Source organism: Furipterus horrens, unplaced genomic scaffold (assembly GCF_987537825.1).
Source record: "Furipterus horrens unplaced genomic scaffold, mFurHor1.1.pri manual_scaffold_4, whole genome shotgun sequence".
Lineage (NCBI taxonomy): Eukaryota > Metazoa > Chordata > Mammalia > Chiroptera > Furipteridae > Furipterus > Furipterus horrens.
In genome coordinates, this window is record NW_028327174.1 from 98713133 (window position 1) to 99001490 (window position 288358).

General features: G+C 46.0%; 1 protein-coding gene, 1 long non-coding RNA gene and 1 pseudogene across 2 annotated transcripts; 1 reads left to right on the plus strand and 2 right to left on the minus strand.

Moving 5' to 3' along the window:
- Window positions 1-18419: 18419 nt before the first annotated feature.
- On the plus strand, window positions 18420-24135 carry LOC150012529 (thyroid receptor-interacting protein 11 pseudogene; annotated as a pseudogene).
- Window positions 24136-29318: 5183 nt separating this feature from the next.
- On the minus strand, window positions 29319-159853 carry CRACR2A (calcium release activated channel regulator 2A). The gene is made up of 19 exons (XM_090273856.1): window positions 159588-159853; window positions 138158-138411; window positions 101560-101810; window positions 92200-92311; window positions 90884-91067; window positions 86701-86847; window positions 72748-72838; window positions 69262-69357; window positions 67174-67361; window positions 62047-62118; window positions 58539-58584; window positions 56473-56579; window positions 53209-53527; window positions 49838-49970; window positions 44355-44436; window positions 44127-44241; window positions 33957-34058; window positions 31710-31786; window positions 29319-30318 (listed from the first exon to the last, which is right to left on the minus strand). Exons 3-19 carry the CDS (start codon window positions 101773-101775, stop codon window positions 30234-30236), a joined length of 2172 nt encoding a protein of 723 aa, XP_090129982.1. The 5' UTR covers window positions 101776-101810; window positions 138158-138411; window positions 159588-159853; the 3' UTR covers window positions 29319-30233.
- A 66916-nt stretch (window positions 159854-226769) lies between these two features.
- On the minus strand, window positions 226770-228141 carry LOC150012531 (uncharacterized). Its single transcript, XR_016510746.1, has 3 exons — window positions 228050-228141; window positions 227508-227602; window positions 226770-227206 (listed from the first exon to the last, which is right to left on the minus strand). It is a non-coding gene; the product is annotated as an uncharacterized LOC150012531 (long non-coding RNA).
- Between the last annotated feature and the right edge of the window lie 60217 nt (window positions 228142-288358).

A 288358-nucleotide genomic window follows, 5' to 3' on the forward strand; every position in this document is an offset into this window, starting at 1 on the left:
CCCCACACAGGGTGTGAATGACCTCGTCCCTGTCTCTTGCCCCTGGGCCAATGTCTGGCCTGGCCCATCACCCTCCGCATCAGCAGGAGCCCACCCATCTTGAACAGAGCCTTTCCAGTGAGCTCCGGTGAAAGACATTTGGTCCTGGACGTGACACCCAGTTTCCCACCACAGCTCCATCCCCAGTGTGGTTGGTACATCTCCTGTCCTCCCAGGTTCTTCATGCCTGCCCCCTCTAGGAGTCTGGACGTCAGTCTCATCATGGAGGGGGCAGAACCAGATGAGAGACTTCTGTGGCTGGGATTGGCTACATAGGGAAAAGATGGGAGCCTCACCAGTGGACAGGGACCCAGGCCTAGCTGCCGTGAATATTCAATTGCCAGGTAGCGTGCAGGCCTGCCTCTTTGGAGTGGGGGAGGAATGGGACCAGACACTTGGGTCATGGGGGTCTAGCCCAGCTGTGCCTTGAGTGCAGGGTGGACCTCAGATAAGTCATGCCACATTCTTTGGTGTCACCCTTATCACCATTGAAACAAGGGAGCTGGACTGAGTAGGTGATTGTTCTCCACACTGTGTCCTGGGGGGCCCTAGGTCTTGGTAGGTCCCAGGGACACGGTGGGCAGAGCTCTGGGTCTCCCCTCCACAGATTAAAAAAAAAACCCACAATTTTTTATTTCTCTGTTTTTATTTTCTTTGGAAAAAGAATTCTGCTATGGAAAATAAAATAAAATAAAATAAAATAAAGAGATGAAAAGGAATCAAGACTAAAATCAAACGCCTTTGAAATGACTTATGTAGGTGACTTGAAACTCCGCCCAGCCCTAATACTCTGAGGCCAATACTGTCCTTGACCCTCTCTCTTCCCTTCCTTCCTGCCCACCAGACCTGTGCAGTTTCACCTAAAACTCTCTGCAGCCCAAAAGAGCCGTTGGGTCTCAGCTGGGCACCTACCACCTGCCTCAGAACCGCATTTTCACTCGCCTGGACCTTTACGGTATCTCCTGCCCCGACTGGCGCTGAAGTGTTCTCTCTGGAACCGTCATCACTCTGAAAGGGAGCCAGGTCTGAATTTGGAAAGGGGCCGCTGTAGACGTTGTGCTTGGCAGGCAAGTGGATTCACTTGCCCTCGGCCTGGTGCTTCTGTGCAGTGTACACGCTGTGCAGTGATACTCAGAGGCCCAGAGAGAAGCAGCTGGGCCCTTGTGGCCCTTGTCTCCATTAGAAACCTCTCGGGGAAACTTCTAGCCTTAGTCCAAGTGTGGTTACAGAATCTCCATGGATAGAAATACAATGTCGTTTACCAGAACTGGTGAAGTGTTTTGATTTGTTGGGTTTTGGTTATTCTTTAGCTCCAGAGACAGGCAGTCTCATCTGTGCCATCCTCTCCCCTGAAGGCGACAGTCTAGGGTCTGGGAACACAAAGGAACCATTTAGCAGAAGTTGTCCAGCTGAAAGAGCCCTGGGTGGGCGGTTGCAGAGGAGACTTTGGCATGCTGGGAGCGGGTCGGGCGGGGCGGACGGATATGTTTCCTAGAGATGATAGTGACCTTAGAAATGGTAAGTGACTTCAGTAGCAGTGGCCCCTCCCTTTCACCATTCTGGCATCACCTTACGTGTTGGCTTCCCCAAAGCCCTGGGACTTAGGCATGAGGTGCCCCCCACGAGCGGTGTAGCTGGGGCACTGAGACCCAGGGGGCAGAGTGGAGCTTTGGCGGAGCTGGGCGGCAGGAGTACGAATCCTGCTCAGCGTGTCCTCTGCTGACTATGCTTCTTCCTCTGAACCTCCAGTGGGGAGGCCTCGCTTTGTACCTAGAGATGAATAAAGTGAAGATCATGTAATGCTCTTTTGTTTACGTGTATTAAATAAAAAACACTGAGGAACTTGAGGGGACAAGAGTGACTGTGCTAGAAGAGGGAAGGTGTTGCAGAGGACATGGCATGGGGTCCCCAGAGGGCGTTCTAGGGAGACCCATTGGCGGGTTTTCACTGTGCTGGGACTCAGGGAGCCCTAGATTCTGCCTGGCCTTGAAGAGCAAAGACCTCCAACTTTGTGGAGAATTCCATCCATGGTCAGAGGGGCAAACTCCTACATTACCAAGAGCCAACCAGGATGACGACCTCTCAGGGGCTCAGGTGTTTGGGACCTGCAGGCATCCCTGACACCCCTGGGGACCAGGAGGCTGGCTGAGAAAACGCCCAACAGTCCTTAGGGCCTCTCCCAGCTTCAGAGGAGAAGAGGGTCACCCGTAGCCTGCCCTGGCCCTGGGTCTCTGGCCCCTGCCACCCCATGCCCTCTCTCTGCTCCTGGGTTGCAGGAGTGAAACCTGGGAGGCATAAAGGAGCAATCTGCACAGCCCCTCCCTCCTGCCCCTGGGGATGCTCCAGTGGGAATTGTCATTTCTCTCTGATTCAGTGGGAAATAAGCAATATCTGCTTTGAGCATGTTCTGCATAGAAGTTAGTGTGTAAGATGAGTTTCAGCAAGACAGTAGAGATGCTATAAAAATGACTTTACTTATAAAACCTGTTTGCTCCCCAAATCTGCCTTTTTTTGTATTTTTCCCATTCCCATTTAGTCCCCCTATACCCCGCCCTGCCCCGCAGTCACCACACTGGTGTCCATGTCCACGAGCCCTTTCTCCTTTTTGCTCACTCCCCCCACCCCCTATTCTCCCCCCACATAGCTGTCATCCTGCTCTTTATGAGTCTGTCACTATTTTGCCTGTTACTTCACTTTGTTCATTAGATTCCACATATGAGCGAACTCATATGGTATCTGTCTTTCTGTGACTGGCTTATTTCACTGAATATAATGTTCTTTAGCTCCATCCATACTGCTGCAAAGGGTACATTTTTTTATTTTTTATGCCTGAGTAGTATTCATTGTGTAAATGTCCTATAGTTTTCTATCCACTCACCTACTGATGGACACTTGGGCGGCTTCCATATCTTGGTGACTGTAATAACACCGCGATGAACATAGGGGCACTTATGTTTTTTCAAAATAGTGTTTTGGGTTCCTTCAGATACATTCCCAGAAGTGGGATCTCTGAGTTAAAAGGCAGATCCATTTTTAAGTTTTTGAGGAAATATTTTAGCAGATATATCTCCCCAGGCAAGGGAAACAGAAGAAGAATAAACAAATGGGACTACATCAAACTAAAAAGTTTTTGCACAGCAAAGGAAACTATCTACAAAATAAAAAGAACACCCACAGAGTGGGAGAACATATTCACCAATACATCTGATAAGGAGTTAATACTTATAACTTATTAAAAAACTTACAAAATTCAACACCAAACAAATAAACAACCCAATTAAAAAATGGGCAAATGACCTGAATAGACACTTCTCCGAAGAAAACATTACAGATGGCCATAGACATATGAAAAGGTGCTCATCATCGCTAATCAGAGAGATGCAAATGAAAACTACAGCAAGATGTCATCTCACTCCTGTCAGAATGGCTGTCAGCCACTGTGGAAAGCAGTATGGAGATATCTTTCTTCCTTTCTCTTTCTTTCTTTCTTGCTTGCTTGCTTGCTTGCTTGCTTTCAGATTGAAGAAAAGCCATTAGTGTCTCTCTTCCTGTCACTCTTCTACCTTTCTGGGGAACATCTCCCTTCTGTTTGTCCTTTCCCCAGACTTGAAGCTGTGTTGCCTCTTTCGTGGTCTTATTTGGGCTTGTTGGTCCCTGAGTTCTGTGCTGCTCTGAGGCTCACTGCAGGCACGGTCTCTTCCCCACTAGACCACAGGTTCCAAGGGCAGGAAGCTGCTTCCTTCTGCCTGTGGTGCAGGTGGGAGATCCCGGGGTGACAGCTGACCAGCCTGATTCCTGTGGAACATGTCCAGGAGTGACTCTAGGACTGCCAGCCTCCTGGCCTTCTGTCTGTGCCCTGGGGAGATGATGACATTTTCTTTTCTTCCCTAAAAGCCACTCTGTAAAGGCCATCTTTCCTTTGCCAGGCCCTGCCTGGTTTCCTTTCCCGGCTGCCTTCCCTCCTCTTGGCAGCACATCTAGCATCCCATCTCCAGACCTGGCCTGGCTCCAAACCTCAGTAACAGGATGAAATTAAGCCGGACATCTCAGCTCATTTCTGTTCTTTGGGGTCCCTGACCAGGAGTCCTGTATCATTGGGTATCTACGTTGCTTTGATCTCCTATCTTTAAGTCCCAGGTCCTCTGTGATATGCGAGCTTTGTCTTATTGCAAACCCCCCCCCCCCCCCCCATCTACTACACAGAAGGTCCTCAGCCTGGTTTCTGGAGCCCTCTTCCTAAAGACAGATTTTTCTGAATTCCTGCTATCTGCCTGGAATCTTGAATGTCAACTCCTGCAAAGCTGGTTTCTGAGTGCCACCCCACCTGTGAGGCACCCTAGCTTGCCATAGGCCCTCAGGCCGTCCCATGTCATGTCTGAGCCCTGGGCCTGTGGTCTTGTGACTGCCAGGATAAGCCTTCCTTCCTGAGGATGGGTCATCTCTCACACCTGACTAACCACAGTCAATGTGCCCAGCTCCACATCCAGAGCCTCCCAGCCTGCCCTGTGTCTTGGCCTATTGAAAGAAATTGACCCATATTTAGCTAAGGCTCAGACACAACATGTTCAATGATCAGAAGTCCAGCCAACGAACATTTATTAAATACTTAATGGGCTCCAGGCTCTGAGCTGGGCATAGCAACATAGCAGTGTCAGCAGGCACTGTCCCTGCCCTCATAGCATCTATTGCCTGCTTCTCAGCTTCTGGGCAGGCCGGACCTGCTCCTGCCTAAATACTGAGAAATGTGGTCCCTCGGCCATCATCCCTACCCAAGCCTGCTCTACTCTTTCCCACCCGGTGAGCCATCCATAGCCTTAGCCCACCTTAGCAACATAAATTGTGTCAGGGTAGGAGGTGAGGCAGGCTTCTTCCTCAGCATCCCTGTCAGTAAACCTATGGAACAGAAGGAGAGTTTGTCCCCACTGTCTGCAAATTCCACAGGAGGGCCCAACCGGCCATTTTCAGAGAAGGAGACCTCAGACCCCTCTTTACCCTAGCAACAGGTCATTTCTAACAGCAGAAATGAAAAGTGCCTTTCCCTACCACCAGGTTGTAGCTAACACCTCAGCCTCAAGGGTAGCCAGAGCAAAGTAGGCAGAGAAAATTCCCAGGATACTGGCTCACTAGACCCAGGCCTCTTGTTATTCCCACCTTGGAAAGCAAATGACAGTCACTGGACAACTCATGACATGAGGTTTGGAGCCAAAGGACCAAGTCAAATCCCATCACTGCTGCTTACTGTGTGACTTTGGGCAAGTCACTACACCTCCATGAACTCAAAAGGAGAGAACTCATATAAAATGAAGAAAATGTAAGACATGTTTGGAAAATGTAAGTACAATGGAAAACCCGGTTATAATGCTATTTTAATAATACTTCTGCCCTGTCTCTCAACTCCATTATTGAGAAGCACACCGGATGCCAGGCCTGAGGCCTTGCGCCTGGAAGGTGCTGGAGCCTGGCGGGAGTTGCCATCACAGCCTCTGGCAGCAGCCGGCCAGCCCCCAAGGCTGCTGACTTCGGCTCAGAGTTCTGGGGCAGCACTGTAGGTGGCACACATGTAGTCTTTTGCAAAAAGCCCCGGTCTGTTCACCACTCTGGTTCATTAGCTCTTTAAAGCCTTCACAGGGGCTTGTGGAGCCTTAAAGCTCATCCGTAGCCCTTGGGCAGGTGACAACTGGCTGGCATCTATGTCCGTGGCCTTTCATTAGAACCAAAAGAACCTCAATTACAAAGATACCGCAGCCCTACCTGGGGCACTCTGGGCAGGGCCTTGCCTTCTGACTCTGTTGACCTGTATTTCTAATCACAAGGACTTCCTGCTGACCTTGATACTGAATCTAGTATCTATGCCCAGTGCCTGTTCACATCCCCTGAAGAAGAGAGTAGTAATCCAAAGTTCACTTTATTTTGGAATCCAACACATGTTGCCTTTTCCAGGAGAATTTTTCCTCTTGTCATATTTGGTTTTGATCAATAATATGTTGAATTTGTGTGCTCTGGCACCTAATCTCTTTGACGGCCAGAGTTAGCAGCTCGAAAGCACATTCTGAGGACCAGCAAGAGGGATGAATTGGAGACCAGGGTGAGAACCTTGTCTTGAGTGCAAGGACAAGCCACACAGATGCTTGAGAGTTTACTCTGGTTACATTTAATAAGAAATAACCAGCCAAATCCCCATTGTCATAAGTTGCCATCTATGTGACAGAGGCACGAGTCACTATGCCACTGTGCGTCAAAAGGCATGAGAAGGACAGAACAACAGGGATCCTTTTCTGTGCCCAGGGCAAGACTGAGCATCCCAAGAGAACATCTGTGCAGGAAGGAAGGAGCAAAACCTAGAGATGTGGAATATTGTGCTGCCCATACAGCACCATTGTCTAGGAATAGCATGTGACCAGGAAACATGGAAGATCTAGGATGGGCTACACTCACCACCTGTTATCTGAAGTCTGGGCATGGCTTTCAGATCAAGTGTGGGGTGCTATTTTGTCTTCAGCATAATGGCTCCAGTTGTGGTCCCAGCTGGAACCCAAAGAGCTAAGTGAGTTGTCTCTCCCAACTTCCTCTATTCCGTTCATATTTCCCAGGCCTCTCCTGTGTAGCAGACATTATGCTAGGCCCTGGGAATACAACAGGGAGCAAAACAGATGGCAGTCTGCTGGAGGAGCAGACTCTAAACAGAGGGATAAATATTATGAAAAAGAACATACAGAAGCTGCAGGGGTAATAGGCTTAGGAGATCAAGAAAACCTCTGTGAAGAGATGACCTGAAACAGGACTTGAACAGGAGAAGAGGAGGGGAGGGACCGGTGAGGGGGGGATGGCATGTCCTGAGGCCCTGCCCGATGGAGTCTGGAGAGTGTGACAGATAGGAACATTCACGAAGAGCATAGAACAAGGAAAGGTGAGGGCCCGGGGAGGGCAGTGAGGAGGGAGGCCTGAGATGAGCCAGGGCCCACGGTCAAGAGCCTTGTGGATTGTGTCAAGGAGACTTTTTCCCTGGGCAGTGAGAAGACAGTACCGGCTTTTAATGAGGAAAGCGACAGGACAAGATTTGTATGCCACACATACTCGCCATCTGATGAGCTCAATTTAGCAGTCATTTCCCTGGGAAAATGACAATAGACTTAACCCATTGCCTACTTCAGAAAATCAGCCACAGGAAAGATAAATGTAAAACTGGCAGAACCTCTAGGAGCCACTGGGGAGGACAGAGATGGAGGCTTCCCTGGGTGGCTGTTATGGAAAATGGCTTGAGTACAGACCACTTTATTGTAGGATGGCCTTGTCACCAACTGGGAATCTGCAAAGGGACATCCTGCACAGCCCTGAGGTCATCTGCATTATCTTTTCTGGTGTTACGTCATCCTGTTCTTCCCACAAGGACAGCTTCCTTCTCAGCTCAGAGGATGTTATTGTCTGGGAGGCAGAAGGTGGTCGGTAGGGTCAGGATCTGCATTTCGGGATGGTTCTGCTGTCTTCCAGCTCCAGCCAGCTGTTCCCAGGGGAGCATAATGCTTGGCCGCACCTCCAGCTCACAGACATAAACCTGAAGTGTCTTTAAGAGGCTCCCTGGACCCTAATGAGTGTCTGATATTAAGACAATTGCTTTCTGGCCACGCTTGATTAGCTCAGTTGGATAGAGCACCATGCGTGAAGCCAAAGACATAGGCTTCACATGCTCACTGCTCAGTTTCATGATCAGAGGTGATGCTTTGAAACCCCAGCCAGCCTTGGGGATAAACAGACCTGCAGGTGAAGCCTGCCTCTTCCAGCCAATGGCTGCAGTGAGTTCCTGGAGCCCCTGTTCCTGTGTGACTTCTTCCCCTGTTCAGCAGGGATGATAATCACACCTTTCTCACAGGGTTGCTGCAAGTGTCAGGTGAGAAAGCCTAAGATGGCCAGACAATGCACCCTCGCTGTGTGCGATGCATGCAGCTGCTTATAAATGGTAGTTTCCTGTTCTGAAACTGAGGGCCAGTCACAACTTGGCCTGAGGCCACCCACTGTGTGGTGCAGAGCTTCCCATGGTGTCTGAGGACCCACAGTCACTCAAGAGCAGAGGAGCACGGGGCACGGTGGAGTGTGGACTCTGCAGTTGGAAGACTGAGTTCAAACTCCAAATCTCCCACGCCTAGCTGCGTGACCTTGAGCAAGTCGGCTAGCCTCTCTCTGCTTCAGTTTCTTTGACTTGTAAACTGGTGGTAATGCTATTGTCTTCCTCAGAGGAAGGTGCTAAGAGTCAAACGTGAGCTGTGCCTAGGACGAGGTAAGCACTGTGTGTGTTACCTCCTGACTGCCGGCCACGGCTCCAGCTTACACCTGGCTGTGAGCTTCTCCGGGACTTGAATACAGTGGCTCCTCCCAGCCTCACACTTGGCTCCCTGTGCCCCTGAGCGAGTATCTTGCCCACACTTACCAAGCTTAGTGTCAGCATCTGTTTTGTGTCTATCCTCCCCCAGACAGTGATGTCCCTCCCCGGCCGTAATAGCCCCACTCCCCACCAGACTGTGATGTCCCTGCCCCCTACTAGACCGTGTCGTCCTGAGGAAAGTTTCTGTGTCTCACTTAGGTGTGCAGTTCAATGTTCAGTACAGCCCTGGCCCATTATAGGTGCTCAGCAAACACTTGCCAGGTGAGCAGATGATCACTTGCTGCCATGATGCCCCTGTCAGGTGCCAGTCCACCTGCTGCTCCTACTCTGGAAATCTACTGTGTGGCCTTGAGGTGGGCACTGTCCCCTTGTAGACGTCAGTGTTCTCACTTACAAAACGAAGGGCTTAGCTTACAATGGTCTCCAGGCCCTCACCCAGCTTGAAGAATTCGTGATTTTCTAACTCTGCAGCTCCACAGCTTTTATTTTATGAATTTGAACTCAGAACTTTCCAAGCACATCCCGACCTTTTAGTGGAGGACAGCAGAACAGCTGCTGGGCTTTTGGAAGGCCAGGGATCAGGGTGGGAAATAAAGGCTCGAGGAGGAAATGAAGTCCCTGCCAGGATGGCAGGAAGAATTCTGGAGGCTTTGCCAACAAGGAGCCCGAGGAAATGGGAGGGCAGGCCAAGATGCCGGGCTCCTCCAGGCGCTGGACTGCCCTTTATTAGTCTGTGACTCTGCTGAGATGGGACTAGCTCTTGGAAAATCATTTTAATAACTGGCAGGAAATGGATTAAGGATGCTGGCTGCTGGCTGCTCAGGGCTGGGTGACTCTCGTCCAGGGGACAGTCCATTTCGCTCTGCTAATATTGTCTATTGATGATCTCTGATTAGGTTCCCTGTCATGTTTCACCCCTAAGTGCTTCTCATGAGTGGCCCTCGAAGATGTGGGCTGCTGAGGAAGGTGAGGAGGAAACAGGCAGTGGGGCTCGTGGGTGTCCAGGCTCAGGGAGCCTGGGCGAGAGGACCAGCAGGTGGACGCTGTACGCAAGCCAAGCGATTGCATCTGAACACAGTGGCTCTAGCCCCGGACTTCAGGGTCCTGGGCCAGAGGAGTGCTGCCTCACCAGCATTGCCCTAGAGGAAGCCCTCACGCTCACCGGGCCTCAGTTTCCACAGAGAAAACGGTTTATGGAGGGTATCATGGAAGAGACTCAAAAACTCTCAAGTGCTTACACTTATGGGTTTTCTGCTGTTCCCTCCCAGCGCACAAGCACAGTGAGCTTCGCTTCTTCTTGGGCATGGAGGAAACTACGGCCTGGAGAACTCGAAGTAGTGGATGACGCAAAATTTAATTTTATTTGGTTTGAGGTTTGCAATGTATAACCCCCAAGTCTCCACCTTATTCTGAGAAATCCCCCTTCCTAATGATTTAATTGGAAAAAAACTCAATATTTGAGGTTTAATGACTGAAAGTACAGGGTGGATAAGTATTGGGGAGCCTGGAAACACACTGGAATGTGGGAGGCAGAGAGGGGAGGCTGAGATTTAAAGTATTGCCTGGCTCGTGGACACATTCAGGGCACATTGAGAGCTGAGGTTGGTCGGTTATGAGGTTCTTTCTCCCACTACCTGGCCCCCTCTCACTGTTGTGCTCCAGTCTTGCCCCCATTTCTCCACTCCACTTGCTTTAAGCACAATTGTAACTTGCGGCTCTGCCATTAAATCCCTCCAATGGCTCCTTGTCACCTACAGGATGGCACTGAAACTTATCTGATCCGGGAGAGCTGCTCTCAGATTCCGGCCTCTTCTGCTTACAGCCCCAGTTCCCTCTGGAAGCCCAGCTTCCGCCAGCTGCAGACCCCTCCCCCCACACTCTGCTCCAGCCACACCAGCCTGGTGCCCAGCACTGCTGGGTCCCCAAACTGGCTCACTCTCCAGCGGCCCTCCTCTCCCCTCCCTATTCCTGACTGTTGAGCTATTCCCTTTCTGTCTTTGCCTGAGGGCTTCCCCTTGATTTCATCATTGAATCCTTTCTTAAAAGAGGGCTGCCTCCTCCTGTCCTCCCCCTCCAAACCCAGGGGAAACTTGATCCTGCTAAGGTCTCACTTCCCACAGTGTTCTGCAGTTTCATTTTCTACCCATTTGCTAGTACAGCTCCTTCACTATCTTTGAGCTCCTTCATTTTTTTTTTTCATGTTCCAATGACATAGTGTAATGGCACACATTCAAACGTTCGTGGAAAGTACCTCAGGCTGTCAATGGTAGGACAGTTGGGGAGGGAGTCCAGGATAATATTAAAATGGACAGCGTGTTCTTTCATCTGTGTGTGTGTGTGCATGTGTGTTGTGTGTACTCACAGACAATGATTCTGTGCAGCACCTCAGCCCCAACTTCCCCACCTGAATGTCGGGTGTCAGAAGGTGTTGGTTAGCTGTGAACTGGTAACTGAGAGGGTGCGCAGTACCAGGGAGGCCTCAGACGCTGCTGGTCGTCTGCTTTACTGACGAACTGTCGCACGAACACGGACAAGTCACTGAAATTTGCTTAAAGAGCCCAGACAGAGGGACGGGCACGGGCAAAGACACAGAGGCACACGGGCAGATCCGAAATCAAGAAAATGTTCACACACAAGCAGGTCTTTCACTTTCTATTATTCCATCCACTATTTTTGTTGCTAATATTAAACAATTGTTTGAAAGTCTTGAAACTTATCATTAAACCAGAATTTCTGGCAGGAGGGGAGAGCAAGATTTTATTTTTAATTAATCAACTCAAAGTGGAATAACTAAAAGAGATGAACTGGATAAGATAAAGAAAACTCCCCAGGTGGTTCCAGTGCGCAGCAAAAGCTGAGAGCAGGAGCTGCAACCGTCACCCCCGCCCGGCATGCGGCAGCGCGGTGCTGCTGTTCCAGGGGAAGCAGCTCTCCCCATCCCACCACTGCAGCCCGGCAGCTTGCTGACTGCCCACAGATGGGGCATGTGCTGCAGGGCCTATGTATCGCGTCTCATAGAGATGGCGCTCAGGGAGCAGAGGGAGTAGAGGGAGCAGAGGGAGCAGAGGAAGTATGACTTAAATCACAGCAGGAGAAAACTGGCTTAGATCAACCAAAGTGGGCCAAGGCCCCAGGACCAGCTCCCCGTGAACATCCAGGACAGATGGGGAACCCCTGCTGTGACAGGAGCCTGTGAAACTCACAGGTGGATTATTGAGGGTTGTGGGACTCCGGGGGTAGCCAACAGCCTTCCCAGAAAACAGAACATGCAGAACTGGGAAGGCCGGCTGTGGGTGCCCAGGCGCCATCCTGCCCACTCACTGACCTGAGACCCTGGCAAGCCCCACCTCCCACCTGAGCCATAGTCTCCTCATCTATGACAGGAGGGAGCTTGGCCCCAGAGCCTCCCAGCCATTGCACAGGGAGGTGAGCAGAAGAGGAACCTCATGGATAAAAACTGCTCTGGGAGGGGGCAGGAGAGAGCAGGAGGAAGGGAAAGAGGGAGGGACCGGCACAAAGGAAGGAAAATGCAGCCGCATCTGCTTGTTTGTGTTCCTGATATTTAAGATGCTGACTTCTAGCATATTTTGAAATCCATCAGACATGAAAGGCTGATTTAAACAGAGCCACAGTGTGAAGCTGGTGATTTCTCTTGCCGCAGTGGAGGAGCTGGCAGGGCGCTGCTGAGAGTTCAGCACCTCTCCTCACACCAGAGAAACTGCTGAAGCCCAGATCTCTCTGGTAGGCTTGTAGGCCAGGTACTTTTCCTATCCCTGATGTGGGAGCACAGGCTGGAGGATGGCAGCTGGAGAGCATGATGGAAAGAGTTAGGAAGATAAAGAAAAGGAGGAAAAGGAGGGAAAGCAGGGGAAGAGGTAGAGCTGGAGAGAAAGTGGAGGATTAGTGGGAAACTAAACTAGGGAAATGAGGTAGCCCAACATTCTTCTGGTCCAGGGAGGTTCCCTGGCTCAGCCCACCCTGACTCCCTGACATGCCTATACTACATCCTTTCACATCCATTTCAGCTCGAACTAGACTCCTGGGGTTTGGGAGTAGAGGTAGGGCCCTTGTAATAATTCACTGTATCTAGTTTCTCACTTGCATTCCTAAAAGCAGAGTGTTCAACACCTCTAGTGTCAGAGAGCTCGCAACCCTGTGAGACAGCCTATTCCATTGCTGGAACATGCTCACTAGGATAAACCTCAGTCCCCTGGCTCTGCATTTCTGGCCCTGCTGAGTCGCTCAGAACAAGTGTAACACCAAAGTCAACTCTCCCTGAACACAATATGCTGGTCCCTCCCCCACTCTTATCCTTCTATGCTGGTTCCCAGTCTCCTTACCATAAATTATTACAACGTAAATCTTGTAAAACCAAAATATTTCTGGGCACTAAGGAATGTATTTCCTGCGGTAGTCAATGCAACAAAATTCTAGGAACAACAAAAGACATTTGTCATTCATTTTGTTGTTGTTGTTTGACACACTGCTGCTGAGCCCCTGTGTGGGGCCGGGCCAGGTGCTCCTGTAGGCATATAGGATATGAAGATCCTGTCCCAGGAGCTTATCTACAGGGGGAGCCAAACGCCTAAAGAGAAGTGTGTGCTAGGCAGGGGCAGAGATGCCAGGAGCACTGAGAGTCCCTCCCCAGTTGAATGCAGGTGGGGAGGGGTTGGCTTGGGGCCCTTCAGGGAAGGGGAGCCTGGGGATTGTTGCCATAACATTTTTGTGGCATGTCAATGTATACTGTAGGTTTCTAGGTGTTTCTTCAAGAACTCTGAAAATCCAAGGGCCATAAGTAAGCTCATATTTCTTTCCTACTCCCTCTTCTCTAGACATAACCTGAGATAGGCATTGAGCATCTTAGAGCCCAGTTGTTGAGCATTGAAGAGGATCCATCCTTCATTCCTTCATGCAATATAAATGTTTGTGAAGGATTTTTAAAAATGTCTTACTATAAAATATACATAAAATTTACAATTTTAACCCTTTTTAAATGGACAACCCAGTGGCATTAAGTACATTCATAATATTGTGTGCAACCATCAGTAGTCTCCAACTCCAGGACTTTTTCATCATCCCAAAGTGAGTGCTTTATAAACTGTAGGTAAAGGTGGTTCAATTAGGAATGTGCTACATAAAATCTCGATAGAGCACCAAATCTACTCAGCCACCGCCTCGTGTCTATTATATACCAGGCCCCAGTAAGTACAGAAACAAATGAGATGAGAGCTCGGCCAGTGAGAACCTTGTAGTCTGCCCTGTTCAATATCAAAGCAAAGTGGGAACATACAAAGCATTCTTAGACAAAAATCTCTATTGAAGGAATGCAAGTTTTCCTCATTTTATTGGCCCAGGGAAATAGGAGATGCTATTACCTGAGACCCCAGTGTCTCCCAGTTACCAAGAAGTATGGGATTTTCTTTCTTTTTCCTATTTTGTTTTGTTTTTGTCTCTTGTATAAATCTAACAATTAACATTTGTCTACAGACTGTCAGTTGACTAAGCCCTTTCCTCAGAGTTCTCATTTGACCTTCACACTACCCTGTAAGGGCAGTGGGGCAGACAGCACTACTGTACAGATTTGAAAGCTGAGGCATCATGCAGTTCCAGGTTCGACCCAAGGCCACACAACTTTTGGGGAGCACATCCTGGGTAAAGTTGGATGATTCCACACCAGGAAGAAGGAGAAATGGGCAGGTAAGCGTCTCTTTATGTGCAGAAGCGTGGAGCCCAGGTCAAATTGATTTGTTGAGCTGCCTGCAGGCAATGGATTGTTACTAGTGGCAGCTGGGGAGGCTGCAGGATGATGAGATGGGATGCTCTGATGGGCATCACACTGTCTGAAAGGCAATTAAATTGTAGAAGCCAGAATACTTCTTGGCACTTTGTTTTAAAAGCCCGAAGCAAGCAGTCATTTGAACCAGCAATGCAAAACCCATGGGTCTACCAGGACACAGGGAGGGGCCCAGCTGTCTAGCCTTTGGGACCTGAGGCTTCAGGGCAGTGGATGCACTAAGTGGTAGGCCTTGTTTTCGAGCAGTGATGCTCTGCTCTCAGTGCTCCTTTAGGCAAACATTGTTTGCTAGAAACTACCAAACATGAGGTGACAGAGATAAATGCTCCTGCCTCAGGAGCTCAGTCCAGTACATTTTGCTCATTAGAGCCCTGGGAGCAGTGTATATAAATAATCACCATACACTGTATTTACAGAATGGCCCAAGGAGTCCACGGACCAGATATTGGATTGCTCCTGATGCTCTGCCCTTGACCTAGTGCTACACATGCTCAATGAACCCCGGTTCCATAGTCACATTACTCAAACATGCTAAGCCCCTTAAACCCCAGGTTTCAATATCTGTTTCTGAGTTTTAAAAAAACTTCCATTCTCTCCATGTTCTTTGGGCATTTTTTGCTTAGTAGTGTGGTGTTTTTAGGTGTAGCATTTATTTTTATAGGTCAAATGGATCAAGCCATAACTCATTATGATAGCACAGGCCCCACTGGTCCTATGAAGTACTCATTTGTTGGGAAAGGAATGTCCTGGTGCTATGACAAGGGCCTATGAATACCACTTCTGACTCAGAACCAAAGCCCTGAGACAGGGTCAGTTCTTGCACCTGACCCAGCTCTTCCCCTGGATGACAAATGACACACCTTGCCAATGCTCCTCAGCTTCCACTTTGATTTCAGGTTCTATGCCAAGTGCCATACGGCTTCCCAGCCCCCATCATTTCTAGCAAGGTTTGTTTTTTTCCTCTAAGTTGGACACTTCAATGTATCTGACTCCACTGAACTATGAGAAAGGTAGCGTTATGATGTTCCTTATTACTTCTACTGATAATTAACATGTCTATTAGTAGAAATGTTAATAGGTTTTGGAAGTGGCAGAAGTTCAGAAGGCTCCTATATTCTGTCAAAGATCAATCCTTTCTACCCCAACATACACATCTCAGGATAAGAATGGCGGGAATAACCAATAATGTGAAATCCTATGAATTTTGATGGAAACTAATGAGAATTTGTATAGGCAATTTCTATTGCTCAGATGACAGGAGGAGAGATGGCAATACCCCCAGGACCAGTCAGCAACAGGATACTTAAGTCTTGGTTTTTGTATGTCTGTGCATTGTGATTTCATTATTTTGAAGTCATTAAACTCATTTTTTAAAAAAAGGTTCTGCTTTACAGTCTTCCTCCACCTACACTTTTTGAGTGAAGCTTTGTGGAATGTCTGGATTCCTGGCAGGAGGGGGAACTGCCTGAGAATCTCTGGCCTTCTTCACTTCTGAGGAACTGGACACCTACCTGGACTGCTCATCTTCAGGAAAGCACCCAGAAGCGCAAAATGAAGAGGAAAGTTCTTGGATATGAAGGACTTCTGTGTTCCATGTCCTTCTTCCAATCCAGAAGAGAAAAAATACTTTGGGGAGGAGGTTAGTGTCAGGGTTAAGAAATGAGCCCAGAGTCCTGGCTATGTGGTGTGGAGTAGAAGGAAAAAAGCAAGGATGGCAAGCAGAGCTTGATTCATGCATCAGGTCTCTGAAACTTTAAATCAGCTATTATAAAAATGTTGAAAGACCTAAAGGAAAGAATGTATAAAGAATTACAGAAAAGTATGAGAACAATGTCTCTCTAAACAGAGAATAGCAACAAGAGATAGCATTTATAAAAAGGAACCAAAAGAAATTCTGGAGTTGAAAAGTATAATAATGTTAGAAACAAGGACATAGTGACTCCCAAACCAGTAAAAAGTCATTAGTAACAAAGGGCAAATGTACTTAGAGGATCTCTGAGAAGGGAGCTGACAGCACTGGCATATCTACAAACCACAGAAGGGGCAATTAGATAACCGTGTTAGATTGTAACTCCGGAGTAACCAGTAATGGAGAAACGGGGAAGAAGGAGAGGGGAGGGGGAGCTAATTGCGTTAGGGCGGGGGAAGCTAATTGCTCTCACTTTAGGGCAAGGAAGATAATCACTTTAGGGTGGCAATTTTAGAGTGGAAAAGATAATCACTTTAGGGTGGCAATTTCAGGGTGGGGGAAGCTAAGACTATAAAACCAGTTTTCTTTGTCTACTTGGCGCGCGCACATTCTCCTGGCTGTGAGGATGGGCCCGGCTCTGCAGACTCGTGAATAAAGGCCTCGTTTTACTGCTCAAGTCCTGTGTCCCAGTTTTTATTGTGAGCGTTTCTCACAATAATGAAAATTTAAAAATAAATTTAATAGAGGATTCCAATAGCATATTTGAGAAGGTAGAAGAAACAATCTGTGAACTTGAAAATAGGGCAATTGAGATGATCATATCTAAGAAACACAAAGAAAAAAAGAATGAAGAAAAATAGATAGAGCCTCAGAAATCTGTGAGACACCATCAAGAATGCCAAAATATGCATAATAGGAGTTCTAGAAGGAAAAGAGGGAGAAAGGGGCAGAAAGAATATTTAACAAAATAATGACCACACTCCCTAAATTTGATGGAATCCATTAATCTACACATCCAAGAAGCTCAACCAAATCCAAGTAGGATAAATTCAAAGAGATCCATAACTGGACACATCAAGCAGCAAGAAACAATTCATCATATACAACAAAGCCTCAGTAAGATTATCAGGTTGTAGGGGCACCAAATATTCCCTGTAAAAAGTTTCAAAGGTCTGCTAAATATGTAAGTATGTAGGGGCTTCAAATGTTCTTTGTAAGAAGTAGCAAGGACTTGCTAAAAAGCCTTGGAAAGAGGAATGTAAAAAAAGTGTTATAGCAAATGGTGATTTACAGGCTAAAAGGACCTCAGCCTATATCACCTTCCATTTGCTTGTGTCTGGTTTATAACATTGGTGAAAGTTATACTTTACAGGATATCTAGCCCTTTGAAGATAAATTGCTTCACAAAGAATTCGTCCCTGGCTGGAGAGCTATGCTGCCGCCAGAAATAACTTTATAGCCTTGCAAATTTCTGTTCCTGTTACTGCCAAGACATTCCTACAGTCCTTCCCAGCCCCCCCTCTTCCTAAGGCTGTTTCCCGCCAAAGGAGAAACAAAGGGGCATTACCAGTATATAAGCCCCTGCCTAAAAATCCCAGCAGGTCGGAGCTTGTTAGAGACCAGCTCAGTGTCTGCCCGACTGGCTGGCAAATAAAATCCTTTGTTTACTTTATACATCACTTCAGAGTGTTCAATCTCGCCTATGTAGCCATAACAAGGTGATTTCTCATCAGAAAACATGGAGGCCAAAACCAGTGGGACAGTATATTCAAAGTACTGACTGAGGCGGCGGGGGGTGGGGAGTGGTAGCAGGAGCTGTAAACCAAAAGTTCTATATCTGGCAATTACTCTTCAATACTCTTCAGTCATTTCAAGAGAAACAAAACCTTCCCTACCAGAAATACTATTGAAAGAAAAGAACACTAGATAGTAACATGACTCAACATGAGAAATAAGGGACACTGGTAAAAGCAATTACTTAATTAAGTATGGAAAATGGTATAAATTTATTTTTTATTTTAACTTTTTTCTCTCTGATTTAGAAGACAACTGCATAAAATAATAACTATAGATCTATGTTGATGGGGGATCCATTGCCGCCTTGCGAGTGGATGTCAGGGTGGCCAGCGTTGAGTTGGCAGGAGTTACTCACAGAACTGGGGAAAGTCACTAACCCAGAGGAAGATGTGGCCCAGTCTGGATGGTGAGAAGTTGTGGGAATAAGCAGAGGCCCTGCAGGGGTGATCCTGTCACAGGTGGCAGGCCTCTGGCAAGTCTCAGGCCAGGCCTTCGCGTTTCAGTTCAGAGCCAGCAGACATTGGTCGGAGCCTCGCCCTTGGAGCCCCGCCCTTGGAGCTCCGCCCCCGAAGCCAGCGTTGCCTAGAACCCCTCATTGTGTGATGGAATCCTGAGCCTTTAGATTTTGGAGTGAAAGCAGCCCTTCAAGAACATTTGGTGGGGTTGTCCGACAGCGCTGGCCCTCTTCTGGAGCAGACTAGGCCGTTTTCTAACCCGCGGAGATGGCGTCCTGGTTTGGGAGCCTTGGCTCTGGCTTGGACCAGTCTTTGGACCATGTAGGGGGAAGCCTATCTTCCCTCACTGGCTGGATTTCAGACTTTATGAAGGATACGTTCCTGGAGGCCACAAAGGAGGTAGGAGCAGAATTACCTAATTCTATGAGAAAAGAAATTGGTGACTCAGGAACTGCAGTAACTGATCACTCTAAAATCCATGAGATGCAAAGAACTATTCAGGTTCTATAAACAGAAAAAATAGTCTACAAAAAAAAAAAAAATAGAAGGACTTGAGAATACAAGACATAAGTAAAAAGTTATCTTCTTCAGAAAATGAGAGAGAAGTTTTGAGGAAGGAACAAGAACAACTAAGTGTGGAAAACGGACAAATCATTAAAGAATGTGAGAGCTTGAAACTGGAATGTAGTAAATTGCAACCTTATATTACGAAGCAAAGTGGTACTGTGAAGGAAGAGGCCAGAATTCTTCCATAGAGTACATCACTTGAAGAAGTATTCAGACTACAGCAAGCACAAGCTGCTGCTGAATATCAAATAACAAGACTGAGTAGTTTAAACCTGGATCATTTCGCTGAAGACAATCTGAAACTTAAAATGCATGTCCAAGTTTTAGAAAAAGAGAATTCATTATTGAGGGAAGAAAAGGAAGAACTTCAAATATCATTTTAAAAACTAAACAATGAATATGAAGAAATGAAATGTACAGCTGCAAGAGATATGGATTTGGAATCAGAATTACATGACTGAAGACTTAGTTTGGAGGCAAAGGAACAAGAACTCAATCAGAGTATTCGTCGTTGGCGGCGGCGGCGGCAGCCGTCCGTCTCGAGAGACGATGGTGTAGCTTCTTAAGAGTCTATCTGCACCGCCGAGAATGGCTGTGCAGTCCGACTCGGGAGTGACACGGTGTCTGTCTCCTCCCGTGTTGAATCGACATCTTGCGATGACGCTGGAGTGTCCTCTCCAGTGAAGCTGAAGCTACAGAGCCTGGGCAGGGTGATATGGAGGGTCTGCTGTTGCCCATGCAGCAGACCCCCCCTCTCTTCGCAGCTGAAGGGTCCAAGGGAAAGACGGATTCAATACAGCTTGGCTTCAGGTGCGCCGCAGGAGTTGCCGGTGTTGACTACAACGTCGAACCGCCTTAGGGACTCCGGCTCTGGATTTTCTGTCGGGGTTTACTCCCTTAGCCTTTCCCTGAAGAGGTATGCCGCAAGGCAGCGGAGGTTTTTGAAATCAGAGTTTTCCTTCTCTGATGTGCCCTGACTGGAAGATCGAACCAGCGACACTTAGCTCGCAGGCCGACGCTCAATCCACTGAGCCAAACCAGCCAGGGTTAAATCAGAGTATTACTGAAAAGGAAATACTGGTAGCTGAGTTACAAGAACTGCATGAAGAGAACCAACAAGCTACAAAGCACATAACTTTGATAAAAGATCAGCTATCAAAACAACAAAATGAGGGAGCTAGCACCATCAATAAACTGAAAAAAGATCTAAATGATGAAACCAAGAGAGTTCATCAACTTGAAGGTGATAAAATGAGCATTACTAAAGAGTTAGATATGCAGAAAGAAAAGTTAACTCAAAGTGAATTGGTCCTAAATGACTTCCATTTAAAAAAGCAAGAGCTAGAGAATAAAACAGGTGATTTAGTAGACCAACTAAATAAATCACAGGACAATAATTTAAATATCCAGAAGGAAAACTTTGAACTTAAGGAGTGTATTAAACAAAAGGAGGAGGAACTTTCTAGAGTCAGGTATGAGTTAACTCAGCCTCTTAATCAAGACTCTAACAGTAATTTCAAGAATGACTTACTCAGAGAAAGGGAAGCCGACATTAGAAACTTAAAGCAAAATCTTTCAGAAGTACAACAACTCAATGAAAATCTGAAGAAAGCTACTTTTGACCTCAAAATTGAAGATAAAAGGTTGGTTTTAGCATGTGACAGTGTAAGACATCAGTTGAAAGAATCTATTGCTGGTAACAATCAGATTTCTCTAGCAAAAAACACTATTTTGGAGGCTCTGAAAACGGAAAAAGAACAATTAGAAGCAGAATTGTGTTGGGCTGAAAAGAGGCTGTTGGAAGAAGCAAACAAGTATGAGCGAACCATTGAAGAACTGTCAAGTGCACTCAATTCAAGTGCCTCTGCTTTAGAGCTGCAGCATGGGTGTTTAATTGAACTCAGTCAGAGGAAAGATTTTGAAATAGCAGAACTCAAAAAAAATTTTAAGCAGATAGATACTGATCATAAAGAGACTCAGAAAATTTTGTCATCTAGTTTAGAAGAGCAGAAGCAATTGACACAACTTATAAACGAGAAAGAAATTTTGATGAAAAACTTAAAGAGAGAAGTTCAGAGTTTCAGGAGGAATTAGATAAATATACTGAGGCCTTAAGAAAAAAATGAATTTTTGAGGCAAACCACAGAGGAAAAAGACAGAATTCTTGGATCTATGACCAAAGAAAACAATCACCTGAAAGAAGAACTGGAACAGCTCAGGAAAGAGCAGAGTCGAGCTGCCCCTGTGGCTGAGCCTAAAACCCTCAACCGTATTACGGAACTAGAATCTGAGGTATCACAACTGAATATAATAAAGGATAATCTTGAAGAGGAAATAAAACATCATCAAATGATAACTGAAGATCAAAACCAGAGTAAAATGCAACTACTTCAATCTTTACAGGAGCAGAAGGAGGAAATGGACGAGTTTAAATACCGGCATGAGCAAATGAATGTCACACACACCCAACTCTTTTTAGAGAAAGATGAGGAAATTAAAACCTTGCAAAAAAAAAAAAAAGATTGAAGAAGTCAAAACCCAGTTGCATCAAGAAAGGCAGGATATTCAAACAGAGAATTCTGATAGTTTTCAAGAAATAAAAGTTCAGAGCCTTAACATAAAAAACAGAAGTGAAAAGCAGGACTTATCTAAAGCTGAAATGATAAGATTACTAAAAGGAATAAAAGAACAAGCATTAGCAATTAAACTTCTAAATTAAAAGAATACATCTTTAACTAAGCAGCTTGATCAGCTGTCCAAGCTTGAGGTTGGTAAACTCACTCAGATTATCCAGCAGAAAGATTTGGAGATACAAGCTCTTGATGCTAGAATTTCTTCAGCCTCCTACACCCAGGATGTCATTTACCTCCAAGAGCAGCTGCAGGCCTTTTCTCTGGAAAGACAACAACTATTACCTGTGTTGAGTGAGAAGACTAGGGAAAACAGCATCTGAAAACAGAATACCACAAAGCGATGGATACAGCTGCTGCCAAACAAGCAGCCCTTATTAAGCTGCAAGAGGAAAATAAAAAACTGTCCACTAAATTTGAAAGTATGTTTCGAGAAACTGTCCAGACTTTATCACGTATCATTCGAGAAAAAGACATTGAAAGAGATGCATTAAGTCAGAAATGTCAGACCTTATTGACAGTTTTACAAACATCCGGCACTGGTGATGAGGTTGGAGGTGTTAATAGTAATCAGTTTGAGGAGCTGCTACATGAATGCGACAAATTAAAACAACAATTAAAGAAAGTGGAAGAGTGGAAACAGCAGGTGATGACTGCACTACAAAATATGCAACACAAATCCGCCCAACTTCAGGAAGAACTTCATCAGCCCCAGGCACAAGTTTGGGCCAGCAGTGATGATAATTCTCAATTGCAAGTGGACTATACTGGACTGATCCAAAGTTACAAGCAGAATGAAACCAAACTCAAAAATTTAGGGCAGGAATTAGCACAAGTCCAGCATAGTACAGGGCAGCTGTGCAATACCAAAGATTTTCTCTTAAGAAAACTTGATATTTTCTTACCTCAGTTCTCTTCTGGATCATCGCTGACTCCCCTGTCAGCAGAGTCTGAAACAGATAAGTCTGAAATGGATAAGTCTGAAATATTGAGTGAGTCTCCTCAGCAAGTGATAGACGAGCCAAGAAAGCTGCTGCAGGAAAAAACATGCAACCATTAGAACTCTCCAGGAAAATCATCACACATTGATTCAGTTGCTGCCACCCCGGAGCTAGAGGAAAAAGAACTTCAACAAACAGAAGCAGAAATGAACCACCTGAAGGAGAACCTGGATAGTCTACAAAAGTCACTTAAGGAGAAAGACCTTGTAATCAGAACCCAAAGTGACAAGCTACTGTCTTTAAAAGAGGAAAATGAAAAAATAGTAGAAAGAAACAGGGAAAGGGAAACACAATATCAAATATTACAGGAGACTAATGTGAAGATTTCTATGATGCTGCAAGAAAAAGAGTTTGAGTGCCATTCAATGAAAGAGAAGACTCTTGCTTTTGAGCAACTACTGAAAGAGGAGGAGGGGGAGATGGGTGAGTTAAGTCAGCTTTTAAATACAGTTAAGTCAATGCGGGAGAAGACAGTTACATTTCTGCAGGAGAGGAATCAAGTCATGTTGGCCCTGAAACAGGAGCAAATGGAAAACACTGCTCTTCGAACGAGGTTCAGCATTTATGTGACAAAGAATTACATTTAAATCAGGAGCTAGAGAGACTGTGTAACCATCTTTTAGAAACAGAAGATTCTTACACCCATGAAGCTTTGGCTGCAGAAGACAGAGAGGCTAAACTAAGAAAGAAAGTCACAGTATTGGAGGAAAAGCTAGTTTCATCCTCTCATACAATGGAAAATGCAAGCCATCAAGCCCATTTGCAGGTAGTCATTGCAGGAACAATTGAATACAGTCTCCAAGCAAAGGGATGAAACTGCCCTGCAGCTGTCTGTGTCTCGGGAGCAAGTGAAGCAGGATGCTCCATCGCTCTCCAACATGCAGACGGTACTGGAGCATTTCCAGCAAGAGGAAAAAGCTGTGTGTTCATCTGAACTAGAAAAGCACAAACAGCTCGTAGCTGAATGGAAGAAAAAGGCAGAGAATCTGGACGGGAAACTGATGTCATCACAGCGTTTGGATGAAGCAAATGCTGCGCTGGATTCAGCATCAAGACTCACAGAGCAATTGGATTTAAAGGGAGAACAAACTGAACATCTTAAAAAACAAAAATGAGCTCCAACAAGAAATGCTGGATGATGTACAAAAGAAATTGGTGAACTTAGTAAACAGCACAGAAGAAAAAGTAGACAAAATCCTGATGAGAAACCTGTTCATCAGACATTTCCACACACCAAAAAAACAGTGTCATGAAGTGTCACGATTAATGGGAAGCGTCCTGGGTATCAAAAGAGAGGAAATGGAGCAGTTCCTGAGTGAAGATCCGGGCGACATTACCAGATGGGTCACTGGGTGGCTTGAAGGAGGATCAAAAAGTGTCCCTAACACACCTCTCAGATCAAACTGACAAACTCTGTACAATAGTTCTTTTTCAGAACTTTTTGTTAAATTTCTAGAAACAGGATCTCATCCACCTATTCCACCACCAAAACCTTCTCATACTGATATGAAACCTTTAGATTCACCAAGGAGAAAACTAGATACAAATGTACCGGAAAGTTGTAAAGATGGGACAGAATCCAGGCCTGGTAGAACAACAGATGTGAAGATCCATTCTTGGCTACCCCCTCAGCGGCTGTCCCCCGCATCAACCCAGCTGGACTTGGACCCGTGGGCCTGGGCATCTCCTGTTGAAACCCATTTCCGATGTGTTGCCCACATTCACACCTTTCCAGTGTCACCTGACAACAGAGCTGGAGTTGTTTTGAAGGACCTGCTGACATAATAGATGACTCTCAAGCCAGAAATGACAGACAGAGCGCTTTAAAGAAATCATGAACACTATGTGTGTGTACTTTATCACCAAGTGGCCTTTTGGAATACGTCATGTATTTGTCAGCAGTTGTACTTTCTCTAAACTTAATAAAAATATTCTTAATGCTTTTAGAAATTGCAGGTGTCACAGGAGGAAATGTTTGCTATATTACTGCTTTTTTTCCTTCTCTGATTTGACCCAATTTATCCTAAAAACATTTGATTTTTTAAATCTTAACAACAAAACAAGAAAAATAAAAAGACAAAAATACTAGTCAGCTTTTAACATTTTCCTCTGATTTTCAAGCTCATTAGAGCTAGCAGAGACATGTGGTTTGTCTTAAAGATATCAAGAGATTTACCAAAAAAGAAAGAAAAAGAAAAGGAAGAAGAAAACAGTGATGGCTTATTTGCATAGTACAGAAAACCGATCCGAGGCAGATATTAATCATATTTAGATGACTTGGTGTAGACAGGTCAGGAACAGCGTTGTCCCTGGAAGGACTGAGGTGTCCTGAGGTGCAATGTGTGTGTATTAGACTCTATGCAATTTTATTACATGTTGATTCATGTGACCCACCACTACAGTACAGGTGTGTCAGTGACCCCTCTGGCAGCCACTGAGTGCTATCCTGTTTCTAGAATTTTGTCATTTCCAGAGTGCTATATAAATGGAATTATACAGGATGTAACCTCCTGAAATTGACGTTCATCACTCAGTACAATGCCCTTGAGCTCCATCCAAACTGTAGCATGTGCAACATCATCAGTTCTCTTCATCGTCAAGTACATACTATCGATACCCAGTTGGGTTTTAAGAGCTTAGGCATCTTCTTAAAGGTATCATCTTGAAGCTCTTTTCTTACACACATACACACAACTTTCATGTAAGTGTTAAATGATACAGCCACATTGACAAAACTGCCATCAGCAATATCACTAAGCAGACGCCTCCTGCCCCTGTCTGAGATGCTGATATGAGGGGCACGGCGTTCCAGAAGTTGTTCGTTCTCATCCCCGTGGTCACGGAGGGCAGCAAAATTACTTCGGCAACACCAGCACCAGGAGTTGGAAATTTAAGGATAAGGGAGTATTTCTTCCATTTCTTTTAATTCCATCATGAAAAGTCCTGACTTGGAACTTAATCAGGATGTTCATGTTTGTTGTTAGAAGTTGTATAATTTTGTAAATTTCAATATGCCCTTAAAATAGAAACACCTGTATAACAAGGAAAGGTGAAAATGATACTAATCCAGATACGTAAATAGTCCAGGCTTCAGCCAGGGTAAATTTGATTATTTGTAAATTTCGCTGTGACTAACTGTACCTGTTCCACTGCATTTAGAAGACTGGAAGTCTTTATGTATGATGCGTAAAACTTCTTTGCATAGAATTTTATAACTGAGGCATTGCTGCTTCACAACGCCCTGTCTCCTTAGCTAATTTATTTATATGACCCTTCTTTATTTAGTATGCTTTAAAGGCAGTTGTCATACCAGTTCTATATTAGAACTGTCACACTGTCTCCTGTCTGTTTTACCCATTATTTCGCTTATGAAGTCATTTCCCCTGGGTTTTATAAGATCCTCTGAGAGACATTTTCACCCCCAATCCTAAATTATTTCCCACTTGCTATTGAAGTTTCATTTCAGTGTGGAGCATCTGAAATAAAAGTTTCTAAGTTAAAAAATTTAAAAAAAAACTATGTTGATGGGAACAAATGTATAATTGTATAATTTGTGATAACAAAGGGGAAGGGGAATAAAAGTATGCAAAAGCAAAGTTTTGTGTATCATTGAAATTAAGCTGGTATTAATCTGAACTAGGTTGTTCTAAATGAGATAGTAATAGTAATCACCAAGAAAATAAGTTTAAAAAATAAATTAAATGAAAAAATTGCACACTAGAAAATAAATATTTAACACAAAAAGAGGCAATAATAGAGGAATAGAGGAACAAAAAACACATTGACATATAGAAAAGAAAGAGCAAAATAGCAAGCATAAATCTTAATTTACTAATTACATTAAATGTAAATAGATTAAACTTTCCAATTATAGGGCAGAGACTGGAAGTATAGATTTAAAAGCATGATTCAACTATACACTGTCTATAAGAGAATCACTTTTTGTTTTTAATTTTAAATATTTTATTTATTTATTTTTAGATAGAGAAAGGGAGGGAGGGAGGAAGAGAGGGAGCAAAACATTGATGTGTTGCCTCTTGCGTGCTCCAAACTGGTGACCTGGCCCACAATCCAGGCATGTGCCCTAACTGGGAATTGAACCAGCAACTTTTCAGTTTGCAGGCAAGCACTCAATCCACTGAGCCACACACACCAGCATGAGATCACTTTAGATTCAAAGACATGTGTAGGTTGAAAGTAAAAATATGGAAAAATTATACCATGCAGACAGAGAGCTGTTGTAACTATACTAATATCAGACAAAATAAAACTTTAGACAAAAAACTTTTGCTACTAAAGACAAAGAAGGATAAAGATAAAGGGTTAATTCATCAAGGAGACATAAACAATTATAAACACATGTGAACTTAGGAATAGAATCCCAAAATACATGAAGAATACTGAGGTCTTTAAGAGCAGTATGGGAGGAGAAGGTATCTGTCCTAAATATTTGACCCCCATGACCCATTATGGTGCTTAACAGTCTACCACTAGGAATTTATTCCTTTGGTTTAAAGTTTTGTCTCCCTTAGAGTTCTTTGTTAAAATATAAATATAGCCTTGAAGCCACCATTTGCATTAACACCTTAAGTGAAATTTGTTTAAGATCTTTTGGAACTGTGACTTCTAGTGACAGAGACAAAGGGCTGAGCCGTTTTGAAAGAACATATAGCTATGGCCTGGAGTGGGCCGGGGGAGAGCAGGAAGGAGGGAGTCTAAGACTGGGTGGAGGTATTGAGAATAGAAAAAAAGTAAAGTATGGGGAGAGGTGGAAGAAAGCTAGGATATCACAGAGAAACAGACTGTAAAGGAAAGTGAATGCTAGACAAGGAGCAAAGCAACTGGGGTTTTGGTTTGGTGCTGGAGCTCATGGTCTGGCAACTCACGGCCGAGGGCAGAAGAAGATCCCAGAAAGAAGCACAAGGAATCGGAATAGGGAAACAAGTGAGGAGCCAGGGACGGTGATGAGCCCATGTCATTCCCAGGTAAACACCCAGGAGCTGGCACCAGGTCTGAGCTGCTGTCTGAGTCCTGGAGAAGCCCAGGCAGGGAGGGAGAGTGGCCTGTGCGCTGAAAGCACAGGCCCTGACTTGGAAACCAAAGGGAGGGTAGGGCCCTGAGGCAAAGTCAGGTACATGCTCATCAGCCAGGCAAATGGTGCTGAGCAATTGGGCCCTCAAACAAGGTAGTGTTTGTGATGTTGCCCAGTCTGGGATAGATGCTTGGTGTTAGTTGGTTCTAATCTGAAACTGAAACAAGGCAAAGTGTCTGGGCAGTAATTCAATGCTGACAACAATAATAGCCCCTACTTGTTGGCACCTATTATGTGTTGGGCACTGTGCTAAGTACTTTACCTACATTGCTTTATTTATCACTCAAAATGTCCCTGTGAGGTTGACGTTGAAACCTCCAATCTACAGAAGAACATGAAACCTGGGCAGTGACTTGCTCAAGATCATAACAGCAATGTAAATGGGATGCAGAAAGAATGTTCTTCCTAATAGCACCTCTGGCTCAGGCTAGGCTGACAGTCCCCAGGTGACTGTGGCCACCATGGTGGCTTAAAAGGAATGAGAGAGAAGGGAGCTGAGACTTGGTGACACAGAACTTCTCAGAGCCTCTCTGAAGTCCCCATGCACCATACTTTTTTCAAGTGGAGTTGATAAAGGGAGCAGCAGAGACCTAGAGATCCTTCCCTCCCTCCTCTCTCTGGGACCTTTGAAGATTCATGAGGTTTTACCACACATGCTAGAAGGCCAGGCACTAGTGTCATCCCACCCTGCTCTATATCCTGAACTCACTTTTCCGAAACGGAAAAATGCAGCCCTGAGCCAGGGATTTGGTGCTGGGGGATAAATGCATCTGTGGGTTTAGGGAGCCCCAGGGATGGCCTGCTTGCCCCACAAATCCCAGCTGCCATCCCCATTTTCTGTCAGAAGGGGGACAGCTGCTGTGCTTTCTCCTTGGCTCTCCCTACTTCCTACCCACCTCCTCCCCACCCCTCACATACATAGACATGAGAGGGCGACTTCTGGTGACTCATCCTCCACACATCCCACTAATGAGACCATCACCAGTGCCCTCTCTTAGGGAAAGGTCTTCTGAGAGTTCCCCTTGAACTTTGGGGCCCAGGGCAGCCTAATCATGTCATTGTAAACATTCTGAGAGGCAAGAGCCTGAAGTATCAAACAGCCCACCCTTCATTTCACTGACAAGATGGGCGCCAAGGGAGGGAGCTGGCTTGCCTGAGATCATGGGGCACCTCCTTGTGCTCATTGCTGGTTTTCGTTCTGCACCCTTCATGGGCAACCCAGTGCCTACAAAGAAAGGAAGGATGACAGGGGGGGAGGAACCTGTAAAAAGGAGGTAGGCACTCACCTGGTGACCAATGGGGCGCTGGCCCTTCGGTGGTGTGGGAAGGAGGCTGCAGGGAACAGCCTTGGGCCCTCTAGCCTCTCCCTAGCCTGGATGACTATGTGCACTTGACTGCCCACTCTGCTGTGGAGCCCAGGGCCAGAGCCTGAATGGTAATTGGCAGGGGTCTTTTATGGTCTTTTCACCCAACTTCCCACCCAGGGCAAGAGTGCCCTTGCCAGCCCTACTGACAGCCAGCCAGTGACGCTGGAGCCCCGCCTGGGCTGGGGACCCAACAGCACGTGGCTATAGGAACCTCCACAGGCCTGGTTCAGTCCCTTAATCCAAGGGCCCTGCTGTGCTGCTGCAGCCACAAGGGTGCCCCCGGGGCTGGCAGCTACACTCCGTTCACAAACACCAGCAAAATGTCACCATCACAGCCACGCTTTTCTTTTTTTAATACAGTCTTCTAAAAATAAAATAAAGTAAAATAAAATAAAATGAAGTCAGTAACTATGGACCTGATGTTGGGCCTCACTGCTTGTCAATCTACCCCATTAATCATCACTTATGATTTTTCAAAGAGCTATTTTGAGAAAAATTTAGAAAATGGCTTCAGAGAGCTACAGTTTATTTATACTCTCCAGCAATGGTCGCTCTGTTGCACAGCAGATGGGCTTTCCCCCTTAGTTTTCTTTCCATCTCTGGAAGTCAAGCAGGAAGTGAGCCCGCTCCCTAACCCCAGGCACACATTTATCACCCCTAGGCCACTTGGGAGTCTTGGCTATGGGTGCGTGCTGGGGAGAAAAGGCTGTGGGTTCTTTGTAAGGCACCTCCCGGAGAACCCGTGGGGGGCAAACGCCACAGCTGGCCCGGTGGCTGCTAGGAGGCTGGGCCCTGAAGCCTGGGAAGGAGCATGACCCCTGGGGGAGGGGCATGAGGGGAGGGGAACAGAACGTGGGTGTCCTGGTTTGCTCCCCTCAACACCGTGCAGGCATCTTGAAGTTCATGAAGCATTTGCCGAGAGTGTCCCATTGGTGTCCAGAGGACAGGAGCCAAGGCCAGACGAACTGCCGCGGCACGCATTGCTCGAGTGCTGTGTCTCTGGCCTGCAGGAAGCAGCAAATGGGCCCTGCACAGTTACCCTGGCAACTGCAGTGCTGAGGCTCCTAAAGGCAAGGGGTGGGGGTGGGTGGAAGGGAGGTGGAGAAGGCACATGGTGGCTTTTCGGGAAAAGCCCATCTGTTTCTTTCCCCCAAGAAGCCAGGCTGGAGGGGTGGGGGGAAGGAGAGAAAGGAATGGGCATCTGGGGTCGAGAGAAAGTAGGGAGAGAAAAGACTCCAAGATGCTCCAAGAGCAGCTTTCCTGACTGGAGGAGGTGCTCCCCTTCCTGATGGAGGAGGCAAGTCACTGTCATGGACAAAGGTCTGGGCTGGCCTTGGCAGGGCATCTTTGCAGGAGCCCTGTGCTGGATTCAGGGTAGGCCCTGTGACGCCAGGCCTGCGTGCAGCAGTCCTGGGAGGTGCCTATCAGCCACAGCAGGATTTCTTCTTGGCAGGGTGGTCAACCTGAACGGTATCCTTCCTCACTGTGTCTTCTTGCTCCTTGAGGATCCTGGCAGAGGGGAAGGTATAGTGTCAGTAGTGGAGAGTTGTCAGGCCTTTAGTTACAGGCTATCTGGGTCATATTGATGGGCCCCAACCTCACCAGAGCATCAGAGGGAGTATTCCAAGCATCCCACTGGGGAGTACAAGTACAAGGCTATAATTTGTAAAGCCAGAGTTAATATGGATCTTTCACACCTCCTCCAGGAAGACTCCCCTGATCCTCTAGGTGCTGTAAGTGCTCCGATAGCACTTAGACCCTTCTGTTATAACCCCATCATTCCCTCATCACTGCAGGAGCTGCTGAGAGCAGAGACTGTCTTTTGTCCCTGCATCTCTGCAGCCTATCATAATTCCTGGGACACCGAATAGCCTCAGAAAGTAAATTTCTTAGTTATTAACTCAATGGAAGGGCTGTCTCATGTGGCCACAGCTCCAGATTAAATGTAGGAGGTGAAGGATTAAAAATAGTGTTAACTACTTATCCCTGCTTTATACTGTCAAAGTGCTTTCACCTTCAGCATCTGTTTTGATTCTCAAAACAACCTGTGAATGGGCGGAGAAGGTGTGACTGATGTTCCTACATTAGGGGCAAAGCTCAGAGAGGTAGAGTCGCTTGCTCCAAAAATCAGTGTCAGAGAAAAACCTACAACTTTCCCCATGGTCTTCCATAACTCCACAACCTCACCAACGCATAGAAGTTGTTTAGGGTTTTAGTTACTCAAATAAAAATGTTTTTAGGTGTCCCAGAATGAATGCTGAGCATAAATGAGTACTGTTAAGTATAGTACTTATGTTAGCTGGGTGGATGGATGGAATGAAATAAATGCCTAGAGAGATAAATGAGTGAATGTTCAAGTATGGAAAACTGGGCCCTGTGTGTGGTGGTGTTCTCTGAATTTTGGTGTAGGCAGAGGCTAATGGAACCCATCTTTCCATGGGACCAGCCCTTGAAGGTCACACCTTGGTGCTGCAGGTCTCCCATCATAGCCCCTCCTTTCCTTGGCTCCCCCTCCCAGGAGCCCTCACCGGTCCTTGCTCCCAGCTGGCTGACAACCAATCCCTGCTCAGATGTTAGCCAGTGTTGGGGGATCTCAACATGAGCTTTCACAGGGGCATTTGCATTTAAAAAAGAATTCCTGGGGGAAAAGGCAGCCTTTAAGACTCAGTGACAGGCAGGGGGGCTTTCTTTGGGCCCTTATTGTGTTTCTTAAGGCTGTCCCTGACCCCTGGAATGCCACACAAAGGCCCAGGCCACCAGCCCCTTTACCCAAAGGCTCAGGCAGACAGAAGACAGACCCAGAGGTCAGGGGTGGGGGAGTGGGCAGTGGTGATGGCGAATGCAGGGTCCCATCAGACCAGCACAGCTTGGTGATGTCACCTGCTGAGTTGTGTGTCTACCTGGCCAGATGGAGCAGAGACTCCTTGGTGTTGTGACCGGAATAGGCGCTGCATTCATAGAAGATTAGATTGTTCTCCTAGAATCATAAAACAGAGGGAATAAACGTGTGTGTGTGTTGGGGGGGGGGTGCTGTGTGTGTGGGGGAAGAATACCCTGTCTGCATCTACTCACACCCCTGCTTCCTCCCAGAGACCCCTTAAATTCCTGCATCCTCTTGCCACTCTCTGAGAGGTTGATTTCTGTCTCCTCAGGCAACCCAACTAATGCAAGTTCTGTAACTATGTCCCAGGTGAGCTATAACAATTGTAAAACAACACAACCAAAAGCTATCTGACACTTTCTCAAATCGCCTCTGGGTAGGGCACGTCTGTGCTCATCTCCTTTTCCACCAGCCTGGGATGCAGGCAAGGACACAGAGGCCAGGGTGGGTGACATTCTCCCACTTCACAGGTAGGAAAACTGAGGTTAGTGAGGGTGTGTAGCTCATGGCTGGGCTCCCAGCAGCACGATTCTCCCAGGACACTGACGTGCCATGGGCCTTGGGGCAGATGTCACTCCAACTCTCCCTCACGCCAGTTAATTAGCTCTCCAGCAGCTGAGGCTGCAGCACTGGTGCCACAGGACAACTGTCCACCACTTCACTGGGCAGAGGCAATGCGCACGGTGGGGCCCTTGGCCAGGGCTCATCCTAGTCCACGTCTCACTGCCATCAATAGCTGTCCTGCTTCCTTAGGACAATGCTAATAGCATTGAGCCTTGGAGGCTCATGTCCTGTGGGTATGCCGGCAGTTAAGTAAGATCACTTGATCAGGAGGCTCTGCGAATGTTGGCTCCCAGTTCAGCCTCCCTGCTACACACCCCATAGACCCCGCTCTGTCCTCTGCCCTCTTCACCTGCTCCCCCTTCAGCCCGACCCTGACTCCTGGGCAGGTGTGAAGAATAACGAAGGCTCCATGGTGAGGGGAGGGTGAGCACCTAGGACCTGGAATTGAAAGACAGGACTTGTCTTCCATCTTCAAGTCCAGACTCCACCCTTGAGGAGCTGTGGGATAATTTGCATAAATCACTTAATTTCCCTGAGCCTCAGTTTTTGTTTCACTGACCAAAAAAAGAAAAAAGATAATGGGATGATAAAAATACAGGTCTTCCATTTCCTTAGTCAAAATCCTTAGATCCAGACACATTTTGGAACCCAGAAATTTTGAGTTTCAGAAAGGTAATGTATGTATACACTACATTACATAAAGCCCCCAGTGGGGCTGGCACAGCGTCCTCTAAGCAAACAGATTAATTTTTCTTCAGTGAATACATTTAGATATTCATTTGAAGTGCGGCACACAACAATCGTCAATAGCTGCATGTCAGTTCTGGTCAGATTTTTCTTCCAGACAAAATGCAAATCCCTTTTTGTTTTCAGAGTTTTTGGATATTGGACTTGAAGATGAGGGACTGTGGACATGTAGCTGCTTGGTGACCCTGCACAAGAACACCTGCCAGGCCCTTCTTCCTCCCCTTTGCTTGAAACTTACCACCTGTACCGTTTTCCCAGCTGCTGAGGCCATGAACCTCCGTTTAGATGGAGCACATTAAGAATTATGACTCCTGGGGCTGGACAGCACCCCCATCTTTCTGGACACATGGTTTCCTGGAAACCACACTGAGGAGCAGGAGCAGCCCAGGAGAGAGCACTGCATGTTTTGCTGCCTGATTTCCATCAGGCCTTGTTGCTTCTGGGCTTGGGCAAGAGGATGCTGCTTATTTTATTGCTAGGCTATCCAGTGGGTGCCCTGCTTGTATCTTGAGTTCACAGGCTTGAGGCTCAGTCTTGGTAGAAAGGACGCACTCTAACAGAGCTGCCCAAGGAAGAGCCAGCCTTGCAGTTAGTGAGTGTTTCATCCCTGGAGGTGATCAAATGGAAACATAGATGATGGGGTTCAAGCATCAGATAGGGACTAAAATAAGTAACTTCTATCTAAGAATTTATAATTCTGAGTTCTGAGGGAAAGAATTGTGGAAACTTCCCCACACCCTAGTCATCCCTAGCCAACTCCAACTTTTATCTGTGGCTTTCTGTGGAAAGTTCCACACGCATAGGAGCTGGACCACTCCCATGGTGCCAGGACACTTGCCTCCTTGCTTCCTTCCCAGGGGCATTCCAGGGAAGGCTCTCACCAAGCCTCTGGGGCGATGCCCAACTGTCCTCAGGTCCCACCCTGCCCGCAGAGATGGAAATGCCTGCTCTTTACCTTGGCAAGCTGTTCTCCAAGGCCCCGGGGGACTTCCCGTTCTTTCTCGTTGTCAATTTTATTGCCCAGCAGAAGTATAGGAATGCGGTCTCCCACAGCTTCCTGCAGAACAGACAGTCCCCCAATTCAGAAGAGCATTCATAAGGAGAACCCAGAAGGGCAGGCCTGAAATGCTAGATGGAAAGGTACAGCTGACTTAGACCCCCTGCCGTCATGATGGGCCAGGCACTAATAGCCGCTCTGAAAGCTGAGAGACAGAGGGCCTCTCTGAGAGCCTCCATTTACAAGGCTTCTGCAAGGTTCCTGAGGCCTGCCTCTGGGTGCTTGTGGGTACCTCCAGTCCCTGTCAGTGCAGTGACTCCTCCTTCCCTCCCTCCCCACTCTCCTTGGATGCTGGAAAGAACATGCAGGCCCCCAGGTGTGTGGGCATGGGTATCAGGATGAGGGAGGGCACAGTTGAACTCTGTGTCCTTTCCCACAGCCTATAGCACCCGATGCCATTCCTACACGGCCAGCCTTAGTCCGAATGAACCAGAATGAACCAAAGGAATGAATGCCGTGTGGTTTGGAGCTGTGCTAGGGGCTGCTGTGATGAGAAGTGGCATTTCCAGGGGCCTCATATTGGACATGTAAGCTACCTGAGGCTTGGGTCCAAATCTGACTCATGGAACTGGGTCCACAATGCTAGAAAAATGACGGTGTGTGCCTCACTGAGGTCACCACATGGGATGCTACACAGCCCTGTCACAGGGTGCCCTGGCTCTGAAGGAAGCCCAGCATGGGGAAGAACTGTGTGGCCACAGCAACTGTGTTTCTTGGGCCAGAAGTAAGGTTTACTCAAGGGGTCAATCCCATTTACTCCTCCAGCAGCTGTGGCAGATCATCAGGACCAGTCATGCCGTGGTCCCTGCATCATGAAGTCTCCTTGTGCAATGGGTGCACAGTCTGTCCCTCTCCTGAGGGCAAAGCTCCCAGGCCTCAGTTATTGAGTAAATAGGGTAATGTTCACATTTAAGCAGGTTGTTATTTTTACTTTGTGAGATATTTAATTAGGGGCTTTTGATCATAATTTACTAATGAATAAATTAGTCATTATAGCTAAATGTTTTACTAAATAGAGAGGGCTGTGAAATAAGAAGCTATCAAACAGCTATAGTTTTGCCAGTAGGTCAGCTGCCTTACATTACCATTTCAAATAGATGTCCAAGGCCCATCCGATAGGTACACCTATTTTAAGTTTAAATGCAATTACTGTACTGTACATTTGAAATTAAGCCTCAATAATTTCTTAATCTACACATTCATTTTTCTTGCAGTTCAGTCATGGAAAATTTATTAAATGAGCATATTAAGGCTCAGAGAATACAAAAGAACATTCAACATCAAAGCCACTGAGTTATGAGGACCCTTTGGTAGATGGGCCCATGATTCTCTAATGTTTACCTCTAAAATCTGATTTTCAACAAACTCTGCTATTTACTGTCTTATTAACTGGGAGTCCCTAAAAATAGTATTTCCACATATTCATGGTAAGATGGTAAATAACACTGGTAATGATGACTCAAAGGCACCACAGGATCTTACATTGTCTTCTGACCCATCAAAATAGGTTTAATTATGCATACCGCAGTAGATGTGTTAAGCAGAGTGCACCATGCTAAATAATTTGCAAGTGAAACACCCGCTGACAGTGTACAAAGAATGCCGCGGCTCCCTGTTACCAGTCGACTAATGGGAATATCCTCATTCCCTGACTGTGCAGTGCCACAGAAACTTGGGGAATAGTTTTTCACAGAAAAGGAAGAAAGGAGGAGGAAGGAGGGAAATGGGCCAAAAGGCTTACTGATTGGAGTGCAGGAGAGATATTTTTAGATACATGTGTGAGAAATGACTAAGGCTTGTGGGATTTCTTGACATGGAAACTCTGAAAATATGAGCATCAGACTAGAAATCCCAGGGCAGAAGGACAAGTCTAGCCCAGTTCTGGTATGGGTGATGGCTTCCATTTCCTCCTTCCACAGGGGAGGCTGGGCACTGAAGGACAGAGTAGGATGAGGCAGGGGACAGTCATAAGCCCAATACCTGAGCGCTGTGCACCACATACAGCAGTGTACCTCTCGGGAAAAGAAGGGGTAGTCTTCTTTTTAAAAGAAATTTCTGGATATAAAAATAGAAGAGCTAAGAAGGAGCAGAAAAATCCACAGCTCCAGCAGGAGCTGTGGTTTCTGCTCTCTGCATTGTCCCTTTTACACAGACACTGTGGACACCTTGCTTCCCCGCCATGGGCCATGGCCTGCCACTGATGAAAGAGAATTAAGTCTCTCTCCAAACGCACGGTGAAAATAAGTGAGAACACATATAAGTCTGGAGAGTGAGCTACATGAGCAGTCAGTGGATGTTACTCCAGCCCCAAATTAGTGTCTGACCCAGGGCCATGGGGAGGGGTTGGGGTTGTGGTGGGTGTCTCATGGTCCTCTCTCACTTTAACCTCTGCCTAAACTTCAACCCTTTTGCATACATAACTAGGTTTTCAGCCTATATATTGCTTGGCACAAAGATGCTTATTATTATCCACCAGGTGAAGCAATACTTCCTTTCAGAAGTCCAAAGACCACCTCCTCTGGAGAACAAGTCTAAGGTCTGCCAAACCGCTGTTGACATTTCTATAGATGTTGGCAAAATCCCTTCGGCATGCCAGGTCAGACAGAAGGAACTAAAGCCCATTAGCTAGGCGCACACTCTGCAGGAGACCTGTCTCAAAACTGGATCTGCTGTCCATCTGTGGGGCTTGCCCTCACCACTCCTCTTTGCTCCTCACTTCTCTGAGCTGGAAAATAGGCCTCTTAACACTGGTTTCTGTCCTCTGACTTAGGTACAGAAGTCTCTCTACACCTTTGATCACTTTAGTTGCCTTTCTGTGAACTTGAGCTTGTTGGAAGACAGACTAGTTGGAATTCAAAAGATTACGCATCTCTGACTTTAAATAACAAGGGCTGTCAGTTTGGAGCAGAAGACTGACATTCAGCTCTGAATGTGCAGCTGTTGGGTTTGGTTGGTTGTAGTGTGTATGTGTTCGTATGTGTGTGTATATGTGTTAATATCTATTTGCTGAGAGGCAAGAAAAGCACTTAGCCGGGATAGTGCTGCTATTTCTCTGGAGCCAGAAGAAAAATTTCTCAGCACATTAAAGCATGCAGTTATGCTAAGAAAAAAATGACTGCAAAATTATATCTTGGGGGTTTCTATATTTATCCACCCCCTGGACTATGAGTCAAAACAAGATTTATTTGTGTAGTTTGTTTAAACTGCCAGCACTTCAAGCTCAACTTGGAATGTGGAGAAAAATCAAGCTACTATTTTTTGCTCTGTGCTGCACATTGTCACCAACAACAAAGATCACAGATGAGAATTAACCAGCAGTCCGCAAGAGAAGAGGAAAGTGGGCCTGACCCCTTTCAGTCGAAGAACTGTTCTGCTTTGAGACCAAAGCTGGAAGGACTGAAAAAGAAATGAACACCTATTTTTTTGAAGCAGATTTCAACCATGGGCCATGTGACGAGAGAGAAGCATAATGCAGTGGCAAAGCCCTAGCTTTTGGTTCTGGCTGTGCCATCTGACAAGCCATGGGTGCCTTTGGACAAGTCACTTCCTCTCCTTGGGTCTCACAATTTCTCATCTATAAAACAACAGGCTGCATTGGATTAATCTCCAAGTTTTTTCCCAGCTCAAAGACACTGGTCTTGTTGGCTTAACAATATCAGTCATATTCCACTTCCTTGACTTACAGGTCTAACAATATAGTGCTATATAACGACAAAACATTTTTTTTTATACGAAAATACTTTATTTTATTTTATTTTTTTAATAAATGACCCAACAAAACATTTTAAATAGAAGTTCAACATGCCAGGGCTGCAGACACTGGGGACCAAAAATCTGTCTTGTACTGAATTTTATTTTCTCTATCTGATACGGGCTCCAAAGTCTTCAGAGGTCCAGTGTGTCCCATGGCCTAAAAACGAGGCCCTTAGAGCCCAACTACACTTCTTTAGACTGAACTGGTTAAGGCAGTTCCAGCAGCAGAGATGAGAAGGAGGTAGAGGAGGGTTGGGAATGCTGAGTTTGCAGGAATGACTGCTTTGATTTCCTGTAAGGTGCATAGAAAATGTAAAATGGCAGGAGAATCACCACACAGTGTGTGTGGGCCCAGTTTGAGCCTCTTCTGCAGAAGACCTGCAGGCAAGGTAAAGCTACCCAGGGGGGAAGGACAAGGGAGAGTGAGGTATGAGAACAGTCATGGGTGCCGGATATTTCCAACTCATAAAGCAAGGTTGTTCTCTTGTGCCAAAGGATGTGGGTTCCCTCTGGGATGCAAGGATCCTCTAGGGTCCTCTGATGTGCACACATTCCTGGCCCATCCTGCCCACCCCCAAGGGAGTCAAATGCCATACTCTATAGAATTTAGGGGCAGGGAGGGGCCTTGCAGAACCTCTGGTCTACTCCTTCATTCAGTGACTGGCCACAATCTCATGGCCAGAAAGTGGCCAAGCTGGGATGATGGTAAGAACTTCCTTTACAGGGACCTCCATATCTCCCCCAAAGCATCTGTTCCCACCACAGAGCCTCTTCCAGGAGTGAGTCTTTGCCATGTGAAATCTGGGACAATTTTAGCTCTTTCTTCTTGTACTGCTTTAAGGGTTGTGGGAGGAAGGGGCACTTAGAACAGCTGGCCAGCATTCACTTAATAATAAGGCTTCAGAACCTGAAGTCTGTTATTAAAGCTCCCCCTCCACTCTCATTTCTCCAGGTGAGGGAGTCAGCAAAGTGCTTAAAGCTCTATGGAAAAATAAGGTGCTCCACAAATATAAAGTACTGATTATTTTCAGTTCCCCTCAATCAAATTAGGTGTCAAGTTTTAATCTATCACCTGACACCTCTGATTGATGGTTGCCAACGCAGAATAAGTTAGCATTTCAAGAATCTTGAGAATTACTGCATTTATGATGCCACCGTTCCACACCTTCGACACATAGTCTGCCATGTGACATAGTGCTCTGCACTTAATCTTGAAACGCCAGGCCACCAAACTGGGTCCCTCCTCAGGAGTGGCTTGCAAGTGCTGGGCGTTCAGGAGACACTCAGAAAATTCTTGTTGAAGGGCATGGACATCTTTGAATAAAAACTTAGAGTCTCAAAGTGTGGTCCCTAGATCAGCAGCATCTGAGCACTTGTAAGAAATGCAGCATCTCAGGCCCAACCCAGACCTGCTGAGCCATATTCAACATTTTAACAAAATGTCCAGAAGTTGTCTATGTCTATTAGAACTGGAGAAGCACTTGTTTCAGCTGGGAACCATGGTGCCTGAGAATCACTTGGGAAACTGCCATTTATTTATTTATTTCCAGGCCATGAATCATTCTCTCTCAGAGAGAAGGCCCTGGCACCTGTTTTGTCTAAATGCTCCACAGGTGATGCTGAGGTTCATCCACATTTGGAATAGTCATTTAGAGTTTAACTGTACCTTTTGCTAATTTAAATAAAGGAGAACTTAAACTATAAATTATACAAAAAAGCCCCATCCATACACAGATAATTTTTAGTTAACTACATGTAGAATTGCCATCTCAGCTTGGCTTCCTGAGCCCGCAGAGACACTAGGGCTTCTTGGGACTCCTACCGGGCCCACGCTGATGATGCTTTTCAGCCCCACCCCATAAAGGAACATGCTAGACATCCAGCACATCGCACACTTTTTCTGAAGATGACTGAACTCATGCTTCAAGCTGTGACAATGGCTCTCTGATGTTTCTTCACCTCCATCATCAGCAACAAATTCAACCTGACCTTCCAATTCTCCTTCTAAATCCCAGGCTCTCTGTGTAAAACAGGAGACTTAGAAACTATATCCCCTAATGATGGCTGAGAGGTCAGTTCCATAAATGAGTGTCCATTCATTCCTATCAAACCTAGACTATTTTAACTGCTTCTGCCTAGCTCCAGTATATATAAAAATTCAGATAACGAGGGACAATTAAATGTTTGTGGCCAGGACATATATGACAATCTGACAGCTAACATCATACTCAATGATGAAAAGCCAAAAGCTTTCTTTCTAAGACCAGGAACAAGACAAGGACATCTACTTTCATCACTTTTATGCAACATAGTACTGCAAGTTCTAGCCATAGCAATCAGACAAGAAAAAGAAATAAAAGGCAATGAAATTGCAAAGAAAGAACTAAAGCTGTTACCATTTGCAGATGATATGATACCATATATAGAAAACTCTAAGATTACACACAAAATACCCTATTAAAACTAATAAATTCAATAAAATAGGATAAAAATTAATATTTAAAATTGGTTATATTTTTACTCACCAGTAACAACCAGAAAAATAGTTAAGAGAGCAATACTGTTAACAATTTCATCAAAAAGAATAAAATACCTAGGAATAAATTTAACCAAGGAAGTAAAAGATCTATATTCAGAAAACTATAAAACAATGAAGAAAGAAACTGAAGAAGATACAAATAAATGGAAGCATATATCATGCTCATGGATAGAAAGAATTAACACTGTTAAAGTGTCCATACTTCCCAAAGCAATCTACAGATTAATGTAATTCCTACCAAAATACCAATGGCATTTTTCACTGAACAAGAGCAAATAATCCTAAAATTTATGTGGAACCACAAGAGACCCTAAATAGCCAAAGCAATTTTAAGAAAAAAAAAACATAGTTGGTGGTATCACAGTACCTGATTTCAAATTATACTATAGGTCAGCGTAATCAAAACAATATTCTACTGGCACAAAAAACAAACACAGATCAATGGAACAGAATAGAAAGCCCGGCAATAAACCCATGCCTTTGTGGTCTATTAATCTATGATCAAGGAGGCAAGAACATACAATGGGGTAAAGACGATCTCTTCAAAAAATTGTGTTGGGAAAACTGGACAGACACATGCAAAAGAATGAAAATCACTTACAAGAAAAAACTTAAAATGGATTAAAGACTTAAATGTAAGACTCAAAATGATATAACTCCCAGAAGGAAACTTAGGAAATATTTGGACATTGCTCTTAGTAGTATTTTTTTTCGATATGTCTTCTTGGGCAAGGGAAACAAAAGGAAAAAATATAAACAAATGGGACTACATCAAAACAAAAAGGTTTTGCACAGCAAAGAAAAACATCAACAACAAAAAGACAACTTACTGAATGGGAGAAGATATTCACCAAAAATATATGTGATAAGTGGTTAATATCCAAAATATATAAGGAACTTACAAAATTTAAGACCAAAAAATAAAAAATAAGTAACCTGATTAAAAATGGGCAGAGGACCTGAATAGACATTTGTCTCAAAAGGACATACAGAGGGCATATGAAAAGATTCTCAACATCACTTATCATCAAGAAAATACAAATTAAAACCACAGTGAGGTATTACCTCACACCTGTCAGAATGGCCATCATCAATAAATCAACAAACAAGTATTGGCAAGGATGTGGAGAAAAAGGAACTCTCATGCACTATTGGTGGGAATGAAGATTGGTGCAGCCACTATGGAAAATAGTATAAAGGGTTCTCAAAAAAATTAAAAATAGAACTGTTTTATGACCCAGCAATTCCACTTCTGGATATAGATCTGAAGGAACACAAAACAGTAATTGAAAAGAATAGATGTACCCCTGTGTTTATTGCTGCATTATTTACAATTGCCAAGATATAAGCAAGCAACCTAAGTGTCCATCAGTAGATGAGTGGAGAAAATAACTATGGTACATTTAGACAATGGAATATTACTCAGACATAAAAAGGAAAGAAGTCCTGCTATCTGAGGCAACAGGAATAGGCCTAAAGAGCATTGCACTAAGCGAGATAAGTCAGACAGCAAAGACATACACCACATGATTTCATTTACATGTGTAAACTAAACAAAAAACTAACAAACGAAACAGAAACAAACTCACAGATACAGAGGACAAACTGACAGTCACCAGATGAGAAAGGAATTGGGAAGATTGGTAAAAAAAACGGTGAAGAAGTATAAAATGGCAGTAACAAAATAGTCACAGGATGAAAAATACAGCACAGGGAACATGGCCAGTAATATTGTAGTAACTGCACGGTGTCAGATGGGTACTAGACTTAGCGGGGTGACCACTTCATAAGCTATATAAATATCTGATCACTATGTTTTATACCTGAAACTAGTATAATAGTGTATGTAAACTGTCATTAAAAAAGAAAAAAATGTGTGTGGCTGGGAGAAGAAAGGGGTGACCTTTTTTCCCCAAAGTCATGGCCGCAATTTCTTAATTAGAGAATGAGAGGGCTATCTTAGCTCAGTGATTGTCAAAAGGAAACCCTCTTATCTAGCAGAATTGTGGCTGGGCCTCCAATATACCAAACTGAAAGAAGCAGAGTGGCTCTGACTGACATGGGGGCTGAGGGGCCCAGAACGGTGATAGTGGCACCTTTCCTTGCCCCGCCCCTGTCCCTGGGGAGTGCCACTCTGACTTCAGGGTTCCAACAGAGAAAGTCTGAGATACCCTGGGCCAGGTAAGCACTAAAGTCTCTGCTGGTGCTTAATTTCCAGGAGGAAGCTAAATCACGGGTGCTGTCAAAAGAAAAAAAAAAAAGCCTGAAATCCTGAAGTTTAAACAGGAACAACTTCTAGATTTCTATACTGTTGGCTTTCATTATTAGCCTGGTGTAGAGCCATTCACTACATTTCAAAATGTGCATTTTCTCTGTAAGTGTTTTAGGCTCAGTAATTTTGAGAAATAATTTTTATTAAGCAAATTTCTGAGAAGCCCCTTGAATCTGACTTCCACTCTTGTACCTTATTTTGGGGGAAATGAGAAGAATGTGGATGAAGAGTAGAGAAAGGAGCAGCCCAGTCAGTCCAAACGATAGGAGCAACAGCTTATGGTGGGAGGAATCGTACATGTTAGGGACAACAGGACGAAGAAATGAACAGCTCCAGGATTCTGACTGCACAGCGATATGGCGCCCATTCACGTGCCCAGCAGCAGCTGAGCACTAGTTCTGTGGGGCCCCTGCAAACACGGGGTTACAATGACAAACATGCATCTCAGTTCCCAGGAAGCACAGGGTGCAGCACGGATCCAAGCCGGCCACCCTGCCCTTTACCGCAGCGTGACTGTGATAACTGGTGAGGGGGTCTATGCAAGGTCTAATAGCCATGGACGGAGGGTTGAAGGTAAGCTGCGCGAGAACAGGAGCATTGTTTCATTTACCTGCCGCCCTGATTCCCATACCCTAGAAGAGTGGCTGGCACTGTTCTGAACAAATAAATGAACAATGCGTGCATCCTGCTGGTGGAAGAAACCGGAACATCCTACTGGACTGCTTTGTGAATGAATCAGCGAGGCCCTGTTAAAGGAAGTTAAGTGGCTTGCCCACTCTGCCCTTGGCCTTGAGAAATTTGTATTCGAGCGGTAAAGGAAGACTATGCAGATGACGAGAAAGTAAAACAGGACATATTGCAAGTGTAAGTCAAGAGGTACAGCCTTATAGATAATCCAGGATTCAAATAAGAGTGATGTTGCTTGTGGGCCCTGCCTAGGGGGACTTTGGGGTGAGCCTGGGGTCCTCATATTGTAGATCAACCTTCCTTCGTATGAAGGATTATGACTGAGACCTCAAAACACTGTGTGGTGCCACTCTTGGGTGGGGCACAGCTGGGCCCACTGGAGCTAGAAAAATGCAGGGGGTGGGGGAGGTGGTGGTGAGGATGAGGAAACAGCACAGTTGTGACTCAGTTGAAACAGCCATTGCTCAGGGAAACCGTCCTTGACATTCTACTCTGTGTCCCGCCCCCCAATCCTGTCCCACTCATTCATAGCACTTACTGAAATCATAATGACATAATTATTGGTGGAATCTGTGTTTTTTATGTCCCATCCATCGGAAGAGAGACTGTGTCTGTCTTGGTCACTTTAGGGTCCCCAGTAGCCAGCTTGATACTGGCACTTGTGTAAACAATTGCACGCATGCCTGAAGCGGTTTGTTCTTGGAGAAGGTGGGTACTGATCAGGATTTGAAAGGGCAGAGGGCCAGGCAGGAGAACGGCAGAGAAGAAAGAAAAGTCAGGAGGCCAGCGAAGCACCCCTAGGAGGTCACCGGCTCACCTCCACACTGCTCAGCCACTGCCGGACTGACAGGAAGGACTGTTTGGCTGTGAGGTCATACATGACGATGACACCATCGGCCTTTCTGAAGAACTGCTGGGTGATGCAATGGTACCTGCCACCGCAGAAACGCCAGTCAGGGGGGCATGGTCTCCCCTCTGCAGCCCAGCCCATCAGAACCACCAGGGGAATGGAAGAGGCAGGGTTATGTCAGGGTCGGCTCCTCACCTCTCCTGTCCGGCCGTGTCCCACAGCTGCAGGGCTACCTGAGAGTCACCCACATGTACCATCTTCACACGGTAATCGATGCCTGCAGGTGGAATGGGCCTGTTACTTCCAAATCAGAACATGATGCCCCAACATGTCTGGAGTCACGTAAGGCCAAAGGTGACAACCCTCCTGTGTAGCTCCTGGGAGGTGATATGGGAAATGGACAGAGCGTTGGACAGGGAGGTATGAGACCCGATTCTGTCTCTGCTGTTTATCATCAAATCACTTAACCTCTCTGAACTGCAGGCTCTCCACTGTAATATAATCCATACCCTCTATAGGGATACTATAATAAGGTTCACATGAGATCACACATGTAAAAGCAATATGCCAATGCAAAGATAATTGTTATTCATGAATTACTCCCTCATTGTAAAGATGGAGAATAAAAGACTATCCTAAAAAATTTCCTTCCTTCCTTCCTTCTTTCCTTCCTTCCTTCCTTCCTTCCTTTCTTTTCTTTTCTTTCTTTCTTTCTTTCTTTCTTTCTTTCTTTCTTTCTTTCTTTCTTTCTTTCTTTCTTTCTTTCTTTCTTTCTTTCTTCCTTCCTTCCTTCCTTCCTTCCTTCCTTCCTTCCTTCCTTCTTTCCTTTCTCTCTAAAATCATTTTCAAAGCTCCCCTAATAGAGTTCAAATATCCCTGAGGATGGATCATACTTTCAGACTTCCATCAGCCACTTCAAAGGTATATGGAGGAGCAGGAGGATGGGAGGGGGTGGCAGGTGGAGGGAGGGCATGAAGAGAAGAAAGAAGAGGGAGAGGGAATCAAAGGCAGCATTCACCCTTGAGGTGGGATTAGAGCTCTTAATCCCAGCCACTGGGCCATTTGTATTGTCTCTCTGAGGCAGTGACCCTCCTTGAAGTCACAGATCACAGAGAGAGGGGATAAGATCAGAAACATTTGTTCTGTGCCCACAGCAGCTCTCAGAACTTCTTTGATAACAGATATTCCTCTTTCTGACATTTTAAGAATGTTCACAAATGCTTAATGAGATTCCAGAACTCTTTGCCCCTTAAGGTATCAGATCTTGGAAACACAGGGCATCTCCTATCACCTCCAAAAAAGGCCCAGCTTCTGAGGTCCTCACCCTGGAGGGCTTAGAGAGGAACAACAATAGCAGCGTGTACCAAAAAAGACAGAAGAGACAAAACAGACAAGGAGGTAATGGATGGAAAAGGTCATCCCAGCCATTGTCCCCAGGCAGAGGCCAGAGTCTTGGGGCCCATGAGTGGAAGAGAGCGAGGAGGTCACCACTCCTTGAATGACTTTAGAGGCCCTGTGCTTCACGATGAGAGCCAGAGGCAGAGTACATTTGGGTACAGAGAAGAGCGATTTGACTCATTGGTTGAATGCTTGATATTTCTAGCTTTGATATGCTCTCTCTCCATCCTTACAGTGCTCCCCTGTGACATCCATGTGAGTCACCTACACACACACACGCGCGCGTGAGTATGCACGAACACATGCACTTGCATGCATGTGTATACACTTATGCACATGCACATACACACAAGCACACAGATACGTACAGGCAGCCCACCCCACCCACCACACCTATGACAGATGAAGAAACAGGAATCCAGAGATGGCATGCCTTGCCCAAGCTCGTCAGCAGCTGCAGTGTGTTGCAAAGCCAGCTCTGAGACTCATTCTTCTTTTTACACCAGTACCCTGGGCACGGAGACACCTGGCAGCTTCATTTTACCTAGAAAGTGCAGGGCTAGGTGCTTCCATCCAAGTGGACTACAACTGGCTGAGGGCTGAATCTAAGGTGAGCTTTCTTCTTAGCTAAAAGTGGAAGGGCTTCCCCAGTCTGTGCTCTGGGACACTGAAGGGGCTGCCCACTTTCTGGCAACATTCTCAGGACAATGCCAACCACTGTCAACACACCTTCGAGGCCTGATCTGAAACCAGCCAGCCCAAGGTGGGGAGCGCTGAGGACAGAGTCCTCTCCTTGGTGAAAAGGCTCGAGGCAGAGGCGCAGCCATGTCTCCGCTGCCTTCTTGTCCTGTTCTACCTCAATGGCTAAATGTTTTGCCAGAGGACAGGGTGCTTATCTTGCAGAGGGCGAGGTAGACCAAGGAGTGCTGGAAAAAACGGGTTCTGTGCTGTGGTGAGCTTGGTGAGAGTCCCTGCTGGGTACTGGTCCTTCCCTTTGCAGCCTCAGGCAGGCAGGTCCAGGAAGCACATAAGTCCGTGGGGAACAGGGGCAGTAGAGACATAAGGAGTCAAGTTCAATAGAAAAGGCAATACAGTAACATGGTACCAGAGGGCCCAAATGACACTGACTTCTAAGACCACCACCAGTTCTAACATCCCAGGAGCCAGGTGACCATGTTGTATTCCTGTCTCCGTTCTGCCTTTGACCAGCTCTGTGACCTTGATAACGTGACTCCATCTCATTTGGGGAGGTTTCACTATCCTCATCTGTAAACTGAGGTGTGACGGAGGGTATGGAGGGGTGTTCAGCATCTGTTCAGCTGTCGCATTCAATGAACACATGAAGGTGACCTCCAACTTGCAATCTAACTCGTTCCTGAATGACAGCTGGAAATCAGGAGCCCCTGTCACGGTGAAGTGTGCTGTGTGGTGGGATGGTGGGGGTTACAGCTGGGTGATGAACTCCAGAAAGGGTGACAAGACAGGCCCAAGGTGTCATTTAGAGCAGAAGGTTGTGGGAGTGCCTGCAAGTTGTCATGAAGAAAACTAGGGATTTCTCTGTGGATATGGAAAGTGGGACAGAAACTCAGCTGGAATCTAAGAAGGAGCAGAGTGCATTATGTTGGGTAAAGTGGGGTGGGGGCATATTGCATAATGTGGGGCAGTGGAAAGAGCACTGGACTCAGGGTCCTGGGTTCTAGAGAGCTTTAGTCTCTAATAATCAGTCTTCTCATTTGCAAAATGAGCTCTGATGTGCTATAAAAACTCCTTTGACATCTCTAGGACACCCACAAGTCCCAAGCACCTGCGTTTGAAGGAATCGTGTGGCCCTAAGGTGGTGTAGGCAGGGTGCTCAAGGCTCACGGTTGTATCGTAAAACTTACATTATGCACAAGCCAGGAGTCGAGCACAGTCATGTTCCTATGAGGGCGGGGGAAGCCCAGAGGCCCCCTTTGATGATGGAGGAGAGCTTGAAGGGGCTGCCGAGTGTCTATTAGTACTGCGTTCATGGTTCAGGGGCAGCTGCACTGGACACGTGATTGGCTAGAGCTCCCGTCTCGGGTTGGACTGCTTTGGCCCTACAGGGCCTGTACTCTGTGGCTCTCCTGCCTCCCTACAGGGAGCATTTTTCATCTGGCTGTGTGACTGTGCTTACTGACACGTGCACCAGAGCAAGGCATGCTGCCTGCGGGGGACACTGATTTGAGCTGCTGCTCTTGCATAGTTTGCACAGTGTGATAAAGGGCGTTCCTGATGGAACCTTTGATAGTTTTCTTCTTCCTATATTGTAGGTGTTTCCATAACTGGCCTCCTGGGAAGTGCAAATTAATCAGATTTTCTCTTTTTAGAGACTTCCATCTCGGGGACACAAGCTGGAAATGTAAACAGATCCCGACTCCCTGATTTTGACATGAAAGGTAGCTACAGGCACATGCCTGCAAGGGGGCCTTTGAAGGCCTGAGGTCTCGGCATCCGTCCTCCTGCCTCCCATGAGCCTGTGCTTGAGTCATGACTTGTGGGGGTGCACCACACTGATTGATCTCTGGGGAAGGTGAGTCCACATTCACCCCATTGCATCCTGTGAAACCATACTTGGAGCACGTGGCTCACTCCCAGCCATTTTTCTCCAGTCCAGACAAGGCCAGACTCTTTTGAGCACAGTTCACGGGCTCTGCCTTTCTTCTTGTCAGGGTTGTAAGTCTTCACCTTGGGGTACTGTCAGTTTTGTGATGGAATGGAGCAGAAGGGAGGGGACAGGAGGATGTAACAGATGTGAAAACAGCATAAGAAAAGGTCCAGCAGTAAGAACGTCACTGTGAAGCATGTGGGAAGAGACCCATCTATATGAGGAAAGTGGAAGGAAGGGGGCCAGTTCAGGATGAGAGGAAACACATGGGGTCTCCCCAGGAAGAGTGCTGGGGCTGAAAAGTTTGTCCTGTGGGGCCAGCTAGCAGACAGGTAAGGGTCAAAGATGGTCTGGACAGAGACTCAGGCTTGGAAGCGGTCTTGTGTGATCCAGTTCATTTCCCTCATTTTTCTGATGAGAGAAAGCTGAAGCTGAAAGAGGGACTACATCCTCCTGAAGTCATATAGCTGGTTAGTGGCAGGAGTGAGATAAACATCCAGAACTTCTGGTGCTCCACTGCACCTCAGCAGCCTCCCCTGCTTGCACCAATGTCTGTCCACCTCCCATGGCAGGAAAGGGTCCTCAAAACCCACGGGGTGCTCAGTATGTACAGCTCAATATTACTAGCAACACAGTGGAATGGAACAGAAGGAGTGCGCTGGGAATGGGGAGGTCTGTATCTATACCAACCAGCTCATGGCAATGTGGACAAGCCTCTTAAACTTTCTGGGGCTCAGTTTCCTGCTGTGTCCATTGGGCTGATAACAATACTTACCTCCCAGGACTATGACAAGATAGAGTGAAATGATGCATATAAAAACCCATGGTAAATATTCAGATCATATCAACATATTTTCAAATATAGTTGACTCATCAGTGCAGTCATATGATACATAGTAGGCACTCAATGGGTTTATTTTTTGCTTAAGTGATTCAACTTGGTAAAAGCTAAAAAGTCAATATGACTATGGGTTTATCACATATTCCAATAAAATGAGCAACTCTGGAAGAAGAGAAAAGGTCTTCAATCTAAATAAAGTTTTACCCAAGAGTGGGAACACACTCAGCCATGATCATTCACTAGTAGCTGGGCCTAATGAACTTCTACAGTAAACTCCAGCTGTCACCCAGCAGACCTGGGATGTAGGATGGGTGACACGTGCTGGGTAAAGGAGCCTTCTAGGGCACTGACCTCCATGCCACCCGTCTACACACACACTGGGAGGGGCAGGGCATGAAGCAGCTGGCCCATGGGGGAGGTGGGGGTTGTGTGTGTGAGGGGGGGATGCTCAGCAGGAGCATGAAGATTCAGGGCCCTGCTGACGGTGGGGAAGGGATGATAAAAGAGAGACAGGCCCAGCAAGGGTACAAGGGGCCTGAAGTCTACCTCTGCCAACTTCAGTTACTCTCTGGCAGGACGTAGGGGCTTTCAGTGGTCTCATCCCACTGGAGTGAGTTTAGCAGCCAGCACTCTGCAGGAGGTGGACTTCACCATGTCCCTCCCAGCCTCGCTGTGGAGCAAGCAGACTGTGCCTGCTCTCCCTGGGGGCCCACAGCCTCCCCCACTGGGCTCCAAGTCCCTCCCTCAGTCTCCTCCTCACAACCTCCCCTTTCCAGAGGTGGGACGGGACCCAGTCTAAGGGTGAGAACTTACCCACAGTGGCTGTCATGCCCCGGGGGAACCAGTCATCACAGAATCTCCTGAGGAAGGATGTCTTGCCTACGGCGGAGTTGCCCACAAACACAATCTTGAAGAGACGGTCTGGGGTGGAGGGACAGCCTTCCTCCTGTGGACGGTGGACAGTCTGGCCAGCTGCTAGAATGTTCGCTAGCTCCTGCTCCTGCCACCGCCTGCCCGTCACCCATCCCTACAGAGTCCAGAGGAGAGTAGGGACCTGGCCTGCACACCAGCACTGGGAGGCCACCCAGCCTGGGATGCAGGTAGCTTTGGGCTCAGGGCATCCTCAGGGGGGAAGGACATCCATTCAGCCAACACTTGCCCCCCCGCAGTGTTGCAGGCCCTGTGCGCGGCCTGAAGATGCAGGGGGAGCAGGAGAACTGGTTAATGGTGGAGTGAAGGAGGCAGGCACGGAACCAACCGTCACAACACAATGTTCCAGGTGCTCTGGGAGCAGGGAGGAGGAGCCAAGCATCCATGAGCAGACACTCTGAGCTGGGGCTTAAAGCAGAGGCAGAGATTCTCTAGGGGGTCAAAGGGAGGATAAGGTGGGGTGTTAGCAGGAAGGAGGGGAGACAGAATAGAAGAAGAATTATCTCTGCCACAGGGCAGAGACAGCCCGGGCTGGGGTAGGAGCTTTAGTTTCTGCCCTATCATCATTGAAGGCCTGGACTGATGGAGGATACCCATGCCTCCGTGCCCTTTGCTCTTCAGTCCCATCTCATCAGCTTCCATCCAGGATCCTCATCTGCCCTGGGAGCAAAGCAAGACAGCCTCCACCTAGGAGGCTGGGAATCCATGCTGCTAGGCCCTGGGCAGAGCATTCCCAAGCCCCCAATCTCTGCTGCTCCTTCTCCACTGCCTGGCAGCAGGAGGCGCTGGGAGCCGAGCCCATTAGTCTGGGATATTTAACGCCAGCAGGGAATGGACTTGCTTAGACTCTGAGGGCAAGAGGCACAGTAAGGACCCGCCTTCCTGCACAGGATCAGCCCTTTCCACTGAGCCATCATTCCTTCCGGAGATCCATTTGCTTGCTCCTCCGAATCCTGCCTCAGGCCCCGCCCAGCTGGGCCAAATGAGGAAACTTTTGAATCTATTTAGAAGTGGATTTGGGGGAATTAGCTCCTCTCCTGGAGTCAATACTAGAATGGAGTGGCAGCAGATCTTAGCAGTACTGGAGTTTCAGAGAAAAGCCATTAACAGGCTTTTGGGGAGAAATCAATTCCATGCAGTGCTTAAGTAGGAATTCAAGGTCAGTTACAGAAATTTAAACTAAAAAAAACACTCCCCACTTAAAAACGATGCCCCCTGCCCCATTTCTTTACTTGCAATACCAAGGGCATCCGCTCTCTGCTGTCCCTGCTCAGCCTCTGTACTTCCAACTGCAATTTGTGTGAGACTGAAACTCTGAGAAGCAATCTGCATCCTCAGGCCCCCATAGGGGTGGGGCCTGAGAGGCCCAGGGTGGGAGGAGGGGATCCTGGCTGCAGAGGCTGTACCTGATCTGCAACCCGCCGCCGCCCCCCCCCCCACCCCCGACAGAGCAGTGGCTTTTTTACAGGCCAAAGAGAAACACATTGATTGATGCCTCGGCTCCAGGCAGAACAGTACAGCGAACTCCTGGAACTTGTGTTCATGCACTTAGCCTGTGTCCCCTCTGAGAACAATCCACAGTGAGACAACCGGAGTGGGACAAGGGGGCTGGAGAAAGGTCTGCTGTTCTTTCCCACACTTAGAAAAGCTTTACAAATAAGAGTAACAGGTGTATTGTTTTGGAATTAGGAAGGAAAATAAGGATTATTTATAATCTCCCCTACTACCCTGCAGTGGTCACTATTCATGTTCTGATGCATTTCTTCGTGGCTTTTTTCTATATAGAGGAAAGAACATATGTTTTATTGAGACAGACATGAGATATTATAATTTTACGCTTTTCATATATTATTAAGTTATGAATATTCCTCTGGGTCACTAATTTTTTTTAATGTGATTTTTAACAGCAGTGTAACATTTATTGAATTAATATGCTATTGTGTATGTTCTATTAGTTTTTCAGTTGTTTGCTATTATACACTTACATTCTTGCATTAAGTCTTTGTCTGACTTTGCTTGTTTCTGAGGAAAGATTGCTAGAAGTAGAGGTGCCAGTTCCAAGGATGTGATATTTAGAAGTTCTTGGTTCTTCTGACCAAACTACTTCCCGGAAGGGTGGCAGCAGTTCCTGGCTCAGCTGCCCTGCAGGGAGGCCTGCCTCGCAGCACCGTCCCAGGAGCAGAGCCTCTGTGGAGGCTGTCCCACGGCTCCCAGTAGATCGCATTTCCTCATCGCCTGCGTTTCTGTCCCCAGCTAGATGGCAGCCCAGCCTGGGGGAGCCACAAAGTGTGAAAGCAGGGCTAGAAGGCAGGGCCAGGCTGTGTCCTTCTGGGCTTCACTTGCCCTTCTGCTAGAGGAAGAATACGTTTCTGATGCCTCATCAGATGACTGAGAGGATCAAATACTATGGCAGACACTATGCTTAGCCTTTTCCTTTTACCTCTGGCTCCTTGACACTTCTTTCCCACATGGGGGGGAAGTCGTGGGGTGCTGAAAACCCCATCTGTGTGCACTGCCTGGATGTGTAGGTCTGTATGCTGACAGATCAGGAGAGTGGCCTCACCCACCAGTGGGTGACACCCAGTTCTCCACCCTTCCCTGGGCCCAAGGCCTCCACCATTCCACCCTTCAGAGGAATGATATGTAGGCATGAATCTTAATCCAGGCCCAAGAATGATAACCGAGGCCAAGAAGGTCCTGCACAGTAACCAGAGAAGTCTTCTTGTCACACATGTTGATACAGGCATGGAAATGCTCAAGGTGGCAAGGGCTGTCCCAGTGTGACCAGAGGACCCTCTCTCACACTTCCGTGGACATTTCTAAAGTTGTATTAGAGGGTCAAGTGCATGGCAGGGGAGGGATGTTGAAGGAGCCTATTCGTAAGTCCAGGTCACAAACAAGGTGTGGAACATCATCACGATGAACCAGAGGAGATAGTTCAGATGGCCTCCTTCTACCTGCAGAATTTAGAGAAATATCTGGTGGGGGAGTTCAAGTAGGACATGGGATTTAAGTGTTATTCTGAATGTGAACAGAGAGCATAGGATAGGGAGTGGGGCAAACATCAGAAGTTATAAGAAGAATTTACCAGGAGCCCCGAGTCCCCCAACAAGACACTCAGCTAAGCAGGGGAAGGTGGTGTTGGAAGGACACAAATATGTTGTATCACAAGACCAGCCGCATCTGACTTCCCGGGCTGCCTTGGGGGACAGGCCCAGGGTGGTGTTTAACACCAGAGTGGGATGTGCCCTTACCTTGGACAGAGCTTCCTTTCCAACAGGCTGTCCTCGGGGAGATGTGGGCATGGGCTGAGAAGGTTCGGCCTGCTGGCTTTGCCCTTCCCCACCCTGGTCGGAGATCTCCTCTTTTTCTCGGCATCTGCTCAGTGGCTGCTCAAAGCTGCCCTCCAGGAGCTGGGGCAGGGGGTCTTCTTCAATGGAGATGATTCTGCAGAGCGCCCGGGGAAGTGGCCCCCCTGCCCGTGGCTCCTCTTCTGTAAGGGGATACCCACTCAGGCCCAGGGAGCTTCTCCTTCTCTGTATGCCAAACACATCTTCTTCCTCCTCTGACTGGCTATTTTAGGTGGGGAAGAAAGAATAACAGGAAGAAAACGGAAGTGTATCAATATGGAAGCCACACAGCTTTTCCTCCAAGGGATGAAAGAGTACCATGCCTTGGGGGCAGAGCGCTCCAGGAAAGGAACCACCAGACCCAGCATTCTTGAGTTCATTCACCGAACACACTTATATGAGTGTCTGATGATGAGGTTGATGATCACGCAGGTGATGATGGTGAAGGTGATGATGATCTACCAGGTACTAAGCTAATGCCACCATCATGAACAAATGGGCAAAGTCCCTGTCCTATGAAATGCTCAGCTTAGTGGAGGGGCTAAAGCAACAATGACACAACTCAATACATTGTTACAAGTTGTGAGAACTGCTGTGATGGAGAAGAAAAGGGTGTGAAGGAAGGAGCATAACAGATCTGGAAAAAAAGGGTCCTGGGTGACCAACCAGATGACCTCAGCTCTGTTCCCAATGCCAGCCCTAATTAACTGTGTCCCCAGAGAAAACACACTGAGCCTCAGTTTCCTCACCATAAAACGTGGCCCACTGCCCTGGCTACCTCACAAGTAAGGCAATGCATTAAAAAAAGACAGGCTTGCAAAGCCGCCCTTGGCAATATGAGGGAGGCGCAGCGCTGCTCTGGGCAAAGCCTCCTCCCCACCCCCCGCAATCAGGTGCCTCAGAGGCAGCAGCCCACAGGCTTTGAGTCGGAAGGAAGCCAGGCAGGGTATGTGGACTCGCCTCTCCTTCCTTTCTCTTTCTTGTTCTGGGACCTGCAAGTCAGAGTCAGGAGGAAGTGGCCTCAGTGCATGTCTACTTCCAGAAGCATCTGAGCATCAAGAACAAGGAGAAGCAGCAGATGGCAGGGATGCTGGGCCACTGCACAGGCTGTCCTTTCAGCGTTTTGGGGAGCAAAGGCCTCACATGTCCTTCCTGGCACAGGAGTTCCTCTCGGGTTTTGGTGAACAACCGAAGCTGGGGAGTATTTTAAAGGGGACAGAAGATTTGACAGGAAAGACCTTTCGTCCAAAATTGGTACACACATACCCCTCCACACACAGGCACATATGCACACACATGTACACACGTGTGCACACACACAAGGATTGGAGAAGGGAGTGGAATGGGGATGAAATGCTCAGGCGACAGAGTCAAAGGAGAAAGGTGGGCACAGGACACAGCACAGGCAGAAGAGAAGCCCCTTCGTCTTCCCCTCTGAATTACAATGTTTATTACTCCTAAAAGCCGACAGTAGGAAGGAAAAAAATGCATGTGTCATTGTTCTGAAGTTAAGTGACATTCTGAAAGATAAATTAAGATATATTGTTTGCTCACAAAAAACGGTTACTTAGTTTAGGTCCCTTGATATAAAATAAAGAATCTGTAGCAATTCAAGTGCTTTTCCACTTTTTATGAACTCACAGTTTTTAATAGAAGCTGATTGTGTTATTTCCAACAAATTTCTTTTATACTCCAACAAGCCTACTGTTTATCTGCTTTTCAACACATGCGGTAAGTATTCCCATCCACTCTCACTCTGCTTACACACACGAGTGCACATGTGAGCAAGCGTGGGCGCGCAGCATGTTTTACACCCAGAAAAAGGTATGGCCACTGAGATGGTCCTGAAACGAAACATTTCTTGGAAAAATCTTCTTATTTGGGAAATTTTCAAGCACTACTGACATTCTGTAAAACCTTCAGGTTAGTGTGACCGAGTTCATTTTTGGTTTCCCAGCGAATGCTGTGTGCGGGGATACCGAGCAGTCACCTGCGCCAAAGCCTGCCGTGGGATTCAGGTTCACAAGTTGCTGCTCACTCAGTTGTCTGCTTCCTCCAGAGACAGGGCCTGTTTTGCTCAGCACTGCATACTCAGCGCAGAGCACAGTATCTTGCACATAGTAGGCACATGCTAATAGGTATTAATGGCAGGACTCATGTCCAATTTATCTTTGGAATCATCACAAAACTCAAAAGAAGGTCTACTACAGAGCAGGCAATTGGTAAATACTTGTTGAATGAATCAATCAATGAATATATTCAGTTCTGAGGAACCAATAGGCCAACTATTACACAAATTTAGGTCCCAAGTTGAATCTCGCTGTTCAGCTACTAGAAAGGAATTCATGACAATCGGGTCCAAAGACATGACTGACATCCAGAGTTGTCTCCCTTTGCTTGCCTGTTTATTTCATGCTTCCTGTTCTCAGTGTCTCCTAGCTGGGCAAGTATGCACACTTCCTTCCCAGATCTAATACTAAGGGATGTGGCTGCCTCTACCTCTCTGTGTCCATTGATGTGGATGGAGTACGTGGCAACAAGAGGGAGAAGAGGGGGACTGGCTTCTTTCTTTGAATAGCAACAAGCCCCTCCTATGGGGACTCAATCATGTGTTGTCCAACAGGAACAAAACATATCATCTTTGAGTTAATTAAACATGAAACATTGAAAGGAATCTGCCAAGCACAGGCCCTATTCTTGCCTGTAAAATGTTCAACTATAGGAGGTTCCATAGGACACTTTAATTGCTCTTTAGAGCTCAAACAGTCTTGTCTCTGAAAAACCGAGAGCATCCATTCCGCTCAGCAGACAACAGGGCATTGTCACACTACACACTCCATCTCTTCCCCTCCTGTTCTCTCTCCTCTGAGGATCTAGAGCACCTCTTCAGTCCCTCTGTGCAGGCACATGTGGGGAAGGGGGTACACAGAAAAGACCAGGCCCTGTCCTAGGAGCTCACTCTGCACAGTGTTCCTCCCACTTGGATGTCAGGACAGGAAGAGATATGTCCTCTAAGATTCCAGGGGAGTGAGCACAGCTGACCCCAGGCTTTCCCACCAGGGCCACTTCTCGAGGGCCAGTCTGCACTCAGCATGGGCTCAGGGCCTGGTCCCAGTGAGTACAAGACTGACAAACAGATAATGCATGAACAAATAGAGGATGACTTACCTCCTAAGAATCCCTCCGCTGTCCACATATTTGCCTATTACAGAGCCAGATCTCTGTTTCCGGCTTGCCTTGGAAGCAGCTGTGTTTGCCTTGGCTGCCTTATCTTTCTGTAGAAACACAAAAAGTTCCTCAGATCCATGCCTGCTGGTTTGTCCCAGTGTTTGAGCAGAAAGTGCTCAACTTGCCCACTGCATAGGTCAGGCTCCAAACAGACTGTGAAGTAAGCAAGCTATGTTCCTGCCTCCCTGCTAGCACTTACCTGCTCTTCCCTTTTGCCATTACCTCTCACCAGAATTCCTCCACTTCCTGTCTAATGATCTAAGCCAATGAACCAACACACAGTTCAGAGCTTGGGGTCCATGTTATTGTTCTTCACAGGACTAGTGATAATTTGCGAGAGGACAAGAAGAGATACATGTGGAATGCATAGGGAAAACGTTTATGGACAGAAAATACTCTGTGCCTCTTGAAATCAAGCTCTCCTGTGTGGCTCCAGTTCCCCTTATTCCCAAAGCCTCAGATATGAGAAAGAGAGGATCCATTAACCCAGTGTCCTCTCCACAGCTGCTAAGGTAGCAAAGGGTACTTCAAACCTTTTGTGGATGTAGGCTGGGAGTGGATAAATTGCTCACACATCTGTAACGGAGAGCCTAGGTGGGGTGGGAGCTTACATCCACTTGGCCAATGCTCCCTAACAGACGTCTTCCAGGAGATGAGGCAGTATTGGATCATAGGAAGAATCTCTCATTAACCAGCCATCCCCATGATTCCTGGAGATCCTTAAGGGGGTTTGGCAGGACTTCCACGGCCCCTGAAGGTATGGCTATAATGATTCCAAATTAATCTTTAATTATTACTCAGCACGAACATGATTTTATTCCTCTTTCTTCTATTACCCACAAAGGTTCTTAAGTCCATTCTCTTTTCAATGCAAAATGAGTTTGGCAGGTGAGGGGAAGCAAAGTCAAGGGATTAGGATGATATTTGGCTGGAAGTTTTAAAATAAATTCAGTGTTACAAACGTGTAGGCTGGAGCCTTGCCTCTAACAGTACACACAGGTGGGCAGCAGAGATGTTTGCTGACAGCCAGGGGTGGAAAAGAAATGGTGGAACAAGGCCCCTCTGATCTGCAGCCATAAACCAGGGCGCACCTCATGCAGGACAAACCAGCTGCCTCTTGCTGACTACATTTAGGCCACTGTTCAGCTAGAGTTCAGTGCAAAGCCTCCTTCCAAGAGTTTTCTAAATAAATCCTTACAATATGAAAAAAAAAAAAAAAGGTAGGGATTCCCTTTCCTCATGTGGAAGTTGAGGTCATGGGCCAAGGAGGTGAATGACTTGCCCAAGGACACACATGAAATTCATGGTGTGATCCTTCCAATAAAAACTCATACCAATAAGTCCTGCTCCCATTTTTCTTCCCTTTTGAACATCCAACCGCTACTATCTAAAAGGGAAAAAGGTAGGGAAACGTGGGATCCTAGATTTGTTTAATGCAGCCCATCAGGAAGACATTTAAATAAACACGGAATAGCATGGCTTTTGGGAAAGCATGTAAGTGTGGTGCTCAGGTATGGAGCAGCAGGTCCCCCACAGTTTAAAAAGACTAGACATAAAATCCACTATGTCAATTGTAAGATACATATTTGGAATTTGATCTATGACAATGTAAAATGCAAATTTTTCATCAAGAGATCAAAACTTTAATGAAGAAAAGAATTGCAAGCATTTTGACTGAAAAGTGATCATGACATTTCAACTGCGCCATCTCATGGCCTGAACTACCATTTCTGCATCCAAGAACTGTGTGACCCTCCCAAATATTTCTGTCCTTTACGCCAAGAGGGACGTGTGTGGCTTCATGGAAAGTTAACACAGTGTTACCCAGGAGGCCACCCTGCATTTTTATTATTTTCAAAAAAGCATAAGCCATGGTCCTGCCCCTACAGAAGGAGCAACCAGACCCTAAGCCTCAGGACATTCCTTGCCAGTCCTGGCTCAGTTTCTGGCTACCAGAGGGCCACAGGCCTTGTGTTTCCCCAGAGAAAGGGGCACTAGGCTCTTACCTGGAAGCGTATGTCCCTTTCATCTCGAAGGTGCTTGTTCCTTTCCCTGCGATGGGAAAGAGGAATTTATTCAAACATGGAGTTGGGGGTCGCCAAGACCAATAGCAGCTGTTTTGCCTGTTGGGTGGGTACAGAGGAAGGCTTGGTGTGGAAGGCCCAGGGAGCATGCAGAACCTCTTTCTTAAGGGATTGTGGTTCACAGCAGAAGGTAGTCTGTGTGTAAATAAGTTCAGAGGAAGAGAGAATGGTCTAGAGACACCCATCACCCTTCAGATCATGTACTGGTCTAACTGTCACCAGGGAAGCCTTCCCCAGAGAGTGACCAGGAGCTCCACCTGCACCTGTAAATTGCTCTGGGTCCCACGTGCCCCTCTGAACCATTCACTCATGCCCACACCCACTCAACTAGTGTCTTCTGGGCACCCACCACATGCCAGGCACTGTTGTAGTTATCAAGGTTACACCATTGAACAGAAGAACAAATCCTGCCCTCAGAGAACCTGTACTTTAGTGCGGAGTGGTCAGGGGAGGCCTCACATAGAATGCAGTGTCTGAGCAGAGACTGAAAGGGGGAGAGAAAAATTCTGAGGTATTTGGGGAAGAACATCGCAGGCAGAGGGGCCTGCAAGGGCCGAGCCCGGGGCTGGGGTACACCTGGTGTGCATGAGGAACAGAATGAAGGGCAGCAGAAAGCTCAGAGGGAGAGCAGTAAAGACAAGGTCAGAGAAAAGATGGGGGAAGAAGGGGCCCTGCCGTTCATGGCCTGTGGGCCATTGTAAGAACTTTGATTTTTACTCCAAATGAGAGATGAAGCCATGTGGGATGAGTGTGGGGTGGCAGAGGAGTGTCCTGATCTGACTCAGGTTTTCCAAGAAGCCCTATAGGTGCTGTGCTATGAACACATTGCTGGGGACAAGGGTGGGGTCCTGAGAACAGGCCTATATTTTAAGAAATATGTTGGTCATTGCTCCACTTTCAGTGAAATAGTGATAGAAAAAGCCTGACTAGTGGGGAAGAATGTGAGGGAAAAAAATGGAGACAATGAATGTAAGTGCAAACAATTCTTTTGAAAGCTTTGTTGAAAGTGACTAAAGAAATGGAAAGTAGCTGGATGGGGAGGGGAGGATAAGAAATACTATATAAGAAATCCTATAATACATATATAGTCTCTCCAAAGGGAGGGCGCAGCTGTGGTCTGACCGTCATCACTGTAACGTGGCCATTTCCTGGGCATGGACCATGGGAAGGCGCTCCCTAAGGGTGCTGCTCACTGCAGGCCCAGCTCTGAGACAGGCTGGAATAGCGGCCTCAATTTCCTGTTCTGCCGGATGTACTAGAAATATGCCGGGGTTGTTCTGTACCAGCTGTGTGCATCCGATGAGCAGGCAGGCACACAGTCAGGGAGGGACGAGCAAGGCATCTTATAAACACTGAGAATGGCAAAGGGAGCTTCACACACTGGAAGGACCCCCCTCTGTGCAGGCGGTGACGTCAGCAGCCTTGCACCTGGGTGAGTACTTGCGGAGCCCTGGGGAGCCACATCTTCATTGGGGACGTTGCTGTTGTCTCTTGCTTTGTGCAGCCACTTTCATGCAGAAGCTTCAGTATTTACAGAAATGCTGGACTCTTTACATGTGTGGACTTCCGTTCACATCATCCCCCTGCTGTGCTTGCTACTCACATCTATCACCTCATTCTCAAAAGAAGCCTGAGAGGCAGGCGGAAGATTAAGACTCCGACTGGTTAAGTCAATTGTCCAAGTCACACAGGTAATGAGGGCAGTGCTGGGTCTTAAACCAGGTCCAGATGCAAAGTGTGTGTTTCTGACTCAGTGCCCTGAAGTTGCTTCCATTCGCCCCATGTCCCTTAGCAGGGCCGTCCCCTTCTCACCTGGTCACATCAGGCTATGGTCCTGATTCCACCACCACCCACACTCCCACTACTCTCCCCACCTCCCCCCACCCCACTGCCAACTTTCTCTCCTCGGTTCCCGTCTCCCCATTGCTCAGGTCCCTCCCTGGTGACTTCACTGTGGAGGAAAAGTCTGCTGTGGGGCCTTTCCCTCCACATCTCGGCTTTCTCCCGCCGGGACAGTTGAAGCCTGGGGACCACGCAGTAGCTCCGGGCACGGGAGTCTTCACCACAAAGACCCTAAGCAGTTGGAGAGCACTGCCTTGGCGTTCCCTCTGATCGTCTGTGTTGAAGCTGCCCTGTTCTTTTCTTAGTACAATAGAAAGAAGGGGAAAAACAAAAACCTGTCCTTGGACACCTTGTTCTCTGCCCTTCACTAAAGCCTTCCTGAGAATCAACATCTTTTCTCAAATGCATGCGAACTTGGCCGCCTAAGCCCCCTTTCATCTCCCCAGCCTTTGGGGGCCTGTTTGAATCATGCATCAAGGGCAGTAAATCTGAACTGCATTCAGTGTGAAGCACTTTTCGATTTGGTAGTGTCATGGATGACAGACACAGTGACCTTACCTTGTGTTCAAATAAAAAACCAAAACAAAAACTCCATAATGTACCTGTTTCCAAACCACTTGCCCTTTACAAAGCAGAACCCAAAGTCCTTCTGCTTCATCACCGTTCCCCAGCAGGTGTTTGGCAGGTAGAATGCACAGTTGCTTAGAAACCCCAGAGGCAAAACTGAAAACGCCATCTTTCCCCACACAGGTTTGGTGGGTATTTTTTTTGTTTTGTTTTTTGTTTTTTGTCTTTTGGGCACATTCCAGACTGGTGAGCTCGGGATTTACAAGGAGTTGTAGCAGGCTATGGAAACTACTTTCTTGATGCTCTGTTTTAACTAATTTTCAGGCAGACCTTGGAGAGTACAGACCATGACGATAAAGTGAATATCGCCATAAGGCAAGTCTCAGCAATTTTTTGGTTTCCCAGTATATATAAAAGTAATGTTTGCTCTGCACTGTAGTCTATTAAGTGTGCAATAGCATGATGTCTAAAAAAATGTGCAAACCTTAATTTAAAAATATTTTATTGCTAAAAAAATGCAACAAATCATCTGAGCCTAATGGAAAAATGTTGCTAATAGACTTGCTCAATGCAGGGCTGTTACAAACCTTCAATTAGACAAAAAACAAAAAAACAAACTGGCAATATCTGTGAAGCACCATTAAACAAGGTATGTCTGTAGTCATTCAACAAACATTAATGGATTAATGGTGGGGTAGGATAAAGAGAATCAGCCAGGTATGGATCTCAGTTCTGGCTCCAACATTAAGTAGCTGTGCCACTTTTGGTCAGTTACCTCATTTCCCTAAAATCAAATTCCTCATCAGGTAGCTGCTGCATTAACAACTGCCCTGCGTCCTAAGTTTCGTTGACGGTGAAAGGGGTACTGTGGCCGCCTGAACAATATGTTAAGGACAAGAGAGAGGAGGGTGCTCTCTCAGTAGCTATGTTTTTCCAGCATGCAGACAGGGAAGACTCAGACTGGCCCCCCTACCTGAGGCGTCTGGGACATGCTCCCAGAACACACCCAGTGCTGACCCACCTGAGGAAATCCAGCTGCTTCAGGAGCCCCGACTTCTCCCGCTGCAGACTCTCTGTCACGCGGTACACTTCCCTGAGCGGGAGGCAAACAGCAGAGATGAGCGACTGTTCCGGGGGCGTGAGCTACAGGGTAAGAGGCATCATGCTGAGGTTGGATACCCAGGATCCCTCACACAACCAGCGGGCAGTGCCCTGCGCTGGGGACAGCAGGGTCAGAGGAATGCGGCCTTCCATGGAGAGCACCTGCCATGTGCAAGTCTCAGAGCCATGGTCTCAGTCATCACAGACACTCTATTTGGAAGACAAAAGTATCCCCATGTTATAGTCACAGCTCACACAAACAATCCGGGGCCCAAATCAACATCTCCTAGCCACAAACCCGCTCACTCCACAGCCACCCGCACGCCACCTGCAAACACAACTCTATAATAACTGCACTGCTCTCCCAGGCTGCAGGTGGTCCTGAGGCCCACAGTTCAGGGAATTAGAATCGAAACTCTTCTTCAGTCCAGTCCTACAGGGCGAGAACAGAACTGGTATTCTTTTCCCTGGATGCTAGTTTAGTTCGTTTCCAGGAGCTCTTGAAGAATCGTTTTCCTGCTTCACCTGCCCCTGAGTCTCCAATATTCCCAGGTATCTAGAATTTCCATGATTGGTCACTCATTTCTGCCACTTAAGATTTCTTATCTCTAGCTATAAAGCAGGGACTTAATGCATCAGTTATAAGCAGTTGTTTATATCACAGTGTGAACATGTCAATCATACCAGGGGTTTTGAGGAAGGGAGAGGGAAGCTGAGAGTTACACCGGGTAGATGGAGGGCAACTTAGCAAGGTGGGGGTTGTGTCCAGTTTGTGTACATCAGTATCCTCACTGCAGGCCCTGCCTGGCATGCAGGCAGAGGCCACAAGTAGCAGCAGGAAGAAGGAAAGGAGGGCTGGGGGGCAGGGAGAGATGGAAGGAAGGGATAGAGGGAGGAAGAGAGGAAAAAGGAAGGAAGGACGGAATGAAGGAAGGAAGGAAGGGAAATAGGACGGAAGGGACATGTTTCGGAGCTTATCAACACCACTCAGAAAAAAAGGGAAAAAAGGCAGAATTGGGTGATACTATAAAATAAACCTTGCTCAATGTCCTTCCCTGTGTGCTCTGCACCGTGTTTCATGCAAAGGGTCTGAAGTCCCACATTTCCACACTGCAGCGCGGCATTTAGTGTAGGGAGCATCTTACAGCCTGATAAAGTTGCCACTTTCCATAGGCTCTCAGGGCACCACGATGGTGCACACACCAGGCTGGACAAGGACAGTCACCCCTCTGCCACCCCATCAATGCCATTATTGAGCTGGTGAAAACCAAACCAGCTTGCTGGGTCCATAAGATTTGTTCCCGAAGAGGGATCTGTGGTGGGAATTTTCCTGTTTATAGAATAATTATAAAGTCAATTTACGACATTAACAGCCTGAATCAAATTCTAAGTTCACCTCGGATAATCCTAATTAAGCAACAAAACTTCTCTGGCTCCTGCAGAGCTGAAAATTCCTAACACTTTATTACCAATTATATTTACTTTCATCTTGAGGGAAAACAATGTGCTTCCCATCACCTAAGCCGGGTCCCTAAACCTCTGTCTAGGATTCTACTCTGAGTAGCAGAATTAGAGCTGCTATCAGCTGCCTCTGTGCCCGGGGATCCAAGCTCGCCTGGCCCCACTCTGTGTGCCTCCTGGTCCCCGTCTTGCTTCTCTCTGGGGCAGCAGGGAGCAGACAGCGTTGCCTCCTGCTAAGGAAAACCACTGATTGCAGATCTCAGGTCAGGGTGCTCATTGGGTGTTTGACTGAAAAGCCAATTCCTAAATAACGAGGTGTTCCCGGTCTTCTCTGGCCCTGTTTTCACAGAACCAGCTGACCATTGGAGCTACACACACATACACACATGCACGCACACACGCACGCACACACACACACATTACATTACACATTGATGCAAATACATGCCTGTCCATTTGTCTAGTAAACATACACCCAGTTGGATGGATATAGATGGATAGATATACAGCTGACCCTTGAACAATCCCCTGTGCCGTTGAAAATCTACGTAACTTAAGTAGGCCCTCCGCTGATTTCCACAAACCAGGGATAGAAAATAGAGCTGACCCTTGGACAACGTGGGTTTGAACTGCTCGGACCCACTTATACAAGCTGAGTGGACCCACGCAGTTCAAACCCATGTTATTCAAGAATGAACTGTATATATATATACAAATAGACACACATATTAAGGTTGTTTTGTGTTAACAAAAAAGGAAAGCTTTTCTGGAAAAGAAATGGCCGTTGGGTATTTGACTAAATGACCTCAAAAGCCCTTCTAACCTAGACATTCTAATAGTTCGTACTGGTAATATGTGAGCTAAACGGAAGAGAACTCGCCATTTTTCATAGGAGTGGCTGGTGAGAGGTTTATGTTGCCTTTAGGGAGCTGCTGTTGGTTTTGCTTTTAGGAAATGGCTGAGATGCAAAGCAGGCTGCAAAATATATTGCCCAGTGAAACACGCAGGCCAGTGCAGAGTCAAGTGCTACCGTTTCGTAAATGAAAGTTGTGTGTGTGCGCCCTCGCACTTGCATATGCACAGGACACACAAGAACCCGTGACTGGTGGCCTCTGGGTGGCTGGAGGCTGGGAGTGATGGGGCAGGGGTGGGGGCAAACTTCTTTTTAGTTTGCATCCTTTTGTGTACATCTGTCTGAATTTTGTGCCTTGTTCTAAACTATCTACCCCAAATAAAACTTGATTAACAAAATAAACAGAGAAGTGCTGCCTTGCAGCTGACCTTCATCTTTATATTGTCTTCTCTGCTTGACTGCCCATTCAGAATTCTAGCAGATAAGTGACTAAATCTGTTTATCTCTGAACCTCACCCTTTCCCCTCCCAGTTGCTTCACAGCAGCATGGGCCCCAAGACCTTGTCAGGAGAAGCAGAAGACATCAGAGCTAGGCTCTGTCCCGTTTTCTGGCACTAACTAGCTGTGTTGCTTTGGGCTGGTCACTACACCCCTCTGAGCCTGTTTCCTCATTTATAAAATGAGACATAGATTAGAGTATTAAGGTCCTATCAGCACTGTGGGTCTGGGCCTCAGGTGTACAGAGGAGAAGCTAAGGCTCTCACTCCCGTCTCTCCTGACCTCCCTGGACAGGACAGGGCCTGCTCTCCTGGGCTCCAGCACGCTTTCTGACTCTACAGGACTTGGCAAGCTTCTCCAAAACAAGTCGTGAAGGTTCTGGAATCATTTATCTCTTCTCCTCACCCTCCTCCCCTCTTTTAAAATTCCCAGCCTCCGGAGATTGTATCTCTGCCTTAGTAAATTAAGATAAAGCTTCTGGAAGATTTTAATCCTCAGGTTGTGATTTGGTATTCCACACTGGGTGCTCATTTCCATTTGCTGTTCTAATGTGTGTGCCTTCAGATGTTTGTTGCTCTTAGAACTTGATTGAATTTTAAGAGCCTGAATCCTTAATTATGTTTGTAAAGTTAAATGTGCGTGCCTTGCTGACCTGTCCTCAATGAGGAGGAACTAATTTTGCTTATTTACAATGAAATACACTGTCCCTCCACTGGTCATCCAAGAATTGGAATGGAGGGGTTTTGTTTTAAGTCAGCTACTTGGGAAAATATATATATATTTAACTGGAGATGTCTTACCAGGGTAAAACTTTAAATCAAACACATGTTCTCTCTCTCATCCTAGGCAATTAACCCCACACAGTACAAGACACCACATGTGAGCCAGACAGCAAGACAATTTAATTTAGGCCAATAGACCAAGATTTTGCCAACAGTCAGAGAGAATAAGGGTTTTCACTTTTGAACAGGAGGGTGAGCATATGTATAACATCAAGTATTGGTAAATAACACTGCTCTTTCATCTGAAATCAGACTTTTCATCTTCCCCAGCAGAGAACCAGGCATACAAAAACATTTTGCAGAATGAATGGATAAATAAATGAGTGAGTGTATGAACAAATGAGTGAGTGAATGATGGCCAGTCCACGCTATATAAATATTTTCTAGTTGGCTCGTTATTCCCTAGGAGGAATCAGCAAGATGTGTCTAGCACTAAGCATCACAGTTACTGAAAATTTCTGAACCTCAGTTTCTTCATCTATAAATCAAAGGTGATCATAAGAGGCCCTGCCACATCAGGATGCTGCAAAGGTCACATGAGATAATGTCAAATTATTGACATGAGCGAGATATGTTAAGTGCCCAGCACAGTGCCTGGCACAGAGTAATTTTTAATAAATATTTGCCAAATAATCCCCCATCATCGGCAGCCGTCCGTCTCGAGAGACGATGGCGTAGCTTCTTGAGAGTCTATCTGCACCGCCGAGAATGGCTGTGCAGTCCGACTCGGGAGTGACAATCCCTGCCGCACTAGTTGTAGTTGCCAAATAATAAATACATAAATATATGCAGAAATGAATGAATAAATATATTCTGGGCCTCAGAGTGTATTTGGTCTCAAAATCTAACACTCCTACAAGATAAATGCTGATATTCCTTGGCCGCCTCTCTAGTTTAACACACAGACCTGAACCTTGATTCATCTCATGTCTGCCTCTGCCTTGCAAGCTGAACCCCATGACTGGGCACCAAAAGCAGTTCACCAACAAATCCGGTTCCCCACACCGGACCCACAGAGCTGGAATGAAGACTCCAAGGGCACAGTCACATGCCCTATCCAGCTATATGTCAGCCTCAGAAGTTTTCGGGCATCATTGTCGTCCACTTTGTTCTCCCAGGTCTCTAAACTACGACAGTCCTGTTTGGTCTGTCTGTTTACTCAGCATTTTCTCATCGATTGCAATGTAACTGTTGGTTGGATAACATGTCTTTCTGATCACATAATAAATTTTATGAGAACATAGATGGATATTTCTTGTCATCCTAGGTAATTCTCAGCACAGCACTGGTCTGCTTAATGGTCTCAGAATCCTAGATGAGATCTCAGGGAGCAAGGAACCCAATCCCCAATTTATAGGCAAGGGGACAGGGTCTCTGTCAAGAGGGGAGACAGCACGCTCACCGCGAAGAGGGAGCTAGAGACACGTGACAGATATGTGAAGGCCAGACTCACATCTCCTTCTCCTGCTGGAGCTTGCAGGCCTCCTGCTGGAGGCTCTCCAGCTGCTGCTGGGCACCCTGCAGCTCCCGGGAGGTCCGCTCCAGCTCCTGGGCCAGCTCCTGGTTGGTCAGTTTCAGCTTGGCGTTCTCGGCCTTGGTTTCATGCTTGTCGCTATGCAGGGCCGTGCACCGGCCTTCCAGCTGAAAAAGAATGGGGACAGAGAGGCACGTCCAGCAAGCACTGCTGTCAGGCTGGCCAGCCAGCCTTACCTAGCTTTCTCCACTTGGTAGGGAGGGACCATCACTGTCCCCCTCACTGCCCTCGAGCCTCTGTACACTTTGTTCTACTCTTCCATTCGCACGCATGCACTTCGGGAGGCAGGAGGAGCTTCCAGAGCACATCTTGCCTTCCCATTGTCTCCACAGGGCTACTAGGAAGGGAAATTTCATATCCCTCTGCCTCTCTCATCTTAATGATGACGATCATCATCATCTCATCAATGGTCTTAACAATGGTCATCTCTTCAATGGCCTTGAGATCTACCGTAAATCCTTCCTTCCTATAATTCTTTAAATGAATTTCTTCTCCTTGGCCATTAATGGAACAGGGAGCAGCTAAGAGGCATCCTTATAAAAACATCCTTCCAATTTTGAATACTGAGAATAAATCCACCTATTATCTTTCCTTTTCTCAGCTACATAAGTCCAATTCCTTTAATCCATAGAAGCTTTGTATGGTAGCCAGCCACCCTGAAATTTCATAAGAAATAGCTAAAACAGGTTAAACCAAACATATACCCTTTCTCAGGTTCCTAAAGCAACTGAAAACCTGCATGTGTATAACTGCAGCTTTTCTTCGCGGGTAATTATGCTTTGTGGAGCTTCCAACCCTCTCACTAGAGGAAGCATCAAGCCAAGGCAAATTTATTATAATAAATTTAGTTTAATGAATGTGGCCAGCAAGGGGAGGAGGAAGAAACAATGAGGAATTTTGTATGATTCTCAAGAGGCTCCTGTGTAATCAGGTAAGCATGCAGTAATTAAATCGAGTGGCAATCATTCATGTGAGGAATAAATCTAATTGGTAAGAACTCAGTGCATCATATGGAGGAGAAGAGAGTAGGAGAAGCAAGGTACAGCTGTGGAAGTGGGGTGGGAAGGCAATTTCTCGAGTTGAAATAATCTTGCTGCAGAAGAAAGAAACCAAAACCCATAAATTGGGTAGCAGCAGGACGGGAGCAGTCTCCAGCTTTAGCATAAGGTGTCTCCAAGCATATTTTAATGTGTTACTAAAAATAGCTCTCTTTATTCAAACAGAAGCAATGTGTCTGGGTTTGTCCAGGGCTGGATTCCTTCCAGCACAAGACAAAACAAAACAGGAGGACAAGTGGTGTTCTGGCCTCTCTCCCATAAGCCCTTGCTACAGAGAGGAGGCTGTGAGCCTGCGGTTTGCTAAGGTAATCAATCTTCCTGGGGTCATTGGCCAGGCGTCCCCAGTCACAGTGGATGGCCACTGCACTGCACAGGGCACCACCCGGCCTGCCTGCGGGGCTCAGGTGCATCAGAGGAGCGTGCAGTGCCCACGTCCCTCCTGCGGAATGATGGAACAGTCACAAAGGAGGCTGATGAACCTGGTCAGGGGGAGGGTGGGGAAGGAAAATTTGATCTTTAAAGAGCGCCTTCCAGCCGGAGGAATCCATGGCCATCCTGGCGGGAAGACTTTACTGTCTGCAGCCTCCCCCAAAGTACTGGTGACTGTGTCCCTTGTAACTCAGCATTCCCCTCTTCTCTTGTACAGCATGCAGGAAACAAGTGAACGTTTTGGCATTTGGGCGGCTTCTGGGCACAGTTATATGACAATGTCTGCAGATACTACAGGGAGAATTCCCGGCAACATCTCAAGTTAAACACCTGGCAGTGGAGAAGTTAAGGCTTTATCTTGGGATTATCTGTGATTTCAAATGCTATCTTTGTACAATGAAATGGTTCTTCTCAGCTTGAAAGAAGAAAAGTCCTTAAGTGAATGGCAGGGGAGGTGGGCACGACCCACAGCAGGGGGTGCAGGGAGGCTGGGCGCGTGAGGACACAGACAAGAGCCTACCCGTTTCTGCTTCTGGACGAGCTGCTCCAGCTCCCGCTCCTTAGACAACAGCTTCTGTTCCAGCTCCTGACTGCGGGCCTGAAACCTCTCCGTGTCCTGCCAAGTCAGACAAAGGGACACGTGAGCCCTAAACACACTTCGGATGGTGATTTTTTTCCCACCTTGAACCTGCTCAACAGCAGGCCCCTCCCATCCTTTTGGACTTTGGGGCCCTCCCCACAACATTCCATGGCCCTGGTGACCAGCCTGCTGGCTGGCATGGCCCAGTGAGACCGAGAGTGCAAGGCTCAGCGCGGCTTGATTGGGACCATGCGCCGCCCAGAGAGAGGCAGTGCCAGTAGGGCGGGGGCGCTGAACTGGAAGAGGAGAATGGGGGCCTGGGGTCACATCTCAGGCTCAGGCTCAGTCTCCTCATCTGCAAATCAGCGGGTGGATCACGCTTCCAACTTGGATAATCTGTTCCATGTTGGGTTCTGTCATTTGATCCCACAAATGGCCCTCGCTCTGGAAACACAGGGCATCCCTTCTTGCGGGTGTAGGTCCTCCCTGTTTCCCCACCTGAGTGAGGTTTTCCAATCCTCCTCATGTACTGCCCCGATGGTCCACAGCCCCTTTCCTGCCACTCCAGAACTGAGCCTCCCCACTGAGGGATGCAGAGGACCTGATGATGCAGGTGCCACGGGACCTGGTTGTGGGATAAGGAGGAACGTGTGAAGGTTGTCAGATGCCTGACACTCTCAGCAGAGCCTGGTATGGTGTAACGGCCCTGAGCTGGGTGTCTGGAGACGGGTTCCAGCCCTGGCCTTGCCCAGCTGACTCGCTTCATTCTTCTAGAAGATGGTGTTTTTGTTCACAGAATAGAAACAAAAATACGCATGCCACATGCAGTGCCTGAAGGCACGACAGAGGTGCAGACCGTGCAGGAAGAGAAGAAACCATTATAACCTCCTTATAGCTCACTCCAGGAGCCTCAGGTTCCCTGCCACAAGGAACAACATCTTCCCTGGGTGGCTGGCAGGTAGGGCGTGGTAGTGCAGCAGCAGAGTGGGAGACGCAGCCACTCTTGGGGCAGAGGCCTTAGGACACCTCTGTTCAGAGGCTCAGGGTATTTCCTGGGCTCATCGTTTGCAGATACTACCTGGCTTCTCAACCCATTTGCAGGCAGGTAACTGCAGCTCAGGGACAACCTGTGACTGTTCTCATCTCAACCACATCAATGGCAGAGGCAGATGAGATGAAGCAGCTCTGGCTCCCAACTTTTGTTGCAGGGAGCCTGCTTCCTTCAGCTCATCTGCCGCTCCCGGAGCAGGTCCCAGTGGCAACACCAGTGAGGAGAGCAGCTCCAGAATCCCTGTGCCCAGGCTGCCACCCCCACGGAATGCCTTACCGCCCCTGCCAGCACAGAGCTTTGACAGGTCCATTACCCTGGAGCTGGAGTATATGAGTGACTAATATCTCCCTCCTGGTCAAACTGCTCAAGGTAGAGCCAAGGAGTCCAGCTTTTTCCATGCTGTCATAAACTGTAACACCACTGTCCTCACGCTGTGGCCAGGCAGAAGCCTGTGTATCCAAAGGCTTAGTGGCATGGCAAAGCTCATTCTAACAGTTTCCATGTTTATGCAAAAAGCATGAATCTAAGCACTGAGCCTGAAAGGCATTTGGTATTGAGAAGCGAGAACAGGGATCAGAAGGGGGCAGGCAGGTCAGGCCACCTTCTGTGATACTAACTTGTTCTTCAATGTCTCCCTCCGACCTCTTCCCACTCCCAATCCCCATGCGTTGGCCCACCTTTCGCATCTGGAAGCAGGCCCCTTTCTTTAGCCAGGACCTTTGACCTGCTGTCACGGCCCAGGCACAGGGGGCCAATGCCCCAGAGCTCAGCCCCTCTGTGCAGTAGGTCATTTGGGGTAAAGGAAGTGGCTCTCCTACTACAGGGGCAACAAGGCTGCTGTTCTCAGAAGACCATTTTGGGGTCTGCTAGGTGAGGAGTGTGTGAGTTCTGTCTGCCATATATTCATTCACTATGCTGAAGATTGGAGGGCAGCCAGAATGTTTTAAAGCTCTAAAAAAGAATAGGGGAAAGGTCTGGAAATACTGACAAGTCTCCAGAGGGCTCTAGTTGGAGAACATGGCTGGCTTTTTCTGGAAAGCATCCAGACTCCCTCTCCATTTGAATGACATCTGTGATAATAAATGAAGCAGTGGTGTGGATCATCAAAGTGGCGTACAGTTAAAAAATGGTTCTAACCAATGTACATTAAGTGGGAGAAAAAGGATTGTGATGATAGTCCAGGTCCAATGCTGAGTGGCTGGGGATGATGTGGTCTCTTTGTTGTTTCCCACCTAAATTTTTATGTTGTCATCTAATCCCCAAAGCGATAGTATTAAAAGGTGGGGCCTTTGGGAGGCAATTAGTGCCCTTATAAAAGAGACCCCAGAGAGCTTGCTTGCCCCTCCCACCACGTGAGGACACAGAAGGAGGTCGGTAGCCTGTAACCTGAAACAGGGGTCCCACCGGAACCAGAACCTGCTCGCACCTTGATTTTGGACATCTAGCCTCCAGAACAGTGAGAAATAAATGTTTGTTGTTTGTAAGCCAACCGGTTTATGGTATTTTTGTAATAACAGCCCAAACTGACTAAGACAGAAGGTCACTGTCCAAGATCAAAGACTTTTCTGCTGAGAACCCACCAAGTAGATAACCCAAAAACCGGTAATAGAGAGTTTCCTGTAGCTTTGTTTTATGAACATGGATATGCTTAGCTTAGCTTGAAAAAGGTGATGATTTTACCAGTTCTGACCTCCCAAGGCAAATAGCAGGGCTTGTTTGGAGGCTCAGTGTCAGACAAGGATTAGAAAATGTGAGTTTTAAATTTACTCCCATGTTATCTGAGAAAGGTGGAATTTGATTTGTCTTGGGCATTAAATTTTCTAGGTGTCTAAGGTGAAAGGGTGGGATGTACAGGCTCAAAGGATGGTCCCCTCAGGGGAGCTGCTGGGCACAGAGTGGAATGGGCTGGTGCATTTGGGTGGGCCTGCCACATGGGTCTAGAGACCAGCCAATGTCAGACCCAGTTTTCAGGCTGCCTAAACTGGTAAAGCATGTACCTTCATTTTTTCATTCATTTATTTGTTCACTTGTTCATCCATTCATTGATTCAATGAACAGTTGTTGAGCACCTACTATGTTCCAGCCACAGTCAAGGTGCTGAGGATACATTAGTAAGCAAAAGTTAAAGATCCCTGCTCTTGTGGAGCTTACATGTTAGTAAGAGGAGTCAGATCACAACCAACAAAAATAAACAAGTCCATCATATGCCATGCTTGAAGGTGGCAAATACCTTGAAATGAATAAATCAAGCAGAGAAAGAGAGAATCCACAGTGCCATGGGTGAGGCATTGCCATCTTAACTTTGGGGGGGGGGCAGTCAGAGTAGGCAAGACCGCCCTGGCCTGCAGAGCCAAGCACTGGGAGGGGACTCTTACTTTCAGGAGAAACTGTTCCTTTTCACTTTTGATTTGCTGTTCCATCTCCTCATAGAGATGCTGGATTTCTTCATCATAAGTAGCAATTTTCCTGTAGAGATGGTAAAAGGAGAATCTGATGAGGTCTACACCGAAGTTCCCTTATTCCACAGAAGCAAGTCCTGGAGCTTGGGCACCAGAACCTGATCTGGAGCTGTGGGTAGTGGGGTGACACTGTGCAGGTCAGGTCAGCCAGAGCTGCAGGATCAGTTCCTCAGGACCCACTGACCACAGAGGCCAGCAGGACCCTCTCCTCCTCCTGTGTCCCAGCATTCACTCCCGGCCATACACATCCTCCCCATGGGGCCCCTCTGGCTCCATCTTCCTTTCCTCTGCTTTGTTTCAACATCAAGGCACCTGGCCTCTGCTACTCTCACCCTCCCTCCTGCCCGCTGACCCCTGTGCTTGTAGACAGCACAGAGTTGTGTGGGCTTCTTTCCTGTTCGGTTTCTTGTTCTAGCTCCTTCTCACTTTGGATGCATTCTCTCTACCTGGCCATGACTGCACCATCTGAACTGCACTACGAGAGGGCTCTCCTAAAATTGTGTGCTGAAGTTCATGTGATACGCATTTCTCATGAGATCTTAAAAGATTGCCTGGCCACGACAACCACCACCGCTGCACCCCCTGCGAAGGAAGGGGCCACACAGGTCTGTGTGCACAGGCAGACACTGTGAAGTGGGTGAGGCTGGGTAAGGGCTGGAGTTACAATGAGATGACCTCATCCCCACTCTTAGCATCCTCTCCCTACTCAGAAGAGCCCCACAAAACAGGAAGCAAGTTCATAGGTACTGAGCTCCTACACAGAGATGACAGAAGTGGCTGTGGGGACAAGGTTTGTAGGTCACTCTGGGGTTGTTCCTCCTTCTCTCCCAGCAATCCTCCTGCCCCCCCCCCCCATCACAAATTCAAACAGGATGGATCAGGTACTAGCATTTGAACTGAGACTGGAAACTGTCACACCAGCACTAATATTCCCAGGGGACTGCATTTTTTATACCTGTTGTCTGACCTGCAGTGAAAGGTCCCCTCTTGGCCCCCCCTCTCTCTGCCCTCTTTCTATCCTATTAATTGGGAACTTCAGGCTCCAGTGAACAGGCTGAGGTTGTGGCTCTTAAGGTCTGTTTTGAGCATGTCACACACACATCCTGCAAATTTTGGCACTTGTCATTCTAAACTCAGATGATGGCAAGCCCCTTCTGCCCTTGATTCAAGTAAGGAGACTTTTTAATAATGGAGGTAAAAGCCCTGAGAGGTACTGGGGAGATTTCTGAAGAAAACATCAAGGATGGGAATGTATTTATTTCCCTGAGCCTCCCATCATCTTAACCTCTATCTCCCTACGTCCACTTGGGATACTTACCCAGTGCCAGCTGTCCCTGCAGCCCAAGACTGTGCCACAGCCCACTGGCTGCCCTTCCACACTGGTTCCCTGTCAGGGAACATTTATACCACACACACAAACTGAGCAATGACTGAGGAGCCACAGGACTGGCAACTTTCTAATTCTACAGAAGCCACAAAACTGGCCCAGACAAAGAAACCTGTGTAAGGCTCCAGGGTCAAGGTCACTCATATTGGAGCACCAGTCTCTGAGTTCCCTTTCTTAGCTGGACCTCCAAAGCCAGAAACCTGACTTTGAGCGAGTACAGCAATGGCACCGACATGTGCTCAGCAAAATGTGACAGCTTTCCAAGACCTCCATGAGCTGGGTCCCTGTGTTTACCATTGTGTGTGACATGCTGGATATAACAAACATCTTTTTGGCTAAGAGCAAGAAATCTGTTCTTGGTAAATGACAGATGTTTTGGATTGTTACTTCTGTTCTTAGCCAACCCATAACAAATACAAGAAAATCTTAGAGAGAAATAAGGAGCAAAGGCACCTGCTGTTAAACAGGAACATCTCAGGGACAGAAATGAATACAGTTTGAAAGGGCTTTCAGCAAGAAGAATGGTCTTTCTCTTGGTCCCTGAAATTATATTTCTGTGCTTGATGTAACTCAGATGCTGGGTGGCAAATGGTGTTAAGGAAAACTTCAGACAGCAATTCTATAGAAGTACTGGGAAACTAATAAAGTGAGATGAGTGGAACTAAAACATTGATTCGGCTCATGAAAGCAATACTAATTAGAGTCAGTCATAGAAGCAGTTCACATTTATGCCTAAAAACCATGCAAGACATTAATTCTATACTACCATTAAATGTATTACATTAACTTTGCTGTTTTATTTGATTAAATTAATAAACTATGTTCTCTGTGCTCACATGCAAGTTTGCTAGTCACAAAGTAATTCTGCAAACTGCTAAAAAAAACAAATGGAGGGAAGGCAGATGTAGCCTCTGAAAGGTGTGTACTCCCAGCCCTTATGCACAAGGGCTGATCCACTGCGAAGAGGTCCTGGGAATCCAGGTGGGCATTGGTGACCCAGAACCTGACCAGACTCGTACATAGAACCAAGCCTTTGGAAATGCGTCGGAATGAAGCAGGCCTCCTGCGAGACTGCCCGGCCCTGAATGACTTTCGAGGATGAGCCCTGACTCATGACCTCCTGGATGAGACATAGGAGCAGCCAGCTCAGGCCTCATAGCCCTGGGTGCTGATCCCAGAGCCAGCTCATTTCCTCCATGTGACCTTGGACAGGTGCTCTGCCCTTAGATCCCAGGGTAGCACCCACCCTGCATTCCTCTCAGCGTTGTCATGATAAATGACAAGAGAGCAAGTGTGCAACTACAAAGCCCTATATAAATGAAGGGATTATTTATTATGGTAATTATTAATATTATCAGGGGCTGTGGAGGGCAAGGATCAGCATTCCCCTGAGGGAGAAGGGTCTTAGTTTCCAGGGCTGCTGGGTTTGGAAAGGGTCAGAAGCAATCGTAAAGATGAAGAACAGAAAGCTTAGTCAATAAAAACTGCTGTCAGACCAATCTGTTTAAGACGAGGCTGTGCAAGAGCAGGAGCCTGTGTCTGCAGGGAGCTGGGAGAGATAATGAAAAGATCTGTGCACATGGTGTGTGATGTATTAGTTGGGCACACTGTATTCTGTCATCAAAGGAAAAAGGCAACCAATTATGTTTGCTTATCATATACATTTTTGTTGCCACAGTTTCCAAAACCACTCTTATTGCCTGACGCACACAAACACAGACTTTGATGTCTTCTCCACGAGGATCTCCCTATCTACTGCAACCCTCACTGACGCCCTTCTCTGAACTCTTAGGACACCATATGTCTTTATTTGACATTTAATTTGAAAGTCCTGGACAACCATTCCACGTGGGTTTAGGCTGTCTGCACTAGGCTATAAATGCTCAGACATTTAGGCCGCCCACAGGCCCTGTGCTCAAAACGTTCATGGTTGGAACTTTGGATCCCAAACCCGAAAGCCTGTGAACCGTCTTGGGGGAACACCAGATCCAAGGGGAACTGAAGAATTTCAGGGTTGGAAGGACAGTCTGATTCGACTGCCTGTTTTTCCAGTGTTAAAATCCTGGCCATAATAACCCTACCAAGTATTTACCCAAACTAGGTTAGAACGCCTCCAGTGATAGGGAGCTTGCTGAATCTCTAGGCAACTCTTTCATCTTTGGAATACTCTGGCTCAAATAAATGTATTTTTCTATGAGTGCCATATTCCTCCTCTCCGTAAAAACCTCTCATGTATTTGAAACAGCAATAAGACTTCAGGGAGTAGTCCTGGGTTCAGGCCATGCCTCTCTGTTTCCTCTAACCATCTCTCATATGAAGGTTTTTTTTTGTTTGTTTGTTTTTTTAGGTCCCCTCATCATTCCCTTCATTCCTCTCAAAATGGGCTTGAGTTTAGCTCCCTCAAGTCATAGAGCCCCAAACCCAGAGCCCTGTGAATGAGTCTGATCAGTGCAGATCAGAGCAGGACTATTGCCTCTCTTGTTCTAGAGGCAGCACATCTATTCATGCAACCTAATGTCACATGATTTTTCTTGGCAGCCACATCATAGGTGATGAACGCTGAACCCATTTGTCAGCTAAAAACTCTAAACTTTATGGCTCTGTGATTGCTTTTGTTTTTAGATGATGCTACTGCATCCTATCTCTTTCACTTTTTGCTTCTGCCTTTGGCTTTTGGCTTTTGGCAAAATCTCAAATGTCATTCTGTTAGATTTTATGCTTGCTGGGTTCAGTCCATCTTTCTAGTCTGTCACTATCTTAATGGATCCCAACAGGTTGCTCAGTGCACTCAATGACCTTTTAAGTTTTGTTGATATTAAAAATTTCCAATCATAATGTAAGCTAAATAATCTATAATGTTGGTTTTGATTACTTCAACTATCTGAGATTTATTTAAAAGAATGTTTTTTAAAATAATACAAACTACCCTGGCCACTGTGGCTCAGTTGATTGGAGCATCATCCCAAAACCAAAAAGTTGTGGTTTTGATTCCTGGTCAGGGCATATATCCAGGCGGCGGGTTCAATTCCTGGTCTGGTTGCATAATCCCCAGTCCAGGCACATGTTTCTCTGTCTCCCTTCCTTTCATCCTTCCTCTCTCTCTCTAAAAAGGCAATGAAAAAAATGTCCTCAGGTGAGGATAAACACTTTTTTTAATAGAAAAAAGTAAATAAATTATACAAAGTATTGGTTTCCAGTTTTATTGTATTATAATAAGATAATATAGTGGTAAGGTATTTACTTTTTGGAATCCATTAATCTTTCCTTTGTAACCAAAAAATGCAATCAATTTTATATAACTGCTATGAGAAGAATGTGTATTTTATTGTAGGGCACACATTGTACTTTCACCTCTTAAATTCAGCCTGCTAATTGATGGTTTCAAATATTGTATGTATTTAATGTACTTTTTGCCTGACTAATGTGTCAGATTTGAGATGTTTGTTAAAGTCTTCTAAAATTTTTCTTAAATCTTGTTTTTCTAAAAGTTTCTGCCTTATTATTTTGCTGCTATATTGTTTGGTGCATAAAGTTTTATATCTGTTGCATCTTCTTTAAGGATGAAACTTTATACTAAAAAAATGTCCCCTTACCTCCCTTTATTTATACCATTGGTAAAACTGTTGAAGAAGGACAATAATCTATTATAGAGCTCTCTGAGTTATTAATTAGTAAATCTGGGCATAAATATTAAACCTGCCTTCTATTAGCCATTCTCAAATATCCTACCCCCCTCACTCTAGGGCAGTGTTTAATTATTTCATTGTCTGCTGTCTGTGCCTAGCTATTTGAGCTATAAGTGGAGGAGGAGACTGGAAAGAGATAAATGAAAGAAAAGGGAAGGAAAAAGATATAAGTTCTCAGGGGGACAGAGGGACAAATGTGTGCAGGAGTCAGCCAGAGTAAATAACAGTCATGAGCACTAATAGTTATATTCTCCTTTCATTATGATGTCTGGATGGCTCCTCTATCATATTCCAGGGGTGTCAAGGTCATAAGCCCTCTGCTGACAGCTGTGGTTGGCTCAGAGTTCATTAGACACAGCGGTAAAAAGCATCAGTTCAAATTCTGGTTCTGGCATTCATAAGCCTTTTGGCCTTGGACCAATCACAGTACCTCAGTGAGCCTGAGGTCTTCTGCATCTGAAAACTCAGATGGTAATACATACTTTAGAAAAGGGTTGTGAGGATTAAATAATATGCATGTGGAAATGGCTAATAATATAGCAGATAGACTGCATTTAATCAATTCCAATTAAATGAGTTCTCTGATTCTGCAGAGACCTGTGGACCCCATTTTGAGAAACGCTACTCTACAATTCCTTCAGATTTCAGCCGAGGAGCAAGCAGAAACCACACGGGATTCATGCAGCAGCATGGTGGATGTGGGATGAGGCTGTGTATAGGACTGGGGAGACATCAGGACACAGAGACATGGGGACGAGTAAGCGTGGGAAGAGATCTATAATATCCCTACCAACTTGAAAAACTATTTATTAAGCCTTTCATAAAGCAATAATCTGGGTAAAATAATTTAGATTTATGGAATGGTCTCTGCACATGAGTAACTTAGCCCCTGCGAACACCAAGTCCAGTGCTAAAGGAGCACAGAGGAAAGAAACCAGCAGGAGCCTCTCCACCAGGAAACGGGCCCCACCCCACTGCCTTGTCTGGCTCCAGCTGACAGTGATTCTGTGACCACAGAGCCCGGCTGGGGGGAAGTGGAGGAAGCTGCCTGCTCTGGTGGAGGAGAAGATGGTAGAGTTGTCTGGGGGAAAGTTAAAAAAGGCTAAATCCAAGGAAGGGAGATTTTCAACAATGAGGGGAAGGAGCAACAATTACATACTGAGGAAGCCATGCGGGCAGTGAGGGATCTGAAAGAATGAGCCCTACTGAAGGCCAGTACATAAGCTCAGTCCAACTTAGACAATGAAATGTCACCCAGGGAGTCTGACTGTGGCAGATGCCCCCCCTCTGAAGGAGGAGCATGGGTGTGTGTTTGCATGTGCACATGTGTGTGTGCACGCATGCATGCATGGTAGTGGAGATCGAAGGATGGGATCTGTGGACAGGAGGTAGGGGTGGGGAAATAGTGAGTCTCATGGAATCAAGGCTTAGGTTCTGAGAGGCCTTTACAGATAATTCACAGAGAACTAATTGGAATGTGAAATGTAGTTAGCAATAACTTACCCTGCAAGCCTCCCAAGGAGGCTGTGAAAATTAATTAACCTTCACAAAGTGCTTTGCACACTGAGAGTTGAGGTACCATACAGACTAAAGCATTAATACTCAGTACCACTGGGGTTTCAGCTAATAACACACAGGCCAACACCTTCCTACTCTTGAATACTACTTGGTCAAAATACTTTTTTCCTGTTCCCTCTCGCCTTTGCCTTCACTTAGGAACAACATTTGTTTGGATTTCAAAAGGTCTCAGAAAGTTATCTGGTTTACCTTCTAGGTTCCAGGTTCTAGGCTAGGGTGTACTAAAATCATTACAGGAAAATAGTGCTTTCTCTTTGCCCTAAATTAAGGCATAGTCTTGACCTTAGAGAAAATAAATGACACTTCTCTACATTTTAGATAAATTTCAGAAGCTTGAATTCAAGGCAGAGCTTCAGAAATGGCCACTGAATTCAGAGAGTAATGTTCCTGATTTCAGGTGTTTCTGTGTACATGGGGAATATGTGTGTCTGATCACTGTCTCCTGGTTTGCAAAGTCTGGTGAAAAGCAGATGCAAAGGAGAAAAACGCCTCCACTCTCCAGCATGGACTGTGCGCTTAAAAAGCTCATGTATTCTCCTACTTTTGCTTTGCATGTGAAGAAAATGAGGGTTAAAGCACTGAAGCAGCCAGCTTGTAGTCACACAGCTTCCCTGGGTCACAGCAGGGGGAGAACCCAGGCCTCAACTCCCAGTCCTGTGTTCCATCCACAACAGTACACTGTCTTCCCAAGCATTCCAAGTTTTAAAACTGAAAACTCCCTACATTCGCATTTAAGATGGTCAACGATCCAAATTCCACCTGGAGCTTGTGGAACCAGCTGAAACTGGAGCGAGGAATAGGGTCCACTGACTGCACTACAGGGCTGGGGAGCGCCAAGGTCACGGCCGAGGCCTGATGCCCTTTCTCACATCTCCCCCACCCCCACCCCACATGCACAGGTTCCAGAGTGAAGACTCGGGCCTAGAAAAGCCTCAAGGAGCCTTGCTAGTGGCTCAAGAAGAAAATGGAAGTTCAGCCTCAGCCAGTTTTGTAGTTGAGATGAGAATGGTTAAGCGAAGGATTCAGACTCACCACTGCCCCCTGCCACCTTTTTCAGGTAGCTGCAGTCTCTGGACAGCAAGGAAAAGCACTTACTAGAAAATTCTTATTTACAGTTTTCTTGTTCCCATAAAAAGTCTCCCTTGGACTCTCTAATTGCACGTCTGTCTCGGTCTGTCTCTCTCTCACACGCGCACGGCACACGCGATTAGAGTAGAGCTTAATAAAAGGAAAACAAGAGTTTGTAGAAAATTCTGCAAAGGCTGTGAAACCACCAATTGAATTTTCAAGATGGATGGTTTCTCCCTAATTAGATTCTGCTGTCTTGTATAAACCAACTTTGCAGCTTTATCCCATCCTATAAAGTGAACCATTTTTCATTAGCTGGGTTTACAAATGATGCCCACAGAGCGCACAGAGCACAAACAGTCCTCACCTTTCCACTTGCTCTCAGGGCGATGTTAACAGCATGCTGCTGCCTCGGATAATAATGCACCAATAAGACACAGGTGCCTAGTTAAGCCACAGCCTCATCACCTTGTGCCCTCACAGAGGACTTTACTCTCAGAACAGGACTAAAATTACAGACCGGAAGGGCATCCCAGGTATCCCTTTTGCAGTCAAATACCTTCTGGAAGGATAAGTTAGAGCATTTCTCAGAGTGCAGTCTGTGGCCTGCCTGCGTGAGGACCACTGCAGGGAGGAGGTGCTAAGATGCATATTCTCGGGCCTCTCCCTGAGACACACTGATTTAGACTCTCTGGGGGAGGGACCTAGGAATCTACCTTTTAATCAAGATTCTCTGATCATTCTGAAGCAACCTTGTGTTCAAGAACCACACAGCTAAGGGCCTTCACAGGCGGTACATAGGGCCACCTGCCATATATATGATGCTTTATTTGCTGCCCTACCTGGAGGCAAGGCCAAGGGAGTGATGACCCCACTCCCTCACTTGCTGAAGCTCCATATCACAGAACATCAGTTCTCAGGCTAGGATCGGGGTACCGGGTATCACAGTTGGGGCTGCCTACCAGACTGTAAGACACATTCTCTCCTGGCCTGGACATGGTCCCAGAACCCAGGGAAATCACTCTAGGCAGAAAGCGTCTGGATAGTGGCTGGGCAGGGGCTGCAATGTGAGGGCCTGCACACTCCCAAGAAACTGACTGAGGCCTGACCCGCTTGGACAAGGAAAGACTGTACAGGTGAGATACTGATTCTAAGGAGGATGTGGGGAGTGTTGCTGAGCTTGTCAAGGCCAAGAGTGATCCACCAACGATGAGGAATAGGCAGCCTGAATGGCGTTCTCAGGCTATGGAGCTACAGAGAACTGAGCCAGGGCAGGCAGAGCACAGCCTATGGCTGGACTTTGATTTAGAAAGCCTTTTTTTCCCCAAATCTCAAAATACTCTCCAGACACAGCCAATTCATCCTTACCCCTAGCCTGGGGTTAGATTGTGGTAAGGAACCCAACCAAGTCAGTTACCCAGCAGGTTCTGAGAATTCCTCAGAATATTTTATAAATGCAGACTTTGAGTCCCCACCCTAGGCTAAGTGAATTGGGCCCTCCTGGGGTGGGGCCTTGGCATCCCCCAGGAACTCTGGTGACAGACCCAAATCTACTGCTGCTTTCAAACAGTATTACTCTACCTCTGGAGAAGGTAAAGGTAACTGAGGAGGAGGCTTTCCATGGCAGAGCAATTCCTAAATATGATGGCCAGAAGTGTTTCCTTAATTAAACTATATTCCTCACACTCAATTGCAAAGTTCTCTGAGCCTCAGAGGACACAGAGGAGAGTGGACAGTGACAACCTAACCCCACTTCCATGGAGAGAAGTAGAGGCACAGAGGGAGCATGCCTCACTCAGGAAGTTCAGCAGAGGAACTGGGCTTTAGCTTGAGGTGCCTGCATTTGATCTTGTTCCCCACCTCATCCCACAGGACTGTGGCTACTTCCCAGTGGATGTGCAACAGAGTCAAACATTATACCCAGGCTTTCAACTCAACTTCAGCCCCAAAGGACAAGGGGCTGGGAGAGTGAATGCTCCTATACTTGCCTCTTTCCCTATTCCCAGCATGCAGGTTAAAAAAAACAAACAAACAAAAAAAAACAACAACAACCCATAGCAGTGAGGTAAGGAGGGCCCCAGGTTATTTCTGACAATACCCCAGAGGCTGGGTCTCCTGACATCAGCATTTAAGAGCTTTCCCCAAGCACTCAACTTAGCTGCATCCTCCTACCCTCCCAGAACCTGGAGGTGAACCTGGGGATGAAGCTGGGAGGCCTGTTTCACTCACTGCAGTGAGACGTAACCCTGAGGGGCATGGCCCAGCCTGGGGACCTGGGACAGGAAGCCCACGTCCTGGTCTACGTCCTGCTTCACCTGATTGAGGCCAGATCCCCCCACCCCCCTCAGGTCAGTGGCATGTCCTCTGGGCCCAGTGGGAGAAATGACTTGTGCAGTTCGGAAAAGGAGGAGGAAGCAGAGGCCACTGGTGCTAATAGCAATGCTGTCTAGTGTTTCAACAACATGGGAATTTTCTGGACAGCTTTTTGGCAGAATTGTTATGGGTACAAGCTCTGCCTCATCAGTGTGATCATAAACTCCTCAGCGACAGGGACTCTGTGTTCTGTTTGCTTAACTCAGAGCCTGGCACAGAATACATGCTCATTAAATGTGGGCTACTAGAAGCACATGGGTTGTATCCCTGGTGTGTGGCCCTGAGCTGGACACACAGAGCCGGTGACCTGGGCTCTCATCACCATCTCCAGGACAGGTGTGCCTTTCCCTGAAGGGCCTGAAATGTTATTCCCTGTACTGAAAAGCAGCTGTGGAGGAGGTTGCAAGATGCTCTGACACTTGTCAGGTTACCCCGACTACAGCCTGAATCAGTTCCTTCCCCAGAGCTTCCTTTCTCTTCCTTTGCAAATGCCTGGCTATGGCCCTCCCACAAACAAGCCCAAACCTCAAAACTCATTCCTAGAAGATGCCCCAGAATCACTTAACTTCAGCCTGAGTCATTTGTAAAAAATCTCATTTAAATGTTCTATACCCTATTGGGGATCTGAGTTTTTTGTTTGACTTCTGGGCTCTAACAGCCCTTATAGGTCATCTTGTCCAGTCATTACCCAGAAGCAGGATGTGACCAACTTCTTTTTTCTTTGTCTTGAAGAGAACAGAATAAGAGAAACTCTAATAGAAAATATCAAAGCATGTCACACATAAGAAGGGTGAGCATTATTTCACAAAACTTTGGTTTCAGTTAAATACACATTTAAGTGTATGGAAGTTACAAAGTCAAGTGCATTTCTTCTGGTGAGTCACAACTATAAAAATGTTGAAAACAAAAATCCAATTTTCTCATATTACCAATAAGGAAACTAATGCACAGCGAGGTAAAGCAAGTTGCCTAAGCTCACACAGCTGGTCAGTGGCAGGCTTCTCCTGTCCTGTTGTAATGCTCTGCTCACTACAGCCTGCAGTTCCCTGGTTCTGCACCCAGAAAACATTCCCGGATTGGGATTGGCCAGAGAGCTCGGTGAGTCCCCAATCCCACCAGAGCTCACCAGCCAGGAGTGGGCATTCATCAGCTGACCTCGGGTGGGTGTAGCTGGCAGGGATATCAAAGATGATGGGCACGGAAGGCTGGAACTTTTGGCTGAGCTGGTTTTGCACATACAGCCAGGATTGACCTTGACATTCACCTCAAAACTTTTTAAACAATCACTAAATTAGGGTGAAAGCACAAGCAGTGGCCACTTTAAGATGAATGTAAGCCAGGGCACATGACTAGATTGCACATCAGGTCCCCAGTGGGGGGCGCAAGTGAGAGGCAACTACACAGTGATGTTTCTCTCCCTCTCTCCTTTCCTCTCTCTCTAAAAACAAACAAATAAATAAATTATTTTTTTTTTTTAAAAAGATGAATGTAAGCGCTAAGAGGCTCTATAGCAAGTCAGGAGCACCGGTCTCTCTCTGCAATTATGTGGGCCAGCAGAGCAGCGTCCTGCAGATGAGATTTCAGGCCATGGGCTGGGGTCAGTGCCTGCCCATTCAGACTGCAATTACCCTCAGTTTCTTAGAGAACAAGAGTACCCTCCTCTCTGGGGCAGGGTGGGGAGGGTGTGGTAGGGGGCGTGCCACCTGACTTTTGCTGTGCCTCCTGGGGTGATCAATGCCACAGTCAGAGGGGAGTGAGGGTGTGGTGAGGGTCAGAAACTGATCCAGCCCCATCATTTTCCAGGTGGGACAAGTGAGGCTCAGACAGGCCCAGAGAGGGTCACAGAGCTAGGTGGATGGAGAGCCACAAGTGACTCCAACCCAGAACTCCTGATTCCCAGCCTCCCACTTCTCAAATCCATACACGAAGCACCTGGACATCTTGTTAAAATGCAGATTCAGCAGGACTGGAACAAGGCCTGAGATTCTGCATTCCTCAGAAAGTTCCTGCTGCTGCCAGTGCTGCTGGGCCACGGACCACACTCTGAGCAGCAAGGTTCTACCCCAGGCTGTTGAAAGGGTCAGGAAATGCTTGTTTCACTTCTGATTATATCAGGGCTTAAACTCTCCACCTCAATCTGGCACACCTCTATGACTGACAAACATTTAAAACAGTATTATTTTAACATTCATAGAATACTTACATACCTGAATTAGTCCAAATGCTCACATGTATTATCACATGTAATCCTTAGACTCTGAGATGGATACTATTATTATTCCCAACTTTTACAGATAAGGAGGCTGAGACTCAGAGAGGTTAAGTAACTTGGCCTAAGTCACAAAACTAGTAAGTGACAGAGCCAACATTCAAATTCAGATCTGTCTGAATCACAGATTAGTCAGCTATAAACTATATGGAAACATACCCTGAACCCCTCCTTTTTCTGAGCCTTGGAGGCCTCTCCCCAGAAGACTCCTAACATTGCTCTAGCCAAAGCGTGTTCCTTCCAGCACTACTTGGTCACAACTTTCTCATAACTCAGGGTCGTAAAGGTCCTGTTTTCCAGACCTGTGTATACCTGGTGGACCTCAACAAGTTATCTTTAGAGTTGATGGAGGGGAGGCACATGCTCATAGGAGCTCAGAGTAACGTATGGATAGCTGACCTGCACACGAAGACCCACAGTAAGCTCTTTAAATTAGGGGCTTGTGTGCTTCCACTAAGCCCATGTCCACACAGACTCTGAAAACTTACCCAGGAGGCAGTGCTGGGTCCTAGGAAGCTTCATGGGGAAGTATCTGCCTGAAAGGGTGTGTGGTCTGTATGGGAATTGCTGAGGCTTCCTATGATTTATAAGCAGATCTCCAGGTGGGGATGAGAGCACCTGGCTGAGGCATGGGTTGGGGCCACCTCGGCATGCTTCCCGGCTCTACCCAAACCCAGCCCGGCACTTTGGCCACATGTTCGGGATTATGCCTTATCCTTAGCTACAGCATGTTGCGCAGCACAGGAGCTCACTGCTGTAATGGACATTCAGTGGCTCTGGACGAGGACAGAGCCTTGATGGCACACGCATTCCCTTCCCACAGGCAAACGGGCGTCACCAGGCTGGTCCTGCAGCTGTGGTCCCACAGGTGCCTGGCTGACTCCCATTTGATTCCTAAGCAGCCTCTTCATGTGCTCACCCGGCCTGGTCCTGCCTCCTCCGGCAAAGGAGGAACCCTAGACATCACTAGTTGTCTTTAGAGGCCCTGGGAAAAGAGGGCAAGACCATGGCATCAGAGAGTGACCAGGGAAGGGGAAATTCAGGGAACCAAGGGCCAGCCCAGAGTTGGGGGTGGGGTGGGTGGGGGCAGGGGGAGCCCAGTATGCTGGAACCCTCCTGTCCAGAGGCAGGTGGAGTGGTTTTCCTGCTGGTCATGGGTGCCTGGCTATCTCCCTCTGAATCCTGGTTCTGCCATTTACAAGCTGTGCATTCTGGGGCTTGTTACTTTAACGTTTCAGTCCCTTGATTTCCTCATCTGTAATGTGGATAATAATAAATCCAAACAAGCTAGTGTATATAAAGTATTTAGAATAGTGCCTAGCACATGATGAGGGCCTAATAAATGTGAGCAAGGGCTTAAACATACATAAGTATACACACGCACACACATATACATTATGACAGCTATAGGGCCGGCCCCCACTCTGGCATGATAGAAAGTAAGAAAAAGTGCCCCTCAAATTCCTGCCTTTCACTTAGATGCACAGAGAGCAGCTGAGGGCACCCACTTTTTCAGGGCACATTCCAGTTCATTCTTCTCCTCGTGGGCTTCTTGGAGCTGGGAGAAGATTCTGGTCAGGAAATCCTCAAAGTTGGACAGTAAGTGAGGTTCATCCTTCTTCAGCTGCAGCCAGAGTTGCTTGACATCACTTTCACTGCAAGAGGAAAAGGGCCGTTCATGTAGGAGAGTGGAAACAAGGCTTTAAGGGAACACAGGAGTCCCCAGATGGGAAACAACCAGCCAGAAACAACATTGTTATTATTATAATGAGGACAGAGGCTAACATTTATTGAGTGCTTGCTGTGTGCATATTAGCTCATTTTCATCTCCCGGTACCCTCTGAAGCAGATGCTGCCATCACCCATGTACAGATGAGGAAGCAGATGAGGAGAGCAGAGGTTTGCCTGTAAGCTGTCTCAGACCACTCAGTGGTGAGTGATGGAGCTAGAGGCAGACTTGGGCTGTCTAGTTCCCGTGTTGACTGCCTTGTCTGCCTTGCCTGGCTGCTTCCACTCACCCGTCTCTCTCGATGGGCTGGTGGTACTGAGCAGGCCCAGCCATGTGCTGGGCACATCTCAGATCTCTGGAAGGAGAGAGGAGGAAGGAGGCCCAGCACATGTGTGGATAAATGCTATGGAACTACAGGAGATAGCTTGTCGCCCTAGCAAAGAAAGTCTTCACAGCTGAGAGGGAAAGACATGCCATCTGATGGATGGGAGAAAGCAACTGTCACTGCAGGGAATAGAAGAGAATAGACAACACCCCACTGGGATCTGGTGGCACCAGGAGTGACTGACAGGTGAAAGGAAGGGAAGTGGCAAGTCAGAAAGGTATGTGCACACATGTGGAAAGACAAAGTCTGGAAGGACAGAGCAGGCAGAGAGACAAAGACATAGAGGGACATGGCCAGAAACCACCTTCACCCCAAAACAGGCACACTGGGCATGTACGTGTGTGCACACACAGCAACAGAGACACCTAGGGTCACACTGACCAGCAGGGAGGAATGGGAGGGTGGCATATACCATGGACCCTACTCCCATCTCTGGAGAAACTCAGTAATCTACAGTTAATAATCCCACTGAGCCAGAGAACAGTTTGATTTGCACCCTATTCCATTCTAAAACCACTGATTTGAGGGTAGTTATGACAAGAACTCCTCAGGATAAAGAATAAAATCCTTTGTGCTTGTATAACAAGCACCATATTTGAGAAACTTTCTTCAGATGTGATATTTGATAATGCCGCATTAGCAATGTGCCTTGAACATAGATATTACTCTAGAGAAGAAACCAACTGAGAAACAGACCTACCTCTGGTTATTTATAATTTACCCAATCATCCCTCTCTCCCTCCTTCCTTCCTTCCCTTGCTCTATCTCACCCAAACACCCACCAATTCATCTAGACTACCCATCCATCCACCCAACCTTCCATCCATCCATCCATCCATCCATTTATCCATCCACCCACTCACCTACCCATCCACCCACCCATCCACCCACCCACCTAACAAGTATTTATTATCTGCTGAAAACCTAGCACTGCTCTGGATGGTATGAGGGAGTCTGGGACACAAACAAAGAGGAGGCAAGGAGCCTCCCTGTTGCCCATAATGAGTTCCGTTTTCCCCATACAGAACATATTGTGGCCATCTACTTTATCATCTAAGCACAAGAGAGATGGCACTAAAGTTTCAGAGATAAAGTCTCAGGGAGATGCTACAATGGCCTCCTGTCACTGTGACAGGTTGCTCTCCTCATGAAGTAAACGCATTATAAAAATCGAGATCCATCTTGCTAGCCTAGGTCTGTCTTTTCACATCTGCCAAGTTCCTAATGGAGCCTGGCAGAGCCACCAATTGCACTGAGCTTCCAGTGAGATTTTCGGACCCATGTGACCCTCTTCCAAAGCTCTTTGAATCACTTAGTCATGGCCATGTCACCTACCCCAGATTTCTGGAGAAGAGACAAGTCTTCCAACCCTTGATAAAAAGCAAGCCAGACCCATAAGCAGCAAAATCACTCAGCAAATCAGACCACCAAAAAAAAAGCTGGGAGTCCAGATGTCCAGAACATACCCAGGGTACTCGTCCTGGAAAGATATAGGAGTACAAAGCTAGAAGGAATTTGGGAGGTCAATGTGTCCATCTCCCTACTTCCAGGACAACATACAAACCTTCTTGGTGAGTGAAGTCTTAGAGTCTCCTCTATTTCTTTATTTGGAGTCCCACAGACATGAGGTCATGACCCTCATGCTGCAACTTAAGCCCACTTTCTTCTTGTTCAACTTCCATGAGGATGGAAATTGATGTTCACCATCTTCTGCGTATCATTTTTTTGTAGCCCACTCTTGAAACCTTCCCCAGAGCCTTCCCTTCTCCAGGATATCTCACATTGACCCAGTTCTGCCTTTGACGTAAGTCCCCAGAGTGACGTCTGGTAAACTCTGACTTGAGAGCCCTGCCAGGAAGGTGGCTGTTCTGAAAGTGATGGGGGTGGAGGGGCACCTCTCCTTCATTACACTCTCTCTGCTCACCCACACTGCCCTCTCCTTCCCCCTCCTCCAGGAGGAGGCTTCACGGTGTCACTGGCAGTGGTCACTGAGCTCTTGTCTCTTGTCCTGGGAGAAGCTGAGTCAGGAGTCTGATTAATGAGCTTCCCACGTACCCGCGCCCCCAGCACACCCACTTGCCCCACTCCAGCTATGCACATCTGTGCCTGCACGAGCCCCTCTGAGCCTGAGCAGAGCTGCTGCCGCTGCCACTATGTCATTTCTCTTCCTGGCCAGAGCCTCCCACAGGGCTGTCTCAAGGCCTCTGCCTGTCCCTTCCTTGCCTGGCACAGGCTTTTCCCAGCCTTTCTCAACTCTGACACAGTCTGTTAAATCATTTGCACAGTCTGTCATTTGCTAAAAAATTTCACAGAGCAGCAGGCCCTGACTTTGGCCTGCATGCTGTTACAGGCTCCTTCTCTCTTGCTCCCTCTTTATCATCTTCCACCACAGAGTCTCCTCTTCCTAAGCTCAGGACACATCAGCTCCAATCATCAGGCCATTCCCACCTCTCATGAAACACACACCTAACCCAAGACTGACAGACCCAAAAATGAAAAGGCAAAAGGCAACAGAAAAAGGGGGCAGAACGTACCCCATGTTTTTCAGGCCACTGTCTGGTTTCTATTAGCTATATCATCACCTTATTTTATTTTATTATTTTATTTAATATCATTTCATTTCATTCCATTTTCAATATCAGGGTCAGATGCATGCGTTTCTTTATTCCAAAACACTTTTTGGAAAAAAAAAAAAGTGGGGAGAATATTATGGTTTTTTAAAAATAATCTTCAGCTGAGGATATGTTTATTGATTTTAAAGAGAGAGGAAGGGACAAAGAGAGAGAGAAACATCAATCAGCCACCTCCCCCTCACCCCATATGCACCCCGACTGGGGACCAAACCTGCAACCCAGGTGTGTGCCCTGACCGAGAATTGAACCCACAACCTTTTGGTGCACAGGAAGACTCTCCAGCCAACTGAGCCACCGGGCCAGGGCAGGGATACTATGTTTTGTTAGAAGTTCCAGCCATCTAAAATTTTCAGCTGAGCTACTGATTATCTGAGTGGTGGGCTGGTACAAACTGGATGATTTCCTGCCTTGGCTCCTGACAGGTTTGGTTTGGCTCAGGGATACAACGTGCAGGGTACCTTTGCCAGGAGCATGTCATGGGGGGTGGGGGGTGGGGGGTGGGGGGCGGGGAGGCACTGCAGCCCCAGAGGCCCTGGTTGGCTCCAATGGAGGTGGCAATGCTGGGGAGCCGATGGTGAAGCCTTAGGGCAAAACACACTGAAAATCCCTCAAGTCCTGGCATGGCTCTCTAAGGTGTGAGCTCTCCTCACTGAGCCATGGTTGTGCTGATAATGAACCACAGGAAATGAAGACAGTGGGAGAGTAAGAAGATATGGTGATTCCCATGAAAAAAGCAGGAAAAGCAGAGGCAGAGACAGAGCCCCTAGACATGACACACAGACAGGTCATTGCAAAGGGCAGGCTGTATGGAGCAGATTCCGTAGCTGGCAGCGCGCAGCTGGGGGCCTGGAACTCAGGGCCCAACACACACTAATGGTTCAATGGAACAGATAGAGGTTGTTCCTGGGCTGGGCTCCATCCCCCAAATCACTGTTATCACTTACTCTTCTAAAACGTTTTGGGCTCCAAGTTTGTCCATCAGCATCTGGAACTGGGCTTCCTCATTTTCATCCATGTCACCCAGATCATCTTCTGCTCTGGACTGATACACCTTTTCTTCCCAGAGTTGGGCCACCTGTTCGCCTGCATCTTCCTGACTTTGCTTGTTCTGATTGAAGAAGAAGTGACCTGGGGGGTGCATGGCACAAGGATCTGCATCAGGCAATACTCACCCAGGAAGACCTTTGTTCTCTCAGTCGCCAGGAATCATTTGGGGTTCATCTGAGAGAAGAAAAGGGGAAACCCCCTATAGGAAAGACCCTTAGATATTGTGTTCTGGATTTTGTGTCTTTCCTAGTTCTAAGAGATTCTGTCAGAGATGCCAGAACCTGGGAAAGACAGAATGCATGGAAGCTTCTCTGGCACCTTGGTGGTTCTCAACCCTTAAAGTCTGGCTTAGCACCGTCTCTTAATGGATTTCTTCTCTACACAACAAGACCTTTCTCTCCATTGCATCCCAGTGACCTGACTGCCTACACTCCATGTTTCCATCTAGTCGTCCCTTCCACCAGCATCCCTGTACTTCACATTTGCAAGTTACCGTACAGCTTTGAGTGCACTTTTTCCATACTCATATGGCCTAGAAATACAGCAATCTGTTTTATCCTCCCTCCTAAGTCAATTACAAGCTCCTGAAGTCAGAAAAGGCATCCGGTACTTCACAGGAAACTATATGGCACCTTGTATGACCCGGAAGTGTAGTGAAGCTTGCCTGTTGATTTAGCTAATCAGTATCTGCTCTAATCAATATCAGAATAGTCTAATTTGATGGCATAGCTGTTTTTTTGTCTTCTTCATGGATCTCCGATCTCCTTCCTCCTGGTTACCGTGGGAATGATAGGTCTATTCAAACCCTCTAGAAATTTCCCTGATAGCTGGAAGACCCAGCTAGACTCGGTTGGAGTGAGTCATGCAGTCATCCCACTTTGTTGTCCTCTAATGTCCAGGCAAAAAGGAGAGGCTGGATATTTCATCTCACTTCCCGCTTTTATACCAGACCTGCTGCTAGAGATTCTCTGTGTTCCTCTTTCTGTTCCTGGGTGGCAGGGAACTTGGCAGTGACAGTGTGGTGAGCTGAGAGAGCAGTGGTGTGAGCAGCTAAGGAGGACATGTGGAAAAAGGGCCCCAAAGTCCAGAGCCTGAAAACTTCAAGAGGGCAGGAAAGCTTGTGCTACCAGGACTGTAGGATCCAGTGAGGTAAGAGTATACTTTATGTAGAGTTAGTAGATATAGCAGGGCCCCAGCTTCAGTCAGAACTTACTAAACCCAGTGGTGAACTCCTCTGGAGTAAGAAAGCCATTGCCATCAGCATCCAGGGCATCAAACACGTCCTCCAGTTCCTCCAGGCTGAGTGGCAGCTCTCTATGGAGCCTCTGAAAACAACCCAGACCATGCTGGTTAACACTGGTGATCACAGAGAGCTGCCTGGGACTGCCTGGCCAAAATGTCTAGGGTTGGCCCTGCTCCACAAAAGCCAGAGGCAAGCTTCTGCAGACTGCTTTACCATCATTCTCCTCCTGTGAATGTTAGAATGTCAGCCATTATTTGGTGCCTACCAGTGTGCTAGGCAATTTGCTAAGTGAATTATAAATAACTATATAAATATAGTGTATATTGATATACATATTTATCAATATATATTTTTTATATTTATAAATATATATTTGCATTGAATTGTCAGGACAATCCTTAGAGGTAGGCGCTATTATCTCCATTTTATGGCCGAAGTGTGACATTAAATTACCTGTCCCAAGACTGCTTAACCAGTAAATGATAGTGCCAGGAGTCAGATCCAGGTCTGACTCCAAAGCTGGCACTCTTCACAACTGTACAGGACCGAATCCTGTTATAGGGTAATACCCACACCGCATGTCGTCGTCGTTGGCAGCCGTCCGTCTCAAGAGACGATGGTGTAGCTTCTTAAGAGTCTATCTGCACCGCCGAGAATGGCTGTGCAGTCCGACTCGGGAGTGACACGGTATCTGTCTCCTCCCGTGTTGAATCGACATCTTGTGATGACGCTGGAGTGTCCTCTCCAGTGAAGCTGAAGCTACAGAGCCTGGGCAGGGTGATATGGAGGGTCTGCTGTTGCCCATGCAGCAGACCCCCCTCTCTTCGCAGCTGAAGGGTCCAAGGGAAAGACGGAGTCAATACAGCTTGGCTTCAGGTGCGCCGCAGGAGTTGCCGGTGTTGACTACAACGTCAAACCGCCTTAGGGACTCCGGCTCCGGATTTTCTGTCGGGGTTTACTCCCTTAGCCTTTCCCCTGAAGAGGTATGCCGCAAGGCAGCGGAGGTTTTTTGGAGTCAGAGTTTTCCTTCTCTGATGTGCCCTGACTGGAAGATCGAACCAGCGACACTTAGCTCGCAGGCCGACGCTCAATCCACTGAGCCAAACCAGCCAGGGCTCACACCGCATGTGCTGTCAAGTTAAATGACATGACAAATGTAAAGAATATGGCACAGTGCCTGGCACACTGGCAGAGAGAGAGAGAGAGAGAGAGAGAGAGAGAGAGAGAGAGAGAGAGAGAGAGAGAGAGAGAGATCCTGACCGACCAAGGTTAGGCAGTGAGTGAGCAGCAGAGCAAGGTTTTGTGCCCTATTTTCTGGCTGTGCCCGTGCCGCCTTTCCTCTGCCATGCTACCTCTCCTGCTTGAGATGCAGTTGTGGGTCACAGTCTCAGAGGCTTCCCTGATGAAGGCCACTCATGTCCCAGGGCCCCAGCACCGCATGTGTAAGTTCTCTGAGTGGGAACTGGTTAAGCCCCCTCCTTCCCTCTGAGCAACCTGCCCGCATCACAGCAGTCTGTGCCCGGCTCCTGCTCCCTGCTGCCTCTCAACTAATTCCTGATAAGTTGGTAACTGCAATTGGCTGAAGGTATCAATCCCTTGAGAGTATTTGTGCTTAAGAGGGAACCTGGACCAGACAGTGTGTGAGGAGGTCATAAATAAACACATATTTGAGTCCTGGGCTGATTAGGAAGGACCACGCCAGGACTGAAGGGCAGGGACCAACTGATGGGATGGGAAACGAGGTGGCTGAACGGCTGGTGCTGCCCTCTGGCCTTCTGCCTGCTGTGCAGAGGCCTCCCGCCATGGCTAATTTGCATAGTTGAAGCAACTGTCCTCTTACAACCTAATAATTTAAGGTTCCAAATGATGACTCTCCAAGGAGTTCATTATATATCCCAGCTGACCCTCCCCTAACCCCCAATTAACCAAAGGACAGCTGTGCAGAATTGCCCGCAGGTGTAAAAGTGACTAACAGTGAAGACAATGAACAAAGGGCTGCAGGGAAGAAGTATATACTCATCTGGACAAAAACGAAACAAAAAAACCAGTGGGCAGGTATGAAAGCCTGTAACATAACATGCAAGAATACTTGACTTGATCCTATGGCAATCTGCTAGCTGATAAGCCATGAAGTTTAGTTTGGCAGGTATATGCATTAAGGGAGACTATGATGTATTACAAATTGAGAAGATAGAATGATGTGAAAGTCATTTAGAAGAATTGACTTAAACATGAATGAATTTTTTTAAGGAAGGGGAGTGAGGGTGTGTGCAAAAATTCCAGAAGTGCATCTGCTTTAGCATAAAGCAGAGTCTCTGGCTTACCAACAAACCATAAACCAGCTGTCTCAAAAGCCACAAAAAAGAATGGGGAGTGAGGAGTCAATTTTGCAAGATGGAAGTTTATTAGCTCCACTGAAACAAAAGGCATCACATTGGAGGTGGGGTAAGAACGCAAGCTCCTGCCCCACCCAGATTCCAGTCCTTTGGAAATTTCCTTCCTCATTTGCAACCCTCGGGCCAGGATTGCTGGACCTGGTGTGAAATGTGGTGTCTCACCCTGTACTGGAGCTGGAAATGGGCTGGAAGGAAACTGCAGAGGTTGGTGGGGTCCTCAGCCTGGCTTTCACCCAAACCACTCACATGTGGCACCTTTTCTCTTGTTAGTGTGAACCAGGAAAGGCTATGTCATACCCCACCTCAGGCACTCTTCCTGAATCTAATGACATCCTGCATTTCCCATTACCTAATCCCAATCTTTCTGTCTGCATCTCAAACCCAGTTTCCTCTCTCTGTTTCAGTGAATATGGGGAGAGCAATATTATATCTTCCAAGTAATTCCTACTCTTTTTAAAAATCCTCATCCAAGGATATACTTACTGGTTTTTCAGAGAGAGAGAGAGAGAAACATTGATCTGGTTGTGTCCTGTATGTGCCCCAACCAGGAACTGAACCTGCAACCTAGGTATGTGCCCTGACTGGGGATCAAACCTGCAACTTTTTTTTTTTTTTTTGGTTTGGGGTGACACCCCAACCAACTGAACCACCCGGCCAGGTCAATTCACGCTCTTCATATCCTGGCAAATTAGTACTGAGTGCTTCTTCAGCCTTCTCTGCAAGCCACAAAACGCCTGATTCTGTAACCCCTCTTTATTGGTCCTCCTTGAAAAATCCTTTGGTCTTAATAACTATAATTATCTCTTATTTATCTTTCCTCTTAGGGCCTGCAGAACCATGTAAAATCAGCTAATTCTGGTCTTGTCCCCTGGGTGCCTAGTGTGCTGTCTATGGATGAGATTATTCATTATTATTCATTCCACTGTGGGAATAACCTGCAAGGCTCTGAGATTTGCCTAAAGTCATAGTGGAGACCAGCGCTGGGCGGAAGACCCAGTTTCCCATTCAGGGCTCCCACTATAGTCCAACAGTCCTCTGATGTAACACTCTCTAACTCCCTATCTGCTCACCATTCCAAACCACCAAAAGTCTGTCTGGCCAGCACCACCATGCACTGGCCTTGCAGAGACCCTATGCACTTTCTGTCACCTGGGGGGGAGGGGCAGGTGGGGAGAGAGGAGACTTAGGAGGATGTCAGCCTGCCCTACTCCCATGGCCCACGGCCCCACCAGCTCTTCAGAATTTTATGACTCCTGTAAATACTGGCCTTCATCCACTGCCTTCAAGTTAACTCTGAATTCCTCTTTCCTCTCAGCTCAGTAAGCCCCTGTGGCTTCCAGGTTAGGATACACAGGCTCCCTAAATCCATTTCTCTCATCATAAGTCTCATCTGAGTTTGTATTTTACATACTGTGATTCATTGGTCAATGTCTGCTCCTTCAGTGGACTGAGAGCTGAGTACAGGAGCCCCATTTATTTTTCCTCATTACTGTGTCCCCAGGATCTGGCCCAGTGCTGACAAACATGGAGTATTTAGCTACTTGTTGGATAAGTTAATGAGTGACTAAGAGTGATTGCAGGCGATCCTGAACTCCTGTTTATGGAACACTGATCTAGACTCCTGCCCAGCACTACTGCAGATTCCTGGGCAAGGTCTTATAAACTGGGGAATGTGGACCAGGGTGCAATCTTGCAGCAGCAGTACTGAGCCACAGCAAATGCTGTCTTCTGCTACACTGGTCACCAGCTCAGTAACATGCCTCGTGTAGCTTAAAGCAAATGTTTGCACTGCTTTAAACATGTCTAAAGGAACACTCATTAAACAGAAAACCAGAAGAGCTCCATCTTTATGGTCAGAATGAAAGTCTCCCGCCTTTGGGGGCTTCCACAGCATCCTGTTCAGACCTCTGTCCCAGCACAACCACCCTCTCCCCTGTGGTATAGCTGAGCTTCCACAACCCAATTCCTTCACGGTGAGAATGCGAGGCCCGGAAGGCAGGATCTACCTTTTTTCTGCTTTGTGGTTTGATGTGCTTGGTTCCGGCTGATTACATATGGTGTAGACTAGGGTTTCTCAGCCTCTGCACTGTTGACATCTTAGGATGGAGAGCTTTTTTTTTGGAAGGGGAGTAAGGGTGGAGCTGTAATGTGCATTTAGTGACACCCCTGGACGTTACCTTGTAGATACCAGTAGCACCTTCCTCTCCAGTTGTTTCAATCAAAAATGTCTGTAGCTGTTGTCAAATGTCCTATAAGAGGCAAAATTGCCCTCATTCAGATGGACACAAATAAGAATAGCAACAGCTAGGTACAAATGGAAGATGCCTTCTTCAGCAGAAAAGTCCTTTCTTTATCTCTGAAGGAGGACCGAGGCCTTGCACTTAAAATCACAGCCTGATGGTGTAGCCACTGTGGAAAACAGTAAGGCAGTTCCACAAAAGATTAAACACAGAATCACTATATGATGCAGAAATTCCACTTCTGGATATATACTCAAAATAACAAAAGCAGGAACTTGAAGAATATTTATATGCCCATGTTCACAGCACTGGTATTCATAATCAAAGATGTGAAACAACCCAAGTGTCCATTGACCAGTGAACAGATAAACAAAATGAGGTATGTGTGTACAACGGAATATTATTCAACCATAAGACAGACGGATATTCTGACACATGCTACAATGTGGATGAGCCTTGAAGACATCTTGCTCAGTGAACCAAGCAGTGACAAAAGGGAAAATACGGTCTAATTCACTTATATGAGGTTCCGGGAGTACTAAAATTTGTAGACAGAAAGTAGGATGGTAGTTACCAGGAACTGGGGGGAGGGACAGTGGGTAGTTAGTGTTTAAAGCGCACAGAGTTTCTATTTGGCAAGATGAAGAGAGTTCTGGAGATGGATGGAGGTGATCGCTGCACACAAACATGAACACACTGAACACCACTGAACTGTACACTTAAAAATTGTTAAAACGGTCAACTTTATGTGATGTACATTTTCCTACAATTTAAAAAATCACTGTGTGGACTAAGGTCTGGGTTAAGACACGGGGTATAAGTCCCCCACCCACCCTGCACCAAAAACACACAGGCGCGTGCATGTAGGGATTTTCAGATGCTGGTCTCAGGTTGAAGCGCTCTACCTGCATCCGCTCATTTATTCTCTTCTAACACTGGAAGGGGCTATGACAATTCACAGGCGAGAAGCTGTGGCCAGAGCGTGCCGAGACATACAAACTCATTGCTACTAAGTTGCAGATTCAGGATTAAAACTCAGGATAATTCACAAAAAAAAAAAAAAAAAAAAAAAAAAAAAAGAAAAGAAAAGAAAAGAAGAAAGAATAGTATAGGAACTGGAGAAGCCAAGACAGCACATAGTTTAGGCTTTGCAGGCCCTCTGGTCCTTGTCACAAACTGATGGACTCTGCCATAGGAACGTGAAAGCTACTGTGGACGACATGTAACTGAGTGAGCCCACTGCGTTCCAGCACAACTTCACCTGCGAGAACAGGTGCTGGGCCAGATTTGGTTGGTCTGCCCATTCCTAGATGATTCTTAACAGGCTGGCTGAGCCGGGGGCTCTAGGCAGCGTTAGGAAGTGGGTGATCATTTCACTCCCCTAAAATATCAGGCAAATGGGGTTTTTGAGGCTGTAGGTTTCTTCAGAGAGAACTCCTCCACCTCCTGTCCTCCCTCTCCCTCCTCCAGCTGCAGGAGTCCCTTTGTGCCCTCTCTGGCCTGGCCCTTTCATGTCCCTCTGCCCCTGTGAGGCAGGATCGACTCACTCAAGACCCTCAGCCCTCTAGGGCCCTCTGCTTCTCTAGAGCAGGGGTGCCCAACCTGCAGGCCGCAGACCGGTACCATTTGGGCCTGTTAGGAACCAGACCACACAGCAAAGGTGAGCTTGAATTCAATGCGTGTGAATCATCCCGAAACCATCACACTGCACCAACCCCCGCACAGCCCCAGGTCTGTGGAAAAATTGTCTTCATGAAACTGGTCCCTGGTGCCAAAAAGGTTGGGGACTGCTGCTCTAGGGGACTGCACAGGTCCCACCCTGAAAGCAGCCTGTATCCCAGCTCTGCCCAGAGTGATCCCTGGGAACCCAGAGAGCTTTCTTGTGAAGGAGGGAGTGAAGTCTGAGGGGCAATGGGTAGAGCTGAGGACTCTCAAACCTCTGCCTAAACTGTGTGCACACAGGTCAGGGTCCACCATCTGCCATCCCTATAGCAGAACATCTGCACGTGGATCCAAGCAGAGGGCAGCCTGCACCCCTGTCCTCAGGGCAGCCCACCTCAGGTGCCCCAGGGGCCTCAAAGGAGAAGGCTTCTCCCGGCCCCCGCTCCTTTCCTTTCATGCCTCCTGCTTCCTCAGGGCAGGTGGACGGCCTCCTGCTGGGCCTCAGCCATGGTGGCCATCTCCCCACCTCTCAGATGACCCTGAAGTCCCTCTCACCCTCTGCCCATGAATTTTTGTTACTCAGGAGAACAAAGAACAAGAGTACTGGGGGAGGAGCTTGACTCCCATTCATTTTTCTAGAGAACAGCAGGCTCTCCGTACTTTTGTTCCAGCTCCGCCTCTCCACCTGCCTCTCCAGCCCCTAGGTTGTCCATCGCATGGGGCCCACAGCCTCTTTTTCCTTGAGAGCCATTCTTTGCTTCAAAGGGCTTTTCCTGGTGGCTGAATTTTTGTGTGAACACTTGGAGCTCTTCTCCCTCCAGTCCCCATGAGGCTGTGCTAGCAGCTGATGGTGAGAAAGGCAGCAGTGGCCAGGTCTAAGGAGGCCACCAATTGCAGAGGTGATGACCACCCTGCAAAGGAGCTGCACATGGGAGTGACAGGCAGATGTCTGCCGGTTCTGCCCAGGAGAGCCACGGGGCACGTGGACTTTACACAGACAGCCAGGTCAACCATGAGAAGATAACTGTTCTTCCCTTATCTCTTTCCAGCTCGTCTTTCTCCAGACATGACCAGTGAACGCATCAGAGAGACGGTGCTTCCATGACACGTTTTGTTCTCTCTTGATAGCACTTTCTTGGTCTGAAAAAATGAAAACTTTCAAATGCTTCATTGTCCATAGTTACACGGAAATGTCAGAAAGCTAAGGAGCTGATAGAAATAAGTGCTAGGCAGGACATCCATCCTCTTTCCCCCTGCCTGGGTCAAGGACTGAGGGAGGAAGACTGAGGAGGGATGTAGTTGAGTTGGAATCTCTGGCCTCGATGATTCCGATTTCATTCCGAGTCAAATAGAAATAATTTCTTTTACAATTTACACTTGGCAGCTTAGGTTCCCCATGCCTCTCCCTCCCTTCATTAAAGAGTGGGCTTCAGTGGAAGTTAACTGGGACCTACACAGGGAGTTGTACTGCGCATGTGGCCCAGAATGACCCTTGATGCATGTGAATTAATTCCCTTTCCTTTCTTTCTTGATGGGACAAGCAAAAGTGAAGGGTTCCACGGAAACTATAACCAGCAGGTGGCACTGCCACTGACCTGTGAAGGAAGTTCACAGTCAGGGGTTTGCCATTGCTTTCCACAAAACACACTAAATCTGTCCTTCCATGTGAAGTGGGATTTCAGGAATGAGTTTGAGTGACAAAACATTTTTGGGGGGTCAATTGCTAAAAACAAGGGCGGTTGGAATTCACTCGTAGGCTTAGCTGGCTCAGTTTCCCAGGGTTTTTCCCTCAATTTGTACAACTACTGGCCGGTAGAAGGGGCTGGGGGAAGCCTGAAAATACCATCCCCCAGGGCCAGAATAGAAAGACCTGGCTCATTCTTAGCCCCCATGCCTTGCGACTCCCACATATAAGCAGCTATGGGACTAATACTAACAAGGTCTACATTTCATCACCCAGCTTTAGTATTCTGAGAAACTAGACTTCAGAAAAGAAAACCTTCAAAAAAAAAAAAAAAAGAAAGGCATCGTCGGTCTTTCTCCTAACAGCATAGCTAGGTTTCTCTCCAGAAATGCTCTTGATGGAGCAATGACAAGATGTGGAAAAGATATGCTTTAAGAGAGCCCTAGTGGAGCCTGCATTTTATTTACTCACATCAAGGTGAAATCATGACTGCAGTATAAGAAACTTAAGTGAGACACCAAGAAGAACCTTTTGACACCAAAGGTGGAAAGGCACTGGACCAGGGATGGGCAAACCATGCCCTGGGCTATAAACTAGACCTATTCCATTTCTGTATGACCAGTGAGCTAAGAATGGCCTTTACACTTTTAAGTGCCTGAAAAAAAAAAATAACTGGTGATGCATGAAACAAAGCCACTCTCATTCATTTACATTTTGCCTATGGCTGCAGTGCAGAGTTGAGTACTCAGGATAGGGACCATTTGGCCCATAAAGCCTAAATTATTTGTTCTCTGGCCCTTCACAGACAAAGTTTGCTGAGCCCTGCACTAGGCAATGGCGTGCACCAAGGATCTGCAATATCGCTCTCTGGAAATGCTTATATCCGGGGTTAAGGCTGGCTGGGTTTCAGGTGAGGGACAGACAGGTGAGCTCCAGAAATGCCTCCCTCCCGGTGCTGTGCCCGACACACACGGCGCCTCGCAGGAAGGACTTCGGTAGAGCTCTGAGCTTTGTTGTGAAGCAACAAGTCGGTGCCTTTCTACCTTTGTTTCAGAAGGGTCTTCACCATGTTGTACTTGACTCCCTTATGTTGCTATTCCTCTCCTTCCAACCCTGGAGAGCTTCTGAGTCAGAGAGGGGAGGGAAATAACCCCAAGTATTACAGCAAGGAAAGGTCAGAAAAAAAGAAACCAGGAGAGATTGGAATGATGCCTCCTTCCAGGGCAGAGCCAATGGCATCTCTTCTGTTAAAGACATCACCTCCAATGGGGCAAATGCTAACCTGAGGCAGGGAGACCCAGACCGTTTGGCATTTCAGGGGGGCAGGCTCAGCGGGGACCCCTCTTACCTGCATATCCCTCCTGGCGATGAAGCCCTTGTCCTCCGTGTCGCAGATCTGGAAGAATTCCTGCGCCTTCCTCAGCACGGCCAGCTCCGCCTGCACTGGCTCCTGGCTCTCCTTACTCTCCAGGCTGTCCAGGGGGCCCAGGCAGGCCTGACTCCCCTCCAGTCCCTGAGCAGGTCTCTGGGGTCTAGAGACCACTTGCTGGTCAGGGGTAGCCATCTAGGTTTGTCAGTTTCTTCAGTTCTTTTCAGACCCTGAGAATGGAAGATGAGAGAGGTGGGTGTGGTGGGGATGAAGGGAGGCTGAGAAAGAATGACAGGAGACGGGAGGAAACACAGACCTGCTCACCAGTGCGCCCCACATCTCTTAGCAACAACCTCTTAATTAGCAAATGCTCAGGACAAGGGAAAGTGTGCCATGATTGCTAACAGATCAGCCAGCCCATCAAAGAGAAAAGAGAAGGCGGGCGGGGGGGGAGTGGGGGGATCGGACATTTCCAGATTGGAAGGAAGTGGGTAGAGAAAGCCTGAAAATAATTTCTCCCAATTTAACAAACAACAAAACAGATTCTGATAGACCACATACCATTTATAGAGACTGTTGCACCAAGCATACATACACTTCATAATTTATTTCTCTCATCTCTCTATAATAGATATTATCGTCTCCATTTTATTGAGGCTCAAAGAGGTTGAGTGACTTGACCAAGGCCATACAGCAGTTTGTACAAATTTCTGATTTAAATGCAAGGTCATCTAACTTGTATTTGATATTAATCCCACACTGTCCTGACTTCTCAGCATTGCCAAGGGTGAAGGGTTCCCCTCACTCAGATGCACTCTCTCCTAATCACTCACAATCAATGAACCTTAGCCTCTGCCACAGACCTGCGGGGGCTGCAACGGATGGACGAGGAAGTGCACCTTGTCTCAAGGAGTTTCCTGTTGTACCGAACTTCCCAGGCCTGGTTTGATGGCACCCAAGGCTGTCTTCAGCCAACACAGAATCACAAATCATACACCTTGATTGGGTTCTTAAAGCCCTGCAAGTAGCTGTTTCAGAAAATGCACTGCAATGTGATATGGAAAGGCACGAAAAGTCGGGCTTCTAGTCTGGATGCCACTGCTACTAAGAAACCTTGAACAAGTGACCTGCCTGGGCCTCAGTTTCCTCATCTTGTATAATGACAAGACTGGGCCTGTTTATCTTTAAGGGCCTGTTTTATTCTGACACTGTGAAAAATCATGTTAATGTGACAAAAGAAAATATCAATATCCTCATATTTTTCCATCAGAAGACTTTTGGGAAGTAGACTAGGTCAAATTTCAAATTTATGATAATATTCGAAATTAAAAATATAGATATGCACTGTAATGCATTTATGGGAAACTGGAGAAAGTGAAGTTCTAAATCATAGCCCCGGTGTCCATGGTCAGAAGAAAGACAGAAAATCGCTGTATCACCAGGTGGGTTTTTCTGACTATTAGGGCCTGGGCCTCCGGCTCAGCTATACCATGACTCCAAAGTCATCTGTTATTTTAGTCAACACCTTCTACCTACGAGATTTGTCAAGAATTGTGGCCTTGGAGCTGAAGACTGCCTCCAGCCTCAGGACTGGACTCCGTGGAACAGAGTCTGGACATGGCAGAGCAGGCTCACCTTCTCACTCTGTTCGGGCTGAATAAGGAACTCCCACCCTGACTCCTCTGGTCAGCCTCCCATTCAGGAAATGGTCTTTCTCTTCATCCCTACATGGTGTGGACGAGCCATCACCTGATCATAAGCAGAATTAACATTTTATACTGTCTTTCCCAGAGGTAACTGTCTTGAATGTAAGTCCGCAGAGAGCAGGGCAGTGTCTGCGTGGTTAATTGCACTGCCTGGCACAACAATGTGCAATGCTGAATGTAGGGAGGACTTTTGCATAATGATAGTGGCAATTAATATCTGAGCTTCTGTAAATACATAGCGTGAGCAGAAGAGCTGCGGTCTTCATGCTGTCTGCAAGGTCTCTGCCATCTCGTAGGCCTTACTTCATTCCCATCCGCTGTTCCCTGGACACTAGAATAATAATACATGTCATTCCTTGAGGGACTTGTTTTACCAGGCCCCTAACCCACTTCATCCTATTGAAAGCTGACATCCTTCCATAAGGTCAGGAGGATTAAGATTCCTGTCACGCAGATGAGAAAAAAGTTGGGACAGGTTAAGTAACTCAGATCAAGGTCTAGTACAGTTATCATGGGTCCCAGCTGTGGGCCTGCTCTTCACAGTCTACTCATCTCCAACTGAAAATAACCTAGTCATCTACTAGAGGCATGCTTGCCATTTTAGCATTTATCAATCATTCTTTCATTCATTCATTCAAATCTATTGATTACCATGTAGCAGGCTCTGAGTTAACATTGATAAATGCGAACAAAACTAAAACAGGGTCCCTGACCTTCATGACTAAGTCTCTAATCATGGGATTTTAGTCAGAGTGACTGGCAGTAAAGGAAGGTATTTTGGGTTGGGTCCCTTCTCCAAAGCCTTTGAAATAGACTCTCTAGCAATCATCTACTACTGACAGGCTGTGTGACTCAAGCGAGTCCCTGAACTAGCCTGGGCATGGGGATTAGTAGAGGTATCTCTCAGTTCTAGGTCTGACTTTCTCTGGCTCTCTACTTTCCCTGGCCCATGTCACAGGTGATGCATGTTATGAAAGAGTCGATCTAATGGTTTTAAAGAAGCCAGCTATGAGCATGGGTAGATAGCTACCTTGTTTTATTTGATTTTAACTCCAGCTCTTAGCCCTGAATATGACATAGAGTAGGTGCTCATTGATCATTTGCCAAATGAAGATCAATCTTTTGCTAAATTCTTTGCAAGGAGGCCTAAAACCATATGTATTTTATACAGAGAGTTCTACATTCAAGTTTTTTTTTTTTTTTTTATCTCATAAAGAATAAGTCCAGGCTTCTGCTACCAGAAAAGGTGGAGTTACAGGGACTATATTTACCATCCTAGTTGAAATAATAAAAAATCCAGACAAAATCCACTTTTAAAAATGTTTTTCAAGACTTTGGACATCAGGCAATAAAGGACAGGGCTGAGATTAGGGTGAGCTGAGTGAGTCTTCTAAAGTACAGACTTAAAAGAGATATTTACTCTCAGGTGCTAGCCGTGTGTTTGTACAACTCTGTGAGGGTCTTCTTAAGTGTGAGGTAAAAGCCCTGACCAGTGTGGCTCAGTTGGCTGGGCATCCGTTCCTGATCAGGGCACAAGCAAGAGGCAACCAATCAATGTTTCTCTCCCTGTTTTTTTCCCTTCCTTCTCCTCTCTCTAGAATCAATTTTTATTTAAAGAGTGAGGTAAAAAAAATTAAAGAGAGACCAAAATTTAAAGAGGAATCCACTTTAAGAAATATGGTTAAGAGAGTGATTACTTTATAAAATCTTGCACCGTGGGGGTCACACTCAACTCACCCAAGACAAAGCCCTGTTCTTGAGAGATGAAAAACTAAAACAAAATAAGCCCCTTTAGGCCTAAGGAGTGCTTAAGTCATGGCACAGGAAGGGGAAACCTAGGCAGAACCTGGAAAATTCCCTAAGCTGAGAAAATTCAACTATATGCTACCTACAAGAAACATACTTTACACATAAAGACACAAATAGGTTAAAAGTTAAAGACTGAAAAAATATATACCATGTTAACATTAGTCAAGACAAAGCTGCATATTAATATCAGGAAATGTAGATTTTAGAACAAAGAATATTAATGAAGATAAAGTCATTTCACAATGATAAAGAAGTCAGTTTATCAAAAGGATGTAACAGTCCTAAACACTTATGTCCCTAATAACTGGACTTTAAAATGATTGATAGAACTGCAAGGAGAAAGAGACAAACCCACAATCATATTCAAACATCTAAATAGCTCTCTATCAATAATTAATAAAACAAGTAGGCAGAAATCAGTTAAGGATATAGAAGATTTGAACAACAATGTCAACTATCTTGACCTAATTGGCATTTGTAGAAGAACACTCCACTCAACAAAAGCTGAATATACTTTATTTTCCAGTGTACATGGAATATTTACTAAGACATTCCATATTCTTGTCCATAAAACAAACCTCAATAAATTTTAAAGGATTCAAGTCATGTAAAGTATGTCATCTGATCCCACTGAAATTACTTTAGAACCAGTAACAGAAAGACCTCTGCATAATCCTCAAATATATGAAAACTATGAACCTCACTTCTGAATAACTCATCAGTCAAAGAATAAATAAAAAGAAAAATGAAAGTATTCTGAACTTAATAAAAATAAAAGCAAAATATATCAATTTTGTAGAATATTGCTAAAGCAGTACTCAAGAAAAATTTTATAGCATTAAACACATATATAAGAAAAAACAAAAGTTCCAAAATCAATTACTTCAGCTTCTATCCTAAGAAACTAGGAAAAAAAGAGCAAATTAAACACAAAATAAAGAGGAAAAAATAATAAATATCAGAGAAGAATTAATGAAATAGAAAACAATAAAGAAAAACAGAAAAAACTTAAGAAAATAAAATCTGGTCCTTTTAGGATATTAGTAAAGAGAGAAAAAACAAATTACAATATCAGGAATTTGAAAGGTAAAACCATTGCAAATTCTACAGACATTAAAAAGCTAAAAAGGGAATATTATAAACAACTTTATGCCAATAAACTTGATTATTTAAAATGGACACATTCCTTTAAAAACATTAAATATCAAAAAAGAAATAGAGAACATGAATAATACTATATCTGTTTTAAAAGTTAGCCTGATAGTAAAAAATATTTCTACAAAAAGCTTAGAGGCCCAAATAGCTATGTTGATTAATTCCATCAGATATTAAAAGAAAAACTAGTACAAATTCTATGCAAAGTCTTCCAGAAAATTAAAGAGATGACATAGTTCCTAACATATTCTATGAGGCCAAGATTACCCTGATACCAAAAATGGGCAAAGACATTAAAAGAAAAGAAAAACACAGGCCAGTATCCCTTGTGAACATAGATGCAAACTTCTTTAGAAAATATTAAAATATTGAAACCAACACCATATATATAACAAATAATATATCCTGACCAAGTGGGGTTTTATCCCAGGAATGCAAGAATGGTTTAACATTTGAAAATCAATAACATAATTTACCATATTAACAACTTAAAAAAGACAAATTTTATGATCATTTCAAAAGATGTGGAAAAAAAGCATTTGACAAAACACTACAGCCACTCCAGAGGTAAACTCTCAGAAAGCCAGGAATGTGAAGGAGGTTTGCCCAACCTGAAAAAAAGAATCTTTCAAAAAATTAACAACTAACATCATAATTCATCATGAAAAACCAAATGCTTTCTTTCCCCTCTGATCAAGAAAAAGATAACATCTACTCTTACCACTTCTATTAAACACTGTGTTGGAGATTCTAGCCAGTTCAATGAGGCAAGGAAAAAAAAAAAAGACCCTGATTGGAAAGGAAGAAGTAAATTGTTTTTAAATGGGTAGAACAGTTGAACTGGCACTTGATCAAATAAGATATGTGGATATCAAATAACAATATGAAAATGTTCCACATCATTAGTCATAAGGGAAATACAGTTTAAAGCACAATGAAATACCGCCACCAAAAAAAAAAAGAAGACTGACCATATCAAGTCTCGGAAAGGAGGTAGCACAGCTGGATGGCACTCTCCTACATTGCTGGTGGGAGATAGAACAGTACAATCCCTTTGAAAAACATTTGGCAGTTTCAAATTTGGCAGTTAAAAATTCAAACAAACTTCTATCTCATGATCCATCTACCCCACTTCTAAATATTTACCCAAGAGATCAAAGAATATATCCATACAAAGACTTGTACATGAATGTTTAAAGAAGCTTTAGCTGTAGTAGCCAAAACAACAGAAATGCTCACCAGCAGAATAGGAAGCAACTTATGTGTATGTACACAACGGAATGCTACTCCCATTACAGGGAAGGTGCTATTTATTGATCCAAGCAACAAAATAATCATGTGAGTGAAAGAAGCCAGACAAAAAAGAGATTTCCTTTATATGAAATTATAAAAAATGAAGACAATCGATAGTGACATAAAAGAGATAAGGGAGGAGAAGGGTGAAAAGAAGGGATTGTAAATGAATAAGAGGAATCTTTTTTGGGGGGTGTGGGTATGTTTGCAATCTTAATTGAGGTAATAGTTTCATGGAGATACATACATACATATACATAGAAACATATGCATACACACACATATATAAATATATATCAAAGCCTATCAAATTGTATATGTTAAGTATTTCCAGTTTATGCATGGCAATAGTTCAATAAACATATTTTAAAAAATTGAATAGGTCCAGGACTTGCAAATCTAGCCCTGCTTATTGCATTTCATCTCAGGAGCTTGATTCCTCTTTTTCCATTCAACTCTGGCAGGCAGGGAATGGCTGAAAATTGAGTGATTTCCCTATAAAAACCCTCAGTCCCTCTGAAAAGAAGGGAGCAGGCAGAGCCCCTCCTGAAGCCCATTCCCCTATTGGGAGTTCAGCCCCCTTTCTCTTACTCCTTGGCTTGGCCTGGCCTGCAGTCTTTGCATAGCATCTGGGGGTTTTCCAAAGGGAAGAGAAGACTAAACAACAGAAATGCTCTAATCTCAAAATGAAATGGAAGCCCTGTGACAGACTCTGCTGTATCACTTTTGGATGGAGTCCAAGATGTCCTGGGCTCAGAGCTGGAGACAACTTTCTGTCTCAGAGTTTTTAAACCAATGGACAGCATACCTATAGAAGAGAAATGGTGAGGCATGGTCCAAGGCAAAGGGAAAATGCCATCACCATCACAAAGGGAACAGAGAAACCATTTTTTTTTTATCTGCCTGTCTTTCTCAGAGCTTGTAGACCACTCTTCTGCCTCCAGAGTGATTCCATAAAAGCCTTTATACACAGATGGAAGTCATCCAACCCTCAACCATTTCCAGTAACATTGCCCAGACTTCCGAAGTAATTCCAACAGCTTAGTACCTGCTGCAATCAGAAAGTTCACAGATCAAGCCTAAACCCTTCCTAAAGATCCTAAGCTAATCCACCCCCCACCCCCTACCCCCACCTCATTCTGGGCTCAGTGGTGGTGGGGAACAGCTGGTAGAGTCCTCCACACCACACCCCTTGCAAACTTGAAAGTAGCTACTAATCCACCTTGGACCTCTCCTGCAGCAGACAGTTAGGAACTCAAACACCACAAAGCATCTTCAGGATTCATTCAAATCTCCTTAATTACCCAGCTGCAGTGGAGGAATGCTCCATATGCAGCAGTAGCCCAAGTCTCTACCATTAACTCTGAGTCGGCAGTGTCACAGGAAGGCAGAGACAGGTGATCTTGTCAAAATGCAGAGGATGCAGGAGGGTTGCTGAGTGAAGGGTTTCAAAGGCAGCTTCAGGAAGAATGGCTGTGAGATGCTCATGGGAAGTGGTGTGTGGTGGGCCCCCTGGGAAGGAGCAAGTTAAGGAAGAACCAAGACCTCAGAAGGAAGGGGTGTAAGCTTCCTAGGATTGCTGTATTGTCTCACAGCTCTGGGGGCCAGAAGTCCAAGATCAAGATGTCAGCAGGCCCACTCCGAGACACTGGGTGGAATGTCTCCTTGCCTCTTCCTGGCTCCGGGTGGGGGCCGGCAGTCCTTGGCGTTCCTTGGCTTGCAGCTGTGTCCCTCCTCTCGTCTCTGCCTCTGTCCTCACACAGCGTTCTCTCCTCCTGTGTCTCCATTTACCTAGTCTTCCCCCTCTAATAAGAACACCTGTCATATTGGATTATAGCCCACCCTAATGACCTCATCTTAACTTGACCGATTACTTTTACAATAAGGTGACACGCTGAAGTCCTAGGGGTTAGGACTACAACATAGCTTTTTTTTTGGGGGGGGGGGCACAATTCAATCCTCAACAGGTAATGCCACAGAAGACCTTGAGACAAAGCTGTCAGTGGCTTCGTTACCATTGCTATTTAGCTAGATATTAATAAAACAAAGGGGAGCAAAGTTTATTAGACATTGAGTTTAATAAACTGGAGAGCATAAGCTTGTTTGCTTCACCAGGAAGCTACAGCTTCACTCCCCAGGGGATTGGAGCATTGCTCCCCCAAGGGGATTGATTCTCCTGCCTTCCCCCCTCCACTACTGGATTGTTGGGGAGAGGGGCAGTGGGAGGTTCTGGATCATAGAGACCTGTCAGTCTAACTAAGGGGTGGAAACCTATCAAAAGCCCACCAAAGCTTGGGAAGTTGATCGGTTCTTTTGAAAAAAAGCACCTGGTCCATCTCAAACCCAAGCCAGTATAGTCACAGGGAACAAAAAAGTGCTTGCTCTCTCCCCGCCCCCCCCACATGTGCTCCCCCCAAGCGCTCGCACATTCTCTCTCCATAGCCATATGGCCATAGCAGTTGCATTGCCGGCAGCCACACGGACTCCACCACGGCAGTAGCCAGGAATAAGTGCACCCACCTGGATGGGGACTGAGACCGCTTAGCCTGTGAGCTCCAAAAGGACTAAGCTTTCTCTCTCTTCTCCCCCACCCCCGACCCCCGACCCCCCAACCGGGTATGCACTCACCCATGCATTAGTGCATTCTCTCTCACCCAGGGGCAGGTGACCACGTGGGTACGGCAGCTACCGGAGCCAAAGCATATGGGTGGGCTCCCAAATGACTAAGCTTTAACATGAAGCAGAAACTCTGGGCAGTGGCCTTTATATTGGCCCAACTAAAGACAAAATTGGACCTTTTCCATGGTGAGAGAGATGGAGATGGGACATTGGGAAATCAGGAGGGGAACCCCTTAATTTTACATCATCAATACAGTTTGCTGTGGAGCCCCATCCTCACATGTGGGTCCCAGGGAATTCTTCTCCTCGTGACACCAATAAGAACTTCACTTCCACCGGTAACCGTTTGTTTGGAGAGTGGGAAGTGAAACAAGAAGGGAAGGGAGCCAATAAATTGCTGTGCCTTTCTGGGGCTTAATCCCAGGGAGCACTGCAATTTGGTGTATACCACGTGACTCAGTTATCCAACCCAGGGGCAGAAAAGCTGGCGTATTTATATATCAACCCATATCAGTCACTGGGTGAGGGCTGCTCCTGAGGGGCTTTAATGCCCCACACTCCAGTTGCCACGTGTGCCGTGTGGGTGCAGAAACGCCGCAGGCAAAGAGACAGACACTGGCAGCTGGAAGTTGCCAGAAGACCTGGAAATGGTTAGGCCCTGTGATGTGGGCGGGGCCCTGACAGAATCTGCTACAGGGTGAGATGGGGTCAGAGAAACCCGGGCTACCCACAGGGCGCCCCAACCCCACTTTTCACTAGAGAGAAAATGTGGAGAAATGTGGTGGGGAAAGGCTGGGGTCCAGAGCAGAGAGAAAACTCCATCTCTCTCTTCCTCCTGATGGAAAAGAGGAATCCCACCCAGCTTGGGTCTCATGAAGGCAACACAGCAGGGTGATAAGAGCCAAATTTCCCTAGTTTCAAATCTCCCCTCCACCACTTCCTAGCTGTATGACCTTAAACAAGTTATTAACCCCTCCAGACTCAGCTTCCCTATCTGTGAAATGCAGATGGCAGCATCTTCTTCATGTGAGGACTAAGCAACTTAAAACATGTAAAACACTCAGAAACTATGCCTGGCTCAGGGGAAGGAGGTGGAAACGTTAGCTCTCGTGATTATTTCTAAGGCATTTTCAGTATTATCCTTTTCAGTTCAAAATTCTGATAGTAAGATGACCCTTTGGGAGGTGAGGAAATAATGAGAGACACACTAGAAACCAATAATGACACTCATTACCCTTTGCTGTTTCAAAAGAAAAAAAACTTTCACTTCTATTATCTCATTTCCATAGTGATCCTGTGAAGATACCAAGACTGGCTGCCTTTTTCTCCTTTTGTTAATGAGAATCTCAGTCTCCAGGAGGTTAAATGACAGGTCTAGGGTCATGAGCAAGCAGAGCTGGGAATCAAACTTACTGCCATTGAGAATTAAGAGAAAAGACCGGGTGCGTAACAGGGCTACATCTGTCTCCTAGGACTCAACAAAGGGCACTTCTTTGGTTCCTTCTTCCTCCTGTAAGAGCACTTTAGGTCTGCTCCCACTCTCATTATTGCCTATACCTTCAGGGCTCCGTTTTAAGTCCACATCCTCTGAAGAGCCTTCCCCGACCACGCAGGCCACACTGCTTTGGTATGTTTCTCGGAGTGCTCTGCCATGCTTCAGACATTAGAACATACTGCTTGGTCTGGTGGACTAGATTTTCAAGTGCACAAGATATTTCTTATTTCTTCCCCAAATGCAGAAGCCCCATCAACAAATCTTAGTAAGAATGAAATTGATATTTGCTCATTTGAATGAACAAATGTCCCGGCAATTCCCAGCCTGGTACTTTGCATACAAGAGGTGCTCAATAAGTTTGTGTTGGTTTCTCATTAAGACCACTGAGAGTGAGGGTCCAGAGTGGTAAATACTTGTGGTATAATGAAAAATATATATTGGGTCTTTGTTTCTGGTTCCTGGCACAGAGCTCCTAAAACCCTTGGAATTTCCTGAGTGAAAGGAGTGTCTTGTTATTTATAATGAGCCCCTTCCATCTGTGTCTGAGTATATGCTAATCAGATGACTCTAGGAAAGCCCTGGATAGCTTCTGGATGGGGCCCTGGTTGCCAGAGAAACCACGGATGTGATGAGGGGGCTAGGATTTTCAGGTCCTCCCACCCTTCCACCTACAGAAGGAGAGGGGCTGGAGTTGAGTTCAATCACCAGCTATTTAATCAATCACGCCTCTGTAATGAAACCTTAGAAAGCCCCAGCCAACAGGGCTCAGGGAGCTTCCATTTGGTAAACACCTTGAGGACCTGGGAGGGTGGTGAGCTCTGAGAGGGACTGGAGACTCTGTACTGTCTCCCCAGGCCTTGCCCCACACATCTCTTCCCTCTGGCTACCCTGAGTTAACATTCTTCATAATAATAAAAGCTAGTAACAGTAAGTAAAGTGCTTTCCTGAGTTCTGGGAGTTGTTCCAGCTAATTATTCAACCTGAGAAGGAGGTTGTGGGAGGCCCAGAATGTAAAGCTGGTCAATCAGACACACGGGTGACAACCTGGGACTGCCACTGAGTGGGGACAGTCTTGTGAGACTGAGCCCTTCCCTGTGGCATCTGCATTAGCATCAGAATCGAATTGAGTCATAAGGCACAAATTTGGTGTCAGAAATGGTATTGGAAAAAGAAAACACCGCAACATTTAACGATCAGTCTCTGGGCCAGAGCATCCACCTGTTTCTAGGGTGTCAATATTCCCACGTGGCCAATGGCCGCTCCACTGAGAAATGGTGAGGCTCACAGCTCTGCCCAGGTGTCCCAAGAGGGTCATTTCTGCATCCCTAGCACTGTCTGCACAGGCCATGGCAGCTGGTGCCACATTAGACTGTGTCCCCACCCTGGACTTACAGGGCAGGGCTCGTTTTAAATCCATCTTAGTAGGTGGGGAAAAAGTGCTTTAACCAAACCTCCATGTTTCATAGGTGGCTTGGTTCCTCTGCCTCCCCATTGCCCTGGGGAGACCCTCTGGTGGGCCAGGGCAGTGAGGCAGATGTAAGACCTTCTTAGTGAGGACAGACAGGCTGAGTTGCTTCTTCAAAGGACTCCTTTCAGCACCCCACTGCTCAAGATTCCAGTATCAATCAGCACAGGAGCCAGACCAGCCTGGAAATGAGCCTCTCCCAGTTCCCAATGAGGTTGTTGTGTGCTTCTTTGACCCGGGGTGCAGGGGAGCTTTGGGCAGATCCCACCCCTTCTCTGATAGGCCTCTCACTGTGGTGACTAAGAACATACACTCTAAGGCCAGGCCACCGGCGGCACCAGCCATGGGGCCACTAACAGGTTTCTCCAGCTCTCTGAGCCTCGCTTTCCTCACCTCTAGGATGATGGGTGGGGTAGCACCTTATACCTGTTAGCTCTTCTTATCACTGTAGACTTCAAATTCTATGCCCCAGGTAAAATTCTAACAAAACAAATAAACAAAAAGGCAACAAAACAAAAAAAGTACTACACTGAGGGGATACCATCAAGAAGCCCATCAATCTACCACTGACTGCCCCAGCTGGATGGGGCTTCGTGGTATAATGTCTCCCACTGTGGGCCACCAGGAAGGCCACGTGCCCCACCAGCCTACATAAAGGGGCAGGTATATGAAAGCGCCTTTGAGAGGGAACCTTACCGCTCTGGCCTGCTGCCGCTTATGCAACCACTATATCTTGCCTCCTTTTTCTTCAAATTAGGTCCGATTTCCTTGTTCTAGTCTCAAGGCAGAAAGGTAACAGCTGTCTCCTACCTCTATAAAATAGCTCTGCCAGGTCTGGACAACTATTATTAAGCACCCCCTTCACACTTCTCTTGCTCTATTATAAGATACATCAAAGGCCCTTCATAATGGTTTCAGGTCTTTGTGAGGTGGCTGCTGTTCACCATAATTCCTCTAATAATTAGTGGTTGTAAACCACTTTGAAGATAAAAGGCATTTTATAAGAGCTAAGTCCTGTTATGATTAGCTCTCCAATATGCTGATGAACACATCAAAGCCAAACACAGCCACAGCATGGTGTCTGGTGGTTAATTAGATGTAGTTCAAGGTGGTTGGTATATATTAAAGAAACTGCTGTGAATTTATCAACATTTAAAAAAGTGCATACTTTCTTTCTAGCACGAACAAGCTCTTTTCAAAGGCTCTCAGGGTTGATGTCTGCAAGACAAGTGCCCAGGAGAGGACCAAGAGCTAATATAGCCTCTGGGCCTGGAGGGAAAGATGCAATAATAGCACCTGGCTTTATATAATGCCTTACTGCTGTCAACACGAGACTATGCCCCCTCTCTCATTTGTTTTATTTTCGCTGTCATTCTGCAATATGAGCAAGTAACACTATCTGCCCTTTGCAGAGGAAGAAGCAGGGATTCACACACCAGGGAGATACCATTGGACACTATTAGGGGTGCAGTTATTAAGGGAACCCTACTGACACCCCACCCACACGCCCAGCTTCTACATGCCTTGGCTTCTAACTCCCTTCATCTGTTGACTTGCTGAAGGCTGGCTCTTGTGCTGCTGGAGCCACTCTGTCCACATGGACAGAGCAAGAAGTGCCTGAAGCTTCCCCAGTTACCTCCCAACAGCCCTTAGCCAATGACTGACTGGTGTGGAATTGTGAAAGCCCAGGGCCCTCACCTTCAGCAGGGCCACATTCTAACTTGTGATTTATACTTCAGAACACATTTGTGGGTCCAGGCGAAGACTGAAACCTGCCTGACATCGCACTCTGGCTTCTTCCCTCTTCTGTCCTGCTTCCTGCTCCCTTACTGGGCCCTCCTGGGAACATCCCCTGGATAAATCACTTGCACAGGGGTCCCCCTCTCAGGACCTGTTTCTGAGGAAACCAACCTAAGACAACTCTCTTGACTCAGCACTAATGAGAACATTTTGCATGTTTTCTATTAAATACATTCTCCCAGATCCCCTCAGTTCCAAACTTTACCTGCCAAGTCTCCAACCCTAATATTTATCTCTGGAACATGATGTTCCAACTGCTTCTGAGAAAACGAATCTCTGGACTGTCCCTGTACACAAGGAAGGCACCAAACTAGGCAGATGCTGGGAGAGAGACAAAGATATGCTTAAGAGCAGCCCTTTCCTCAATGAACTTATTGTACAATCTCGTGGGGGGACAAGATATAAATACTGGAGGTAGAGGATGTGAGAAGAGCCGTGTGTATGCACACAAGGCAAACTGCAGGAGAAACAATGCAGAAGGTTCCCCCAAAGCAAAGCCACAGCCCACGACTCTCTACACTGCTTGATTCAGGCTCATTTACTTAAATGTGTAAGAAAATGAAGATTGGCTCTGGCAGAAATAATCCAAAGGAATGGATAATCCAAAAAAAGCAGGTTGTATTTAATTCAGACAAGGTAAGCGACTTGATCTAGGAAAACAGCTAATTAGTGACAGAGTGTGAATTCAATCCTAAACTTGCCTGATTCTTTAAAACCTCAATTTATTTATCTGTAAAATGTGACCAATGATTCCCACTTTGCACAATTGTTATAAAGGTTAAAAAATAGCATATCAAAAATATCTGGTACAAAAAGCACTACACAGTAGGTGATCAGTATCACTACTCCCAGAGGTAATATTCCTGAGCCACAGGGTACTTTATATGCACATTTTATTTTATTTTATTAAATATTTTTATTTATTTATTTTTAGAGAGAGGGGAAGGGAGGAAGAAAGAGAGGGAGAGAAGCATCAATGTGTGGTTGTCTCTCGTGTGCCCCCAACGGGGACCTTGCCCATACCCAGGCATGTTCTCTGGCTGGGAATTGAACTATATGCACATTTTGAAGGCTCTTAATACATACTACCAAACTTCTTTCTGAAAAAAACAAGTGAACAGTTTAACAAAGCCAGGACAGCACTACCAGGGGGACCTGCCTGAAGTGCAGACCTGATCATGCTTCCCCATGTCTTTCAGGATCATCTTAAACACACAGGGCTACCACCACCTCTGTACATTCATCTTCTCTTACCTGCTCCAGCACTTTCTCTTCCCTCCAAATTATGTCCTATTCTCTCAGCTCTTTAATGCCTCTGCATCTTCAAACACACTGTTCACTTGTCTGGCATGGCTTTCCCTTTGTCTATGTTAAGTCCTATGAACATGTAAGACTTAAATTTAAGAGGTACATTCTCTGTGAAGTCATCCTGACCTCAGCACTTACATTCTCTTCCTCTGGGCTTCCATAGCCTCCTGGGCTACATCTGCTGTAGGAATTATCCTTGGTAAAGATTTATTTGTCTGTACTCACACACACACACACACACACACACACACACACACACCCTACATAAGCCTTGAGAGAAGGGATCATATTTCATTCCTTGCACTTACCAAAATATCTGGTTCATTGGTGAGACTAAATAAATGACCATCTATAAGAATGAATTTATTGAGCATCGGCCTGTGAACCAAGAGTCGCTGGTTCAATTCCCAGTCAGGGCACATGACTAGGTTGCACACCAGGTCCCCAGTTGGGGGCGTGTGAGAGGCAACTGCAAATTGATGTTTCTCTCCCTCTCGTTCTCCTTTTCCCTCTCTCTAAAAACAGATAAATAAAAAATAAAATAAAATAAAGTAACCTTGTTAAAAAACTAATTAAAATTTTTTTTTACAAAGAATGAATTTAAAAAGTATATAAGCCTATGTTCTCTTTTCTGATTCAAGTTAAAGCAGAAGAGAAAACGAAGAACCACTGTTCAATGTACAAGGCACTAAGTGGGACAGAGGCCATTCAAACATTTTCTCTCAAGTCACAGTCTTGCAGGAATCACTCTGAGTTTGCATAGCATATTCTTACTATGAATTTTGGCTGCTGCTAAGCATGTGAGGAGAATAAGGACAGCAAAGAATCCAGTCTGCAGGGACAACCCCAGTTGGCATCTGAGACAGTTCCCACACTATTCCCCATCAAACCCCTCATCTGAGTTCCCTCTCCATTCCTCATTCTCACTGTGTCCCAAGCACCTTTTTCAAGGGACTGGCAGGAACACAGTACCCAAGAAAGTTCAAACCAGGCATCCAAAGATCAGTCTTAATTGTTAACTTTACCACTATGTGAACTTGGGGAAGTTGGTCCATTTCTCTGAAAAAGTGGGGATAACTGTTTCCTACCTGTCCCATCCAGGAGGGTCAGATGAGACACTGGATGTGAAAGTGAATAGTGATGCTACACATGTATGAAAACATATCCTCATCATTTCTATGGGAGAGGTCAGAGGGCAGAGAAAGGAGGGCAGGGTGGGGGAGAGTGGGCATGTCCCATGGGGAATCAGCTCCTGGGAGGGACAAGCAGCTGTGAAGTGACAAGTGGCTCCCCAGGGAGGGGTGGGGGGGTGGAGAGAGAGAGCAACAGAGTCTAGGCTCTTCTGCCCACATGTAAAACAGCTGCCTCTTCCAGAATCCTCCCTTAAACAAACTAAGTGATATCCACTTATTTCACCAAATTCCCCAGTGAAGTGGAGCAGATCTCTATCATCTAGTACTTAAGAAACTGTGTTTTCATAGCCTTGAAAAATATAGATGTAAAAATTCTCAACAAAATACTAGCAAACCAAATTCAACAACACATTAAAAGGACCATATACCATGATGAAGTGGGATTCATCTCTGGGATTCAAGGATGGTCCAACATACACAAATTAATAAATATCACATATCACATTACTCAAATAAAATATAAAAATCATAGATGCAGCAAGAGCATTTGACAGAATTCAACATCCATTCGTGATGAAACACTCAACATATTGGGTACAGAGAAAACATACCTCAACATCATAAAGACCATATATGACAAACCCACAGCTAATATCATACTCAGTGGTGAAAGGCTATAAGATTGTCTTTTAAAATCAAGAACAAGACAAGGATGCCTACTATCACTTCTATTCAGCATAGTACTGGAAGTCTTAGCCAAAGCAATCAAGCAAGAAAAAATAAATAAAATAGATTTGAATCATAAAGAAAGAAAATTGCTTGCTGATAACATAATTTTTTATACAGAAAAATGCTAAAGATTCCACCAAAAACTGTTAGAGTCAATCAACAAATTCAGTGAAGTTGCAGGATACAAAAATCTATAGCACTCTATACAGTAACAATGAATCATTTGAAAAAAAATGCAGAAAACAATCCCACTTACAATAGCATTAAAAATAATAAAATTTAACTAAGGAGGTCAAAGATCTCTACACTACAAACTGTAAGACACTAATGAAAGCAATTGAAAAAGGAAACACAAATAAATGGGAAGATATCCTGTGATCCTGGATTGGAAAAATTAATACTGTTAAAATGTGCATACTACCCAAAGCCATTTACAGAGTCAATCCAAATGCAGTTTTTACAGAAATATTTTTTTAAATCCTTAAATTCATTTAAAAACACAAAGGACCCTAAATAGCCAAAGCGATCCTGAGAAAGAACAAGGCTGGAGGCATCACATTTCCTAATTTCAAACTACACTGCACAGCTATAAAAATCAAGACAGTATTAAAAACAAAACAAAACAAAAACCAAACTGAACTCATAGGTACCAAACACAGACTGATGGATGCCAGGGGTGGGGTGTGGGGAAAAGAGAGAGAAATGGGTGAAGGTGGTCCAAAAGAACAGTTACAAGATGAATAAGTCCTGGGGATAAAATGCACAACATTGCTTTGATATCTGAAACTTGCTAAGGGAGCAAATCCTAAAGGTTCTTATGACAAGAAAAAACATCGCAACTGTGTGTGATGATGAGTGGTACCTAGACTTGTGGTGGTGATCATTCTGCAATATATACATACATCAAATCATTATGTATGCCTCAAACTTATACAATGTCATATGCCAATTTTACTTCAATAAAGCTAGAAAAAACCTGTGTCCTCAAGTAGACTTGGGAGAATAATGGCCAGTCTGATGAACTCGGTTTCTGGAATCCTCATGAATACTAAAAACAGCAGCAAAAGTACCCACAAAGACTTTGGGCCTGAGGACCAGCGGCTGTGGGAGGTGCCTGTCTGCCTTCTGATGCCTCACTTATCTGGCAGGTCCTGCTGCTCAGAGCATGGGTAACTCTTCAAGCCTCGAGAGCACTTGGGAGACTCATGTTTGAATCCTGCCTAGGAAACACACAGAGATGAAAACACCTTGTTTACCCCTGGGTGCCACAGAGGAAGGGGTTTATGGAAATTGAGGGAAAATATCCCTCCCACTAGGGCTGCAATGACCCAGAAGAAAACAGGCCTAGTCCACCCTCTCCCAGGTTTTGGAGATGAGGAGAGGTGGAGGTAGTCCAGTGGGGAGCCTGCTTAGCAACCTGAGTCTGGAGACTGGGTCCAGCCCCGTGGAGACAGACTCCTGTGCATGAGAAGGGGGGAGTCTCAGGGCTAACTGGACAGCCTCTCTCAGCAGCCCCAGCTCTCCAAAGTGATCTTTCAGCAATTTGCACCCAATCCACAAATACTGTGTGCACCATTGAAGCTCTACCTTAAAGATGGAGATGGAGGGCCAGAATCACTGCCCTGCCTAAGAAAGAAGTGCAGTGCTATCTCTAAGAAAAGCCTCAGGGCCCCATAGGGAGACCAGCCTGAAAGGTGCTGGAACAAGCTTTGGGACAGGGAGAGGATGGGGCAGTTTTGTGATCTTAATTAACACTGTGAACCTAGAGACAAACTTTGCAGAATGCTTTGGCCACATGCTAAGTAATGTGGTCTCAGAGCATGCCTGAAAAATTACTGGAGGCAGTAGTAGTGATTACAAAGGAGGTTGAGATTCTCTGTGGTAGCCCTGCTGAGGCCACATCTCCAACAATAGCTAGATCTGGCAGCCCAGATGTATCTCAATATATTACCACTGAATGTGGTCTCTGGACAGTTCACACACACAACTCATCTGAAACAAATGCTTGGTATTGTATATGAGGTGTTCATTCATTCACTTGATGAATGTTTGCTAGGTGCAAGCACTGTTCTAGGAGCCAAAGAGGCAGCAATAACACAAATCCAGCAAGTTTTGGACCTGGTGGAGCTTATATCGCAGTGGAGAAAGACAAACAGTACATACATCAACCCAGTAAGTGCCTTCAGATAGTGAAAAGTGCTGGAAGAAGTCAGCTCTCAGTACCCCTCAGTGGCATTGTTGCTAGAAACAACCAGAGTGGGGAGGGTCCACCCTCTAGTGTCTCCCAGTCAGTGGCCCCCAGCAAAGCCAGCGCATGGAGATTGAAGAGGAATGTTGCCTTGACTGGGAAACTTAGGTCATACCTATTTAGAAAAATATATATTTGGGCTATACACAAGATATTAATTGTGTTATTTCTAGGTGGTCATCTTAAGAGATGATTTATTTTTATTTTCTTTTGGATTTTCTAATAGTTTTGTTATTGCAATCTACTATTTTTGCAATAAGGAAAAAACACATTTTTTTAAAGTGAGAACACTGGCCTAGATAAATCAAATTACTAAGAAATATATTTGGACAGGTAGGTAGGGAACAGATCTTAGGATGATGAATAACATCTTACCATGCCACTGTATGGTTTGTTTACAAAGCAATTTCACAAAAGTATCTTTTTCAACCCTCACAAGATTACCTTACATAGAAAATAAACCTCATTGCAGGAAGAAGCCTGACCCTCAGGCACCCGACTTCTCAGCCAATGTGTTTGCCATTATTCCACATGCCCTTCAGGAATCCTTCAGCGCCCAGGTGCTAACTCCTGCCTCTCCCACCTTTGCCCTCTCCTACAGGGGACCAGCTACTTTGTTTATATGTGCAGCTGCTGATCCAGTCTTTCCCAAGCCCTGCTGAGTTCTAGGCATTGTAGTGAGCACTGGGGACACAGAGGGGAACCAAAAATGTCTCCCAGTATTGGGGAAAGGTCTTAACAAATTAATGAATATATGATACAAATCATGGTAACTACAGTGAAAGAAAAGCAAATGGCTAGCATCAGAGGGAGCTGATTTGGATTGGGACATTAGCCCTTCACTCAATATTGAGAAATACTTGTATGTTGTCATTGAGTCCCCAAGGTACATAAGGCAGGCATTCTCATTGGAGTCCAAGATTATAAGACCTAGTTCTAGTTCTCTAAGGATACATACTCTGGATGGAGAGGCAGCACTCAAAGCCAAAATAAAAGTTCACTAAGGACATCACGCTCACTCACAATAATGAAGAAGCCCCTCTAAGCCCTCTCTGAAACAAGCTGAAGTTGACCAGCCAGGTCATCAGAGATGTCACAAGTCAACATGTGATTGTCAATAGGACAAGTCACAGAAGTCTGGGACTAGGAAGGAAAGGGCACAGCCAAACATAAAGCGTGTAGCTAACACTTCAAGACAGGGGCTTTGGTGTCTGTGGGTGGCATAGGCATTTAGGACTGGAGGGGGCTGACATGCCAGGAACGGCTTCTGTGGAAGAGGGGGGCCTCAGAGAGGGAATGGGATCTGGCTGTTCTTCCAGGCAAACCCATTTGGCAAGACCACGAGGATGCCCAAGAAACTTGAGCACAACCCATGGGCCCTTTCTCTTCTGGACACAGGCAGCTGGCCTCCTGGCCTCTCACCTGTCCTGGGACTTGAAGAGAGGAGGCCTAGGCACTGCTATTATGTCTGTTATGTCTGCTTATGGGTTTCTAAATGTCTCTCTAACTAAGCTCTGAAGAGCCAGGAGGGCTGCTGGTCACCCCAGCCTGAACACAGAGACTGATTTCAGCACCAGGCAAGCTAGCAAATGATGAAAACACTTGGCAAACAAGTCTGTGTACACATTGGGTTTATTGCAAAATATCCATAAGTGAAGCTCAAAACATTCAGGTGCTGGGATCTACCAAGAACAGAAAATTCAAGTCAGGTTATGTTCTCAGTTGCAATTTGATATTACAGGCACCACTGCAGTGCTCTGGGCTGTGGTGAGTTCCCTGGACACACTACTGACTGAACGCTGGTAAGAACAGCAATCATCATATAGTAATAATAGCAAACTTTCACATGGTGCTTTAGAATTAAGATTTTTGTCATCTGTGCCTAAGAGTTAATACCTTATTTGTAATAAGAACATGCCAGCAGTGATGGACTCTGGACAATACCTGGTGAGGGCAGGGCTGGAGGTGCCAGACAACTCGCATATATCCCTCTCTGTGACACTGAGTCACCCTCGCTGACACCTTCATCTCCAAAGCCGTTTACCTTGGCAGTGTGCCCTGTGAGTGGAGGAAGAGAGCCTTTGACAAAGGCCCTGGAAACCTGTGCTCACCCTGGATCTCATTCTGTTCTTTCTGTTTGAAGAACACAGTCTCTGGCTTTAGACAGCCCTGGGTCCAAAGCCCAGGTCTGTCTGTCACTTATGACTCATGTGACCCACAGCAAGTTATCTAATTTCCCTGAGCCACTTTCCTCCTCTTTTGTTTTAAATTTTATTTTTTAATTTCAACTTAATTGAATATTATTTTATATTAGTTTTAGGTGTACAGCATAGTGGTCAGACAATCCTATACTTCATAAAATGTTCCCTCATATATTTCCAGTTACCACCTGGCACTATACATAGTTATTATAATATTATTGACTAGAGTTCCTATGCTGTACTTTATATGCCATGACTGTCAATTTATACTCCTCAATCCCTTTATCTTTTTCATCTGGCCTTCCCAAACTCCTGCTTTCTGGCAGCCATCCGTCTGTTCTCAGCATCTATGAGTCTATTGTGTTTGTATATTTATTTTGTTCTTTAGATTCTGCACATAAGTGAAGTCCTACGGAACTTGTCTTCCTCTGACTGATTTATTTCATTTAGCCTAATACACTATAGGTCTACCCATGATATCACATGGTAAGATTTCATTTGTTTTATGACCAAGTAATATTCCACTGCGTATATGTACCACCACTTTTTAAATCCACTCGTCTATTGATGGACACTTGGGTTGCTTTGATAGACTGGCTGTTGTAAATAATGCTGCAATGAACATAGAGGTGCATATATCATTTTGAATTAGTGTTTTGGGTTTCTTCACATATATATGCAGAGATGGAACTGCTGGGCCACACATAAGGCAGTTTCACTTAATTTTTTGAGCACCCTCCATACTGTTTTCTGTAGTGGCTGCACCAATTAGCATTCCAATCAACAGTGCACAAGGGTTCCCCTTTCTCCACATCCTCTGCTGTTGTTTGTTGATTTATTGATGATAGCCATTCTGACAGGTGTGATGAGATATCTCATTGTTTTAATTTGCATTTCTCTGATGACTAGTAACATTAAGAATCTTTTCATATGCCTGTTGGCCATCTGTATGTCCTCTTTGGAGAAATGTCTATTTAGGTCCTCTGCCCACTTTTTAATTGGATTTCTTTTCTTTTTTTGGTATTGTGTTGTATAAGTTCTTTACAAATTTTGAATATTAACGCCTTATCAAATGTGTGATTGGCAAATATGTTCTCCCATTCAGTGGGTTGTCTTTTCATTTTGTTGATGATGTCCTTGTTGTGCAAAAACTCTTTAATTTGATGTAGTCCCATTTGTTCACTTTTTCATTTGTTTTCCCTGAACAAGAAAATATATATTTTTTTAATTGCTAAATCTCAGAGATTTTACTGCCTGTGTTTTCTTCTAGGAGTTTTATGGGTTCAAGTCTTACACTTAAGTCTTTAATCCATTTTGAGTTTATTCTTGCATTTGGTGTAAGAAGGGGGTCTAGTTTCATTTTTTGCATGTATTTGTCCAATTTTTTCAACATCATTTATTGAATAGACTGTCTTTACCCCATTGTATGTTCTTGCCTCCTTTGTCAAATCTTAATTGACCATAGAGGCCTGGGTTTATTTCTGGGCTCTCTATTCTGTTCCATTGATCCATATGTCTGCTTTATGCCAGTAACATACTATTTCGATTACTATGGCCTTATAGTATAATTCGATGTCAGGTAGAGTGATTCCTCCAACTTTGTTCTTCTTTCTCAAGATTGCTGCAGTTATTCAGGGTCTTTTGTGGCTACATATAACTTTCTGGGTTATTCCAGTTGTGTGAAATATGCCATTGGTATTTTGACAGGAATTGCATGGAATCTATAGCATGGATAGCATGGGCAGTTTAATGATGTTAATCCTTCCTATCCATGAGAACAGTATATGCTTCCATTTATTTGTAGTTTCTTTCATTTCTTTCTTCAGTGTCTTATAACTTTCTGAGTACAAGTCTTTTCCATCCTTGGTTAATTTTATTCTTAGGTATTTTTTATGCAATTGAAATGAAATTGTTTTCTTAGTTTCCCTTTCTGATAGTTCATTATTGGTGTATAAAAATGCAACCTATTCTGAATATTTATTTTGTATCCTGCTACTTTACTGAATTCATTTATCAGTTCTGGTACTTTTTTAGCAGAATCTTTAGGGTTCTCCACTTTCCTTCTCTCTTAAACATGGATAAATAATAGTACCTGCCTCTCCTGTAAAGGTGTGCTGAAGATAATGAAGTGCTTAGCACAGGGCCTGGCTCCCATACCTAGCATTCACTAAGTACTAATTATGTTGTTGTAGTTTATTAGACAGCTCAATGTCATTCTCTCATTTCAACCCAGAGACCAGGACAGAACTCTGGGGTATGGCATTCTCCCTCCTGCTGTGTGAATTTAGCATGCTCTGGCAGGGACCCTGGGAGGGACCCATTGGTTGGGGAGGCAGCACTTTCCCTCAGGCAGGGCCTGCACCAAAGCACTTCCCCCAGCTTTGCTCACTGGGGCGAATGGCAGAGACTCTCTCGCTCCTGGGCTCTAGAACTGCCCTGTTCAATATGTCAGCTGCAAGGCTATTGGGCACTGCAATGTGGCCAGTCCAAACTGAGATGTGCTGGGAGAGTAACCTAGTTAAAAACAAGGAATGCATCACAAAAGGGACGGATCGTGAGGGAATTATGCTGAGTGAAGACAGACAAAGACAAACACCATATGATCTCACTTATATGTGGAATCCAACAAACAAACAAACAACACAAGCTCAACAGATTGGTGTTACCAGAGGTGAGTGTTGGTGGCAGATGAAACGGTGAAGGTGACAAGGTACAAACTCCTGGTTATAAAATAAGTAAGTCCTGGGTACAGAATGTACAGCATGGTGACTATAGTTAATAATACTGTATCGTATTGAATATATTTAAAAGATGCTAAGAGAGTGTATCTTAAAAGTTCTTACCACAAGAAAAAAATATTCTGTTAACTATGTACAGTGACAGATGTTAACTAGACTTATTGTGGTGATCATTGCACAGTATATATGCAAATATTGAACCATTATGTTGTACACCTGAAATAATGTAATGTTGTATGACAATTATACTTCAATTTAAAAACAGAATGCAGTAGTTAAAAAAATTAAAAAGAATGTAAAATATCTTATTAGTAAATTTTTAAGTTGAACCTATACTGAAATAATAATATTTGGGGTATATTAGGTTAAACAGAATATTAAAATTAACTTTGCCTGTTTATTTCTGATGTGGCTACTAGAAAATTGGAAATGACACGTGTGGGTCACATTATACTCCTCCTGCACAGCCTTGTCTGAAACATGAGCTCAGTGAATGCTGAGGCTTTGCCACTTCGGTTCCCAGCTCTCTTCCTAGCACCTGGAACAGGCCCTGAGTGGACAAATGAGCCCGTGAGTGTGTGAGGCCTGGAGGAGAGCTTTCCAGGCTGGAGGTCACACTTGAGAAGGTGGGAACAGTCCTGGGGCAAGTTAGGGGCAGTCTGGATTTTGTACAGATGAGGAAACTGAGACCAGAAAAAAATATTAAAACCTGTCCCAAAACACCCAGGATTCAAACCAAGTGCATCCCAAACCTGTGCTCTTTCTACTGAAACCTTTTATCTCCCACAGGCAATGCAGAGTTGCAAAAAGAAAACTAGATGCGTGATTTTGTTTAAAGCATATTCCCTCAATACCACTTATGTCTTAGCTTTGGGCAAGTCACTTGGCCTCCCCTCTGGGCTCTCATCTCCTCATTTGTACTGTGTAAACCACCAGGTCCCATGGATCTCATTTCTTTTTCCCCAGGGGGAACAGGAGGTAGTCTCAAAGGCTGAGCCCTAAGTACTTTCTCACTCTCCTCTCCACTCTTTAGCTCCAAAAGAGGCTCCATAGAGCTGAGATATATTAGCCTCACCCAAATCAATAATTTGTTTGCTTAAGGCTCCTCTTTGATTTTACTTTGTTTTTGATGTTTTTCTTCAGAAGCAAAACCTTGCAGACTTTTGCCTTGATCTTGTAATGAAATTCCCTCTGTGATATTTAATTCCAGAAATAGTTTCTTCTACATATCATCTTCTTTAAAGAAGAAAAGACATGTAAATCACAAACATCTCACCATATGCAACTAAAAATCTCAAAAATGCACATGGGCTTGCCTCCTTCATTTCTGCTTTTACTGATCTATTGCCTCTATACGCCAGCCTCTCAGGTTTTCCACATGTGCCACAAAGGGGACCTGATGCTCTGTGAACACTTTCTGCTACTTTTCCTCTTTGGAAACCCTCTCAGGAGCTCTGCTCAGTTCTCATCTGTGGCCAACTGAGTGAACGTCCCTCGTGACTCGGTCCTAGCCTCCTGATCCCACACTTTTTGGAAAAGAGCCCGTGCTATTTCTTTTATTTTTTAAGTATATTTTATTGATTATGTTGTTACAGTAGTCCCAATTTATTTTCCCTTCGCTCCCCTCTTCCCAGTAACCACCTTCCCTCCAGCAATCCCAGCCCCCTTAGTTCATCTCCATGGGTCGTGCATATAAGTTCTTTGGCTTCATCCTTTCCTACATTATTCTTAACTTTGCTCTTTCTATTTTTTACCAACAAGTTATGCTTCTTAGTCCCTGCACCATATCCCCATTTCTTCCCCTTCCCCCTCCCAGCTGATAACCCTCCAAATGATCCCCATACCTATGATTCTGTTCCTGTTCTGGTTGTTTGCTTAGTTTGCTTTTGTTTTCATTTTTTAGATTCAGTTGTTGATAGTTGTGTTTGTTGTTACTTTAATGTTCATAGTGTTGATCTTGTTTTTCTGAAGTAATTCCCTTTAACGTTTCATATAATAATGGCTTGTGATAATGGACTCCTTTAGCTTTACCTTGTTTGGGAAACACTTTCTCTGCCCTTTCATTCTAAATGATAGCTCTGCTGGATAGAGTAATCTTGGTTGTAGCTCCTTGCTTTTCATGACATTGAATACTTCTTGCCAGTCCCTTCTTGCCTGCAAAGTTTCTTTTGAGAAATCAGCTGAAAGTCTTATAGGCACCCCTTTGTAGGTAACTCTCTGCTTTTCTCTTGCTGCTTTTAAGATTCTCTCTTTATCTTTCACCTTTGGCATTTTCATTATCATGTGTCTTGGTGCGGTCCTCTCTGGGTCTAGCTTCTTCAGGATTCTCTCTGCTTCTTGGACTTGTATGTCTATTTCCTTCACCAGATTTGAGAAGTTTTCCCTCATTATTTTTTCACATAAGCTTTCGATTTCTTGCTCTTCCTCTTCTTCTTCTGGCACCTCTATGGTTCAGATGTTGGTACGTTTAAAGTTGTCTCAGAGATTTCTAAGCCTCTCCTCATGTTTTTCAATTCTTGTTTCCTCATTTTGTACTGGCTGACTGTTGTTTTCTTCCTTATGTTCCAAATCATTGATTTGAACCTCAGTTTCCTTCTCTTCACCGTTGGTTTTGTGTGGATTTTCCTTCGTTTCATTTAGCATAGCCTTCACTTCTTCTTTTATGTGTTGGCCATACTTAAGCATATCTGTCAAGTCTGTGAGCATTTTTATCACCAGTGTTTTGAACTCTGCATCTGTTAGGTTGGCTATCTCCTCGTCACTTAGTTCTCCCACTGGAATCTTGATCTATTCCCTCTTTTGGGTCAGACTTCTCTGTCTCCTTATCTTGACAGGCTCCTGTGTTTGTTTGCCTCTGTCTCTTAGGTAGAGCTGTTGAACCTGTTATGTATAAGGGGCGGAGCCTTAGGTAATCGTAGTATGGGCAACCCGTTTCACCATGTGTTGGTGCTATTGGGGGGGAGGGGTCTGAGGGGGAGGGTCTGAGGGGGAACAATGCTGCTTGCTTAACACTCACCCCTTTTCCAGGCACCTCTCCCACTTCCATATGGGCCTGGTGCCTCTCTAGCTGTTGCCCCGGTCATTGTTCCCTGAGTGAGTGGGTCTGCAACATTCTAGGACTGTGGGGGCCCTTTAAACAAGCAGACTCCGCTGAGAGACTGGCAGTTTCTGCCTCCGCCCCAACCCCTACTGGTTTGTAGTCAGAACCAATGAGGCTTTATTTAAGTCCCTGGTGCTGGAACCATGAGCTGTAGGGTCTGGTCTGGTGCTGAGAGTGTTCCCCAGGCGGCCATATTGACTTTTTTAAATGTTTGTGCTTTCTGCCGGCCTGCTGCCACCACACTGCATCCTCTCTGCCCTGGCTCCACCCCTCCTATCTGTCTGGATGAGTATTCTTTATATCTTCGTTTGTTGGACTTCCATGCAGCTCGATTTTCTGGAACTTCTGGTTGTCTCTAGTTTTGAGGTAGTTGTATTCCTTCTTAGTTGTGGAGGGAGATGCAGCGTGTCTGTCTAGGCCTCCATCTTGGCCGGAAGTTTAGAGCCCATGCTATTTCCATTCCCAATCCTCACTCAAGAGCCTCTTTAATCTTAATCTAAGTGGAGAGTATTTTAGAGCCAAAACTGATTTGTCAGAGAAGAAAATCTCACCCACTTCTCCCCTGGTGAAATGGCAACACTGTTTTTTTATCAGAAAGGATAAAGAAAAGTTTGCCAGAATCATCAGTGTAATTCTAAAGCCAGGAAAGAGCCTCTGTCAAATAGCAGGGTAGAGATGGTTTTCAATGCAACCCCATGCAGGATGCAGAGCACACTTAGTCACCCACCGATGTCTTGGAAATTGTTGAATCTGTATGGATTCTCAGTCCCTTCTCCAGCCACCCAGCCAGCAAAGACTGGGGCTCAAGGAATGCAACAAGTTTTCACAAGCATCAATCCCCAGAACAGCTAAATTGCTTCCTCAAAATAATCACGGTGCCAGGTTCCAAAGTCAAGCAATTCATGGAGTTTTTGCCTCGGCTAACATTTGCTGAGAGACTCCTAGTGCGAGATGCTGTATTAGTAGCAGGGATAAAAAGTGAGTGACACATTGTCTATGTCCCCACAGTTTAAAGAAGGTGCACGGGACAAATGAAAATGTGGGACAGAATGAGGAAAAGCAATGAGAAAAGTTTGTGTGCATGTGTATGCATGTGTGAGTGTGTTGAAAAAGAATGGGAAGAAAATATACCTCAATGTTAACAATGGTCATTTCTGTTTAATGGGTGATTTTTATTCTCTTCTGTTAGCTATATTCTCTGATTGTTTTTTTTTTTTACGATAAACATGTATTGCTTACACAATATAATTTTTTTCAAGAAAAATTCAAGAATTGATATAGGACAATGATTAGGGTGATCTATTACAACCCTGGAAGATGGCACATGTATATTGGCTCTGCAGGATAGGTAGAACTGAGCAGTAAGGAGATGGGAGGCCTTTCCAGGCAAAGGAGCAGCATGAACTGGCCCCCAGGGATTCAGGGAGTGGGGGACAATTTGGGAAACTGTAAGAGAACAGCATGCATGGGCATTCACATGGAGTGGAGGCAGGGCTGGGCACATAGAGGGCCTCGAATGCCAGGCTAAGTACACCCACTTGCTTGTTCTCTGTCTTGCTATGGTCCTCTGTGTGTGTGACTCAATACATTGCGCTATAAACATTTGGTTGTATTCATGGCTGTCCCTCACTAAAGGCTTAACTCCTGGAGGTCATAGCACATAACAAGAATCAACAAATGCTTCTCATATGAATTGAATTCTAAGGGAATTATTGTTCATTCTGTAGGTAATAGGGCCCATAATGAATATCAACTCCCCCACCCAGACGAAAACAGAATTGTGAGTCGGGGGTGGCATCCAGTCTCATCTTGATGGCTAACTAGTCATCTCTACCAACTTCCTTCCCCTCTGTGGGCCTCAATTTCCTCATCTGTAAATTGGGTGAGGTGGATGGATGAACTTTAAGACCTTTCAAACTGGGTTTACTACTGTATGTTCTCAGGGACTTGGAAGCCCTCCCTAGCATACATGCCCACTATAAAGAGTGAGCACATGAGTAATTAATATCTTTCTCCTGCCAGGACTAGAAGCTCCCTGAGGCCAGGGCCTGTCTGTCTTGTTCCCAGCAGTGTCCCAGCACTTTCCTGGGGTGATCCCAGGCAGCACTCGGCACACCTGTTGACAGACCTGTGGGTGGTCTCTGGAATGCCCCTTCTCTGGGGCGAAGCCAAGTGTGGAAAAGCAGCCCTCCTGGCCCTCTTATCACAGCAGGGAGTCTCCAATGGCGCTCACTGTCTGGGGGCTACTATTTCTCCCCACAGTTCAGCTTGTCAGTTGTATCAGATTTATCTTCCCCTCCACTCACCCTGGGAAAGTGCCCTAGGTTTTCTTGGAAGTAGTAGGGAGGTGGAGGCCTGAAACTGTGTGTTTGCATTCAGAATATTCTGCTCAACTGGAAACATGCTCACTGGTCCTCTGCCTTCGTGTCCAGTGAGATTAAAGTCTCAGGAGGAGGAAGCTAAGTGCCCCATGAAACTTACCACCAGCAATTGTCCTTCATCCCTGCTCCCTAACTTCAGCCCCACCTCTCACCTGAAGACGCCCTTCTCAATTACAATCCATAAAAGGCAGGGATGGGGGCTGGGGTTCATAGAGGCAAAAGGATGCCCAGAATGGCCTCCATCAGGGCGTCCAATCCAGGGGATCCCAAAATGACAGCTCCCTACTGACCTGCACCTAGCACCTTCTTCAACATTAAAACAGAACTAACAGTGTCATACGGTGGTGTCAGTGGAAGGAAATGACCTCTTTCCTTTAAAGACATTCAGTTGTTCATTTTTGGGATGGTGGGTAATGTTAAATCCCAGACCCAGTTTGAAGACTAAGAATAAACTAGTCTTCAATCTGCATCCAGTCTGGACCCCAGCTCAGTCAACTGCAGTTCCCAGATGGTTCTTACCAGGCAGTACTTGATTGCTTCTCCACCCTTGTGCAATCACACTCAGGGTGACCTCTCTGCTCCCACATGATTGGTCCTTTCCAAGTCAGCTCAGAAAACAATGCCTATAGTGTGATTAGTGAGTTCATGTCCAAGCACTCACCCCCTCTCAGCTCCTGCAGTGCCAACTGGAGAAGTTGGGGAGGACTCTCATTTTACAAGCTCTGTTAGAGATTCTGGTTGGGATCAATGTGTTTGTGTGTGTAAGCGTTTGTGTGAATGTGTGTTTAAACTTCCCAGTTTCTACAGTACAACCTGGGGAGAGCAACTATTTTAAGTCTTGAGGACTCTGTATTTCATCCAAGCAGAAATCATTGGTAATACCAACTTTCACTGATTGCTTTCTCCTCTAGGATTATTTTCAAGTTGGTTACAAATCACAGCGTCATCTACTATTTTGTTAAATGCTGCACAAAGTATGTCAGAGAGATCACTTAATCCAGTGGTGCTCCACCCTCTCTGATCAATGCACCGTTTTTACAACAAATATTTGAAAACGTTCTTTTTACCACCTGAAATAAAACTACTAGATAAACCAGTCAGTCCATATGCATAATTTAGTTCTAATTATATTACAAAGGGAAAAAAGGAGTGCAATTTATAATAAAATAACAAGTATTTCAATATGTAAGTGCTTACGCACGAATGCACTGGAATGCATAATGAAGTAGTCAATGCTTACACCTACTTATAATGGATAAAATTAGATTTGATGCTGTTCATAAGGACTACAAGGAAATAAAAAAGCAGTGGACAATGGAATAAAAATGTTAGGATGAGAAATAACAAACCCACTCTCCTGTCTGGATCTGATAAGAGAAAGAAGGTAATAACCTTCCCTGAAATGGAGATAACATGCTGAATTAAATTACAAATGTGAAATTAGAAAAAAATTAGGAAGCGTATTATCCTTGCATATGAGCTAAGCCTTACATATAAGTATAGCAATTTATTGTCCTAAGACATGGGACAGGATAGTGACAGAATATCATGAAAAATAAGTCTGTGATGTGGAAACCCACCCACAGAGTAGAGGCACGCACAGTCTTTAGCATTAAAAGCCTTAGAAATGATACCCTTTGTGTTTAGGCAAGGGGAAAAGGAGAATGGGTTGGAAAAAGTTGCTTGGTAGATATCTAGGGAGAATATCAGAGTAAGAGTGAAAAACAAAGGCAACCCCAAAGTCAATCAATCATGGCAGTATCTATTTGTTGCAAGGATTTCTTATCATTGCACTACATATATAAATATACTATTTAGATTAGAATGTAGACTCTTTTAAAAACAGCTTCTATACAGAAATTCACTGAGATAGTGGTATTTCATATGCTTTTGTTAATTTAGTAACATGTCCTAAATCCACACCTGTTGGACAAAGTCTTGAGTCTCCTGTTATGAATCTGCAGTGACTTCCCTGCTTCTGCAGTAACTGCACAGATGCACTTTTCAGTTAAGTGTGTGTTTGGAGATGCTCTAAGCTAGAGAGGATGCATGCAGTGGGAAAGGTATCCAATCATGTCAAGAGTCTGTCTTTATTCCATTTAGGGCTTCTCTTCCCAAAACAACGGTCTCCTAGATTACTGGGCTTTTGGCATAACTTCTTTGAAAATATTTCAGTATTACTATATAAGAAGTAATGACTGATTTATATGTAGAGTGGGGTTGAGTTTGGAAGGGTGGGTGACAACTCACTGATGGACAGTCGCACATCCAATCATGCCTAGCATGCCTAGCTCCCACCCAATATGCCAGGGGCATCTTCCTGTTGTTGTGGCAACTCAAAGCTGTGCACAGATTTCCAAAATGCCCTCAGGGTCTCAGCACTAAAGCTCTGCGACTCTGGCAGCAGCAGCACCTGGGAGTCTGTCAGACATGCAGAATCCTAAGCCTTGGACGGAATTCCTGAGCTGAAATGTGCATGTTAACAAGACCCCAGGTGATTCATATGCACACAGGACATTTGTGAAACACTTCTCTAGGGACAGTTCTGACCCCAACAGGAATGCTAATAAAGCCCAATCTCATTCATTTCTTGAATGAGGACTTGGGCCCAAGAGGTTAGGTCAACTACACATTTTGCTCCTCTTCTTGTCAATAGTCCCCGGAGGACAAGAGTAGTGTGGGATACATATGTCCATACAGGTGCCAGCACAGAGCAGCACATGTGGCTGTGGCCCAGCAGTGCCTGTTATCTGTATTCCATCAGGACTCTGAAATCTCCTTTATAACCAGGACAAAAAAAAAAAAAAGGTTTCCATTACTCATCCACAGAGGCACAAGCAACAGATCCCAACAGTCACTTGGACCGAGTTTCAATGCCTCTGTTTTGAATAATTGCACCACTAGCATCAGCTGCGCTGAAGAAGGCCACAGTATTTGAATGAAGAGCAGCTGGCCCCGCCCCACTCCCTTTGCTGGGAGGCTGCTGTGGTTAGTGGCACAGGCAAAGAATAAGTAAAAAAACAAACCCCCCACTTGTCTAAGATAAACACAGAGATGATAGATGCTGTGCATGCAAACTTGGGGGAGAAGAAAGAAGAAAGGCAACAAATAAGAAGCCAAGAAAGGAGCCTCCCTCCCTGTGACAAGAGGCCCTCCCTGCAGATCCTTCTGCTAGAGCATGATGTCAAATGTCAAATATGGTAACCTAGGAACTGTGCCCTCCTGGGTCCCTCCTCTCACACTCTCCCCCCTGAGGACAGGGGTTTGCCCTCAGCAGAATGCCAACTCCCAGGGAAAGTGCTCCACGAGGAAGCAGCCCAGCTCAGCCATTAAGCCAGTGACTTAATGAGCAAAGCTGAGGTGGGATGCAGCAAAGGCGAAATGTGGTTTTTTGTCAGCCCACTTTTCAGCCCTGACTGAGCCTGTCTCCAAAGAGCCACAGCCTCCAGAGCTGCAGCCGTTGTCACCGTCACCCTGGGCTGTGAGCAGAAAAATGGCTCAACACCTTAACTCACAGTCTCCACTTCCGGGCCTCACTTCCTTCCTTCATCCAGCAGTGATGAAGGTTTACAAATGTAAACCACCCACCTTGTTACCCCAAAAGTAAATTTATTTCTTTTATCATATTCAGGACCCAGTCTGGCACATCCATGTAACTCCAATGCCACATTCACCAGGTGGCACTGCTGTTTCTGTTGATCTGTTCTAACTGAGCTCCGAGGACCAGGGTGTGGCCTATGCGTCTTATCAGCCGCCTGGCACAGTGCCTGGCCTTCAGAAGTTGCTACATAAATGTTTGGGCACTGAAAGAGCAAAGGGGACAACGGGGCCAATTTCACTGTAAACCATGTAACAGACCATAAAGGATGAGCCATGGCCTCTGGTTTTCTCATTATATGCCATCTCTCAAACATGTCACCTCTCACCTATTTTCAGAGATGTTCTCTTATCATTGTCGTGAGCATCTCTACCATGCCACCACTGCCAACAAGCTGAAAAGGTGAGAAGTAGAACTGTTAAGCCACACCCTTGGAAAAAAAGGCTTGGAGGCAGCCTAATATATTGGCTAAAACATCAGGTTGTACAGCCAGAAGTTCTTGGATTCAGACGTCAGTTCTGCCATGTACAATTTATGAATTTTGGTCAAGTGACTTCACTCTGTAACTGTTTCCTTGTCTAAAATGGGAATAGGACTATTACGTCCTTGTGGAGTTCTGGTGAAATAATACATGTAACAGAATAATACATTTGACTGTCTTGTTCATTCTTTTTAAGATTCTATTTATTTATTTTTAGAGAGAGAGGGAGGGAGGGAGAAAGGGAGAGAAACATTGATGTGTGAGAGAAACATCTATCAGTTGCATCCCACATGCTCTCAACTGGGGACCTGGCCCAAAACCCAGGCATGTGCCCTGCCAGGAACCGAATCTGCAACCTTTTAGTTTGCAGGCTGGAGCTCAATGCACTGAGTCACACCAGCCAGGGCTGTCTTGTTCATTTTTAGTGCTGGTCTCCAAGCAGCTTCCCTGGCAGTGCTAAAGCAACCAGCAAGCAGAATTTCCCTTCTACTCAGAGATGAGAGCCAGGCATGGATGTAACAAGGCCGGCTGTACACTCAAGCGCCCAGACAAGTAACACAGATGAATCAACTTATCACAAGCAAGAGAAACAGAATCACATCCACAAAGAAATCTGTCTTCTCCTTTTCTTCTTGAAAAAGATAACCTCCTGGGCTTTCATTTCCTACTTGAAAGACCATGAGTACAAAAGTGATTTCCCCTTCCTTCTGAATCTACCATGAGAAAAAACAGCCCCATTGAGATGCTCAGTGAAAGAGGGAGGAAGAGGTAGCAGGAGAATGTCAAACAGAAGCAGCCCTAATGTTAGGGACCCTTAGAAACAGCTGCTACACAATCCAAAGAGTGGTCCACATACAGTTATTAGAACTCAGCATTCTCAGTCTTTTCTGATAAGTCAAAGATATTTCAGAATTTTTAAATATTATGCATGTTCAAGTATAGTACAAAATTACAGTTCTCTGCAGCATTACTTGTAATAAACAGCAAGTGACTGAAATCACCTGTGTCCACTGTCCATCAGTAGAGAATTGGTTAAATAAGTGATGGTATATTCATACAGTGGAGTCCTACACCCCCATGAAAAAAGAGTGAGAAAGCTCTGGACATACTGATAGGGAAAGATCACGAAGGTAAGTGAAAAAGGCAAGGTAGAGAAAGGGTACCGTATACTATAACTATGTAAGAAAGAAAGGGATGGAGGCAGAATGTGTATTTGTACTGACTTGTATTTCCAATAAGAAACTCTAGAAGAATGTATAAGAAAGTAATAAAAGCAGTAACAGGGGAAGGGGCTAGATAGGCAGATGGAGGCCAGGATAAGATTTCACTAGCTCTCTTTCTATAACGATTTGATTTTTGAACCAATAAATATATTGCTCATTCAGAAAATATAAAAACATTTTGAACACCAGCTACCATAACCAAAACACATCTATGGGCTACAAATGGCCTGCAGGCCTCTGGTTTACAGCCCTGCATTAAAGGATCCCAAACCGGGGAGGCAGAAAGTTAGCAGTATGACGTCCAGGTTTTACTAGGTATGGAAACAAGTAGGTTGTTCAATATCTGGCATCAAGAACTCTCCTTGAGTTGCCTGGCCCTGGTTGGGCCCAGTAGCTCCTCCTCTCCTAAGGGAAAAGGGTACAACTTTCTCAGGATCAGGTGGGGCTCCTCTACTTTCCTCCAAAGTTAAGGCTTCCTGGACCCCAAATGGTCTGTTTGTTCCCAGTTGTTGAGGCCTCTTCCCAACGCAAAGGCAGAGCAATAGGGGCATGGGATTCCTCCAGTGGCACACAGACAACAGCATGTGTTTCCAGCTGGGCCCCGACCCAAGCAAAGTTCCCTGGGGAGTGACAAGAAAACAGAGGACACATGCCCCTGCTGCCACTTCTCGCAGTCAGCACCAGGAGACACTGTTAATATTCATCCCTAGCCCTTTGTATGTCCTAGTCTTGTTCCCGTGAATGAGGTTACTTTGTGTTCTGGATTGAATTGTGATCTCCAAATAAAGATGATGTGGAGTCCTAACTCCCAGTTCCTCAGAATGAGATCTTATTTAGAAATAGAGTCATTGTAGATGTCATTAGTTAAGATGAGGTCATATTGGAGCAGGGTGGGCCCCTAGTCCAATGTGACTGGTGTCCTTATAGGAAGGTAGTCAAGTGAAAATAGAGACATGTAGAGAGAACACTATGTGACAATGAAGGCAGACTTGGATTACGGGGCTGCAAGCCAAGAAACACTAGAAATTGCCAGCAAACCACCAGAAGCTAGAAAGAGACAGGGAGTCTTATGGGCTGGCAAGGGCCTGACAACACCTTGACTTTGGATTTCTTTCCTCCAGAATCTTGAGACAACACATTTCTGTGGTTTTAAATCACCCTGTTTGTAGTGTTTTGTTTCAACAGCCCTAGGAAATGAATAACCTCAGGCCAGTTCAAGTGGCAAAGGTATCTGATGCTGTTCATCTCAGAAGGTGCTCAACAGGTACTGATGACAACTCTGCCCAAATGAATGAAAATTCTAGGCCCTTGACTAATAAAGTTTTAGTGTGTAGGTACACAGCAAAGAAATCAACCAGTAAATAATTACTGAGTACTGATCTTGTGAAGAACATAAGAGAAATGAGATATTTTGTATTACTGCCCTCAAGGAGTTGACAATCTGATTGAAGATTTAAGACAGACACATAAAATATACCACCACATATAATGGCCAGATAAATTAGTGTTACTTCATCCCCCAGTGAATACTATAGAAGTCGCTTATAACTAAATCCCACTGTACTGCCTCAGACTCAACCTTCTGCACATTTCATTTTAGCTGCTCCTGATATATGTGTCTGGGAGAACTGGGAAAACTTTAGAATGTCAGGCTAGTAGGCAATTTATAGAAGCTGTCACCACTGCTCCTGGCATGGAACCCACACTTTGCCCACTGTGGCTACCCAATGCTGCCCATGATCATTATATGCTATCCTTGTAGAAGTTTCTCTCATCAGTTTCTTACCAGCTTTCTTTTTCTGTTCAGAAAGCCAGACCCTGGAGGGAAGACAAGCCTATTTCACAGCTCTCCACAAATCTGACAAGCAGAAAACAAGATCCATGTGGTTTGGGAGTCCACTTTGGTGAACTGACTAACAGTTTTTAACAGAGCTACAGAAAACAAGAAATGCCTACAGAGATATGGTTTTCTGTATCAGCATTCAGAATATTTACTTATTTGGCCTAGCCTTCTTTCAGGGGGCAGTTCCCACACTACCCTGTCTCTAGGAACCTCCAATTTTACCATAAGCAAGACTCGTGCCCAGTTACACACCTGGGGGTGGGGGCGTGGCCCACCTTGACTGAATCCCCCTGGAGCTCCCTCTGAATTCCAGGTGTCTGGGGTCTGGCTGCTCCAGGGTTCCTCCTGCAGCTCTCACCTTGGAAAGAGATGTGGCCGTGCTGAGTGCCAGGCTGGGCTCATGAGGAACCGCACAAGTTGCTGCTGCCCCGCCCTTGACAAGCAGCCTGAGGACCCAACGGTGGCTCCGGGCCAGTGTCCTGAAGGCAGCTGTGTCAACACAGGACCTGCAGGTGGGACAGACAGAAGAAAGGTCTCCTCACTTTGACTTCAAGTAATTGATTTTAGGTTCTCAGGGTAGAGAAGACTCTTAAAGTCATTGAATTTTCATCCCGTGATATCTCAAATAAACTGGCAGCTGGGGTCTGGGTCAGATATCGTAGCTTTTGCTCACCTCAGCAGCATCCACTTCTCCCTTCCTCCTTTTTAACAGAACTCCAATTCTGGTCACCACTCAGAGTAAGCCGCCTATGCCCAGAGCAGGGGCCTCAGCCAGTCCACGCAAATGCTGGCTCCTGGCCAGGGGTAGGTTAGAGAGGGGCTTCTGACCCAAATCTGGTCATTGAGACTTGAAGAGAGGCCTCCTGGGGGTGTTCCTAGAAATGTTTTCCTGGCTCTAAAAGGAAAATGCAGGAACCTCTCCTTGTTCAGCTGCATTGTGACCTTCTGTAGCCACACTGTGACCCTGAGAAGGAAGTATGAAGGAAGAGCAGAGAAAGAGAAAAGAACCTCGGTCCTTTAGGACATCCTTGACCCAGGGACTAAACCACCCTGGTGCCACCCTTCCTCCAGACATCCTATGACAATAGTAATAAATATCCTCATTGCTTGTGTCCACAGCTTTGGAGATTTTTGCTATGGTGGTTAAGATTATCCTAAGTGATATGTACTTAGATGTTCCCAAGAAGACAGGCCATGTCCATCCCACTATTCTGACTACAAGATCCCCAAGTGTCCACATCCCTCTTGTCTCTCCACCTTTTCTTGGCACTCAGTCCTTTGCCTACACTGGGCACATTTTACCATATTTTCAATTCTACAGTCTAAATCCATTTGGTCCTTTAATCAGGAATCAGTTTTGAGTCTCAATGATGTAACAGATTGAAAAACGAAGCCTTGCAATGGAAAACTGGAAGGACTTGGAAAAGACAGGTGTTTACGGGCAAGGTTGAATGGCAGGTATGTGGCTCAGCTTCTGTGCCCTGAAGGCAGACTGAAGGTCACCCTGAATGTTCCTTGTGTAAGTTCCAGCAAAGCAGACTTAAAGATCATAAGTGATCATTTGCTGCTCTTGTTGTGTTTATGCAAATGAACAGGATAAATTTAAAATGGACTTAATGCAGTCCCTTTCTGACAAGGGGGTAATATTAAAGAGAAAAATCGTGATTCAGGGACAATTACAATGCTCAGTAGGAGACTATAAAGTAGTGCAGCTAACTGTCTTTAAAGCTTATTTTCATTTAAAGTTTGTTTCGATTACCGGCCAAGATGGAGGCATAGACAGACATGCTGCGTCTCCCTCCACAACTAAGAAGGAATACAATGACCTCAAAACTAGAAACAACCAGAAGTTCCAGAAAAATCAAAGTACATGGAAGTCCAGCAAACAAAGATATAAAGAAGAAATACTCATCCAGACAGGTAGGAGGGGCGGAGAGGATGCGGTGTGGTGGCAGCGGCAGCAGCAGGCCAGTGGAAAGTGCAGTTCCACATTTTAAAAAGTTGGGAGGGACATCTGGGAAGCATTCCCAGCTCCTCGCCAAACTGCGCAGCTCACTGTCCCAGCACTGGGGAAAATCAAGCCTCATTGCTTTTGACTGTGAAAACCAGTGGGGGTTGGGTAAGAGGCAGAAATTGCCAGTCTCTCAACAGAGTCCACTTGTTTAAAGGGCCCCCACAGACCTAGAACATCCACAGACCCACTCACTCGGGGAACGACGGCCAGGGCAGCAGCTAGAGGGGCACCAGTTTGGTGCGAAAATGGGAGAGGTGCCTGGAAAAGGGGCGAGTACTGAGCAAGTGGCATTGTTCCCTCTCAGACCCCTCCTCGGCATACAGCGCCACAATGTGGTGAAATAGGTCACCCATTACTGTTGAATACCTAAGGCTCTGCCCCTTACAACGTAGTAGGACCGACAGCTCTCCCTAGGACACAGAAGCAAACAAACACAGGAGACTTCCGGCCAAGATGGAGGCTTAGACTGACACGCTCCATCTCCCTCCACAACTAAAAAGGAGTACAACTACCGCACAACCAGAAATAACCAGAAGTACCAGAAAATGAATGGAAGTCCAATGTATGAAGTTATAAAGAAGTGGTGCTTGTCTGGACAGGTAGGAGGGGTGAAGCTGGGGAGAAGAGTTCAAGCTGTGCTGTCCGTGGTAGCAGCAGCGATGGAGGCAGGACAGTGGTAAGCATAGACACCTGTATTTAAGGGAAGGCGAGAAGCACCTGGGGAGCACCCCCAGCTGCAGCCCAGACCCATCAGCTTGCAATTCCAAAGCCAGGGAAGGCAGACCTTCATTGCCTTGGACTGTGAGGCCCAGAGGGGGTGGGGACGAAGGAGGAGGCTTCCGGTCTCACAGTGGAGAATAAATGGCAGGAATCCATCTTGGACACCCCCCTACCCTCTGCAGAAAATGCCACAGCGTAGTGAGACAGGTCACCCAGTTGTGACGAGTGCACGAGGCTCTGCCCCCTATAGTGTAGGAGGTGTGACAGCCCTGCCCAAGAAGCAAAGGTAAACACAAAACTGTCAGGATGGCACAGATCATGATAGACATCCCAATGACACAGCTGACCAGACAGCAAATATCTAATCTAACGAAGCAGCAGATAGGAAATCTTTCTGAGGCTCAGTTCAGAGCTTTGGTAATAAAAATGCTTACAGACCTAACAGCAGATCTTAAACAAAATGAGGAAAGAATGAAGGCTAGTCCTGCTGAAATGAACAAACACACATACGAAACTAGTGGTGAGGGAAAGAAAACCAGGAATCAAATCAACAAATCAGAACATAGGGAAGGAACAAACAGTCAACCAGTGCAGAAAGAGGAAACGAGAAGTGAGGAAAATGAGGAGAGGCTCAGAAACTTATTGGACAGCTATAAGTAGGCCAACATCTGAATCATAGGGTTGCCAGAAGATGAAGAAGAAGAACTAGAAAATGAAAATTTATGTGAAAAAATAATGAAGCAGAACTTCCCTGACTTGGGGAAGGAAATAGACTTACAGGTCCAGGAAGCACAGAGAGTTCCAAAAAAATTGGACCCAGGGAGAACCACACCAAGATACATTATTTAAAAAATGTCAAAAATTAAGGATAAAGAGAGAATCTTAAAAGCAGCAAGAGAGAAGAAGAGAATTATGTATAAAGGGGTCCCAATAAGACTATCAGCTGATTTCTCAAAAGAAACTCTGCAGGCAAGAAAGGACTGGGAAGAAATATTCAAAGTAATGAAAAGCAAAAACCTACAACCACAATTACTCTATCCAGTGAAGCTGTCACTCAGAATAGAAGGGCAGAGAAAGTGCTTCCAGAACAAAGTAAAACTGAAGGAGTTCATCATATCCAAACCACTGTTATATGAAATGTTAAAGAGGCTTGTTTGGAAGAAGGAGGATCAAAACTATTAACATTATAAATGAAAACTGTATCACAAAAACCAACAACAGAAGTTAGGGAATTGAAACAAAGGCAGACTAAATAGGCAACAGGAGTGGGAAAAGAATTATAAGTATGGGGAACATTTTGGGGGGAGGTCAGTGGGGAGAGGGAAAGGGAGGGTGATGGTACAGGAATGAAGCACAGAGGGAGTGCAGTAGACAGGAAGCTGTTGAGAAGAACTATATGCACAACCAATGGGCATGGACTAAGGGGTGGGGGACAACTGGAGGGAGAAGGGTCACTGGGTGGAGAGGAACAAAGGGAAAAGAAATTGGGACAACTGTAATAGCATAAAAAATAAAGCACATTTAAAAAATAAAATAAAATAAAGTTTGTTTTCATCTGAAAGTTAAACTAGGTCTGTGGCATCATCAAAAATGCTTAATTTACAGGCAAGAAGAATGTCAAAGCCTTGCAACTGGATGTTTTTCCAATAAGACAGTCTTACAGATTTAGAGATGGGTTTGTGGGTTATGTTGCATAAATTAACATGTGTTTTCTGTTTTCAAAGGTCATAAGCCTATGATCTCATTACCTGAGTGATTGTCTGTACGTATAGGCCTCACTTAATCCTGTCTGCATCGCTGCCTCCTGAGACTCAATGGTTTGGCTGAACTAAATGGCTGGGTTGGTGAAGAATGGAGTGGTCTGTGGGCTTCACTTTAAAACTGGTTTCTCTTTTCTATCCTAATGGCTTGGACAGAAAGGGCCCAGAGGTCTGAGAGGGGGGAAACCTAAGATATTCCCCTCAGCCCAAACTAAGTATAGTGGGCAAAAGGGTTTGGGACAGGTGTGACGTGCCTTCCTCCAAAGAAGCCCCTTTTTTCCCTAATGTGGGACATTGAAAAATTAATACCTGCCTTTTGTCATCTGGTGGTTATGGATTAAATGATGTCTTTTAACCCTGTTGCCAAATCTGTTGCCCCCAAAATACAACAAGGATGCCAGCCTGTTAAACTGAGCATGCCATTGTCCGGGGACAGACAACTGACCTGGAGTCTGCATGATCCTTCCCCATGTGGGAAGGCCACCCTCCCCTCCACACCCCCACTCTTATTAGGGATTTCTGGACTCAAGGGTAGGTAGGACGATGACCATGCCCAGCTTGAAGCAGCTAGAGGAGCACAAGACCTTTGTCCATTGTCCTTTATAAGATTATAAAAGGTCTTAAGTCTGAGAGGGGGGGATTGTTATTTTTTATTGTTATAAAAAGTTAAAATTTTTTTAAAAGAATAATATAAGAAAGCGTAAAGCCAGAGAACTTGTATGCACTACCCATGGGCATGGACTGGAGGTTGGGGGGGATTGCTAGTGGAGGGGGTGTGCTGGGCAGAGAGGAGCAAAGGGGAAAAAATTGGAACTACTGTAACTATATAATCAATAAAATATACTCAAGAAGAAAAATGAAGCCTGTAGAGTGCATGGTGGGCAAGACTCTCCCAGTGAGGAGGGGAGAGCTATGTGGCCACATGGCGGGGGCTCTGACAGGACATGCACCCTGGTGCTTGTGAGTGCAGTGGAGAGGCTGAGGAAGACCGAGGGCGGTGGGACCACGGGCCAGGGTTTTCCAAAGCACCTCTAAAAATATGCTGATTCTTGAAAAAAAGAAGACTGTGAGTGAAAGAATGAAGACTATGAGCAGAAAAGAGTGAGCAAGGCAGACATTCATCACCAAGGCGATGAATAATGATATAAATAATAATTAACAATGCTGGCAGCTAACATTTCCTGAGCACTTATAATAAAGCAGGCACTGTTTTTAGTGCTTTCTGAATATTAACTCATTTAATCCTCTCCTAAGCCTATGAGGTACCTCATCATTAACCCTTGTTATGGAAAGGTAAACTGAGGCATGGAGAGGTTGAGTGATACAGGAAGTGGACCGTGCTTCTGGGCCCCCACTCTTCACTGGTCTACAGAAACAATTCTCAGAGGAGTTGCCAGAACCAGCCACCCTTGGGAACCTGTTATAAATTCCAATATCAGGCCCCATTTCTGACTTACTAAATTAGAACCTCTGTGGGTAAGGTCCAGCATTGTGTTTTAACAAGGCTTGCATGTAATTCTGATGTCTGCTTATGTTTGAAAGCCCCTGCTCGGCACTATAAATGTGTAATGAAAAGGGACAGCACATTCAGAGGAATATAAATGGTGGGCAAACGAGGAAAATGCGGTAGATGTGAAGAACTTTACATATTGTCTAACGCGGATGAGCTTCATTGTGCAGGCATTAGGGAGAAAGGTGGAGTGGAGCCAGAAGTGGCATGGTTAAGCTCTGCTCTTTGGGCTGAGATCTCTGGCACTAATGCTAGGGGATGGACCAGAGGAGAAAGAGGGAGCCCAGGTAAGAGGCGAGGCAACAGTGCAAACCAGCTACAGCAGGGACTGCACGGAGGCTGAGGCAGTACAGAGAAATGAGGAATGGGCACAGATTCAAGAGACAGACTGAGGTTACAGTTGGATGTGGCACCCAGAGCTGGCCCAAGTACCCAAGATGATGCCAGGGCTTCTAGCTTCAGAGGTTAGGTCAGTGGTGAGACTCTTTAGCCAGACTGGCAATGCTGGAAGAGGAACAAAATTGGCGGGGGAGACATTTGGCTCTATTTGGGAAATGTGAAGACTGAGGTGTCTGGGCAACATCAAGATGAAAACATTTCAGGATGTACGGAGAAAGGAGGATCTGGTGCTCAGGGGCTGGGTCAGGGCTAGATATGCAGGTTTGGGGTTCACTAGCATAAATATGATGGTTGGAGCCATAGACAGAACTAAGACTGCTCACAGACTCTAGGAGAAAAAGTGAAGGCTGGAATCATGCAGGACGCTAACATGGAAGTGGCAGCCAGAGAAAGACAGCAGCAAAGGTGGCTTAGAGAGGAGAAAACAAAGAAAAAAATGCTATTTCATAATGAAAGGAAGAGGAAACTTGACAATGTTTAAAGAAATAGAGGGTTGACACTGGTTTCAAAGATACAGGTGTCAAGTATGAAGACTGAGAAGAAACACTGGATTAACAATGAAGAGGCCACAGGTGAACTCAGAAAGAGCAGTTCCAGTCAAGGGATGGTAGCAGAAGCCAGATTCATACACAGACTTGTTTTCTGAATGAACAACATCTACTACATGCCAGGCTTTGTGCTTTGTGTCAGGGATACAGTGACGAGCAGGACATACATGAACCAGCTGTTACCAGGTAGTGGGGAACACATGCAAGGAACAGAAACTACAAAAATAGTTATGGGATCACAGCTAAGGTAAGTGCTCTCAAGAAGACATGAAGACATATAGAATGCATTAGATAGGGAGCTCAGAGCAACAACATTAACAGACAGAAGATGAGGGGAAGGAAGGGACATTTCAGTGGGGTCCCACAAGATGAGTAGGAGTCAGAAAATGAAATAGGATGAAGAATGTTCTTCAGAGAAGGAAGGGCAGACACAGGCACCCTCAGGGAAAAAGCTTTCCTGTGTTCAGAAAAACAAAGAAACTAAGGGGCCAAAGCAGTTTTAACACAGCAGGGAATGCCTGGAGGTGAGGTTATAAAACAGGGCTTTGAAGGTCAGGTTAGGGACCTGGGACTTCATCCAAGCAGTCATAGGAAATCACCTAAAAGTTTAGGAGAGATAGGATCAAATTTTCATTTTTTTAAATATAACTTTGGCTGCTGTGGGGAATGAATATAGAAGGAAAGGGAAGGATAGTGAGTAGATACATTGAGATCAGTTAGGAAATTATTATGTTTCAGGCAAGAAATGGTAGTGTGCTGGGCCAGAATGGTGGCAGATGAGTAGGTACAGGTGAGCAGATTCTAGAGCTATTTAGAAGGTGGGATCAAGAGGACTGAGGGACTGATATGGATAATGGGGAGGAGTAGTTGAGGCCAGCTTGCACTCTGAGGTCCCCCTACATCTATTCTGAATACTCCCAAGGGACTACTGGGATGGAAGAACATGTACCCTGGATTCCAAGCCGAGATAAGGCCAAGCCCCAGTGGCTCTGGTAAGGGCTGCACCAGCAGCTGGGGAACAAGTCTTGGGGGCCTTCCTCTCCTGAGGGGCCTCTAATCCCTTGGGAGATAAAATGACTCCTTCTAGCAGAAAGGCCCCTGAAAATCTCTTGTTTTCTCATGCTACTTTCGGTGTCATGTCCTCTGGGGTGGGGTGCCACGCAGATGAAGTCTCCATGGGCCTGCCACTCTGGTGGGCAGGCCACACTGTGAGAGGCTTCTCATTAAGGCATCTCATGCACTGTTCAGGGTGTTCATGAAATGCCCTCAGTACAGTGTGGGCAATTCTAGGTCCTAAAGGCTAACCTCCGTTTGATTACCTTTCCTTCTCATCATTTTATCAATCTTAAATAAATATGTTAGATTTTTATTTCCAGCAGTATGGCAGGCTAAGCACATATATTGACCCTCCCATTGAAAACAACTAAAAATCTTGAGTAAAATATCTTAAAAAACAACAACAATGTTTTCAGCACTGATGCACTGGCAATAAAAGAAGGAATGTGCTGGCCAGGGACTTCTTCAGATAATAGAATATCCAGGTTCTGACTACAATAATGACTATAGCATAATTATTGAAGTTAAAGACAAGCTTGCAAATATGTGCAAGAAACAAAAAAAATCTTAAAGAGTAACCAAGATTTTAAAAAATGACCCAAAGAGAATTTTTAGGAATAAAAATTAAATAGTTGAATTACAAACTAGGGACAGACTTCATAGCATAGTAGGTACAGTATGAGAAGGAAGTAGTGAGCTGGAAGCTACATCAGAATCAATTAATCAAAATGTAGCACAGAAAGACAATGACTCAGAAAAATATGAAAGATCTTATGAGACATGAAAAATAGTGGCTAACACATCTATTTGGAGTCCCAGAAGGAGAAGAGAGAGCATTTAACTAGATAATGGCTAAGAATTTTACGTAAGGAAAGAAACTAAAAATACACATATTCAAGAATGTCAATGAGTCCCAAGAAGAATAAATAGAAGGAAATTCACCACCAGTTACATCTCAGTGAGACTGCAGAACACCAAGGATGGAGAGAGTACCTTAAATGCAGCCAGAGGGAAAGGACAAGTTACCTTTCAATGATTACAAGCCAGAAGACAGTGGCAGAAGACCTTCAACATGCTAAAAGAATGTTAATTGTCATCTGAGAACTCTATACTTAAATAGCCTTTAAGAACAAGGGATATGCAGACATTATCTGGCAAACAAAACTGGGAGAGTTTGCCACAAGCAGACCCTTGTCAAAGGACATTTTTAAAAGATGTATTTCAGACAGAAGGAAGGAGATTCGAGATGAAAGATCTGAGATCAAAAAAGGAGTGAAGAACAAAGGAAATGAAAATGGGTTTTCTCAATCTGTTGTTGAGGAAATAACATAGATTTGGAGTCAGACATATTTATAGTCATATCTTGCTGTGGTTTCTTGCTACCTGGGATACTTGAATCCAGTTATTTAATCTCTCAGAATCGTAATATACTAATCTTAAAAATTCACATAATAATGATACTTACTCAAGGTTCTTGCAAAGAATACAGGAGCAAACACATGTAATGTCATCAGTATAAATGTTAATTTCTTATCGTCAAAAATTAACAATTAAGCTAATAAATAAGATATTGTGAGCAACCAAGAATTACTCCGTTCTGCTTTAGGTGAAAGATAAAATTCTGGCATTTTTTTTCATATCATGTGAATCTGTACTACAGAGTTAAGGTTTAGTGGTTGTTTTCTTTTCATCTTTTCAGTATCAAGCCTAAGATCTTACAAACAAAACATTTGTGATTTCTTTATTCAAAAAACACTGCATGTGTATACACAAATCCCAGGGATATACCTTGGATTCCAGTCTAACTCACAATTTTAAAATAATTTGTGTTCACAGTTTGATAAGGTCATAAAATACACATAGGCCCATCCACAGGTTCAGAATAGCCTATCCTTCCCCTCCTCCCCAAGGCTCTCCCCCAACTAAGAGATAGCAGCAAAGATGTCTCAGCCACAGCTTCTGAACCCCAATACCTGTGCTGAGACATCCACCCCAGTTCCATCCTTGACACCCCGTTTCATTCAGGATAAAGAGGTCAAAGCAATATAATGCTGCTAAGAAAACTTAGCTTGGTCTCCTTTAAGTTCTCTGCCTAATTTTCATTTGGCAACAATTTGGTGGGTGAGGGTGCGGGAGGACAGATAAACCCAGAACTGATCTCTCCTTGATGGTGTCAAGGAAATAGAAAACACCAGTCCTGAAGTTTTAAGACCTGCGCTGACATTTCTTACCTGTGTTTTCCTCACCTGTAAATTGAAGATAATACTTAGATTCTGGATATTGGTAGAGCATTTTACAGTTTACTAAGTGTTTTCAGTTATAATTTCATTTAATACGTATAGTTGGATGTACAATATACGGCATAATACCTCACTGCACTGCTGTCAATTTAAAACTGGAGTCTGGAACTGCAGTGTAAACTGAAAAGAGAGTTGGTAATGAGAGGGGCCATCACCAGGTGCTACAGTTGACCCTTGAGCAGCTTGGGGAATGAGGAGGGTGTGGTTAGGGAGCCCACCTCCTACACAGTTGAAAGTCCAGAGCAGGAGTTGACCCATGAACAACGTGAGTTTGAAGAGCATTGTCAGTTAACAAACCCAAGTATAGCCCTGGCTGGTGGCTCGGCTGGTGCAGCCCATACACCAAATGTTCCATGTTTGATTCCTGGTCAGGGAATACGTGCATTCTGAGGTTGCAGGTTAGATCCCCATTCGGGCACGTACCAATTGATGTTTCTCACATCAATGTCTCTCTCTCTCCCCCCTTGCTTCCTCTCTCTCTAAAAATAGTCAATAAAAACATATCATTGAATGAGGATTTAAAAACCCATGTATATGTGGACCTGCACAGTTCAAACCTGTGTAGCTCAAGGGTCAACTGTACAACTTACCCTGTTAGGAGCATGGGCTCTGTAGTTCAAGTGCTTGCATTTGAATTTGGATTCTATACTTATTAGCTCTGTGACCTTGAGCAAGTTGCTTAGCTTCTAAGTTTCTCACCTCTATGTTAACAATGATAATAATAGTCCCATCTGGTAGCTCAGGGAGGTACTCAGTGAATGAAAGTTGACTTGACTCTACACCAAGTCAAGCTGACAGATGTCTGACCACATCCATTTGCACTTGCTGGTATCATCCTCCAGCCTTTCTTATCTATGATTACTTCCACTCTCCATATCCCTGGGCAAATATTTGCTAAGAAAGGGAAGAAGCTCTGGATATTAGGACATACTGTGGACTGTTTCTTAATGGCAACAAAGCCTTAGATTCCCACTAGATTTGCAGGCATCTTCATGCTACTTTCAATGAAAGCAGAGCTCTACCTTCCCGGCCCCCAATCAGCCCAGACCCTTCCCACTTCAGCCTGGGAGTCTGGTTTGGTAGGCTGGAGAGCTCTGAACTAAGGGATACTGGTCAAGGTTCCATCACCTAATGAGACACTATTGGTAGAGCTCTCCTTATTGGTAAAGGGCAGTAAGGCCTGAGCTGATATCCCATGGACCTATTATAATGCCCTGTGAAGCAATTGGTTAATTTAGCCCAACCCAATGAATGGATGGAAACTAACTGGTAGCAAAAAACATAAGCAGCCCCCATTCTAAATGCTTTATCTTTTAAAGTACTGTTACACTATCACTGTTTCATTCCACATTATGACATGCCTAAGAGATGTGAAGGGCAGCTATTTTATCCATGAGGCAGCTGAGGCCCACAGTGAGCAAGTGGACAAGTGGAGAAGCTCTTCCTGCCAGAAGCCTACTGCCAAGCACAACTGCTCTTCCTGAGTTCTCTGGCCAAGCCATCTGTGGCCTGGCTCCTGGGCTGGGTCCTAAGAGAACTGCATCCTGTGAGGCCAGCATCAGAAATTCATTAGGTTGGCATTTGTGTTCAGATGGAGGAGGGCAGGAGGACATGAGGCATGACTTAGTCACTCAGCTTGTGTCCTAGCCCAGAACAAGAAAACACACTCAGGAGCACTCATTAGACCCAATCAGCCTGGAGTTCATAAGCTAACTGCCACGAGCAGTGGAGTGGACATGTGTGTGCTCTGGGTGAGGGCAAAACAGTTAGCCATGACCATCACTGTGCTAGTTAATATCTCTTTTCTAAAGTGCTTCTGGGCCAGCCCAGCCTTGGAGCCCTAGAAGGCTATGGACAGCATGCGGCGGTGGCACAAAGAGTGAAGAAGTCAGGAACCCCGGCAGACAGGGGCAGAGGAGACGGGACTAACCACCATTACCAGGCCTCCAACGTGGTAAACTAGGAAAAGCTGTCTTTGGCTCTATAACCAGGACTGAAAAGAAATCAGGCAGCAGACATGAAAGAATTCAACAGTGAGCCTATTGTTCAAAGAGTTATCAGCTGGGCTTCTGTTTTGGTAGGCTTTCCTGGTGAATAACTTTGTAGGATGAGAGTGAATCTCTGAGGTTGGCCATGCCTGCTTCCACTCCATAGCCCCACAACACCTTCCACAGACTTCTAAATCTCATCTGCATCCTAATGGAGCACAGTCTATATAACACACATTCAAGCAGATCCTGGAAACTTCCCAGAGTAGACACTCATGTGCCCAGGCAGGACAAACTGTGCTTGATTCTACAGGACATATCTGTCTACATTAAAGGGGAGGATCAAAGGCAAGAATCACATGCTGGCTCCTCACAACTTTTAGATGGTAAACTGAGTTAGTGAAGACCAGCATGGAAGGAGGTAACCCTCAGAAATGTTGCTAGGTTAGAGGCATGAGTTATGGCCTGGATAGAACTTCATTGGCTTAATATCCATGCAGTCTGATCCTCAGACATGGTCTGTTAAAATGAACTTAAGGACCCTCATGGAACCTTCCTCCCAGGACTCCCTGTCACTACCTATCCACTGAATTCTGCCAAGCTGGAAGGCCCAGCTCAGTTCTCACCTACCTACACCTACCTACTTAAGCCTTCCCCATAGCTCATTTCCTTCCAGGGTACATAACCATCGGTCCCAGTCCCTTGTCAATGGTCACATATGTGTCAAAGGGAGTATTATAGCCTTTGTTCTTTCTCCCAGAATAATGCATTACATAGAGTAGGTGCTCAATAAGTATCTGTTGACTCATTTTGTTTTTTGAGGGTTTTTTGTTTTTTGCCATTGACATTCAATAAAACCACAGTGATTTACCCCTAAAATATCACAAAATTCAGATGTGGTATGGGGTATAATATGATTGCTATTCAGTACAAATTAGAACTTTTTATTTTATTTCTAACTCTAGTAAATGGGGCTCGTGTGTCTAAAAAATTTTTTTGTTAGCAATGTGTGATTACATAATGAAGGCCTAGTAACTTTTTTTCATTAGCATTCATTTCACTTATGAGTTCCTTTTTCTGTCTTTGTTTCTAATTCAAGCTGTGGGTCAATGCATTAAAATTACATTCCTTAAAAAGAAGCTCTATAGCAGAGTCTTTTATTTCTTAACTTATAGTTCACCCACCCCTATATTTCTGACAGGCCTGTGTCTGAGGCAGCTTGCCTAATTTGGCATCAGGGGATTCTGCTCCCATTTCACAGGTGTGTTAACAGAGCTCTTTTATCAAGCAGACCCCACAACGCAGGGGATCAACCCTCTGTAGAGAGCCAGTCTGGTGCACAGGGATCAATGGCATGGATGTGGTGTCTGTGATGTTGGTGTCCATACCACAACTAGATGCGTGAACTCAATTTTTTAAAACTCTCTGAGCCTCAGTTTCCACATACGTAAGGTGGAAATGTTAAGTCCTAGGTTAGAAACAGTGCCTGGCACATAGTGGTACTGAATACATTATCTTTTTATGCATGGGGCCTGTGCGAAAGTCTGTCGGGCATTGACTTCATTCCCAGAGTTAAGCCATATCTACTGAAGCTGGAACCCCAAACAAAGAAAAACCCCAAAAATCTGAGTACAGGGTGACATAGCAGGGGCTAGTACAGTCTATAGAGAGGGTAATGACAAGCCACAAGAGATGTGCCAGAGAGACACACTGCAGAAGATTAAAATGCTAAGAAGAATGTCTGCTGGAGAAACAGGAAATAGACTTAGCCATTTGCAGCCAGGATAGTCACACCCTAGGCATAACTTATCTCGCCCTGAGTAAACGCAGAGTCAAGCTACAGCAAGACTGCAAGAGGGACAGAAAAGCACAGGATCATGATCAGGAACAAGAACGGACATGGCAACCAAGGCCCTAGTGGCCAGAGAAGACAGAACATCTCTGCCTGGGGAGGGACCCATGGTCAAGGCTAAACTCCCACTTCTACAGTACATATGTAATTAGTTGAAAAGCTTAATTTAGCAGTACGGTAAACTCCATTAACAGTTTATCTACAGTATGCAATTAAGCAATTTTCAAGCAAATCCTTTTTGGCTAAAGGCTCCAAGTAAAGATCGTAATGAAAAAGAACTCATATAATACACACCCACCCAAATCCATGCAGATTCCAGAAACCTTTTAGAGTAGATACCAGTGTGTGAGGCAGGGCTGGCTGTGCTTGATTCTATACAGTGATACTCCCATCCAGACGATGTTGTGGAAGGATTAGAGAGACCAGAATCATAGCTGGGCTCTGAAATTACTACAGCCTTGGGCCTGTTGCATTTCTGATGTTGCTTCCTCATCAGGAAAGGGTGGATGATAATAACCACCTTATAGGACCATTGGGAGAAATGTACACAGTGCTGCATAAAGTGCTTAGCAGGTGCATGGAGGCTCCTCTGGCTGAAGCAGAGAATTTAAAAACCAGAAAGTAATAAGAAACAGAAACAGAAAGGTGGTCCAAGTAGAGAGGGCCTCTGATAGTGAGTCCACTGTGACTAGGAATGCTGAGACAGAGCGAGACTGTGGCAATCTTAGAAGCCATTAGATGGGAAGATCACAAAAAGTTCTGGAGATGGTGGCAGCGGCTGCACAACACCGTGAATATTCTTAATGACCCTGAACTGTACACTTAAAAATGGTTAAAGTTGTGCCCTGACTGGTGTGGTTCAGTGGGTTGGGCATCATTGCGCAAATCGAAGGGTTGCTGGTATGGTGCCCTGTCAGGGCACATGCCTGGCTGGGGGCGTGTGAGAGACAACCGATCTGTTTCTCTCTCCCATTGATTTTTCTCTCCCTCTCTTTCTTCCTCCCTCCCCCTCTTTCTAAAAATAAATAGTCTTTTAAAAAATTGTAAATTTTGTCATGTATATTTTACTGCAATAAAAAAAGACCAAGTTACAAAAAAGTTTAGAAACAAAACAATACCCTAAAACACAACTCTCAGGCTCCTTTAAACACTAAAACAAAAATAGTTCAAAGGAGAGTTGAAATCACCTTCTGTCTGTCGGCTTCTCCAGGGACGGTAGGGGGTGGGGTGTGCACCAAAGCACCTCACTCAAGGCCTGTGAGTCAACTTCTCCACGGCATGTAGCCAATGCTTTCCCATGATGTCCATTTAAACACAAGCTCACAGAATGCGAAAACCAAAAAACCATCACGACCATGACCCAGAGGAAGATCTAGAGATTCTTATGCAGGATAATTTGTCTTTCCAGATTGTATCTCCAGATAGTAATTTCTGACCGTAATTCAGATGAAAAAAAATGAAACTTCCCAGGGCCCCCTCCCCTCCCCCTCAGTGTTCCCATCTGGGGATGATGGTGCTGCTGCCCTGTTCAGAAAACCCTTGCCTGTGGGAGGAAAGCCTCTAACTTTCACTGCTGCCTTGGTTATAGAAAGAGTAGCTTTGACAAACCACCTTCTTCTCCACAGAAAAACAAACCCTGGCTGAAGGCAAGTGTGGTCCCTCTGGCCAGTGTCTCTAACCCCCTTTGTCATGACTTCTCTGACCTCATACATGTACACAGAAGAGCATGCCAACCTGGTACCTTCATGCCCAGGGAGTGAAGGGCTGTCCCTATGCATCAGGGACCTGCGGCTGCAAACACCCGTGGCCTGGGGCTGACCACACTGAGGCCCAGCAGCATTTCCCAGTGATCGTTCCCCCACTTCCCTGTCACTGAAAGCCCCTAGAAGCTGGACAGAGTGAGCTGGGGACCCAGAAGACTAGGGGAGCCTCCACCCACACGCTTTGTGCACTGTGCTCTGTGCCACATCACAGACCCCGCCTTTAATGCTTCCTCTCTCCTCTCTGCCTGTCCAGAGTCTGCCCATTCTTCTAGGCCCAGTTCAAATCCTACCTCCTCTATGAAGCCACAAGACAGACCCTTGACTCTGCTGGTCTATAAATTCATTCCTCTGGGGGGAGAGTAAGCATTGATGCTAATTAGGTGGGGAAGTCTGTCCAGCCCTCTGGGGAGTTTCAGTCTAAGACTGGCAGGCTGACAAGGACCATCAAGGGGAAGGAGGACCCCAGACTACAGAACTCAAGAGCGAACTCTCAATAGATCAGCTACCACAACCAACAAGACCAGGTAAGTCTTCACCATGGTGACTTTTCACACCGATGTGCTCACCTGAGATGGACTGGCAGGTAATTAGTCCCATTTTCCTGGAAGGGGAAGACACTTAGATTTAGAGGGCATAGGAATGGTTAGAGAATTGGACCCTGATCTCAGCATTTGGAGGGGCAGGTTGAGGAATGGTTGAAGATATGCCTCTGGGGGGAGGCCACCTGAGTCCAAATTCCAGCTCAGCCTCTTAATAGCTATACGACCTTCGGCAAGTTAGCCTTGTCTGTAAAATGGGGAGAATGATAATAATAGTACAATACCTATCCCACAAGGCTGTAATAAAGATTGAGTTTCTCTGTGCCAAGCTCTCAGCCATGCCTGGTACAATCTGTGCATCCAGCCTGCAGGTGCAGTGGGAAGAGAGTCCCCGAAGTTCTGCGTGTGACTCGGGTGGTGCTGCAGGAGGTTGATCTCCCTCCCCACGTCACCACCAACCCAACCTTGCACACTAGCACTGGGGTGTGCACTGATGTGGATTCAGTGCAGCCAAGCTCCATGCATTTACCAGGAGAACCAGGGCAGCTGCAAATCCTGGAACTCAACACTGAGCAACCGCTAAAGCAAGTAAAGTGAAAATAAACCAATTTCCCAGAGAACAAGAGACACTCCTCCTGTCTGCACTGGTAATTGAGCCATTGTAGCAATCTTCCTACCTCCCCCGTGCTACTGTGAGGTTAAAGGGGAGTTAAGGAAGCTGCCTGGCCAGAAACGCAAATGTAACCTAGGCCTGTCCCAGAGCTGGTCCCATCAGGTCTTGGCACACCCACAGCATGTGTGCTAAGTCTCACCTTTCTCACATTTGCCCTAAGCCAGGCAGGGCACCAAACTGCACAGACCCAGTGGGGTGCTAAGAGCCGAGGGCTGGGACCTGAGCCCATCCAGCCCCACTGCCAGCACTCTCTTGCATAAGGCACAGCTCTCTCCCTCCCACAAGTCCTCGGGCCCAGATGCACATTTTTTCCAGCCCTGAGCAGGGCACCTCTATTATGTGAATGAGGGGTCTTCAGCACAGGCCAGTGGGAACAGAGGCCCTTGGACTCTGAACCACGTGCGAAGCCCATCTGCTCCGACCTCCCTGCATCTCCTAGAAAGGCCTGGAGCATCACCCAGGGTCAGGCTCTGCCCCTGTACATGCCTCCCTTGGCCAGCCCATCCCGGATGTGTCAACAAGCAGGCCAGGAAAGAAGGAACCCTGCTGACATTCAGAGCAAGCCAGGGCTGGGAGCCAAAACAAAATGATGAAGGAAATGCACTGTCTCCAGAAAAATCAATCTGTCCCAAAACAAAATTCTATATTCCTCAAGCTAGGAGAGACCCTGCATGAAAGTTTGTCCATCAGACAGTGATCCCTGGGGTCACCCCAGGCAGACGAGGACCTTCAGGAACCCACTCCCAACAATGGCCTGCCTTCAAGAGGGTCTTCCTAGGTTCAACCCAGTCCACACATCCTCAGTGACTGAATCTGAAAGGGTAGAGTGGGTGCCTGGCAAGAATGAATCAGACCTGAGGCCAAGGCTGCTTTGAACAAGGGGCAGCACCTTAGCCTCAACCACAAACTCATTTTTGATGCAGAAGAAGTCATGCTAAATTGGCCATTGAGAGCAGCTTCCAATGCAAAACAAAGACCCAAAAAGTCACTGCTGAGTCCTAGAAGAGGGCAATTAAGTGGAAGGCCCGCACAGTGTGATGCTGGAGGCATGGGTTCTGGCACAGCCAAATGGCTTGGGTTCAAATCCTGCTGCTTTTATTTACTGGCCAGATGACTAATGGGCATGATATCTGCCTCTCTGTTCCTCTATTAACTTTTCTATGAAATGGGGGTGGTAGCAGTGCCTACTCAGCTGGGTTGTGGTGAGGCTTAAACAAGCAAACACATGTCTGGCACTTGATGTACATGAGCTACTGGTTGTCCCAAGAGTGACCAGTGTGCCCAGGACATCCTGGCTGTTGGCTGCTGTCCCAGCATCATTATTAATACTCTCCCTTTCACTCTCAAAAGTGAGCGGGTTGCACAATTAATTCTAAGGCTGACTGGCTCTTGTTGTGTTTTCTGTCCACCTGGCTATCTCCCTGCTTCATGTGGCCTCTCTGAGTATGAGGGAGCAAGGTTCTCAAAGCATGTGTCCCCAGGACAGTTCTGCCCATGCCATTGAGGTGTCTGTGCCATAAACTCAGTTTTAGCTTTTTTCCTTTTTCTCCTCACTTTGTCTCTCCCTGTCCTTCCTCTTCTCCCATGGCCATCCTCCCTCTCTGGGTCTTCCCTGTCAGTGCACTCAGGGGCCTGGAGTGCACATAGGGCAGCTTCTGTGTACAGACCCCACACACCTGGGTGGGACACTTTAAGGCTCTACCTAAACTATGCCTTACCAAAGTTCTCTCAGAGAAAGAAATTGATTTGAGATGTCAAAGAAATTACCTGGCCACTAGACAGATGAGTAGAAATAATGTGGCATTTTGGGTATGTGCATGAGTTTGTGTTGTTTAAGAGGGAACAAAAGAGAGTAAGAGCTTGAAGTGGTTCATTGAATGCTGGAACCTATCTGTGAAAACTGCCCCAAGGGCTATTTTATGGGAGAGGCTGGGGGCTGTTCTCCAAGCAGCTGCCTCCCCATGTGGCAGTGGTGAGAGCAAACTCTCAGAGTCAGCAGCCCAAGGGTCTGGTCTTCTCTCTGCCACTCACTAACCACTGGTGAAAGACCATGGTTTTCTGAAGCCCCAGTGTCCTTATCTATAAAATAGGGCACACTTGGCCCTAGATCACCAGATGCTATGAAATTGTAAGATCCCTGGCCCTGTTCTTAGGCTCTTGAAAATGCCCTTGTGGGATTCTGCAATAGTCTGCAGCCACATCATTAGGGCCTGTCTAGCCCTTTTTAAAGGTCAAACATAGGAGGGAACCAAACCTGGGACAATATGATAACCTGAACTAACTCAAGCCCAACAAACCCCTGTGCACTGAAATGGAATACAGAACTGTTCCAGGTGGGAGAAAAGCAAGGGAGTGATGTGAATTCAGTGACTAACTTGCCAGATCCCAGGGCATCCCCCACCAACCTCCCTCAGCACTTCTCCCAGCTGCCTTCCAGCATCCCAGCTGCCTTCAGGCTTGAAGAACACACTCAGCTAATTCATAACAAGGAAGCTCAAGGCAGGGAATGCAGAACCAATGGCCACTGCAGCCCCTGTCCCCGTGCATGATGCCACCACAGGCTCCCACATCTCCAATCACCTACCAAACTGACCCGACTCCTAGGGTTCCCTGCCCAACACCGGAACCCAAATCTCCATCATCATGGTCTCTGCTCTGACTGTTGACATTTATTCAGTTACCAGACTGGAGCTATTCCATCTGTCTCTGAGTTCAAATCCCTGGCTCCCCACTTATTTGCTGTGTGACCTTGGACAAGTCGCTTAACCTCTGACTCTCAGCCTCCTCCTCTACAAAATTTGTAGAAGTAATAATCTTCTCATAAGGTTGTTGAGAAGTTTAAATGAGATGTGTGATAAATGTCCTACCATGGGTCCTGGCCCATTTCTTCCCCTGACACACATCCCTTTTAGCAACATCTCTGGTCATGTCCCTTCCTCTTCATTCCCAACAGTCCTATTCAGTGGAACATGGTCACTGCAGTCTTCTTCCCAGGTTCTTCCTTCACAGCTTTCTTCACTGTTAGTGCATCCCAAATATTGCTCTAAATGCCAAGTTCTTGTGAACCCAGCCCCAATAACACCATCCTCCTTCCCATCAAAATACCCCCAGGCCTAATAATAGAGTTCAAGTTCCCTAGCCTAATGCTCCAGGTCTTCCACCATTCATTGCCACAGTTCCCCAAATTATAACTGTCTGACCCAAGCCAGCATTCCTCACCACATCTCCACTACATTCCCCCTATCCCTAGACACATCCCACCTCCATGACTCTGCTCAAGCATCCCTCCCCCAGAAATGTCCAGACTCAGCTTCCTCCTCAAGGCACAGCCTAAGTGCCACCTCCAGAATGCCACCTGATAACTCCTTCCAGAAGTGATGTCCTTCCTCCAAAGTCCCCTAGACTCATGCCATTCATCATTCTTACGGTAGAATACTGTGAGGTGCCAGGACCGCGGGTCATCTGTGAAGCCTCCCAGGTATCGTTCAAAACTATGCAGAGAGTAGCTCTTACAGGCAAACACTGCCCAGAGGCCATGCATAGTGATTTTACCTAAAAAGGACATGAACCCCAGCCACTCATACTAAAATTCTGATTCTATAAGGAGTAAGCTGTCCTATTTCATATCCCTGTGCTCATATGCTTGATAAGACTGTCTATTAGTCAGAAGGGAGGCTTCTTTCAGAGACACAGAACTCACCACTTCATGAGTCAGGTTCTTCCTATCGAACTCTGTTGCCCCCCTGGGGACTTGCACCCATAGATTAACACAAAGCTAATGCATTGGGGATTCCTGGTATCCTCTTCAAGGCCAAACACTGGGTAGGTTCCCAACAAGTTCATTGTAGGTGGACAGATATACAGCTTTAGAGGGCTCTCCTGTACGCTCACGTAGATTCACCGCATCCCCATGTGTGCGCGCACACACACACGCACACACCTGGGTTGCAGTCAGCGAGGCCGGCTGAGTCATGCACCAGACCACAGCACCAGTGGGGCCAGGGAGGAAGTGCAAGCAGGCAGCAGCCCATTTCCTGACCTTCTTCCTTTGCTCTGGGAGGCTCTCTCTCTGTCTCTGACTTTCTGACTTTGTCTCTCCCAGTTCTTTGTCTCTACAGGTGGCAACAGCCGCACTGCTGTCCCAACCCACTTGGCAAAAGCTCCTAGCCCACCGACCTGCAAGTGAGGAGTTCTGGTTTCTAGACCTGTGACTCTGGGCCAGTCACTGCACTCTGTAAAATGAAGAGGCCGGATTGGTCAAAGGATCCCTAAGGTCCCTTCCTGATCTTGGCCCTCCTCCAGGACCCCTCAGGGTTCTGAGTGACAGGATTACCTAAGGGGAGGGAGCAAGGGCCAGGCCCGGCCTGGGGACAAGAGTCGGTCCCCAGCTGCTCCGCTCCGGAGCGCACACTCTCCAGCCGGCCCTCTCAGGAACCCCATGTGCTCACTTGGCTACCGCCGCTGGTGAAGCAGGCAGGAAGCGCCATTCTCCCCAGGCTGCGCTGCACCGGGCAGAGGGAGCTGGGAAGACGCCCACCCTGTGACCGTCCTCCACCATACCTAAGGAGTCGCCGCCTTGCCTTCCACGTGCCAAAGCCACCGCCTGGCTCACAGCTGTCAGTCAGGTAGCCGCCTGGCCCGCGGGCTGCTCCGCTTGATCTCTCCGCCCGGAACAGCGTGGGCTGGACTAGCCCCCTGCGGCGCAGAAGTGGAGGCGGCGCCCAGGAGCCCGCCCTGTCAGCCACCACCCCCTGGGCGCCCTCCGGAATCTGCACCCGCCGCGCAGTGGGGTCTGGGCCCCGGGGAGGAGACCTCAGATGGCCAGGGAGCCTGGGCGGTGAGGGCGGAGCTGAGGCTGACTTAGCCTACCAAACTGGTGAGGCTGCCTGGGCCCCAATGTTCCTGAGTCCCCTAGGCCCCTTGCCCTGCTTCCAGAATGTTAAGAGGTTGCAGAGCGCAGCATTACTTTATGGAGGGGAATCAGTCTGGAACCTTGAGGGCCCACGGGGGAGAGGTATGAGTATACATCCCAGAACCTGCAACATCCAGGTCCACTCCAGCTGTGAACTCTGGGGATTTTGCCCTTCTCACACTTTTCTGTCTCTTCTGTATATTCCTCTGTTGGCATGAATGCTTGTATAATAAAAAACATCCAATACATATGTTTAATAAAGTTTTCAATAAATCTTCAAAGGCCTTCCAAGGCAGGCAGGCTGAAGGGTAACCCTCAGCCTGCAAAACAAGGCCCTTCATGCTCACTCTCTGGCAACAAGCTAACTTTCCAGACTCACTCCAGTCCCCCAAACACACAAGCACCCCTGCTCTAGGAACACAGGCTGCTGCCAAATACTGGCTGCTGAGAGTTCTTGCTTTGCCTACAATGCCCTTCCTCTTCTTCTCTGCCTGTTAAAATACTACTCACACATCCAGGCCCCACTGACATGTCCCCTTCCCTGTGAATCCTTCCCCAGACCTTGGCCCCAGTAGAAAAGCCCATCATTCTTATGCCGGTGTATAGCATATTAGGCCCCCTTCCTCTCCCTTTTCCTCTCCTCATCCCTCCACACTAAGCTCTATTCCTGGAGGAACAGAAACAAACACCTTAAGTGGATGACATAAATCTATGTGGTGTTCTTTCCTCTCCTTGAAGCCCAACTAGCTACCAGTCCACAACCTCCCTCAGCCCCACCTGCCCCAGGAGAAGGGCCACACCAGACCGCCCCCTCCCACCGGACTTAGGCGGCTGTTGGGCCACCTCCCCAGCCTTCCTTCCAGTGCCCCAGCCCTATGTATTGGTCTTTTCTGTTCCTGTTCCGGGGTATGTTTGCTTGTGTCGGCCCCAAGGTCAGGGTGGGTTGTCTTGTTATTGCTCAAGCACACAAGTTTGAGGACCGGCCTTCTAGATAACAAAACAGGCTGCACTGGATGGCTTGTCCTTGTCTCAGCCCTGTGTGAGAAAGGAGCATCTTTCCTATCAGAAGCTGAGACATGGAAAAGATCTTAGAGATTATCTGATGCAAAACCTACCCACTTTCATTTTATAGAGGGAAAAACCGAGGCTGGAGAGCTCAAGTGGCATCAGAGGTATCTACCATTGTTACTATTGTTAAATATTATTAATACTGTTATCTTGCAGGTTTAGATTGTCTTTCTCTTCTAAAGCAACTCCACATGTTGGCACTAGTTTATCCCTCACAGTCCCATAAAGGATTATGATATTTATGGTTAAGTACTCACTTGGAGGGTGCTCCAAGCTGTCATCCATGACCCTGGCAAGTAACTGAACTTTTCTTTATAAGTAAAATGTGGATAGTAACATTCCCTACATCACAGGTTTACTCTAAGGATCTAAGTCAGCGCGTATCTCTAGAGGGTTTAGAACAGTAGCTGGTACATAAAAATGTCAATGTGTTTGCTGTTTTTTATATTTTTGCTACTATTAGTTGTATTTTTCATAGGTGAGATGAAGAAGGTTGGAAAGGCTGAGACTCATCTAAGGCATGACTGCTGCTAGGGCCTGGTTTCCTCACCGAACTCCCTGCACTTTATCTCTGATCCCATTCTGCTTCCTGTCAAATCCCATTAGGAGACAATACCACTCCACACACCTCCAGCTCTAATTACACCTATTTCATAGGGCGGCAAAGCAGCTGTCCTTTAGGCCAGCAATTTTCAACCGTTTTTGTGTTATGGCACACATAAACTAATTACTAAAATTCTGTGGCGCCGCCCCCCCCCCCAATTTTTTTTTGCCAATCTGACCAAAAAGTAGGTATAATTTTGATTTCATTAACACTAGATGGCTATTATTGGTAGCTGTTGTCTTTTTTTTTTTTTTTTTTTATCTGACAGTCTAAGAGAAGGGAGGTCAGTGTCCCTGACTAAATAGTCAGGTATTGGATATTTTAAAAATTCTTGTGGCATAGAAGTTGAAAATCACTGCTTTAGGCTATCTCAGAATACCTAGACATTTCATGCTACAAACACTAACCATATATTTTGGGTTTTGTGTTGACATTTTTGTCATACCTTGTGACTTCCTTCAGAATCACAGTCACTGCATGTAAAAGTTGAAAGCTCAGCTGTGCCTCTCTCACTCTCTGCCCAGAGCAGAGAAGAAGAGGCAGGCAAAGGTGATTCTTCTCATGTACAGATACAGGAAAGTGAGGCAGGGCAGGCACTCACGGATGGCCCCACCCTAGGTAGGCAGCCTGAAGCTCAGGAAGGATAAGGGTCTCCAATTCCCCTTTCCTCAGGACCCCATGACTCCTAATCCAGAGTTGCAGGAGAAACCCAAACTCATTCATTAAAAGAGTATTTATTGAGTAACCACAAGGTGATGAATAAAAAGCTAGACAGGGCCAGCTTCCTGGGCACTGACACATGGAATTGAACACTAGAAGAGCCTCATGTTTGATTTAATGCCCTGTGGTCACCGCCTTGAAATTCCTAATATTTTTTTAAGTATATTTTATTGATTATGTTGTTATGGTAATCCCAATTTTTTCCCCTTTGCTCCCCTCTGTCCAGTACCCCCCTTCCCTCCAGCAATCCCACCCCCCCCTTAGTTCATGTCTGTGGGTCATGCATATAAGTTCTTTGCTAATAATTTTTGAACAAGGGACCAAGCCTTTTTTATTGTGCACTAGACCCTGCAAGTTGTGCAGCTGGTTCTGGACCTAGGTCTTCCCCGGAGCTATCAGATTTCTAGGGAGTCAGCCAGGGAATTGACGTTGCCGTGACAGAGGCAGGGTAGCTGTGGAGTACAGGGCAGGAACACGGCCAGTATTCAGCTCACTCGGGCCAGCTTCCCCAGATACATTAGCCTACCCTGTTACCAGCTGCTTGCCACAGTGCTCTGTGCTGGGACAGTGGCCTTGGTTAGGCACCAAGGCTTAAGTCTCAAATAGCTGCTGCCAGCCCCAAGACCTGGCAGGCCACTGCTGTGTCTTGGCAATACCAGGAAATGTGTGTCGTTGGAGCCTAAGCCTTCCTCATGTTCTCCACCCACACCTCACCTTTCACCCAGACTCCCACTGGCCTTTCATTCTCTCTGCCTTCCCAGACCCAGCCGACATCAGAAATAGAGTAAATAAAGTCACCTACACTGAAAAGCAGATGGCAGATAAAACCTAATGGACTCTTCATCCAAAGGACACTTGGGTTTTATTGGGGATAGTTTTGAATTCTCCTGACCTACATGCCTGACATGTAATAGGCATCTAATTCATCGTAGTTGAGTATGAAGAATAAATGCCTATGATGACACCTGGAATAAGCAATTTGAAGTTCACTGGCCCAGAAGAGGGGATTTTGTTGTGTTTCATTTTGTTTTCATTTTTTGTTCGGGAATAATGCCAGAAGTCTCAGCACAATGCTTTGGGAGTGAATGGGAAGTGAGGGAATGAAGGAGAAGGATGGACCACTCTCAGGAAGATTGGTTGGGGAGGGAAGGAGGTAGTGTGGGAGCTAAAGGAAGAAGAGAAGCACAGAGGAGCCTTGAAAATGTTTGTATATTGAGGTCAAGAATATGATGGAGAGAGAGGGATGGGAGTGAGGAGGGTCAAAGGCCGTAGTTCAAGAAGAAGCAAGAGTGCTCTGACCAGAGTGGCTCAGTAGGTTGGGCATCATTCCACAAAACAAAAGGTTGCCGGTTCAATTCCCTATGTATGGTCAGGGCACATGGCTGGGTTGCAGGTTCGGACCCCAAAACAGGAGGGGGAAGATAAAGGTGGGTGAGCATGAAGAGCGAGGCATGGGAGGAAAGTGGGTTGAGTCCCTAGATTATGGGCCCTGTTTTCTCTATGACACAAGAAAATAGGTAATAGCTAGAGTGTCTGAGTAGACCAATGGGGAGGGGGGTGGCATTTAGACACTTGTGCTGTGGAGTTGCTGCCTTTCCTCTGAGGTGGGTGATGTGGGGCCACCCAATAAGGGAGAGTAGCAAGTGGGCTTGGAGAGTGCAGGAGCCCTTGCAGGAGGTATGCTTCCTGAGTCACCTTTACACTTGGTGACACCCTTCCTCCTGACATTTCTGACTGTGTTTTCTTGCTCACATGCTGCTCTCCACTGTAACTGAAGGCCAGTTTCTCTTATGTGATTCCCCCAGGGGGACAGTAAAAACATTTGCTGTTCCAGTACAGGAATTCCTCTGCTGTCCCTTCTTTCCTTTTCATGAGTGGCTCTGATTACAGAGTTTCCAACAGGTGGAGGCCAAAAAAACAAACAGGCCTTTCAATATTGACTCTCCCAGCCTTCATCCAGCTGGCAGCATCTGCCCCACCTCCCAGAGCCTCACCAGCAAAGGCCAAATCAAACAGCTGCCCAGGGCTAAGGGGCTGGCCGCTCTGCTCTGGAGGGAGACTGCCCTGTAGCCACACCTGTTGTCTTTCTCCTCCTTGAATGTGTTGGGCTTGTGTGGGAAGGAGGCATTTTTTAAATGAGATCACAGGGGCCAATTATAAGCTCATAGCTGTTATTAAAGAATAAGGCTGGAATGTAGGAGAAATAAGGACTCCTTGAGGATATTTATGAAAGCCATGAACAACTTCTATGGGATACACAAGCCTGGAGTCCTTTGGAGGCAGGACAAGGTAGAGCAATGACCTACTGTCACTCCAGCAGCAACAATGGACTTCGCCCTTCAGATCGAATCATAGAGTTATGGAACTGGAAGAGACTGAAAGTCATAGAGCCGTGTATTACACATGAGGTGACTATGGTCCAGAGTGATAGGTATAGTGATGTGACTACTCTTGGCCTTGAATTCAGGATTTCATTCCATCCCCACCTCCTTACAGGTGACCTCTGAGGGACCAACTACCAGATGCCACATTGTAAGGGATATTTTTTTTTTTTTTTAATCCTATCTTTACAGGGCAGAGAAAGGAAAGGCATCACATAATCAAGGATGTCTCCTAGAGGACAGTAGAAGCTATATCATAACTTCTGCTAAAAGAAAAAAAAAATTTGAAGACACTACAAGGAGTATATGTTGTCCAGAAAGTGCAGGAAAATAGAGATAAAGTAAGCTTCTCTGGGAATGATAAAACTAACATTTGTATCCACTATTTTCCTATTAATAGAATGTTTGAAAGAAAAATAATCATATACACAAGACCCATCCACAATATCCTGGCTATCAAAGTAATAAATAAAAAACCAGAAAATACAGGAAAGAAAACCAGAGGGTGCTATAAGCCAAAGAAGGTGTTCAGGCCTAGAGTTTGAGGGACCCAAATAGCTCCCGAGAGTGGTAACAAAGGGAAGCTGCTGCCTGTCACATTATGGGATGACTCCATATTTTCTTTTTTTTTTTTTTCAGTGTATGTTATTAATTATGTTGTTACAGTAGTCCTATTTTTTTTCCCCCTTTGCTCTGCCCAGTACCCACTTTCCCTCCAGCAATTCCATCTCCCTTAGTTCGTGTTCATGGGTTGTGCATATAAGTTCTTTGCTTCACCATTTACTATATTATTCTTAACTGCCCATGTATATTTTGTACCAACCAATTATGCTTCTTAATCCCTGCACCATTTCCCCATTTCTCCCCCTTCCCCCTCCCAGCTGATAACCCTCCAAATGATCCCCATACCTATGATTCTGCTCCTATTCTCATTTGCTTAGTTGGATTTTGATTTTATTTTTTAAGATTCAGCTGTTGATAGTTTTGAGTTTGTTGTCATTTTAATGTTCATAGTTTTCACCTTTTTTTTCTTATGTCCCTTTGATATTTCATATAATAATGCCTTGGTGATGATGAACTCCTTCAATTTTACCTTGTCTGGGAAGTACTTTCTTTGACCTTCCATTCCAAATGATAGCTTTGCTGGATGGAGTAATCTTGGCTGTAGGTCCTTGATTTTCATTATATTGAATACTTCTTGTCATTCCCTTTTTTTCTACAAGTTTCTTTTGAGAAATCAGCTAATAGTCTTATAGGGACCCATTTGTAAGTAACTCTCTGCTTTTCTCTTGCTGCTTTTAAAATTCTCTCTTTGTCTTGAACCTTTGGTATTTTAATTATGATGTGTTTGGTGTGGTCCTCCTTGAGTCTAGCTTGTTTGGGACTCTCTCTGCTTCCTGGACTCATATGTCTATTTCCTTCACCAAATTTGGGAAGTTTTTCTTCATTATTTTTTCACTTTCAATTTCTTGCTCTTCCTCTTCTCCTTCTAGCACCCCTATGATTTGGATGTTAGTATTTTTAAAGTTGTCCCAGAGGTTCCTAAGCCTCTCCTCTTGTTTCCTCATTCTGTACTGGTTGACTTTCTTTTTCTTCCTTATGTTCCAAATCATTGATTGAACACTGGTTTACTTCTCTTCATCATTGGTTTTGTGTAGATTTTCCTTCATTTCATTTTAGCATAGCCTTCACTTCTTCTCTTATGCATTTGTCATACTTAAGCATATATGTCAAGTCTGTGAGCATCTTTATCACCAGTGTTTTGAACTCTACATCTGTAAGGTTGGCTATCTCCTCATCTGTTAGGTTGGCTATCTCCTCGTCGCTTAGTTCTCCCACTGGGACCTTGATCTGTTGTTCCCTCTTTTCAGCCATACTTCTCAGTCTCCTCATCTTGACAGGCTCCTGTGTTTGTTTGCCTCTCTGTCTTAGGTAGAGCTGTTGCAACTGTTACATTGTGAGGGGTGGAGCCTTAGGTATTCATTAGTACAGGCGGGTGACACGTTTTACCATGTTATGGTACTGTATGTGGGGAAGGGGTCTGAGAGGGAACAATGCCATTTGCTCAGCACTTGCCCCTTTTCCAGGCACTTCTCCCACTTCCATATGGGACTGGTGCCTCTCTAGCTGCTGCCCTGGCCATTGTTCCCAGAGTGGTTGGGTCTGTGGACATTCTAGGACCATGGGGGCCTTTACAACAAGCAGACTCTGCTGAGAGACCGGCAGTTTCTTCCTCTGCCCCAACTGCCACTGGTTTGCACAGTCAGAAGCAATGAGGCTTTATTTTCCCTGGTGCTGGGTCTGTGAGCTGTGCAGTCTGGTCTGGTGCTGGAAGCACTCCCCAGGTGTCCCTCCCAACTTTTTAAAACGTGTGACTGTGTTTTCCACCAGCCTATCTCCTGCCGCCACTGCTGCTGCCACCACACTGTGTCCTCTCCACCCTGGCTCCACCCCTCCTACCTGTCTGGATGAGTATTTCTTCTTTATATCTTTGTTTGTTGGACTTCCCTACAACTCGATTTTCTGGAACTTCTTGTTGTCTCTAGTTTTGGGGTAGCTGTATTCCTTCTTAGTTGTGGAGGGAGATTCAGTGTGCCTATCTAGGCCTCCGTCTTGGCCGGAAGTCTGACTCCATATTTTCTTATTCTTCTACCATCAAAAGTTTGTCAAGAAACATCACCATTTCTGAAAGTTGCTCTGTTTTGGTAATGGAAAAATCTTTTCGGTTTTCTAAGCCCATGTTTGCACTCAACTAATAATAGATTTAGACATCAAAAATTATACTAGTTGACAATTTGGAATTTGAGAAGGTAAAAGTTAAGTGAGCTATTTAAAAAATATACAGCCATCTCTTTACCAATTAGAAAACAAAGACAATCAAAGCAGAGCTGCATAACATTATCTTTAGGATAAAAATCCAGAGGCTATAAAATAGCTAATAAAGAAAAATATCAAAATTATAGCAGAACTTCACTACTGATTCAAGAAGCTGTAAATCCTCCGAAGTCTGGGACTTCCTCTGTAATGCCTCTTGCCTCCCACCATCTCCTTTCCTAATTCATCACCTTAGCTCAGGCTTCACCACCACTCTCAGGACTACTACCTTGACCTTCTATTCATAGTCTCTGTTCCCATCAGTGCACCCTCCACATAACTGCCAGATATGATGCATGTAAAGCACTGCTCTAGAACGTCTCTTCCCTGCACAGGAAGACCTGACATGAACACTCTGTCTGTGTTTTCTGAATAAAAGCCAAAATCTTTAGGCTGGCCTCCAAAACCACCCCCAAGTTTGCCTCACTGCTCACGCACAAATAGGCCATAAGGAGCTCCACGTTTTCTTTCTAGCAACAATGTCTTGTTGCCTGAAGGGCTTCCCCTGCCATCTCTACCCAAAGTCTAGGGCAAGACCTGGCTCTAACACTGCCTACAGCAGGAAGACATCACTCCCAACTGCTTCTCCTAGAACCACTTCTCACATGCTGCCTTATATCCAGTTAATTTGTGGAGCATGTGTTGTGGAATGGAAAGGAATTGAGAGGTAGAGACCAGCTATTTAGTTTTGAGCAAACGAGGAAGTTTTTCTGATCTTTGGTTTTTTTACATAGGGGTTCACTCACCCCAAGATATGCAGATTATTTTGAGCTAAAAGCACCTGAGACCTTGTAGGCTCAAGAAAAACTTCTTAACCATTTAGAAAAATTTGAACTATGGGCCTTGCCCGTAATAAGAGATTATCAGAGCTAGCCTTTTTTGACCTATCTATAGGGCAGGGCAAACTGTTAATTACTGAACATATGTTCTCCCTGCAATGACCTTCTGAAGCCCCAAGGTGCCTAACCTCATGCCTAGCTAAGAATAGCATATATATCACACTTTTCCTTTCTGTCTTGGAACCTCTCATGTATGCGAGGTCACTGGCTTTTTCATATATGTGAGGTTCCTGTGCACACAAAATTAAATTTGAGTTTCTCTTGTCAATCTGTTTCTTATTGATTTGAATAGTTGTCTAGCCAGAAGAACCAGAGGAGGAAAAGGGGACTCTTTCTCCCTCCCCACACTTATCTGTAAACTGTAGTTAAGGACAGGACCTACCTGGTGAGGGTGTTTGAGAAGTAAATGAGATCATTCAGGTAAAACAACAACAACAACAAACAAATAAAAAAACTACTTTGTATAGTGCCTGGTATTAAGTCAGGGCCCACAATGTTAGGATGGGGAAGAGGGAGAGAGGCAGGGAGGGGAGGAAAAGGAGAAGAGAGAAGAGAAGAGGTGGGGAGGAGAGGGGAGAGGAGGGGATGGGAGGGGAGAAGAGGAGAGAGAAGACCTTTCTTTTCTACTGGAGTCAAAGAACTATTGCCTCATTTTAGGTGGACACACACATGTAACCTCCCTTGAAGACAAAATTTTATGTAAAATGACATCAAGATTATGGAAAGGATAAAATCAATTCATCTTTTTAGGTCCACTGTGTTAATTTATTAGCTGAGTTTTGAATTCTATTAGAAACTTAGCATTTTCAAGTTGGAAGGAGCTTTGGAAATCACACTGTCTAACCCCCATTGCCTTTCCACTAAGGGAACTGCAAAGAGCAAGAGCTAGTCAGAAGCAGAATCCAGACTAGAAAGTTTTCCCCAGAGCTCTTTTCCTCCTTGCATATCACCCCGCAAACTTGAGAAGGATGCTATGAAAACCTGATGCTCACAGAGTAATTCCCAGCATGAGCATTTTAAGAGGTTGATAACCCCCCCTTTTTTTTCCCAAAAAACAACTATAATGCTTGGTCAAAACCATCAAAAACAACCATTTAAACACTCTAGAAATTGACTGGAGACATGCAACATACTGAAAAGTGTTTGTTTATGAAAGCTACTCCATTTTGAATAAGGTTGGCACCAACTTGTGGTGTTCTTGCCTGGAGCTGTCCTCATCCCATGCACTCTCTTGTTTTCTAGTTCATCAGGGAAGTTTGTAAAAACCAGCAACTTTTGGTCACTGGAAGAGTGGTCTGACTTAATTTGGAGCAGCATCAGTTTAAATGGTGATCTCAGAAGCAAGTGGACAGAGTGGGCCAGCAGCTCTGCTAGCTTGAAATTGCAGAGCAAACAGCAGACTGGGGAATACCTGGGAATTTAACTGGGAATTGAAGGAGGTGAAGCGACATGGGAAGATGGATACATTCTCATATTTCATGGGTTGAACTAGGTTGTGTGCATGTGCTACAGAGACAGGAGCAGCCCAAGCCACCCACACATCACCGGGCAGTGGAGCCTACCTATGCATACAGAGAGATGTGAGGGCTCATTGGAATTTAGAAGCCTGGGTAGGTGTAAAAATAAAATCTTCCCACTTGAATGTGCTTCCTGTCTCACTCATAGATCAGCAGAGAGTGGAGGCCTTATTGTCTCAAGGTATTTGAACACAACCTCTGGTCAATCTTCAGCTGAACACTAATCTAGGAAGACACACGGGTGACTATAGAAAGCTAGACTTAAGAACAAAAGGTAAGAAAAACAACAGAGACATTTTGTGGATGCACATTTCAGAGGAGGTAGGCATTATGGGTTTAGTCTAGGAAAATTATTAAACAAACACACAAAACAATAATAGCACCAGGGAATTAGAATACATAGTTGTTAAAATGCACTATGTAAAATATCCAGTTTCCAAAAAATAAATTACAAAACAGGGAAAGCAACAAGATAGTATGACTACATTCAGAAAAAATAATTGGTCAATAGAAACGATCTCTGTGTGTCTCTAAAATGTTGGGTTTATAATGCTAAGTCTTGGAAGTAGTCATTAGAAATATGTTTAAGGAACTAAAAATAACTGTTCAAAAGTTTAAAAGAAGTATGACAACAATAATTTAACAAATTTTAAAAATATGAAAATTACACAAATGAATCAATTCTGAAGAAATGGAGGCTACAAGGCAGTGCAATGACATAGTCAAAGTATGGAAAAATATCTGTCAATCAAGAATTTTATATACAGAAAAACTACCTTTCACAAATGAAGGCAAAGTAAAGATATATTGAGATAATCAAAGATCAAGACAGTATTTCACTAGCAGTCACACCTTATAAGAAATACTAAAGGAAGTCTTTTAGGCTGAAAGGAAAGTGACGTCAGATGATACTCAAATCCACAGTAAGAATGAAGAGTTCCAGAAATGGTAAATTTGTGGGTAAATATAAGGGAATATATAAATATATTTTCTCGTTTTTTTTCCTAACTTCATTAAAAGACATAGTTATATAAAGCAACAATTATAACACTGTATTGTTGAGTATATAACATATGTAGAAATGGTTATGATAATAATAGAACAAAGAAGGGGAGAGGAAAAGAAGATATATTGGAACCAAATTTCTAGAATTAACTCTGAATTAAATTGTGGTAAGTTGAGATGCATATTGTAATACCTCGAGCAACCCCTAAGAAAGCAACTAAAATATAACAAAAAACTCAACAGAGAAATTAAAATGATACATTAAAAATATTTATTTAACACAAGGAAGTAAGGGAGGAGAGGAATTAAAAGAGAGGAAAATAGGAAACACATAGCAAAATAGCAGATGTAAATCCAACCATATCAATAACTACACTAAATATAAACAGACTACCCTGATATTGCGATTTATAATAAATTTTTATTTGGCCTTTGTCCAGGGTTCCTGACTCAGAGTTTGCAAAACCCTTGGAATATTCCAAGTGATCAAAGCAATGGGAGTATCTTTTGCTATAATATTTGGTCTCTTGTCCTCAGTTCCTGAAATTGCTTTAGAGCCACAACTGTGAAACGGGTGTCTGATTATTCATAACAGACCCCTTATAGATGGGTTTATGTAAACGAGGGGAATTTCAGAAGCTGGTGGCCGGGGGAACCAATGGAAATTAGGAGTTTAAAACTTTCAGTGCCACCTCCCCCCCATTTCCAGGGATGCAGGTGGGGGCTGCAGATTGAATTAATCATAAATGGCCAATGAGTTAATCAATCATGCCTGTGTGATGAAGCCTCAAAACAAAATAAAACAAACAAATGAAAAACACAAACAAAAAACCAAAACCAAAACCAAATCAAAAGGAAGGGGAAAATCCCACACATCGAACTTCCAGGCTGGAGAATAAGAATACTTCCACATGCAACCATACCAGTGTCCACCCTCCACAAGGACAGAAGTTTCTTTGTTCTAGACCTCACCCTATGTATCTGTTGATTTGTATCCTTTAACATTCTTTGGAATAAACTGGTCATGTAGTGAGTAAACTTGTTTCCTGAGTTCTATGAGCTGTTCTAGTAAATTACTTGAAACTTAGGATGGGGTTGTGGTAACTTCTGATTTACAGCCAGTCAGCCAGAAGCCCAGGTGACAACCTAGACTTGTGATTGGCATCTGAAGTGAGGGCAGTCTTGTGGCTGGAGCACTTAACCTGTGCAATCTGATGCTATCTCTGGGTATATTTTCAAGATTGAGTTGGACTATAGGACATCCAGCTGGTGTTGGAGAATTGCTTGATGATGTGGGTAAAAATTCCACACATCAGAATTGGGTGCAGAATTTCAACTATACATTCTACCTTGTTGGTGTAAGAAATGTCCAAACCTGTAGATAATTTTTATGTTTATTTGAGCCAAACCGAGGACAATTGCCAGAAAGCAAAATCTCCCCAAATGTTTTAAAATGCTCAGGAAAATGGAAGTTTTACCACTTATTTTATTGCTCAGAATCAAAGGGGAAGATGTAAGGGGGTTGCATGAAATTCATTAGTGATAAATTAGGGAGGTGGGAGAAAGAAAAGCGGGGAAATCTCTGAGATTGGATAAAAAGTAAAATGGATAGACACACACATACTTCTTTTACATTGGTGGGTATAGGACAGTTAACAATTCACACTTACAGCACATAGAGATGGTACACAGGAAAAAAGACAACAATGAGGGGTTAGGTGGTCTCATGTTCTGGTGCGAGATTGTCCCCTGAAGTGTCTGGAGAAAGGGGATTACTTTTGACATTCCAAAGGTATGTTATCGTGAATTAAAAAACAAAAACAAGAACAAAACAAACAAAAAGCACATACACACAAATACAAACAATGGACAGCCTCAGTTAAAGTAAAGATTGACTTTTGTCAAGGAAAATACCAGCCTAGGACATGACTACATGGGGTTTTCATTTCAGACCATCCTATGTGCTTACTTTAGGCGTCTGAGTTTGTAATATCACCACAGAGGCCTCCCCTGAGCGTGTCAGGTTTAATATGTGGCCCCTTTTTTGCCCACAACTTGAAAGGCACAGATTGTCATACAGAATACAAAAGAACATAACTAAACCATATGCTGTGAAGAAGAAAAGCAGTTCATATTTAGAGAAACAAAGAGATTAAAAGTAAAAGAAAGGAGGAATCCCAGTTTCAGCTATGACATGTGAAGAGTTTAAAATTCATCACATCCATCCTTATACGATAAAAGCTGAACAGCCCTGGCTGGTGTGGCTCAGTGGATTGAGTGCTGGCCTGAGAACCAAAGGGTCGCTGGTTCAATTCCTACTCAAGAGCACATGCCTGGGCTGCAGGACAGATCCGCAGTTGGGGGCGTGTGAGAGGCAACCGCACGTTGATGTTTCTCTCCTTTTCTTTCTCCCTCCCTTCTCCTCTCTAAAATTAAATACATCTTTTAAAAAAATGCTGAACAAACTGAAAATAAATGACTTTCCTTAGACTCATCAGAAAATTGATATCCCAGGGCAAAACACCACCCTAAAATCTGGAGAGACAGGTGAATGTAGAGAAATGACATCCTTAATCAGCTTACTAGGAGAATAAGCCCTTGTCATCATAAAATGGTAGGAGCACTTAAACAACAATTTTGATGAATTGCTGGTGGCTGAATGTGGATTTGCTTGAGAGTGAGAAACTCCTGCAGGTGCAATTTCATGGGCTTTATACTTGGGGAGCCCCAGCAGATTCTCAACGTGAGGATCCAACAGAAACTCCCTCATGTTTCAGGCAGAGGTGAGGGGAAAAGTAACCATTTGTATATATGGCCAGAACATTCTCCATAAGGAGAGCTTTATTGACTTGGGAGGAAGGGCAGTTAGCCAATTCCAGCTTCCTATAGCCTTTCTGTCTCACCTAAATGAAGGAAAAAGGAGACAAAGAAAAAATAACTCCTGAAGGTCACAGCCCAGAGACTCAGGCACACTAAAAGACTGAGATTTAATCATAAGATTATAGAATGCTTCCCTTTCTCCACACCTCACCACCACCTCAACAGGGCTCCTGTAGAATAACAGCAGATTACAACCAAAAGAGCTGAAAAACACAAGGTCACTAGAAGTAACTGAAGTCTCTGGCACCTAAGCTACAATAAATTTTAAACACAGCCAAACTCCTAGGCAGATTAACATAAAATCTCACATTAAAGGCCTATTTGCCTCAGTTCTTACCTAACACATTATGCTTGCTTTCAACAGGAAGTACAAGGCATCCCTAGAGGCAAGAAGAAACAGTTGGCAGGGACAAAGCAAGCATCAGAACCAGACTCACATATGACATAGATTTTGAAATTCTGAGAGAGGGAATTAAAAAATAACTATAATTAATATGTTAAAGTGTTTAATGAAATAGTAGACAACATGCAAAAACAGAAAGATAATGTAAACAGAGATATAAAAATCCTAAGACAGAATCAAAAGGAATGCTAAAAATAAAAAATGCTGTAGTATAATGAAGACTGCCTTTAATGGACTCATCAGTAGACTGGACCCATACAGCTGAGGAAAAAATTGGCAAGAATGAAGATATGTCAACCGAAACTTCCCAAACTAAAATACAAAAAGAAAGGGGGAAAAAAAAAAAGAAAAGGCAGAACAGAATATCCAAGAACTTGTGGGACAATTACAAAAGGTATAACGTGTGTAATGGGAGTGCCAGTAAGAGAAGACAGAGGGAAAGAAGCAGAAGAAATCTGAGAAGAATGACTTCGAATTTTTCAAAATTAATGACAGACACCAAAGTACAGCAAGGTCAGAGTATACCAAGAAGGATAAAAAAAAAATCCATACTTTGGCATATGATATTTAAACTTCAGAAAACCAAGGCAAAGGAAGTCTTGAAAGAAGTTAGGGCAGAGTGAAGGAGGAACACCTTAACTACAGAGAAACAAAGATAAAAATTACATTGAACTTCTCATCAGAAATCATGCAAGAAAGAGTGAAGTGAAATAGTTTAAATGTTGAAAGAAAGAAAAAAACCTACCAACCTAGAATTCTGTACTCAGCAAAATATTCGTTCAAAAGTGAAGGATACTTTTTTTAAAGATGCAAACTATGAAACTTTATCACCAGTAGCCCTGCCCTCCAAAAAATCTTTTAAAAGAAGCTCTTCAGAGGGATTAAAAATGACATTGGTCAGGAACTTGGATCTGTATAATCAAAGGAAGAACATCAGAGAAGGAATAAGTGAAGTAGAGTGAAATATTTTGTTTTTCTTATTCTTAATTGATCTAATAGATAACAATTTGCTCAAAATAATAACAGTAACAATGGAGTGGGTGGTTATAGCATACAGATAAGTGAATAACAGCAATATTAAAAGGCAAAGGAGGGAGGAATTGAAAATTAAAATATAGATATATTTGAAACTGGACTTAAGTTAGGTGTTAACATATATTGTGAACTCTACAATAACCACTAAAATATTTTTAAAGAAGTACAATTGATACTAAGAAAGGAGGGAAATAAAATTATATAAAGTGTGCAATAAAAACAACTAAGGCAGAAAAAGAGGAAAATATTTTAAAAATAGAGCAAGTGCAACAAATAAAAGACTATAAATATAGTATATATTAATCCAACTACATATAAATAACACTTAAAACATTAATGGCAAATCCAAAAATTGGAAGACAGAGATTGTCACTATGAATAAAATCACAAGACCAAACTATACCAAGATCTGTCTGGAAAAAGTCCAACCATCGTTTTTTTGCTTTTTTTTTTTGTTTGTTTTAATATGCTTTATTGATTATGCTGTTACCGTTGTCCCAATTACTTTTCCCTTTGTTTCCCTCCACCCAGTGACCCCCCTCCCTTCAATTGCCCCCCCCTTAGTCCATGCTCATTGGTTGTGCATACAGTTCTTCTCAACATCTTCCTGTCTACTGCACTCCCTCCTACTGTGCTTCTTAATTCCTGTACCATCTCCCTCCCTTTCCTCCTTCCCCCTCCCTGGTGACCTCCCCCAATATGTTCCCCATACCTATAATTCCTTTCCCACTCTCATTGCCTACTTAGTTGTCTTTGTTTCAGTTCCCTAGCTTCTGTTGTTGGCTACTGTGATACAGTTTTTATTTTAATGTTCATAATTTTGATCCTCTTTCTCCTAAACAAGTTTTTTTAACATTTTATATGACAGTGGTTTGGATATGATGAACTCCTTCAGTTTTACTTTGTCCTGGAAGCACTTTCTCTGCCCTTCTATTCTGAATGACAGCTTTCCTGGATAGAGTAATCATGGTTGTAGGTTTTTGCTTTTCATTACTTTGAATATATCTTGTCAGTCCCTTCTTGCCTGCAGAGTTTCTTTTGAGAAGTCAGCTGATAGTCTTATTGGGACCCCTTTATACATAATTCTCTTCTCTCTTGCTGCTTTTAAGATTCTCTCTATATCCTTAATTTTTGACATTTTTATTATAATGTGTCTTGGTGTGGTTCTCCCTGGGTCCAGTTTGTTTGGAACTCTCTGTGCTTCCTGGATCTGTAAGTCTATTTCCTTCCCCAAGTCAGGGAAGTTCTGCTTCATTATTTTTTCACATAAATTTTCATTTTCTAGTTCTTCTTCACTTTCTGGCATCCCTATGATTTGGATGTTGGCCCCCTTATAGCTGTCCCATAGGTTTCTGAGCCTCTCCTCATTATCCTCACTTTTTGTTTCCTCTTTCTGCACTGGTTGACTGTTTGCTCCTTCGCTATGTTCCTATTTGTTGATTTGACCCCTGGTTTTCTTTCCCTCACCACTAGTTTTGCATGTGTGTTTGTGCATTTCAGCAGGACTAGCCTTCATTCCTTCCCTGTCTTGTTTAAGATCTGCTGTTAGGTCTGTAAGCATTTTTATTACCAAAGCTCTGAACTGAGCCTCAGAAAGATTTCCTATCTGCTGAGCCATTAGATTACATATTTGCTGTCTGGTCAGCTGCATCACCAGGATCTCTATCATGATCTGTGCCATCTTGACAGTTTTGTGTTTACCTTTGCTTCCTGGGCGGGACTGTCACACCTTCTACACTATAGTGGGCAGTGCCCCGTGCACTCGTCACAACAGAGCAACCCATCTCACCACGCTGTGGAGTTTTCTGTGGGTGTGGGAGTCCAAGATGGATTCTTGCCATTCACTCTCTGCTGAGAGACTGGAAGCCTCTTCCTCCGTCCCCACCCCCTCTGGGCCTCACAGTCCAAGGCAATGGGGGTCTGCCTTCCCCAGCATTGGAATTGCAAGCTGATGGGTCTGATCTGCAGCTGGGGGTGCTCCCCAGGCGCTTTTCACCTCCCCTTAAATATGGGTGTCTGTGCTTACTGCTGTCCTGCCGCCATCGCCGCTGCTGCTGCAGCCAGCACAACTTTACTTCTCTGGCCCAGCTTCACCCCTCATACCCATCCACACGAGCGCCACTTCTTTATAACTTCATATGTTGGACTTCCATTTTTTTTCTGGAACTTCTGGTTATTTCTGATTGTGCAGTAGTTGTACTCCTTCTTAGTTGTGGAGGGAGATGGAGCGTGTCAGTCTAGGCCTCCATCTTGGCCAGAAGTCTCCTGTGTGTGTTTGCCTCTGTGTCTTAGGTAGAGCTGCCACTCCTGTTATGTTGTAAGGAGTGGAGCCTTAGGGATTCATCAGTACAGGGCGACCTGTTTCACCACGTTGTGGTGCTGTGTATGGGGGAGGGGTCTGAGAAGGAACAATGCCACTTGCCCAGCACTCGCCCCTTTTCCAGGCACTTCTCACTTCCATATGAGACTGGTGCCTCTCTAGCTGTTGCACTGGCTGTCATTCCCAGAGCAGATGAGTCTGCTGATGTTCTAGGACTGTGGGGGCCATTTAAAAAGTGGACTCTGCTGAGGGACTGGCAATTTCTGCCTTTGCCCCAACCCCCACTGGTCTGCACAGTCAAAAGCAATGAGGCTTGATTTTTCCTGGTGCTGGGACTGTGAACTTTGTGGTCTGGTGAGGATCTGGGAATACTCCCCAGGTGCCCCTTCTGACTTTTTAAAACTGCTTTCTGCTGGCCTGCAGTGCTGTTGCTGCTGCCACCCCCACACTGTGTCCTCTCCGCCCTGGCTCCACGCCTCCTACCTGTCTGGATGAGTATTTCTTCTTTATATTTTGGTTGCTGGACTTCCATGCAGTTTGATTTTCTGGAACTTCTGGTTGTCTCTAGTTTTGAGGTAGTTGTACTCCTTCTTAGTTGTGGAAGGAGACTCAGTGTGTCTGTCTATGCCTCCATCTTGGCTGGAAGTCCTGAGACCAAATCCAAACCATTGTTAATACAACAAGAATGGTTTGCATGACATTGATGTAACCTGGCTGCCAAGCAGAGTGGACTGGAATGCACATGTGTAAACAATGACAACTTCACTGTACTAGTCAGTGGGGGTCAATATACGCCAATGTGTGAGCATGTATACTGTGTGGCCATCACATTCAAAATGACTGAGGAAGTAGAGCAATGAATCTTCATCAATTTTTGCATTAAACTTGAACATTCCTCCATGGAAACTATTCAGATGATTCAGAAGGCCACTGTTATGGGCAACTGGTGATTGGCAGCTTCCTCATGACAACGTGTCCACTCATGCATCACGTCTTGTGCAGAGTTTTTTGGCAAAACATGAAATCACGCAGGTGACTCAGCTCCCCTACAGCCCAGATTTGGCAACCTGCAACTTCTGGCTTTTCCCAAAACTAAAATCACCTTTGAAAGGTAAGAGATTTCAGATTGTCAATGAGGTTCAGGAAAATACAATGGGGCAGCTGACAGTAATTGAGGGAACTGTGTGATGCCCCAAGATGCCTACTTTGAAGGGGACAGAGGTATCATTGTCCTATGTACAATTTTTCTTGTATCTTGTTTAATAAGTGTTTCTATTTTTCATTTTTCATGGCTGCATACTTTCTGGACAGACCTTGTATGTTGTCTATAAGAAACACACGTTAAATGTAAAGACACCAGTGCATTAAAGGGGTGGAAAAAGAGATATAATGTTAACACTAATCAAAAGAAAGCAGTAGTTGCTGTATTAATTTCAGACAACATGGAATGTAGAACAAGATAAATTATCAAGGATAAATAATGGCATTACTAAAGGGCTCTACTCCCCAAGAAGACACAAATCTTAACCTGTATGCCCCTACCAACAGATTGTCAAAATGTGTGAGGCAAAAACTTAAGAACTGCTAGGAGAAATAGATAAACTCTATTATGGTCAAACACTTCAAACTGCTCTTTCAGTAATTGATGGATTCAGTAGGAAGAAAATCAAAAAGGAAATAGTTGAACTGAACAGCATAATTAATCAACTAGATCTAATTGGAATTTTATAATACTTTATCCATCAAAATTAAAATATACATTTTCAAACACATATGGAATATTTAGCAAGATATGCCACAGTCTGGATCATTAAACAAACCTTAACAAATTTAAAAGAATAGAAATCATACAAAGTATGTTCTCATGACAGTGAAATAAGTGAGAAATCAATAACACAAAGATAACTGGAAAATTCAAAAATATTTCCAAATTAAACATCATATTTCTAAATAACACATAAGTGAAAGAAGTCTGAAGAGAAATTGTAAAATATTTTGAACTAAATGAAAATGAAATTCAACTTATCAAAATTTGTGAGATGCAGTGAAAGCAGTGTTTAGGGAGAAATTATAGTATTAAATCAATTTATTAGGAAAGAAGGAAGACCTGAAATCATTAATCTAAGTTTTCATTTTAGGAACCTAGGTGAAGAAAAACAAAATTTTAAATTTAAGAACTTCCAGTGAAGATGGAGGTGTAGGTAGACATGCTTTGCCTCCTTGCCCAACTATAGAAAGACTCACAGCCAGATCACAAAAACAAATAACAAGCAGAACTGTGAGAAAATAGAGCTATATAGGAGTCTGACAACTAAGAAGTTAAAGAAGCCACATTCATCCAGACAGGTAGGAAGGGTGGAGTCATGGAGAAGGTGTGGAGAGGTGGTGTGGCTCAGACAAGTTGCAGCAGTGGGATGAGTGGTCCCACACTCATTTGCGGTGGATAAAAATCAGGAGGGATACCACGGGAGCAAATGACCCCAGCCCCAGTCCAGACCACACAGCCCAGGGTTCCAGTACCAGGAAGATAAACTGCCATTATCTTTGGTTGTAAAAACCAGTGGGGATTGGAGTGGTGAAAGAAACTGCCGATTTTCAACCCTTAAAGTGCCTGTGTGTTTTTAGAACAGACTTGAACCCCATGGCAGCAACTAAAGGGCACCAATTGCATATAGGAAGTGGGTGAAGTGATTGAAAATGGGGTGAGAGCCAGGCAAATTGCCAGAAGCCAGCCAGCAACATTGCCCCCTCTTTGAGCCTCCCACCACAAACAGAGCCACAAAAGAGGGAAGCAGGTGGCCCCACCCTGGCAATTACCCAAGGCTCAGCCACACACAACTTACAGGTGCCGTTTCTACATAGGGCATGCTACTAAGACAGGGAGCCAAAGCAGCTCTAACTAACACACAGAAACAAACACAGGGAGGCTGCCAAATTGAGGAGGCAAAGAAATATGGCCCCAAAAAACTACAGAAAAAGAACTAAACAAAACAGAAACAGTCACCTATCAGAGGAAGAATTCAAAACATTGGTTATTAGGATGCTCAGAGAACTCCTTGAGTATGGCAAAAAAATAAATAACTAAAAGGAAAAGTGAAGATTACAAAAAATATACAGGGAATCAGCAGACAAGAGAAGGAAGGTGGTATTCAAATCAATTATTTGGAACAAAAGAAAGAAAGAAACATTCAACCAGAACAGAAAAACAAACAAACAAGAATTGGAAAAAAAAATAGGAGAGGCTTAGGAACCTCTGGGACAACTTTAAAGGCACCAACATCCAAATCATAGGGGTCCAGAAGGAGAAGAAGACAAGCAAGAAATTGAAAACTTATTTGAAAAAATAGTGAAAGAAAACTTCCCTAATTTGGCAAAGGAAATACAATCCCAGGAAGCACAGAGAGTCCCAAACAAGTTGTACCCAAAGAGGAACACACCAAGTCACATCATTATTAAAATGCCAAAGGTTAAAGATACAGAAAGAATCTTAAAAGCAGCAAGAGAAAAGCAGAGAGCTACCAACAAAAGAGTTCCCTCAGACTATCAGCTGATTTCTCAAAAGAAACTTTGCAGGCAAGAAGGGGCTGGTAAGAAGTGTTCAAAGTGATCAAAGCAAGAACCTGCAAACTGGATTACTCTATGCACCAAAGCTATCATTTAGAATGGAAGCGCGGATAAAAGGCTCCCAAAATGAGGTAAAGCTAAAGGAATTTATCATCACCAAGCCATTATTATATGAAATGTTTAAGGAACTTATTTCAGAAAAAGATCAATACCATGAACAGTAAAATGACAACAAACTCACAACTATCAACAACTTGAATCTAAAAAACAAAAACAAAAAAACTAAGCATACAACAAGAACAGGAACAGAATCATAGGTATGGGGATCATTTGGGGGGTTATCAGCTGGGAGGGGGAAGGGCGAGAAATGGGGAAATGGTGCAGGGATTAAGAAGCATAATAGATAGGAACAAAATAGAGGGACATTAAGAATAGTATAGGAAAGGGAGAAGCCAAAAAACTTATATGAATGATCCATGGACATGAACTAAGGGAGGATTGCTGTAGAGAAAGGGGTTACCAGGCAGAGGGGGGGAAAGGGGGAAAAATTGGGACAACTGTAACAGCATGATCAATAAAATATACTTTAAAAATAAATAAATTTAAAGTGAGATCTTAATCAATGAAAATGTTCATGGATTGGAGACTCATTGTTGTTAAGATGTCAAATCTCCCTAAATAGATTTATAGGGTCAACTCATTAAAATCCCATCAGGCTTTTTCATAGAAATGATAAGTTGGTATTAAAATTTATATGGAAATGCAAAAGAACTCCTGCAGGGAAGGGGGTGGTACAGGGCAGAGGGAAGCAAAGGGAAAAAAATTGGGACTATTGTAACATTAAAATATACTTAAAAAAAAAAAAAAACAATCTTAACGAAATAAAAAGACCAGCTACAGGCTGGGATAAAGTATTTGCAAAACCTGTATCTGATTCAGGGCTTGTATCTAGAATATAAAAGAACTTATACAACTCAATAATAAATAGACAGCTTAACTAAAAAATGGATAAAAGACTGAAATAAACATTTTGCCGTGGAAGACTTATGAATAGCTAATAAACACATGAAAATGTGCTCCACATCTTTAGTTATTACAAAGTGCAAATCAAAATCATAATATGATACCACCACATACTCACTAGAGTGCTATATGCAGAAGAACAGTATTGATGAAGATATGGAAAAATAGAACTCTCACAAATTCCTGTCAGGAGTAAAAATGGTACATCTACTTTGGAAAACTGTTTGGTTTTTTTCTTTAAATCAAAATAAACTTACACAAGACCCAGCAATTTTACTCTAAGGAATCTTTCCAGGAGAAATGAAGACATGTCCACAAAAGACTTGAAAATGAATATGCATAGCAGCATTATTTACAATAGTCCCAAACTGGAAATAATCCAAATGTCTACCAGCTTGTGAATGGATAAACCTAATGTGATATACCCTTACAATGGAATATTATTCAGCAATAGGAAGGAACGAAATACCAGCACATGTTACAACATGGATGAACCTTAAAGAAGCCAGATGCAAAAACTATATATCATCTAACTTCATTTAATGCTTAAAGAAGCCAGATGCAAAAACTATATATCATATAACTTCATTTATATTAAATGTTTAGAAAAGAGAAATTATAGAGACAAGGCAAATCAGTGATTACCTGTCATGGGTGGAGTGGGAGGGAGTGGATATTGACTGCAAATAAACGTAACAGAATTTTCAGGATGATAGCAATATTCTAAATCTGAATTGTGATGACTGCACAACTCTAAATTTATTTAAAAGAATTAAATTGTACAATTGCAATGGGTTAATTTTAAAGTGTGTAAATTATACCTCAGTAAGTCTGGAAAAGAAAACCTGGTGCTTAGTATTGATTCAGCAAGGGAGATGTAACCTCTGGAAGATCAAAGCCCAGAGTGACAAGCTCCTCATCTGTGTAGACTGTGACATCCTGCTATGACAAATTCTCTCCCCTTCTTCCTGACCTACGCTGACTGACTGCAGTGTAGCCTTAGCCAAAGGCAATCCTGTTCAGCTGTCCATCGTCCCTGTGGACTCTCAGATTTCACTGCCAGGATCTCTGGGACAGTGTGCCAGGCTCCTGCCACTTGCTCAGTGCTTTTAAGCATTGTGATATGGAGTTACCTCTGAAACTAGTAATAGTCCATGTTTATTATAAATCTAACATATTTTGGAGGATACTCTCTGTCCTACCAAGAATATCTACCAAGCTTCTAAAACATACTTGATGCTTGTCCCCCAGGAATGAGTGTGTGTGTGTGTGTGTGTGTGTGTGTGTGTGTGTGTGTGTGTGTGAGAGAGAGAGAGAGAGAGAGAGAGAGAAAACCTACGTGGACGGTGGGGAGGGGGGTGAAGATGTAATAATTTAGAGTCTGAGCTGTTGAGTTTTACTTGAGTGACACATGTATGAAGGAATGGGAGGTTGACATCATCACTTCCTCTGTCAACTTTGTTGGCTGGCTGGGTTTTTTTTTTAAGTAAAGAATTTCTTTTGGGCTGCAGCTGGCTGACTCCAAAAAGAGATCAAACCAGTACATTTCCTGCTGTTGCCTTTCTCTTTCATGCTGGACCCAGTCACCAGCTGAGTGTTTCAGGGCTCCAAAATTCCTTAACTATTCATTTCGTGATTCTCATTCATTTCACAACAGATGTTTGTTAAGCTCCAGTTAAGTGCAGAAGCCTGTCTTACATGCTAGGGGGGATGTAGAGATAACAATGAACAACCCTGTCCTGGAGAGTTTACAATGTAATTAAAGCAGGAAGTAGATAAGGTGTGTACACAAATAACTGAACTATTAGGTAACATGTGACAGAGATACAAACTGAGCTATCAGAGCTGAGAGGAAGGAGAACCTTTTTAGCCAGAACAATCGGGGAAGTCTGTATGGAGAGTGTGCTATTGAATCGAGGCCCTGATATGACTTTGAGTGGCAGAGCTGAATAAATGTGGGAAATATAAGTAGAAAGAAGGTTGTGTGCCTGGAGGAAGAGGATTTTAGAAATGGGAAAGCATAACAAGTATTTGGGAGAAAAACAGAATCATGTTGCTAAAACACAGAAGTTGTATTATAAAGCAGTGGTAGCTTAAGTCTATAAATGTAAGTTGGAGTCAAATTATGGAGACATTGAATATCAGGTAAGATATGGCTCATCTCCAGACAGGCCACACTAACCTTCTCGAGTCCAAAGGCATTTAATTAATGGAGACGCAGACTCAGGTTCTATCTTGACAAGATCTATAACTCATACCCAGAGAACTTTCCAATATGATTACAAAAAGATGGATGTTGTACTGGATGACCTTTAGGCCCCTTCCAGCCTGAGACTGAAGTTTAGTGGTCTCTGGGAGGCCATGAACAGAAAATGAACTCTTATCTTGCGGTGCCCTGCATGAGCAGAGCTACTGTGGCTCAGGGCCTCCTGGAGTGGTGCCAAGGATGTGATTTGCTCAGAAATCAGTCCCTTCAGAAGCTTAGAAAATGAGGATGGCCTTTGCATAACATATAGGCCCCATCGTTTCAAACACAAGGTGGGCTGGTCACCACTGCCAGCATCATGATCAGCAAACACAGGTGTGCACCTGCGCTAAGATCGTCTGATCACTATTAATTCCACTGTACAGAGAGACATTCTTGAGAAAAACCCTAGGGAGGAACAGTGAAGCCCCAGGCAGACTTCCAGAAGAGTTTGAGAAGGCTGACAAAAACACAAAATCTTTATTCACTTTTACTCCAATTGTGGTTCCCCAGATTCCTAGGGCTGGCTGGTGTGATGAATACCAAACACCTGCTGAGGCCGAGTCCTTCGATGGCAGCAGAAGAGAAAAGGGAGAGAGGGGCTTTGTATCTCAGAAAGAGGAATGGAGAGGTGGCAGATGTCATAAGTCAGACACTGACACTTTAAAGATCAGGTGGGATGAGAGTGGGAGGAGGCTAATTGTGTCATTAAAACACACACACATTTGCTAATTTCACAAATCCAACAGCAGTATCTAAAATGGCCCTGAAATGGAAAATGATGAGGTTAAGTACTTGTGTGTGAGAGCCAGAGACTTAAAGAGCTGCTGTCGAGATGAGGAAAAGCCAGCACAAAGCCTACACCAGGATTCTGGAGATGTCTTCTGCTGCTGCGGTCAGAAGCAGAGTTCAAAACTGAGTGGATTTGATTCACTAAGCTTCCCTGGGTTCTTCTCCTTGTTCAGCCACTTGACAAGCTATATTGAACTTGGGTGCTTTTTTCTTCAGCTGAACTAAATGGCCACTATAGTCCCATCTACCTCTAAAACTCTCCATTTCTTTGATTCAGTAAATTTCACTACCTGGGTTCAAAGTACAGGGCGGGGCAAAATAGGTTTCCAGTTGTGAGTACATGAAACACAGAGTTTATTCTTGTGTTATTATTTATTAATCATTGTATTATTTTCCATATGAACAAATGTAAACTGACTTTTGCTGCACCCTGTATATTAAGAATCTGAAAAAGTCAAGTGGTTCAGGAGACTTCAAATGTTTTGAAGCCAAGAAATAAAAAATCCTTTATATTTTAAAAATGGAAAAAAAATGCATATGTTGATCAGAAATTTAAATTGAGATATTCACGTTCTGAAATTTTATTTGATTTCATCACAGATACCCCATTTCTAAAGGTAGAAGAAGAAACAAAGAATTAGAAATAGTAGAGAAAGGAAATAGACTCAGAATAATACCTTAATACGTGCCGAAACTGCAAAAACATGGATTTGAAATGAAACTATCTACGATTTAATTCTACTCATAAAATTTTCTTAGAACCCTAACTGATTCTACAGATCAGGTCATTGTTTTTCTCAATCCCCTCCAGTCTCACAGCTCAGCTCTGTCGCAAGGAACGCCCTCGTTCATTCCGGCTTCTCCTCCTGAGTCTTGCACCATATCAATGGCATCACTAGCCACCCAGTCAAGAAATATAGCTTTTGCTCCTCTTCTTCACCCACACACTTTCAGTCAGCACGTCCTACTCATTCAATCTTCCAGCTGTGTATTGATGGGAACCTCCTCTGTTTCCCACCCTGACCTCTACTGGTTTTCTTCAAACCCCGTAATCACTCATCTGAACTATGGCCATAGCACCCAAATGAAATATGTTCATTTATTGAAGGCATGCATTTTATTCAAGGCATTGAGGTCTCTTTGGGGACCTGATGATACTGTGGTGAGCGAAAGAAAAGTCCCCAGCCTCACGGAGTTTATATTCTAGTGGGAGAGCCAGACAATAAAACCATTAAATAAGATGATTATAAATTATGTTAATTTCTCAGAAGAAAACGAGTGAAGTGAAAGAGAAAGAGTAGCTGAGGACAGAGAGTCTATACAGACTGGGTGGCAACAGGAGGAAACATGAGAGCTGAGGTCTGAAGGGGGATTAGAAGCTGGCCTTGCCCAGAGCTTTCTGGGAGGAGTAAGTGCGAGTGGTGGAGGGACTGGGAGAACAGAGGCTGGAGTGCAGGGAGCAGGAGACAGCGGCTCAGGGTGAGGGTGACAGACCAAGTAGTGGGAAGCCCTTTTGTCCAGAGATTGAGGTTGGGAAATTTTTCTAAGTGTAATGGGTACTCATGGATAGGTTTTAAGCAGGGAAGTAATATAATCTGACCCACGTTTTTCAGAAATCACTCTGACTAGTGTATGGTCAATGGATTGGTGGGGGAGGGCATAAGAAAAGTAGAGAGTTTGGTCAGGAAGTGTCTGCAATGGTGCAAATGAGAGGGGACGGTGGCCTGGGGCTAGAGTGATGGTGGAGGGAATGGAGAGAAGTGAGTGCATCCGGGATATATTTAGGTGACAGACCAGACTTAATGGATCGGTGTGGATGTGTAAAGGAAACAGAGGTTGTCTAATGGGTGCGGCTCTGGTAACTAACTGGATGGATGACGATGATTTACCATGCTGGGAATGATGAAGGCAAGAACAGGTTTTGGACAGCCACGTAGAGGTTAAGAAGGCCTTCAGATGTGGGATGCTGTGGGTCAGGAGCGTCCAGCTGGAGTTGTGATATTGGGAATCATCCCAAAGAGATCCTGTTTATAGCAGTGAGACTGGGTGAGATCAGCTGACACAGCCCTGGATGGAGATATAGTTAGGGGAGGAAAGAGAAGAGAAAAGGAGAGAGCCAGGATGGAGCCTTGAGATCCTCCAGTATACACAGGTCAGTAAAGAAGGGAGAGTCAACAAAGAGGCTCTAAACTTCACAACCTTAATCCATCCTTTACACTGAGGTCGGAGAGATCTCTCCAGCATTCTGATCTGATTGTGACTCAACCCTGCTTGACACACTCTGAGGTTCCCTATTTCCCTCTCAGGAAAATCTAACTCCCTCAGATGATATACAAGACCCTTCACAATCTAGACCTAATGTTCCTTTTAGGTTTGTCTTCCTTGCTCCCCCCACCCCTCTTTATCATAACATTTTAGAATTGTGTTATAGTTATCTGGGCACACATCTGTCTGTTACTAGATGTAACATAAGGAGGATTATGACATGATTAACATTGAATTTACAATGCCTGGCACATAGTAGGTGCTCAATAACATTTGTTGAACACCAGGAAAAAGGGAAGGAGAAAAGAAGGGAAGGGAGGAAGGAAGGAACTTTATGTGAGAGCCTTCAAAAAAGGACACATGACAATTAATATCTGTGCCATCTTCCGTGGCATTTTTGGAGACTGACATCTGGGATGAAATGAAAACAGCCCCATCTAGAGGTAGAAAGATGTAGGAATAGACACATTCTGAAGTTTTTCCAGAAATTATAAACCACTGGCCAGGCAAAGCGGGAATTTACACCAAAGTAACCTTTTAAAGAAGCCAATCAACACTAACAATATCTAGAAATCAGTTAACGATAAAAAGTATTTCTCAAATTCTTCATGGGCAAGTCAGAATGAAAAACCATTGAGCCGCCCAATCTTGGAACCAGCAAGGTATAAGTTGTTATTTCCCTCTGACAATAAAGCCCTCCATACTTGTGACTTCATACAATTGGGCCTTGAGAATTTACTAGGAGATTCTAGCTTCTTCATATCATGTCACATCAATGATAAAATGATGCTCCTCGGTCTGGGGAAGCCAGTTGCTCCCAGCATGACTACACCTCAGGAGGCCTCGCTGTGGGCACCAGCACTCTGCAGTAATGGGTGGCTGATGTTGACGGCTCAGACCTTCACATGCCTCTAAACTTGACAGCAGGTGTGAGCAGCTCACAGCAACAGGCAGCAACTCTGCTCATCAACCGTAAGTCGTCAACCAGCAATTGCTGTTATCGTCCGTGTTTTTGTTTTACAGTTTAATAAAGGAAGGAGAAAATCATGGGACATGGATGGCAATTTAAACACTGTACTGTGCACATGTGAAATGTCACTGCAGAGAATATTTTATTGTTCTTGTTTTTGAATCCTACTGTTTCGGAAAACATACAGGTTTGGTTTGGTACAGAGCATCATATTCCACTTTCTTATTTATTAAAGACCCATTTTAGGCTGTGTGCCATGGTTGAGTTACAACTACTAAATGGCACATGGAATGGAAAGAAGAATGGAACAGGAGTGAAAAGATTGCATTGCTTTCCCAGCTGCATGATATCAGGCAAGCTGTATAATTTTTCATTTGAACATTGGGTTTCTGAAATATGAAATATGGGAGAATTTTCACTGCACTTCTCTCTCAGATTGCTGTGAGGAACAAATGAAATAATGTATATAAAAGCATTTTTTATTTTTAAGAAAATTGTATTGAGGGGTAATTTACACACAATGAAATTTATAGATCTTAAATGTTCAGTTCAGTGAGTTTTGACAAATGTGTGTACCTTTATAACCCACACTGTACTCAAAATACAGAATATCATCACCACCCTAAAAGTTTTTCAGGCCTCTTCTGGTAAATGCTCCCCAGCTCTGCTTCAGATGCAACCACACCCCTGAATTTTTTTTCACTGTATATGATTTTTCACCTATTCTAGAACTTTAACAGAATAATACAATATGTATTCTTGTGCATATGTCTTCTTTCACTCAGCACAATGTCTGTGAGATTTATCTAAATTGTTATCTGTTTGTATCTTATTATTTTATTACTGAATAATATTCCATTATTTATTCAACTCTATTTTAAGAGCGTAGTTTGATGAGTTTGGGCCAATATATATACTCTGTAACCACCACCACAAACAAAATGGAACATTTCCATTACCTCCAAAAGTCCCCTCGGACCCTGTTTACAATCAGTCCCTTCTCACATCCATGACTCTACGCACTACTTGTTTTCCGTTTTAATCACAATAGTTTTGACTTTTCTAGAATTTCATATAAATAAAATCATACACTGTGTAGTCTTTTGTGTCTGCTTTTTCTGACTTCAAGCACATTGTTATTTGTATCAGTAGTTTTCCAATGAATGAATATATCACAATTTCTTTATCCACTAACTGATGGACACTTGGGAAGTTTCCAGTTTAAATTTATTTTGCATAAAGCTACTAAGAAAATTCATATAAAATTAAGTCTTCATATAGACATAGGTTTTCATTTCTGTTAGATAAACATACAAGAGTGGGATTGCTGGGTGATATAGTAACTTTTTAAGAAACTGATGAACTGTTTTCCAAAATGGCTGTAGCAATGTTGCATTCTCATCTGTAATGTATGAAAGTTCCAGTTGCTCCATGTCCTTATTAACATTTTATATTGCCAGTCTCTTTAATTTTTACTGTTCTAGAGCTCTTTCCAGAAAGTACCCAGCCATGTACTATGAAAAAGAGACATTTATTGAAGAAGATACAAGAAACATTACACATAGAACAATGATGCCTCAGTCCCCTTCAAAGGAGGCACCTTGGGACCTCACATGGTTCTCCCAACTGCTATCAGCTGCCCCGATGTATTTTCCTAAATCTCATCAATGGTCTGAAATCTCTTCCCTTTCAAAGGTGATTTTAGTTTCGGGAAAAGCCAGAAATCTCACAGGGCCCAATTTGGGCTGTAGGGAGGCTGAGTCACCTGGGTGATTTAATGTTTCACAAAAAAACTCTGCATGAGACGTGACACATGAGTGGGCATGTTATGATGAAGCTGCCAATCACCAGTTGCACATAGCTGCGGCTTTCTGAGTCATCTGAATAGTTTCCATGGAGAAATGTTCAAGCTTAATGCAAAAAGAATTTTAAATTTATTTTATTGATTATGTTGTTACAGTATCGCATTTTTTCCCCTTTGCTCTGCTCTTCCTAGTACCCCCCTTCTCTCTAGCAGTCCCACCCCTCTTAGGTCATGTCCATGGATTGTGCATATATGTTCTTTGGCTTCATCCCTTCCTATATTACTCATAACTTTCCTATGTCTGTTTTGTACCAACCAATTATGCTTCTTAATCCTTGCACTATTTCCCCATTTCTCCCCCTTCCCCCTCCCAGCTGATAACCCTGCAAATGATCCTCATATCTATGATTCTGTTCCTATTCTGGTTTTGTTAGTTGGATTTTGTTTTTGTTTTTTAGATTCGGTTGTTGATAGTTGTGAGTTTGTTGTCATTTTAATGTTCATAGTTTTGATCTTCTTTCTCTTAAGTAAGTCCCTTTGACATTTCATATAATAATGGCTTGGTGATGATGAGTTCCTTAAGCTTTACCTTGTCTGGGAAGCACTTTATCTGCCCTTCCATTCTAAATGATAGCTTTGCTGGATAGAGTAATCTTGGTTGTAAGTCCTTTTCATCACCTTGAATACTTCTTGCCAGTCCCTTCTTGCCTGCAAAGTTTCTTTTGAGAAATCAGCTGAAAGTCTTATAGGCACCCCTTTGTAGGTAACTCTCTGCTTTTCTCTTGCTCCTTTTAAGATTCTCTCTTTATCTTTCACCTTTGGCATTTTCATTATGATGTGTCTTGGTGTGGTCCTCCTTGGGTCTAGCTTGTTTGGGACTCTGTGCTTCCTGGACTTGTATGTGTATTTCCTTCACCAAATTTGGGAAGTTTTCCTTCATTATTTTCTCACATAAGTTTTCAATTTCTTGCTCTTCCTCTTCTCCTTCTGACACCTCTATGGTTCAAATATTTGCATGTTTAAAGTTATCCTAGAGGTTCCTAAGCCTCTCCTCCTTTTTCTTCAATTCTTGTTTCCTCATTATGTACTGGTTGACTGTTTTTTTCTTCCTCATGTTCCAAATCATTTATTGGAACCCTGGTTTCCTTCTCTTCACCACTGGTTTTGTGTGGATTTTCCTTCATTTAGCATAGCTTTCAATTCTTCCCTAATGTGTTTGCCATACTTAAGAATATCTGTCAAGTCTGTGAGCATCTTTATCACCAGTGTTTTGAACTCTGCATTTGTTAAGTTGGCTCTCTCCTCGATTGTTAGTTTGGCTATTTCCTCGTTGCTTAGTTCTCCCACTGGTACCTTGATCTGTTCCCCCTTTTGGGCCCTACTTTTCTTTCTCCTCAATTTGACGGGCTCCTGTGTTTCTTTGCCTTTGTGGTGTCTTAGGTATAGATGTCACACCTGTTATGTTGTAAGGGGCAGAGACTTAGGTATTCCTCAGTACAGAGTGACCCGTTTCACCACGTTGTGGCACTGTATGTAGGGGAGGGGTCTGAGAGGGAACAATGCTGCTTGCCCAGAACTTGCCCGTTTTCCAGGCATTTCTCCCACTTCTGTATGGGACTGGTGCCTCTCTAGCTCTTGGCCTGACCATCGTCCCCATAGTGGGTGGGTCTAAAGACGTTCTAGGACCATGGGGCCCCTTTAAACAAGCAAACTCTGCTGAGGGACCAGCAGTTTCTTCCTCCACCCCAACCCCGATGGTTTGCACAGTCAGAAGCAATGAGACTTTAGTTTCCCTGGTGATGTGACCATAAGCTGTGTGGCCTGGTCTGGTGCTTGGAGCACTCCCCAGGTGTCCCTCCTGACTGTTTAAAACATGTGACTGTACACTCCTCCAGCCTCTTGGTGCTGCTGCTGCTGCTGCCACTGCTGCCGCCGCCGCCACCACGCTGCCTCCTCTCCACCCCTCCTACCTGTCTGGATGAGTATTTCTTCTTTATATCTTCGTTTGTTGAACTTTCATGCAGCTCAATTTTCTGGAACTTCTGGTTGTCTCTAGTTTTGAAGTAGTTGTAATCCTTCTTAGTTGTGGAGGACGATGCAGCATGTCTGTCTAGGCCTCCATCTTGGCCGGAAGTCCCTTAATGCAAAACTTGATGCAGATTTGTTATTCTACTTGCTCAGTCATTTTGAAGGCAACCACCAGACAGTACACATGCTCACTCAATGGTGTCTTCCACCCCCACTGACTAGTACAGTGAAGACATCATTGTTCATACATGCACATTGCAGTCCACTCTCCTTGGCTGCCAGGTTACATTGATTTCATGCAAACCATTGTCATTATATTAACAATGGCTGGACTTTTTCTAGACAGTCCTTGTATAATGATATCTCACTATGGCTTTAATTTGCCTTTCCCTAATGTCTAAATAATGTTGAGCCTCTCTTCATGTGTTTATATGCCATACATACATGGGTAGGGAAAAAGTAGGTTTACAATTGTTCGTATGGAAAATAATACAATAATTAATACATAATAATACAAGAATAAACTGTTTTGTGTGCTCACAACTGTAAACCCACTTTTGCCTCACCCTGTATTTTCTTTGGTAAATGTCTAGTTAAGTATTTTGCACTTTTTAAACAAAATGAGCCATTTGTCTTCTTACATTTGTTGAGTTTCTTTTTTTCTTTAGATACAAGTACTTTATCAGATAAATGTTTTACAAATATTTTACCTAGTCTGTGACTTGCCTATTTTTTGACACTCTTCAAATGCAAAAATTTTAAATTTTGCTGAAGTTTAATTCATCTGTGCCATTGGTTTGTGCTTTTTGTGTCCTATCTATGCCTACACAGGGTCCCAAAATTTTCTCCTATCGTTTCTTCCAGAAATTTTAAAGTTTTATCTCTACAGTTAGGTATATAATATTTTGAAATTTTTATGTATAGTGTGACATAAGAATCTAAGTTCATTTTTTTCCTGTATGGCTGTTCAATTGTTCCAATGCTGTTTATTTAAAAAATTATCATTCTTCCCATAGATTGGCAGCTTCAATGAAAATCAATACATGTGAGGGACTATTTCTGGATTTTCTTATTTATCTTTATTCCAATATCATATTTTCTTGATTACTGTAGCTTTTAATTTGTCTTGAAATGAAGAAGTGCAAGCCCATTCAATATTTTCTTCTTAAATTGTCTTCACTATTCTAAGACCTTTGGATTTCCAAATAAATTTAAGAATCTGCTTGGTATTGTGTTGAATCTATAGAACAATTTGAGGACAACTGATACCTTAGCAATATTGAGTTTCCTGATCCATAAGCATATAGTTTTTAGTGTAAAGGTCTTGAACATATTTTGGTAAACTTATTCCTGATTTTTTCATGTTGCTCGGCACTATTGTAAATTGTTTTGTCTTTAGTCCAATTTCCAATTATTCATTGCTAGCATGTAGAAATACAACTGATGTTTTGCGTATTGTTTGTGTATTGTGCAATCTTGTTAAAATCTAATTAGTTCTATTCACTTTTTTGTACTATTTACTTTCTGTAGATTCAGTTTTTTGTATATGCAAAATCAAGTCCACTGTAAAGATAATTTTATTTCTCCCTTTTCAATTTATTTCTTCCTTCTCCTTCCTCTCATTTCATTTTCTTACTTTACTGTATTACCAAAGAGATCTGGTATAATGTTGAATAGAAGTGAAGAGAGCAGACATCCTAATCTCTTTCGAACCTTAAGGAGGAAGCATATGGTTGTTCATTGATAAATGATGTTAGCTGTTGGTTTCTCATGAATTCCATTTGTTAGTTTGAGGATGTGCCAGTCTATTCCTACCTTGCTGAGAGTTTTTATCATGAATGAGGATTTGAATTGTTTTTTTGTTTTTTGTTTTTTGTTTTTTTGGTCTATCATTGTGATGAATTACTTGCTTGAGTTTAAAGATTAAATCAATATTTCATTCCTGAGATAAATTTCACTTGCAATGATGTTTATTCTTTTTATGTGTTGCTGACTTTAATTTGCTAATGTTCTGTTAAGGTTTTTGCATTCATACTCATGAGAAGAATGGGTGTGTAACTTTGTCTGGTTTTGATATAAGAATACTGGTGAACTTATAAAATAAATTAGAAAGCATTCCTTCTCTTCTGCTTTATAAAAGCATTTGTGTAGGATTGGTAATATTTCCTCCTTAAATACCTGTTAGAGGTCAACAGTGAAACTACTGGGCCTGAAGTTTGTAGGCAGGTTTTTAATTAAAGATTCAAAATTTTTAATAGTTATGCAACTTTCCAGTTCATCTATTTCTTCTTGAATGGGCTTTGTGTCTTTCAAGGAATTTTTCTGTCATTTAAATTGTCATAAAAGGTTTGTATTTCCTGTCATTCTTTTAGTATCTGTAGAATCTGTTGTAATGTCTCCCTTTTCATTCCTGATATTGGTAGTTTGTGTCTTCTCTCTTTTTAATAATCAAGTTGGCTAGAGATTTATCCAATTTTACTGATTTCTTTAAATAAAACTGCTCTTAGTTTTATTGATTTTCTCTATGTTTTTATGTATCATTTGTTTATTTTTATCTTTATTATTTCCTTTTTTCTGATTACTTCAGGTTTAATTTGTTCTTCTTTTCATAGTTTTATAAGGTGGAAGATAAGATTATTAATTTAAGACCTTTTAAATTTTCTAAAGTAATCATTCAATATAATAAATCTTTCTCTAAGCGCTGTTACAGCCACATTTCACAAACTTTAATGTGAATGTTTTCATTTTCATTCAGCTCAACACATTTTCTAATTTTCTTTAAAAAATTTTTTGACTGTGGATTAACTTCCAATCATTTGAGGATTTTGTTAAATTTATATTATTATTTTATTGTGGCCAAAGGATATCCTCTGTTCAATTATTTTAATTTTTTTGAGGCTAATTTTATAAACCAGTATATGGTCTATGTCAGTGAATGTTCCATGTGGACTCTAAGAAAATATGTGTTATACTCTTGTTGGGTGGAATGCTCTATAAATATCAATTAGGTTGTACTGCTCCTTTGAGTTTCCTACAACCTCACATATTATTTTCTACTTGTACGATCAATTATTGAGAGAAGAGTATTGAAATTCCTAACTATAATTGTGTATTTGTTAATTCCTCCTTTCAGTTCCATCAGATACTACTGAATGTATTTTGAATCTCTATTATTAGGTGTATATAAATTTATTTATTTATTTTTTTAAGAGTTTATTTACTTTCAGAGATAGGGGAAAGGAGGGAGAGAGAGAGGGAGAGAAACACCAATGCGTTGCTGCCTCTCATGCGCTCCCAACTGGGGACCTGACTGGCAACCCAGGTGTGTGCCCTGACTGGGACTCGAACCAGTGACCCTTTGGTTCTCAGGCTGGTGCTCAATCCACTGAACCACACCAGCCAGGGCAGGTGTATACAAATTTAGCATTGTTTTGCCTTCTGATGAATTCAACTTTTTATCACTATGAAATGTCCCTTTTATCTTTGTCTCTTACTAATATAGCCATTCTAGCTTTCTTTTAATTAGTGTTTGCATGGTATATCTTTTTCCATTCTTATGTTTTAACCTACCTGTGTCTTTCAGTATAAAATGGGTTTCTTGAATGCAGCATGTAGTTGAGTCTTGCTTCCTTATCCAATTTGACAATCTCTGGCTATTACTTGGGTTATTTAGACATTTACATTTTATTTAATTTCTTTGCATTTAAATGTATCATCTTGCTAAGCATTCAATTTGTCTTCTGTGTTCTTGTTTCCTTTTCCTCTTTTCTAGCTCTCTTTTGAGTTAAATACTTTTCATAATTCTATTTTATTATTAAACACTCCTCTTTTTTTAAAAAAGAAATTGCTCCAGGATTTACCACATCCATCTTCAATTTATCACACTCTACCTTTAGAGAACACTATACTTTACCTGCTAGTGAAAGAAACATATACTTACACTTCCTTCCCCTTTCCTTTGTGCTGTTGTTGTCATGCATTTTACCACCACATATTTTATTAATTCCACAATACAGCACTTTTATTTTTGCCTTACATGATCAATTGCCTTTAAAAATTAAAAAATGTGATAAAAGATATCTTTTATTTTTACCTACATAGTTGCCACCTTCAGCATTCTTCACTTTCTTTTTTTCTAACCCAAATCTTCATTTTGCTATCACTTCCCTTTTGCCTGAAGAACTTCATCTAAGATTTCTTTCAATGCAGGCCACTGGTGATGGGTTCTCTTGGTTTTTAGTCACATGAGAAATGGGCTTTATTTTGTCTTCATTTTCAAAAGATGTTTTCCCTGGCTATATAAATGATGGTTGGATATTTTTTAATCCTTTCAACACTTTAAGATGTTGTTGCATTGTCTTTTAATTTGAGTAATTTATGACCAGAAGTCTGTGGTCATTCTCTATTTGTTCTGCCATAAGGGTTTTTCTAGCTGCTTTAAGGTTTTTTCATTTTATCATTTGTTTTCAGAAATTTGATATGGTGTCTCTTGGTGCAATTTTTCTTACAATTACACTGACTGGTATTTATTGAGATTTTTGGATCTGTGGACTTAGAGTGGAAAACTTACTTTTACTCTCCCTTCTTTTTTGGATGCTAAACGTGTTTAGACTATTCGATAGTGCCCATAGTTCACTGAGGCTCTGTTCTTCTTGTTTAGGTTTTTTATCTCTCTGTGTTTCATCGTGGATCATTTCTATGCTGTCAATTTCACTATTTTTTTTCTTCTGCAGTTTTCAATCTGCAGCTAGAGTCATTCAGTGTACTGTGCAGTTCAGATGTATTTTTCATCTTTGGAAGTTCTATTTGGGTGTATATTATAGAGTCCATTTTTCTTTTCATTATGTTCACATTTTCCTTTATATCTTTTAGCTGATTTATAATAGGTGTTCAAGGACTTTATCTGGTAATGTCATAATTTTCTCATTTTTTGATCTATTCCTGTGACTTATTTTTCTACTAACTATGGATTATATTTTTTGCATTTTGGGGTACCTGGTAATTCTTATTTTATGAGAAACATTGTGAATTTTATGATACTGACTGCTGGATTTTGTTGTATTCCTTTAAAGAAGGTTGGGGTGTTTGTCCTGGAATATAATTAAGTTACTAGCAAGTATGTTTATTTCTTTAGAGCTATCTTTTAATCTTGATAAAGTGGGTCCAAGCAAAGCTCTACTATAAAGGACCACCCTTCTAAGAATTCTGCCTGATGTTCTGCATATTAGGATTTCTTTCTGTTCTGGTCAGTGGAATGGAAACTATCCCCAGTCTTGTGTGAGCTCTGGGAATTTCTTGGCTTACTTATTTCTGGTGATTATTTCCTCAGCCTTGTGTAGTTTTGTTCCACACAAATTCAGACAATTAGCCAAGGACCGAAGGAGACCCTCCTGCAGAGGACCGAAGCTTCTCTGAACCATAAAGTCTAGCTTTACTGGACGCCCCAATCTCTTGAGTGCTGATTAATTTAATGAGACTGCAGGATTTCCTTTAGACTCCTTTGACCTGCTTTGCAGCCTGTAAACTGCCTCCAGTCAGTAAGATGGGGCAATCACAGAGCTCACATAGTTTGTTTCTCTTCTTTCGGAGACTATAGTTCTGTGCACACTGTTGTCTAGTGCCTTCTAATTCTTTAGGGCAGGAAGGCAATGCCCAAGGCAATTGGTCCTACTCTAAGTCTCCTATGTGTACATTAATTCTTATAATAGTCCTCTGAAATAGATATTATTATTATTATGCTCATTCTATATGTGAAGAAACTAAACATAGAGGAGTTAAAAATCTCTTCGCAAATTAATATACCTGGTAAAGGTTAGAGATGGGGTTTGAACCCAGGAATTCCGGCCCCGTGTTTTTAAGCTTTACAGTATATTGCTTTTCAAGGAAGTATTAGGAATATAAAAATCGCGAAAGGACACTTTGATATTTGAGAAAGTAGTAGGATGTAGCCCTGATCTCAAATTCAAAGAAGAGGATGAATGCAAAGCATGGGCCAAAGTAGAAGGTGTATATATGCCTACAAAATGGCTTGGGTCTTGACTCAGTCAATGCAGGCAGGTGCAGCTGGGGTAGGTATTCCATAAATACTGAGAGACACCACTGCCCATGTAGGCAGGATGGTGAAGCATGCTTCCAATATAGAAGAATGTTCCCTTAGACTGACCTTGGCATTATCGGCATCCCAAAGGGTGATGTGTTCAATTTACCCAGCAAGGTGGGGAGTCAGCATTTTGCAAGACAGACACAATTATCTGGAGCACAAACCGGAGAGGACGTTTTGCAATTAGAGAAGCTGATATGGAGGCAAGGAAGTCAGGATTCTATAGAAAAAAAAAGTAACTGCTGACTGCATAGGATGGTTACTATCTCACGAGTAAAGGTAACAGACCCAACACCTGGCTTGCTCTCCATGGCACTGAGAGAATTGTCTCTATTCATCACCCCCAGGCTCGTTCCCTTCTGGCAGTGAATGGGGTCTTCACAGTTCATCAAGTCTATGCCCCTGTGTCTACAAACATCAGTCTCAGACTCTCCAGAAATGTCAAGTGTTTGGGAGGTAAGTGATAGTGTGCATAGTAAATATTTACCACCATCCTTTTGAAAGTAATAACTAAGGAGATTCCCTAAAGAGTAGTCTACCTTTTAATGATTTATTTTTTTAACTCAATATCTTACAGGATTAATTTCTCAGCTATAGTAACTCTGTACTGGACATGTGCTCAGTTGAAAACCTCTGTGCATTCTGCATATTTTCCCACAAGAGGCTTTAAAACACCTGGTCTTGCTTATCCAATATCTTGGCAGCGGACTGCATTTCACAGCTCTACTCTGAGAGATGCTTTCACGCAGACTGTCAGTTTTGTAGGCCCAAATGTCTCTTTTAGTCGATCTACCTTCCTTTTGTGTGATCATGTTTTGGGCTTCTTCCCTTCCTTAGGATGAAAAATGTACTTTCCATCTGTGCCAATTATTAATTTAATGCCTTTCAGCTCCAAACCCACCTTCTTTATCTTGCTTTGTGATGCTGGAGCTGCAGTCTATGGGCTATATTTCTCTTTTGCCAGCTGATGTCAGGTTTTGAGAATAGGAGTGTGAGAGGGACAATGCAAGGCTGGATGAGAAAGAAGGGTCTTCTGGTTTTCCGTTCTTTAGTGCAGCAGGAAGCAGACCAGTACGGCAGTGTCCTGGCAGTGTGTTCTAGAGCGGCAGGTGCACTTGGTGGTTCAGCAGTGGGTGCCCTCCAGACAGTTTCCTCGTCACTTGCCACGGGCAGCATGTTCCTCAGAGGTCTGACCAGCAGTTCAGGGCCCCTCTTTGAGTTTCTAAGTTTCTCCCTTGTTCCCTTTTCCCTTAGTCCTAGGTGGCACGGCTGCCTTCTGCAGTTCTGCCTCTCTGCCCCTCAGTGTTCTCTGGTACCCCCTTTGAATAGTTAACACCCCTTTGAATATTTAACATGTCTTTGAATTAAAGTTTCCCTGTTCGAATTTCTGCTGTGATTTCTGTCACTTGCCTGGATTCTGACTGACATCCATCTAAGGATGCATGAGTGTTTGATTTTTATTTTTGAAACATGACAAGAACAAAAGAGTCTCTGTGTGTGTGTGTGTGCACGCATGTGCGTGTTTGCATGTGCTCGCCATTGATGTGGGTTTAAAGTGGCAGTTAATTTTCAGCACAGTGGTTAAGAGCACAGGAACTGAGGCCAAATTGGCTTTGCCACTTCCTAGCTGTGTGTCCTTGGGCAAATTGTCTCTTTGCGCCTCCATGTCCTCACCTGTAAAATGGAGACAAAGAGGGTTGCCAGAGAAAATACAATATGCCCAGTTAAGTGAATTCAAAATAAACAACAAATAATTTCTTAGTATAAGAATATTCCAAATATTGCATGAACATCCATCTTATATTTTTTATTTGTTAAATCTAGAAACCCTAATACTACATCATAAAAGGCAAAATGAGGGAGTATGTGTGAAGGGCATGGAACAAATTTGAACATAACAACACCCAACAGTTAGTTATTCTGTTTGTTTGTTCATTACATGTACCAGAACCCTTTGTCAGCAATATTCCTCTGTGAATTGTAATGTTCCTTTTTTATTAATTGTTCCATTTAGCCACATTGCTCATAGTCTTACCTTTCATCCTTCAGAGTAGCAGGACCAAGCAGTCTTCTTGCAGGAGTGGGCACTGATTAGGTCAGAGTAAGCAACTACCCAGCGTAGCCCAGTCAGAGAGTGGGTGTCAATCCATGAGGCAGGCAGCAAAAAGCATGCTGTCCAATAGAGCAATAGGAATGAGCTAAGCCCATTGGAATTCGGTCTGGAGAATATAGAGAAGATGGACCAATGAAGACCAAAGGGAAGAAAAGCATATATACAGAGATGAGATGTATCATGACAGAGACTTTGAAGCAGAGATAAAACTCCTGAAACCTTGGTATGTTTTCCAGTTCCAGTTTTCACACAATCCCAACAATAAACCCTTTTTTTTTCTTGAGACAGCTGAAGTGAGTTTCTGCTCCTTGCAAACAACACCCACACACATACACACATGGTCTCTCTCTCCCTCTCACGTATGCATGCACTCACAATCAATCAATCAATCAGCTTATCAATTAACTTAACATCCTTACTCCATTTAACAAGTTATTACATTTTAGGTGCTGTTAGGGAAGCAGGGATACAACATTGAGAAGCACCATCTCCTCCCTTGAAGACCCCGGAGTCTGGGGGATAGGGAATACAGGCAGGACTTATGTGGAGATAAGGAACAACCAAGTAAATGTCAAAACTGAGGTATGTATAAAATATAGCCAACTAGTGGACTTTGTAGGAATTACAAGTTCACTTGCTGGTAAAGCTATTTCTTTTCTGAAAAATGCAAAGCATTCTCATGTTTTCAAAGCATGAAATGGGACAAATATTTCACTTTTTTTCCTTTCACTTCCAGGTATAGAACTACACCTCATATCTGGTGTAATGTAAGTGTTCTGGTTATTACAATCATTGTAAGGTAGAAGGAACACAGAAAGCCAAAAGCCTCAGGCAACAGGAGGAGCAAGGTATTTAATAAAGTGCACACATGTATAATTACTCATAAATACCATGCATATGTGTATATTTGTACATGTATACATGCATACAAAATATATTGAAGACATACTAAAGCTAAGCGAATCTGCCATAGCTATAATGCTTAGAGAATCCCCAGACAACTTCCCTCCTATGGGTCACAGAATCGTGTTTTCCATGATATCTAAATATTGTGAATTGATAAATCATGTAACTCTTAACTAGAGGATTTGGAGTCAGAAGAAAGAGGACAAGAAAAGATGAGACGTGGGGAAACTGGCAGTGTAAGGCACCAGGAGGTAAAAGTACACCAGAGACCAAGAGCTGTACTTGAGAAATCCTCTAGGAAGACCGTGGGAGTGGGCGGCACTAACTCAGTGGGAAGATCTTGAGCATTTATTGGCTCAGGATATGTCAACCTCAGCGCGCCCTCTAGTGGAACTCAGTGGCTTGTTGACAACATGCACTAGCGATCATGTGAGCAAAGGACAATTGTTCCTCTTGTTTGAAGAACTCACTACTTCACTTTCTTCCCAAGGCCTTTAGCTCCTTTGAAGTATGCAGTACGATACACTGAGGAGAGTCAATATTGTTATAAACACCCCAAGGAAAAATCTGTAACTTCCTCCTTGGTCAGTCATTCCAACTCTCCCTGATTTTTCTTTTTGATGGAGTGGTAATGACACCACGCAGGGATTATTACAGATGAGGTGTGGAACGCTGTTGCTATTCATGCACAAACATTTACCGAGCCTACTAGACACCAGGTACCGTGTCAGATATAATGTACTTACTACATCCCAAGCTGTGCCCTAAGCACTTCACATAGATTAACTCATTTAACCATCACAAGAGCCCTGGGAGACAGGCACTGCTTTACCAACGAGGAAACTGAAGCACGGAGGTGTCACACAGCCTGCTGGTGATTGTGGCATAATTTGAACCCAGGTTGTCTGGCTTCAGAGTCTATATTCCTAATCACTATACCCTGGAGAGCAGATACAAATGTATGGCACAGGCCTTAGCCTCAGAGAATCTAATTCCAGTGGGTGCACTCCTATTTCATTATCCTTCCAAACTGGGGGCTCCATGTGCCAGACCCTCCTTCCCTAGCTATCATTTCTTAAGCAGCTGTTGGAAACGAAGACAAGTGCCACTGAGGGTCAGCCCACACGGCATGCTCTGCCTCTTACTGTAGAACAGGCCTGTCCCCGCACTAAATGATAATTGCATGATTTTCTCAGGCTATGTAATAACAAAACTTCAATGGATAATTGCTTTCTGCTGACTTTTTCCATCCAAGAAAATTATGTACAAATTAAACCTTACTTTCCCAGGGAATTACACTATAATTGCAGGGAGGAAATCTGTATCTTTCTTCAAAAGGAGTCTGGGCAGATCAAATATTGGGTCAAAAAGCAAGAGATTCGCTGGGAGAACTCAAAGCACCAGACCTGTGGGCAGTGAGCACCACGGTTTCAGTATTTGCTATTACTGCTGTAGCAGCTAAACATATCACAGCCTTGGTCCTCTGTGATCGAAAGTTCTCCCACAGTGGAGTAATGATCCAAGAAGAGAACAAAAAGCTACTGGAGTAAAAATAAACTGTCAAATTGCACTATTAACAGAGAGATCCTATTTCCAGTGGTCCAGATGCCATAAAAGGAAGGATGACTATTACCTCTGCAGGTGGATGAAATGGTAGAGTCCCAAGGTTGCAAGGCAGTAACATAAACTCAAATATCAGGACCCTAAGCCTCTAGAGCCTCTGACACCTGGCAACACCCACCATCGCAGTAGACAGCAGGGCCCGGCCTACATTTTGCAGGCACTGAGCAGGCTGGGCTAGGGCCAGGCAGGCTTGGGCAGCCAGATAGCAGGACTAGTCTCGAATGTAGGTGGGGATTTAGTTCCTCATACAGTTAAATTTATGCCTCTCTCACCCCACTGAACTGGATTTGCTATATCATTGGAAAGTAACATCTTGGGCTCTCTTCCTTGCAATAGATACATGCTATATTATATATACATAAATTTTGTATATTTGAACCACTGGAAATAGGATCTCTCTGTTAATAGTGCAATTTGACAGTTATACAAGAGAACTTGTGTGGCCTTGTGTCTAAGTGCTGGGCTTTGGAAGTAGACAGGTGTGAGTTTATGTCCTTATTAGCTATTTGACCTTGGATATGTTGCAATCTCTCTAAGCTCTAGCTTGCTTATTTGTAAAATGGGGTTAAAAATGTCTCGTGCATAGAATTGTGAACTAATATGTAGATATAATTGGAAACTTTGTTATTAAAGAGATGGCTTTTATAAGATCTGTGTTTCCAAAGAAAGATGCAATGGTGTTGTAACAACACAAGTAAGTCCATACTACTAAAACTTCTCAGCTAGAAGAGATTTTGGAGCTCACCTGAAATGGGAAGGGTGCTGAAAGGAGGGAGAGGGTGAAAAAGGTGAGGAACTGAGTCATTCCAAGACACATTTCATCTGAATTGAATTCATTCACTCCAAAAATTTTCTTGAGTGTCTACTATGCACAAGGCACCATGCAAAACATTCTCATTACCCTAAACATTGCTAGAATCTAGTAGGGTAGATAAGGTATGAACCCATCTTGTCATAAGTCTCATGAAAGATCAATTCTAAGGACAAGTGCATGTGTGCCTAGAAGGACATCAGTGAAGGGTGACCTCTGTATAACCTCTATCCTGGCAAGTTGCCCCATCCTTCCTGTTAAAAATTCTCAAGGAAAGCAATTTCATAGCTTCTCTTGCTCACCAATTCTGTGTCTTAAAACTGTAACAGACAATTCTTCTTGATGACTAACTGAAAGATCTTGTGCTATAGCTTAAACTTGGTCCCTTCAGTTTGTTCTCAGGGAAGATAAAGAGCAGCTGGCTGCCATCTTCTACACAGTAACTCTCTAGGTTATTGAGGACTGTTATTAGGTTCTTTTTGAGCTCTAGGTGCAATTACCATTTGTGGACTGACTGAGAAAGCAAGATGCAGACATTGTTCTTCATTTCCATGGCAAGTGAGCTTCTGTGGGAACTTGGAGACGCGTAAGACAGTGCAACTTGCCTTTGGTGGAGGACAAGATGGGGTAAGTAGCTTCAAGGTGGTCAGGAATTTTCTCCCAAGGACAATAAATAGACTATGATGCATCCTAGGGAAACACTTTATCACTATGACAACCCACAGAAGTTCATTTTAAAACTTCAGTTTTAGAAAACATGGGAAGTTTGTTCTCCATTCCAGATAATCAATCACCTTAACCAAGCAGCAAAATGAGGAGTAAAGAGAGAAACCAAGATTGTATTTTAGTTTGATCCTAATAAATTTGATGCACTATTAGTTGATTTTTAAAAAGACACATCCATTTATTACTTCTTAAATCCTCAGATAATATATCTCATATGGTAGTAATTTTAAACTGCAAAATATTGAACACTGATGAGGTCATTATTATGCCCCTAGCTTCCAATCCAAGAAATGCTTTGTTATTTGAAAATGCAGACACATCTTGTTTTACTGCATCTGCTGTATTGCACTTTGGAGATACTGCACTTTGTTTTACAAATTGAAGGTTTATGGCAACCCTGCATTGAGCAAGTCAATTGACACCATTTTTCCAACATTTGCTCACTTTGTGCCTCTGTGTCACATTTTGGTAATTCTCACAATATTTCAAACTTCTTCATGTTGTTACATTTGTTATGGTGTTCTGTGATCAGTGATATTTTATGTCATCATTGTAATTGTTTTGGAACTCCACAAACCATGCCCATATCAGATGGTAAGTTTAATCAGTAAATGTGTGTGTCCTGACTACCCTACCAGCAAACTGGCCAGTCCTCTGTGTCTCTTCTCCTCAGGTCTCCCTATTCCTGAGACACAAGATTATTGAAATTACACCAGTTAATACCCTTACAATAGACTCTAAGTGTTCAAGTGAAATGAAGAGTCATACATCTCTCACTTTAAATCAAAAGCTAGGAATGACTTAGCTTAGTGACGAAGGTGTGTCTAAAGCTAAGACTGGCTGAAAGCTGGGCCTCTTGCACCAGTTAGCCAAGTTTAATTTCCTTCAAAAACTTTCCTTTGGAAAATGCTACTCCAGTGAGTACAAAAATGATAAGAAAATAAAATGCCTTTATTGCTGATATGGAGAAAGTTTTAGTGATTTGGAGAGAAGATCAAACCAGCCACAAGATTGCCTTAAGCCAAAGCCTAATCTAGAGCAAGACCCTAACTCTCTTAAATTCTAGGAAGGTAGTGAGAAGTAAGGAAGCTGCAGAAGTTTGAAACTAGCAAAAGTTGGTTTATGAAGTTGAAGAAAGGAGTTGTCCCATATCATAAAAGTGCAAAATGAAGCAGCAAGTGCTGATGTAGAAGCTGCAGCAAGTTACCCAGAAGATCTAGCTAAGGTAATTAATGAAGGTGGCTACCTAACCTAAACAAGTGATTTTCAATGTAGATGAAACAGCCTTATATTAGAAGAAGGTGCCATCTAGGACTTTCATAGCTAGAGAGGAGAGATCAAATAATAGGCTGCCTCTCTTATAAGAGGCTAATGCAGTTGTTGACTTTAAGTCGAAGCCTGTACTCATTTACCATTCTGAAAATATTAGGATGATTAAGAGTTATGCTAAATCTACTTTGCCTACAATCTATAAAAGGAACAAAGCCTGGAAGACAGAATATCTATTTACAACATGGTTTACTGAATATTTTAACCATGTTGTTGAGACCTACTTCTCAGAAAAAAAAAAGATTCCTTTCAAAATATTACTGTTCATTGACAATGGACTTAGTCACCCAAGAGCTCTGATGGAGATATATAATGAGATGAATGTTGTTTTCATGCCTGCTACTGTAACATTCATTCTGCAGCCTATGGATCAAGGAGTAATTTTAACTTTAAAGTGTTATTCTTATTATTTTTTGTTTGTTTAAAAGTAAACATTTTTTATTTTATTTATTTATTTTTAGAAAGAGGGGAAGGGGGGGGAGAGAAACATCAATGTGTGGTTAGCTCTTGCGCACCCCTAACTGGGGACCTGGTCCGCAACCCAGGCATGTGACCTGATTCAGAATCAAACCTGTAACCCTTTGGTTTGTAGGCTGGCACTCAATCCACTGAGCCACACCAGCCAGGGCTCAAGTGTTATTATTTAAGAAATGCATTTCATAAGGCTATAGCTGCCATAGATAATGACTCCTCTACTGGATTTGGGCAATATAAATTGAAAACCTTATTGAAAAAATTCGCCATTTCAAATGCCATTAAGAACATTTGGGATTCATGGGAAGAGGTCAAAACATCAACATTAACAGGAATTGGGAGAAAGTTGATTCCAACCCTCATGGATGACTTTGAGGGGTTCAGGACTTCAGTGGGGGAAGTAACTGCAGATGTATGAAAATCAAGAGCAGTAGAATTAGAAGTGGGGCCCAAATGTGACTGAATTGCTGCAATCTCATGATAACACTTGAACAGATGAGGAGTTGCTTCTTATGAATGAGAAAAAAAAAGTGGTTTCTTGACATAAAATCTACTCCTGAGGAAGAAGCTGTGAAGATTGTTGAAATGACAACAGGATTTAGAGTATTACATAAACTTAGTTGATAAAGCAGTAGCAGGGTTTGAGAGGACTGACCAGTTTTAAAAGAAATTCTATTGTGGGTAAATACTATCAAATAGCATCACATGCAACAGAAAAACTACTCATGAAAGGAACAGTCAACTGATAGAGCAAACTTCATTATTGTCTTATTTTAAGAAATTGCTACAGCTACCCCAACCTTCAGCAACCACTGCTCTGATCATTGAGGCAAGATCTTTCACCAACAAAAATATTACATCTGGCTGAAGGCTCAGATGATGGTTAGCATTACTTATTGACTAAGTATTTTCACTGAAGTATGCACATTTTATTTTTAGACTTAACGTTATTGCACACAAAATATACTACAGTATAGTGCAAATAAAGATAACTCTTAAGCACTGGGAAACCAAAAAATTCATGTGACTCACTTTATCATGATATTTGCCTTATCGCAGTGATCTGGAACCAAATCTGCAATATCTCTTAGGTATGCCTGTATTAATGAAGGGTAGCAGAACATGCCACTGCAAAATAGGACTGTATAGTTCAGAACATGCCACCGAAAGTATGTAGCTCTGGTATTTTGATCATTTTGAGCTGTAGGCACTTGAAAACAGCCAATGCAGGAAGGTATTTTCTCTGAACACCTTTTATCCGCCTAAATAAAGATCCTCCAAAAGAAAATCAGTTATCATAAATCCCCTCCCAAGGAGTTTCATCAACCAGGGAGATTTGATTCTTATCACAGGAGAGTAGACTAGAAGTCACCACCACACCCAGACAAGCTTTGTCACAAACACAAACTATTATTACCGAGCAAAGTAGGGCTCATTCACGTGGTGCCTTGGTGTATGATCCAGCAATTAGTGATGAGAAAAACAGACCTTTATTTATAATATTCCAACCTTGGTGGGGGGGATGGCTGGGAACACTTCAGCTCTGAGCCCTGTTCTTCCATGAGACCAAGCACTTCCCTTGCTCCCCCAAAGGCTAGAAAACAAAACCACACCCAGTAGTTCCCTATTCCTTATTTGTCTGCTCTCTCCTTCAGGATCTGGGGTACAATGTCATCAGCCTCCATGTAATAGTCTGGGAAAGCATGTGTTACACTGGATCATGGTGAAGTCCAGGGAAGGCACAAGTCCTAAGAGAGTGTCCTCACCATACATTCCGAGTTCCAAGAATCTGAATAGACTCCGGGTCTACAAGGCAGAGTCCTTGGTGGCTTCAGAGTCAGCTGGAGCAGGCATGGTCAAAGCAGCAGCATGCCTGCTTTCCTACTAGCCCAGGCTGAATGGCTGAATCCTGACGACAAACTGCATAGCTGCTCCTTCCTTCTCAGCACAGACCAGCTTCACTACAAACCGCATAGCTGCTACTTCACTACAGGCAGCATGGCTGAATCCCCTTCCGGCTCATGGCTCCTTCTTTATGGTACTCCTCCTCTTCCCTTCTCCACTCGCTCTGCCTGCATGGCCCTCTCCCATGGTATACCGGCTCTCCTACAAAGCTGCCTCGCTGATACATTATGGCTCTCTCCCCTTATACACCAGACCTCCTAGCTGACTCCCCATCTACCCACTTCCAGACCACATGGCTTTTTTCCTTACATGGCTGCCTGCCCTTATTTTAAATGCTGATCTAGAGCACCATATGTCATTGTTATGAAAAGTATCTTAAGCCTATTATCCACCCTTTTACCTGGGGCCAGCGTGAAAATATCTTATGTCTATCATCTTTCCTTTTACCTGTGGGCAGCATAGCTAGTATCTAGTTACCAACTTGCTATAGATATGGAAAGTACTTTAAAAGCTGTATTATCTCCTTTCCTCATCCCCAAAACCATGAGCTGTGGGGACTTTGGAGACCCCTCCCCTGCTCTGTTACACTATCTTACCACCCATCTATTCTTCTAAGGACCCATCCATCCTTCCTAAAAATCACTTACTGTCTCCTAAGAAGCCTACATTTCTTCTACCTACCCCACTCCCTATCACCTTTCCCTATTAAGGTGGCAAGTCTGAATTCTAAGCCACTTCAGAGAGTTACTCATTTCCCCCTGGATATCTCTCATGTACACATAAGACATACATGTTAATAAACTTCTGGTTTTTCCCCCCTTGTTAATCTGTCTTTCATTACAGGATCTCAGCCAAGAACTCAGAAAGTAGAGGGAAAATATATTTCCTCCCCTATGCTGACCATTAAGTTCCTTGTGTTTTGTTATTCTCTCCCAGTAGTTCAAGTATTTTATAGACATCAGATTTAAGAGGTATTCAGAAGGTAGCTCATTAGTAATTTCCCTGTCTAATGGTGTTCAGATAAATGAGTCTCTTTTGTCCCTTGAGAACTCTATGAAAGGAAACTGGACTTTGGTTAAGCATATGCGGTATTCCTTTCTTGATGCTTTTCTCTTACTTTCCATATTTTGCTGTCAGTGTTCCTCAGCTTCCATCTGAGGTTCTTTAAGATGAACACGCCTTTGTTCTAATCAACCATCCTTTTGTTGCAGTTGAACCCAGCAGTTCCTTGTTTGAATTACATCTTGTCTCCGGAGACTACACAAGCATGAGGACCTTCATATAAAGCCAATCCCATTTTGCAGACAGGAGAAGCAAGAGTCTTGCTTACATCTTTTGGTCAAAATCATACACTGAGTCACGACTGAATTCAGGACTTTTGATTTCCAGTCAACGAATGGGAATCCTGGGCAACAAGGCTCTTCCTAAAAGGTATAATCCCAAGTCTGGCTGGAGATGGAAAAATGGATGAAATTATCTTTTAGGTGCCTTTCACTCTGAATGTATTTTCTAAGAATATATCACTAGAGATCAATGTAGTGATTAAATCATATATCCAGGTAGTACTATAATCCAAAAGTTCAGTGCATTCCTAGACATTTACTATAGCCCTCTATTGTTCCGGAATTTTCTTCTGGAGGGTGGGCCCCTTGTGGTATAGGCTTCTCCTGCTCAGTGAGTGTTCTAGAAACCCATCTGTATCTGTGCGCCAGCTGGTGGTGTTGTGAGAGGCTGCATTCAGCTTCAGTGAATATTTTTTTGAAGACTCTCAGTGTTTTTGCCCATCTCATAATGGGTGATTTATGAGCACACCTGTCCACACCATCTTGAGTGTTCTGCAGTTTTTGACAAAAAATGGCCCACCCTCCCTATTCACCTGTTCTCACCCTGACAACACTTTTTCATATCCCTAGATTAAAAAAAGGTCCTCAAAGAGAAGTGTTTTGATGTGGAAGAGGTGAAATAAAAAATGGCAGAAGCACTAAAAGATATCAAAATTCATGAGTTCAAAAATTGTTTTGAGCCATGGAAAAAATGTCTCGACAGGTATACTGCATCAATTGGAGAGTACTTTGAAGATGACTAAAGTTTAAACATGTTAAGAATACACAATTTTTTATAAATAAATTCTGGGTTTTTTTGTGTCCCCCCTCATACTTAATCTCTATTAATGACATCTCTACTTATCCAGTCTTGCACACTGTGCCTCAGCTTCTTAAAAGCTTTGGTCAGTTCCCCAAACAAACTCCAAAGCCCTCAGTTTAAATACAAATCCCTTCCCAGGCTGGCCCAACCTATTACAGCCTTAGCTCCTCTAATTCTTTTTTATTGAGTTTTGTCTGTTACCATTGACCTTCCTTATATCTCCTTCCGCCCTGCAGTCACCACACTGTTGTCCATGTCCATGAGTCCTTTTTCCTTTTTTCCCAATTTCTCCGACCTCTAACACACCCCACATAGCTCTCATCTGCTCTCTCTCTATGAGTCTTTCTCTATTTTGCTTGTTAGTTCAGTTTGTTCATTAGATTCCACATATGAGTGTAATCATGTGGTATTTGACTTTCTCCTACTGGCTTATTTCACTTAGCATAATGTTCTCCCGGTCCATCCATACTGTCGCTGAGTAAAATCTTCTTCTTTTTGGCCGAGTAGTATTACATTGTGTAAGTGTCCCATAGTTGTTGTATCCACTCACCTAACTAATGGACACTTGGGCTGCTTCCATATCTTGGTGATTGTAAATAATACTGCAATGAACATACAGGTGCTCATGTTCTTTCAAATTGGTGTTTGGGGGTTTTTTGGATATAAAAGGCAGATCCACTTTTAATTAAAACTCCTCTAATTCTTCTATTCTCCACTCACTCCCTGCTTTCCCCACACAACTATTCATTGGTGCCACATTTGCTTGCTAGGCCTCAGATACACAGTCCCCTTTCCCCACTCTATACATTTGCCCATGCTCATCTCTTTGCATGGGCTGGACTTTCCTTTCTCACTCTTGTCACCTAGTATTTTCATTCAAGGTTTAGATAGAATGTTACCTTACCCTTAAGCTAAGCCTATCCTATTCTCCAGGTACATATGATCCCTTTGTAATTCCCATGACACATGAATTCATATCTTCTCACTAGGCCAAGAGCTCTTGGAAGACAAGAATCACACATTAACTTTCTTTGAAGTCAGTCCCAGTAAACGGCCTGATAAGTAAATGGCTATCACCTGGCATATAATGGATAGTTGATAAATGTTTAATGACTACAGCAATAATTTGAAATGTCTAATTTTTAAAATTTGTTTGGTTATTATTAGCTAATAAGTAAAACCTCACATTACCAAAACAAATGGTTCTTTCTTTTTCTTTTAGGAAATGAGAGTGAATTAAAGAATAATGACAGTATTGATTTAATTTAATTTTATTTATAATTTTTTATTTTTATTTTAAGTATATTTTATTGATTATATTGTTACAGGAATCCCAATTTTTTTCCCTTTTCTCCTCTCTGTCCAGTACTCCCCTTCCCTCTAGCAATCCCACTCTGCTTAATTCCAGTTTATGGGTTCTGCATATAAGTTCTTTGGCTTCACCCTTTCCTACATTATTCTTAATTTTCCCCTGTCTATTTTGTACCAACCAATTACACTTCTTAATCCCTGCACCATTTCCCCATTTCTCCCCCTTCCCCCTCCCAGCTGATAACTCTCCAAATGATTCCCATACCTATGATTCTGTTCCTATTCTGTTTGCTTAGTTGAATTTTGTTTTTATTTTTTAGATTCAGTTCTTGATAGCAGTGAGTTTGTTGTCATTTTAATGGTCATAATTTTGATCTTCATTTTCTTAAGTAAATCCCTTTGACATTTCATATAATAATGACTTGGTAATGATAAACTCCTTTAGCTTTACCTTGTCTGGGAAGTACTTTCTCTGCCCTTCCATTCTAAATGATAGCTTTGTTGGATAATCTTGGTTGTAGGTCCTTACTTTTCATCACATTGAATACTTCTTGCCAGTCCCTTCTTGCCTGCAAAGTTTCTTTTGAGAAATCAGCTGACAGTTTTACAGGTACCCTTTTGTAGGTAACTCTCTGCTTTTCTCTTGCTGCTTTTAAGATTCTCTCTTTATCTTTCACCTTTGGCATTTTAATTATGATGTATCTTGGTGTGGTCCTCCTTGAGTCTAGCTTGTTTGGTATTCTCTGTGCTTTCTGGACTTGTATGTCTATTTCCTTCACCAAATTTGGGAAGTTTTCCTTCATTATTTTTTCACTTAAGCTTTCAATTTCTTGCTCTTCCTCTTCTCCTCCTAGCACCCCTATGATTCAGGTGTTTGTATGTTTAAAGTTTCAAAGATTCCTAAGCCTCTCCTCCTTTTTTTTTCAATTCTTGTTACCTCATTCTGTACTGGTTGACTGTTTTTTTCTACCTTATATTCCAAATCATTGATTTGAAGCTTGATTTCCTTTCCTTCCCCATTGGTTTTGTGTGGATTTTCCTTCATTTCATTTAGCATAGCCTTCACTTCTTCCCTTATTCATCTGCCATACTTAAGCATATCTGTCAAGCCTGTTACCATCTTTATCACCAGTGTTTTGAACTCTATGTCTGTTAGGTTGGCTATCTCCTCATATGTTAGGTTGGCTCTCTCCTCGTCGCTTAGTTCTCCAACTGGAACCTTGATCTGTTCCCTCTTTTTGACCACACTTCTCAGTGTCCTCATCTTGACAGGCTCCTGTGTTTGTCTCTTTGTCTTAGGTAGAGCTGTCACACCTGTTATGTTGGAAGGGGTGGAGCCTTAGTGATTCGTCAGTATAGGGCAACCTGTTTCATCATGTTGTGGTGTTGCATGTGGGGGAGGGTTCTGAGGGAACAATGCTGCTTACTCAGCACTTTCCCCTTTTCCAGGAACTTCTCCCAGTTCCATATGGAACTGGTGCCCCTCTAGTTGTTGCCCTAGCTGTCATTCCCAGGGTGGGTGTGTCTGCAGATGTTCTAGGACCGTGGGGCCCTTTAAATAAGCAAACTCTGCTGAGAGACCAGCAGTTTCTTTCTCTGCCCCAACCCCTACTGGTTTGCACTGTCAGAAACAATGAACCTTTATTTTCCTTGGTGTTGGAACCGTGAGCAGTCTCGTCTGGTGCTAGAAGCGCTCCCCAGGTGTGCCTCCCCACTTTTTAAAACATGTGATTGCACTTTCCACTGGCCTGCCTTTGCCGCCGCTGCTGCTGTTGCTGCTACTGCCACAACGCATCCTCTCTCCCCAGCTCCGTTCCTCCTACCTGTCTGAATGAGTACTTCTTCTTTATACCTTTGTTTGTTGAACTTTCATACAGCTCAATTTTCTTGAACTTCTGGTTGTCTCTAGTTTTGAGGTAGTTGTATTCCTTCTTAGTTGTGGAGGGAGATGCAGTGTGTCTGTCTAAGCCTCCATCTTGGCCGGAAGTCCTGATTTTATTATTTTCATTCAAAATACTCTACTTCATTCCAATTTTCCAAATACTATTGCAGTAGCCATCACCCAGTATTGTCATACACATTTGAAGCTTTTTCACTGTAACATTAGTCCAAACTGTACATAGATCTTATCTTCCCAGGGTTCCAAAGTATACACTGTCCCACTGGGAGGTAAATGAACTCACAATATAAAAAGGGATACTTTGTGAGAACAAAAACATAAAAGGGAAGAGAATAAAGGTAAATAAAGATAAGATACAGTCAGAAGCAAAAGGACTACTGTCTATGTGAAACTCTTTTTTTGAAAGATATCATTGAAAGAAATTGAAGAAGACACAAAAAGACAGAAAGATATTCTATGTTCATGGACTGGAAGAATCAATATAGTTAAAATGGACATATTACCCAAAGCAATATACAGATTTAATGCAATCCCATCAAAATCCCAATGAATCCCTGACTTCAAATAATACTATGAAGCTACAATAATAAAAGAGTATGATATTGGTGGAAAAACACACATAGACTAACAGAACAGGATTGAGAGCCCAGAAATAATTCTGCATATATACGAGCATCTAATTTTTGACAAAGAAGATAAAAATATATAATGGAGAAAAGAAAGCCTCTTCAGTAAATGGTGCTGAGAACATTGAAATGCCACACGCAAAATAATGAAACTATGCAACTACTTGACACAATACACAAAAATGAACTTGATGGATCAGATCTAAATAGAACACCTAAAACAATAAAATACACAGAATAAAACATAGGTACTAAACTTACAGGCCTTGGTCTCAGAGAGGATTTTATGAATTTGATCCCAAAGGCAAGGGAAGTAAAAGCAAAAAAAAAAAAAAAAAAAGAATGGAACTGTGTCAAACTAAAGAGCTTCTGCACAGCAAAAGAAACTGTCAATAAAACAAAAGGCAGCCAATGGAATGGGAGAAGATATTTACAAAAAATACCTCCAGTAAGGGGCTAACATCCAAAATACACAAAAAATGCATAAAACTTGACAACAAAAGCCAAATAATCCAATTTAAAAGTGGACAGAGAACCTGAACAGACAGGTTTCCCAAGAGGACATATAAATGGCCAACAAATTTATGAAACGATGCTCAACTTCACTAGCTACAGGGAAGTTCAAATCAAAACCACAACAAGATACCACCTCACATCTGTTAGAATGATTATTATCAAGAAACAAAAAAAAAAATGACAAGTGTTGGAGAAGATGTGAAGAAAAAGGAACCATTGTACACTGCTGGTGGGAATGTAAATGGTGAAACCATTATGGGAAACAGTATGGAGAGTCTTCAAAAAATTAAGAATAGACCTGCCTTATGACCCAGCAATCCCTCTTCTGAGTATCTACTCAAAAAATTACTTGTAAAGAAATACATCCCTATATTCATTGCAGCATTATTCATGAGGGCCAAGATGTGAAAACAACCTAAGTATCTCTCAGTGGGTGACTGGATAAAGATGTGGTACATATACATATACAATGGAATATTACTCAGCCATAGGAAAAGATGAAATGTTGCCATTTGCCACAACATGGATGGGTTTTGAGTATCATGCTATGAAATAAGTCAGATGAGAGAGAACAAGAACCATATGATTTCGCTCACATGTAAGATATACAACAGAAAGCAACAAATGACCAGACAAAACAAAACGAAAAACTGAATAGATACAGACAACAGTATGATGGTTACCAGAGGGGAAGGGGGTTGGGGAAGATTGAGGAGGGTAAAGCGGGTCAAATGGTGATGGAAGGAGACTAAACTTTGTGTCTATATATGGGTGATGTACACCTGATACTTATGCAACCTCGTTAACCAATGTCACCCCAATAAAGTTAATTAAAAATATAGAGTGGACTTTTTCTAAAAAACCTTTTACTACACTAAAAATACCCTCAGTTTCTGCTATTTTATCCTTTTTATTTTAGTACATTTTGCTTATAATTCAGTTTTCTATTTATCATCCACTTCATGGTCCAAGTCTATTCAAAACTGGGAGAACTGCGAACATAAGTCTCTTTGCAGAATTGATCTTATTTTCATTTTTTTTGGTACCTTTCAGAGTGAAAGCTATATGTTACAGAAAAGAGAACTAGAAGAGGCCTTTTGACCACCCTCTCATTTTACAGATGTGGAACTGAAGCCCAGAAGGAGGAAGTGCCTTTCCAGTTGGTGGAAGAGCCAAAACTAGCTTCACACTAACGCACTTAATTATAAACCCAACAAATATAAATATGAATCTCTGAAGCACTGAGCTAGGAGCCACCACAAGAGAAGAGTAATTATGGTCTGGCTCTGAGGACTTGACAGTCAGTGATGGCAGGTTACTTAACTTCAGTCCATGATAATCTAGATATAGCCAAAGCATTAGGTGCTATCTCTGCCCTCTTTTTTTATGACAAAAATGTACAAAGAATTCTGAACAAAAGTTATCACTTGGAAGAGATATTCAAAATCATATTACCCTTATCCACAACCCTGCTTTTGCCCCCAGCCCACATGGCCATCTGGAATGGACAAAATACAAATCTGACTGGAAGCCAGGGGATGGATAGTAAAGAACCTAATTCATAGCCTTGACCGGTGTGGCTTAGTTGGTTGGGTGTTGTCCTGCAAACCAGACGGTCACTAGTTCGACTTCTGGTCAGGGCACATGAATAGGTGGTGGGTTTGGTCCCCAGGCCAGGCATGTACAAGGAGCAAATGATCAATATTTCTCTCTCACATTGCTATTTCTTTCTGTCTCTTTCTCCCTCCCTCCCCCTCTTTCTAAAAGTGAATAAATAAAATCTTTAAAAAAAAAAACCTAAATCTTAGATCTATTCTTATTTATGTTGCTTGGCCTTTCTATTCCTTGGTTTTTCTCTCCTGCATCTGTTTCTTGTGCTTCCTGAGAGGTGAACAACAATGTTGAGATCTGACACTAGATTGTTCCGGTATGACTTCTCCCCAACCATCTGGGCCTCTCACCATGACCTTACAGATACCCTCCTCCTGGAACAACTCAATTAATAATAACTGTAACTAAATGTTGAGCAACTAGTATATGTTAGACATTGTGCTAAGTGCTTTTCATAACTCACACAGCCCCAGATAATTCTCCCAGCAACATTAAAAGACAAGAAAACAGCAGTTCGGAAAAGCTGGGCAACTTTCCCAAGGCTAATGGGGCTGAAAAGCGGCAAAGCTGGGTCTGTAACTTAGGATGATTGACTCTAAAACTATGTTTTTCATTATACCACATTGCTGTTCATACACAAAATGCTAAACCCATGACACATGCCTTTTTAAAATGCTGATCTTATAATACACATATTTTTATAATGAAGGATATCAGCACTAAGATCAGGCAACTATAGCCACATAGCAACAAAGTTAATTAAAAGATAGATCTCTGGACTGGAAATTGCAATGCCTGGGTCTCTGCCAGCTCTGACACTAAAACATAATCTCAGGAAGTCAATTCTTCCTGTCCTCCATAGTGGCAAATTATTATCTGACCCCACCGCAGTTCCACAGAAACAGTATGAAGTCATCTTTAAACAATTTCTAGTGTACCAAGTTCAACTCCTCAGATTTTGAGAGAAGTATTTCATTCAGAAACATGCATGTTGATACATCACAGATTTGTTTTAAGCTAAATTTATGGCCCATATTTTCTGATATACTTTTTTCTTTTTTAATTCTCACCCAAGGACATTTTTTCATTGCTTTGAGAGAGAGAAAGGCGCAAAAAACATTGACATGAGAAACATCTATTGGTTGCCTCCCGCATGTGTCCAGGCTGGGCATCGAACTTGCAACTAGGCAGGTGCCCTTACAAGGAATCAAACTGGCAAACTTTCAGTTACGGGACGATGCTCCAATCAAATGAGCCACATTGGCACAGGCCTGACATACATTTTGTAAAGAGCACAGAATATGCATATTGTGTTCTAAGGTATTAACAATGGTAAGAAGTGGAAAAACTTCGAGTCTTCATAATTTGAGAATTACAGATTTTTATTTTATGTCTGAAAAGATAAGGTTTAAAGAGCAACTATCTTTGTATTTATGGATTCAGAAAGTACCCAATCATTGTTTTCTGGGTTAAATACAACTTTATATAAGAAAAGGAAAGAAAATAATATTAAACTATAGTATATAAAGGGTTGTTTAGGAAGAATTTTCAGACAAGCAGATTCTAAACTAATGGGAAGGGGCCCATTTTTCCAAGCAATTATCACAAATAGGATAAATACATACCCAGGAGAATTTGACCAGGGTTGTCCCACCTGGTGGCAAAAAAGAGACTGGATATTTTCGTCCTTTGACCCTGTTCTCTACAGTCAAAGAGATAGGAACTCAGCTCCCAGACTGGCTGTGCCAGTTCCAAAGTAAGATGCTGCCATCTAGTGTTCGCTGTTCTCACCGTAATTTGGAAACCTCCCAATAATGTGGTCCGTCATCCAGTCAGACAAAATGGACCTAAATAGCAAAGGCATACATTAACACAGAATTAACATTAAGTTATTTGCTGAATTAAAGTATTCTTTTGAGAAAAATATGAATAGTCAGTACAGTATTGAGATGGGAATCAGAGTTCACTTACGCCTTCCGTGTGTTGACTATGTAAAGCGGCGACAGGGAACGTACAGAAAACCTGTGTGGGTTTGAATGGGAAGACATAGGCCAGGTGCTGTGATACAGGGGCAGGAGATTACAGATCAAGGTAAGGAGAGGTTTTCTGACATTGAATCTCTAATATTGCCTAGTGGGGGCGGGTGTTTGTCGTTACTGGAGTGTCCGGGGATAGCCTGGAGTTCTTTGTGGCAAAGTTGAGGAAGGCATTAAAAAAAAAAAAAAAATGACTGAAGCAGGCAACCTTTAAATCTCTTCTCATGCTAGACTTTGAGCTCCTTGAATACAGGGTTCTTATTATTGTAACCTGTGTTTAGCATAGTATGTGATATGTAGTGGATATAGATGTGTACTCAAGTGTTTTGTTGAATGAATGAATATATTCACTTACCATTTTCCTGGAGGAAGAAAACTAGCCAACATAAAAGTCACTTTACGAAGAAAACCAGCCCAAATAAAACAGTTACTTAACAAAAAAGAATAAAGGCAGCCCCTGCCATTTAGAAACTGGCCTGGCACTCCGACTGTCATGTTGTTCTGCTGTTGAACATAAACTCTCAGAACACCAACCTCAGACAAAGTTACTTGGAGACGATGACAATATGAGACAAAACAAGGTCACTTCATAATCTTGTCTGAGCTCAGACAAAAATAAGCTCACTAAGCCACTGCAGAACGCCCAACAACCCAGCTCTTAGCCAAAACCAATGACTGCTGCTTCTTTACAAATGACAGCTTTTCCTCCAGCTAGTCTTTCTTCCTATAGATGAGACTGGGACAGCCAGTCATAGACTTGCCCTGCTTCTGCACAGCACCCAAAGGTAAGATCCCATTTCCTCAGAGGCACCCCAAATCACCCAACCAAAACCCAAGTCCTGAAATAAGTTCTTTCTAACACCCTCTTACTAAGATACTCCGCAGTCCCCATGGTCTGTTCTCCCTCACTGTATGGATGAAAAGGAGCCACACACTAAATCTGACAAGCTCAGGGGAGGTCTGCGTATCTGGCGCTTTATTTAAAATCTGTTCCTCAGTCAGGAGCACTGGTCTGCTTCTGCCTCTATGTCCTTTTCCTGAGGTCTCATCTGAAAAGAGAGTCCTGCCTGCTCTGAAGGCAGTATACGGTGACAAGTTCCTTAATGGGGAGTGCCTGAGCCCCAGGCCGGTGCCGAGCTGACTTCTGGCCCCACCGCCTAGTGGCTGCATGATTCAGGCAAATACATGGGAACTCAGTCTCCTCTGTCGGACCGGGATAGCCTCTCCCTCTCAGGGGGGCTGTGAGGATCCGTGAGGTGGCGCATGTTAACTCCTGCCCAGCGTGTGACTGGCACCCACTCTCCCTTTCTCTTCCCTCCTTAGTCCATTCTTTACCTTCCATGGGTTGGGTAAATGGAACCTGAAACCACACAGCAGGTGTAAACCAGTGTGAGGAAGGGTTAGCTACCCACACAGGCTCCTGAACCTCAGATCAGAACCTGTTCTGTACCATTTGGACTGCCACTGCCCACACCTCTCCACATGCACAGGCGGGAGCTGCCCGAGAGGCGGTGCACACAGCCAGGGGCCTGGTACGATGTTTGCTTTCCTTTGGTGGCCTGTTGATGACATTGTGAAGTGCTGGAGGGGATCACCTTTCACCATGCTGTGCTCTAGAATGTTTACCCTCATCAGTCATCGCCTCTGATGGCTCCCTGTTTTAAATAAACGAGTCACGTCATAGCCTGTCAAAGACTCTTCAATGCGAGTTCAGCACATAGTCTCCTCCTAGCAGATTGAGCTCTCCTATGGGTGTCCAAATAGCCGCGTTCCTCCGAAGCAGTGACTTCTGCACCTGCACTGGCCTCACTCTTGGGTTAGTATCAACTGCAGCCTCTCTGGTCCTCATAGCCCTGCTCCCCGGCAAACACACGGTCCCTGCCTTGGCTCAGGCCAGCCCTGCCTCCTGTGTGCCGACCTTCCCAGCTGGAAGGTGGGAGAGGCCTTTAGCAGGGGGAGGCGCCAGCACGGAGACTGAGCCTGAAGGCAGGAGCCCGCATAAAATAGTTAATAATAATGTGGCAATATTTGTTCAATTGCAACAATTCTGCAAAAAAACTAGAAAGACAGGAAAAATTAAAAGTGAACTAAGAGAAACCTAGTGCACCAAACTGGAAACCTAGAGGAAATAGGTGATTTCCTGGTAAAAATAAACATAAATACAACGGGCCTGCAAAAAAGGAAAATCAGAACAGATAAATTAGCCTCCCAGGGACCTCTTCCCCCACTGGTTCTCTCATTGTCCCGGGGTCTCCCTCTCTGGAGACAGGGAAGGCGCAGGGACAGTGCTGTTCCGCAGCTTCCCTGAGATCTGGCCCCGTGTCTCCATCCCCCCACGCCCCCCGCCGGCCGATCTTGGCCCAGCCAATGAGGGCGCAGTGCAGAGGAAGTTTCGGGGGTCATTGATTCTCATGTGTCAGCCAGGACTATTTTGTTTTTAGGAACTGAACACACTTATTGAAATGATATTAATTAATAACTGTTACGATAGAAATAAACTAGTACTTGCAAATGGCAAGTTAAGAGTGGGTTTGGACCTGGCAGGTCCACATTCCCACTCTCTGGCAGTGGGACCTGGTCCCTCTCATCCTCGTCCTGCTCAGCGCCCTCAGGGGGCCCCATTCACAGGCACCGACTTTTTCCTGCATCAGGGTCTCCAGAAGCTCCAGGCTGAAACCCCATCATTATCCGTTGGACGGGGGAACATTTCTCCTCCCCTTGTGTTCCAAGAAGTCACGGGTTTAAATGCCTTCAGCCCGGCTTGAATCACACTCTCCTCCTTGAGCCCATCGGAGCACCCAGAAGAGGGAACGGATGGTTGGTTAGACATGGGGTCAGCTCTCGGGAACTGCTAGGATGGGGACAGGTGGGAGGAGTCCCCAGGGAAAGCTGAGAGGCTGGACTCGGGGGCGAACAGACGCTGCTGGGAAACCGGCAGATTCTACGCGGCTGATGGCCCGCGGCCGGTCCGTGGCGTCTGAAGCCACGGAAGGGAGGGTTCACAGAGTCACGGCTGCAGCCATCGCCGAGTGCCCTTGCCGTGCCCGCACAGTGGCCAGTATCTCGTCCACTTGCTGGGAAAGCAGCGCTGCTGTGGGTGGGAAACTCAAGTCTCCCGCCTCGGGCGTCCGGTCCTCGCATCTCAGAGCCGGACCCGGAGCAGCCTCGGCGCTGGGGGGCACCCCGACCTCCTCCAGCAGGTCCCCGGGAGGCGGGGCCCAGCAGCGGTACCTGTCCCCGGACGCATGGATCCGCCGCCCCCAGATAACACATGGGCCCGTTTCCCAGTTTCTTTGCGCCCCTCTACAAAGAGCAGAGGCAAGGTCAGGGTGCGGTGGGCTCGCTCCGTGCAGCGTGGGAGGCTCGGGGACTATTCCGCGGCGTGGAACCCACGGCTGGGTGGCTTTCCCGAGGCTGCAGGGGCTGACCCTGCGGCGCGCCGGGCCCACGGGCCTCAGTGTGCAGCTGCCCCTTGGGAGACGGAGCCGCTCGTGTATCCGCGATTCCCACCGGGCGCGAAGGCCGCAGGTTTGTTGCAGCGGCAAGACCTGAGGGTCGCAGGGCCCCAGTCCCCTGTGCGGCGGGTGTGCCCAGGGCCGCATTCCACGGGCGGGGGTCATGGCCCCTCTGGCAGGCCCAGGCTGTGAGGGAGGAGGTGCTGGCCTGAACCCCGCGATCGTTGGGAACCGAATCATCCCAAGGCGCCGTCCGCGCTGCTCGGGGATCTGTTCATCCTCCCGCCGGCTCAGTCCGCTCAGGGGTCGGCCGCGGGGGCGTGGCGGGGCCCGGCTGGCCTGGGCTGCGGACCGCAGACGCCTGCCTGAGTGGTCAGAGGCCGGGGGCTGTCCTGCCTGGGGCCTGGCTCTCCCCGGCTGCTCCCTCGGGTGGGAAGGAAGATCCAAGCAGCCTCAGACGCGCCCACCAGCCCTCGGAGGAGCGGCACCCGGGGCTGGCAGGTCACTGCCCCAAGTCCTGCCTTGCTCCTCACAGGTCTCCCGAGTGCCCGCGTGTGCGGGAGCCGTGCTGGTACCTGGGGATGCCCAGGAACTGTGGGGCCGGTCCCCCCATGCGGGAGGGGGGAGAACACCCCTCGTGACCTGTGAGGCCCTCCACCCCCTAGACTGAGGTCCCGTTGATTTTGAAACAGTGACCAAAGCAGACATTTCATTCTATGGTCAGAACCCAAGATCGAGGGACAGAAAAGCAATGGTCCAGCTCAACCCCTGACTGGTGTGTGTCCCTGGGCAACTCCTACTTAACCCTAACCCTAAGCATAACCTTAACCCCATCCCTAACCACTAACCTCAAACCCTAAACCCTAACAACCCTAACCGAGGATTTCAAGATGTTAGACCCAACCCTTAAACTCTCAACTCCGACCCTGACCCATGAGGAATACTACCATGATAGTATTCCTCACACCTTGACATGAACCCTAACCTTCTGACCTTCACCCTGATCCTATTCATCTCCTCTGACCCTTGACCCCTCACTCCTGCCCCTGAGAGGTAATGCTCCTGCCCCCCATGACTCACCTTTGGAGTTGCATTTTTTCCTGTTCTTCTTTGCACTCCACTCTTACACCTTTGCCAGTGGTTTCTTTATCAATAATTTTCCATCCGCACTTTGGAACTCACTGTTAGCACAATTTCTTAACTTGACAAATACTAAAGCTGAGGTAAGAAAACTTGAAGGAACTCCAGAGAGCTCACCGGCGGGTGTGTGCCCAGAGCCAAGCACCCCACCTGTCTCGCGCGGCACTGCTGTGCTGACTCTGACACCTGCCCGTGGGGGTGCTCCACACTGGAACACGCCCTGAGCCCACGGATGCTGGTAAGCAATCCTCAACACTCACAGGACAGAGCTCTCAGGGGGCTGGTGCGGCACTGAGGGTGTGGCGGTCGTTAGCGCTGTCCTGCTGATACTGCCAGGGCCTCGTCTGGGGCTGCTTTTCCACGCCCTCACCATTAGGCACAGCCACACGACTTTCCGTGGCCACTGCAGCTGAGGAGAAATGCATGGGGCCCCGTGACCCTTCCGGCAGTCTCCAAATGCCAACGTGGGACCCATCATCCACTGCAGAGCCATCAGTGGGACACGGCGGTCCCCTCCTCTGCCGAGGGCTCTGAGTCTGGGTGGCACAGGATGGGGCTTCTCCTACTTCCCCCCGCAGGACCACATATGCATGTGAAGGGTTTGGGGCTGTTTGTTCACACGGTGTCATCGCTGTGACCTGACTGCTCTGGGCTGGAGGTGGGCGGACACTGGATCTGGAGGACAGATGGGAGGTGCATCCAGGTGGAGTGAAGAACATATGAGTCTGCTTTATGAGGTAACAGTGAGTGAGCCTGGTCTGCTGGGTGGGGGGCAGCTGGGGCTGTGGAACCAATAAGGAATGTTTTGTTTGAATAACGAGACCCTAGATTTGACGACCAGTTTGGATCATGGGGTTGATTCACACACTGGGCTGATCGGTTGGGGCTGTGATAGCTGAACTAAGACACGAAAAGGTCCTACCCACATGTGAGGGTATCGACAGGCCAGGTTTTAATTCAAGGACAGTGGAGCCCTGGACCTAGGGGACCCCGTTCTAGGACTTCGGGAGGAAAACCCAGTCATTTCCTGCAACACCTGGAAATGAGAGTCTCCTGACAGTTGTGACCGTGGGGCAACGCTGCCCTACTTTCATTCTCCCCTCCATGTTTTAGGAAAATACGTTTAAGTCTATAGATTTCCATTTACAAGTGCCCTCGTGATTCCCTTCTGCAGTTGAAAGCGTCTAAGCACCAAGGGCGCTGAGACAGAGTGCGGACAGATGTGCTCAGCAGCAGAATGAGTCACGCTCACCACAGCTGGGGAACACAGACATTCAGCCACATCGGTGTCTCCGCTCCTTGGAAGAGACCTTCTCCTTCTGCCTCACGGGGACAGTTTCAAATTCTTGTCCTCGGTGTCCTTAGAGTTCACAGTAATGTAATTTAGTATGAAACTCCTTTGAACTTCATTTTGAGGGGCACCCAATAGATGTTTTTAATCTGGAAACTCATAAACCTCATTTATGGGAAATGCTCCTAATTTTTAAATTGAGAAATAATCACTCATTTAAGGTGTACAATTTAGTGGCATTTAGCACATTCACAAGGTTGTCTAACCATAACAACTCTTGAATTCTAGAAAGTCTTTATTAACCCATAGAGAAACCGCTAACTCCTTAGCAGTCACCCCTTCTTTCCACCAGTCCTCGGTGGTCACCAACCTGCTTTCTGTCTGTGTAGACTTGCCTGCTCCGGACATTTCTATGAATGGAAACACACTGGCCTTTTGAGTCTGGCTACTTGCGCTGTGCATGATGTTTTCAGAGTTCATCTGTGTTATGTGGGGTCAGTAGTACTTGATTTTTTTTATGGTGAATACTATTCCATGACATGGATACAGCATATTGCACTTATCCATTCATCTACTGATAGACATTTCAACCATTTCTATGTTTTGGCTCTTATGAGTAATAATGCCATGAGCATTTGTGCACATGTTTTTGTGGGGACATGTGTTTTTAGTTCTCTCAAGTAGATACTTACAAGTAGGACTGATGTGTCAAATAGTAGTTCTATGTTCGACTTTTAGAGAATCTGACAGACTAGTTTCCAGAGAAATTGTACCATTTTTCTATTCCATTGATAATTTTAAGAATCATTTTACTTCTGTTTATAACTATGAGGATGGATCAGCAACCAACACAGTATCTTTAATAAATTATCCCAAAAAGGAGACATAGTGTAACTAACAAATTACATAGACTTCAAGTCAGGGCACTGTGCTCTAGAATGGCTGTGTCCTTATGGGCAAACCACCACCCCAAATTTCCTGGACAATCCCGGGCAAACCAGAGCAGTTGTCCACCTACTGTGACAGCACCTCCCATCAGCAGTGAGAACTGACCAGTTCCAAGTGTTTTCCCAGTTTGGTGCCCGGCACCGTGAAGTACTACACTCGTATTTGTTTATCACAGTGCTCATGGCCCACACAGCAGAGCCTAACAAAGCCTCCACCTGAAAGCGGGAGGCTGTGACCCATAGTTTTACCTGGATTTTATTAGACTAAGGTATAATGGGGTCACCTGAACACCCCAAGGCCTGAAAGCCCCTTATTTCCTGAAAGGCACCTTCACACACAGCCCCCCAGGCATTGCTGCCAATTGTGTTTCATTGTTTAATGACGTGACCTGCTTCCCATTAATGACTCGGCCTAGTCTGGGTGACCCGTGCAAAGTGGGTGGTTCTCAGCAGCCTGAGCATGGCTCTCCCAATAGAGGTAAATTCCTTCTCATGCTGAGAGAGCCTGAAGAAGCTGAAGCTCCAGGGAAACCTTGGCACTGAGGGCCAGGCAAGCTCAGGCCGGGCGGGAACAGTGGTGGCAGAAAGCCAGGGCTCCTCACTGACCCCGCAGGTCTGCTCAGGGATGCGGTGACACTGCAGGGCACGGCCTCCCTCTGCGTGTTACTTGAACTCTCTTTCGTCACCTTTCATCAACTGAGCATGAGGATAAGGTGGGGACAGGGTGTGGAGAGAAGAAGGGAAGATGGAGTCTGAATTCAGTACTAACTGAGCATCCACCGGAAAGGATCCATCATAAAATGCTTACAGCCCACGACAGTGAAACATCTTGCTAGTGCCCAGTGGGGGAAATTAAGCCCGCTCAGCCCCTGGAGTCACCTGCGGGGGACAATCTTCCTCAACTGGCCCTGATCTGCACCCATGTCTCCCTCTCTCTTGTCAGTGCACAGAGACATGTCTTCTCACATGTGCACATGTGCACACATGCTGCATTACCCAAGTCAAACTTATACTTTTTAAATCCCAAGTTCATTCTCTTTTTAAACCAGGAAGTGGTGCAGTTCTGTTCAAAACGACACAGTGGGTTTGCTGTGCTGTCTGGGCACCGCTGCTGTGGGAAGAAGAGGTGAAGGAGGACAGGCCTGACATGACAAGCCTGGAGTTCAAAAGGAGGAGAGAAGGAGCTCAAATAACCGCCCTGGCCGAGCTGTGACAGCACAAGGAAGCAGCCACGTGGTCCTGAGCCAGAGGTGCCACCCTCAGCTGGCCGCTGTCCCTGACCCTTTCAGAGGCAGAGTCCATGAGACAACATGTGCTGAGAAAAATAATTTTATTTTTAGAAGCATACGACTTAGAGAGGACCCTGTGTTGCCTCTGAACATACACAGTGTGCACAGGCACAAACACACACTCAACAGCCATGATGCGCTCAGCACGCCACAGAGGAAATGTACAAATGGCCCTTCTAGACTATAGAGGTACATGTGTATGTGGACACATGCACACGTGCCTTTATAGAATGCCATGCGCTGTCCTCTTATGCTCCCGGTCTTTACGCGCACACACCATTTGTCTAGAACCTTCTCCGGCCCTCAACATTTCTCTGGCTAACTCCACTTCATCTTCAGATCTCCAAGTGCACATGACCTTCGTGTGAATTCCCACATGGAGTGTGACTCCCACAGTCTCTGAAGGCTCATGATGCAGGCCTATCACTGCGATATGTGGCTGTCACTGTGGTTGGCTGCTCTGTCCAGGACAGAGGTGAGATTTTTCATCTGAGTCCATGATGACTGTCTTAGTGCTTGTTATAACTTAATGCCCAGTATATACAGGTGTGAGGGTCTGCGCCAACATGAAGGAGCTTGTGATCTTCAAGGGTCAGACCTGACCACGGAATCTTCTGGAATCCTCCCAACAGCCCGGAATGGTAGCTGTCGCCTCTCAGTCCCGAGAGTTAGTTACCTGTGATGTGAGGTGACTCACAGCACAGGTGGTTTCCTCAGAAGCGCAGGTTACTTCCTGTTACCACCCGTCTCCACTCGGCCTCACAGTGACTGAGAAGATAAAGGGGACACGTGTGAGCAGCTGCCCAGAGGTGGGGTCCTGGGGACAGGTCCCTAATGGTGAGTCCCAATGGGGGAGTCCGTCAGGATGGGCTCCTTGGGGTGGGTCCTGGGTTGGGGCTCTGGCGGGTGAGTCCCTGGGGTGGCCCCCTGGGGGTGAGCATCCTGGATCCCCATTGACAATCCCCATTGTCACTCACCTCTGGGCCACACCTTCTTCTGCACTGGCTCCTAAGACTAAGTAGTTCCCTACATGAGGAATTCTCCTTAAATATCCAACGGAATTTTAGTTTCCCTGGTGGTGACAGAAAGGAAGAGAGTATTTAAAAGAAGGTGTTGACAGGAATCATGTTCTAACCACTGAATAGGATCCCGTGGATTGAGTGGGAGAAAGTGCTGATTATTTTAGGGGGGCCGTGGGGGTGGAGAGAACCAGAGAGATGGGGAAGCACAGGAACCCCCAGCACGTTTGTGTGTTGTTCCCTGTGAAGGGGAGAAAAGAGGAAGGCAAAGTGGTCAAAGGAAAGGCTCTTGTTTGTGTTGTTTACAGGGCAGATCGCAGCCTGTGGAAGCACAAGGTGGGGGAGGGCTGTGAAGGTGAGTCTGGTGACATGAGGACCTGAGCAGGGAGGGGGAAGCAGGACGCAGACCGTGACGGACTTACCCCGTTTCACAGCAAAGGAGTGTCGGGCTGTAGGTGCCCAAAGGCGGGGGTGACTGTGGAAGGGAGGGGGGCTGCTACCTGCTGTGTGGAGCGAGCACCAGGCCACCGTGTTAACATCTCAGCACCACTGTCCACATGGCTGACGTGCAGAAAGACCGGAGCTCTGCAAGCGTGCGCCCTCTGCACTCAGGAGTTCCCGGTCTGGGTGGGACGCATCTCTCTCGTCTGAATGACACTGGTTCAGGGGAAGAGCTCGCCCCAGGCCTCCAGCCAGGAGCTCCAGACCCAGGTCAGAGCAGGACAGGCATCTGGGCTGCCGATCAGGGCCAGCTCTGTCTGTGAGGTTCCTGTGCTCATGGCAGGAGCCTTTTGGAATGCCGCCCATCTGTCAGGGCCCCCAAAGTCTTGGGGCTCCCTGGATGGTGACTGGGCTAAGTCACCGCTGCTCTGCAAGCTGCATCTCCCTCACCAACTTCTCTAAGAGGATCCTGACAAAGCTGCAAATGGCCCAGGCAGGACAGGACACCCCTGATGGGACTCAGTGTCATTTCCCAGGCCAGGGACGGACACTATGCTCATGCCTGGCTGGCCTCGCTGGACTAGTGTGGCCTTGCTCCAGGTCGCTGAGCTGTTTGCACCCTCCCGACCCCCAAAGCATGGTGGCCGCATGACGTGCAGCTCACAGCAACATCTAGAACTGTGGGGAGGGCTGGCCCCGGCCCCCAGGGGGGAGCCAGCAAGGGGAGGTGAGAAAAGGTAACAGATGCTGCAGATGGAGTGCGTATGCTGTTACTCACACGGCCTGGGCTTCTGCGGGGCTTTTCTTTATCTGTTTACTCACCTGCAGTAAGTTCAAGTCTGAGAAGTCCCTTTAAAACAAGGTGGCAGGGTCGCCTGTGTTGACACTGGGGTCGTCAGGAGACCTGCTTCCATCTATTTTGGAGAAAAACTGGGCATCCTGCCCAGAGCTGGGTACAAGGGTGCATGTGGCCTCTATGGCTCTTTTGTCTGGGCCCCAGGCCATGCCAAGCCCAGTCCCCCTGGTTCTCATGACCTGGGAGTCTCTGGGGGTGGGTGTGATGCCTTCGCTTTATATAAATGATGAGCTTTTAATAAATAATACGAAAAATGACCGGGCTGAGAGTTGCATATCAGGGCTGCTCTCAGCCTTCTGGAATTCCCTGGAATCACATCTCCAAGTCTCCCGGGCCAAGCCCAGGAGACTTGAGCTCTTCCCCAACGATCCCCAGCACCCTGCTCTACCCAGGAAGCTCGGTCAGAGGCAGCCCCGGCCCAGAAAGGGGTTTCAGCTCTCATTGTGCCAAGTCATTTCTCAAGAGATGGGAAGTAGGTCACGACACAGTTCGACCTCTAGTCTCAGCTTAATTCCTCAGGGTCACAGGCAATGAGCCTGATTCCCTTTCTATATGAGCTGTCATCAACTGACAAATACCTGTGACTTTTTTCGGATGGTTAGCGTATGCCCAGGGATCCATGATCAGTAGGGTCCATGTTCATGTTGTTTATGCTCTGGATGACCCACACTCAGAGCCACCACATGCCATGGGGTCCATTCTCAGAGTGGGTCCCTACTCACAAAGGCCCATTTCTGGAGGGTTTATACTCAGGAGAGGCCTATGATTCAGGAGTACAGAGTCCGGACAATACACATTCAGGGTGTCTACGATGCAGAAAGTATATTTTCATGGTTTATACATTATCAATGGGGAACATACTCAGAAATAATTGTGACCATGGTAGTTTATAACCAGGGAGGTCCATAATTAGGAGAATTCACACATAGAAGGTCAAGGCTAAAAGAGTTCTTGTACAGGGTCTCCATATTCAGAAGAAGCCATGTTCAGGCAGGTACATATTCAGGCGTTATACATGATCAACAGGATACATGCTTAGGTCGGGCTATGATCAGGGAAGTCGATAATCAAAGCAGTACAGGATCAGAAGGGTCCATGTAAGGGGTTCCATGCTCAGAAAAATACATGTACTGGGGTTATAAATAATCAAGGCGGTACATGCTCAAGAAAATTGTGATCAGGGAAGTTGATTATTCTGGAGGTCAAAGATCAGAATGTTCCACACTGATGGGGTCCATGCTCACAAGTGATCACTTCCCAGGATTCCACATTCAGGAGGGTCCACAGTGAGGGAGTCAATGCAAAAGGGGATTAGTCCTGAGAATGGTTTTATTCTCACAACGGGTCCATATTCAGAATGATCTATGCACAGGAGCTCCATGCTCATAGAGATTAAGCTCAGAATGTTCCACAAGCAGACAGCTCATGCACATGGTGGCTCCTCTCACAGACAGAAATCATCATCAGAAGGGTCTTTTCTCAGGAGTGACCATGCTCAGGATGAAGGGCGATTTATGGTCTGAGGATGTAGTCAGGTAGGTTCATACTCAGTCCTTCTACCCTCGGAAAAGTACACAGTCAGGGATTATACATATTCAGTAGGGTAAATGCTCAGATATGGCTAACACTAAAGCAATTTCTAATCAAAGCAGTCCATGATCAAGAAGGTCCACAATGCTCAGGGAGTAAATGTTCAGGAAGTTAATTCCAAGTACAGGGGTTTAAAAAAACCAAGGGGTTACATAATCAAGATGAGCTATAATCACACAAATTGATTACTAGGGTATTCAAAGATAAGGATTCATGCATATTAGGTCTACACTAAGAGGTGATTATCACGAAAAATGCCACGTTCAGGAAGGTGCATGCATAGATCAATATCATTCAAACTTCCACCGTCTAGGCTTACCGGGGTATGACTCAGAAAGACTTCATTCCCAGGTGTGTCCTACTGAAAATGGTCTGTGCTAAAGAGTGCCTATCGTCATTGGGCTCTAACACACAAGGTGGGTTATGTAGTCAGGTCGGTCCATGCATAGGAATCCATGACTGATGAAATCCATGTTCAGGGTATATGTCATTAAGGGGGTACCTTGCAAAGAAAGGCCTGATTGTGGGAATAAAAAAATAATAAAGTTCAATTCCTGGAAGGTGTATGATTAAAGAGTCGATGAGAGAAGTGTTTAAAACAAGACAGGTCCTTACTGAGAATATAACAAAGTGAGTTTTGTGTCGATGTGCTATACATGAGCAAGAGCAACATTCTCAGCAGGGTTAAAAATATATACAATAATCAGATCTTCAATGACTGGAATTCCATGAGGAGCAAGTTACATGCACAAGGTCACACATAATTGAGGGTATACACACTCCATAGGAACAAAGGTTAGGAAAGGTGTTAAAAGAGCAATCTCTTATTTGAAATATACACAATTATCGAGAAGATCCTCATAAGTGCTAAGGGTCAGAGATCCCATGATCAGCCGAATCCATTCTCATGTATCATAAGATGTATATCTGAAAAAAGAATTTCAATGCCAAGCAGATTTCTTCTACCAATGGAGTTCTTTCTTAGAATAGTTCTGTGTACTTGAAAGTCCACAAATAGAGGTTTCTCTATAGGTAGCAGAGTCTATAATTCAGGGATCTCATTGCCATCAAGAAACACACTCAGGCCCTGTGTGCACAGAAAACTAGGTTATCAAATTTTAAAAATAATGTTTTTTGGTACATGTCCAAGAGGGACAAACTCAGGGTGGTTTCTATAACGGGAGTTCATAATAAAAAAAATTAACAGTTAGGGTTATCTGTCAAGAACTGTATTTTTGAAAAAATTACACAGGGTCCCATGGTGAGATACTCAAAATGGGTCAGGAAAAGAGAAATGAGGGTGGGGGAACTTTAAGATTAAAAATTTCCATGCTTATTACATCCATGTTAACAAGGGATTACCCAGACAGGTCAAAATCAAAGGCTGATATTTCAGAGTTTTGCTCAGGATGGACAAAATCCAGATGAATATTCTAGAGGGATTAATACTAAGATGTTTGAAATTCTCAGCTTGCGTCCACCAAGAAAATATTCATGGTTTGGAATACTTTCTCTGATTTCACATAGACAGTGGTCATATTTGAATAAGTTCATTTGAAATCAGAGCATCCATGCTCATAAAAGTGCCCTTACAGGAAATTCACATGGCCAAGGGGCGACGTGCGAGCCGACGTCACAATATTGAGGGTTCACATCCAAAGAGTATACGAATGGACGGTACATGTTTAGAGGGCCCAGACGAAGAAGTTTGCAAACAGGTACGTCGGTACTCAGCAGATTCTTGGTCGGGTGCGACAGGGCCAGGTGGTACACGCGATTGACTGGGTAGATAAAGGGGAGCCATATCATGTAGTTTAACACCTCACCAGTACCGTTGCAGGAAGGGGTCACAGCTTGGGAGTTTCAAGCTCTGGAAGATGCATAAACGGGGCTTACCTATTACAGAGGTGGCACATAGGCCACAGGGGCACTGATTAGGGAGGATATTATAGGGCCATCAATGGTCAGGACATTAAGGCTTCTTGAATGGATCTTCAAAGTCTTGAGGCCCTGAGAATCCATGTTCAGAGGGAGCTATGCTAAGGTCTGAGGACACTGAAATTCCATGCCAGCAGGTTTCTTCACGCAAACAATTTCTTGGTCAGAATACTTTTGTATTCTGTAAGATCCACGGCTAAGGGTTTCTCTGTCGTGAGCGGGGTCTATGATTCAGCGATCATAGTCCCCTAGGCCGCACTCGGGGCCTGTGTGCTCAGAAGTGTACACATACGGTTTCTTACATCATCTGTGCAACACAGGTCCAAGAGGGGCATAGTCAGGGTCACTTCCTTATTTTTGTTTAATTGGGCCTCGATTGCTTTTGGGGGGGTGGTCGTTTAAATGGGAGCTGTTCAACTTTAAAAGTTTGCACTGAGGCTTCCTGGCTCAGCACTGAACTTTTGCAGGGATGACACAAGATCTCAGGGTTAGATACTCAAAACGGGCCAGGGAAAAGGGACATGAGGTTGGGAGCATTTGAAGATTCAAAATTTCGACGCTTATTAGATTCACATTTACTAGCGATGACCCAGAGAGGTCAGGTTCGGGAGGCTCACAGGCACGAGTTTTGCTCGGAATGGGCCACATCCAGATGCTGATGCTCAGTGGCATTAGCACTAAGATGTGTCCCATTCTCGGCGTGGGTCCACCCCCATTCTCAGGGTGGGTCCATCCACATGAAGGCTCGTGGCCTGGCGCGTCTTCTGTGACTTCACAGAGTTACAGGGGTTGTGTTTGAACGGGTCCCTTTGAAATCAGAGCGTCCATGCTCATCAAAGTGCACTTACAGGAAATTCACATCGCCAAGGGGCGACGTGCGAGCCGACGTCACAATATTGAGGATTCGCATCCAAAGAGTCTACGAATGGACGGTACACGTTTAGAGGGCCCAGACGAAGAAGTCTGCAAACAGGTACGTCGGTACTCAGCAGATTCTCGGTCGGGTGCCACAGGGCGAGGCGGTAAACGCGATCGACTGGGTAGATAAAGGGGAGCCATCTCACGTAGTTTAACACCTCACCAGTATCGTTGCAGGAAGGGGTCACAGCTTGGGAGTTCCAGGCTCTGGAAGATGCATAAACGGGGCTTACCTCTTACAGAGGTGGCACATAGGCCACAGGGGCACTGATTAGGGAGGATATTATAGGGCCATCCATGGTCAGGACATTCCAGGCTTCTTGAATGGATCTTCAAAGTCTTGAGGCCCTGAGAGTCCATGTTCAGAGGGAGCTATGCTAAGGAGGTCTGAGGACACTGAAATTCCATGCCAGCAGGTTTCTTAACCCAAACCATTTCTTGGTCAGAATACTTTTGTATTCTGTAAGATCCATGGCTAAGGGCTTCTCTGTCGCGAGCGGGGTCTATGATTCAGCGATCATAGCCCCCTAGGCCGCACTCGGGGCCTGTGTGCTCAGAAGTGTACACATACGGTTTCTTACATCATCTGTGCAACACAGGTCCAAGAGGGGCATAGTCAGGGTCACTTCTTTATTTTTGTTTAATTGGGCCTCGATTGCTTTTGGGGGGGGGTGGTCGTTTAAATGGGAGCTGTTCAACTTTAAAAGTTTGCGCTGAGGCTTCCTGGCTCAGCACTGAACTTTTGCAGGGATGACACAAGATCTCAGGGTTAGATACTCAAAACGGGCCAGGGAAAAGGGACATGAGGTTGGGAGCATTTGAAGATTCAGAATTTCGACGCTTATTAGATTCACATTGACTAGCGATGACCCAGAGAGGTCAGGTTCGGGAGGCTCACAGGCACGAGTTTTGCTCGGAATGGGCCACATCCAGATGCTGATGCTCAGTGGCATTAGCACTAAGATGTGTCCCATTCTCGGCGTGGGTCCACCCCCATTCTCAGGGTGGGTCCATCCACATGAAGGCTCGTGGCCTGGCGCGTCTTCTGTGACTTCACAGAGTTACAGGGGTTGTGTTTGAACGGGTCCCTTTTAAATTAGACCGTCCATGCTCATCAAAGTGCACTTACAGGAAATTCACATCGCCAAGGGACGACGTGGGAGCCGACGTCACAATATTGAGGGTTCGCGTCCAGAGAGTCTACGAATGGACGGTACACGTTTAGAGGGCCCAGACGAAGAAGTCTGCAAACAGGTACGTCGGTACTCAGCAGATTCTCGGTCGGGTGCCACAGGGCGAGGCGGTAAACGCGATCGACTGGGTAGATAAAGGGGAGCCATCTCACGTAGTTTAACACCTCACCGGTACCGTTGCAGGAAGGGGTCGCAACTTGGGAGTTCCAGGCTCTGGAAGATACATAAACGGGGCTTACCTCTTACAGAGGTGGCACATAGGCCACAGGGGCACTGATTAGGGAGGATATTATAGGGCCATCCATGGTCAGGACATTCCAGGCTTCTTGAATGGATCTTCAAAGTCTTGAGGCCCTGAGAGTCCATGTTCAGAGGGAGCTATGCTAAGGAGGTCTGAGGACACTGAAATTCCATGCCAGCAGGTTTCTTCACCCAAACCGTCTCTTGGTCAGAATACTTTTGTATTCTGTAAGATCCATGGCTAAGGGCTTCTCTGTCGCGAGCGGGGTCTATGATTCAGCGATCATAACCCCCTAGGCCGCACTCGGGGCCTGTGTGCTCAGAAGTGTACACATACGGTTTCTTACATCATCTGTGCAACACAGGTCCAAGAGGGGCATAGTCAGGGTCACTTCTTTATTTTTGTTTAATTGGGCCTCGATTGCTTTGGGTGGGGGGTGGTCGTTTAAATGGGAGCTGTTCAACTTTAAAAGTTTGCACTGAGGCTTCCTGGCTCAGCACTGAACTTTTGCAGGGATGACACAAGATCTCAGGGTTAGATACTCAAAACGGGCCAGGGAAAAGGGACATGAGGTTGGGAGCATTTGAAGATTCAGAATTTCGACGCTTATTAGATTCACATTTACTAGCGATGACCCAGAGAGGTCAGGTTCGGGAGGCTCACAGGCACGAGTTTTGCTCGGAATGGGCCACATCCAGATGCTGATGCTCAGTGGCATTAGCACTAATATGTGTCCCATTCTCGGCGTGGGTCCACCCCCATTCTCAGGGTGGGTCCATCCACATGAAGGCTCGTGGCCTGGCGCGTCTTCTGTGACTTCACAGAGTTACAGGGGTTGTGTTTGAACGGGTCCCTTTGAAATCAGAGCTTCCATGCTCATCAAAGTGCACTTACGGGAAATTCACATCGCCAAGGGGCGACGTGCGAGCCGACGTCACAATACTGAGGCTTCGCATCCAAAGAGTCTACGAATGGACGGTACACGTTTAGAGGGCCCAGACGAAGAAGTCTGCAAACAGGTACGTCGGTACTCAGCAGATTCTCGGTCGGGTGCCACAGGGCGAGGCGGTAAACGCGATCGACTGGGTAGATAAAGGGGAGCCATCTCACGTAGTTTAACACCTCACCGGTACCGTTGCAGGAAGGGGTCGCAGCTTGGGAGTTCCAGGCTCTGGAAGATACATAAACGGGGCTTACCTCTTACAGAGGTGGCACATAGGCCACAGGGGCACTGATTAGGGAGGATATTATAGGGCCATCCATGGTCAGGACATTCCAGGCTTCTTGAATGGATCTTCAAAGTCTTGAGGCCCTGAGAGTCCATGTTCAGAGCGAGCTATGCTAAGGAGGTCTGAGGACACTGAAATTCCATGCCAGCAGGTTTCTTCACCCAAACCATCTCTTGGTCAGAATACTTTTGTATTCTGTAAGATCCATGGCTAAGGGCTTCTCTGTCGCGAGCGGGGTCTATGATTCAAGGATCATAGCCCCCTAGGCCGCACTCGGGGCCTGTGTGCTCAGAAGTGTACACATACGGTTTCTTACATCATCTGTGCAACACAGGTCCAAGAGGGGCATAGTCAGGGTCACTTCTTTATTTTTGTTTAATTGGGCCTCGATTGCTTTTGGGGGGGGGGGTCGTTTAAATGGGAGCTGTTCAACTTTAAAAGTTTGCACTGAGGCTTCCTGGCTCAGTACTGAACTTTTGCAGGGATGACACAAGATCTCAGGGTTAGATACTCAAAACGGGCCAGGGAAAAGGGACATGAGGTTGGGAGCATTTGAAGATTCAAAATTTCGACGCTTATTAGATTGACATTTACTTGTGATGACCCAGAGAGGTCAGGTTCGGGAGGCTCACAGGCACGAGTTTTGCTCGGAATGGGCCACATCCAGATGCTGATGCTCAGTGGCCTTAGCACTAAGATGTGTCCCATTCTCGGCGTGGGTCCACCCCCATTCTCAGGGTGGGTCCATCCACATGAAGGCTCGTGGCCTGGCGCGTCTTCTGTGACTTCACAGAGTTACAGGGGTTGTGTTTGAACGGGTCCCTTTGAAATCAGAGCGTCCATGCTCATCAAAGTGCACTTACAGGAAATTCACATCGCCAAGGGGCGACGTGCGAGCCGACGTCACAATACTGAGGCTTCGCATCCAAAGAGTCTACGAATGGACGGTACACGTTTAGAGGGCCCAGACGAAGAAGTCTGCAAACAGGTACGTCGGTACTCAGAAGATTCTCGGTCGGGTGCCACAGGGCGAGGCGGTAAACGCGATCGACTGGGTAGATAAAGGGGAGCCATCTCACGTAGTTTAACACCTCACCGGTACCGTTGCAGGAAGGGGTCACAGCTTGGGAGTTCCAGGCTCTGGAAGATGCATAAACGGGGCTTACCTCTTACAGAGGTGGCACATAGGCCACAGGGGCACTGATTAGGGAGGATATTATAGGGCCAACCATGGTCAGGACATTCCAGGCTTCTTGAATGGATCTTCAAAGTCTTGAGGCCCTGAGAGTCCATGTTCAGAGGGAGCTATATTAAGGATGTCTGAGGACACTGAAATTCCATGCCAGCAGGTTTCTTCACCCAAACCATCTCTTGGTCAGAATACTTTTGTATTCTGCAAGATCCATGGCTAAGGGCTTCTCTGTCGCGAGCGGGGTCTATGATTCAGCGATCATAGCCCCCTAGGACGCACTCGGGGCCTGTGTGCTCAGAAGTGTACACATACGGTTTCTTACATCATCTGTGCAACACAGGTCCAAGAAGGGCATATGTCAGGGTCACTTCTTTATTTTTGTTTAATTGGGCCTCGATTGCTTTTAGGGGCGGGTGGTCGTTTAAATGGGAGCTCTTCAACTTTAAAAGTTTGTGCTGAGGCTTCGTGGCTCAGCACTGAACTTTTGCAGGGATGACACAAGATCTCAGGGTTAGATACTCAAAACGGGCCAGGGAAAAGGGACATGAGGTTGGGAGCATTTGAAGATTCAGAATTTCGACGCTTATTAGATTCACATTTACTAGCGATGACCCAGAGAGGTCAGGTTCGGGAGGCTCACAGGCACGAGTTTTGCTCGGAATGGGCCACATCCAGATGCTGATGCTCAGTGGCATTAGCACTAAGATGTGTCCCATTCTCGGCGTGGGTCCACCCCCATTCTCAGGGTGGGTCCATCCACATGAAGGCTCGTGGCCTGGCGCGTCTTCTGTGACTTCACAGAGTTACAGGGGTTGTGTTTGAACGGGTCCCTTTGAAATCAGAGCGTCCATGCTCATCAAAGTGCACTTACAGGAAATTCACATCGCCAAGGGACGACGTGCGAGCCGACGTCACAATATTGAGGGTTCACATCAAAAGAGTCTACGAATGGACGGTACACGTTTAGAGGGCCCAGACGAAGAAGTCTGCAAACAGGTACGTCGGTACTCAGCAGATTCTCGGTCGGGTGCCACAGGGCGAGGCGGTAAACGCGATCGACTGGGTAGATAAAGGGGAACCATCTCACGTACTTTAACACCTCACCGGTATCGTTGCAGGAAGGGGTCACAGCTTGGGAGTTCCAGGCTCTGGAAGATGCATAAATGGGGCTTACCTCTTAAAGAGGTGGCACATAGGCCACAGGGGCACTGATTAGGGAGGATATTATAGGGCCATCCATGGTCAGGACATTCCAGGCTTCTTGAATGGATCTTCAAAGTCTTGAGGCCCTGAGAGTCCATGTTCAGAGGGAGCTATGCTAAGGAGGTCTGAGGACACTGAAATTCCATGCCAGCAGGTTTCTTCACCCAAACCATTTCTTGGTCAGAATACTTTTGTATTCTGTAAGATCCATGGCTAAGGGCTTCTCTGTCGCGAGCGGGGTCTATGATTCAGCGATCATAGCCCCCTAGGCCGCACTCGGGGCCTGTGTGCTCAGAAGTGTACACATACGGTTTCTTACATCATCTGTGCAACACAGGTCCAAGAGGGGCATAGTCAGGGTCACTTCTTTATTTTTGTTTAATTGGGCCTCGATTGCTTTTGGGGGGGGTGGTCTTTAAATGGGAGCTGTTCAACTTTAAAAGTTTGCGCTGAGGCTTCCTGGCTCAGCACTGAACTTTTGCAGGGATGACACAAGATCTCAGGGTTAGATACTCAAAACGGGCCAGGGAAAAGGGACATGAGGTTGGGAGCATTTGAAGATTCAAAATTTCGACGCTTATTAGATTCACATTTACTAGTGATGACCCAGAGAGGTCAGGTTCGGGAGGCTCACAGGCACGAGTTTTGCTCGGAATGGGCCACATCCAGATGCTGATGCTCAGTGGCATTAGCACTAAGATGTGTCCCATTCTCGGCGTGGGTCCACCCCCATTCTCAGGGTGGGTCCATCCACATGAAGGCTCGTGGCCTGGCGCGTCTTCTGTGACTTCACAGAGTTACAGGGGTTGTGTTTGAACGGGTCCCTTTGAAATCAGAGCGTCCATGCTCATCAAAGTGCACTTACAGGAAATTCACATCGCCAAGGGGCGACGTGCGAGCCGACGTCACAATACTGAGGGTTCGCGTCCAAAGAGTCTACGAATGGACGGTACACGTTTAGAGGGCCCAGACGAAGAAGTCTGCAAACAGGTACGTCGGTACTCAGCAGATTCTTGGTCGGGTGCCACAGGGCGAGGCGGTAAACGCGATCGACTGGGTAGATAAAGGGGAGCCATCTCACGTACTTTAACACCTCACCGGTATCGTTGCAGGAAGGGGTCACAGCTTGGGAGTTCCAGGCTCTGGAAGATGCATAAATGGGGCTTACCTCTTACAGAGGTGGCACATAGGCCACAGGGGCACTGATTAGGGAGGATATTATAGGGCCATCCATGGTCAGGACATTCCAGGCTTCTTGAATGGATCTTCAAAGTCTTGAGGCCCTGAGAGTCCATGTTCAGAGGGAGCTATGCTAAGGAGGTCTGAGGACACTGAAATTCCATGCCAGCAGGTTTCTTCACCCAAACCATTTCTTGGTCAGAATACTTTTGTATTCTGTAAGATCCATGGCTAAGGGCTTCTCTGTCGCGAGCGGGGTCTATGATTCAGCGATCATAGCCCCCTAGGCCGCACTCGGGGCCTGTGTGCTCAGAAGTGTACACATACGGTTTCTTACATCATCTGTGCAACACAGGTCCAAGAGGGGCATAGTCAGGGTCACTTCTTTATTTTTGTTTAATTGGGCCTCGATTGCTTTTGGGGGGGGTGGTCTTTAAATGGGAGCTGTTCAACTTTAAAAGTTTGCGCTGAGGCTTCCTGGCTCAGCACTGAACTTTTGCAGGGATGACACAAGATCTCAGGGTTAGATACTCAAAACGGGCCAGGGAAAAGGGACATGAGGTTGGGAGCATTTGAAGATTCAAAATTTCGACGCTTATTAGATTCACATTTACTAGTGATGACCCAGAGAGGTCAGGTTCGGGAGGCTCACAGGCACGAGTTTTGCTCGGAATGGGCCACATCCAGATGCTGATGCTCAGTGGCATTAGCACTAAGATGTGTCCCATTCTCGGCGTGGGTCCACCCCCATTCTCAGGGTGGGTCCATCCACATGAAGGCTCGTGGCCTGGCGCGTCTTCTGTGACTTCACAGAGTTACAGGGGTTGTGTTTGAACGGGTCCCTTTGAAATCAGAGCGTCCATGCTCATCAAAGTGCACTTACAGGAAATTCACATCGCCAAGGGGCGACGTGCGAGCCGACGTCACAATACTGAGGGTTCGCATCCAAAGAGTCTACGAATGGACGGTACACGTTTAGAGGGCCCAGACGAAGAAGTCTCCAAACAGGTACGTCGGTACTCAGCAGATTCTCGGTCGGGTGCCACAGGGCGAGGCGGTAAACGCGATCGACTGGGTAGATAAAGGGGAGCCATCTCACGTAGTTTAACACCTCACCGGTACCGTTGCAGGAAGGGGTCACAGCTTGGGAGTTCCAGGCTCTGGAAGATGCATAAACGGGGCTTACCTCTTACAGAGGTGGCACATAGGCCACAGGGGCACTGATTAGGGAGGATATTATAGGGCCATCCATGGTCAGCACATTCCAGGCTTCTTGAATGGATCTTCAAAGTCTTGAGGCCCTGAGAGTCCATGTTCAGAGGGAGCTATGCTAAAGAGGTATGAGGACACTGAAATTCCATGCCAGCAGGTTTCTTCACCCAAACCGTCTCTTGGTCAGAATACTTTTGTATTCTGTAAGATCCATGGCTAAGGGCTTCTCTGTCGCGAGCGGGGTCTATGATTCAGCGATCATAGCCCCCTAGGCCGCACTCGGGGCCTGTGTGCTCAGAAGTGTACACATACGGTTTCTTACATCATCTGTGCAACACAGGTCCAAGAGGGGCATAGTCAGGGTCACTTCTTTATTTTTGTTTAATTGGGCCTCGATTGCTTTTGGGGGGGGTGGTCGTTTAAATGGGAGCTGTTCAACTTTAAAAGTGCGCTGAGTCCTCCTGGCTCAGCACTGAACTTTTGCAGGGATGACACAAGATCTCAGGGTTAGATACTCAAAACGGGCCAGGGAAAAGGGACATGAGGTTGGGAGCATTTGAAGATTCAGAATTTCGACGCTTATTAGATTCACATTTACTAGCGATGACCCAGAGAGGTCAGGTTCGGGAGGCTCACAGGCACGAGTTTTGCTCGGAATGGGCCATATCCAGATGCTGATGCTCAGTGGCCTTAGCACTAAGATGTGTCCCATTCTCGGCGTGGGTCCACCCCCATTCTCAAGGTGGGTCCATCCACATGAAGGCTCGTGGCCTGGCGCGTCTTCTGTGACTTCACAGAGTTACAGGGGTTGTGTTTGAACGGGTCCCTTTTAAATTAGACCGTCCATGCTCATCAAAGTGCACTTACAGGAAATTCACATCGCCAAGGGGCGACGTGCGAGCCGACGTCACAATACTGAGGGTTCGCATCCAAAGAGTCTACGAATGGACGGTACACGTTTAGAGGGCCCAGACGAAGAAGTCTGCAAACAGGTACGTCGGTACTCAGCAGATTCTCGGTCGGGTGCCACAGGGCGAGGCGGTAAACGCGATCGACTGGGTAGATAAAGGGGAGCCATCTCACGTAGTTTAACACCTCACCGGTACCGTTGCAGGAAGGGGTCACAGCTTGGGAGTTCCAGGCTCTGGAAGATGCATAAACGGGGCTTACCTCTTACAGAGGTGGCACATAGGCCACAGGGGCACTGATTAGGGAGGATATTATAGGGCCATCCATGGTCAGGACATTCCAGGCTTCTTGAATGGATCTTCAAAGTCTTGAGGCCCTGAGAGTCCATGTTCAGAGGGAGCTATGCTAAGGAGGTCTGAGGACACTGAAATTCCATGCCAGCAGGTTTCTTCACCCAAACCGTCTCTTGGTCAGAAAACTTTTGTATTCTGTAAGATCCATGGCTAAGGGCTTCTCTGTCGCGAGCGGGGTCTATGATTCAGCGATCATAGCCCCCTAGGACGCACTCGGGGCCTGTGTGCTCAGAAGTGTACACATACGGTTTCTTACATCATCTGTGCAACACAGGTCCAAGAGGGGCATAGTCAGGGTCACTTCTTTATTTTTGTTTAATTGGGCCTCGATTGCTTTGGGTGGGGGGTGGTCGTTTAAATGGGAGCTGTTCAACTTTAAAAGTTTGCACTGAGGCTTCCTGGCTCAGCACTGAACTTTTGCAGGGATGACACAAGATCTCAGGGTTAGATACTCAAAACGGGCCAGGGAAAAGGGACATGAGGTTGGGAGCATTTGAAGATTCAGAATTTCGACGCTTATTAGATTCACATTTACTAGCGATGACCCAGAGAGGTCAGGTTCGGGAGGCTCACAGGCACGAGTTTTGCTCGGAATGGGCCACATCCAGATGCTGATGCTCAGTGGCATTAGCACTAAGATGTGTCCCATTCTCGGCGTGGGTCCACCCCCATTCTCAGGGTGGGTCCATCCACATGAAGGCTCGTGGCCTGGCGCGTCTTCTGTGACTTCACAGAGTTACAGGGGTTGTGTTTGAACGGGTCCCTTTGAAATCAGAGCGTCCATGCTCATCAAAGTGCACTTACGGGAAATTCACATCGCCAAGGGGCGACGTGCGAGCCGACGTCACAATACTGAGGGTTCGCATCCAAAGAGTCTACGAATGGACGGTACACGTTTAGAGGGCCCAGACGAAGAAGTCTGCAAACAGGTACGTCGGTACTCAGCAGATTCTCGGTCGGGTGCCACAGGGCGAGGCGGTAAACGCGATCGACTGGGTAGATAAAGGGGAGCCATCTCACGTAGTTTAACACCTCACCGGTACCGTTGCAGGAAGGGGTCGCAGCTTGGGAGTTCCAGGCTCTGGAAGATGCATAAACGGGGCTTACCTCTTACAGAGGTGGCACATAGGCCACAGGGGCACTGATTAGGGAGGATATTATAGGGCCATCCATGGTCAGGACATTCCAGGCTTCTTGAATGGATCTTCAAAGTCTTGAGGCCCTGAGAGTCCATGTTCAGAGCGAGCTATGGTAAGGAGGTCTGAGGACACTGAAATTCCATGCCAGCAGGTTTCTTCACCCAAACCATCTCTTGGTCAGAATACTTTTGTATTCTGTAAGATCCATGGCTAAGGGCTTCTCTGTCGCGAGCGGGGTCTATGATTCAAGGATCATAGCCCCCTAGGCCGCACTCGGGGCCTGTGTGCTCAGAAGTGTACACATACGGTTTCTTACATCATCTGTGCAACACAGGTCCAAGAGGGGCATAGTCAGGGTCACTTCTTTATTTTTGTTTAATTGGGCCTCGATTGCTTTTGGGGGGGGGGGTGGTCGTTTAAATGGGAGCTGTTCAACTTTAAAAGTTTGCACTGAGGCTTCCTGGCTCAGTACTGAACTTTTGCAGGGATGACACAAGATCTCAGGGTTAGATACTCAAAACGGGCCAGGGAAAAGGGACATGAGGTTGGGAGCATTTGAAGATTCAAAATTTCGACGCTTATTAGATTGACATTTACTTGTGATGACCCAGAGAGGTCAGGTTCGGGAGGCTCACAGGCACGAGTTTTGCTCGGAATGGGCCACATCCAGATGCTGATGCTCAGTGGCCTTAGCACTAAGATGTGTCCCATTCTCGGCGTGGGTCCACCCCCATTCTCAGGGTGGGTCCATCCACATGAAGGCTCGTGGCCTGGCGCGTCTTCTGTGACTTCACAGAGTTACAGGGGTTGTGTTTGAACGGGTCCCTTTGAAATCAGAGCGTCCATGCTCATCAAAGTGCACTTACAGGAAATTCACATCGCCAAGGGGCGACGTGCGAGCCGACGTCACAATACTGAGGGTTCGCATCCAAAGAGTCTACGAATGGACGGTACACGTTTAGAGGGCCCAGACGAAGAAGTCTGCAAACAGGTACGTCGGTACTCAGCAGATTCTCGGTCGGGTGCCACAGGGCGAGGCGGTAAACGCGATCGACTGGGTAGATAAAGGGGAGCCATCTCACGTAGTTTAACACCTCACCGGTACCGTTGCAGGAAGGGGTCACAGCTTGGGAGTTCCAGGCTCTGGAAGATGCATAAACGGGGCTTACCTCTTACAGAGGTGGCACATAGGCCACAGGGGCACTGATTAGGGAGGATATTATAGGGCCATCCATGGTCAGGACATTCCAGGCTTCTTGAATGGATCTTCAAAGTCTTGAGGCCCTGAGAGTCCATGTTCAGAGGGAGCTATGCTAAGGAGGTCTGAGGACACTGAAATTCCATGCCAGCAGGTTTCTTCACCCAAACCGTCTCTTGGTCAGAAAACTTTTGTATTCTGTAAGATCCATGGCTAAGGGCTTCTCTGTCGCGAGCGGGGTCTATGATTCAGCGATCATAGCCCCCTAGGACGCACTCGGGGCCTGTGTGCTCAGAAGTGTACACATACGGTTTCTTACATCATCTGTGCAACACAGGTCCAAGAGGGGCATAGTCAGGGTCACTTCTTTATTTTTGTTTAATTGGGCCTCGATTGCTTTGGGTGGGGGGTGGTCGTTTAAATGGGAGCTGTTCAACTTTAAAAGTTTGCACTGAGGCTTCCTGGCTCAGCACTGAACTTTTGCAGGGATGACACAAGATCTCAGGGTTAGATACTCAAAACGGGCCAGGGAAAAGGGACATGAGGTTGGGAGCATTTGAAGATTCAGAATTTCGACGCTTATTAGATTCACATTTACTAGCGATGACCCAGAGAGGTCAGGTTCGGGAGGCTCACAGGCACGAGTTTTGCTCGGAATGGGCCACATCCAGATGCTGATGCTCAGTGGCATTAGCACTAAGATGTGTCCCATTCTCGGCGTGGGTCCACCCCCATTCTCAGGGTGGGTCCATCCACATGAAGGCTCGTGGCCTGGCGCGTCTTCTGTGACTTCACAGAGTTACAGGGGTTGTGTTTGAACGGGTCCCTTTGAAATCAGAGCGTCCATGCTCATCAAAGTACACTTACGGGAAATTCACATCGCCAAGGGGCGACGTGCGAGCCGACGTCACAATACTGAGGGTTCGCATCCAAAGAGTCTACGAATGGACGGTACACGTTTAGAGGGCCCAGACGAAGAAGTCTGCAAACAGGTACGTCGGTACTCAGCAGATTCTCGGTCGGGTGCCACAGGGCGAGGCGGTAAACGCGATCGACTGGGTAGATAAAGGGGAGCCATCTCACGTAGTTTAACACCTCACCGGTACCGTTGCAGGAAGGGGTCGCAGCTTGGGAGTTCCAGGCTCTGGAAGATGCATAAACGGGGCTTACCTCTTACAGAGGTGGCACATAGGCCACAGGGGCACTGATTAGGGAGGATATTATAGGGCCATCCATGGTCAGGACATTCCAGGCTTCTTGAATGGATCTTCAAAGTCTTGAGGCCCTGAGAGTCCATGTTCAGAGCGAGCTATGGTAAGGAGGTCTGAGGACACTGAAATTCCATGCCAGCAGGTTTCTTCACCCAAACCATCTCTTGGTCAGAATACTTTTGTATTCTGTAAGATCCATGGCTAAGGGCTTCTCTGTCGCGAGCGGGGTCTATGATTCAAGGATCATAGCCCCCTAGGCCGCACTCGGGGCCTGTGTGCTCAGAAGTGTACACATACGGTTTCTTACATCATCTGTGCAACACAGGTCCAAGAGGGGCATAGTCAGGGTCACTTCTTTATTTTTGTTTAATTGGGCCTCGATTGCTTTTGGGGGGGGGGGGGTCGTTTAAATGGGAGCTGTTCAACTTTAAAAGTTTGCACTGAGGCTTCCTGGCTCAGTACTGAACTTTTGCAGGGATGACACAAGATCTCAGGGTTAGATACTCAAAACGGGCCAGGGAAAAGGGACATGAGGTTGGGAGCATTTGAAGATTCAAAATTTCGACGCTTATTAGATTGACATTTACTTGTGATGACCCAGAGAGGTCAGGTTCGGGAGGCTCACAGGCACGAGTTTTGCTCGGAATGGGCCACATCCAGATGCTGATGCTCAGTGGCCTTAGCACTAAGATGTGTCCCATTCTCGGCGTGGGTCCACCCCCATTCTCAGGGTGGGTCCATCCACATGAAGGCTCGTGGCCTGGCGCGTCTTCTGTGACTTCACAGAGTTACAGGGGTTGTGTTTGAACGGGTCCCTTTGAAATCAGAGCGTCCATGCTCATCAAAGTGCACTTACAGGAAATTCACATCGCCAAGGGGCGACGTGCGAGCCGACGTCACAATACTGAGGGTTCGCATCCAAAGAGTCTACGAATGGACGGTACACGTTTAGAGGGCCCAGACGAAGAAGTCTGCAAACAGGTACGTCGGTACTCAGCAGATTCTCGGTCGGGTGCCACAGGGCGAGGCGGTAAACGCGATCGACTGGGTAGATAAAGGGGAGCCATCTCACGTAGTTTAACACCTCACCGGTACCGTTGCAGGAAGGGGTCACAGCTTGGGAGTTCCAGGCTCTGGAAGATGCATAAACGGGGCTTACCTCTTACAGAGGTGGCACATAGGCCACAGGGGCACTGATTAGGGAGGATATTATAGGGCCATCAATGGTCAGGACATTCCAGGCTTCTTGAATGGATCTTCAAAGTCTTGAGGCCCTGAGAGTCCATGTTCAGAGGGAGCTATGCTAAGGAGGTCTGAGGACACTGAAATTCCATGCCAGCAGGTTTCTTCACCCAAACCGTCTCTTGGTCAGAATACTTTTGTATTCTGTAAGATCCATGGCTAAGGGCTTCTCTGTCGCGAGCGGGGTCTATGATTCAGCGATCATAGCCCCCTAGGACGCACTCGGGGCCTGTGTGCTCAGAAGTGTACACATACGGTTTCTTACATCATCTGTGCAACACAGGACCAAGAGGGGCATAGTCAGGGTCACTTCTTTATTTTTGTTTAATTGGGCCTCGATTGCTTTTGCGGGGGGGTGGTCGTTTAAATGGGAGCTGTTCAACTTTAAAAGTTTGCACTGAGGCTTCCTGGCTCAGCACTGAACTTTTGCAGGGATGACACAAGATCTCAGGGTTAGATACTCAAAACGGGCCAGGGAAAAGGGACATGAGGTTGGGAGCATTTGAAGATTCAAAATTTCGACGCTTATTAGATTCACATTTACTAGCGATGACCCAGAGAGGTCAGGTTCGGGAGGCTCACAGGCACGAGTTTTGCTCGGAATGGGCCACATCCAGATGCTGATGCTCAGTGGCATTAGCACTAAGATGTGTCCCATTCTCGGCGTGGGTCCACCCCCATTCTCAGGGTGGGTCCATCCACATGAAGGCTCGTGGCCTGGCGCGTCTTCTGTGACTTCACAGAGTTACAGGGGTTGTGTTTGAACGGGTCCCTTTGAAATCAGAGCGTCCATGCTCATCAAAGTGCACTTACAGGAAATTCACATCGCCAAGGGGCGACGTGCGAGCCGACGTAACAATACTGAGGGTTCGCATCCAAAGAGTCTACAAATGGACGGTACACGTTTAGAGGGCCCAGACGAAGAAGTCTGCAAACAGGTACGTCGGTACTCAGCAGATTATTGGTCGGGTGCCACAGGGCGAGGCGGTAAACGCGATCGACTGGGTAGATAAAGGGGAGCCATCTCACGTAGTTTAACACCTCACCGGTACCGTTGCAGGAAGGGGTCGCAGCTTGGGAGTTCCAGGCTCTGGAAGGTGCATAAACGGGGCTTACCTCTTACAGAGGTGGCACATAGGCCACAGGGGCACTGATTAGGGAGGATATTATAGGGCCATCCATGGTCAGGACATTCCAGGCTTCTTGAATGGATCTTCAAAGTCTTGAGGCCCTGAGAGTCCATGTTCAGAGCGAGCTATGCTAAGGAGGTCTGAGGACACTGAAATTCCATGCCAGCAGGTTTCTTCACCCAAACCATCTCTTGGTCAGAATACTTTTGTATTCTGTAAGATCCATGGATAAGGGCTTCTCTGTTGCGAGCGGGGTCTATGATTCAAGGATCATAGCCCCCTAGGCCGCACTCGGGGCCTGTGTGCTCAGAAGTGTACACATACGGTTTCTTACATCATCTGTGCAACACAGGTCCAAGAGGGGCATAGTCAGGGTCACTTCTTTATTTTTGATTAATTGGGCCTCGATTGCTTTTGGGGGGGTGTGGTCGTTTAAATGGGAGCTGTTCAACTTTAAAAGTTTGCACTGAGGCTTCCTGGCTCAGCACTGAACTTTTGCAGGGATGACACAAGATCTCAGGGTTAGATACTCAAAACGGGCCAGGGAAAAGGGACATGAGGTTGGGAGCATTTGAAGATTCAAAATTTCGACGCTTATTAGATTCACATTTACTAGCGATGACCCAGAGAGGTCAGGTTCGGGAGGCTCACAGGCACGAGTTTTGCTCGGAATGGGCCACATCCAGATGCTGATGCTCAGTGGCATTAGCACTAAGATGTGTCCCATTCTCGGCGTGGGTCCACCCCCATTCTCAGGGTGGGTCCATCCACATGAAGGCTCGTGGCCTGGCGCGTCTTCTGTGACTTCACAGAGTTACAGAGGTTGTGTTTGAACGGGTCCCTTTGAAATCAGAGCGTCCATGCTCATCAAAGTGCACTTACAGGAAATTCACATCGCCAAGGGGCGACGTGCGAGGCGACGTCACAATATTGAGGGTTCGCATCAAAAGAGTCTACGAATGGACGGTACACGTTTAGAGGGCCCAGACGAAGAAGTCTGCAAACAGGTACGTCGGTACTCAGCAGATTCTCGGTCGGGTGCCACAGGGCGAGGCGGTAAACGCGATCGACTGGGTAGATAAAGGGGAGCCATCTCACGTAGTTTAACACCTCACCGGTACCGTTGCAGGAAGGGGTCACAGCTTGGGAGTTCCAGGCTCTGGAAGATGCATAAACGGGGCTTACCTCTTACAGAGGTGGCACATAGGCCACAGGGGCACTGATTAGGGAGGATATTATAGGGCCATCCATGGTCAGGATATTCCAGGCTTCTTGAATGGGATCTTCAAAGTCTTGAGGCCCTGAGAGTCCATGTTCAGAAGGAGCTATGCTAAGGAGGTCTGAGGACACTGAAATTCCATGCCAGCAGGTTTCTTCACCCAAACCATTTCTTGGTCAGAATACTTTTGTATTCTGTAAGATCCATGGCTAAGGGCTTCTCTGTCGCGAGCGGGGTCTATGATTCAGCGATCATAGCCCCCTAGGCTGCACTAAGGGCCTGTGTGCTCAGAAGTGTACACATACGGTTTCTTACATCATCTGTGCAACACAGGTCCAAGAGGGGCATAGTCAGGGTCACTTCTTTATTTTTGTTTAATTGGGCCTCGATTGCTTTTGGGGGGGTGGGGGTCGTTTAAATTGGAGCTGTTCAACTTTAAAAGTTTGCACTGAGGTTTCCTGGCTCAGCACTGAACTTTTGCAGGGATGACACAATATCTCAGGGTTAGATACTCAAAACGGGCCAGAGAAAAGGGACATGAGGTTGGGAGCATTTGAAGATTCAAAATTTCGACGCTTATTAGATTGACATTTACTTGTGATGACCCAGAGAGGTCAGGTTCGGGAGGCTCACAGGCACGAGTTTTGCTCGGAATGGGCCACATCCAGATGCTGATGCTCAGTGGCATTAGCACTAAGATGTGTCCCATTCTCGGCGTGGGTCCACCCCCATTCTCAGGGTGGGTCCATCCACATGAAGGCTCGTGGCCTGGCGCGTCTTCTGTGACTTCACAGAGTTACAGGGGTTGTGTTTGAACGGGTCCCTTTGAAATCAGAGCGTCCATGCTCATCAAAGTGCACTTACAGGAAATTCACATCGCCAAGGGGCGACGTGCGAGCCGACGTCACAATACTGAGGGTTCGCATCCAAAGAGTCTACGAATGGACGGTACACGTTTAGAGGGCCCAGACGAAGAAGTCTACAAACAGGTACGTCGGTACTCTGCAGATTCTTGGTCGGGTGCCACAGGGCGAGGCGGTAAACGCGATCGACTGGGTAGATAAAGGGGAGCCATCTCACGTAGTTTAACACCTCACCGGTACCGTTGCAGGAAGGGGTCACAGCTTGGGAGTTCCAGGCTCTGGAAGATGCATAAACGGGGCTTACCTCTTACAGAGGTGGCACATAGGCCACAGGGGCACTGACTAGGGAGGATATTATAGGGCCAACCATGGTCAGGACATTCCAGGCTTCTTAAATGAATCTTCAAAGTCTTGAGGCCCTGAGAGTCCATGTTCAGAGGGAGCTATATTAAGGATGTCTGAGGACACTGAAATTCCATGCCAGCAGGTTTCTTCACCCAAACCATTTCTTGGTCAGAATACTTTTGTATTCTGTAAGATCCATGGCTAAGGGCTTCTCTGTCGCGAGCGGGGTCTATGATTCAGCGATCATAGCCCCCTAGGCCGCACTCGGGGCCTGTGTGCTCAGAAGTGTACACATACGGTTTCTTACATCATCTGTGCAACACAGGTCCAAGAGGGGCATAGTCAGGGTCACTTCTTTATTTTTGTTTAATTGGCCCTCGATTGCTTTTGGGGGGGGGTGGTCGTTTAAATGGGAGCTGTTCAACTTTAAAAGTTTGCACTGAGGCTTCCTGGCTCAGCACTGAACTTTTGCAGGGATGACACAAGATCTCAGGGTTAGATACTCAAAACGGGCCAGGGAAAAGGGACATGAGGTTGGGAGCATTTGAAGATTCAAAATTTCGACGCTTATTAGATTCACATTTACTAGCGATGACCCAGAGAGGTCAGGTTCGGGAGGCTCACAGGCACGAGTTTTGCTCGGAATGGGCCACATCCAGATGCTGATGCTCAGTGGCATTAGCACTAAGATGTGTCCCATTCTCGGCGTGGGTCCACCCCCATTCTCAGGGTGGGTCCATCCACATGAAGGCTCGTGGCCTGGCGCGTCTTCTGTGACTTCACAGAGTTACAGAGGTTGTGTTTGAACGGGTCCCTTTGAAATCAGAGCGTCCATGCTCATCAAAGTGCACTTACAGGAAATTCACATCGCCAAGGGGCGACGTGCGAGCCGACGTCACAATACTGAGGGTTCGCATCCAAAGAGTCTGCGAATGGACGGTACACGTTTAGAGGGCCCAGACGAAGAAGTCTGCAAACAGGTACGTCGGTACTCAGCAGATTCTCGGTCGGGTGCCACAGGGCGAGGCGGTAAACGTGATCGACTGGGTAGATAAAGGGGAGCCATCTCACGTAGTTTAACACCTCACCGGTACCGTTGCAGGAAGGGGTCACAGCTTGGGAGTTCCAGGCTCTGGAAGATGCATAAACGGGGCTTACCTCTTACAGAGGTGGCACATAGGCCACAGGGGCACTGATTAGGGAGGATATTATAGGGCCATCCATGGTCAGGACATTCCAGGCTTCTTGAATGGATCTTCAAAGTCTTGAGGCCCTGAGAGTCCATGTTCAGAGGGAGCTATGCTAAGGAGGTCTGAGGACACTGAAATTCCATGCCAGCAGGGTTCTTCACCCAAACCGTCTCTTGGTCAGAATACTTTTGTATTCTCTAAGATCCATGGCTAAGGGCTTCTCTGTCACGAGCGGGGTCTATGATTCAGCGATCATAGCCCCCTAGGACGCACTCGGGGCCTGTGTGCTCAGAAGTGTACACATACGGTTTCTTACATCATCTGTGCAACACAGGTCCAAGAGGGGCATAGTCAGGGTCACTTCTTTATTTTTGTTTAATTGGGCCTCGATTGCTTTTGGGGGGGGGTGGTCGTTTAAATGGGAGCTGTTCAACTTTAAAAGTTTGCACTGAGGCTTCCTGGCTCAGCACTGAACTTTTGCAGGGATGACACAAGATCTCAGGGTTAGATACTCAAAACGGGCCAGGGAAAAGGGACATGAGGTTGGGAGCATTTGAAGATTCAAAATTTCGACGCTTATTAGATTCACATTTACTAGCGATGACCCAGAGAGGTCAGGTTCGGGAGGCTCACAGGCACGAGTTTTGCTCGGAATGGGCCACATCCAGATGCTGATGCTCAGTGGCATAAGCACTAAGATGTGTCCCATTCTCGGCGTGGGTCCACCCCCATTCTCAGGGTGGGTCCATCCACATGAAGGCTCGTGGCCTGGCGCATCTTCTGTGACTTCACAGAGTTACAGGGGTTGTGTTTGAACGGGTCCCTTTGAAATCAGAGCGTCCATGCTCATCAAAGTGCACTTACGGGAAATTCACATCGCCAAGGGGCGACGTGCGAGCCGACGTCACAATACTGAGGCTTCGCATCCAAAGAGTCTACGAATGGACAGTACACGTTTAGAGGGCCCAGACGAAGAAGTCTGCAAACAGGTACGTCGGTACTCAGAAGATTCTCGGTCGGGTGCCACAGGGCGAGGCGGTAAACGCGATCGACTGGGTAGATAAAGGGGAGCCATCTCACGTAGTTTAACACCTCACCGGTACCGTTGCAGGAAGGGGTCACAGCTTGGGAGTTCCAGGCTCTGGAAGATGCATAAACGGGGCTTACCTCTTACAGAGGTGGCACATAGGCCACAGGGGCACTGATTAGGGAGGATATTATAGGGCCATCCATGGTCAGGACATTCCAGGCTTCTTGAATGGATCTTCAAAGTCTTGAGGCCCTGAGAGTCCATGTTCAGAGGGAGCTATGCTAAGGAGTTCTGAGGACACTGAAATTCCATGCCAGCAGGTTTCTTCACCCAAACCATTTCTTGGTCAGAATACTTTTGTATTCTGTAAGATCCATGGCTAAGGGCTTCTCTGTCGCGAGCGGGGTCTATGATTCAGCGATCATAGCCCCCTAGGCCGCACTCGGGGACTGTGTGCTCAGAAGTGTACACATACGGTTTCTTACATCATCTGTGCAACACAGGTCCAAGAGGGGCATAGTCAGGGTCACTTCTTTATTTTTGTTTAATTGGGCCTCGTTTGCTTTTGGGGGGGGTGGTCGTTTAAATGGGAGCTGTTCAACTTTAAAAGTTTGCACTGAGGCTTCCTGGCTCAGCACTGAACTTTTGCAGGGATGACACAAGATCTCAGGGTTAGATACTCAAAACGGGCCAGGGAAAAGGGACATGAGGTTGGGAGCATTTGAAGATTCAAAATTTCGACGCTTATTAGATTCACATTTACTAGCGATGACCCAGAGAGGTCAGGTTCGGGAGGCTCACAGACACGAGTTTTGCTCGGAATGGGCCACATCCAGATGCTGATGCTCAGTGGCATTAGCACTAAGATGTGTCCCATTCTCGGCGTGGGTCCACCCCCATTCTCAGGGTGGGTCCATCCACATGAAGGCTCGTGGCCTGGCGCGTCTTCTGTGACTTCACAGAGTTACAGAGGTTGTGCTTGAACGGGTCCCTTTGAAATCAGAGCGTCCATGCTCATCAAAGTGCACTTACAGGAAATTCACATCGCCAAGGGGCGACGTGCGAGCCGACGTCACAATACTGAGGGTTCGCATCCAAAGAGTCTGCGAATGGACGGTACACGTTTAGAGGGCCCAGACGAAGAAGTCTGCAAACAGGTACGTCGGTACTCAGCAGATTCTCGGTCGGGTGCCACAGGGCGAGGCGGTAAACGCGATCGACTGGGTAGATAAAGGGGAGCCATCTCACGTAGTTTAACACCTCACCGGTACCGTTGCAGGAAGGGGTCACAGCTTGGGAGTTCCAGGCTCTGGAAGATGCATAAACGGGGCTTACCTCTTACAGAGGTGGCACATAGGCCACAGGGGCACTGATTAGGGAGGATATTATAGGGCCAACCATGGTCAGGACATTCCAGGCTTCTTGAATGGATCTTCAAAGTCTTGAGGCCCTGAGAGTCCATGTTCAGAGGGAGCTATGCTAAGGAGGTCTGAGGACACTGAAATTCCATGCCAGCAGGTTTCTTCACCCAAACCGTCTCTTGGTCAGAATACTTTTGTATTCTGTAAGATCCATGGCTAAGGGCTTCTCTGTCGCGAGCGGGGTCTATGATTCAGCGATCATAGCCCCCTAGGCCGCACTCGGGGCCTGTGTGCTCAGAAGTGTACACATACGGTTTCTTATATCATCTGTGCAACACAGGTCCAAGAGGGGCATAGTCAGGGTCACTTCTTTATTGTTGTTTAATTGGGCCTAGATTGCTTTTGGGGGGGGTGGTCGTTTAAATGGGAGCTGTTCAACTTTAAAAATTTGCACTGAGGATTCCTGGCTCAGCACTGAACTTTTGCAGGGATGACACAAGATCTCAGGGTTAGATACTCAAAACGGGCCAGGGAAAAGGGACATGAGGTTGGGAGCATTTGAAGATTCAGAATTTCGACGCTTATTAGATTCACATTTACTAGCGATGACCCAGAGAGGTCAGGTTCGGGAGGCTCACAGGCACGAGTTTTGCTCGGAATGGGCCACATCCAGATGCTGATGCTCAGTGGCATTAGCACTAAGATGTGTCCCATTCTCGGCGTGGGTCCACCCCCATTCTCAGGGTGGGTCCATCCACATGAAGGCTCGTGGCCTGGCGCGTCTTCTGTGACTTCACAGAGTTACAGGGGTTGTGTTTGAACGGGTCCCTTTGAAATCAGAGCGTCCATGCTCATCAAAGTGCACTTACGGGAAATTCACATCGCCAAGGGGCGACGTGCGAGCCGACGTCACAATACTGAGGCTTCGCATCCAAAGAGTCTACGAATGGACGGTACACGTTTAGAGGGCCCAGACGAAGAAGTCTGCAAACAGGTACGTCGGTACTCAGCAGATTCTCGGTCGGGTGCCACAGGGCGAGGCGGTAAACGCGATCGACTGGGTAGATAAAGGGGAGCCATCTCACGTAGTTTAACATCTCACCGGTACCGTTGCAGGAAGGGGTCACAGCTTGGGAGTTCCAGGCTCTGGAAGATGCATAAACGGGGCTTACCTCTTACAGAGGTGGCACATAGGCCACAGAAGCACTGATTAGGGAGGATATTATAGGGCCATCCATGGTCAGGACATTCCAGGCTTCTTGAATGGATCTTCAAAGTCTTGAGGCCCTGAGAGTCCATGTTCAGAGGGAGCTATGCTAAGGAGGTCTGAGGACACTGAAATTCCATGCCAGCAGGTTTCTTCACCCAAACCGTCTCTTGGTCAGAATACTTTTGTATTCTGTAAGATCCATGGCTAAGGGCTTCTCTATCGCGAGCGGGGTCTATGATTCAGCGATCATAGCCCCCTAGGCCGCACTCGGGGCCTGTGTGCTCAGAAGTGTACACATACGGTTTCTTATATCATCTGTGCAACACAGGTTCAAGAGGGGCATAGTCAGGGTCACGATTTTATTGTTGTTTAATTGGGCCTAGATTGCTTTTGGGGGGGGTGGCAGTTTAAATGGGTTGGGGGGGGTGGTCGTTTAAATGTGAGCTGTTCAACTTTAAAAGTTTGCACTGAGGATTCCTGGCTCAGCACTGAACTTTTGAAGGGATGACACAAGATCTCAGGGTTAGATACTCAAAACGGGCCAGGGAAAAGGGACATGAGGTTGGGAGCATTTGAAGATTCAAAATTTCGACGCTTATTAGATTCACATTGACTAGCGATGACCCAGAGAGGTCAGGTTCGGGAGGCTCACAGGCACGAGTTTTGCTCGGAATGGGCCACATCCAGATGCTGATGCTCAGTGGCATTAGCACTAAGATGTGTCCCATTCTCGGCGTGGGTCCACCCCCATTCTCAGGGTGGGTCCATCCACATGAAGGCTCGTGGCCTGGCGCGTCTTCTGTGACTTCACAGAGTTACAGGGGTTGTGTTTGAACGGGTCCCTTTGAAATCAGAGCGTCCATGCTCATCAAAGTGCACTTACGGGAAATTCACATCGCCAAGGGGCGACGTGCGAGCCGACGTCACAATACTGAGGCTTCGCATCCAAAGAGTCTACGAATGGACGGTACACGTTTAGAGGGCCCAGACGAAGAAGTCTGCAAACAGGTACGTCGGTACTCAGCAGATTCTCGGTTGGGTGCCACAGGGCGAGGCGGTAAACGCGATCGACTGGGTAGATAAAGGGGAGCCATCTCACGTAGTTTAACACCTCACCGGTACCGTTGCAGGAAGGGGTCACAGCTTGGGAGTTCCAGGCTCTGGAAGATGCATAAACGGGCTTACCTCTTACAGAGGTGGCACATAGGCCACAGGGGCACTGATTAGGGAGGATATTATAGGGCCATCCATGGTCAGGACATTCTAGGCTTCTTGAATGGATCTTCAAAGTCTTGAGGCCCTGAGAGTCCATGTTCAGAGGGAGCTATGCTAAGGAGGTCTGAGGACACTGAAATTCCATGCCAGCAGCTTTCTTCACCCAAACCATTTCTTGGTCAGAATACTTTTGTATTCTGTAAGATCCATGGCTAAGGGCTTCTCTGTCGCGAGCGGGGTCTATGATTCAGCGATCATAGCCCCCTAGGCCGCACTCGGGGCCTGTGTGCTCAGAAGTGTACACATACGGTTTCTTACATCATCTGTGCAACACAGGTCCAAGAGGGGCATACTCAGGGTCACTTCTTTATTGTTGTTTAATTGGGCCTAGATTGCTTTTGGGGGGGGGTGGTCGTTTAAATGGGAGCTGTTCAACTTTAAAAGTTTGCACTGAGGCTTCCTGGCTCAGCACTGAACTTTTGCAGGGATGACACAAGATCTCAGGGTTAGATACTCAAAACGGGCCAGGGAAAAGGGACATGAGGTTGGGAGCATTTGAAGATTCAAAATTTCGACGCTTATTAGATTCACATTGACTAGCGATGACCCAGAGAGGTCAGGTTCGGGAGGCTCACAGGCACGAGTTTTGCTCGGAATGGGCCACATCCAGATGCTGATGCTCAGTGGCATTAGCACTAAGATGTGTCCCATTCTCGGCGTGGGTCCACCCCCATTCTCAGGGTGGGTCCATCCACATGAAGGCTCGTGGCCTGGCGCGTCTTCTGTGACTTCACAGAGTTACAGGGGTTGTGTTTGAACGGGTCCCTTTGAAATCAGAGCGTCCATGCTCATCAAAGTGCACTTACGGGAAATTCACATCGCCAAGGGGCGACGTGCGAGCCGACGTCACAATACTGAGGCTTCGCATCCAAAGAGTCTACGAATGGACGGTACACGTTTAGAGGGCCCAGACGAAGAAGTCTGCAAACAGGTACGTCGGTACTCAGCAGATTCTCGGTCGGGTGCCACAGGGCGAGGCGGTAAACGCGATCGACTGGGTAGATAAAGGGGAGCCATCTCACGTAGTTTAACACCTCACCGGTACCGTTGCAGGAAGGGGTCACAGCTTGGGAGTTCCAGGCTCTGGAAGATGCATAAACGGGGCTTACCTCTTACAGAGGTGGCACATAGGCCACAGGGGCACTGATTAGGGAGGATATTATAGGGCCATCCATGGTCAGGACATTCCAGGCTTCTTGAATGGATCTTCAAAGTCTTGAGGCCCTGAGAGTCCATGTTCAGAGGGAGCTATGCTAAGGAGGTCTGAGGACACTGAAATTCCATGCCAGCAGGTTTCTTCACCCAAACCATTTCTTGGTCAGAATACTTTTGTATTCTGTAAGATCCATGGCTAAGGGCTTCTCTGTCGCGAGCGGGGTCTATGATTCAGCGATCATAGCCCCCTAGGCCGCACTCGGGGCCTGTGTGCTCAGAAGTGTACACATACGGTTTCTTACATCATCTGTGCAACACAGGTCCAAGAGGGGCATACTCAGGGTCACTTCTTTATTGTTGTTTAATTGGGCCTAGATTGCTTTTGGGGGGGAGGGGTCGTTTAAATGGGAGCTGTTCAACTTTAAAAGTTTGCACTGAGGCTTCCTGGCTCAGCACTGAACTTTTGCAGGGATGACACAAGATCTCAGGGTTAGATACTCAAAACGGGCCAGGGAAAAGGGACATGAGGTTGGGAGCATTTGAAGATTCAAAATTTCGACGCTTATTAGATTCACATTGACTAGTGATGACCCAGAGAGGTCAGGTTCGGGAGGCTCACAGGCACGAGTTTTGCTCGGAATGGGCCACATCCAGATGCTGATGCTCAGTGGCATAAGCACTAAGATGTGTCCCATTCTCGGCGTGGGTCCACCCCCATTCTCAGGGTGGGTCCATCCACATGAAGGCTCGTGGACTGGCGCGTCTTCTGTGACTTCACAGAGTTACAGGGGTTGTGTTTGAACGGGTCCCTTTGAAATCAGAGCGTCCATGCTCATCAAAGTGCACTTACGGGAAATTCACATCGCCAAGGGGCGACGTGCGAGCCGACGTCACAATACTGAGGCTTCGCATCCAAAGAGTCTACGAATGGACGGTACACGTTTAGAGGGCCCAGACGAAGAAGTCTGCAAACAGGTACGTCGGTACTCAGCAGATTCTCGGTCGGGTGCCACAGGGCGAGGCGGTAAACGCGATCGACTGGGTAGATAAAGGGGAGCCATCTCACGTAGTTTAACACCTCACCGGTACCGTTGCAGGAAGGGGTCACAGCTTGGGAGTTCCAGGCTCTGGAAGATGCATAAACGGGGCTTACCTCTTACAGAGGTGGCACATAGGCCACAGAAGCACTGATTAGGGAGGATATTATAGGGCCATCCATGGTCAGGACATTCCAGGCTTCTTGAATGGATCTTCAAAGTCTTGAGGCCCTGAGAGTCCATGTTCAGAGGGAGCTATGCTAAGGAGGTCTGAGGACACTGAAATTCCATGCCAGCAGGTTTCTTCACCCAAACCGTCTCTTGGTCAGAATACTTTTGTATTCTGTAAGATCCATGGCTAAGGGCTTCTCTGTCGCGAGCGGGGTCTATGATTCAGCGATCATAGCCCCCTAGGCCGCTCTCGGGGCCTGTGTGCTCAGAAGTGTACACATACGGTTTCTTATATCATCTGTGCAACACAGGTCCAAGAGGGGCATAGTCAGGGTCACTTCTTTATTGTTGTTTAATTGGGCCTAGATTGCTTTTGGGGGGGGTGGTCGTTTAAATGGGAGCTGTTCAACTTTAAAAATTTGCACTGAGGATTCCTGGCTCAGCACTGAACTTTTGCAGGGATGACACAAGATCTCAGGGTTAGATACTCAAAACGGGCCAGGGAAAAGGGACATGAGGTTGGGAGCATTTGAAGATTCAAAATTTCGACGCTTATTAGATTCACATTTACTAGCGATGACCCAGAGAGGTCAGGTTCGGGAGGCTCACAGGCACGAGTTTTGCTCGGAATGGGCCACATCCAGATGCTGATGCTCAGTGGCATTAGCACTAAGATGTGTCCCATTCTCGGCGTGGGTCCACCCCCATTCTCAGGGTGGGTCCATCCACATGAAGGCTCGTGGCCTGGCGCGTCTTCTGTGACTTCACAGAGTTACAGGGGTTGTGTTTGAACGGGTCCCTTTGAAATCAGAGCGTCCATGCTCATCAAAGTGCACTTACGGGAAATTCACATCGCCAAGGGGCGACGTGCGAGCCGACGTCACAATACTGAGGGTTCGCATCCAAAGAGTCTACGAATGGACGGTACACGTTTAGAGGGCCCAGACGAAGAAGTCTGCAAACAGGTACGTCGGTACTCAGCAGATTCTCGGTCGGGTGCCACAGGGCGAGGCGGTAAACGCGATCGACTGGGTAGATAAAGGGGAGCCATCTCACGTAGTTTAACATCTCACCGGTACCGTTGCAGGAAGGGGTCACAGCTTGGGAGTTCCAGGCTCTGGAAGATGCATAAACGGGGCTTACCTCTTACAGAGGTGGCACATAGGCCACAGGGGCACTGATTAGGGAGGATATTATAGGGCCATCCATGGTCAGGACATTCCAGGCTTCTTGAATGGATCTTCAAAGTCTTGAGGCCCTGAGAGTCCATGTTCAGAGGGAGCTATGCTAAGGAGGTCTGAGGACACTGAAATTCCATGCCAGCAGGTTTCTTCACCCAAACCATTTCTTGGTCAGAATACTTTTGTATTCTGTAAGATCCATGGCTAAAGGCTTCTCTGTCGCGAGCGGGGTCTATGATTCAGCGATCATAGCCCCCTAGGCCGCACTCGGGGCCTGTGTGCTCAGAAGTGTACACATACGGTTTCTTATATCATCTGTGTAACACAGGTCCTAGAGGGGCATAGTCAGGGTCACTTCTTTATTGTTGTTTAATTGGGCCTAGATTGCTTTTGGGGTGGTGGTCGTTTAAATGGGAGCTGTTCAACTTTAAAAATTTGCACTGAGGTTTCCTGGCTCAGCACTGAACTTTTGAAGGGATGACACAAGATCTCAGGGTTAGATACTCAAAACGGGCCAGGGAAAAGGGACATGAGGTTGGGAGCATTTGAAGATTGAAAATTTCGACGCTTATTAGATTCACATTGACTAGCGATGACCCAGAGAGGTCAGGTTCGGGAGGCTCACAGGCACGAGTTTTGCTCGGAATGGGCCACATCCAGATGCTGATGCTCAGTGGCATTAGCACTAAGATGTGTCCCATTCTCGGCGTGGGTCCACCCCCATTCTCAGGGTGGGTCCATCCACATGAAGGCTCGTGGCCTGGCGCGTCTTCTGTGACTTCACAGAGTTACAGGGGTTGTGTTTGAACGGGTCCCTTTGAAATCAGAGCGTCCATGCTCATCAAAGTGCACTTACGGGAAATTCACATCGCCAAGGGGCGACGTGCGAGCCGACGTCACAATACTGAGGCTTCGCATCCAAAGAGTCTACGAATGGACGGTACACGTTTAGAGGGCCCAGACGAAGAAGTCTGCAAACAGGTACGTCGGTACTCAGCAGATTCTCGGTCGGGTGCCACAGGGCGAGGCGGTAAACGCGATCGACTGGGTAGATAAAGGGGAGCCATCTCACGTAGTTTAACACCTCACCGGTACCGTTGCAGGAAGGGGTCACAGCTTGGGAGTTCCAGGCTCTGGAAGATGCATAAACGGGGCTTACCTCTTACAGAGGTGGCACATAGGCCACAGGGGCACTGATTAGGGAGGATATTATAGGGCCATCCATGGTCAGGACATTCCAGGCTTCTTGAATGGATCTTCAAAGTCTTGAGGCCCTGAGAGTCCATGTTCAGAGGGAGCTATGCTAAGGAGGTCTGAGGACACTGAAATTCCATGCCAGCAGGTTTCTTCACCCAAACCATTTCTTGGTCAGAATACTTTTGTATTCTGTAAGATCCATGGCTAAGGGCTTCTCTGTCGCGAGCGGGGTCTATGATTCAGCGATCATAGCCCCCTAGGCCGCACTCGGGGCCTGTGTGCTCAGAAGTGTACACATACGGTTTCTTACATCATCTGTGCAACACAGGTCCAAGAGGGGCATAGTCAGGGTCACTTCTTTATTGTTGTTTAATTGGGCCTCGATTGCTTTTGGGGGGGGTGGTCGTTTAAATGGGAGCTGTTCAACTTTAAAAGTTTGCACTGAGGATACCTGGCTCAGCACTGAACTTTTGCAGGGATGACACAAGATCTCAGGGTTAGATACTCAAAACGGGCCAGGGAAAAGGGACATGAGGTTGGGAGCATTTGAAGATTCAGAATTTCGACGCTTATTAGATTCACATTGACTAGCGATGACCCAGAGAGGTCAGGTTCGGGAGGCTCACAGGCACGAGTTTTGCTCGGAATGGGCCACATCCAGATGCTGATGCTCAGTGGCATTAGCACTAAGATGTGTCCCATTCTCGGCGTGGGTCCACCCCCATTCTCAGGGTGGGTCCATCCACATGAAGGCTTGTGGCCTGGCGCGTCTTCTGTGACTTCACAGAGTTACAGGGGTTGTGTTTGAACGGGTCCCTTTGAAATCAGAGCGTCCATGCTCATCAAAGTAGAAGTCTGCAAACAGGTACATCGGTACTCAGCAGATTCTCGGTCGGGTGCCACATGGCGAGGCGGTAAACGCGATCGACTGGGTAGATAAAGGGGAGCCATCTCACGTAGTTTAACACCTCACCGGTACCGCTGCAGGAAGGGGTCACAGCTTGGGAGTTCCAGGCTCTGGAAGATGCATAAACGGGGCTTACCTCTTACAGAGGTGGCACATAGGCCACAGGGGCACTGATTAGGGAGGATATTATAGGGCCATCCATGGTCAGGACATTCCAGGCTTCTTGAATGGATCTTCAAAGTCTTGAGGCCCTGAGAGTCCATGTTCAGAGGGAGCTATGCTAAGGAGGTCTGAGGACACTGAAATTCCATGCCAGCAGGTTTCTTCACCCAAACCATTTCTTGGTCAGAATACTTTTGTATTCTGTAAGATCCATGGCTAAGGGCTTCTCTGTCGCGAGCAGGGTCTATGATTCAGCGATCATAGCCCCCTAGGCCGCACTCGGGGCCTGTGTGCTCAGAAGTGTACACATACGGTTTCTTACATCATCTGTGCAACACAGGTCCAAGAGGGGCATACTCAGGGTCACTTCTTTATTGTTGTTTAATTGGGCCTCGATTGCTTTTGGGGGGGGTGGTCGTTTAAATGGGAGCTGTTCAACTTTAAATGTTTGCACTGAGGATTCCTGGCTCAGCACTGAACTTTTGCAGGGATGACACAAGATCTCAGGGTTAGATACTCAAAACGGGCCAGGGAAAAGGGACATGAGGTTGGGAGCATTTGAAAATTCAAAATTTCGACGCTTATTAGATTCACATTTACTAGCGATGACCCAGAGAGGTCAGGTTCGGGAGGCTCACAGGCACGAGTTTTGCTCGGAATGGGCCACATCCAGATGCTGATGCTCAGTGGCATTAGCTCTAAGATGTGTCCCATTCTCGGCGTGGGTCCACCCCCATTCTCAGGGTGGGTCCATCCACATGAAGGCTCGTGGCCTGGCGCGTCTTCTGTGACTTCACAGAGTTACAGGGGTTGTGTTTGAACGGGTCCCTTTGAAATCAGAGCGTCCATGCTCATCAAAGTGCACTTACGGGAAATTCACATCGCCAAGGGGCGACGTGCGAGCCGACGTCACAATACTGAGGGTTCGCATCCAAAGAGTCTACGAATGGACGGTACACGTTTAGAGGGCCCAGACGAAGAAGTCTGCAAACAGGTACGTCAGTACTCAGCAGATTCTCGGTCGGGTGCCACAGGGCGAGGCGGTAAACGCGATCGACTGGGTAGATAAAGGGGAGCCATCTCACGTAGTTTAACACCTCACCGGTACCGTTGCAGGAAGGGGTCACAGCTTGGGAGTTCCAGGCTCTGGAAGATGCATAAACGGGGCTTACCTCTTACAGACGTGGCACATAGGCCACAGGGGCACTGATTAGGGAGGATATTATAGGGCCATCCATGGTCAGGACATTCCAGGCTTCTTGAATGGATCTTCAAAGTCTTGAGGCCCTGAGAGTCCATGTTCAGAGGGAGCTATGCTAAGGAGGTCTGAGGACACTGAAATTCCATGCCAGCAGGTTTCTTCACTCAAACCATTTCTTGGTCAGAATACTTTTGTATTCTGTAAGATCCATGGCTAAGGGCTTCTCTGTCGCGAGCGGGGTCTATGATTCAGCGATCATAGCCCCCTAGGCCGCACTCGGGGCCTGTGTGCTCAGAAGTGTACACATACGGTTTCTTACATCATCTGTGCAACACAGGTCCAAGAGGGGCATAGTCAGGGTCACTTCTTTATTGTTGTTTAATTGGGCCTCGATTGCTTTTGGGGGGGGTGGTCGTTTAAATGGGAGCTGTTCAACTTTAAAAGTTTGCACTGAGGCTTCCTGGCTCAGCACTGAACTTTTGCAGGGATGACACAAGATCTCAGGGTTAGATACTCAAAACGGGCCAGTGAAAAGGGACATGAGGTTGGGAGCATTTGAAGATTCAGAATTTCGACGCTTATTAGATTCACATTGACTAGCGATGACCCAGAGAGGTCAGGTTCGGGAGGCTCACAGGCACGAGTTTTGCTCGGAATGGGCCACATCCAGATGCTGATGCTCAGTGGCATTAGCACTAAGATGTGTCCCATTCTCGGCGTGGGTCCACCCCCATTCTCAGGGTGGGTCCATCCACATGAAGGCTCGTGGCCTGGCGCGTCTTCTGTGACTTCACAGAGTTACAGGGGTTGTGTTTGAACGGGTCCCTTTGAAATCAGAGCGTCCATGCTCATCAAAGTGCACTTACGGGAAATTCACATCGCCAAGGGGCGACGTGCGAGCCGACGTCACAATACTGAGGGTTCGCATCCAAAGAGTCTACGAATGGACGGTACACGCTTAGAGGGCCCAGACGAAGAAGTCTGCAAACAGGTACGTCGGTACTCAGCAGATTCTCGGTCGGGTGCCACAGGGCGAGGCGGTAAACGCGATCGACTGGGTAGATAAAGGGGAGCCATCTCACGTAGTTTAACACCTCACCGGTACCGTTGCAGGAAGGGGTCACAGCTTGGGAGTTCCAGGCTCTGGAAGATGCATAAACGGGGCTTACCTCTTACAGACGTGGCACATAGGCCACAGGGGCACTGATTAGGGAGGATATTATAGGGCCATCCATGGTCAGGACATTCCAGGCTTCTTGAATGGATCTTCAAAGTCTTGAGGCCCTGAGAGTCCATGTTCAGAGGGAGCTATGCTAAGGAGGTCTGAGGACACTGAAATTCCATGCCAGCAGGTTTCTTCACCCAAACCATTTCTTGGTCAGAATACTTTTGTATTCTGTAAGATCCATGGCTAAGGGCTTCTCTGTCGCGAGCGGGGTCTATGATTCAGCGATCATAGCCCCCTAGGCCGCACTCGGGGCCTGTGTGCTCAGAAGTGTACACATACGGTTTCTTACATCATCTGTGCAACACAGGTCCAAGAGGGGCATAGTCAGGGTCACATCTTTATTGTTGTTTAATTGGGCCTCGATTGCTTTTTGGGGGGGTGGTCGTTTAAATGGGAGCTGTTCAACTTTAAAAGTTTGCACTGAGGCTTCCTGGCTCAGCACTGAACTTTTGCAGGGATGACACAAGATCTCAGGGTTAGATACTCAAAACGGGCCAGGGAAAAGGGACATGAGGTTGGGAGCATTTGAAGATTCAGAATTTCGACGCTTATTAGATTCACATTGACTAGCGATGACCCAGAGAGGTCAGGTTCGGGAGGCTCACAGGCACGAGTTTTGCTCGGAATGGGCCACATCCAGATGCTGATGCTCAGTGGCATTAGCACTAAGATGTGTCCCATTCTCGGCGTGGGTCCACCCCCATTCTCAGGGTGGGTCCATCCACATGAAGGCTTGTGGCCTGGCGCGTCTTCTGTGACTTCACAGAGTTACAGGGGTTGTGTTTGAACGGGTCCCTTTGAAATCAGAGGGTCCATGCTCATCAAAGTAGAAGTCTGCAAACAGGTACATCGGTACTCAGCAGATTCTCGGTCGGGTGCCACATGGCGAGGCGGTAAACGCGATCGACTGGGTAGATAAAGGGGAGCCATCTCACGTAGTTTAACACCTCACCGGTACCGCTGCAGGAAGGGGTCACAGCTTGGGAGTTCCAGGCTCTGGAAGATGCATAAACGGGGCTTACCTCTTACAGAGGTGGCACATAGGCCACAGGGGCACTGATTAGGGAGGATATTATAGGGCCATCCATGGTCAGGACATTCCAGGCTTCTTGAATGGATCTTCAAAGTCTTGTGGCCCTGAGAGTCCATGTTCAGAGGGAGCTATGCTAAGGAGGTCTGAGGACACTGAAATTCCATGCCAGCAGGTTTCTTCACCCAAACCATTTCTTGGTCAGAATACTTTTGTATTCTGTAAGATCCATGGCTAAGGGCTTCTCTGTCGCGAGCGGGGTCTATGATTCAGCGATCATAGCCCCCTAGGCCGCACTCGGGGCCTGTGTGCTCAGAAGTGTACACATACGGTTTCTTACATCATCTGTGCAACACAGGTCCAAGAGGGGCATACTCAGGGTCACTTCTTTATTGTTGTTTAATTGGGCCTAGATTGCTTTTGGGGGGGGTGCTCGTTTAAATGGGAGCTGTTCAACTTTAAAAGTTTGCACTGAGGATTCCTGGCTCAGCACTGAACTTTTGCAGGGATCACACAAGATCTCAGGGTTAGATACTCAAAACGGGCCAGGGAAAAGGGACATGAGGTTGGGAGCATTTGAAGATTCAGAATTTCGACGCTTATTAGATTCACATTGACTAGCGATGACCCAGAGAGGTCAGGTTCGGGAGGCTCACAGGCACGAGTTTTGCTCGGAATGGGCCACATCCAGATGCTGATGCTCAGTGGCATTAGCACTAAGATGTGTCCCATTCTCGGCGTGGGTCCACCCCCATTCTCAGGGTGGGTCCATCCACATGAAGGCTCGTGGCCTGGCGCGTCTTCTGTGACTTCACAGAGTTACAGGGGTTGTGTTTGAACGGGTCCCTTTGAAATCAGAGCGTCCATGCTCATCAAAGTGCACTTACGGGAAATTCACATCGCCAAGGGGCGACGTGCGAGCCGACGTCACAATACTGAGGCTTCGCATCCAAAGAGTCTACGAATGGACGGTACACGTTTAGAGGGCCCAGACGAAGAAGTCTGCAAACAGGTACGTCGGTACTCAGCAGATTCTCGGTCGGGAGCCACAGGGCGAGGCGGTAAACGCGATCGACTGGGTAGATAAAGGGGAGCCATCTCACGTAGTTTAACACCTCACCGGTACCGTTGCAGGAAGGGGTCACAGCTTGGGAGTTCCAGGCTCTGGAAGATGCATAAACGGGGCTTACCTCTTACAGACGTGGCACATAGGCCACAGGGGCACTGATTAGGGAGGATATTATAGGGCCATCCATGGTCAGGACATTCCAGGCTTCTTGAATGGATCTTCAAAGTCTTGAGGCCCTGAGAGTCCATGTTCAGAGGGAGCTATGCTAAGGAGGTCTGAGGACACTGAAATTCCATGCCAGCAGGTTTCTTCACTCAAACCATTTCTTGGTCAGAATACTTTTGTATTCTGTAAGATCCATGGCTAAGGGCTTCTCTGTCGCGAGCGGGGTCTATGATTCAGCGATCATAGCCCCCTAGGCCGCACTCGGGGCCTGTGTGCTCAGAAGTGTACACATACGGTTTCTTACATCATCTGTGCAACACAGGTCCAAGAGGGGCATAGTCAGGGTCACTTCTTTATTGTTGTTTAATTGGGCCTAGATTGCTTTTGGGGGGGGTGGTCGTTTAAATGGGAGCTGTTCAACTTTAAAAGTTTGCACTGAGGCTTCCTGGCTCAGCACTGAACTTTTGCAGGGATGACACAAGATCTCAGGGTTAGATACTCAAAACGGGCCAGGGAAAAGGGACATGAGGTTGGGAGCATTTGAAGATTCAGAATTTCGACGCTTATTAGATTCACATTGACTAGCGATGACCCAGAGAGGTCAGGTTCGGGAGGCTCACAGGCACGAGTTTTGCTCGGAATGGGCCACATCCAGATGCTGATGCTCAGTGGCATTAGCACTAAGATGTGTCCCATTCTCGGCGTGGGTCCACCCCCATTCTCAGGGTGGGTCCATCCACATGAAGGCTCGTGGCCTGGCGCGTCTTCTGTGACTTCACAGAGTTACAGGGGTTGTGTTTGAACGGGTCCCTTTGAAATCAGAGCGTCCATGCTCATCAAAGTGCACTTACGGGAAATTCACATCGCCAAGGGGCGACGTGCGAGCCGACGTCACAATACTGAGGGTTCGCATCCAAAGAGTCTACGAATGGACGGTACACGTTTAGAGGGCCCAGACGAAGAAGTCTGCAAACAGGTACGTCGGTACTCAGCAGATTCTCGGTCGGGTGCCACAGGGCGAGGCGGTAAACGCGATCGACTGGGTAGATAAAGGGGAGCCATCTCACGTAGTTTAACACCTCACCGGTACCGTTGCAGGAAGGGGTCACAGCTTGGGAGTTCCAGGCTCTGGAAGATGCATAAACGGGGCTTACCTCTTACAGAGGTGGCACATAGGCCACAGGGGCAATGATTAGGGAGGATATTATAGGGCCATCCATGGTCAGCACATTCCAGGCTTCTTGAATGGATCTTCAAAGTCTTGAGGCCCTGAGAGTCCATGTTCAGAGGGAGCTATGCTAAGGAGGTCTGAGGACACTGAAATTCCATGCCAGCAGGTTTCTTCACCCAAACCATTTCTTGGTCAGAATACTTTTGTATTCTGTAAGATCCATGGCTAAGGGCTTCTCTGTCGCGAGCGGGGTCTATGATTCAGCGATCATAGCCCCCTAGGCCGCACTCGGGCCTGTGTGCTCAGAAGTGTACACATACGGTTTCTTACATCATCTGTGCAACACAGGTCCAAGAGGGGCATAGTCAGGGTCACTTCTTTATTGTTGTTTAATTGGGCCTCGATTTCTTTTGGGGGGGGGGTCGTTTAAATGGGAGCTGTTCAACTTTAAAAGTTTGCACTGAGGCTTCCTGGCTCAGCACTGAACTTTTGCAGGGATGACACAAGATCTCAGGGTTAGATACTCAAAACGGGCCAGGGAAAAGGGACATGAGGTTGGGAGCATTTGAAGATTCAGAATTTCGACGCTTATTAGATTCACATTGACTAGCGATGACCCAGAGAGGTCAGGTTCGGGAGGCTCACAGGCACGAGTTTTGCTCGGAATGGGCCACATCCAGATGCTGATGCTCAGTGGCATTAGCACTAAGATGTGTCCCATTCTCGGCGTGGGTCCACCCCCATTCTCAGGGTGGGTCCATCCACATGAAGGCTCGTGGCCTGGCGCGTCTTCTGTGACTTCACAGAGTTACAGGGGTTGTGTTTGAACGGGTCCCTTTGAAATCAGAGCATCCATGCTCATCAAAGTGCACTTACGGGAAATTCACATCGCCAAGGGGCGACGTGCGAGCCGACGTCACAATACTGAGGCTTCGCATCCAAAGAGTCTACGAATGGACGGTACACGTTTAGAGGGCCCAGACGAAGAAGTCTGCAAACAGGTACGTCGGTACTCAGCAGATTCTCGGTCGGGTGCCACAGGGCGAGGCGGTAAACGCGATCGACTGGGTAGATAAAGGGGAGCCATCTCACGTAGTTTAACACCTCACCGGTACCGTTGCAGGAAGGGGTCACAGCTTGGGAGTTCCAGGCTCTGGAAGATGCATAAACGGGGCTTACCTCTTACAGAGGTGGCACATAGGCCACAGGGGCACTGATTAGGGAGGATATTATAGGGCCATCCATGGTCAGGACATTCCAGGCTTCTTGAATGGATCTTCAAAGTCTTGAGGCCCTGAGAGTCCATGTTCAGAGGGAGCTATGCTAAGGAGGTCTGAGGACACTGAAATTCCATGCCAGCAGGTTTCTTCACCCAAACCATTTCTTGGTCAGAATACTTTTGTATTCTGTAAGATCCATGGCTAAGGGCTTCTCTGTCGCGAGCGGGGTCTATGATTCAGCGATCATAGCCCCCTAGGCCGCACTCGGGGCCTGTGTGCTCAGAAGTGTACACATACGGTTTCTTACATCATCTGTGCAACACAGGTCCAAGAGGGGCATAGTCAGGGTCACTTCTTTATTGTTGTTTAATTGGGCCTAGATTGCTTTTGGGGGGGGTGGTCGTTTAAATGGGAGCTGTTCAACTTTAAAAGTTTGCACTGAGGCTTCCTGGCTCAGCACTGAACTTTTGCAGGGATGACACAAGATCTCAGGGTTAGATACTCAAAACGGGCCAGGGAAAAGGGACATGAGGTTGGGAGCATTTGAAGATTCAGAATTTCGACGCTTATTAGATTCACATTGACTAGCGATGACCCAGAGAGGTCAGGTTCGGGAGGCTCACAGGCACGAGTTTTGCTCGGAATGGGCCACATCCAGATGCTGATGCTCAGTGGCATTAGCACTAAGATGTGTCCCATTCTCGGCGTGGGTCCACCCCCATTCTCAGGGTGGGTCCATCCACATGAAGGCTCGTGGCCTGGCGCGTCTTCTGTGACTTCACAGAGTTACAGGGGTTGTGTTTGAACGGGTCCCTTTGAAATCAGAGCGTCCATGCTCATCAAAGTGCACTTACGGGAAATTCACATCGCCAAGGGGCGACGTGCGAGCCGACGTCACAATACTGAGGCTTCGCATCCAAAGAGTCTACGAATGGACGGTACACGTTTAGAGGGCCCAGACGAAGAAGTCTGCAAACAGGTACGTCGGTACTCAGCAGATTCTCGGTCGGGTGCCACAGGGCGAGGCGGTAAACGCGATCGACTGGGTAGATAAAGGGGAGCCATCTCACGTAGTTTAACACCTCACCGGTACCGTTGCAGGAAGGGGTCACAGCTTGGGAGTTCCAGGCTCTGGAAGATGCATAAACGGGGCTTACCTCTTACAGAGGTGGCACATAGGCCACAGGGGCACTGATTAGGGAGGATATTATAGGGCCATCCATGGTCAGGACATTCCAGGCTTCTTGAATGGATCTTCAAAGTCTTGAGGCCCTGAGAGTCCATGTTCAGAGGGAGCTATGCTAAGGAGGTCTGAGGACACTGAAATTCCATGCCAGCAGGTTTCTTCACCCAAACCATTTCTTGGTCAGAATACTTTTGTATTCTGTAAGATCCATGGCTAAGGGCTTCTCTGTCGCGAGCGGGGTCTATGATTCAGCGATCATAGCCCCCTAGGCCGCACTCGGGGCCTGTGTGCTCAGAAGTGTACACATACGGTTTCTTACATCATCTGTGCAACACAGGTCCAAGGGGGGCATAGTCAGGGTCACTTCTTTATTGTTGTTTAATTGGGCCTCGATTGCTTTTGGGGGGGGTGGTCGTTTAAATGGGAGCTGTTCAACTTTAAAAGTTTGCACTGAGGCTTCCTGGCTCAGCACTGAACTTTTGCAGGGATGACACAAGATCTCAGGGTTAGATACTCAAAACGGGCCAGGGAAAAGGGACATGAGGTTGGGAGCATTTGAAGATTCAGAATTTCGACGCTTATTAGATTCACATTGACTAGCGATGACCCAGAGAGGTCAGGTTCGGGAGGCTCACAGGCACGAGTTTTGCTCGGAATGGGCCACATCCAGATGCTGATGCTCAGTGGCATTAGCACTAAGATGTGTCCCATTCTCGGCGTGGGTCCACCCCCATTCTCAGGGTGGGTCCATCCACATGAAGGCTCGTGGCCTGGCGCGTCTTCTGTGACTTCACAGAGTTACAGGGGTTGTGTTTGAACGGGTCCCTTTGAAATCAGAGCGTCCATGCTCATCAAAGTGCACTTACGGGAAATTCACATCGCCAAGGGGCGACGTGCGAGCCGACGTCACAATACTGAGGCTTCGCATCCAAAGAGTCTACGAATGGACGGTACACGTTTAGAGGGCCCAGACGAAGAAGTCTGCAAACAGGTACGTCGGTACTCAGCAGATTCTCGGTCGGGTGCCACAGGGCGAGGCGGTAAACGCGATCGACTGGGTAGATAAAGGGGAGCCATCTCACGTAGTTTAACACCTCACCGGTACCGTTGCAGGAAGGGGTCACAGCTTGGGAGTTCCAGGCTCTGGAAGATGCATAAACGGGGCTTACCTCTTACAGAGGTGGCACATAGGCCACAGGGGCACTGATTAGGGAGGATATTATAGGGCCATCCATGGTCAGGACATTCCAGGCTTCTTGAATGGATCTTCAAAGTCTTGAGGCCCTGAGAGTCCATGTTCAGAGGGAGCTATGCTAAGGAGGTCTGAGGACACTGAAATTCCATGCCAGCAGGTTTCTTCACCCAAACCATCTCTTGGTCAGAATACTTTTGTATTCTGTAAGATCCATGGCTAAGGGCTTCTCTGTCGCGAGCGGGGTCTATGATTCAGCGATCATAGCCCCCTAGGCCGCACTCGGGGCCTGTGTGCTCAGAAGTGTACACATACGGTTTCTTACATCATCTGTGCAACACAGGTCCAAGAGGGGCATAGTCAGGGTCACTTCTTTATTGTTGTTTAATTGGGCCTCGATTGCTTTTGGGGGGGGTGGTCGTTTAAATGGGAGCTGTTCAACTTTAAAAGTTTGCACTGAGGCTTCCTGGCTCAGCACTGAACTTTTGCAGGGATGACACAAGATCTCAGGGTTAGATACTCAAAACGGGCCAGGGAAAAGGGACATGAGGTTGGGAGCATTTGAAGATTCAGAATTTCGACGCTTATTAGATTCACATTGACTAGCGATGACCCAGAGAGGTCAGGTTCGGGAGGCTCACAGGCACGAGTTTTGCTCGGAATGGGCCACATCCAGATGCTGATGCTCAGTGGCATTAGCACTAAGATGTGTCCCATTCTCGGCGTGGGTCCACCCCCATTCTCAGGGTGGGTCCATCCACATGAAGGCTCGTGGCCTGGCGCGTCTTCTGTGACTTCACAGAGTTACAGGGGTTGTGTTTGAACGGGTCCCTTTGAAATCAGAGCGTCCATGCTCATCAAAGTGCACTTACGGGAAATTCACATCGCCAAGGGGCGACGTGCGAGCCGACGTCACAATACTGAGGCTTCGCATCCAAAGAGTCTACGAATGGACGGTACACGTTTAGAGGGCCCAGACGAAGAAGTCTGCAAACAGGTACGTCGGTACTCAGCAGATTCTCGGTCGGGTGCCACAGGGCGAGGCGGTAAACGCGATCGACTGGGTAGATAAAGGGGAGCCATCTCACGTAGTTTAACACCTCACCGGTACCGTTGCAGGAAGGGATCACAGCTTGGGTGTTCCAGGCTCTGGAAGATGCATAAACGGGGCTTACCTCTTACAGAGGTGGCACATAGGCCACAGGGGCACTGATTAGGGAGGATATTATAGGGCCATCCATGGTCAGGACATTCCAGGCTTCTTGAATGGATCTTCAAAGTCTTGAGGCCCTGAGAGTCCATGTTCAGAGGGAGCTATGCTAAGGAGGTCTGAGGACACTGAAATTCCATGCCAGCAGGTTTCTTCACCCAAACCATTTCTTGGTCAGAATACTTTTGTATTCTGTAAGATCCATGGCTAAGGGCTTCTCTGTCGCGAGCGGGGTCTATGATTCAGCGATCATAGCCCCCTAGGCCGCACTCGGGGCCTGTGTGCTCAGAAGTGTACACATACGGTTTCTTACATCATCTGTGCAACACAGGTCCAAGAGGGGCATAGTCAGGGTCACTTCTTTATTGTTGTTTAATTGGGCCTCGATTGCTTTTGGGGGGGGTGGTCGTTTAAATGGGAGCTGTTCAACTTTAAAAGTTTGCACTGAGGCTTCCTGGCTCAGCACTGAACTTTTGCAGGGATGACACAAGATCTCAGGGTTAGATACTCAAAACGGGCCAGGGAAAAGGGACATGAGGTTGGGAGCATTTGAAGATTCAGAATTTCGACGCTTATTAGATTCACATTGACTAGCGATGACCCAGAGAGGTCAGGTTCGGGAGGCTCACAGGCACGAGTTTTGCTCGGAATGGGCCACATCCAGATGCTGATGCTCAGTGGCATTAGCACTAAGATGTGTCCCATTCTCGGCGTGGGTCCACCCCCATTCTCAGGGTGGGTCCATCCACATGAAGGCTCGTGGCCTGGCGCGTCTTCTGTGACTTCACAGAGTTACAGGGGTTGTGTTTGAACGGGTCCCTTTGAAATCAGAGCGTCCATGCTCATCAAAGTGCACTTACGGGAAATTCACATCGCCAAGGGGCGACGTGCGAGCCGACGTCACAATACTGAGGCTTCGCATCCAAAGAGTCTACGAATGGACGGTACACGTTTAGAGGGCCCAGACGAAGAAGTCTGCAAACAGGTACGTCGGTACTCAGCAGATTCTCGGTCGGGTGCCACAGGGCGAGGCGGTAAACGCGATCGACTGGGTAGATAAAGGGGAGCCATCTCACGTAGTTTAACACCTCACCGGTACCGTTGCAGGAAGGGGTCACAGCTTGGGAGTTCCAGGCTCTGGAAGATGCATAAACGGGGCTTACCTCTTACAGAGGTGGCACATAGGCCACAGGGGCACTGATTAGGGAGGATATTATAGGGCCATCCATGGTCAGGACATTCCAGGCTTCTTGAATGGATCTTCAAAGTCTTGAGGCCCTGAGAGTCCATGTTCAGAGGGAGCTATGCTAAGGAGGTCTGAGGACACTGAAATTCCATGCCAGCAGGTTTCTTCACCCAAACCATTTCTTGGTCAGAATACTTTTGTATTCTGTAAGATCCATGGCTAAGGGCTTCTCTGTCGCGAGCGGGGTCTATGATTCAGCGATCATAGCCCCCTAGGCCGCACTCGGGGCCTGTGTGCTCAGAAGTGTACACATACGGTTTCTTACATCATCTGTGCAACACAGGTCCAAGAGGGGCATAGTCAGGGTCACTTCTTTATTGTTGTTTAATTGGGCCTCGATTGCTTTTGGGGGGGGTGGTCGTTTAAATGGGAGCTGTTCAACTTTAAAAGTTTGCACTGAGGCTTCCTGGCTCAGCACTGAACTTTTGCAGGGATGACACAAGATCTCAGGGTTAGATACTCAAAACGGGCCAGGGAAAAGGGACATGAGGTTGGGAGCATTTGAAGATTCAGAATTTCGACGCTTATTAGATTCACATTGACTAGCGATGACCCAGAGAGGTCAGGTTCGGGAGGCTCACAGGCACGAGTTTTGCTCGGAATGGGCCACATCCAGATGCTGATGCTCAGTGGCATTAGCACTAAGATGTGTCCCATTCTCGGCGTGGGTCCACCCCCATTCTCAGGGTGGGTCCATCCACATGAAGGCTCGTGGCCTGGCGCGTCTTCTGTGACTTCACAGAGTTACAGGGGTTGTGTTTGAACGGGTCCCTTTGAAATCAGAGCGTCCATGCTCATCAAAGTGCACTTACGGGAAATTCACATCGCCAAGGGGCGACGTGCGAGCCGACGTCACAATACTGAGGCTTCGCATCCAAAGAGTCTACGAATGGACGGTACACGTTTAGAGGGCCCAGACGAAGAAGTCTGCAAACAGGTACGTCGGTACTCAGCAGATTCTCGGTCGGGTGCCACAGGGCGAGGCGGTAAACGCGATCGACTGGGTAGATAAAGGGGAGCCATCTCACGTAGTTTAACACCTCACCGGTACCGTTGCAGGAAGGGGTCACAGCTTGGGAGTTCCAGGCTCTGGAAGATGCATAAACGGGGCTTACCTCTTACAGAGGTGGCACATAGGCCACAGGGGCACTGATTAGGGAGGATATTATAGGGCCATCCATGGTCAGGACATTCCAGGCTTCTTGAATGGATCTTCAAAGTCTTGAGGCCCTGAGAGTCCATGTTCAGAGGGAGCTATGCTAAGGAGGTCTGAGGACACTGAAATTCCATGCCAGCAGGTTTCTTCACCCAAACCATCTCTTGGTCAGAATACTTTTGTATTCTGTAAGATCCATGGCTAAGGGCTTCTCTGTCGCGAGCGGGGTCTATGATTCAGCGATCATAGCCCCCTAGGCCGCACTCGGGGCCTGTGTGCTCAGAAGTGTACACATACGGTTTCTTACATCATCTGTGCAACACAGGTCCAAGAGGGGCATAGTCAGGGTCACTTCTTTATTGTTGTTTAATTGGGCCTAGATTGCTTTTGGGGGGGGTGGTCGTTTAAATGGGAGCTGTTCAACTTTAAAAGTTTGCACTGAGGCTTCCTGGCTCAGCACTGAACTTTTGCAGGGATGACACAAGATCTCAGGGTTAGATACTCAAAACGGGCCAGGGAAAAGGGACATGAGGTTGGGAGCATTTGAAGATTCAGAATTTCGACGCTTATTAGATTCACATTGACTAGCGATGACCCAGAGAGGTCAGGTTCGGGAGGCTCACAGGCACGAGTTTTGCTCGGAATGGGCCACATCCAGATGCTGATGCTCAGTGGCATTAGCACTAAGATGTGTCCCATTCTCGGCGTGGGTCCACCCCCATTCTCAGGGTGGGTCCATCCACATGAAGGCTCGTGGCCTGGCGCGTCTTCTGTGACTTCACAGAGTTACAGGGGTTGTGTTTGAACGGGTCCCTTTGAAATCAGAGCGTCCATGCTAATCAAAGTAGAAGTCTGCAAACAGGTACATCGGTACTCAGCAGATTCTCGGTCGGGTGCCACAGGGCGAGGCGGTAAACGCGATCGACTGGGTAGATAAAGGGGAGCCATCTCACGTAGTTTAACACCTCACCGGTACCGTTGCAGGAAGGGGTCACAGCTTGGGAGTTCCAGGCTCTGGAAGATGCATAAACGGGGCTTACCTCTTACAGACGTGGCACATAGGCCACAGAAACACTGATTAGGGAGGATATTATAGGGCCATCCATGGTCAGGACATTCCAGGCTTCTTGAATGGATCTTCAAAGTCTTGAGGCCCTGAGAGTCCATGTTCAGAGGGAGCTATGCTAAGGAGGTCTGAGGACACTGAAATTCCATGCCAGCAGGTTTCTTCACCCAAACCATTTCTTGGTCAGAATACTTTTGTATTCTGTAAGATCCATGGCTAAGGGCTTCTCTGTCGCGAGCGGGGTCTATGATTCAGCGATCATAGCCCCCTAGGCCGCACTCGGGGCCTGTGTGCTCAGAAGTGTACACATACGGTTTCTTATATCATCTGTGCAACACAGGTCCAAGAGGGGCATAGTCAGGGTCACTTCTTTATTGTTGTTTAATTGGGCCTCGATTGCTTTTGGGGGGGGTGGTCATTTAAATGGGAGCTGTTCAACTTTAAAAGTTTGCACTGAGGCTTCCTGGCTCAGCACTGAACTTTTGCAGGGATGACACAAGATCTCAGGGTTAGATACTCAAAACGGGCCAGGGAAAAGGGACATGAGGTTGGGAGCATTTGAAGATTCAGAATTTCGACGCTTATTAGATTCACATTGACTAGCGATGACCCAGAGAGGTCAGGTTCGGGAGGCTCACAGGCACGAGTTTTGCTCGGAATGGGCCACATCCAGATGCTGATGCTCAGTGGCATTAGCACTAAGATGTGTCCCATTCTCGGCGTGGGTCCACCCCCATTCTCAGGGTGGGTCCATCCACATGAAGGCTCGTGGCCTGGCGCGTCTTCTGTGACTTCACAGAGTTACAGGGGTTGTGTTTGAACGGGTCCCTTTGAAATCAGAGCGTCCATGCTCATCAAAGTGCACTTACGGGAAATTCACATCGCCAAGGGGCGACGTGCGAGCCGACGTCACAATACTGAGGCTTCGCATCCAAAGAGTCTACGAATGGACGGTACACGTTTAGAGGGCCCAGACGAAGAAGTCTGCAAACAGGTACGTCGGTACTCAGCAGATTCTCGGTCGGGTGCCACAGGGCGAGGCGGTAAACGCGATCGACTGGGTAGATAAAGGGGAGCCATCTCACGTAGTTTAACACCTCACCGGTACCGTTGCAGGAAGGGGTCACAGCTTGGGAGTTCCAGGCTCTGGAAGATGCATAAACGGGGCTTACCTCTTACAGACGTGGCACATAGGCCACAGGGGCACTGATTAGGGAGGATATTATAGGGCCATCCATGGTCAGGACATTCCAGGCTTCTTGAATGGATCTTCAAAGTCTTGAGGCCCTGAGAGTCCATGTTCAGAGGGAGCTATGCTAAGGAGGTCTGAGGACACTGAAATTCCATGCCAGCAGGTTTCTTCACCCAAACCATTTCTTGGTCAGAATACTTTTGTATTCTGTAAGATCCATGGCTAAGGGCTTCTCTGTCGCGAGCGGGGTCTATGATTCAGCGATCATAGCCCCCTAGGCCGCACTCGGGGCCTGTGTGCTCAGAAGTGTACACATACGGTTTCTTACATCATCTGTGCAACACAGGTCCAAGAGGGGCATAGTCAGGGTCACTTCTTTATTGTTGTTTAATTGGGCCTCGATTGCTTTTGGGGGGGGTGGTCGTTTAAATGGGAGCTGTTCAACTTTAAAAGTTTGCACTGAGGCTTCCTGGCTCAGCACTGAACTTTTGCAGGGATGACACAAGATCTCAGGGTTAGATACTCAAAACGGGCCAGGGAAAAGGGACATGAGGTTGGGAGCATTTGAAGATTCAGAATTTCGACGCTTATTAGATTCACATTGACTAGCGATGACCCAGAGAGGTCAGGTTCGGGAGGCTCACAGGCACGAGTTTTGCTCGGAATGGGCCACATCCAGATGCTGATGCTCAGTGGCATTAGCACTAAGATGTGTCCCATTCTCGGCGTGGGTCCACCCCCATTCTCAGGGTGGGTCCATCCACATGAAGGCTCGTGGCCTGGCGCGTCTTCTGTGACTTCACAGAGTTACAGGGGTTGTGTTTGAACGGGTCCCTTTGAAATCAGAGCGTCCATGCTCATCAAAGTGCACTTACGGGAAATTCACATCGCCAAGGGGCGACGTGCGAGCCGACGTCACAATACTGAGGCTTCGCATCCAAAGAGTCTACGAATGGACGGTACACGTTTAGAGGGCCCAGACGAAGAAGTCTGCAAACAGGTACGTCGGTACTCAGCAGATTCTCGGTCGGGTGCCACAGGGCGAGGCGGTAAACGCGATCGACTGGGTAGATAAAGGGGAGCCATCTCACGTAGTTTAACACCTCACCGGTACCGTTGCAGGAAGGGGTCACAGCTTGGGAGTTCCAGGCTCTGGAAGATGCATAAACGGGGCTTACCTCTTACAGACGTGGCACATAGGCCACAGGGGCACTGATTAGGGAGGATATTATAGGGCCATCCATGGTCAGGACATTCCAGGCTTCTTGAATGGATCTTCAAAGTCTTGAGGCCCTGAGAGTCCATGTTCAGAGGGAGCTATGCTAAGGAGGTCTGAGGACACTGAAATTCCATGCCAGCAGGTTTCTTCACCCAAACCATTTCTTGGTCAGAATACTTTTGTATTCTGTAAGATCCATGGCTAAGGGCTTCTCTGTCGCGAGCGGGGTCTATGATTCAGCGATCATAGCCCCCTAGGCCGCACTCGGGGCCTGTGTGCTCAGAAGTGTACACATACGGTTTCTTACATCATCTGTGCAACACAGGTCCAAGAGGGGCATAGTCAGGGTCACTTCTTTATTGTTGTTTAATTGGGCCTCGATTGCTTTTGGGGGGGGTGGTCGTTTAAATGGGAGCTGTTCAACTTTAAAAGTTTGCACTGAGGCTTCCTGGCTCAGCACTGAACTTTTGCAGGGATGACACAAGATCTCAGGGTTAGATACTCAAAACGGGCCAGGGAAAAGGGACATGAGGTTGGGAGCATTTGAAGATTCAGAATTTCGACGCTTATTAGATTCACATTGACTAGCGATGACCCAGAGAGGTCAGGTTCGGGAGGCTCACAGGCACGAGTTTTGCTCGGAATGGGCCACATCCAGATGCTGATGCTCAGTGGCATTAGCACTAAGATGTGTCCCATTCTCGGCGTGGGTCCACCCCCATTCTCAGGGTGGGTCCATCCACATGAAGGCTCGTGGCCTGGCGCGTCTTCTGTGACTTCACAGAGTTACAGGGGTTGTGTTTGAACGGGTCCCTTTGAAATCAGAGCGTCCATGCTCATCAAAGTGCACTTACGGGAAATTCACATCGCCAAGGGGCGACGTGCGAGCCGACGTCACAATACTGAGGGTTCGCATCCAAAGAGTCTACGAATGGACGGTACACGTTTAGAGGGCCCAGACGAAGAAGTCTGCAAACAGGTACGTCGGTACTCAGCAGATTCTCGGTCGGGTGCCACAGGGCGAGGCGGTAAACGCGATCGACTGGGTAGATAAAGGGGAGCCATCTCACGTAGTTTAACACCTCACCGGTACCGTTGCAGGAAGGGGTCACAGCTTGGGAGTTCCAGGCTCTGGAAGATGCATAAACGGGGCTTACCTCTTACAGACGTGGCACATAGGCCACAGGGGCACTGATTAGGGAGGATATTATAGGGCCATCCATGGTCAGGACATTCCAGGCTTCTTGAATGGATCTTCAAAGTCTTGAGGCCCTGAGAGTCCATGTTCAGAGGGAGCTATGCTAAGGAGGTCTGAGGACACTGAAATTCCATGCCAGCAGGTTTCTTCACCCAAACCATCTCTTGGTCAGAATACTTTTGTATTCTGTAAGATCCATGGCTAAGGGCTTCTCTGTCGCGAGCGGGGTCTATGATTCAGCGATCATAGCCCCCTAGGCCGCACTCGGGGCCTGTGTGCTCAGAAGTGTACACATACGGTTTCTTACATCATCTGTGCAACACAGGTCCAAGAGGGGCATAGTCAGGGTCACTTCTTTATTGTTGTTTAATTGGGCCTAGATTGCTTTTGGGGGGGGTGGTCGTTTAAATGGGAGCTGTTCAACTTTAAAAGTTTGCACTGAGGCTTCCTGGCTCAGCACTGAACTTTTGCAGGGATGACACAAGATCTCAGGGTTAGATACTCAAAACGGGCCAGGGAAAAGGGACATGAGGTTGGGAGCATTTGAAGATTCAGAATTTCGACGCTTATTAGATTCACATTGACTAGCGATGACCCAGAGAGGTCAGGTTCGGGAGGCTCACAGGCACGAGTTTTGCTCGGAATGGGCCACATCCAGATGTTGATGCTCAGTGGCATTAGCACTAAGATGTGTCCCATTCTCGGCGTGGGTCCACCCCCATTCTCAGGGTGGGTCCATCCACATGAAGGCTCGTGGCCTGGCGCGTCTTCTGTGACTTCACAGAGTTACAGGGGTTGTGTTTGAACGGGTCCCTTTGAAATCAGAGCGTCCATGCTCATCAAAGTAGAAGTCTGCAAACAGGTACATCGGTACTCAGCAGATTCTCGGTCGGGTGCCACAGGGCGAGGCGGTAAACGCGATCGACTGGGTAGATAAAGGGGAGCCATCTCACGTAGTTTAACACCTCACCGGTACCGTTGCAGGAAGGGGTCACAGCTTGGGAGTTCCAGGCTCTGGAAGATGCATAAACGGGGCTTACCTCTTACAGACGTGGCACATAGGCCACAGAAACACTGATTAGGGAGGATATTATAGGGCCATCCATGGTCAGGACATTCCAGGCTTCTTGAATGGATCTTCAAAGTCTTGAGGCCCTGAGAGTCCATGTTCAGAGGGAGCTATGCTAAGGAGGTCTGAGGACACTGAAATTCCATGCCAGCAGGTTTCTTCACCCAAACCATTTCTTGGTCAGAATACTTTTGTATTCTGTAAGATCCATGGCTAAGGGCTTCTCTGTCGCGAGCGGGGTCTATGATTCAGCGATCATAGCCCCCTAGGCCGCACTCGGGGCCTGTGTGCTCAGAAGTGTACACATACGGTTTCTTATATCATCTGTGCAACACAGGTCCAAGAGGGGCATAGTCAGGGTCACTTCTTTATTGTTGTTTAATTGGGCCTCGATTGCTTTTGGGGGGGGTGGTCATTTAAATGGGAGCTGTTCAACTTTAAAAGTTTGCACTGAGGCTTCCTGGCTCAGCACTGAACTTTTGCAGGGATGACACAAGATCTCAGGGTTAGATACTCAAAACGGGCCAGGGAAAAGGGACATGAGGTTGGGAGCATTTGAAGATTCAGAATTTCGACGCTTATTAGATTCACATTGACTAGCGATGACCCAGAGAGGTCAGGTTCGGGAGGCTCACAGGCACGAGTTTTGCTCGGAATGGGCCACATCCAGATGCTGATGCTCAGTGGCATTAGCACTAAGATGTGTCCCATTCTCGGCGTGGGTCCACCCCCATTCTCAGGGTGGGTCCATCCACATGAAGGCTCGTGGCCTGGCGCGTCTTCTGTGACTTCACAGAGTTACAGGGGTTGTGTTTGAACGGGTCCCTTTGAAATCAGAGCGTCCATGCTCATCAAAGTGCACTTACGGGAAATTCACATCGCCAAGGGGCGACGTGCGAGCCGACGTCACAATACTGAGGCTTCGCATCCAAAGAGTCTACGAATGGACGGTACACGTTTAGAGGGCCCAGACGAAGAAGTCTGCAAACAGGTACGTCGGTACTCAGCAGATTCTCGGTCGGGTGCCACAGGGCGAGGCGGTAAACGCGATCGACTGGGTAGATAAAGGGGAGCCATCTCACGTAGTTTAACACCTCACCGGTACCGTTGCAGGAAGGGGTCACAGCTTGGGAGTTCCAGGCTCTGGAAGATGCATAAACGGGGCTTACCTCTTACAGACGTGGCACATAGGCCACAGGGGCACTGATTAGGGAGGATATTATAGGGCCATCCATGGTCAGGACATTCCAGGCTTCTTGAATGGATCTTCAAAGTCTTGAGGCCCTGAGAGTCCATGTTCAGAGGGAGCTATGCTAAGGAGGTCTGAGGACACTGAAATTCCATGCCAGCAGGTTTCTTCACCCAAACCATTTCTTGGTCAGAATACTTTTGTATTCTGTAAGATCCATGGCTAAGGGCTTCTCTGTCGCGAGCGGGGTCTATGATTCAGCGATCATAGCCCCCTAGGCCGCACTCGGGGCCTGTGTGCTCAGAAGTGTACACATACGGTTTCTTACATCATCTGTGCAACACAGGTCCAAGAGGGGCATAGTCAGGGTCACTTCTTTATTGTTGTTTAATTGGGCCTCGATTGCTTTTGGGGGGGGTGGTCGTTTAAATGGGAGCTGTTCAACTTTAAAAGTTTGCACTGAGGCTTCCTGGCTCAGCACTGAACTTTTGCAGGGATGACACAAGATCTCAGGGTTAGATACTCAAAACGGGCCAGGGAAAAGGGACATGAGGTTGGGAGCATTTGAAGATTCAGAATTTCGACGCTTATTAGATTCACATTGACTAGCGATGACCCAGAGAGGTCAGGTTCGGGAGGCTCACAGGCACGAGTTTTGCTCGGAATGGGCCACATCCAGATGCTGATGCTCAGTGGCATTAGCACTAAGATGTGTCCCATTCTCGGCGTGGGTCCACCCCCATTCTCAGGGTGGGTCCATCCACATGAAGGCTCGTGGCCTGGCGCATCTTCTGTGACTTCACAGAGTTACAGGGGTTGTGTTTGAACGGGTCCCTTTGAAATCAGAGCGTCCATGCTCATCAAAGTGCACTTACGGGAAATTCACATCGCCAAGGGGCGACGTGCGAGCCGACGTCACAATACTGAGGCTTCGCATCCAAAGAGTCTACGAATGGACGGTACACGTTTAGAGGGCCCAGACGAAGAAGTCTGCAAACAGGTACGTCGGTACTCAGCAGATTCTCGGTCGGGTGCCACAGGGCGAGGCGGTAAACGCGATCGACTGGGTAGATAAAGGGGAGCCATCTCACGTAGTTTAACACCTCACCGGTACCGTTGCAGGAAGGGGTCACAGCTTGGGAGTTCCAGGCTCTGGAAGATGCATAAACGGGGCTTACCTCTTACAGACGTGGCACATAGGCCACAGGGGCACTGATTAGGGAGGATATTATAGGGCCATCCATGGTCAGGACATTCCAGGCTTCTTGAATGGATCTTCAAAGTCTTGAGGCCCTGAGAGTCCATGTTCAGAGGGAGCTATGCTAAGGAGGTCTGAGGACACTGAAATTCCATGCCAGCAGGTTTCTTCACCCAAACCATTTCTTGGTCAGAATACTTTTGTATTCTGTAAGATCCATGGCTAAGGGCTTCTCTGTCGCGAGCGGGGTCTATGATTCAGCGATCATAGCCCCCTAGGCCGTACTCGGGGCCTGTGTGCTCAGAAGTGTACACATACGGTTTCTTACATCATCTGTGCAACACAGGTCCAAGAGGGGCATAGTCAGGGTCACTTCTTTATTGTTGTTTAATTGGGCCTCGATTGCTTTTGGGGGGGGTGGTCGTTTAAATGGGAGCTGTTCAACTTTAAAAGTTTGCACTGAGGCTTCCTGGCTCAGCACTGAACTTTTGCAGGGATGACACAAGATCTCAGGGTTAGATACTCAAAACGGGCCAGGGAAAAGGGACATGAGGTTGGGAGCATTTGAAGATTCAGAATTTCGACGCTTATTAGATTCACATTGACTAGCGATGACCCAGAGAGGTCAGGTTCGGGAGGCTCACAGGCACGAGTTTTGCTCGGAATGGGCCACATCCAGATGCTGATGCTCAGTGGCATTAGCACTAAGATGTGTCCCATTCTAGGCGTGGGTCCACCCCCATTCTCAGGGTGGGTCCATCCACATGAAGGCTCGTGGCCTGGCGCGTCTTCTGTGACTTCACAGAGTTACAGGGGTTGTGTTTGAACGAGTCCCTTTGAAATCAGAGCGTCCATGCTCATCAAAGTGCACTTACGGGAAATTCACATCGCCAAGGGGCGACGTGCGAGCCGACGTCACAATACTGAGGCTTCGCATCCAAAGAGTCTACGAATGGACGGTACACGTTTAGAGGGCCCAGACGAAGAAGTCTGCAAACAGGTACGTCGGTACTCAGCAGATTCTCGGTCGGGTGCCACAGGGCGAGGCGGTAAACGCGATCGACTGGGTAGATAAAGGGGAGCCATCTCACGTAGTTTAACACCTCACCGGTACCGTTGCAGGAAGGGGTCACAGCTTGGGAGTTCCAGGCTCTGGAAGATGCATAAACGGGGCTTACCTCTTACAGAGGTGGCACATAGGCCACAGGGGCACTGATTAGGGAGGATATTATAGGGCCATCCATGGTCAGGACATTCCAGGCTTCTTGAATGGATCTTCAAAGTCTTGAGGCCCTGAGAGTCCATGTTCAGAGGGAGCTATGCTAAGGAGGTCTGAGGACACTGAAATTCCATGCCAGCAGGTTTCTTCACCCAAACCATTTCTTGGTCAGAATACTTTTGTATTCTGTAAGATCCATGGCTAAGGGCTTCTCTGTCGCGAGCGGGGTCTATGATTCAGCGATCATAGCCCCCTAGGCCGCACTCGGGGCCTGTGTGCTCAGAAGTGTACACATACGGTTTCTTACATCATCTGTGCAACACAGGTCCAAGAGGGGCATAGTCAGGGTCACTTCTTTATTGTTGTTTAATTGGGCCTCGATTGCTTTTGGGGGGGGTGGTCGTTTAAATGGGAGCTGTTCAACTTTAAAAGTTTGCACTGAGGCTTCCTGGCTCAGCACTGAACTTTTGCAGGGATGACACAAGATCTCAGGGTTAGATACTCAAAACGGGCCAGGGAAAAGGGACATGAGGTTGGGAGCATTTGAAGATTCAGAATTTCGACGCTTATTAGATTCACATTGACTAGCGATGACCCAGAGAGGTCAGGTTCGGGAGGCTCACAGGCACGAGTTTTGCTCGGAATGGGCCACATCCAGATGCTGATGCTCAGTGGCATTAGCACTAAGATGTGTCCCATTCTCGGCGTGGGTCCACCCCCATTCTCAGGGTGGGTCCATCCACATGAAGGCTCGTGGCCTGGCGCGTCTTCTGTGACTTCACAGAGTTACAGGGGTTGTGTTTGAACGGGTCCCTTTGAAATCAGAGCGTCCATGCTCATCAAAGTGCACTTACGGGAAATTCACATCGCCAAGGGGCGACGTGCGAGCCGACGTCACAATACTGAGGCTTCGCATCCAAAGAGTCTACGAATGGACGGTACACGTTTAGAGGGCCCAGACGAAGAAGTCTGCAAACAGGTACGTCGGTACTCAGCAGATTCTCGGTCGGGTGCCACAGGGCGAGGCGGTAAACGCGATCGACTGGGTAGATAAAGGGGAGCCATCTCACGTAGTTTAACACCTCACCGGTACCGTTGCAGGAAGGTGTCACAGCTTGGGAGTTCCAGGCTCTGGAAGATGCATAAACGGGGCTTACCTCTTACAGAGGTGGCACATAGGCCACAGGGGCACTGATTAGGGAGGATATTATAGGGCCATCCATGGTCAGGACATTCCAGGCTTCTTGAATGGATCTTCAAAGTCTTGAGGCCCTGAGAGTCCATGTTCAGAGGGAGCTATGCTAAGGAGGTCTGAGGACACTGAAATTCCATGGCAGCAGGTTTCTTCACCCAAACCATTTCTTGGTCAGAATACTTTTGTATTCTGTAAGATCCATGGCTAAGGGCTTCTCTGTCGCGAGCGGGGTCTATGATTCAGCGATCATAGCCCCCTAGGCCGCACTCGGGGCCTGTGTGCTCAGAAGTGTACACATACGGTTTCTTACATCATCTGTGCAACACAGGTCCAAGAGGGGCATAGTCAGGGTCACTTCTTTATTGTTGTTTAATTGGGCCTCGATTGCTTTTGGGGGGGGTGGTCGTTTAAATGGGAGCTGTTCAACTTTAAAAGTTTGCACTGAGGCTTCCTGGCTCAGCACTGAACTTTTGCAGGGATGACACAAGATCTCAGGGTTAGATACTCAAAACGGGCCAGGGAAAAGGGACATGAGGTTGGGAGCATTTGAAGATTCAGAATTTCGACGCTTATTAGATTCACATTGACTAGCGATGACCCAGAGAGGTCAGGTTCGGGAGGCTCACAGGCACGAGTTTTGCTCGGAATGGGCCACATCCAGATGCTGATGCTCAGTGGCATTAGCACTAAGATGTGTCCCATTCTCGGCGTGGGTCCACCCCCATTCTCAGGGTGGGTCCATCCACATGAAGGCTCGTGGCCTGGCGCGTCTTCTGTGACTTCACAGAGTTACAGGGGTTGTGTTTGAACGGGTCCCTTTGAAATCAGAGCGTCCATGCTCATCAAAGTGCACTTACGGGAAATTCACATCGCCAAGGGGCGACGTGCGAGCCGACGTCACAATACTGAGGCTTCGCATCCAAAGAGTCTACGAATGGACGGTACACGTTTAGAGGGCCCAGACGAAGAAGTCTGCAAACAGGTACGTCGGTACTCAGCAGATTCTCGGTCGGGTGCCACAGGGCGAGGCGGTAAACGCGATCGACTGGGTAGATAAAGGGGAGCCATCTCACGTAGTTTAACACCTCACCGGTACCGTTGCAGGAAGGGGTCACAGCTTGGGAGTTCCAGGCTCTGGAAGATGCATAAACGGGGCTTACCTCTTACAGAGGTGGCACATAGGCCACAGGGGCACTGATTAGGGAGGATATTATAGGGCCATCCATGGTCAGGACATTCCAGGCTTCTTGAATGGATCTTCAAAGTCTTGAGGCCCTGAGAGTCCATGTTCAGAGGGAGCTATGCTAAGGAGGTCTGAGGACACTGAAATTCCATGCCAGCAGGTTTCTTCACCCAAACCATTTCTTGGTCAGAATACTTTTGTATTCTGTAAGATCCATGGCTAAGGGCTTCTCTGTCGCGAGCGGGGTCTATGATTCAGCGATCATAGCCCCCTAGGCCGCACTCGGGGCCTGTGTGCTCAGAAGTGTACACATACGGTTTCTTACATCATCTGTGCAACACAGGTCCAAGAGGGGCATAGTCAGGGTCACTTCTTTATTGTTGTTTAATTGGGCCTCGATTGCTTTTGGGGGGGGTGGTCGTTTAAATGGGAGCTGTTCAACTTTAAAAGTTTGCACTGAGGCTTCCTGGCTCAGCACTGAACTTTTGCAGGGATGACACAAGATCTCAGGGTTAGATACTCAAAACGGGCCAGGGAAAAGGGACATGAGGTTGGGAGCATTTGAAGATTCAGAATTTCGACGCTTATTAGATTCACATTGACTAGCGATGACCCAGAGAGGTCAGGTTCGGGAGGCTCACAGGCACGAGTTTTGCTCGGAATGGGCCACATCCAGATGCTGATGCTCAGTGGCATTAGCACTAAGATGTGTCCCATTCTCGGCGTGGGTCCACCCCCATTCTCAGGGTGGGTCCATCCACATGAAGGCTCGTGGCCTGGCGCGTCTTCTGTGACTTCACAGAGTTACAGGGGTTGTGTTTGAACGGGTCCCTTTGAAATCAGAGCGTCCATGCTCATCAAAGTGCACTTACGGGAAATTCACATCGCCAAGGGGCGACGTGCGAGCCGACGTCAGAATACTGAGGCTTCGCATCCAAAGAGTCTACGAATGGACGGTACACGTTTAGAGGGCCCAGACGAAGAAGTCTGCAAACAGGTACGTCGGTACTCAGCAGATTCTCGGTCGGGTGCCACAGGGCGAGGCGGTAAACGCGATCGACTGGGTAGATAAAGGGGAGCCATCTCACGTAGTTTAACACCTCACCGGTACCGTTGCAGGAAGGGGTCACAGCTTGGGAGTTCCAGGCTCTGGAAGATGCATAAACGGGGCTTACCTCTTACAGAGGTGGCACATAGGCCACAGGGGCACTGATTAGGGAGGATATTATAGGGCCATCCATGGTCAGGACATTCCAGGCTTCTTGAATGGATCTTCAAAGTCTTGAGGCCCTGAGAGTCCATGTTCAGAGGGAGCTATGCTAAGGAGGTC

What these genes read in the sequence shown, in the direction of transcription:
- CRACR2A (XM_090273856.1), bottom strand. Translation starts at nt 101,775, where the DNA reads ATGGCTACCCCTGACCAGCAAGTGGTCTCTAGACCCCAGAGACCTGCT. An exon ending in GGAGTTCACCACTGGGTTTA is followed by an intron (nt 91,068 to 92,199) that starts GTAAGTTCTGAC and finishes TGCACCCCCCAG; the next exon opens with GTCACTTCTTCTTCAATCAG. An exon ending in GCCCAAAACGTTTTAGAAGA is followed by an intron (nt 86,848 to 90,883) that starts GTAAGTGATAAC and finishes TTCCTCTTGCAG; the next exon opens with TGAAAGTGATGTCAAGCAAC.